Source organism: Globicephala melas, chromosome 1, assembly GCF_963455315.2.
Source record: "Globicephala melas chromosome 1, mGloMel1.2, whole genome shotgun sequence".
NCBI classification, from domain to species: domain Eukaryota; kingdom Metazoa; phylum Chordata; class Mammalia; order Artiodactyla; family Delphinidae; genus Globicephala; species Globicephala melas.
In genome coordinates, this window is record NC_083314.1 from 184,797,752 (window position 1) to 185,086,109 (window position 288,358).

At 50.4% G+C, this 288,358-nt stretch overlaps 1 protein-coding gene across 5 annotated transcripts; it reads right to left on the reverse strand.

The window, feature by feature from the left end:
- Nucleotides 1-20,034: 20,034 nt before the first annotated feature.
- On the reverse strand, nucleotides 20,035-145,610 carry AJAP1 (adherens junctions associated protein 1). 5 transcript variants are annotated; one of them, XM_060283946.1, is made up of 7 exons: nucleotides 145,508-145,610; nucleotides 89,976-90,775; nucleotides 40,916-41,003; nucleotides 38,426-38,668; nucleotides 36,524-36,655; nucleotides 29,000-29,454; nucleotides 20,035-20,673 (listed from the first exon to the last, which is right to left on the reverse strand). In XM_060283946.1, the coding sequence occupies exons 1-5, from the start codon at nucleotides 145,591-145,593 to the stop codon at nucleotides 36,583-36,585; spliced, it is 1,290 nt and encodes a 429-aa protein (XP_060139929.1). In that variant the 5' UTR covers nucleotides 145,594-145,610; the 3' UTR covers nucleotides 20,035-20,673; nucleotides 29,000-29,454; nucleotides 36,524-36,582. The 5 variants fall into 5 exon arrangements, with proteins under 5 accessions (XP_060139929.1, XP_030721666.1, XP_060139937.1 ...); XM_030865806.2 differs by lacking the exon at nucleotides 145,508-145,610 and adding an exon at nucleotides 144,374-144,524 and having other exon boundaries at nucleotides 20,036-20,673; XM_060283954.1 differs by lacking the exon at nucleotides 145,508-145,610 and adding an exon at nucleotides 93,307-93,381 and having other exon boundaries at nucleotides 20,036-20,673.
- Nucleotides 145,611-288,358: the final 142,748 nt, after the last annotated feature.

A 288,358-nucleotide genomic window follows, 5' to 3' on the forward strand; every position in this document is an offset into this window, starting at 1 on the left:
TTTTGCATTTCCAGATAAAGTTCAGAATCAGTTTGTCAAAAAAAACAAAAACTCTGCTTGGATTTTGATTGGAATTATATCAAATCTATGTGTGAATTTGGGAAGAATTAACATCTTAATGTAAAGTTTTTAGTCTTTGAATAAGATGTTCCTCTTCAATTATGTAGCTCTTTAGTCTCTTTCAGTAAAGTTATAGTTTTTCAGTGTACAGTTTTTGTATGTATACACATATATATATATATTCCCACATATTTACATATTTTATATAGTATATAGTTAGATGTATATAACTATATTGACTACACATAGATCCTCAAATATTTCGCTTTTTCGATGCTATTATAAGTGATACTATTTCTAAGTTTCATTTTCCATTTGTTTGTTGCTATTACAGAAGTGAAATTGATTTTTGTATATTGACTTTTCAGATAACTTGCTAGATTTAGTTACTTGTTCTGGTAACGTTTTTGGAGATTCCTTAGGATTTTTCTACACACATGATCTTATCATCTGCAAATAAAGACAGTTTTATTGCTTCCTGTCCAATTTGTATGCATTTTATTTCTTTTCCTTCTGTTGTTTTACTGTCTATGAGCTCCCCTAAAACAATGAATAGAAATAGTGAGACTAGACATTCTTGCCACGTTCCTGTAAGTGTTCAGGCTTTCACCATTAAGTGTGCTTTTGTTTTGTTTTCTTATAGATTGTTTTGTTTTGTTTCATTTTTTTGATGTCTTTTACCATCTGAGGATGTTTCCTTCTATTTCTACTTTGCTAAGAGTTTTTAACATTATGGGCCTTGAAAATTGTCAAATGCTTTTTCATAATCTATTCAAATCACCATATTTTCCCCCTTTTTTCTGTTAATGTAATGGAATAGCTAATTGATTTTTTGAATAGTGAAGTTACTTCATATTCTGGCGATAAGCACTAGTTGGTGTTATTCTTTTATGTATATCTGAATTTGATTTAGTAAAATTGTATTTGGAATTTTTGCATCTAATTTAATAAGGGATATTCATCTGTAGATTTTTGTTGTTGTTCTGTCTTTCATTCTCAAATCATAAATGAGCTGGGAAGTATTTATTGCTTTACTCTCTGAAGGAGATTATGTAGGACTAGTATTTCCTCAGGACTGTGTTATTATTCACCAGTATGAAGCCATATGGATCAGTTTTCATTGTGGAATGTCTTTAGATGTGAATTCCATTGCTTTAATACATATACAGCTATCCAAACTTTCTTATTCTTGTATCAGTTTTAGTAACTTGTATCTTTTAAGGAATGTGTGCATCTTATCTGAATTGTTGAACTTATTCTCATAAAGTTGTTTCCAATATTTCCCTTTCATTGTCTGGGGGGGATCTATATCACACTTTCATTTTGATATGTTGTCTTATCTGATTTTGATTTGCCTCTTTTTTAGTAGACTAGCTGGTGTTTATGATTTTTATGGCTATTTCAAAGAACCAGTTTTTTATTTAATTAATTCCTTCTCTTGTTGATGATATTTTATTTCATTGATTTCCACTCTTGCCTTTAGTATTTCCTTAGTTTTACTTACTTTTTTTAAAATTTGCTTTTTTCTTTCTAGATTCTTAAAGTGGGAAAACTAAATCACTGATCTGGATCTTACTTTATTGAACTTTATTCTTTTCTCATACAAGCATTCAAAATTATAAATTTCTCTCTAAGCACTATTTTAACTATATCACACAAAGTTTCATTTGTTGTGTTTTCATTATCATTCAGTTCCAAATATTTTCTAATTTCCTTTGTGATTTCTTCCTTGTTTTCATTATGTTCAGCTTAAAATACTTTCTGATGTCTCTTGCAACTTTTGTTGTTTTTAAAGAAGAGTGTTTAATTTCTAAAGGTTTGGATATAATCCAGATACCTTTTTGGTTCTTTCATTTCTAATAAAATGTTATTATGATCAGACACATGCTGTATATGACTTTAATATTTTAAATTTATTAAAACTTGTTTTATGGCCCAGCATATGGCTTAAATTAGTGAAGGTTACACATGCACTTGAAAAGAAAATGTATTCTTCTGTTGATTGGAATAACTTTCTATAAATGCCAAGTAGGTCAAAGTGATTGATAGTGTTGTTCAAGTCTTCTGTAGTGCCCTGATTTTCAATCTAGTTTTCCTATCAGTAGCAAAAAAGGACTATTGAAACTATAATCATGAATATGTCTGTCTTCTTTGAGTTCTGTAAGCTTTTGCTTAGCATGTTTTGAAGTTGTTATTTGTTGTGTACATAGAATTGTTGTGTCTTCTGGATGAATAGAAGAAGTATGAAGTATTCTTTTTGTCCCTGGTAATATTTCTCGTCCTAAATTGACTGTGTCAGAAATTAATGTAGCCATCTGACCTTTCTTATGATTATTTTTAGCATGGTATATCCCTCCCCCCATTTATTCTTTTACTTTTAACCTATCAGTTACTTGTTTTTATCAGTGTCTTTTTTTTTTTTTTTTTTTTTGTGGTACGCGGACCTCTCACTGTTGTGGTCTCTCCCGTTGTGGAGCACAGGCTCCGGACGTGCAGACTCAGCGGCCATGGCTCACGGGCCCAGCCGCTCCGCGGCATGTGGGATCTTCCCGGACCGGGGCACGAACCCGTGTCCCCTGCATTGGCAGGCGGACTCTCAACCACTGCACCACCAGGGAAGCCCTATCAGCGTCTTTATAGTGTGTTTCTTGTAGACAGTACATACATGGTTTGTTTTGTTTTGTTTTTTTTAATCAGTGATGTGCTGAAGCATGTTCATACTGGCTCATAAGAGCTGACTGTTAACTTTACAGGAATTTTGCAAGCTGGTGGATGTCATGTTGCAGCTTGAACTTGACCATAGTGGTAGTATTTGCACCACATAAATCAGGAACTGATACAAATTAGGGCTTGTATTCCTGCAGGGAGCTGGTGGTTGAGCATTTACCAGCAGCCCACTGATTTTGCTTTTTTCCAGTCTGATGTTATCTTCCCTTAATTTAAATACTTTGACTATTTACATTTATTATAATTATCAACACAATTATGTCCAAGACTCTCATCTTTCTATTTTTGTCATATTCTCTCTGCTCTCCTTTCCTCTCTTTTCCTGCCTTACTTAGACTATCTTTTAGTATTTCATTGTATCTCCATCCCAGGTTATACCTTTTTTGTTTTAATTTTTTGTGGTTTCTATAGGGATCATCATACACTAACTGATGACCATCTAACTTCTTTTTTTTAATGGTTTTAATTGCTTTTTCTTAAAATAAATTTATTTACTTATTTTTATATTTGGCTGTATTGGGTCTTCATTGCTGCACATGTGCTTTCTCTAGTTGTGGTAAGTAGGGGCTACTCCTTGTTATGGAGCATGGGCTCAAGGCATGCAGGCTTCAGTAGCTGTGGCACGTGGGCTCAGTAGTTGTAGCTCATGGGCTCTAGAGTACAGGCTCAGTAGTTGTGGGGCATAGACTTAGTTGCTCCATGGCATGTGGGATCTTCCCGGACCAGAGCTTGAACCTGTGTCCCCTGCATTGGCAGGCGGATTCTTAACCACTGTGCTACCAGGAAAGTCCCAATGGCCATCTAACTTCAACTAAGTTTATGCCTTTTCATGTCTAGTATAGCCACTTTTCAATAATAAAAAATTATTTCTCCTTCTCACCCTTTGGGTTAATATTGTCAGATATTTTACTCCTTTAAACTCCACAGAACACTATAATTTCTTGCTTTAAACAGTAATTTATCTTTTAAAAGTCAAGATGAAAAGGGCCTATTTTAAATTAGCCCACATATTTACCATCATTGGTGTTCTTCTTTGCTTTGGGTAGATCTGAGTTTCCTTTGATACCATTTTCTTTCAGTTTGAACAGCTTGAACATTTCTTAGTGCAAGTCTGCTGGCCACAGATTCCCTCAGCTTTTGTTGTCTTTAAAAGTCTTTATTTCGCCTTTTAAAGATGTCTTTTCACTGTCTTTTATATTTCATTGTTTTGATGAGACATGTAAGATAAGTCTTATCTTTGTTCTGCTGTATGGAAGGTGTGTTTTCTTATGCTGAATATTCTTAATTTTCTCTATCACTAGTTTTCAAGAATTGGGTGATAATGTGGCTTTTTGTTTTTGTTTTTGCTTTTGTATTGTTTTGTTTTCCTCTTAGAGTCTGTGAGGCTTCTTGGATCTGTGAGCTATAGTTCTATCAAATTGAAGAAATTTCAGCCATTATTACTTCAAATATTTTTTGACCCCATTTCATCCTCTCCTTCTAGGACTCCAAATACACATATGTTACACTGCTTGATTTTGTCCTTCAGATCACTAAAGCTTTGTTTATTTATTTTTTCAGTCTGTTTTCTTTCTATGTTTCAATTGAATAATTTCTACTTCTATATTTCAATTTCACTGATTCTTTCTTCTTAAGCATTTAATCTATAGTTAAACTATTCCAGGGAAGTTTTCATTTCAGATAATTTATTTTTCAATTTAAGATCCAGGGAAGTTTTCATTTCAGATAATTTATTTTTCAGTTTAAGATGCTTTTTAATATCTTTTTTCTCATTATTTTGATATCTCCCATTAAGCCCTTAAGCATAGTTATGATTACTGTTTTAAGAACTTTGAATGTTAATGCCACCATCTCTGATTTCTGTGTCTGTTTCTATTAAATAAGTTTTCTCCTTGTAATTGGTCACTTAGTCTACTTTTTCAGTCTAGTAATTTTTATTTGATGCTAGACATTTTGAATATTACAATATCCAGTGCCTGTGTTCAGTTATCCTTTAGAATACTGTGAATTTTCCAGTTTCAAGGCATGCCAATTTTTCCTCGAGGATCTTTTAAATCCACTCCCTTCTCTCTATTTCTACTACAACATAACTGGGACTGGTCTTCATCAACTAAATAATACCTTTCTAAATGACAGACTGTGGGAGAAGGCTGAGTGATGGTACATATATCAGAAGAACAAGAATACCTCTCAATGATCAACAGGGCTCTTCAATTACAAACTGTCTACTCCATACCCTGTGCCCTGGGCACCTAAAGAGCTTTATTACTCCCCTTCACCATGCTCTCTCTCATCTCTGAATCTTCCCATACACTATTCCCTTTCTTTGGCCCACTCTTCCTTTCCACATCTTACCTCTAACCATACTTTGCCTCCAAATTTCTACTCATCCTTCAGTTCTAAAAAATATTCCTTCTTTCAAAAAAGTTTCCTTCCCTACTTTTCCACAGATGAGCTTTGGTGGCCTGGGTTTCTTTCCCAATAGAGCATCTCTCCTATTACATGGTTTTGTAACTGTCTGTATCCTCCACTAGATTCTAGGATGAGGCTCATGAACCCCATGTATTCATGAGCTGCTATAATCACTATCATCAATGTTTAGCACAGGACCTGGCACTTGTGGGATGCTCAATAAATATTGGTTGCATAAGTGAATGTATAGATGAAGAAATAAGGGTTATGTTTACATTGAATGCTCTTGGCCCCATTAATGGAAATAACAGAATCAGAAACTTATAGGAAGTCAGAGTTAGAAAAATCCTGAAGGAACTTAGTCTAATTTTCCATTTGGTGCAGCCATCCCCTTGCCTCTCCCTAGTAAATGGTCAACTAGGCTGTGTTGAACCCATTCAATAATGGGAACTTACTCTTTGTCATGGCAGCCTGTTCCATTTCTGAACCATTTTCCTGTTAGAAATCACACAGAATCTTTTGCATAACTTCCATCCATTGGCCTCTCTCCTCCCTCAGAATCTGTGTAGACAAGTGTCCTACATTCTAGTGATAGCTGTTAAGTATCCAAAGACTTTCTGCAGCTCCCAAGTCTTCTTGATAATGAAAACAATTACCGCTATATCAGCTGATATTTATCAGGTATTTACCTGCTCATTTGAATTTGAAAACAATCCCCGAGATAGTTCATATTATCAGTACCACTTTAGAGATGAGGAAACAGACACTCACAGGTAGATCACACAGAGAGAGATGCAGGAGTCCCAGATGTTTGAGTCTCCTCAGCTCAGGATCTAGACTCATGAGCATTGGAGCCTTCAGAGGGTTCCAGCTCCAACTACCATCTGACTGCAAGCAGGTGAGAGACCTGGAGGGAGGACTGCCCAGCTTGAGCCCAGTCCACGCTCAGCAGAGTTAGAGATAAAAAATAGAATGATGACATTTGTTTTTAGCCACTAACTTTGGGTTGACTTGTTATACAGCAATAGACAACCAGATCACTGACCTCATCTCTTGCTGACCAGAGTCAGGGAAGACTCTGTATGCTCAGTAGATGTCACCTGTTGCTCTACCATGGCCTCCAGTGCATCTATTAGAGTGATGGGCACTGTACCTCAGACCCAATGTGGTAGGATTACAGGGCAGGGGTGGACTAAACCCAAGTCAGGGCAGGTGTTACAAGAGAGGAGTTGGAAATAAGAGTGTTCTGGAGGAGGAGGAATTAGAGTTGAGCTGTGCTTGGAGAGTTTGAATTATTTTTCCTGGGAGAAGAACAATCTAGGCTGAGCAAACAACTTAACGCATGGACCCCAAAGAATAAGTCATACTAGGGGAAACAATGCTTTGTTCCCTGGGGTTAAAGCATAGGACAAATGGCGAGGGGACCAAAAAGACTGGGAACATGAGGAGGAGCCCATCCAATGTGATGTCTTTTGAGGGACAAAAGCAGCTTCCTATTGGCAGCATATATCCAGGCTTTGGGCACACCTTCATTTCATTCTCCTGTGGTTTATCTCACCCAAGTGTCAGAAACAAGAGGAATGGCCCTACCACCTTTTCTCGAGAATGAACAAGGGCTTTATGAGATGCTAACAGAAGGACTGCAGCAGTAAAGGATAAAGCCCTGTTTTGGCCATTGTCCCATCATATTTCCAGAAGTTGACGTTATAAGGTCTTCCTTGGGCAGACGCTCCTTCCGTGCTCAGCCCAACATCCCAGACTGTAGGCGGGGTGCCATGGGGTGCACGCCTGTGCTTCTGGAACACAGCCAGGAAAGAGTAAAGCAGGGGAAGGCTGTCTCTCCCGGGTGCCCAGCAAAGGCCCCTGGGTGTCCAGCGGTTTGATTTGCATGTTTTCTGTGATGTTTGATCTTCTTACACCCATCGCTGGCCAGAGCCTAGAACTTAATGAAAGGAGAAAAAAGAAATCCCTTTTTGGTGGTGGGTTTCACCTTGGTCAACCCTCAAAAGGGGCACAGATGACAGTCAATACCTGTAAGTCACTGGCCTAACCACAAATAAAGTTGGTCCAGAAAACCTGGGTGCAGCTGAGAAGTAATAACCCACCATCAAGGGAAGGTAAAACATACCCTTAAGAGAATTAGGGGGGCTTCCCTGGTGGCGCAGTGGTTGAGGATCTGCCTGCCGATGCAGGGGTCACAGGTTCGTGCCCCGGTCTGGGAAGATCCCACATGCTGCGGTGCGGCTGGGCCTGTGAGCCATGGCCGCTGAGCCTGAGTGTCCAGAGCCTGTGCTCCGCAACGGGAGAGGCCACAACAGTGAGAGGCCCGCATACTGCAAAAAAAAAAAAGAGAATTAGGCTTTGTCTTCCATTGAATAAAATAAACCTTCCCTTGGGTATCAATTTCTAAAGGTCTCCTTTTTCCTAGGCAAAAAGTGAATTCAAGGGCATCCATCCCCTGAGTGAGCAGATAAAATGAAAACCCAAGCCTTCCCTAGGACTATCACAAACACAGACAGCAAATGAGTTTGGGAGCTCTGTGAAGGCATTTGGGCCAACAGAGATTTTGTGCAGAAAGTATCTGAGGTCTGATTTGTGATGGGCGGTGAGAAGAGGTGAGAGGGTGGGCAGACCAACACGAAGGTGATGCAAATAGATGGTTGAAAGGGCAGCAAGGCTTGACCAGAACAACATGGGAAAGATAGCGAGGGGAGGGTCTGATCCATTACTGCGGAAGCAGGAAGAGCTATGGGGAGAACCGGCTTTCCTACTGATGGGGACTTGATTTCTGGGTGGCCCCCTTGCCTTCCTCAGCACTAGGCACCCCCACACTCTGCTCAGGTCCCAGTCCCCCTTTGACAGAACACACCCCAAGTCCTTCTTCACTCATTGACAAGTGCCTCTCCTTCCACCCGCCCTCCAGGTATCACAGTGGGCAATGGGTTAGACATGGGGCCATGGGGGAGAGCCTGGGAGAATGGCGTCCTCTGGTCCTGGCTGGGATCCTGGTGTCTGCTTTCTCCCGGACTACAGCATAAACCATCCACCCCCGCCCACCCCACCACCTTTGAGACTTGTGCCTGGAGCAGCCTTGTGTGTGGCCATATTCCAGCATGGACATCTGGCTTCCTGGCCCCAGATGGTCATGGAGATGACTCTGTGCTCTGTCCCTCCCACCTGCAGATCCTCCCTCCGGGCCGTGGGTCAGCCTCGGTGGCCTTGTCCCCTGGCTGACTGCTGTCATGTCTCCTCTCCAACCACTGGCTCTGGTCCCATTTCCCTCCAACCCACTGTCCGTGCCCTTTTATCTCAAACTCTGCTCCATTCACATCAGGCCTCTGCTCAAAAGCTCCAGTGGCTCCTCAACACCTGAGCAAGTGAACCTGCTCCAGCGGGGTACGTCTGCTTCACCTGGGACACTTTCAAGACCAGACCCATTTAGTCTGATTGTGAGTCTCTTGTCCAGCACTGAGATGGTCTGCATGGGATGTGTCCAGCACTGAGATGGTCTAGAGTGGGACCAGACTGGGAAGGATGCAGTCTGGTTTGGGCTGGTCTCTCTCATATTTCCCAGGCTGTATACACCCCCACACTGACCTTGGGAGACAAGTCCTATTGCCTGTTGATGTTCAGAGGAAAAGCGTCAGGTGTGACACTTCTTGCCCCACCAAGACCCATGGGTGTCTCTGCTCCACACACCCTGCAGCCTGCCTTGAACTGGCTGTTAGTTGGGCAGAACTCCATGTTGCCTCCTGCCCTCTCTCCCAGGCCACCTCCTTCCTTGCCTGTTTCCTGTGTCATTGATTCCAGAATGAGATGTTCATTTGTTCTTTGAAAATAACATTCAGAACATTTGAACAAACCCCTTCGGCTCAGATGAACCACAGGAGACAGAATGCGAGCTCAGAGCTGTATTTCATTTACAGGAGCCCCACTTTCCCAGAAAGCACCCAGGGCTTCCCAATTGAAATACAGCTTCCTCCCTAATTTCTTTCCACAAGTGTCCTGCCCACTGCCAGCTTGATTTAAGCATTAATTCCATCCCAAAGTGAGCAGCATCTGTCAATCGTTCTCATTATTTTTCTGCATAATGTTATCATATATAAGGACTTGGCTGAGGGATGCTCATAGCCCAACCATTACTCACCACAGCACAAGGTCTAGAAGCCCAGCCAGAGTATGTGCTACAGAGTCAGGTGTCTGCTGCATTCTTGGAGTGATTGTGGTGTGATTTCTTCTCTCCCAGGGAGAACAAAACTCAACCAGATGCCCATGATAATGCTTCCTTATTATTATTTTTTCTCCACGACCCAAAGCAATCTAGTATAATGGAGGGGGGGTCCCTTGCTGTTGTGGGTAGGATGTGAAGTAACTCAGTTCACAGACTGAACAATATCAATGCACGACTTCAACAGCATAAATGTGAAGTGTTCTCAAAACGCTTGGGTACTCTCCTGACTCAGCTACTTTCAGTGATGACAGCCCCAGGAAGCCTGCTGGTATTAATAAGACGCACTGGAGGTGATTTGAGGTCCTAGGAAGGTCTAGCCTATGTCTATAGCTCAGTTAGTGTCATTATCCAAAAAAAAAAAAAAAGTGCAATACCTTGTAGTTTTCCAGTTCTAGTTTGTATAGAATGTTCTCAGCCACTGCACTCTGGGTGATTATCTCTAAAACTACCAGCAGTATGTCTACACACTGCTTCTTCTAGAGATGTGTTATCAAGACAAAGAGAACAAGTGAACTGACCCAGCATCTTAAGCACCAAGGAGAGCTCCGGGGACCTTCTGGGCCGGGGTTTGAGTGGAGCGTCAAGCACCAGCCTAGGACCACTGCAGACCTGCCCTGCACCTCAGCATCTCCTGAACCTTCTCACCTCTGCTTCCTGCTTTGCCATCTTTGACCGCAAGCCTGGAAAATCACAGCCTCGAAGGCAAGAGATTTTGCTGCCTCATTTCTGCCAAGTTCAAAGCTGAATATTTAGGGAATGCAGAGAGAGCTGTGGAGAAGAGAGAACATAAAGTGCTGGGTGCAGACAGATCAGAGGGGAGAGGGGTCCTTTCCAATTCAGGTACTCACATGCCAAAGGTTAGTTCAGGGAGAGATGAAAGGAAGAGCCCACTGGATCACGAGGCAAAGTCGCCCAAAGCTTCTCTTGCCAGGAACGGCGGCTCCCTTCCCCTTACCAATGCAGCAGACATTTACGGGGACACTACAGATGCTGTAGGATGAACCCTCCATCAGGAGGTGTGGGGCTTCCGGGAAGACGTGAACCAGAAATAAGGAATCACAGATGCAAAAGAAGGAAAAAAGAGGCAACTTTCTGTCTTTGCAACTGCCCTCTGTGCAGGTGGTTATGTATTTAGAATTCCCCTTTTTTCTATGTTTTATTACCACATGTAATCCTGACAGCTGCTTCACCTTTATCTGGCAACCCAAAACCAAAGCAAAACACTATTCTGGGGACAGTCACTTTAAAACGAAGTCACTTCTTTCAAAGGCCAGCTGGGCTTCCAGATAGAAAACCAGCTGCCTCAGAATTAAAAGTTGATGCCCCCACCAGACTTCTGTCACCAACCCCCCCAGATTATATGGGGGGAGGGGAAACCTGAAACTTCCTTCTGGATTTACTCCTCCCAGCCTCCAGCTCCTCACTTTTTTTAGGGGCAGATACAGGACAGGGAAAAATGGGGCTGGACTCAATCCTAGTGACCACACCTCACTCTGGTCTCCCAGTGCTCTGGGCTGAATTCTGTCTCCCAAGTTCACACACGATGAAGTCCTAACTAACCTCCAGGATGCCAGGATGATACCTTATTTAGAAATAGGATCACCTAAGCTATGATAAGTTAAAATGAGGTCATCCTGGAGCAGGGTGAGGCCCTAATCCAATAGGACTGGTACCTTATAAAATGGGGAAATTTGGACACAAAATCACACACAAAGAGATGCCATGTGAGGACTGGAGTGATGTTTCCACAAGCCAAGGAACAACCAGAAGCCAGGACAGAGACCTGGAATGTCCTTCTCCAGAGCTTTCTGAAGGAGCATGGCCCTGACAACCCCTTGATTTTAGACTTTCAGCCTCCAGAATGCTGAGACAATAAATTTCTTTTGTTCCAGGCCACTCAGTTTGTGTTACTTTGTTCCAGCAGGCAATAACCCAGGTTAAAAAGTAAAAGCCAAGAGAGATTGGTTCAAGATGGCAGAGTAGAAGGACGTGCTCCCACTCCCTCTTGCAAGAGCACCAGAATCACAATTAACTGCTGAACAATCAACAAAAGGAAGACACTGGAACTCACCAAAGAAGATATCCCACATCCAAAGACAAAGGAGAAGCCACAATGAGATGGTAGGAGGGGTGCAATCACAATAAAATCAAATCCCATAACGGCTGGGTGGGTGACTCACAAACTGGAGAACACTTATACCACAGAAGTCTACCCACTGGAGTGAAGGGTCTGAGTCCCACATCAGGCTTCCCAACCTGGGGGTCTGGCAATGGGAGGAGGAATTACTAGAGAATCAGACTTTGAAGGCTAGAGGGATTTGATTGCAGGAATTTGACAGGACTAGGGGAAACAGACTCTCCAATTTTGGAGGACACACATGAAGTAGTATGCACATTGGTACCCAAGGGAAGAAGTGACCACATAGGAGACTGAACCAGACCTACCTGCTAGTGTTGGAGGGTCTCCTGCAGAGGCGGGGGTGGTTGTGTCTCACCATGAGGACAAGGACACTGGCAGCAGAAGTTCTAGGAAGTAGTCCTTGGTGTGAGCCCTCCCAGAGTCCACCACTAAACCCAACAAAGAGACAAGATAGGCTCCAGTATTGGGTCACCTCAGGCCAAACAACCAACAGGGAGGGAACACAGCCCCACCCATCAGCACACAAGCAGATTAAAGTTTTACTGAGCTCTGCCCACCACAGCAACAGTCAGCTCTACCCACCACCAGTCCCTCCCATCAGGAAGCTTGCACAAGCCTCTTAGATAGGCTCATCCACCAGAGGGCAGACAGTAGAAGCAAGAAGAACTACAATCCTGCAGCCTGTGGAACAAAAACCACTTTCACAGAAAGGTAGACAAGATGAAAGACAGAGAGATATGTACCAGATGAAGGAACAAGATAAAAACCCAGAAAAAACACTAAGTGAAATACGGGTAGGCAAACTTCTAGAAAAAGAATTCAGAATAATGATAGTGAAGATGATCCAGGACCTCGGGAAAAGAATACAGGCAAAAATTGAGAAGATGCAAGAAATGTTTAACAAAGATTTAGAAGAATTAAAGAACAAGCAAACAGAGATGAACAATACAATAACTGAAATGAAAAATACACTGGAAGGAATCAATAGGAGAATAACTGAGGCAGAAGAATAGATAAGTGACCTGGAAGACAGAATGGTGGAATTCACTACCACAGAACAGAATAAAGAAACAAGAATGAAAAGAAATGGAAACAGCCTAAGAGAAAACTGGGCCAACATTAAATGCAACAACATTCGCATTATAGGGGTCCCAGAAGGAGAAGAGAGAAAGAAAGGACCCGAGAAAATATTTGAAGAGATTATAGTCAAAAAATTCCCTAACATGGGAAAGAAAATAGCCACCCAAGTCCAGGAAGCGCAGAGAGTCTCACACAGGATAAACCCAAGGGGAAACAAGCCAAGACACATAGTAATCAAATAAACAAAAATTAAAGAGAAAGAAAAATTATTGAAAGCAACAAGGAAAAACGAAAAATAAAATACAAGGGAACTCCCATAAAGTTAACAGCTGATTTCTCAACAGAAACTCTACAAGCCAGAAGAGAGTAGCATGATATATTTAAAGTGATGAAAGGGAAGAAACTACAACCAAGATTACTCTACCTGGCAAGGATCTCCTTCAGATTTGATTGAGAAATCAAAAGCTTTACAGACAAGTAAAAGCTAAGAGAATTCAGCACCACCAAACCAGCTTTAAAACAAATGCTAAAGGAACTTCTCTAAGTGAAAAACACAAGAGAAGAAAAAGACCTACAAAAACAAACCCAAAACAATGAAGAAAATGGTAATAGGAGCATACATATCGATAATTACCTTAAATATGAATGGATTAAATGCTCCAAACAAAAGACACAGGCTCACTGAATGGATACAAAAGCAAGACCTATATATATGCTGTCTACAAGAGACCCATTTCAGACCTAGGGACACATACAGACTGAAAGAGAGGGGATGAAAAAATATATCCCATGCAAATGGAAATCAAAGAAAACTGGAGTAGCAATACTCATATCAGATAAAATAGACTTTAAAATAAAGAATGTTACAAGAGACAAGGAATGATACTACATAATGATCAAGGGATCAATCCAAGAAGATATAACAATTATAAATAAATATGTACCCAACATAGGAGCACCTCAATACATAAGGCAACTGCTAACAGCTATAAAAAAGGAAATCAACAGTAACGCAATAACGATGGGGGACTTTAACGCCTCACTTACACCAATGGACAGATCATCCAAACAGAAAATTAATAAGGAAACACAAGCTTTAAATAACACAATAGACCAGATAGATTTAATTGTTATTTATATTATAGTCCATCACAAAACAGCAGATTAGACTTTCTTCCCAAGTGCACACAGAACATTCTCCAGGATAGATCAAATCTTGGGTCACAAATCAAGCCTCAGTAAATTTAAGAAGATTGAAATCATATCAAGCAATTTTTCTGACAATAATGCTATGAGATTAGAAATCAATTATAGGGAAAAAAATGTAAAAAACACAAACACATGGAGGCTAAACAATACATTACTAAATAACCAAGAGATCACTCAAGAAATCAAAGAGGAAATCAAAAAATACCGAGAGACAAATGACAATGAAAACACGATGATCCAAAACCCATGGGATGCAGCAAAAGCAGTTCTAAGAGGGAAGTTTATAGCAACACCTCAAGAAATAAGAAAAATCTCAAATAAACAATCTAAGGTTACACCTAAAGGAACTAGAGAAAGAACAAACAAAACCCAAAATTAGCAGAAGGAAGGAAATCATAAAGATCAGAGCAGAAATAAATGAAATAGAAACAAGGAAAACAACAGCAAAGATCAATAAAACTAAAAGCTGGTTCTTTGAGAAGATAAAGATAATTGATAAACCTTTAGCCAGACTCATCAAGAAAAAGAGGGAGAGGACTCAAATCAATAAAATTAGAAATGAAAAAGTAGAAGTTACAACAGACACCACAGAATTGCAAAGCACCCTAAGAGACTACTACAGGCAACTCTATGCCAATAAAATGGACAACCTGGAAGAAATGGACAAATTCTTAGAAAGGTATAACCTTCCAAGACTGAACCAGGAAGAAATAGAAAATATGAACAGACCAGTCACAAGTAATGAAATTGAAACTGTGATTAAAAATCTTCCAACACACAAAAGTCCACGACCAGATGGCTTCACAGGTGAATTCTATCAAACATTTAGAGAAGTGCTAACACCCATCCTTCTCAACTCTTCCAAAAAATTTCAGAGGAAGGAACACTCCCAAACTCATTCTATGAGGTCACCATCACCCTGATACCCAAACCAGACAAAGATAGATACCAGAAAAAAAGAAAATTACAGACCAATATCACTGATGATGTAGATGCAGAAATCCTCAACAAAATACTAGCAAACAGAATCCAACAACACATTAAAAGGATCATACACCATGATCAAGTGGGATTTATCCCAGGGATGCAAGGATTCTTCAATATACGTAAGTCAATTAATGTGATACACCGTATTAACAAATTGAAGAATAAAAACCATATGATCATCTCAATAGATGCAGCAAAAGCTTTTGACAAAATTCAACACCCATTTATGATAAAAACTCTCCAGAAAGTGGGGGCAGAGGGAACTTACCTCAACATAATAAGGGCCATATATGACAACCCCACAGCAAACATCATTCTCAATGGTGAAAAACTGAAAGCATTTCCTCTAAGATCAGGAACAAGACAAGGATGTCCAATCCCACCACTGTTATTCAACATAGTTTTGGAAGGTCTAGTCATGGCAATAAGAGAAGAAAAAGAAATAAAAGTAATACAAATTGGAAAAGAAGAGGTAAAACTCACACTGTTTGCAGATTACATGGTGTTATACCTAGAGAATCCTAAAGATGCTACCAGAAAACTACTAGTGCTAATCAGTGAATTTGGTAAAGTAGCAGGATACAAAATTAATGCACAGAAATCTCTTTCATTCCTATACACTAATGATGAAAAGTCTGAAAGAGAAATTAAGGAAACACTCCCATTTACAATTGCAACAAAAAGAATAAAGTACCTAGGAATAAACCTTCCTAGGGAGACAAAAGACTGGTATGCAGAAAACTGTAAGACACTGATGAAAGAAATTAAAGACGATACAAGCAGATGGAGAGATATACCATGTTCTTGGATTGGAAGAATCAATATTGTGAAAATAACTATACTACCAAAGCAATGTACAGATTCAATGCAATCCCTATAAAATTATCAATGGCATTTTTTACAGAACTAGAACAAAAAATCTTAAAATTTCTATGGAGACACAAAAGACCCTGAATAATTAAAGCAGCCTTAAGGGAAAAAATAGGAGCTGGAGGAATCATACACCCTGAATTCAGACTATACTACAAAGCCACAGTAATCAAGACAATATGGTATTGGCACAAAAACAGAAATAGAGATCAATGGAACAGGATAGAAAGCCCAGAGATAAACCCATGCACCTATGGTCAACTAATCTATGACAGAGGAGGCAAGGATATACAATGGAGAAAAGACAGTCTATTCAATAAGTGGTGCTGGGAAAACTGGACAGCTACATGTAAAAGAATGAAATTAGAACACTACCTAACACCATACACAAAAATAAACTCAAAATGGATTAGAGACCTAAATGTAAGACTGGACACTATAAAACTCTTAGAAGAAAACCTAGGAAGAACACTCTTTGACATAAATCACAGCAAGATATCTTTTGATCCACCTCCTAGAGTAAAGGAAATAAAAAACAAAAATAAAGAAATGGGACCTGATGAATCTTAAAACCTTTTGCAAAGCAAAGGAAACTACAAAGTAGATGAAAAGACAACTCTCAGAATGGGAGAAAATATTTGCAAATGAATCAATGGAGAAAGGATTAATCTCCAAAATATATAAACAGCTCATTCAGCTGCATATTAAAAAAAAAACAAACAACCCAGTACAAAAATGGGCAGAAGACCTAAATAGACATTTCTCCAAAGAAGACATACAGATGGCCAAGAAGCACATGAAAATCTGCTCATCACTAATTATTAGAGAAATGCAAATCAAAACTACAATGAGGTATCCCCTCACACCAGTTAGAATGAGCATCATCAGAAAATCTACCAACAACAAATGCTGGAGAGGGTGTGGAGAAAAGGGAACCCTCTTGCACTTGGTAAATTGATACAGCCACTATGGAGAACAGTATTGAGGTTCCTTAAAAAACTAAAAATAGAATTACCATATGACCCAGCAATCCCACTACTGGGCATACATCCAGAGAAAACCATAATTCAAAAAGACACATGCACCCTAATGTTCATTGCAGCACTATTTACAATAGCCAGGTCATGGAAGCAACCTAAATGCCCATCGACAGAGGAATGGATAAAGAAGATGTGGTACATATATACAATGGAATATTACTCAGCCATAAAAAGGAACGAAATTGGGTCATTTGTAGAGACGTGGATGAATTTAGAGACTGTCATACAGAGTGAAGTATGTCAGAAAGAGACAAACAAATATCATATATTAACACATATATGTGGAATGTAGAAAAATGGTACAGATGAACCAGTTTGCAGGGCAGAAATTGAGACACAGATGTACAGAACAAATGTATGGACACCAAGGGGGGAAAGCGGCGGGTGGTGGTGGTGGTGTCATGAATTGGGAAATTGGGATTGACATATATACACTAATATGTATAAAATGGATAAAGAATAAGAACCTGTTGTATAAAAAAATAAAATAAATAAAATTTAAAAATTAAAAAAAAAAAAAGAAAGAAAGAAAGCAAATGCCGAAAAAGAAAAAAAAAAAAAACGGGGAAAGGGGAGCCTGCACTTTGCTGCCTGGGGTGCCGCCGGTGATGCAACCATTGTCTCCTGACAGAGCTGGTGTTTTAAGGAAGACTGTATGGTCAGTCATGGAAGCCAACCAGTGGCAGACCAGATATGTTGGAGAAGCAACACCCAGTCTATTAAAAGTTACCCTCTGCAGAAAGAAGGTCAACTTTAACTCCCCTAAAGCAGGGTTTCTCCATGTCGGCATTGTTAACATTTGGGTTGGATCATTCTTTGCCATCCTGTACCTGACAAAGGTATGGCAGCATCTCTGGCCTCCACATGCCAGATGCCAGTAGCACCTCTCCTCTAATTGTGACAACCAACAATGTCTCCAGGCAGCGTCCCTGTAGACCAGGAGACTTGTAGGATCTAGAATCCTGTGGTCTTTTTCAGCCTGGGTGGTTCGTTGAGTTGCTTTTGTGGTGGACAAGTGTTCATCTTTGCTGAATTGACTTCCTCTTGAGGGAAGTGATGTGGGCCCTTAGTTCCCCGTAAACATCTTTCCCTGCCCTCCCTACAGTTAGTGGTGACGGTTGCTGAAGAAACCTTGTGTCACAGGCCATGTCCCTCCAATACTCCGAGAGGGGGAAACATCTTCAGCCTCCCTCCAGCACCAAAAGGTTTCTGCTGGGCTTACACATTTGGACACCCATCATGGTCAGCTCTGCCAAATGTATTCAGCTATACTGAGACCCCATATTTATGTCCTTGGCTTCAGTTCAAAGGCAAGGGCTATACACACTAGCAAATGGACTCTAAAATCCCAATTTCCCTCTCTCACTGGTGAGAAAATTGAATTTATTTTGATGGCATCCAGGCTGTTGATTTGTTTATATCAGTTAAATGACCAAAGTGGTATTGTTTTTTCTGCTTGTTAAAGACAGTTATGTATCCCATTCATCAATGTGTCTCAGGGCATCAAGCCCCTCACAGACTGAGAAGAGGGTCTCCCTGGGGAGTCCTTGGTCACCACAGCCATCTGCAGGCTCACAGCCTCAGAAGCCAACGGAGGCTCCCAGGGTGAGAGAAGAGCAAAGGCAAAGGCACCGCTCCTAGAGGAGACGGAGTGGAAGCGCATCTGTCCCCGCTGTGCTGGATGAGGTAACACGTAAATCACCTGTGGGTCCTGCAGTGGGCACAGGGTGTGGGCGGGGGAGGGGTGCCACCTACACTCCGGAGCTAATTAGCGGGGAAGGATGCTCATTCGAATTTGAAAGGAATCCTCTACCCCCTGCTTCCAATCGTTGGCACATCTGCATCCTTGAATGTGTTTTCCTTCTCAGAAAAGATGGCCGAGGCCTCATTTCGCCAACTCTGCAGACCTTCAGCTGGGGTCCTGAGGTGCAGGTCAGCTCTTTTGTGTTGCCTAATCCCTGGGACCCCAGCTCCCTGCCCCCTTCTCTCCTGTCTTCCTGAGGCTGGATGTTGGCCTTGGCAATGGATGTACCTAAAGAGGGGCCAGGAAACTTAGCAGCTGGTGAACTGTGCTGCAGAGATGTTTCTGGAGGTCTGTGAGGCCATGGCTGGAGGTGGGCAGATGGGGTGAGGTACTGGGTTCAGCTCGGCCCCACCCCCTGGGCTAGGGGTCCTGCACAAGCCAGGTGAGCTCCTGGTATCTTGGGACAGCTGATGGTGTATAGGACTTTGGCAGTGTGTTCAAGGGATCCCCAACACTGAGACCACAGCAGGTGTGTGGACAGGCGCTGTCCGAAGAGGAACGCTCTGGGCTGATAGTGTGATTTCCTGAAAAAAGAAGACGGCCTTAATTAAGGTCCCTGCTTTCTCAGACTCAACCAGAGAGCCTGCAGCCCTGGGAGCAGGGAAACCTCTGCCGCTGAGGCAAGGGCATCCTCTTTTAATCCTCATCAGTGGAGCAAGGCTCATGCCCACCACCAGAGCAGAGTGCAGCCTGCATCCCCTGAAGGTGAGGACAGGCTTTTCAACCTGGGCGCTGTGGACATCTGGGTCTGACTGTTGCTTTGGGGGCCATCCAGTGTGTTGTAAGATGCTTAGCAACATCCTAGCTTCTACCCACCAGAGTCCAGGAGCAACCCCTCTGCAGCGTGACACCAAAAATGTCTCCAGACATTGCCAGATGTTCCCTGGGCGGGTAAGACTGCCCCGATGAAGAACTGCTGGGCTGGTGGCAGGGTCCGTACTCACACATCATGAGCCTGATCTGAGCCCGTCTTCTGTCTCTGTAAACTATGCGTGCTCTGTGTGTCCCCTGGCTCAAGGATGGGCACCCTTCCTTGGCACAGATAGGCACAAATATAAGTTTTGTGCCTCTTTTCCTCTCGGGGGCAGTTTCCTCTGCAGGAAATCTCTGCAGATGTGAGCTGGACTCAGACCATCCACAAAAGCTCAATGGGGAACCCCCAGCCTGCTTTTGGGGGTAATTGTGGTCTCGGGTACAGTGCTGTGGGACTGTCCCCGTTGGCACAGACTCGGCTACAAGCAGCCCAGGACCCACACCCGGAGACCCGGAAACGTTTTCTTTGTGGTTGAACTGGGAAAGAATAGGTTTGGAAATAATGAATATACAGGGAGGAAATCTTAGAATATGTGAACCATGACATAGACATGAATACCCATATTCTTAGAGTAAGTTTCATATAATACTGTTAAAAAATAAATCAATAGACAAATAGCATTTAGAAAAAGTCGTTTTGAGGTCACGGCCTGAACTAATGGTGATTCTTTTGTCTCTTTTTTTTCATATTATGTTTTTTTTTTTTTAATAGCAACATCAGAGTACTAAATATACAAAGCAAAGTTGATATAGGTGCTGCATTGACAATATTTTCCAAATTACATAGTCTTGAAATACAGAAACAACTTAAAAAAATCTGGAATAAAAGTTCACCTGTATGGAAGTCACACCCAGCCCCCCAACCCCCACCCCAATATATCATGTAATTTCTGTTTATTAACATAATTATGAGATGCATTTAAAGAAAAACACAACAATAAACTACAATAATTTGTTTCAGGAAGATGATATATAAATATGTCTATAAGGACAGCTGAGGCATAGATATATATGTATAACACTTAGAGAGAGAGACTTCTGTTTTTCTGTGGAAAAATAACAAGTGATCCATGTAAAAGTATAAATAAACAGTAAACAGTTTATTGTATCAGAAAATAATTTAGGAAAATCAAAATAAACCCAGTGTTTCTATACATGAGTGGGAGGAGGGGAGGAAAATAAAGTTCTAAAACATTCAACTTAACAGCTGTGAAAATGAGCCAGGGTGGCCATCACCATTGACCTTCTTGTCCTGTGGTTCAGGTTCATGGTTTGTGAGTTTCCTAGTTCCACGGGTGAGCTGGGGAAGAAGAGGGAGAAATGGGTCCATGTTTAAATGTATGTACTTAGACCTGGTGAATTCAAGTGTGGTTCAATCACACGAGGGGTATCGCAAAGAACATGGAGCCTTCTGGTTCTCAGGTCTTTGACCCTCAGATAGATGCCCCATGTGAAGAATCCAGCCAAGAGTTTGGATGTTTCTCTGAGTATTGTGTGTATACCCCCCCAAACACCCAGATGTGCCCAGGGATCCATGCTTGACGATGGATGTGAAAACAAAACATCCAAATGGTTGACTGCATTTTCCACTTAGTCATAGAGGCATTCTCATGATCAGCAAAGACTTGAGTCCATGACCAGTTAAACCGGCAAAGATGTGCTCAAATGCGAATTGGACTAACTTTTTAAAAAACGTACATTGGAGCCAGCTAGGTCAACCGTGCTTACCATGGACAGATCTCTGCGACTTGCTGTCTCTCGCTCAGCCCTTCATGAACAGGTTCCACTGAATTAGACAGTAACTGAAGGGCTTCCGACGTTTCCCTTCTGTTTGGTTATTGATATTTTCTAAATGTTTTCAGTAAACATTTATTCCTTTTGAAAAAAATATAAAAGACTTTGGAAAGATAAGCAATGTGCAGTCTCACATTTCCTCCAACGTCCAGTTTAATGCGTTCTGGGTCTAAGTCATGTTCAAGGGTTTAACTCATGTTCAACAGTGCATGTGTAGAGAGACAGAACATCAGTTAATCTCTTGTCGATCCATGTATCAATCACGAGTTAAGTAAACTTAACAAAGTCATTCAAGGTCAGGTGAGGCTTGGCTGTTGTTCTGCTTTTCCTTTAAATAATTTTAGCTAAAGGTTAAGTGTGTTCTGGGCTCCATCGCCCACCATCTTTTTTCTCCAAGGGAGGCAAGAGGAAGAAAGGATTACAATGGGTTTGCCCAAAAAAAGCAGAAAAAAAAAAAAACCCACAACACTCTCTAGTTTTTAAGAAACCAATTATCCAGAACCCAAAACTGATTACAATATTTTCCCAAAATCTCAACGTTTCATTCCCAAACTTTGCAAGTTCCCATATCTCCTCTCCCCACTACTGGAGAACATCTCAGGGAGAAGCAAATGCCATGGACAGTGCTCATCTTCCCACCAAGCAGAACATGTATGCATCTCTGAAACCTTTGCTGAACCCCAAGCCATTCCATGTCATCTTGTGCTGGGAATTCATCAAAGGATCAAATTTATGGTCAGTCGACTGAGAACCGATTTCGTTCAAGTCCTTTCACCCTTCTGGCTTCAGAGGAAGCAACCCAAATGCACATGAAAAGCAAAAGAACAAAAGTAATGAAACAAAATGTGTTTTCTGTAGGACATGACAGTTCAACTCAAGGCGTGTGTGGCCACAGGTGGGCTCTGTAAAGCCTGCTGACTTTTCAAAACCAACCACCCATCCCTGTCTTTAAGGCCCTTGACTGGCAGTTGTGCTTGTATGTGGAAATGGCACAATATTTAACAGTGCCTTAGAAATCTCTCCTTTCCAGAACTTTCATGTCAGTTCATGTCTACTTGCTGTAAGTTCATCATGAAAAAAATACTCACGTTGCCTTGTAGACCTTAAGTTGTAGGCAGTCACAACAACACTTGATGTTAGAAATCCATAAGCCTAAGGGAGAGATAATACAGAGTGGAGGCCAGCCTAAAATAGCCTTTGGAGGCAGAGGGAGAGAGTTCTTTCTGGTGGTAGCCGCTGCCACACGAAACCTTGTCAAGAACAATGCTATTGGTTCACTGCTCTACTGCTATGTGGATTCCAGCAACCTAAAACTTCAGAAAAACCCCTCTCTCCTACTCCAATTAATCCCCCAAAGGCTGGAAATTGGGTTTGGGGTGTCAAAATGGCTTTGAAGTTGTCCCTTTTGTCTTGGGACAATGGTGGTTGTTCTTGTAGTTTCCTGCGTGGTGACTTGAAACAATTGTATCGGGGGTCCTCAGAGTGTTCCCCATCCCAGACTTTTAGTGGCAACAAGTCTTCATGGTACATGATGATGCCCAAAACTAGAACTTAAGATTCATTTCTCCCATGAAAAAAGTTCTCCCCACTTCTCTGGAAGCAATAACTTGCCACAGTCAGTAAGACTGGCGTGAACTGCCAGTTCACCAATCCCAAAGCTACAAACATCAACACTGAAGAATCTACTGCAGAATTTCAAAAGTCCGACAGAACCCCACCAGTGTGGACAGTCCACATATGAATGAAGCTTCTGGGGAGTTATTTGGTGTTGCAAATATTTGGGTGTTGATAAGAATCCAGGTCTCCAGGGGATTTTATTTTTAAGACAGAGACCACCTAGGAAAAAATAATTAACTTTATGAAGAAGGGTTTCCTACAATCTGACCTTCTCTGCGTCCATTCCATGACTCAGCAGATATTTTACTTTGAGATTCAAGATAGGAGCAAGAGTTAATTCAGCCCCAGGGGATGTCTTAGCAACCCTCTCGGCTTATCCTATTAACCCATTCAATTTATGCGCTCCATGGTACATGTGTGTTCTGATTCCTACCTACATGGAAGAGATAACAGGGCCATTTACAGGTTCACTGACCCTTCCCCCACTACTCACTAGCTATTTACACTCCCCCCACCCTAAGTGCTAGAAAGCTTTGTGTCCCTGATGGCAGGGCTGGCCCAGTTTATACCCCCCTCTTAAGCTGAGGCTGTTCTATATAAGACTTAGATTTATGGATTCATTCAAAACTACCCTGTTGATTCTACGCCCAGTAACTCTTGGAGCATTTAACAGGGAAACCATCAAGTGGGAAACGCAATGGGGCTCCTGGAAGGATTGATGTTAGCATTCCAGCTCCAACACAGACACATATTCTAACCCAGATGACCATGCTCTTCAGTTGCCTTTACAGTTGGGTGTGGGCCATGCGTTTACAAGTGTGAAGTGTGGATTTGTCGCTGTCGTGGTGTCTGGGAATGCATGGAGAGAAGGCCCTCGCCCCCAACCCCGCTCTGTCCACGTACTACTGCCTTCAAGAGCCCACACAAGCATCTCACCTGCCTTCTCCTTGCCCTTTCATATTCTTGGCCCCGTTGTGTGCACAGCTTTCTCATCAGTGCAGACTAGCTGTTGAACCTACTCAACTACAGTGAAGCAGAGTGGAAGGGGGTACGTGTGAGCCCACCCCCTACCCTGGGAGGCTGGCTGCTCTGGCGGGGCTGCTCCCCTGACAAAGTGTAAATGTTACAGCTGCCCCTTTGGCATAAAGAGAGACTGGCCCATAGTTAAATTTCTTACTTGCATGCTCACATGATGACCGATTTGAACTCTGGAGTTTAGCTATAGTAGGCTTGCTGGCTGGTATCTTTCTAGAATCATTTGTGGTCCAAAGAACTCAATCTTTCTGTTTGTTTAGTGGGTGGGGTGATCTAAAAATATTGCTTCTCTCCCTACACCTCTGTTTAGCCCACTCTTTACATTCAAATGCAAACTCGAAACCCAGAAATGCAAAACTGCCCAACCATGCCTTACAGTTTTTGGAATGAAGGGCTGGAAGCATATTTCAAAATGGCAATCAATCATTTAAGACCTGGATGGAAGCCCCAGTAATAACGCTGAGTGTAACTAACACAGAGATCTTGGCTCAGAGTAGGCGAAAAAGCACAAGTTGGGAAGAATAATCAAAGATTCTCAGATGGTGAGAGTTTGGCTCATTTATGTAGGCTGTGCTATTTACATTGGAAAACAAACAAACTATCAAAAAACAGTACGGCATAGGAAATTGACAAACTGCACCGAAGTAACCACTCCAAAATTACATGAATCATAGCGTGTTTTGGAATAAAAGCAGATGTTGTTTAAGAAGTATGTTACTGAATATGTTCTGTATTGAGGTTGAACTTTGGAAAAGGCAGCTGCCTTCTCTAATGAGGAGGGGTGGCTCTCCCTGGGGCCCCTGGTGTCCAGTGTGCCTCCTCTTTGTCCTTGAATTCCTTTGTCCTCCTTGAGACCTGGTTGACCTAATGGTGACTTGACAACCTAGGGATGGGGAGGGGACCTGGGAGAGAGGGGGACAGCCATCCAGGAGGAGACCCAGTTCATCACCTGGGTGACATACCTCATCCTGGTCCCATCTCTCTGTTTCCCCTGCCGTGTCACTCCTTGCTAGAATGACTGAGGGGTGGAAGAGCTTGTCATGACTAGGACATCTTATTCCTTGGCACTGAATTTTTATCCAGGAAATAAGAGTAAGGCATTCTTGCTCCCTCAATCTCAGACCGACCTTCAGGAAGCAAGTGATGATTTCCCAGTTGGAAATGATGGCCAGATGAAGAAACCCATATAACTCCCATTTCTCTTTCTTTCTTTCCTATCATTCTGCTCTGCTGCCTTCCTATCACTCATTCGTTCTATCGAAATTATTGTTTGCTCTGTGTCAATTGTCTTCCTCTATCTGGCACAGAAAGTAAAACCCACAGGGGCAGGACCATGTCCATCTTGCTCCTCACTGATCACCAACATGGCAGAAGATCAACAAGTCTTTGCTGAATAAGCAGATGGATGGATTTTCAGCTAATTGCAGGAGGCACAAAGAGATGTTTCTCTCCTAAGTGCATATAGGAGTAGTGCCTTCTTAAAGAACCCCCATGCTGCAGCAAGAATGACAGCTGAATCTCAACAGAACTCAGTATCTTTTCCCATCCTAACTTGTGCAATAGCTCCTTGGAAGAGCCAGGGAAAGAGAGCCCAGTGGAACGTCGAGACTCACTTAGGCTGAGATCTCCCTGATGAAAGAGTGTCAAAATGTAGACAAAGAAAAAGTGTGTATGCATGCCGTTTTGAAATGAAAGGTATGAGAAGATCCAGCCTGACCATAAAAGAGCTGCTGGTCCCAGCCCTGAACCTCAGCCCTGGTTCCTCTTATTATCTTCCAAGATAAGCATCTTGAGCTATGGATCATGCTGAACCATCTGGGAGAAGAAGCGAAAGAGATGGAATATCTCTATGGGCAATAGAGTCAGATAGAGACCACACAGGGCAAAAGGGTCTATTTTCTATTGTGTCCATTTCATGAGCTAACACATGGGAGTGGACATCCACACACAGAATTCCTGAAGACCAAAACCTGTAAGGAAAGTTCTGATTGATGTTGAAATGTGGCCGAGAAAGAGTAACAAACTTGTCCGAAGTAAGAATGTTTGAAGAGGGCAAGGTCCCTGCAGTAATTACTGAATTCCTGGTGGTCAAATTCAGAGAGGTGGCGGGATATGCTGATGAGTGTAGGCTTCTAAGTTTAAAATGTTCCGTGGAGGACCGAGATGAATGTCTGGGAGTTGAAGGCAACCCAAGAAGTCCACCCGCACTCAGGACTGGGAAGGACTGGAAACACTTCGGAGAAAACATGGCTTCCTAAGTGGCCTCTCCTTTGACACTGCTGGACTCTGAGTCTGGTAGGAAAAGGTCAGGAGGCTTTCCTGATCTTGCCTGGAGCATCTTCCCCATGGCACTCAGAACTTGTAAATGAAAGGAATTACACTCGTTATTTCAACCAGATAAAAATGGCGTCAAGTACACACGGAAGTGATTAAGCCTAGAGATAGACTTGACCACACAGCAGAGAGTTCCTGAAAGCCAAGCCCTGTTGTTTTAAAAGTTTTAAGAGTCGATAGGTAGGCAAGGGACAGAGGTGATGTGCTGCCCAGGGGCTGATGATTGTGGGGTTTCAGACTCCCTGAGGGGATAAGATGGAGGTGGACACGTCTTTGGGGACCTCACCAAACAATATGGTGAGTACCTTCCTTTGAATACCTTTCTTGAAGAAGAAAAAAAAAAAGCTAAAGCAAATGTAAGAACTGGGGCCCTGGGGCCTAAGAAGTTACAGCTCTGAGGTTGATCACAGAGGGATCGCTGATGGATTCTGAAATCCAAGGAGCCTAGAAGAGGGAACACTGACTGACCCAGGACAACACCCCAGGGCTGAGGAAGGGTGGCCGGGTCAAACTCATCAGACACAGATACATGCAATGCTTGGACACGTGTACACGGGGCCTGATTCAGGGAAAATACCACATTGTATTGTTTCATAGACTTGACTGTGGGTGGAGCTGAGTTTTGTAAGCCTGCTCACTTTCATTTGTTATCTCTTTGTATAGAGATCATGTTTCCAGGTAACCATTAAAAAAATAAAATAAAACATCTCTACACACACTTCCTCAATCATCATGAAATGGTAGCTTTCCCCAAAGTGGATTTGTCTCGACAGATGTTAGACTTCCCGGTGGGGAACTGCAAGTGTGGCTTGTCTGGTGGCCGTATGTGTGTCCCCCAGCCCTGCCCTGGGCGCGAGCCAAGGGGCGTGCGTGTGTGTGTGTGTGTGTGTGTGTGTGTGTTGGGGGCGGGAGGGGGTCGTTATTCTCAGGTTCCTTGCAAAGCTCGGTACCACCTGGTGCTCAGGCATCCCGAGGGCAGCCTGAGGTCCGGGGAAAGGGCCGAGCTGCAGTCAGAGGCGACGCAGTAGTCGCTGAGCTGCATCCCTGCAGGAATCCCAGGTTCTGCTGTCAGTGGTAGAACAGGCCCCTCAGCCACCACCTTCGTCTCAGAGCATCTGACACAGAGCGGCAGGTCCCTCGGCCCTGAAGGATGCTGACAGGCCTCAGCTGGTGCTCACACCACGCTGTGCTCGCCTGAGTCAGGAAGGCCCCAGAGCCGCCCTCCAGTGGGAGAGTGACCCGAGGATAATGATGTGTGAGCTGGATGCTCGGTAGAGAGTGTAGCGCAGGCCGTGCAGTGAGTCTAGAGCCTGGAGGCGATGGATGTCAGGGATGGATGTTTGCTGCGTTCTGTTCAAGCTTTGCGGGGAGATGGGAAGTGACAAAACGAAAACCAAAAATCCTACTTTTGGAGCAGTTATCACCAATACCGATCTTAATGGGTGTGACAAAAATGAGGTTTTCCCTCCACGGGCATCATTTTACTCTCCCATATTTCAAAAGGTACCAAAGCCAACTTTTCAAGCACATTTCAAGGTGTTGCAGAGGGAGCCTGGTGGAAGAATCAGGTCACCGGCCTGACCAATAAGTGGGAGGGCGGTGGGGGGAGTTAGTTCCCTGCCTGCCAACCTGGTCTGAGGCAATTGCAAGCCCTACTGGTGAAATCACTCATAGGAGACAGGCCATGTGCACCGAATCTGGGGTCCCCAGAAGGAGGACACGCCCTCTGTCTAATTGGGAAGCACGAAGCCCAGATAGACACCCCCATCCCTTACAGTGCCCCCCACTAACCACACGATGGGGCATCAGGGCGCCTTTGTAAGGTGGGGGCTGGCAGGGAGTATTTTCAGTGAAGTGTGTGGTTGGGATCCTCTGTAAGGAGACTCCTGTCTGGGCCCCTATTTCCACTGGGAGGCTCCACAGTAGAATTCTTGATGGTAGAGCACACAGGTTGACCAAGGGAGCCGACAAGAGACAGCATCTTTGCCACCATCTGCACCAAAATTTAAAGTCACTCGTGGGCTCAAGAAAGAGCAGGCAACCTCTGAGTGCCAACATGTGGGAAAGAAATGCAGAGTACACTGGCACTCCTTGCCAAACGAACGGGGAGCTCACATATTTCTGAGTTCTGCTCTGACATATGCACACACATTACAAGGATCTATTTCTTTAATTTTTGCAACTGGAAAATTTCTTTAATTCGGTCTATGCCTGTATAACACAAAGATGGCCAAGATCCACCAGCTCCCCCCCCCCAATCTGACACTCAGGCCCATCTGTAGGTGGCTGGCCACACACGTGTGCACATGGCTATTAGGTAGCTTCTTCAAACAAGTCAATGAAAAAAGATCGTATTTATGTGTATATAGATTACGTACATGTATGGATGTATATAAAACCATGGCATTCTTCGTTCTGGCCCAAGATAATAAATCACACATCGCGCCACTCACCAAACGCCTAGCAAACGCAGGACCTGCCATTCAAGGGCCAGTTGGCGTGCATCAAGGCCACCTGGCACGGATGGCAGTGGGACACCAGGTCACCAGGAAGAAGACGCTCGCTCGCGGAACTGCATTTCCGATATATGCATATATATGTGCGTACGTGTGTGTGTATGCACATGTATGCCTGTGTGTGTTTGCGAAGTAGAAAACACCAGTTCGTTCTGTTCATACTAAGCATGTTAAAGAAATCAGATTTTGTGACCGAGAACACATTTTTTCTTTAAAAAGGAACATTGAAGGTCTTCAAAAATTGCTACAGTACAAAAAAGGGGTGTGTGTGTGTGTGTGCATGTGTGTGTGTGTGTGTGTGTGTGTGTCTTTATATATTTATATATGTACATTAACCAGAAAGAGCAGCTCTGTCGGAAGAGATGCCCGTTCCTGTTTTCTGTAAGATTTCTCCTCGCGGTTTGCTTGGCGTCGGCTTTGTCACCAAGTCTCTCGGGTCAGTACATGGCACATAATGGTATTATTGGCACAGGTTCAAAATCGCAGTACAAATCCCAGCTTCCGGTGTGTCCTCCTGCCCTTTCTCTGTCTCCAGCTCTTTCTCTTGGACCATCTTCTTTCTGTTCCCCAAAGAAGCTCTCGGAGAAGGCAGTTCCCCATAGGCGTCGGCATTTTTATAAAAATATATTTGGCCTATAGCGTCCTGCTCTGTGAGTTCCCCACCGGCAAACAGAAGTGGTAGGTGTGGGGACACTCCCCTTAGATAGTTTAGTTTTAGGTTTTGTGTTTTTTTGTAATTTGTAATTTTTTTTTTTTTTTTTTTTTACAGGTTCACCAACGGAATCCTGCATGGAAAGAAAACAAGGAGAGATTAAATGGCAGCGAGCTGAGGGCAGGAGGTGTCTACGCAACTCCTCTGAGCCTCGGTCACCGAGACCCAGGTGCACAGCTCCCTGGCTAATGACACTCAAGTGTCCTGGGGATGCCAAGGCTGTCTCACTGGACGTGGTCACCAGGGGCTGGTACACATGCTAGGAATCCCGGGGGGAACCTCATGTTAACTACGGTAACGGATGGAGTGGTCCTCCTGCCTACGTGGGAGGGGGTCTGGGCTTCACAAGAGGGTGCTAGGCCCACCCCCAGCATTAACTTACAAGGGGTGTGGCACCCCAGGCCTGCAGGTGACTGAATGCATCCAGCATCCTGCTCGCTCCCTTTCAGCTCCCACCACCACAGGCAGAGGGACCGCCAGCTCCACAGAGGGGCTATGGGAAGCAATGGAGTCCATTTCAATCCACTGCTCAGCTGGACGCTCGCTGAGGCTGGGACTCAGGAGAGGTTAATGGATTGCGTCAGAAAAACCACCTCCCGGATCTCCCCAAGAGGTGATCTTGCTGGAGACAGAGAGAACGTGAACCACCATGCTTGCAGGCCAGGTCAGAGGGCTGCAAAGAAGCCGGCGGCTCTTGCCCAGCCTGGGGTGCCACCTCGGAAAATGGGGACGCCAGAGTCATCCTACCTCAGTGACAGACCCCGAAGTCAGCATCCCCCAGGGACTCAGAGAACTACAGCCATCCCAGGCACGGCCAGGTGGGTCGGGACGCCCCACGGCTCGGGCCAGAGGGGCTTTGGCTCAAAGCTGCAGCTCCATTATGAGGATGGGGCCACGCCTCTCTCTGCTGTCACTCAGAGCCCTCACCTGCGCCCACACTGCAGGAAATGCGGGCCCTCAAATGGTATAAAGAAGAAGGTCATGGCACCCTTCTTCGAAAGAGACTAGGGGGTAGGGTTCTTTCTCCTGAATCAAATAAGCCCCTTGGGTGATCCTCGACAGGACAGAGGGCTGAAGGGCATCCAGGTGGGGTGACACACCTGCAGCCCGCAGGAGAGCATCTGGTCAGCACTGACTCCGTCATCTTCTCCAAGGGCATTGGCATGCCAAAGTCTATTCCACGTGGGGAGGGGGTGGCGGTGCCCATTCCCTCTCCAGGACCCCTCCCAGTCTGGACGAGGAAGGCAGGGCCCCTGCTCATCACCTTGCCTTGCCTTTTACCTCTAAATGACACCTGTTTGGGCAACTCCAGGAGGCCAACATGGGGCATCTACTCATCTCCTGTGGGATGGCCTGCCCTGCTGTGAGCAGGGGTGTCATCGCGTGTGATGAAACGGACATCCCGTCAGATGTGTGCTGGACCACTCTCGGCAGCATTATTCCAGCTGTGCCCTGGCCCCTCCCGCCCCCTCCGCTTTCTAGGATTTGGGGGTGGGAGGTGGTTAAAACAGAGAGGAATGTCCCTCTTGTATGTCTATCTGTTTTCTAATTTTTTTTTTTTTTGCGGTACGCGGGCCTTCCACTGCTGTGGCCTCTCCCGTTGCGGAGCACAGGCTCTGGACGCGCAGTCCCAGCAGCCATGGCTCACGGGCCCAGCTGCTCTGCGGCATGTGGGATCTTCCTGGACCGGGGCACGAACCCGTGTCCCCTGCATTGGCAGGCGGACTCTCAACCACTGCGCCACCAGGGAAGCCCCTTTCTAATCTTTTGAAAGTTAAAAAAATGTGGAGACAAATCCTATGTGATACCCCCTTATATGTGGTCCCTAGAGTCGTCATGGAGATGAAGAGTGGAATGCTGGGTGTTAGAGGCTGGAGGAGTTAGTGTTTAAGGGAGACAGAAAATCAGTTTGGGAAAATGAAGAGTTCTGGAGATGGATGGTGGTGATAGCTGTGCAAAGCAATTGTGAATGTACTTAATGCCAGAGAATTGTCCTGTTAAAGACAGTTAAAATGATCAATTTTATGTTCTGTATATTTTACTACAATTTTAAAATTTTTAAAAATACATTGAAAAAATATGGGGACACCAAAAGCTGGGCCTAGTGCCCATTTGCCCAGTCCTGGGACAGTCTCCGGCTTGAGCTGCTGCCTGCTGTCCCAGCAGCAGGATGACCACCGCGCCCCTCTCCACCCTCAGGAGGGTCCAGGGTGGGGCTGTGAGCCACAGGGCCTCCTTCCCTAAGAAGGAAGGTTTCCTTGAGAACTGTAGCCTGGGGCTGCTCTCCTGTCCTTTCTTGTGACCTTAACCAGACAGATCAAGGGAGGTGCGGCTTCTGCTCCTTCCCTGGGGCTAGTGTCTCCTAGGGGTTTTTCCAAACAGATATTATCTGCCACTTAAAAGTCTCCAGTGCTTCTACAGTGTCTCCTCAGATTCTTCAGGATGAGGTCCCGCCCCTTCTTCCCCCATCCCTCCCTCTCCCTCTCCCTCTCCCCCTTCCAGGTGGCACCCTGGCCTCAAATCGCAAATCTCCTACCTGAAGTCCCCCAAGTTTCTGCTGACGGTCACCTCCCTGGGGAGGCCTTTGCGGATACCCTCTCCTTTCCTAAACATGTTCTCTGTTTCATTTCTGTTAGAGCATCGGTTCTACGGCTCCTCAGGCACAGGACGACCTGCACTGGTTTGTATCTGAGCATGTATATGTCACATATCACCCAAGTGTCACAGGGTGCCTGCCAGGTCCACCTAGGTTTGCCCAGGTGCCAGCTTGGAGCCTGGCCTGGGGAGAAAAATCAACACTGGATGAAACTCGGAGAAGAGGCATCTCTGTGAAAGGAGCGTTGTCCTTATACCCTTATCTGCCTGGAATGACCTTCACATGTTGCCTGTCTGGGAGGATGGATGGAGGGGCTCCTGGGCCACATGGGGGCCAAGCCTCTTCCAAACCTTCCAGCATCTGCTTCTATCTGGCATCTCAGGATGAAAAAAAAGGAGAGAGAGAGAGAGAGAGAGAGAGAGAGAGAGCGATGGCTCCAACTCTGCGCCTTGAGTTGCCATTGGAACAGCAGTGCTGGCTTCCTGCAGAGGTGACTGTCCCCTGCAAGAAGAAGGAGGGGTCTGAGGCTACCTGGCCATCTTCCAGGCCTGCCCTACATTCCAGCTGAAACCGGGCTGCTTACACTCAGCTCGTGGAGGAGGGCTCGGGTTTTTCTGCTCCAAAGGCTCAGAGCCTCTCAGCCTGGCAATAACCCTGGAAGGGGCGGGAGGGGGAGGTGCGTCCTGCTTGGAGAAGGGCACCGGCGAGGTTGTGTACCCGGCGAGGGTGCGCATGCAAGACTCTGGGCCAGAAAGCAAAGCTGTGGCTGCTGAGAGATCTGAGCAATCGGATCCGGGATGAATTCTGACTTGGGAGAAACCAGTGCCCTCTGCTGCCCAGAAGGGGATGCTCGGCTCCTGGGCACCCCCGGGCTGCGAACCACACAGGGGGTCCTGGGCTTAAAGATCAGCATCAGCTTCTGCAGAACACAGAGAACAGGCGGAAGGCAGCAAGGCCTCCTGGAGCGTGGAGCCTCTAGCTAGTTTCTCCACTTCCCGAAAAAAGCTCCTTCCCCACCGGTTTCCTTGGTGCTGGTTCTCAGCTTGGGGAGAGAATGCTTTCCAGGAGGGTCCGGATGTTGCTTTGAAGAAAATGTTCCTTTGATTTACAGAAGCTGGATATTCTGTTAATGTATTTTTTAGAACACAGTGGGAAGGCTCAGGTGCGTTTTTTTTTTTTTTTTATTAGTTATATCTTTGGCGTGTTTTTGAAAATAATAATAACACATGATTTATTTCTCACTTGCTTCGGATGCAAGAGCTTTTATGACTTGTCAGGCTGGGTTCGGAATGAAGTGGCCTTGGCAGACGGAAAGATCTGAACACTGATGAGGTTTCCTGAAGTTTACTCGCTATGTGAAAAATGACAGGAAATTAGCCCAAGAGCCAATGAAAGGTGTGTGTCCAAGGTCCCTTTCCTCGGAGCAGGAAAGGCCACCTCATTTTGTCTTGTCCAGAGCGTTCAATCAGGCTCTACCACGGAGGGGGTTGGAGGCAAGAGTTTGCCGGAATCTCTCGTAGAGGTTGAGTCTAGGCAAACAGGCTTAACTTCTGCCCAGGCTGGGTCACCCGTGTGCACAAGCCCCAGCACTGGGTGGGGCTCAGGTCCCAGCTGTACGTGTGGGTTAGCGCGCACACGCAAGACGGTGCGGTAACAAACTGCTGTAGCGTCATTAAAAATGCATTTGGAGAGGCTTAACAGTTATGCAAGAGATAAATATCTCCGCTGGCTCTTAAACCTTAATTGAATGTTTTAGTATTAATTGCTATTTATTTAAGGGACAATAAGAACCCCAGTAAATCTGAACCGTCTTCCTGGCTCTTCACCACTCCATCTTCATGTCCAGGCACTAATTGTAAGCATCAGGGATACTTTGAATCCAAATGCTTTCCTCCCAGTGAGTGATAAACAGTCCGTCCGAGACACAGCGAAGGGATGTGGAAGCATTTATCAAGGACTAACAAGGCTGCTCGCGGGGTCTTCCTGGTCCGTGTCTGCGGGAGGAGATGGCTGGAGGCAGCCGTTGCCCCGAGTCTGCAGGCACGGTGTCTGAGCGTGGCCAGGCTCCCAGTAAGTCTCGTCGCCTCTTCTCACCTCCCCAAACTGCCCACCTGAGATCCACGTGAGTGGGTTGAACTCTTCCAACACAGAGGTGCCCCCTCCTGTAGATGGGGGTGGTCCTGAAATAGCTCCTCGGGCGGAGCTGGGAAGTGGGGTCCAGACACCTTCTGGAGAACATGGTCCCCAGGGCCAGCTAGGGTGGCACGTGGGGAGAGCCCACCCCACTCCTTCTGTGCCCCATGCTGCTGGAGACAGAAACAGGCTAATGGGACAGGAAGGTCTTCTGGAGCAAAGACGTGAAGAAAAGCACTTTTTCCCCCAGTTCGATTTTCTTTTAAAGCCGGGGAGGTGGTTCCAATATTCCGATGTGAATGAGGAGGTCCTCGGCCCAGGCGTTTGGAGGCTCGGGGGCTGGCCTCCCACCTGCAATGTCCCTGCCCCGCAGAGTCAGGCTGAGTGTCCCCAGCAGGGATGCCAAGGCAGCTGGAAAGCCCACCCTCATCTCCCACAACCCAAGCCTCTTCCCACTTGGGGTCGGGCCGGGGACAGAATGGGGCAGAGGCGTCCACGGGGGATGGCAGTCAAGGCTCTCTGACCGGTGGTCGGAGCATGGCCCTGGAGCCAGGTGACCTGGGGTCACGTGGCCCTACCACTGACAACCTGACTGCCCTCAGGCAAGTCACCTCCCCTCGCCGGGCCTCAGTTTCCTCTGTAAGATGCACTGCTGAGAAGACCGAATGAGTCTCTAGACATCAAGAGTGCTCCAGTGAGCTGCCATGTGAATGTCCCATTAGGGAACTGTCCCCACCCCGCCCCAGGTTGGTGCTACCTGGAGTGGAAGGCATGTCCACCTCCAGGGCCGCAGGCCTGCAGCTCTTGGAGGAAGAGAGCAGAGGTCTTTGATGCGCACGGCTGGCATCTCCCAGGTCAATGCCTTATGCGTTTATGCATTTTTGAAATCCCTACAGAGATGCTGGTGCCCACCTGGCCACCCTGCAGAGGCCTCATCAGGCAGGCAGGAACTCCGCAGCTAACGGGCAGGCTCCCCATCGCTGGCCTGGTCAGAACTCCAAAGGGAGCTCACCCGTGGCCTTAATGAGGAATCATATCCAGGCAAAGTCACACATTTCTGGTGGATGAGCCATGCCCAGGGCATCTGGCCCTTGAATGCTGGGGACAGACCTCCTCTCACCTGCCTCACCTGCACATCTCAGCAAAGGCCTTTGGGTGGGGAGGGTCACTTTCCCTTTTAATCTCATCATATTCCTTCATCCACCAGCTGAACACAGAGCTAAGTGGATCATTTTGGCTTTGGGACAGGAAGTGAGGGCTGCAGATTTGATTTGGAGCAAAGATGCAATTCACTAGGGCTGGGATTAGGAACTGATTGATTCACACCTGCTTCTCAAAGCAGCTGGGCCCCCCGGACCCCAGCTAAGTGTTGCAAGCAGAGGCCTCTGAGGGCCCCATGTGCACCCCAAGAAGACACCACCCTCGCCCCAGGCCCTCCCCTGACTCTGACAATGGCATTTTCCGCTCAGTCCCCGTATCAGAGGATGAGCAAAAGTAAGGAAAAAAAATTTTTAAATATCAATAAGCCTAGAAATTGGGTTCCCTACTCCTGGCAGGGATCTGACGTCACACTTAGAAGGAATATCTGGGGGGGAAAAGATGCTCTCTGTGGATAAGCAGATGTCATCCTTTGAAAAACCTATAACATCAGAAGAGAAAACGATAAAAAACCAAAAACCCTGGTTGCCTCTATTGACTGTGCATCCAGAATGTGCAGTCACGGGGTGAGATGCTCTTTCCCCCAGCAGCTCGCGTGTTTGGGAGGTTCGGCACAGAAGAAAGCAATTTAACGTGAGCATCAAAGTCAATATCATTGAAAGCAAACCAAATGTTCCTATCCAGCAGAGCGTGGAAAACTCATCCTGTTTTGGTACCTGTCCCTGGCTTCAAATTAGTAGATGTCTCAACTCTTCACTTTCTTTCTTTACCATTGTCTTTCTTATCTCTTATACTTATATTTCAAAATTGTATTTTAACTCCACTCTGTGTTCTCCCACCTCTCCCCGCCATGTAAAGATGTGATGGAGGCGTGACGTCTGCCCACTAGGCTGGGGCCCTGATCTCTTCTCATTGCTGGAAATGAGAGGTGTACTTGTAGCTCGTTTCCAGAACCGGTGTTCCCTGCCCTACAGGCCATCCTAGGGGGTGGAACGGCACTGACGGAAACGGGCAGGGTGCCAAGCAGGGGGTTCCTGAGTCTGTTACTCCCTTCCACCAGGACGTGGGGCATTTCTAACGAGTGCAGCAGAGAGACCACAATCCCAACCCTCTGGTTTGCATCCAGAACGGTGATGCCCTTGGAATTTCACCTGCCATGTCCAGAAGGGCTCCCAGTTATCCCAGAGGCGAGACGGGGGTGGGAAAGGGGAGGCCAAGGGAAAACCAATCAAGGTCCAATAAAAGAGGTACGTACCATAAAACAGACACATGGCGTCTGCCCTGCCCCCAGGAGGTAAAAAAGCCTTCGGCCAGTCAGCAGGAGATTTCAAACCATTTCTCAGACACAAAGGCCACAGGAATAAGATGCCGATCAGAAGAAGAGGGTCTGCAGTAAGCAGAAAAACGGGCTCACCAGGGCTGGTACATAACACCTGACAACCAGGTCGGCTCAGACCTGTGGCAGAAAACTGGCTTCTCGAGTCGAAAAGAATCCCAGGAAGGTGATGCTCGGCCTGGACCCGCTGGCCTCCCCTCCCCACGCTGCCCAGGGCTCCCTTCTAGCCTGGAAGGCCTCGGAGGACACGCAGCCTGAGGGATCCACACGTGGGAGGAATCTGGTGCTGAGACCCACGGTGGTACCATCTCCAGATTTCAGTGTTTGATTTCCAGGACAAGGCAAAGCTCAGGGTCTCTGCCTCTGAGGGCAGAGATTCCACCCACTTTACTGCACATTCTAGAGAGGGCAGGGCCTGATGACTAAAACGCGCACCCCCCCGCCATCAGGCGTTGCATCCCCTTGAGACCGAGCTACCATTTTCCAAGGCCAGTGAGACCCAACAGAGCATCGCCTTCAGCCCCAGGGCAAGAACCTGTTCCATCCAGCGCTTCCACACCAGCCAGCTATGCCCACCCTGCACGTGGACAGGGCTCTCCTATGACATAGGGGCAGAGAGAGACACAGCGAAACACCAAGACCCATCCACTCCCTTCCCCCTCTTCCCCCAAAGCCTGAAGCACTGGTTGGCCGGGATTTACATCCAGACAGGCACACACGCATTCAGTGAAATGGTTTGAAAATCCTTTTGCCAATTCTTTGTGAACTCGTCCTTCTGGAAGGCTGGAGTGCAACCCACGAGCTCCCCAAATGCTGTCGAGTAAAAGCAAAGTCATTTAGAAGGATGGTCCTGAGGTTTCTGCTCTCTGAGGTTTCTCCACCCTCCTCCTCTGGGGAGGGAGCATCTCAGATAGACAATACGGCAGAGTCTGGTGTGGAGACACAAGGAGAGGAGAAGCAGAAGGTGTTTAAGGAACACCCACTCGCTCTCCAGGACAGGACAAAGTGACATTAACTACGGGCACAACAGCTGAAGGTCCCCCCGAGTCTCCTCGACCTGGGTTCTGGGAGAAGCCCCGTAGGGCACCTTGGGCAGTGTCCCCAGCCGCCACTCCTGCCACTGACTGTGGGTCCCTCAAGTCAGCCTGGTGTCCTGCTCATTTCTTCCTAAGATCTCTAAGTTATCGGAGAATTCTTTTTTCTTTTAATTTACAAAATGATTCATGAGTGTGTGCTCCCTTTAAAAAAAAAATAGCTATTGATGTTTTAATCTAATTCCGGATAAACCTTCAGAAGCTGACTCAAGGGTTTCTTAAATATTCCCAGGGATGGTTTTAGAGGCATGTCTTCTTTGAGGGATTACATATGATTCATAAAAAGGAGTGTTTAATAACCGGGAGTCTGGTTGGTATTTGATATCTTTGCGAGATTTGCTGCTGACATTTTAGCGATGGGGGTTCAGAGATATTGACCGGGGAGGGGACCGACCGTGATTTGTTGACATTTGGGAGGCTTGAGACTGTGAGGCTGGCTTTGGAGTCTGCACCATAACGCCCGCTCAGCCTCCGCCATGCGGGATCCAGGGCCGGGTAAGACAAGTCCGTCCACCAAGCGCAGGGGTCTGGAAGTGAACCCCGGCTGCTGGATGTCTTAGCACCATTTTACGTCTACTGTGCCCCTCTGGTCTCATCTCAGCAAACTTAGCTGCCTGCGTTTGCTTGGACCATCACAAAGAGATGGGAAGGCCGCCTGACACAGATGAACAGCCCCTGCATCCCCAAGAGGGGACAGCGGCCGGGTCTGGCCCAAGCCTGTGCTTACCGGTTCCCGTTAAACGTGGATTTGTACTCCCCGGCTGGGTGCAGTGTCTCGTCGGTGTACACGGGCACAGACGCCCGGACACACTCGTGTGAACACTGGAGGGTTTCGTTATAGGCCGTGAAGATGTCCAGGCTGCTGGGCACCCGGGCGGTCGTGAAGTCCGTCAGGTTCTGGCAGCTCTCCTCCTGATGGTTTGCCTTCCGCTGGTGGCTGTTCCTGCGAGGGTTCCCGCTCTGGGCGCAGCTGGAGGAGAGAGGAGTCAGGGTGGGGGTGGGGGGATGGGCAGACGCCGAGACCCACAAACACCTCCGGCGCTTACACTTGGAACCTTTATCTCCAGGCATGAATTATACATCATTTAATATTAAATGGTAATTCCTGGCCTCTTCAGAAAGATCAACCACAATCAAGCGATCAGCTCTTTTTTCAAAAAATAAAAATAAAATAAAATTTGAGTTTTAAATGCGGCCATTATTGCTGGGAGGATTAGAAGGTAAGGGGTTGACCTGTGTTATCGGAGAGCGGAGGCCTGGTTTGGCCAAAGAATGTCAGCTTGGGCAGAGGCGCTGACTCAGTTTCCCCAGGAACACCTGGATGGGATGGAAACTGTGATGGGTGCCCATGGGGAAAGCCATGTGCACAGGTCAGGGTGGCCATCGTTCATTTGGAATGGACAATGCAATTATCTTTGGGGAGAGTTAAAACTGGGGAACGCTTATCCTCAGCCCCTCCTCTGCCCAGGCTCACAAGTCGGAAATGAAACTGGACCATCGGGACCTATGGAGAGAACTGTGCTTTGTGCCCCAGGAAGTACCCACCTTAATTCCCTGTTCTTCTGGACCACAGAGGCTTCCAGACGCTGTGTAGACCAGACACGGGGGTCCCACCCTTGTTGGCCAAGGGATTTGATGGAGAAGGTACGCAGGGACCCCTCCCGACCCCCGGAGGGGCAAGTTCACAAGGATGGAAGGAAGCGCTATCCCCACAGAGGAGGGGAGAGAGGAGGAGACGGGGGGCGCCTCATCAAGACAGCAGTTCTCCTCCTTTCCCCCCCTTCACGCTCAGAGCCTTTGCGAAGCGAGGGGGCTCTGCAAGGGGCGGGAGTGTGAGCCCGTCTCCCCATAAATTGTGTTAACTTCCTGCCTTGTCTTCCCAATGAGAGGAATCCTGATTGCTGGTGGGGAACATCCACCCATAAATGGAGGTAAGAAGATGGATGTGGAAGCCAGGGGACACCCCCAAGGTCACGGAACCACTCATCCACCGCCCTGAGTTGTCCTTCCCAAAGGACTCTTTGAGGGTTTCCTGTAAACCCAAAAGTGTGGGCAAACCAAGAGGAAGCTTGCCTGCCTATTACAAAGTCACAAAGTCCGAGGTCTCCTCTGGGGGAGGGGCTTTCCCTCACCAAGATGGCCAGCGGGACTGGACCCGCTAAACATCCCTGTGGTCCAGGGCTCCGGAGCCCCTTCTCTGGACAGCCAGCCTTGCCCAAGATGCCCTGTTGGGAGCTCACAGTTATCCTTGTCATCTGCCCCAGAAAATGCCCCGGGTCCTGGGACTGCCGGCCATCAGGAGCGTCAAGGCCTCGCTAGTCTGTTCTGGGTGATGCCACTCCCCTCCCCACCCTCTCTAATCCTGGAGACTGGCTTTCTCTTGCATTTCCATGCATTTCTGTTACCTGGAGGCTGCAGGTAACAGAAGGATGGGAGGGCAGCTCCCTCCCATCAGCCTGTCTGACTTCCTACCACTGGTCAGCAGGGGGATGATTTGGGCGTATGACTCTACAAGGGCCGTTCAGCTTTGATGTTAACAGGAGCCTCGTTTGCTGGAGGAGTGACTGCAGGCAGACAGGGGCCTGGGAGGCATGCGAGCAGCCGGGTTAGCCAGAAGCTCCCTGATTTTCCCAGGGGTGTAGCAGGTGTGTACACCCAGCCAAGGCCAACCTCAAAGTAGGCCAATTTCCAGGAGGAAATAGGCAAAGACAGGCCGCCTGGAGCAAAGCAGTAACCTAGTTCAGCAGACACAGAACGGCTGTGAGAAGAAGGCAGGAGAAAGAGACCAGGACAGCCCAGGACAAGGAGGGGCAGGCAGGGACCCCACCCAGGCTGCTGGTGGGAAATAAGGATAAACTGCGCTGGGAGGGTGACATTCAAAGGTGCACTGGGATCCAAGGGATGGGCTTTGGGAACAGGACACCTGCTGCCTGAGGAACTAAGTCAAGGAGGCCGGGCTCGTGTCCTGCTGCAGAGAAAGCCACCAGAAGGGCAGTGTCAGAGAGCGACACCCTCACCAGCCAGCCAAGCTGCCCGGGGCAAAGGTGAGCGGGTTTAGCAGATCAGGAGCTGCATGCTGTTCTCCATCCCAAACAGAAACAATTCCCTGGGCTGTGAGCCGAGATCGCGTTTGAAAAGTAAGGACTTTTCTGTGCGTGCTTCCCCGGGGACCCCTACTGATCCCCGTTTCCAGGCCAGAAGGGCCGAGGATCCTTACCAGTTTTTTAAGACAAGAGTTGTAATCAGAGCAGCTATGACCATGATGAGGGAGACGGTGATGGTGATGATCTGATGGACCGCCAAACCTGGAAACAGAGAAAGGGGGAGGGGGGCAATGAAACCAGGGGCATGAGATGAAGGGGCCCAGGAAGGGGTGTGTGGCGACCTGTCCCATCAACCCGGCTCTGAATGCCGGGTCCCATCTTGTGCACACACCCTAGCAGGGGGCCCACGTTGACAGGGCCTACCACATGCTGTGGGTACCGGGGCTGCTCTCACCTGGAGCCCAGGAAGGGAAGCCCCAGCCTGGCCTCTCTCAGTCCCTGAGCTATGACCCGGCCCCTGGGCAGCTGTGTCCTTTCTTGCACCTGCCGAGCCCTTCACCTGGCACAGGTAAGCACTGTCACCCCTCCTTTCTCTCCTCCCAACCTGGGTAAGTTCTGCTCCTCAAGTCTGGGCACCAGGGCAGCTGGCCTGCAAGTGGGAGCAGGGTTTGGCCAGACCCAGGAGGAGCCAGTATGGCCCAGGATTTACTGGGAAGGTGGGGAAGAGAGACATGTATGTTGACACCCTTATAGACTCAGGCACTTGGGTCACTGGGGAGCATCTTCCCCCTTCCAGAATACTTTCCAAGAAGTTCACTGCCAGATGAGCTTCCAGGGAATAAAAGATCCAGGCCCAGCCGCAGATGCTTCCCGAAGTCCCAGAAGAGGATCTGCAGTCTGGCCTCGCGGCTCCGTCTCCACTTGTGTGTGTATATACGTGGTGGGGGGAGGGGACAGGGGAAATGGCAGGACAGGGACAGCAGGACTGGCCACTCCAGAAGCAGCCAGAGCCCTGACCGAGAGCTGTCTGCAAACCCCACACGAGGACCAGGATGGCAGAGGACCGGAATTCTCTCCTCTGCCCCCCTCCTCCTGTATCATCTTTCATCAACCACAGATGCAGAGGGAGAGAGAAAAGACAGGCCGGTAACACCTCTGGTCCCCTCCCTGGCTAGGTTCCTGACAATTCATCTGTTACATCCTTTCTGGGACGTGGACACTAGGGTTGAATCTGCTGGTCAGTGAGGGACACTTGAAAGGTCCAGGGCTCTGGCCCCACCCTCCTCCCGTCAGCAAGAACCACGCCTGAGGAGCTGGGGGCCAAAGGCTGTGAGGGGCTCTGCAGAGACCCCTGCAAGTGGCAGCACCCTGCCCCCTGGGAGTGCTGACTCCCCATGTTCTTTCACCTCTGCCATTTGAGTGTCTGTCTCTCTCCACTCCAGACATCCATGTGCAGAGGCCTACCCATCACACTTGAGAACCCGGCATGTCCTGGGGTGAGAACCCCGCGTGTGCATGGTCCAGTGTGGAGGGTTTCAGAGTGTAAGATTTTTCTGGCGGCCTCTCAAGGACACAGTCTCACAAACAGGTGTTACGTCTCTACCGAATATGATCCTCATGGGGGGAGTTGTTAATAAATGATTCAAAGTTGGCATGACCAGAAAACAAGCTTTCTCTTCCTGGCGGCCTCTCTTCCAGGCTATTTCTGTTTGTCCCAAGGAATTCCCTTCCTGAGTCCGCAGGATAGGCACCACTTGGAAAACGAGAATACTCCATGAATGCCATGGGCCTCTCTTCATTCATTCTTTTATGCATTGATTCAAGAATAATTTACTGAGCACCTATAGCATGCCAGTCAGTGACAGTCTTGACCAACTCAGCCATGGTGTCCACCCTCAGGAACAGATTCTCCGGTGCACATTTTTTTAAGTGGCAATGTTCACTGTTGGTTCTGGCCAATGGCTTCCCATGCACCTGTGCCCAATATGTGGCATGTACTATAAATTTCTGAGCCGGCTTGCCTTCCCTCTAGGACTGCCAAATCAGCTTGCCAGTGGGGCTGAAAGCTAGTTATGCCAATAGGGACCACCCTCAATCTCACCATGAAGTGCCCAGCTGCCTCAGTAATCTCTATGTATTCACCAGCTTCCCTGAGACCCAACTCAGACTTTGTTGGCAGAGGGAGGTTGAAATGGATGTCCAGTTTAATGGACAACAAGGAAAGATGCCTGCTTGGTCTTCCCTCACCCTCCATCTACACAATCCTTCTGGTCCAGTCAAGAGATGGCCATGCTGTCATGAAGAGTATGTGCTCATCCTGTGTCTGTGCTTCCTGTGATGAGAAGGAAGCTGATGATGGTGATGGTGATTATGATGGTAGTGATGCTGATGATGGTGGTGATGATTATTATGATGATAATGAAAGTGGTGATGATGATAATGGTGATGGTGCTGTTGCTGATGGTGATATTGATGATGGAGTTGGTGATAGTGGTGATGTTGAGAAAGCGGTGATGATGGTGATGATGGTGATGGTGGTGGTGGTGATGATGATGGTGATGATGGTTGATGGTGGTGATGATGGTGATGATGGTGGTGGTGATGATGGTTGATGGTGGTGACGATGGTGATGATGATAGTGGTGATGATGGTTGATGGTGGTGATGATATGGTGATGACGCTTGATGGTGGTGATGATGGTGGTGATGATGGTTGATGGTGGTGATGATGGTGATGATGGTGGTGGTGATGATGGTTGATGGTGGTGACGATGGTGATGATGATGGCAATGACAATACTGATAGTGATTATAATGATGAAAGTGGTGATGATGTTGCTGCTGCTGATGGTGATGATGATAATGGTGATGGTGCTGTTGCTGATGGTGATAGTGATGATGGAAATGGTGATGGTGATGATGGTGGTAGTGATGATGGTGGTGACACTGATGGTGATAATGAAGGTGATCGTGATCATATTGATGTTGGTAGTGATGATGGTGATCACAAGTATGCTCAACAAGTATTAGCAATTGTCAGGTGTGTGTTATCCCATTTATTCCTGGCAACAACCCTCAGAGGCAGATACAATCATCATAAATTATGGAAGTGAAAATCATCTGGGCAAGCTTGTGTAAATTCCTTGGGTCATATAGAATGTGCTGGTCCCGAAGCCCATACTAAGAGCAGTAGTATTGTATGATTTTGAGCTCAGACTTTGTTCATCTCAGTTTGGGCTTTGATCTGGGGTCCTTGCATCTTCCAAGAGAGAGGCTGGCACCTCTACCCTCTATATTCTTGAGGAGAATAATCTTCTAAATTATGGAGGCTGATGCTTGAGCCTAACCACCCCTTCCATGGATAGATCTCTTAAGGAGTGCTCCAGGCTCATTCCAAAAGCCTCTCAGCCATCTTGGCAGGTCACACCCCCAAACTCCATGGCAAGAACTAAACCATTGTTTCTTGGGCTAAACATGCCATCTTCTAGGTCGGAACAATCAACATCTATGGAGCGTAAACGAGCACACTGAATGGGAATGAGCCGACAGGAGTAGTAGGGATTTGTCCAAATTCAGGCCAAGCCCAGCTAGAGGCACTGAGAGTTCCCTTGGAAGAGCAGGGCACTCTGTGGTCCATGCTCTAATGTCTGCAGGGCCAGAGAAGGCCCCAGGCCATCACCGGATTTTTGACCTCACATCATGTTACCCAGGGAATTCTTCTGTTGAGTTGAGTATTTGCAGTGACCAAAGTCCTTGGAAGGGAAGTGTTCCATGAACAGCTGTATCTTAGATGTTTAATTCTCTCCCACTCCCTCTGTGGGTGAGGATGGGAAAGCATTGATTCTCTCCTTCTGGTGGATGAAAGAAACTGAGGCCCAGAGGGGAAGACAGTTGGCTCAAGGGACCCCCTCACTGACGACTGCAAGAATAGAAGACCAGCCCTTTGCCTGAGGTTCTCATGAATCTTTGAGGCCCTTAAGAAAGAGCCAAATCTTCACCATCTTTATATCCACCCCTACATGCCCGCCCCACCACACACATAATGCCTGACACAGTACCTTACAAGAGTAGCTGTGTGGCATATTATTAAATTGATACCTGAAAAGTAGAGAATAAAAAACTAGGGGAGCAGGGAGAAAGGTAATGACATAATTCCAATATCTGCCTTGTTCTGGAGGTCCTCCTCCTGCCTTCTGTGTGAAATTTCTCCATAGGACTTGCCAAGTTAAAATTTGGAAAAAAATGATATGTAGGTTAATAACCAGCTAGGATCATCTGGGCAGAAATACAAGAATAATATAAGAGCTATGCTCTCTAGAAAGACTTCTCTACGCCTGTCTTCACACCCATGATCAATTTAATCCACTGCCTATCCTGCAGAGCCAGGACACAAGGCAATTCTCTACACTGGAGTTCCAGGGAAAAATCAAACATCGAACTACAGACGAACAAATCTGTAACCACATTCTTGGTAACAAAACTGGTTAGAGGCAAACTCCTTACTGTTCCTCAAGTACTTTTCTTGCAAAGCAAACAAACAGTCTTGCGCTTCCACTCCTGGCCCATGTGTTTTGATGGGTCACTGGGCCCCAGACATAAGGAATCAATGGCTACAAGAAGACCCCACAGACCCCACAGTCATGATGGTTGAACAAGGACCGGGTCTTCATGTGGTAAGAACGATATTTGTAGGAAGCAGATTGGAAGATGGAAACCCCGTAAGGATGCCTCATCCTTTTCCTCTCTTTGGGAGGTCGCTCCTACGAAGGTAATAGAACCACTCATGAGAAGTTGGGTAGTGTTTCAAGCATCTGTCCTATCCTTCAGGCCTCCCCAAATGCCAGGAGTTGTTTCCCCATCTTTGTAAGTCCCTTAAGTTTGTGTGGATCCTGGGTAGGCAAACCTTGACATGAAGCGCCAGATAGTAAATATTTTAGGCTTTGCGGGTAGTATGGTTTCGGTTGCAACTTCTCAACCCTGCATAAGAGAAGCCGTGGGTCATAGGCACACCAATAAGCATAGCTGTGTGCCAATAACACTTTATTCACAAAAACAAACAATGGCCAGATTTGGCTCACGGGCTATAGTTTGCAGACCCTGATTTAGGTGAATAGCTGAAGGTGGTGTGGCTGATCAACTAAATAGAAGTATAGAATCTATTTTGAATGGTTGGCTGAAGTCGGGACTCAAACTCCCAACTTTTGGTTCTGTAGAACCTTCCTGCTCTACAATCAAAGGTCTACAGTCTTCTGAGACCTCCACTGGCCACTGTCAAGGTAATTTCAAAGACAGCCAAGCCTCTGTCTGATCAAGTGGGTCCATAACAACCAGCAGTGGGCAGTTTCGCCCGACTGGGTATGTCCATGTGAAGCCAGCTTGAGAATAGATCACTCTGTGTGATACTCCATAACAGGATTCTTGATTTTTTGGAGAGTGAAGATCAGTGAGAATCTTACCAATTGAGCCCCTCCAATGGCCCTCAGAAATAATTCCGTTATGTGTCTATCTCAATTTTTCCATTAGGGTTGAAAAGAAACCTCATTGTGTAAAACACAGTAAGGACCTACCGTAGAGCACAGGGAACTTCTACTCTGTACTCTGTAATGACCTATATGGGAAAAGAATCTAAAAAAGAGTGGATATACATATATGTATAACTGACTCACTTTGCTGTACAGCAGAAACTAACACAACATTGTAAATCAACTATGCTCCAATAAAAATTAATTAAAAAAAATGTCCAGATCATAGAATCCTTGCATTGAGAGAGACCTTACCCACTGGTCTACGGACAGGGCTTGCCCTGCCACAGATGGGACTGTTCTTAAGACGGCATCCTCCAAACTTCTCTTCTTCTTGAATAATTTCTCTCAACACTCACACCTTCAACACTCACACACCAGTTGTTCCCTCTGGTCAGGTCTTTGGTGCTCGTTAAATAACGCAGACAGGAACATCTGTGCCATAAACTTTACTGATCCTGGGCAAGGCCATCCTCAAATAGCCTCTGTGCCAGCTGTTGGGTGGGCTGTGATTGGGTTGACAAGGTGGTTACTTTAAGGGAACCTGCACTCTAGACCCCTAAGAAAGGGGAAAAAGCAACCCACTTTCTCCTCTCCACCTTCCAAGGTCAATATTGAATTAATCTTCAAACTCTTTGCCATTCAGACATGGTTCCAGAGCACAGAGCAAGCTGTGTGGGGGGGTTTGCTTCCCTTTCCTGACAGGTGTGACTGTCCTGCTAAGTTAGGGGTTCTTTCTGCTCCTGGTAATTGCCACTGTATACTAATGTGCTAGGAATCAGCTGCCATGCAGATAATGAAAACTTATTCCCAGAATAATGGATGACGACAGATGGATTACCAAGCGCTGCATCAATCAATAGGGCTTTTATGGTTATATTTGTGGTGGTTTGTAATAAGATCAGGCCCTGAAGATTGATGGGGAAATTGGTAATCCATCTCTGGTCTGGATGAATTTCTTACTAAATGGAGCCGAATTAACTGTCCATGTGAGGAACCAACCACTGCAGGACCTTCCCTCTAGTCCTGGAGGGGTGGCGTGGGCTCATCTGGTGGTAGGTACCCTTGGATGGAGGGAGGAACAAGAGCCTGGAATTGAGGCAAAGAGATGGCATTTCTGGGTTTATAGTGGCTCATTTACAAAGCAGGGCTCTTGTGCGCCTGCATTATGGAAACAAAGACCCATTGACAAATGCATCCAAGAATGTCTGTCTCCAGGGGTTGGACAGGTGACAGTGATGACAGTGACAGGTGACAGCAATGCCAATTCCACTGCAAAGAGACCATTCCTTTTCCACAAACACTGCAAAATGTTGACTGCACAGGACGTCTTTGACAAATGGTCTCTGGGAACATGGTGAAGGTCTCAGCATCCATGGCGGGACAGGCGAGAGGCCGGCCCCATTTTCTTGAGGAAGAGGCACCCCAAGGATGAGGGGCTCTTCTGAGGCAGTCGGCCACCTGGGGGGTGGGGGGCAGGCTGCTGAGGGAAAATGTACCTTCTAAAACTGGGGCGTTCACAGAAATACAAGGACACCTGCTTGGTGGCAGGGTCACGAAGACACCATTTTCTGAGTGACCCTGAAGAGCCTTCCACGGGGTGAGTGATGGACATGCTTGAAGCCAAGACTCTGCTGAGATGATGTGTCAACCCATTGGAAGTCCCTCCAGCCTAGGGCAGGACGTCAGTGGAGAGAACACAGGCTCACCCAGGAAACAGCTGTGCTGACACCTCAAGGAATCACCCCATAAGGACCTCAGAGCCAGGCTGCCACCATGGTCCTCAGCCAGAGATGTCTGAACATGTCAGAAGGCACAGGGGATGGGGGTGGTCCCACTGGCATCTAGTGGGTAGTGATCAAAGATGCCGGCAGACATCCTACAATGCACAGGATGGCCCCATAAGAAAGAAAGATCTGGACCCAAACATCAAAGGCGCTGAGGCTGTCTGCTAACAGGAGAAATGCATGAACAACAAGAAACGGGTGTCCACTCCTCAAACCCACGTCGCACCATCTGAACTGACTTCCCCGGACACCATCATTGAGGTAGCATGAGGTTGGTGGGTCAGACACATCCGGAGATGACACCCTCTGTGGCTGCGACGTGAGAAATATGGTCCTTTCCCCGTTATGACCCCTCTTCTCCCTCCAGCCCCATCCTCACTAATAGCAGAGATGGGGCTAAGGGCAGGGGTGCAGGACTGACTCATGGGCCGCCGAGCCAATCCATGCAGTGAAGTGACTCTTGTTGGCAGTGATGCCACCCGTGGTTCTCAGTGAATCAGTTCACATGTAGCTCAGCACCACCGCATGAAGTGGGCACAAAAATGCTCCCCGTTTCCACAGGGAGGTTGCACAGTGCAGCCTGGGAGGTCTCCAAGGCCACTCTCAGCTTCAATAATTCCCTCGAAGGACCCACAGCATTGAACAAAGCTGTTATACTCCAGGTACGGTTTATTACAGGTAAAGGCTACAGATTAAAGTCAGCAACGGGAAGAGTCCAGGAGAGACCAGGAGCTTCCAGTCATCCTGCCAGTGGAGGCATGGACAGCACTGATTCCTCCCAGTGACCATGGTGACAACATGCATGGGGCATGGCTGGCCAGTGAAGATCCCCTGAGCCTGGCTGTCCAGATTCTCGGTTGGTGCTTGGTCACGTCCACATGGCTGACTTCCCACATGTGGCTGGCCTTGGTTTCCAGCCCGTCCAGAGGTCAGCCAACACAGTAGCCCAAGGCCCCCACCGTAAATCTCCTTATTAGCATAGACTGTGTGCCCTGTCCAAGGTCCCAGGTAAACAAAGACCCTCTTATCAGGCAGGACATTCCAAGGGTTGAGAGGTGACCTCCCAGGAGGTGGGGTCAAGAAATTTCCTTTGAGGGCTTCCCTGGTGGCGGTGGTTAAGAATCTGCCTGCTAATGCAGGGGACGTGGGTTCGAGCCCTGCTCTGGGAAGATCCCACATACTGTGGAGCAACTAAGCCCGTGTGCCACAACTACTGAGCCTGCGCTCTAGAGCCCACGAGCCGCAACTACTGAGCCCACGTGCTGCATCTACTGAAGCCTGTGTGCCTAGAGCCTGTGCTTGGCAACAAGAGAAGCCACCACAAGGAGAAGCCCACGCACCGCAACGAAGAGCAGCCTCCCCCCACCGCCGCAAATAGAGAAAGCCTGCGTGCAGCAATGAAGACCCAACACAGCCAAAACTAATAAATTAAAATAAATAAATTAAAAAAAAAAGAAATTTCCTTTGAGCAAGCTTAACCCTTTATGCACACACAGCCGAGACTCAGCAAACACGGGACTCGAACCCAAGCAGGCTTTCTTCGGGCCTGTGCTTTAGCTGCTCCCCTGAATAGCCCACTGGAGCACCGCTGTCCTTTCTCTGCATGCATTGGCCAGTGGCCGTGGAACCATGGTCCTGGGATGATGACATGCACTCTGCTCTCTGCAGCCTCCAAAAGGGACTTGACGTTGGATAACGTCTCCTGACATTAGCCTCAACTAACGCTGTCCCATTCCTGGGTTGGCCACATCTGGGGGCAAGTTCCTCAGTTGAGAACTTCCTTTGCTTTTGGAGACTTGAACTTGAGAACCCAGTGCTGCAGATGAGGAGACGGAGGGAGACTGAGGCCTAACACGGTCACACGGCAGCCAGATCTAGACCCCAGCGGATGCATCCAGCTACCTTCACTCTTCTCAGCACCGTCTTCTCAGCCAAATCCCAGCTCTGTCCCACCTCAACCTGAAGGGCAAGCTCTGCCCATTCAGACCTGGGATCTTAGGGAGGGTGGGGTGCGGGGCACAGAGAGCTTGGGAGACCCCACTCACAAGCAGCAGGGTTTGCTCCACGTTATGGGGCTGAACTGTGTCCCCCCACTCCAAATGCAGATGTTGAAGCCCTGATCCCCACTGCCCTAGAACATGACCTTGTTTGGAAATAGGGTCGTTGCAGCTGTAATTCGTTAAGATGCGGTCATGCTGGAGGAGGGTGGCCCCTAATCCAGTATGACTGGAGTCCTTGTCAACAGGGGAAATTTGGACACAGACACACACAGGGAGGAGACCGGAGTGATGCTGCCACAAGCCAGGAGAGAGCCCAGGACGGATGCTTCCCCAGCTCCTTCAGAGGGAGCATGGCCCGGCCAACACTGGCCTCAACTTCCGGCCTCCAGAACAGTGAGAGGATAAACTCTGCTGTTTAAACACCCCCAGGCTGTGAGACAGGATCATGGGGGCCCCGGGAAGCTACTACACCTTCTGAGCCTTGTGATGCTCAGGGGGTCACTTAGGGTCGGGAGGCCCAGAGCCTCCCCTGCATCTGTAAAATCTCGATCCCCTCACAGCTGACTCCAGAGCCACAGTCTCCTTTTCTTTCTTTTGCCTCCCTCACCCTACACCCTTCAGCCAGTCCCCCGACTGGGCCATCACACAGGGAGGTGGCCGTGCACTCACAGGCACAGTCTTAACCGCACACGTCACCAGTCTCAAGACAGCCGACACTGGGACGCGTGATTTGGTCCCTCTGTAGTGGATTGAACAGTGTCCCCCCAGAATCCACGTCCGCCCAGAACCTCAGAATAAAACCTTATTTGGAAATCAGGTCTTTACAGATTTAATGAATTACTTAAGGATCTGGAGATGATGTTATCCTAGATCCAGGGTGGGCCCTCAAAGCAATGCTTGGTTATCCCTTATAAGGCATACAGGAGAAGAGGACACAGAGAGAACAGGGAAGAAATCCACGTGAAGATGGAAGCAGAGGCCAGAGGGATGCGGCCATAAGCCGAGGGACTGCAGGCGCCAAGAGCTGGAGCAACAAGGAGGATCCTCCCTGGATCCTCTGGAGGGAGCGCAGCCCTGAAGACACCTTGCCATTGGCTCCTGGGCTCCAGACCTTTGAGAACACATTTGTATAACTTTATACCCCCAGCCTGTGCCCCAGGACATGGACACACTCGCTTTGCCTCAGTTTCCTCATCTGCAAAAAGATCCCAGGGAAGGTTGGATATTCGGGGGATACAGGCAGTCATTAACTGCTCTCTCCTTAAGGGCAGGCATCCTCCTTGTGCAACTGTGAGGCTGGTCCTGGACAGCCCTGCTTCTTCTCTCCCCTATGGCAACAAATTCCCTCTGGAGATGGTGTTAAATGCAGATCCTGACTCAGCCGGCCTCCCACCCAAGGGGCTGAGATCCTGCATCTCACCTGCTCCTGGGGCCGCTGATGCCACATTCAGCGTAGCAAGGCCTTGGAGCAGAGGTCAGAAAACTGGGCCACGTCCCGCCCACTGACTGACATTGTAAATAAAGTTTTATTGGCACAAGGCCACGTCCATTCATTTACATGTTGTCTAAGGCTGCCTTTGTGCTACAAAGGCAGAGTTGAGTGGTGTGGCCCAAAAGCCTAAAATATTTTCTGTGTAGCCCTTTATGGGAAAGTTTGGGACCCCTGCCCTAGGGGACAGCACCAGAGTGCATGTGGCATGACTGGAGGGGTGGGTGGGCAGCTAGAGAGAGTGAGGGGTGACCTCTGTTACCCTGCCCACCCTTTTCTCATGTGCCTCTCTTACTGCATGACCACTTGGGTCAGAGGGTAGAGCCATAGGGTCGCACCTTTCAGCAAGTGGCAAAGGCTCGGGAGGGTTTCTGAACTGGATTTAATGGCTATGCACGCGGGTCACCCATGGAAGCCAGGCCCCATCCATCTGGCTGCTCGGTTGGTCTCCGATTCAGTGGGCAGCAGCAACTAGGATGCTGAAGGGGGCCCAAGAAATGGGTCCCCAGCCTGGGGCCCTGGCCACCCCGGACATGGGGGTCAGATCTGCTCATTAACGGCAGCATTGTTTCCAGCAAAAAGGCCAGTCCCCGAGGGAAATGCAAACCACGCAGAGGGGATGGAGTCCTGAACTTCCAGGCAGTGTGCACATCGGGGCGTCTTAAGTGTGTCACCATCCCCACCTCTCCCGTGTTGTTTGCTGATCCCCCCCCAGAACGTGGAGGCTCATATAGGTACACACGTGCACACGCTCACAGGGCCTGCACACTCACACGTGTGCGCATACCCACGCGCGCGCACACACACGCTGAATTCATTGCTCCTCTCATTGAAGAACAGAAGCAGCTGATACTCAGCTTTGAGCTCAGTAGCCAAAATGGAAATGACCCATTTCCTTCGCAGAACTCCCAACAGCATTTGAATATTTCAACAAAGGATGGCAGGCTGGGGAGGGGCGTCTTGCGGGGGGCAGCCAGCGGTATTGCCTGATGCTAAGGAGAGGTGGCGCGGCGGGGCGGGGGGCAGGGGGCAGTGGAGGGACACACACGGTGCCCCACCAGCCAGCACTTCCGAGAGCACAGGACCTTCTGCTGTCAGAGCGGCATGGTCCTGGGCCCCCGGCAGCTGGAGCTCTGGGTCCCACGTGTCAGCTGCAAAGTCTGTGACTAGATTACTCGCCATCAGAACCAGCACCCACCATCGGGACGGAGTCTATATTTAGCCCATAGAACGGTGAATGGCTCAAACCTCTAGGCAAAGAGTGAGGCCTGCCCATCTACCCCCCAGAGCCACCCTCACGATGCCACCTGCATGTTCCCATTTTGCAGGCCTGCGCTGCCAGGGCTCCAGACCAGGAGGTGGCGCACAGAAGGTGTGTGGAGGATAGTGGCACACATCCTGGTGATCGTGACCTCGAGGCTCAGGCTGCCTTCCTGCTACAGGAGAGGGCTGGGCCTGCTGGCTCAGAGCGTGGCCCAGAACAGACTCCCTACAAACGTGCCCCAAATAAACAGGAGGACCAGCGCTGCATCCGTACCAGAAAGCCCCAGGGTGCCGGGAAAGGTGGGAGGGATAAATTAGGAGTTTGGGATTAACATACACACACTACTATACATAAAAGAGATAACCAACAAGGACCTACTGTACAGCACAGGGAACTCTACTCAATATTGTGTAATAACCTATAAGGGAAAAGAATCTGAAAAAGATTATATATATATATGCACTTTGCTGTACACCTGAAACTAACACAACACTGTAAATCAACTATACTTCAATAAATAAATAAATAAATAAATAAAAGCCCCAGGATGTTCAGAGATACCACAGCCTGGTTCCCACTCACCGTCCAGTCCCAGAGGCTTTAGTTCCACTAATCTTTTTATTTAAGGCTCTCTTTTAGAACACATTCCCTGTGCCCCAGACACCTCTCCAAATCAGACAGATGGGGGCCCAGACTGTGGGGTATTTACCTCCCTGTGGTGTGTGACCTTGTCCCCTCTCCATTTTCAGTGGTGTTTCGGCGTGTTGACCGTGGCCCAGGACACACATGCCTGTCTGATGGCTCCATCCGAGAGGAGCAGACCTAAGCGTGGCTCCGCAGTCAACAGGCAGATACCAGGCGAAGGACAGAGTGAGTGATTCTCGGATGCCGGCTGAGTACTGGAGGGGGATTCAGCAATCTCAGACAGAAGACCCCTCGCAGGTCGGTGTGTCACAGGTAAGGACAGTCATGGGACAGTGACAGGTATAATAATGAACTCCACCACGTTTGGACCTGGCTGGACTTGCATTCCGACCTCAGCTCTGGAGCTTCGAGCTTCCTACCTTCGGAATTGCTCTGAAGGTTGCGGATGACCCACTAGCCTGGTGCCCCCTGCAGTGCAGGTGCCGCCGCTGCTCCTGGCCTAGGGTCTTGGGTACAGGAAAGAGCGTGTCTGGGGCTTGGCTCTGAGAACATGATTTCAGATGGAAGCTGCCTGCTGATTCCTGCATCCTCCAGGGTCACTCATGAGAACGCCTTCTGCGCTCAGGCCGTCGGGGGTTGGGGGAACGCTGTCATCAAGCAGTGACACGTGATGTGCCCTTTGATGAGCGAGGCGGGATTGGGCCACGACTCTGTGCTTTGCCTGCAGGACCTCAGACAGCCACCCATCATTTCCCTGGTCCCACGCAGGCCCTGAACGTCCCGCAATGAGACAGGATTGAAGGGTGACACCTCATCTGCAGACGGTCCCTGCTAGATAGGGAAGTGACACATGTACATTCAGGGGCTCTTTATTGAGGACCTACTGTGTGCAGGCACTGGGCTAGACACTAAGCTGCAGCTGGGGACAAAAGCAGGTGTGTCCCCACCCTGTGCACACTGCAGTCAGAGACTGAGGGGGCAGGTGCCACCCAACACGCTCAGAAATAACTGTGCATTGTTCTGTGACAAAGGCTCCAATGACAAGAGGTACCATGAGGGCCTATTATGAGCCAATCCAGGAAGGCACAGAAAGGGTCCCCAAGAGACTGAGACCCTCAGACTAGTCCCCTGGCTGTGATGTCACCATGGTGGCCCCAAGTGTTCCTCCCTCCCTCCATCTTTGTCACTTGGAGTGCTCCTGTCACCCCCAGCCCCTGATATGGTGACCTGCCCCAGCTCTCACCTCTGGGCTGGGCCAGTGATGCAGCAGAGGCTGGACATGGGTTTATGTGCAAGGCTGAACATGGGTTTATTTATTTTTTTTGCGGTACACGGGCCTCTCACTGTTGTGGCCTCTCCCGTTGCGGAGCACAGGCTCCGGACGCGCAGGCTCAGCAGCCATGGCTCACGGGCCCAGCCACTCCGCGGCAAGTGGGATGCTACTGGAGCGGGGCACGAACCCGCGTCCTCTGCATCGGCAGGCGGACTCTCAACCACTGCGCCACCAGGGAAGCCCTGGACATGCGTTTATGTGCGAGGCTGGCTCCTTTGCATGTTGTTGTTGCCATGGGAATATGCCCAGGACATCACTGGGGGATGGGGCACAGGTGGAGCAGAGCTGACAGCCTCAATCCTGGGATGGAAGCCAGCCCAGATCAGCAGACAGAGCAACCCCAGCCATGTGCACGAACCCCAGGAATTTCCTGGTATGGTTGCATTCCCTGAGGTTTGGTGCTGTTTGTTATGTGGCATCTCTAGAGCCATGGCTAGCTGATACACTAGGTGAAGAGGGAAGGGGATGGTTCTTCCTGGGAAAGAGGAGGAACTGCATGGGTGAAGGTCAGAGTGGGACTTCCTGGGAGGCCTTGTGGCAGGAGTGATGAGGGGGATTACAGCTCCCTGAGGGGTGTGGTTGTTTCCAGTCCAGAGCTCAGACAACCAGTCATCTGAGATGCGGCATCTAATGCTCGCAGACTTATTCACTGCGGTCACGTCCCCGACAACTACTTATACATGAGCCTCAGGCTCTCCCTTCATGAACGCCAGGCTCTGACACACAGAATGAAGGGTGAGGACCTGGGAGGATTGGTTTGATTTGCTTGGTAGAGAGAAGGGTGAGGGAGGGGGCCGTGGGCTTCCTTAAGGCAGCCCACCTGAAGGGACCACCCTGCCTCCCCAAAGGCTCTTCTCCGGGTTCAAAAAAAATAAGAATTCTGTGCGTGCAGCTTAGGCCCCTCCTAGAGATCTGTGATGCACAGGTTCGAGCATCCTCCGCAAAAGAAGCCGATTTCAGAAAGCTGGTTTAACCCAGCCTTCCCCAGATGCTGAGGAAACTAAGTACCCATGGAGCTCCACAGAACGTGGGCGCAGGAGAGGAGCACGCACCCTGTCGTGTGGTTCTGCTGCTTCCGCTCACTTGCTGCTGCACCCTCGGCTGTCAACAAACGTTTGCGGATGGAGACAAGGAACTCAATGTGGGAATCGCTGATCCAGGGGGGACGATCTTTGTTGCCTAATCTTGGCTGGGACAAGCTTCTGCTTTGGAGATTAAAAAGCCAGAGAAGAGCTGTCCGGGGTTCCTGTCCACGACAAACCCGCCCGGAGCATCTGGAGCACAGGGTCCCAGGCTCCGAGCCAGGCAGCCGTACATCAGCCCTGGCTGAGCTGCTTTCGGCTTGCTTCTCCTGGTTTGGGGCCCTGCCTTGGCCACTGCTCTGTTTCTACACTGAGAGTCATCTCATTGATGTAGGGAACAAAACCCCATCTGTGACAGCCTTTCTGCAAGTTCTAAGCCAAACTTTCAGGGTTAGACTGAGCCTGAGGGGCAGGGTGGGAAGGTCTGGCCCAGTCTCCATGGAGCACTGTGCTAAGTTTGCAAACAGAGCCCAGCCCGGAGGCCCAGTTGGCTGTCAGGTCTACCTTCAAAGTCCACTGACAGTGTCATCGGAGCCAGCAGGAGAGAGATGGTTATCCCCAGGTTCCATTAAAACCTCTTTGTAGCCAGAAAGTTTGGGGAAATTCCAATGCAATTTTCATGGGGGCGGTGGGGGGTATTAGAGAACAGGGTTAAGGCATGCACTCCCAGCACCAGCTGCCCACTTTTGAAAGGCTTCTCAGTGGGGAATATCCTTAAATCCAAATAGCTGCTGCTGCAGTCTTTATGCTGCTAACTACCATTCTGTTAAAACAATAAACAAAGAGCCACATTTAAAGGCCCCCATACCACCATCTCCACCCAACAGCCCTGCCTGGCCCTCCCGCTGACCTCAGGTGGTGGTCTGATGCCCCTCGTCCCACCAGGATGGGAGCAGACCATGCCTGTAGTATACTGCAGGGAGGGGCACTAGGAGAGAACCACACCCACCCAAGGCAGGGCCACCTGCCAGTCCTGCTGGGAAGCACCTGGCCCAGGTCGGGCTAGGCCTCCCTCTGCATCTTGCCTCTCTGAGGTTGCTGCAAGGTCAGGACATAAAAGGTCCAGGCAGTGATGGCTTTGGGACCAGTCCCCGTGATGCCAGGGGAGTAGGGAGGAAGGCCTGATGGTGGGAGGCCCAGGAGAGGGGAGGAAGAAGGAAACCGATGGGAAAACAGCGGTTCTTTGCTTTGCTCTGGGGTCCCTGCAACATTCCAACTCATTTTCTCAAGACAGTCTTTCAAAGCACAAGCCTGAGACCCCATCAGAGAGAACAAGCAGAAACAGAAAAATGTTCAAGTTCAGTCTGTGAAGTCAGAAGCCAGGAATTTCCTGAGAGTTCAGAGAACAGAAAAGGCATTATCCTCCCACCCCCCCAGATGACAGCTGTTTGGAGTCAAGGAGGCATCTGTGGGCTACAGACATAACAGAGGCTGAAACCTTCCAAGGAGGATGGCCTTCCAGAAAGATGGTAACCCGGCTTCCAGTCTCATAATTGCAACCTTGCTGCCTGAGGAACAGCCTCTAAGCAGGGGTCTGCAGACTCTTCCTGCAAAGGGCCAGACGTTAAAGTTTAGGCTTCGTGGCCCATATAGTCCGCACTGCAACCATTCACCTCTGCCACTGCAGCTCAGAAGCTGCCACAGACCAACGCCAGCAAACAGGTGGGGCTGAGTCCAAAGAAAAAGTGGACACTGACATTCACATTTCAGATAATATCCACATAGTATGAAATAATATCTTTTTGATTTTTTCCCAACCATTCAAATGTGTTTTAAAAAAACATTCTTAGCTCCTGTAACGTACAAAAGCAGAAAACAGGTAGGGTTTGGTCCACAGGCTGTAGTTTGGCAACCTCTAGTCTAAAGCTTCAAATGATCTCTATAGCTTTTCGGATACAATGTCCAGCATCTAACACAAGATTACCAGACACAGTAGGGGATAGGACCCAATGCACAAAAATCAAGAGAGAAAAACAAAATAACAGACAGAAAAAGTAGTCTCCTAGAATATCCAGGTTTTGTAGCACCACATTTTAAATAACAGTGACTAATCTCTTATTAAAGAAAACAGATTACAAGACGGAGCATTTCAAGAGAGAACTGGGTAAATACTAATATCTTCTATATAAAGAATGCATATGAATAATTTATATATTTATGTACAAATAATACGTATGAATTTTTTGGAAGAAAACAGAATATACTCCTGCTAATTCCTATGTGATTGACCTTGGGCAGTTCTTGCTTCCTTTTGGGGTCCTAGTTTCCCCATCTGTGTAGCGGGGAACTAGGCCTACATTGTGGTCCCTATCCAAATGTTCTTCTGAGCCTTGACATTGTACCTTCTAGGGGGTCGAGAAGGATGAATAAGGAGGCTTTGGGGTCCCCACTTCTGTTCACACTGTACTGCTCCCTTTCAACCTGTTCTCCACACTGGAGATAGTAGATTTCACTAAAAAGCACTTTGAAAATTTTGGGTTGATTAGTGCACAAGGGCCTTTGCAGAAGCAAAGAAGTAAGATTCTGTGAAAGGAGGAGATGCATGATCTTCAAAGGCAGGGATGGGATGATCAGAAAAGGCCATGGAAAAGGACCTGTTGGGTGGTCAGAACGAAGGCCATTGGCTAAGGAGCCCCCAGGTCATTGTTGGCAGGAAGTCTGTGCAAAGGGCATGAGGAGTCCTGGGCAGAACAGAACCCACTGGCACCCCTGCATCAGGATGTGCCGTCCCCAGCTTTGCAAGGTCTCCCTCTACCCTGAGGACCTAGCCTTTGTCTCATGCCTTGAATTCCACCCTTTAGCTCCTGGTCTTTGACAGGCAAACCCTCCTTGGAAGACTGAACCATTCAGGTGACTGTGATTGGGTGGGGCATGGGGAGTGTGGGAGGTCAAGGTCTTTTCTTAGCAACACAAGGGATTCAGAGGAGCAAGAAAGTCCCGGGTCCTGATGAACCTGGTGATGTCGAGAAGCTGAGGAAGGATGGGGGCCAACCCTCATGGAGAGCTCCACGCCAGGAATTGCACCAGGCTCCTTCCTACTTAGCCAGTGTAGACTCTACCACATGACAGTCAGTCCTCCTTGTTTAGCACCTGCTATGTGCCAGGTAGACCGCTTAGTCCTCCCTGCTCTGCAGGATGGCGAATACAGGGCACACAGAGATTGCATGGGAGCCCTCCCTGGCCAACCCTGGCAGGTCTCAGCACTCTGATTGCCGTCTCTACACTGACCGTGCTGTGGCATCCTCTCTTACCAAGACCCCTCACCTTCTACATGCTTGCCTCTGCTGGGATCTCCCTGGGGAAGTTCTGAGCCCCTCATGCACAAACCAAACCTGTCCCTTCCTTGCCCATCCATCTCGGTGGACGATCTCAGTGTCTTCTGTCCCTCTCCCTCCTGCCTGCCCCTCCTTTGGTCACTGACACACTGTGGCTTTACCTCTCGTGTATCTGATGGAGTCTCCTCCGCCCACTGAGCCCTGCACTTTGCCTGGTGGCTTCCCTGGCTAACTTGCCCTTTCTCCCTGCGGGCACTGATCACCATCCAGCAGGACAGCAGCAAGTGGGGGCGGGAGTAGGTCTGTTCGTATTAGGGGCCAGCGGGTGGCCGAGTCCAGAAACTAGGGCCCCCGTCCAGCCCCACAGCCACTGTGTCCAGAGTCACCCATGCACTCAGCTTCTGCCCAGGCCAGGCTGGCGCGTCAGGGCCCAGGGACCGGCCCTTACCACACAGGAAGTGGTAACACATTTTTTAGAGAGCAGGGATGCTTTTCCCTTGGGTTTTGTTTCAACTGCTTTCCATCCTCCTGGGTGAAATACCGTCCTCTGGGCTGCCCACGAGCCTGCTCTGCTTTTCAGAGGAAAAGGCCAAGTCCAGTATAAAGCTGGGGTACAGACACCCCAGACAGACGGGCGCAGCCGTGAGTGTGAGCCGTGTCCAGACTGGCACACCCTGGCGGTGAGCTGGTCCCCGCCCCCCTGGCTCCTGCCCACACCCCCTGGAGAGAGTGCTGCATCCCAGGCTCATCACGTGACCTGATTTCTGGAACTGAATGGAATCAGAACACTCGTTCATGGCTGCCCTACGTACTGCGCTGGACAAAGGTGGCAAAGTCCTTCTCTCTCTCTCTATCTCTGTGTCTCTCAGAAGGTCAGACCCCTCCCTCACTTCCTTTTGGTCCAATCAGACTTGATAGCAGGGGTCCTCTCACAGTGACGGAGGACGAGGCTTTTCACAGGAGGTTTGAGGCTCCCTGCATCCCCTCACCCTTCACCATGGCACGTGCCCCACTTCAGCCACCCCCAGGGACCCGCTACAAAGGATGGGGCAGATGCCTCCGCCCATCAACACGACAGCTGCCACGTGCGCCGTCCACTCCAGGTTTACTGGAAAACCACTTCAGAAGTTACAAGGATGATGAGGTCAGCTGTCGGGTCCCTTTGGTCACCTCCCGTCTCCATCTTTAGCACAAAAGCCTGGAGGGCAGTGAGGCCACCGGGCAGCCCTGCCCTGATGGCTTGACGTGCGTCCACGCCTCCAGTGTGTCCCCCTGGTGCACGCGGGTACACGCACGGGCAGACAGGTGCACACATGCACAACACGCATGAATCAAAGTTAACAGGATTGAAACAACAGAGCCCTTCGGGCTGCACTGTGTGTGGTGGTGGGTGCCTGGAATGTGACACAGGTTGAGAAACGGTGCTACAGGCGGAATGGTGCCCCCCTTAAAAGATAGGGTGAGGTCTGAGCCCCCAGGGCCTTGGAATGAGACCTTATTCAGAAACAGAGTCGTGACAGATGTAATCAGCTACGAGGACACACTGGAGCAGAGTGGCCTCTGATCCAATGTGACGGGTGCCCTTACGACAACAGGCGAGGACGCACAAAGACACACGGAGAGAAAACGGCCACGTGACCACAGAGGCAGCGATCAGAGCATTTCGGCTCTGAGCCGAGAGTCACCTGGGAGTGCAAGAGCCAGGATCCTCCCTTAGGGCGCTCGTAGAGAGCACGGCCCTGCCATCACCTCGATCCTGATCTCGGCCTCGGGGCTCTGAGAGTCCGTCTCTGTCGTTTGAAGCCTCCCTCGCCCCAGCCCGGTCTGTGGTGCTTTGTCACGGCAGTCAGAAGACACTAACACAAACAGTGAAGGCTGGATTCTGGGCTCAGGCAGCCACGTGTCCACAGAAGGGGCTTCTGGAAAGAGGCCCGGGATGGACCTGATACAGACATGCTCGTCTGCTGGCAGCACGGAGCAAGCCCCTGCTACCCTTGGCCTCATATGCAGACCCTCCGTCACAGCAGCACAGTGACCACAGGGACACAGCCCCTCCCGACATGGCACGGGGTGACCCAAGGCCACCAGCTACCTCATCAACCGAACTCCCACTATGGGGAGGCAATTTCTCGAGCTGGGGAGCACTTCTGGAAGCCAAGCTGTGACCAACCAAACGAACAGGCAAAGCAAATTCTGGGGTTCATTCCGTTCAACCACTACCACCCAAGCCGGTGCCCTCTGAGCTGCAAAAGAAGGGAATTCAGTGGAAATAGTTAATACCAAATGTGCCGATGTGCATCCGACGCCACAGAGCCTATTTTCAGTCACGGTGTGGAATCAGCTTGCTGGCAGACTTGGAGCGGTCAGCGTAGGACAGTTTGGGTCCTTCCGCAGGGGACGGTGATGAGCTACCATTTGTGGGGTCACGGCTGCATGCCAGGAGCTGGGAGGCCGTAACACATAGTAGTGCTTCTTCTTACAACAAAGTACTCTTACAGAGCAGGTGTAGTGGGTCGAACAGTGCCACCCAAAGGTATATCTAATTCCTAAATACCTCTGAATGTGACCTTATTTGGAAATAGTCTTTGCGGTTGTAATTGGTTAAGGATCTCTATCATCCTGGACTTAGGGTGGGCCCTAATCCAATGACAGGCATCCTTAGTAAAGAAAGGAGAGGGAGATTTGGGACAACAGAGGCACAAGGAAGAAGCCATGTGAAGACAGACGCAGAGGTTGGAAAGATGTAGCCACAAGCCCAGGACCGCCTGGAACCCCCAGCAACTGGAGGAGGCAGGAAGGCTCCTCCTCTGGAGGCTCCGGAGGGAGCCCAGCCCTGCCCACACCTTGATTTAGGACTTCCGGCCTCCAGAGCTGTGGAATGGTACTGTTCTGTTTATTTTAAGGCCCCGGTTTGTGGTGACCTGTCACAGCAGGCTCTGCTGTCCTCGCTCTGTGAGGAGGGAAGGGAGCTGGTCCCAGTTGCCAGTTGCCTGGTCCATGAGAGAGCCCGAGTTCAGACTCAGCTCAGCATGATTTCAAAATCCATACTCTCTCCACAGGTCCTCAAGTCCCAGCCGAACACTGAGCGGGCCATTCGCCCAGCAGCAGAGGGGCATGGGGCAAGGATTTTATCTAAGAGAATGAATTTCCCAGGACCCGGAGGCCTCTGCTGCTGGACTCCCCCTAAGATGCATGGATGACCCGCCTACTCTGGACTCGGAACCAAAAGGAAAAGGGAGGGAGGCTCACACTTTTCAGAGGCAGCGTTTCATCCCCCATCTTCGGCGCTCCACCCAGGCGCTCTGGGAGCTCCAAGACATGCATAATTCATTCCCGGGCGTAAATCAATCCCGAGACACACAGCTCACTGGCAGTGGGAGGGTCCCGGCAGAAGGAGGAGGGGCCCCCAGTGGGGACCCCCTCACACCCCTTTCTCAGGGTTGCACTTTATTATTTCCTAATCAAAACACCAGACCTGTACCTGATGTCAAAGATGCAAGGCAGGGGCTGCAATGCCACACAAGGCGTGGAGAGAAGCCTAAGTTTCAAAATAGGAGAGAAAACAAAGAAGCCAGACACCTGCTCCCAGCTCGGAAGGAGGCCGAACCGTCCCTGAGCTGTTTCCGTACACGTGAGCTAAGCGGAGGCCCCGGAACAATTAATTTAGGAAATTGTCATCCTAGACTCCAACCAACTCCAGACCTTGAAGGGTCTCTGACGACCGTTTGTTATCATTACACATTGTTATTGAGCCTGATTGCCTGTGATTATTCTGATTATTTCAATTCCAGCAGCAGAGGGGAAAGACAGCTGCAGGTTCCACTGGGATTGCCTCCTTTTTTCCTTCCAAGGAGACTCTGAAGTGTTCTTTCCCTGATGTGGTGGCAGCAGCTCAAGGTGGGGAGACGGGGTCTGGATCCCCAGGCTCCACCCAGGTCCACCTCCCCTGAAGTCCCCGTGACCCACATGTCCTCTCTGCTTTCCCACCACGTCACGGTGGCACCTCCACCCTCGGGCAAACCACTGCGCTTGGCCTGAGGCTGCGATCTGTCTTTGTGTGGGCACAGTGTGTGTGCACGCATGTGTGTGCCGGTGCACGCGTGCCTGTGTGCACTGCAGGCCTCTGGCTGGGCACACCAGCGTGCATGACGTGTGTGCACACACGTGCCTGTATTTGCATTCAGATCCGCACTCCCCTCCCTGCGCAGCTGGGGCAGGCCTGCGGCCATCTCCAAGCGCCCTCAGCACGACGCTCTCTGATAGAGTTCAATAATCGCTCTGCTGATTGATTCATTGACCTTGGACAAACCACTTAAATTCTCAGCCTACTCATCCGCCAGAGGAGAAAATGTGTGAGAGTCCTTTAAAAAGCCTTATATAGATATAAGGATTATACTGGGGGCTGGGAATGGGAAGAATGGCTACAGCCAGCAACTGGGAGCCAAGGCTCCTTCTGGGTCTAAACCCACATGCACGTAACTGGCCTGGACAAAGTGACCGAGGTCCTCAAAGAGCCCATTTGGTCCACACGCTCTGCTGTTCCTCGAGGACACAGTGGCGTTGACTGGAAGCCGTGTGTCTCTGCACTGTCCTCTCCCCCGCTCTCCCCAGCCTGTCCAGACAGATCCCATATAAGACAGTCAATCGCTTCACCTCCCAGCCCGAGCCGCTTCCAGCCTCCAGAGCGCTCGGGGGACTGTCCAGCACGCTGCAGCCCCGCCTTCTCCTGTAATTATACCATCAAGACTGAATCAGCACACGAGCATTACTGAAATCAGGAGGCCAATTATTCCCAAATCAATTTTGAGTAGGTAAGTCAGGAATTGTTCTTGGCGAGACCTTCTATAGATGGGGTTGAGCGAACCTGACCTTCCCTATGCAAATCTGCCCCAGCTGCCCAGAGCACTTAAAGGGTCAGGTCAACACCTAAAAGACAAACTCATTGGGGAGGAGTGGGTGGAGGAAGAGTTAGAGGGAACCATTCGGGCCCACCTATCCTGAGCTCCCTTCAAGGCCTCAGCATTTGCCCGATGGCCTGCTGCTAACGAATGAATGAGTGAATACACAGACACATGGGAGGATGGGTACGTGGGGAGAGCAGGCACAGATACCTGCGGTTTCCATAACGTTTGTTTTCCCTGTTTTTCCGCCCTTGCTGAGCCCTCTTCCCCTTATTCCCTACAACCTCAGACACCATCTCACGGCCCCATCACGGTCCTCCTCCCCCAGCCCTGCCTCCGCCCCACCACACACAAGTTCCTGGCGAAGCAGTGCTGGGTTTCCGACCTTTGCTTGCAACACCTCTGTTCTATGCCCTGCTGCCCCAGGGACTCTGATGACGTTCCGATAACCCAATAGTAAGAAGCCCAAATGACCCCATGGGTCCCGCAGCAGAGAACACATTCCTTCTTTAACAACAGCCTCTCATACCTGGCCTAGGGCAGATGTCACTGGGGACAGGGACCACACTGCAACCGCCGTGGAGCCACATTTCAGGACCCCTGAGTCACATTCTGGAGGCAACTATGGAACTAGTATGGGGTCTCCGGGCACATGGGACCTGAGGGGCATCTCCCAGAACAGGCCAGCACACCGATCTACCCTTTCAGGTAACTGGAAACTAGAATATGGCCCAGAGGGACAGTCGTCTTTCCCATCACTGCCTCTCACCTTTTGTTTGTTTTTTCCTACAAGGATGCAGTTACCAAAGGAAATAACTCAGGTGGGAATGGCCTCTGAAGTCCAGGGCTTTTAGAAAAGAGTAAAAGTATTGTCCCTGGCTGTGCTTTGACTGGGGATGGGTCACAGTGTGCCCCGTTACGCCTTATGTTGATTCCAATGGCAGGAACTTTTTTTCTTGTCTGCTTCTGTGTGAACATATGCAGGGAGAGGCTTGGGGAGGAACTGCAAAAGGTGATAGGCTTTTAGATTGAGTTATTTATTTTACTTTGCATTTTGAAACAATTTCAAACTTAGAGGAAAGGCTGCGAGGACAGGACAGATACCTATGTGCCTTGTGCCCAGAGGCCCCAGCCAGCTTTGCTGATGGTCCCGGCACGATCCGGTCCTGGACCACACACCCCGTTTGGTTTTGGCTTGCGTCTCGTCTCCTTCAGTTGGGAACAATTTCTCAGTCTTTCCTAGACTTTTGCGACCTTGGCATTTTGGAAGCTAACAGAAAGATCAGGCATTTTGTAGCATGTGATTTTGATTCGCCCGACGTCTCCTCCTGAGTGGCAGATCTGGCGGGGGGGGGGGGTGGGTCAGGGGGAATCACAAAGTGAGGCTGTGTGCTCCGTGACTCCTATCTGCCAGAGGAGAAGTTCCACGTGTCCCCTCCCTGGTGGGGCAACTAGGACCACTGGGCCTAGATGGCGTCCGCCAAGCATCTTCATTTCAAAGTTACTTCTTCCCCTTTGTGAAAATAAGCATGTTCTGGGAGACAATTTGAGATGGAAAGTCCCATTGTTCTCCCAACTTCTACCCACCCTTTTTATGGTCCGTCGATGTTTCTTGCCTGTATTAATTATTACTGTGAAGGTGACAATTGTTTAATTCTGTCATTCCTTCTGCCTTTATTAGGTGGCATCCTACCGTCAAGAAGAGGGGTCTCCTCTCTTAATTTCTTTATCCACTCAGTCACCCCTACTTTATTCAACTGGTTATGCCATCATTTCTTATTTTGTACCCAACATTGTTGCAGATTCGGTCAGTGGAAGCCCCTTCAAGCTGGCTTCTCCATCTTTCAGACACATCCCTGTAGCTCTCTGGGCACTTCCTTACTCTCTGGCACAAGGTGTTCCAGGCCTGACTTGTCCCTTCCCTGCCCCAGCCCTGGAATCAGCCATCTCTTCCAGGAGCCCTTGCCCTTCAATAGAGAATTCAGGCCAGGGTCTTGCTGCTCCTGGGGCCCCTTAGCTGGGGAGTCAAGAAACATCTTCATGATCACGGGGGAAACCATGAGTCTGCACCAACCCCTCCACAGTGGGTTGAATAGCGCCCCCCATTCTTATCTACCCAGAACCTCAGAATGCGACCTTATTTGGAATAGTGTCTTTGAAGATGTGATTAAGTTAAGATGAGGTCATACTGGGAAGGGGTGGGGGCCCTACATTCAGTGACTGGTGTCCTTATAAGAAGGGGACATACAGACACACATGAGGAGATAACGCCAAGGGAAGACAGGGGCAGAGATTGGAGGGATGTGGCCACAAGCCAAGGAACAGCGGGAGCCCCCAGAGCCTGGACAAAGCCAAGAAAGATCATCCCCCAGAACCTCTGGGGGAGCTCAGCCCTGCTGACACCTTGATCGCAGATTTCTGGCCTCCAGAACTGGGAGAGAATGAACGTCCCCTGTTTTAAGCCCCTGTCCCAGCCTGTGGCACTTTGTGCAGAATCCCCAGAAAACCAACACACCCTCCAAATGCAACCCACACCTTCAGATCATCCTCACTTTCCCCCTTTCCTTATCTGTGCCTCCTCTTCCCCAGGAGAAACTGGGCTCCCAGCACATGCTTGCCTGTCTACTTAGCTCCATCCCGTGCAGGAGGCCATCTCTCAACCCCTCCAGTCACTGCCCTGCTCTGACATCCCCTTGAGTGGCCTCAGCCACGTGCATTGGCAGAAGGACTTCCCTTTATTTGTGGTTGTAGAGTCTGACGGCAACTCTGCGGTTAGAACCTCCAGAAAGCCTTTCTGTTTCCCATGCTTCCGACGAAGGTCGGGGCCAGAAGCAGGACACCCTTGTCCTCACCCTGTATGAAGCCGTCAGGTTTTGTTTTTTTTTTAATTTTTAAAAAGTTGTGATAAAAATACACATAACAAAATTTATCTTCACCCTCTTTAGGCACACAGCTCAGTGGCATTAAGCACATTCATGCTGTTGTGCAACCATCCATCACCAGAATTTTCTTATCTCCTCAAACTAAAACTCTGTCGCCATTAAACACTGACTCCCCACCTCTCTCCCCCAGCCCCCGGCCCCCACCCTTCTATTCTCTGTCTCTATGAGTTTAATGACTCTAGGGAAGCCGCGTAAGTGGAATCGCACACGATTCGTCTCCTTGGGACTGGCTTATTTCACTGAGCGCAGTGTCCGCAGGGTTCATCCATATTGTAGCAGGCGTCCTTCCTTTTATACGGCTGAATAATATTCCACTGCACAGAGGGACCACTGTGTTTATCTGGTCATCCATCCATGGCCACTTGAGTTGCTTTTACTTTTCGACTGCTGTGAATCACACTGCTGTGGACATGGGTGGACAAATAGGTCTTTGAGTCCCTGCTCTCAATTCTTTGGGGTCTCTGCTCCATCAGATCCTGTGCACCTTCCAAGTTGAAGGGATCTGTGCTCTGCATGGGGACGCCCACGCTGGCGGAGGGTCTGCATTAGGGGATCCCTACACCCCGGTAGATATCCAGGTGCCAAGGACGCAGGAAGAGATGCTGGACTCTGGTGGGGAGGCAGAAGGAAATGTACCTTTGACCAAATACACAACTCAGAGTCAGAGATGAGCGCCGCCGTGAGTCTTCGTGCTGTGAGGAACAGAAGTCACGTGTACAGAAGAGGCTGCTGCCTCCCTCCCCATCCTTAGATGGCTTTCTTCTTTTAAAAATATGCTCTGAGGGTCATTTCTGTGCAGTGAGAGAACACGGAAAATACCAACAACTCGTGTGAAATACCAGCCAAGATGACTCAGTAAGAAAAAATAAAATGCAAATTGATCTCTGCCTCTTGGGAACTGATTTAAGAATCTGCTCAAAATCAAATTAACTTTTTGACTTATTTCCCCAGAAAGCTCAGGAGGCAGCAATGAGACCTCAGGTGAACACCCACCCGGGAAACACAGGGGTGTCGGGTGATGGAGTCACCTGCTCTCCAGGGCCTGTCACCTGGCTGTCGTGTGTACGGAGGGGAGAGGCTGTGCCGGGATGGACCGGTTCCCCAAAGCTGGCAGGACCCAAGCCCGTGGCCAAGCAAGATCCATTTGCTTGACGGGCACCTCGGCGGGTCCCCTGTGCCATTCAGCTCCCGGTGTGTACCAGCAGTCTCAGGCTGGTGATGCTGGAGAATCTGTCCAGCCACAGGGTTTTCGTGCAGGTCCTGCCCATCTTCGCTTCCCCTGCATCCCTGCACCGGCACCCCGACCTGGCCTCCTGATCCAGCGTCTCTCCTGAACACAGCAGCCAGAGTAAACCATGCGAACAGAGGTTGGATCTCGTCGCTCTAACCCTCCAGGGCTCCTCCTGGTCTCCGGATCCCGGGGAAGTGCTGCCCGTGGTCTGAACGCCCTGCTCTTCCCCTCCGTCCTGCACACTCTGCCCCCCTCCCCACGCACTGGTTCTTCCATCTCTCCGAGGACCCCGTGCTGGTCCCATGCAGCCCCCAGGGCTCGCCCCTTCCACTGCTGCCTGGCGACCCCTAACCACTGCACCCCTCCCCAGCCACACTGACCCCCCATTGGAAGGACATTCTTCTTCTGTAAACCTAGCCTCGGTGTCCGGTGTCCTGCATGCTCACCGTGGTTTGCAATCATGCATTTGGGTGAATTCCTGTATAATCCTCCCTCCCTCCTAAGGAGAGCAGGGCCCCACCTCTCCAGGGCCCGCCACCAGGCTTGTGCATAGTAGGTCCACAAGATCTGATTCTTGGTGAATAAAATCTGTGCCCCCTGTTGGCTTTGACCTCCTTCTGCTCCGGGGCAGATGTCCTGGCTCCAGGCCATCCTAAGTATGACGCTGTAGTGATTCTAGGACCCTGGTGTTGGGTCTAACTGCACCTCTGATAGATGACAAGGAGAGAAACACCACTTTTAGGGGGAAGGAGTAAAATCTGTCCTCAGTACTGGGTGAAACCCGGGCTAGGAGCTCTTGTGTCCTCAGGCGGGCTCCCTGCACATAGCAGGGGTCTAACCAGCTCTTGGGACGCGGGTTCTGGGTTACCCCCAAACACACACGGCACCCCCGACCTCGAGTTCACGGCTTCCTCTTTTGGCCTCTGGGAAGAATTATATTGAGGTGGCTGGCATTTCTTTCCTTCTTCCCAAGCCCAGGAAAATGGGCTTCGGGGGGCCGGGACCCAGCAGCCTGGACCTGACTCTATGCGACGAGCTGACAGTCACGTTGGCAACAGTGTAAAGAGAACAAAGCGCCTGCCCCTGCCAGGTCCAGGTCATCATCAATACTTGCAATTTATGGGCTTGGCCAGGGCGCTGGGCAGAGGCCAGGAGCAGGCAGGCCTCCCGCCTTACCCCAAACTGTGGCTCTGCCTTCCAGCCCCTCCCCGCCGGTGCCTGGGCTCCGACCAGAGGCCCGGGGGCCCACGTGCTCCATCCACTTCCCGGCGGTAACTACAGGCTACTAAGGGACAGGTGCCTCTCAAGAAGCAGCTCAGATCATCCCCACTTTGCAACGATGCAAAAACGGGTAATAACCCCATTTTCCCAACACCTGCACTACTTGGGCCTACCTGGCCTATCCCTTCCTTCCCAGGAGGCTGGATCAAGCGAGGCTCCCGCCCGACAAGGGCCTGCAAACGAGCCCTCACAGGACAAACCACCCAGGTTCCACACCCAGGACCTCTGGGACACCTGTGTCCCCGCAGAGACCTAGGCGGATCCCACCTGAGCTCTGCACCCCAAATTCAGAGGGGCTCCCCCGCCTGCACCCCCACTGCACACGGCTAGGGGGCAGGGGGCTGAGCGACAGGGGCGCGCTCTTCATTAAAAAAATCCTCTAGGAGATCGATTTTTAAAAAATTGACTGGAGGAGGGAAGAATGAATTAGGAGTTTGGGATTGACATGTACACACTATTATATATATAATAGATAACCAACGAGGACCTACTGTATAGCACAGGGACGTCTACTCGATATTCTGTAATAACCCATAAGGAAAAAGAATACATATATATGTATCTGCTATACACTTGAAACTAACACGAGATTGTAAATCAACTATTCTTCAATAAAAAATAGTTTAAAACAGGGCAAAAAAATCCTCTGTTCGTTTACTTATTTGATAGATACTGTGGAGCACGGTGGGTGCAATTACTCTCGATATGTTACATAGGGTGAAAAAAGAAAGCGCTTATCAGGGCTCTGCTCGGAAGGGGCTGGGGGCTCACTGGGGAGGGAGGGCCTCGTTCCAGTCTTCTTTTGCAGTAATTTCTGTAGCACAACAGGGAAGGTGACCTGAGCACAGAGGGAAGGAAGAGATTACTTCTGGCCACACGGGATTAGAGAGAGATTTGTGGGAGGGGAGTGTTTGGGGCCAGTGGCTCTGGAACAGGGCAAGTACCGGAAGCAGAGGTAAGGCCCTGGGAAGGAGAAGGGTCCCTGGAGGCCATGTGCGGAGGTGACCACAGCCTTGAACCCGGTTAGGGAGCATGGACTTTTCTCGTATACAGTGAGGAGCCATTGATGATTCCTGAGCAGGGGAGTGGCAACGTCAGACCTGGCCGCTGCGTGCAGACGATGAAATGTACGGAATAAACGCCCTTATAGTTCCTCCCGTGTGCCAGGCGTGTTCTGAGCACTTTCCAAGTATTAACTCCTGTCGTCCTCACAACACTATGAAGCAGGCATTTTTTGTATCCCAGTTTCACAGGTGAGAAAGGTGAGGCACAGAGCAGTCAGGCATTAGAACAAGGACGCAGCGGAGCTGGTTTTCAGACTTGAGGAGGCTTGGCCCTCTTCTCCTAAGTTCTGGTTCCCTAGATTGGCTGGGGGTGGCCAGGGCAGAAGACAGAGAATCAGGGCCTTTAGGAAACAGATCAGGCAGAGCCAGCCACTGACCCAGAGGCACTGGGCGGCCGGCCCCCCAGCACTACACGCCTGACTTGGAGCACCTCCCAGGCCGTCTGCAGGCAGGGTGTGTGGCGGGCGACAGACTCCTCTAAGGCAGAGTCCCAACCCTGGGTCCCCAGCCAGGACCCTGCGTGCCTTACCCCATCCCTTCTGGGAATCACCCATCCCCCTCTCCCAGAAGTGACAGGCAGGACAGGAGACAGGCTGTCGTCTAGTCTGAAGTGATTTGAGCCCAGACTGCTCCTCTTGGCTTCTCCATCTAGCAGTAAGGACCCCTGGGTCCCGCCGGAGGCCTGGGGGGAGCCCCACATCCACTGACCAGCTGAGCTCCCTCCACCCGCCCAGTGAAGACAGGCAGCAGCTCAGACAGCACACGTGGACAAGCCGACTTGTGACGGGGACACGGGGGGGAGGGGAGGTGCGCTTGAGGGCCCTGGGGACAGAGGACGCCCCTGGACCTTGGAACCTGCGCAGAAGGAGGTGAGAAAGTTGACCCCTTCCCCACCCCACCCCCACCTCTGGCTCCTCCTCAGGGCTGCCTCTTTCCTTCCTCCCAAGAACGCCCACCGAGAGCTCATGCACTGTACGGGGCGTCACCCCTGTGGGTCCCTCTGTCCAGTGGGACGTGAACTGAGATCACATGACAGCAGGGCTGTCGTTCGTTCATTACCCAAGGACGTCGGGCTGGGTCCCCAGGCAGCTGGGGAAAGGGATGGTGTTTCCCAAAGCGGATGCAGGGGTGTTGCTATGTCGGGGTGCGGGGGCTTTCCTGCCCCTCTCATGCACCTTTAGACCCTTCCCTCCCTTTCCTCAGATGCTCTAACTGCCTTTGCTGGGACCTCCCAGGGCCTGCACCTCCTGGGGAAGCAGCAGAAGCTGCATTTGGGCTGCAGAGTGGGCAGCTGAGAAGGGGCTGCCCAAGAACGTCGGAATAGGTCAGGAGGAGGGGAAAGGCCAGGGCCCCACGAGGGGGGATGGCGGGGAGGAAGGCTTAGCCAGGCTTGGCCAAGGGATGGCTGACTCCATACGTGTGCGTGCTCAAAGGCCCAGTGTGCTGGGAACAGCAGGCCTTTGGGGCCAAGCAGTCTGCGACTGTCACAGACTCCTTGATCTCTTTTAGTCTCTATTTCCTAATCTGTGCGATAGACTCCAAAGAGTTGTTGAGAAGATTGAAGGAGATAAAGCCCGGGTAGTGCAGTGTATTACAATAACATCCCTAAAGCCTAGAATCCTGACTCCATCCCTTATAGGCTGTGTGACCTTGGGCAAGTCACTTAACCTCTCTGTGCTTCTGTTTTGCCACTGCCAAATAAGGAGCAGAGGAGTGTCTGTCTCCCAGAACTGCTGTGCCTCTTACAAGATTGAATTCAAGGCAAGCACTTAGAACCTGGCTCTTGGTGGGTATGAGATACATCTAATTATTTAGAGTGAAGGCAGGAGTTGCAAATTGACTCCCTTCCTTCATTTCCTGGGGCTCAACTCATGTGTTGCTTTCTTCTAAGGAGGTGCAGCATCCCAGCTGGCACCTTTCTTCCTCCCCCGCCCCCAGAACAAGTGCCTGGAGTTCAGGAGGTTTGCGGGTCTGTACATGGATTTTCACGGTCATGGTTGAAAGGGCCTTTTGCAAATTGCTCCCGTTTTTCCCTGGGCTGAGCCCAGTCGACACTTGGACCTGATGGGTTATAAATGCAGCTAACTGGAGCACTGGCAAGGCCCGGCTCGTGCGGCCCAGCCCTCGCGTGAACAGCTCTGTTCGGCTCTCCCCCCGTCTCCTTTGATCCACGCTTTGTAAGGGCATCTTGCCCTAGAATTATGAGCACAGAAATCAGAGCAAGAATCTTCCGCCTTCTATTTCTGGCTCTGACACAGACGATGGCGTGTGGGCAGATCACAACACCAGAATCTTCTCTGGCATCTGAGAAATAGCACAAGTCACAGTGGCCTTGTCCGGCCCTTGCCCTGCCACCAATGGGGGCTGGGGGAGGCTCATCCCGGACCCCTCTGGGGCAGCTCAGGACGCCCTGGAACTTCCCCACAGGTCATGCCCAGTGGATTTCCTGTGCTTGGGAACAGGATTAGCTCTCCTTGCTCCGTTCTTCCGGAACAATGCGAACAGGCTTCTCGGAACAGGGAAGGCAGCTGCTCAGTTGTACTTGGTTCCCACTGGACTAGTCACGTGCTTCACGAGGACGGGGGCAGAGACTATTCCGACGACTATAAAGGCCCCATAGCACAGAGCCAGGCACTCGATATATTCTGGTTGGCTGAATGAATGATTTATTGAATGAAAGAACGAGCAAATGGGATTCGCCTGGGCATTTTCTCCCTACCGGATGACCCGCTTCTACACCCAAGATCTGGAGATGGTGGTTCTCAGGGCAGCTGGGACCTTGGGCAAGTGCAGACCCACATCTCCCCAGTGGAGGCAGTCCGAAGGGCGCATTTCATGTCCGTAAAAAAATAAATCAAGTGAAAACCCTGAGCCAAGCCCCATGGGGCCCTGCTGCCTCCCAAGGGCCTCCTGAGAACGCAGGGGAGATGATGACGGCACACTGTAACTCGCCCAGAGTTCCAGCATCCGTTACCCACGTGCCGAGGGAGGCCTGGCACAGAGGTCACCCCATTTTACAGATGTGCACACAGAGGCCCAGGGCCCCAGGTCCTGCAGGGGGCCAGGGAGCTATCTCAGTCCTGTGCTGCTTCTACGAAGCTGCTCTATACCTGCTGGCATCGGGCACGGTGGGGCACCCGGGGTGGGGGTGATGCTCTTATTTATAGAAAGTTCTAGCATCGATGAGGCTGTCTGTAATTCGCTGAGGCAGAGCGTAATTCGGAGTGGACTCCTCGAGGACCTCCAGCCATGCATGGCACAATGTCCTGGGCTCCAGGACTCAGGTGACAGCCGGTGGACCAGAGCACCGGCGGAAGCAGAACTGCCAGGCAGGGAAGCTGCCCTCCAGCATCTGTGTGCTACTCCTCCCCCCCACCTCCTCCTGGGAGGCTGGGCCTTGCCCAGATCGGCCAGGTGACGCCCTAGCAGGGTCCTAAGCTGAGATGGCATAGGGTCCCCTGGACCTGCACAGCCTCTTCGGTACACTCTGACCCCAAGGGTCCTACATCACCATGCAGCCCCCTTCCTCAGCCTCTCTGGGGAAGAGGGGGACACAGCTGTCCCCAAACCTGTGTGTTAAGGGCCCTCTGAGCAGAGGTTCTGCCTGAAGGGCTTGTCCTTGTACCCTGGGAGGCTGTGGAAATGCACCTCATTGGCCCCGAGAGGGAAGGCAAGCTCACATCGCTCCCTCCCAGTGGGGCCTTTCTCCCTAGAGGGTACGTCCCACGGCCATCCCAAGGCTCTGGGGGCTCCCTCTCTGTTACTTTCACAGCTGAGATTAGGAGGGGAGGCCTTCGCCTCCAGGGAGGGGTCTTGGAGGATGGGCAGCGTGGAGGGGATGCTGCTGGCGATGGACGTCCCAGACCCCTTTCATGGTGAATGCAGAGAACCCTGGCCCCCTAGCATGGATCGGACCCGAGAAAAAGTGGGGAGCAGGGCACCATCCCAGAGCCTGGCTTCGGCTTCTCTCTAGAAGCTGCCAGCCTAAGATGCTACCGTGTGAGCACCTCTGCCTTTGTCCCAGGGCGGCCGGAAGCCTGTAGAAGCTGGTCCTTCTGGAAATCCATGCCAACAGCACCTGTGCCAGAGTGAGCTTGCCCCGTGGGCCTCCATATGCCACCAGCCAAGCTTTGGGGTCACAGTCCCTTAAACCACCTGCTTCCTCCTCCTTCTCAAGCTGACCTGACAAGATGACTGGCTGACCAGGCCCACGGCCCCTCGGTCTGCCTGCCCTGCCCTGTACTTTTCTTTTCCTTTCCTTCAGCTTTACTGAGGTATCATTGACAAATTTAAATATATTTAAAGTGTACAACAAGATGCTTCGATATCCTGTACTTTTCTTAGCTCTCGGAGGGCACTTAAAATGCCAAGATGAGGCTGCAGCTCTTCCCTGGAGATGACATCTTGAAAGACTCTGAGCAAATGTCAGCTCTTCCAGTTACTTCAAAACACAACAATAAAATGTTCTCATGGTAAAAGCATCTGCAATCTCCTTTAAATTTCGGAAGCTGAATCTATGAGTGAGACTAAGAAGAGATACCCAAGGGAGAAGGACATACTTTCTCCTTGGAGGAAAAGGAGGGGTGCAGGCAAAGTTTGATCCAGCCAGGGAGGGGACGTGACCTGCTCAAGGACCAAGCGTCAGAGGGGGGCTGGAGTGTCTGTTCTTCTCTGTGCAACTCTGGATGCCCAGCTCCACCCTGCCCCTGACAGGTACTCCAGAAATCCCTGTTGCTTCAGGAGGATGGGGCTGCCTCCATCTGGCAGGTGTGGGCTCAGCACTGCAGGACAGAAAGGGCTGGTGATTTCCTCCTGCGGAGACGCGTCCTCCCCTCTGGCTCTGGCCTGAAAGGCGGGCCTCAGGCTCTGTGGTACCACCTGCAGCTGCAGAACGGGGAGGCCCCGCATCATTTCTGCTGTCTGGACCAGCGGGAAACACACACACCTTCCGGGAACTGACATATCCAGCAGGGGACACAGCGGCTGGTGATTTTGCTTGTCTTTAAAAATGTGTAAGAATGAGACGAGATCAAGAGGAAGTTAAGCGTTTCCCCATCATCCCGCTTCTTCTCTAGGTGAGCTGCACATTAATCCCAGCTTCTGGAACAGCTGTGCCAAGCTCACTGCCTAGAATTCTCTTTCAGTGTCTTCTAGGGTTGTTTTTTCCCCCAAAGCCAAAGTCAACAACAAAAGCAACCTCTACAAGAACCTCTGCCCTAAACACGCTGCAGACATGTCTCTCTTCCTCCCTGTTCCTCCTCTGATAGGACGCTAAATAATCCACGTGTGGTCGAGGAAAACTTCCAGAAACTTCTGTTCTCAGGGATGAAGAGCCCCTTCCCTCTGCAGCCATCTTACCAAACACTCCCTCCTCAAGGATTTGCTCTCATAGGGCTACACAGACAGGAGAGAGGAGCTGTATTCGGTTGACAATGGGGGGCAGAAAGAAGGGGGTACTTTTATGGGTTGAACTTTGTGCCCCCACAAAAGATGCTGAAGGTCTAACCCGGAGTACCTGGAATGTGACCTTATTTGGAAAAAGGGTCTTTGCAGATGTAATCAAATGAAAGATCTCAAGATGAGATCATCCTGGATTATCTGGGTGGGCCCTAAACCCAATGACAAGCATTTTGAGTGGACTTGTGTCCCTCACAAAAGCTATGTTGGAGTCCTAACCCGCAGGACCTCAGAATGGTCCCTTATTTGGAAACAGGACTCTTCAGGGTGATCAAGTTAAAGTAACGCCCAGCCCTCATGCTCCAGCTGGACCACCCAAGTGCCCCGGTGAGCGTAGTGACACCCATGGGGACACAGACCCTGTCGAGGGTTCCTCCCACTCTGACTGGCTCCCCTGACACAAGAAAATGGAGATCTTGTCAGTGTTGAGGTCAGGAGCCAGGCCATTTACTCATTCACTGGAGGTGCTGTTTACACGTGGGAAGCCGAGATGGCTGAGTGTATTAATTAAGGATCCGTCTCTAGGTGTTGATGCATAATTCATTTCAATGATTTTCTTCCCCAGGACACAAAAGAACAATGGGCTCCAAGCTGGCCAGGTCAAGAGGGGCAGGAGACTGGGGGCAGCACCCTTGGGTTCCGCAGGCCCCACCACCATCAGGGGCTGATGGGGAGATTGACGGGGGTCCTCAGGACAGAGGCGACAGGCCCAGCGAGGCTGGTTCTGATGACAGAGAGACCACAGGGCAGTGGGCTGGGGAAGGAGAGGGTTCCGGGCCCAAGGTGGAGAGGAAAACTCCATGAGGAGATATGGCACGAGATGGACGTTTCCAGGAAAGTTGCTTCTGTAGCAGGGCTGGTGCTAAAATCCGTGTTTAAGGGGAGTTGAGTGAGTTCACTGGGATGGGGACTCAGTCTCACGGCCACGAGGAAGTGACGCCTGGAATGAGCGGCATGTGGGCCCTCCCCTAGTCGCGCCTCCAGATGAGCACCTGGCCCGGGTGTAGGAGGTAACCAGGAGCCTCAGAGCAGTTAGACCTCTGCTCCCAGCTTGACACCTCTGGGGCCCAGAGCCCATGAGACCCCAAGCAGAGGACCCAGTGAAGGACCCACAGAAACTGACAAGTAGGTGGTGTTAAGCCCCTGAACTTGCAGACTTTGTTACACAGCACAGCTGACTATTACAGCCTGGAAACTGGGATGCCTGTAAGTGGGTTTGTACGAGTGAGTGCATAAACAAATGACCATCAGGGGGATGGGTCCAGGCGGGCCGTCAGACATGAGGCCCATCCTTCCATGGCCAGTGGTGCCCTTGCCTTAGCCCATTCAGAGAGAAACATCAAGCCCCTGAAACTTCCATCTTGGGCCACATCTCCTCATGGAGATTTCCTCTCCACCTTGTGCCCCGGACCCACTCCTCCCCCAGGAAACTCCTGAGGGACCGGACCCCAGGAGGCCTCCTCTCCCCCCACCACCCTCCCAGCTGCCAGGTTCTTAACTCAGGAGCAGAGAGGTGCCTGTCCACCTCGGGGGGATGGACAGGGATTTTAAGTGTCTCGATGATCAAGATTCCAAGGATAAACTGCAGATGGGAAGAACTGATATCTGGGGATCTGGCCAGAAGGACGGTGGGCACGAGACTTCAGGATATCCCAGGAATGCAAAGCCTCCCTGCCCGCCTCCACCTGCTCCAGGTGGGGCTCTGCCTTGCATGGCGCCCACCCCATGGAAGCTCATGGCAGTGGCAGAGGGTAGACCAGAGTGGGTTCATTGCCTGGATGCTTCGGTTTTCCTAATAATGGACTGGAGGCACCAGCCCGTCCTCAGCTGCCTGCCGAGAAACCAGAGGAGCTGAGATGCTGCTGGCCTTGCATCTGGCCGCCCTCGACGGCTCACTGTCTCCTGAGCCTCTGGAAACAGTGCCCAGTCTGATATCCATGGATGTGTCAGCCGTCCACTGGCCAGAAGTGCACCCCAGGCTTGCCAAGCAGGCAGCTGACCACTGACCACTGTTTTGAATGCAGCCCCAGCCCTGGGCCTGGGGTCCACACACCCTGAATGTCCACCCAAGTACGGGGACAGAATGTGATTTCCCATAAAGCCTGGGCCTCAGAGGGAAGAGTGAGGGACTCGTTTCTGAGTCTGGGTCTGAGTCTCAGCCAGGAGCAGGGCCAGTCCTGGTGTGGATTAGAGAAGACTGCTAAAAGGTACACTCCAGATGGCCATTCTGGGGCTGGCAGGGCCTCCAGCCTCGGGCAAGACTCTCACGGAGGAGAAACTGACCCTTACGCCTGGAAGGGGCTGACGTTTTCATGGGCTTCGAGGTGGAAGGCAGCAGAAAGAGCCCGGGATGTTCTGTGAACTTGGTGATGTTTTCCCAAGAACCGGTTTGACTGGGCAGGTGGAGGCTGCAAGGCCCTGGTAGAGGGGATGCTGGAGTTGGTACAGGGTGGCAGCTGGGATGTACTCTTCCACGTCTGCTGACCCACAACCTAACCGGGTGAGGACACCGAGGTTACCTCACCAGGTGAGGGGCCACAGGTGGGGTCCGGGTCATTGCCAATGTCAGTGTGGACAGAAGCTGGCTTGCACATGTGGGGGTAGTTCTCCCGTGGCTGCTGTTGGAACTTAGAGAAACCTGCTCCAAACCTGCTCTTGACCAGGACTCCCACATCCTCCCCACCTCCCTGCACGGGCTCCAGCCCTCTGCCCCGCTTCTGCTCTTCCCACACTCAGCCTCACTCCTGCCACGCGGCCTCCGCACTTGCCCCTGGAAGGCTCGGGCCCACATCTCCTACCCTCCAGACACCTCCCTCCCACCAGCTCACGTGCCCCACCTCCATCCGGGCTGATCTCTGTGTGCACCTGCCCACCGTCTGTCCACGCCTGAGGGGGCAGAGCCTCCTCTTCACGCCCCTCAGGGCCACTTCCCACTCGCGCTGGCGCAGGTTCTCAAGTTAAAAGGGGGGGTGTCCATCATTGGGGAAAGCAGGGCTTCCTAGACCTGCCTTCCCCTCATCACCTCCGCTCTCTCTACCGAAGTCCAACTCATCCGCCCTCTCCACTGAGCACGGACGTTGGCCTCCAGCCACCAAGGCCAGCCCCTCGTCCTTTAAGGACTTTGCCTCCACAGTATCTCTGTTCTCTCCCCACTGTGAGTTTTCATTCTCTGCCGGACCATTCGCGCGGGCAGGCAGTATGCCCGAACGCTCCCTCATCACAAACAGCAAAACAAGACAGCAAAGTCCTGCGTCACCTCTGTGGTCCTCTCCCCTCCGCTCTCCCCCTTCCCTCGCAGCCCGGACTGCGCAAAGTCTCCAGCTCCACCCTCCGCCTCTGCTTGTTCACCGCCCGCCCGCATCCGCTCCACCGGGGCATCTTCTCACCAAGCCTCCAGCAGTCCACCCCTGACACAGGACAAGGGTGACGCTCCCTTGGTTCTCACCTCCCTGGCCTCCCAGGAGCTCTGACACTGGACCACATTCTCCTCTCCCTCTCTCTCCTTCTCTCCCTCCTCCCTCCCCCCCACCCTTCCTCCTCCCTCCCCCTCCCCCTTTCTCCTCCCTCCCCCTCCCTCTCCCCCTCCCCCTTCCTCCTCCCTCCCCTCCCCCTTCCTCCTCCCTCTCCCCGCCTCCAGGCTTCCACTTACCACCGTCCTGCCCCCCTCCCCCCCACCTCCTCCTCTTCCTCACACTTCCTGGACTCCCCAGGGCCCTGTGTCCATCCCCGTCTCACGCGATCCACACTCCCTCCAGGTGATCCCGACCCCCCGCACCCGGACATCAGAGGGCTTTGAGTCTCCGCTCCAGGCCAGACCTTCCCCAGCTGCAAACTCACAAGCCCAGAAATCCGCAGACGTCCCCACCCGGACAGCACACACGGCAGCTTGACCTCGACACGGCTAAAGCGGCCGACATTCTCTTCCAATCTGTGCCCGCCCACGCTGCCCCGTCTCAGTCACAGGCACCACTTTCAGTTGAAGACACGAGTTGCTCAGACCCAACACTTGGAGGCCTTCCAGGTTGTTCTCTCTCTTCACTTCCCCGTCCGATTCTTCAGTAAGTCCACCCACCGCCAGCCTCCCCTCTCCACTGGGCTGCCTCCACCACCCGCACTCCTGTCCTTCCCCTACGGTTGCCCTCCAGGAGCTTCTGAGGGACTACGGCACTCTGTTCACCCCACTACACTCAGGATAAAACCCAGAGCCCTTACGGTCGCCCCCAAGCACCTCGCAACCTTGCCCCAGCCACCACTCTGCCCTCCCCGACTCCAATTCGTATGACCCGCCCACCAGAGCCCTTCTGTCACTCATCACATCACACGGTTTCCTTTGCCTACACCTTCCACTTCCCCGCCATTCCCTCCTTCTCATCATTCGGGTCCTTGGGTGGGGAGGCCTGCCTCCCCGGCCACACTCACCCACCCACCTCATGTGCATCCTCCTCGCACACGTTCGTACATGGGGTTTCCTTATTTGTGTTTTTACATGTGTCTGTCTGCTGCCCCTGGAGGGGACAAAGACCGTGTGTGTGCTGTCTTCTGATGTCACTGCAGAGCCTGGAACATAGTAGGTGCTCAGTAAACACTTGAACTGAATGAACAAGTGAGTGAATGATGATCTACAGGGATGAGGCCACTGGGACCTCAAGCATTTTGATCTCTGACTTGTCTGTGAAGCTCAGATTATACAAAAGGAAACTTGCTCCAAGCCCCAGTGGCTCCCAGGGCCTCTGGGCAGCTCTGGCCTCATGGGGGAGGGTCAGTGAGGGTTGGGCTAATGCTCTCCCCCTGCAGGCCTGCCTACCTCTCCAGCAATGCCAGGACTGGAGGCAGATGAAAAAATCTGCAATTTTCCCTGCCTCTGCAGGAGAAAATCCCCAGGCACAGCCAACCCCAGCCAGAGCTAATGAAAGCTCCTCCCATTGTAGTGGTTCAATGGCAGGACCCCCCCCCCCCCAAAGATAGCCATGTCCTAATCCCTGGCACCTGTCAATATGACCTTATTTAGAAAAAGGACCTTTGCAGATGTAATTACATTAAGGGTCTCAATATGAGACTATCCTGGATTATCAGGGTGGACCCTAAATACAATGACGGGTGTCCTTATAAGGAGAGACACAGACACAGAAGGAATAAGCCATCTGAGGACAAGGCCGAGATTAGAGGGATGCGGCAACAAGCCAAGGACACCAGAGTGCCCAGCAGCTGGAAGAGGCAGGAAGGATGCTCTCCTAGAGCCTGTGGAGGGAGCCCAGCCCCGCCCACACCTTCATTTTGGTCCTCTGGCCTCTGGAACTGGGAGAGAATGACCTTCTGTGGTTTTAAGCCCCCCAGTTTGGGGTGCTTTGTTGATGCAGCCCCAGGACACTCACACACAGAAGAAGGCTTCTGTGTGCGGCACGCAGGTGAGGGCGAGGCCCAGGGAGGCCTAGGACTGCAGCCGGGATTCTCGGGGGGCAGGGGCATCTTGGAATGTGGGGACACATTTGGTTGTCACGATGACTGGCATCAGCTAAGTAAGGCTGCGATGTCACCCGCCCCGCAGTGCGGGGGACAGACGTGCTCCCCCAGAGACGGCCCTCTGTCCTGTGTGACTGCGAATGTCCTGCCACACATTCAGGCACGTTCTGAATGCTCTGAACCCGGAGACCCTCCTTCGCCTCCACGTACAGACCCAGAGTATTCTTTACGTGATTTTAAGGAGCACCTAAGTTTTCCAGAATGCAACCACCACGCACATCAAAAGGAAGCTGTATTATTTTTGTCCCCAAGGTTGCAGAGAGCGGCTCACCATTTCAGAAAGTCACGTGCCCTCAAGGCCCAGAAGACACCTGTCTCAGCTCGTGTTGGCATCATGTTCCTGGTGATGCCCCAGGGCGGAGGAGGAGGGTGCCTTTGACCACCTCCTTACGCTTCCCAGTGAAGATGTGCACAGACCAGCCTTTATCATAAGTAACCTTCCTCTGTGTTGGCTCTAAATCACACTCAGGGCACCACTCGAGTGTTTAGAACCCCTGCTTTCGGCGGCTGTATTTTCCATGAAAAGGTAGGCGCGTTGGAAGTGAGTTAAGGGAGCATTTGCAGATGTGTATTCGGAACTCGGGCCTCGCGTCTGGATGGTCAGGGGGCCTGCCCTAGAGCCTCGGCCTTCTCCTGCTCTCTGGCACCCCCCCTCCCAGCCCAGCTTTCTCCAGCTGCCTCTGTCCTCCGGGGTGGCCCCTCCTGCCCCGTCCCCACAGAGGATGCCGGTGCCCTCCTTCATGCTGATGGGGGATAGAGGAGAGGACCCAGGTGTGCGTCTCTCAGGGGCTCTGCCCTCGGCCCAAGGACACACCCGTGGAGTCCTGGCCAGGGCCCTAGCTGCTGGCCTTTCTGGGCAGCGTGTGAAAGCACACCGTGTTTTCACATCTGACCCTTCCACGCCCCCAGCCTAGGCTTTGCTGGTGGAGACCCCCCGCTCCGGGAGCTTCTTGAAGGCCCAAGAGGACAGGGAAGGTTCTTTCATCACTGGACCTCACACATGGCCCAGAAAGTGCAAGCAAATAAGACAACCGGCTTCCTCTCGGACTTAGGACCCCTGTCCCCACCTCACTCAGGATGTCCTGAAGCTTCAGGCAACAGGGGTGTGTGGTGGGGAGGGTCCCCCCGGAGTCATGGAAAGGGCCCTGGCCTGGGGGTGAGGAGAGCTGGGTGGGGGTCCACCTGCCCCCCGACTCCCGATGGCTGAGCCTCCCTCAGCATCAGCACCACCCCCTGCCCCCCAGGCCAGTTTTGAGAACGTGGAGAGTGAAGCCGAGCTGGGAGCATGGCAAGTCCTTCCTGGGCTACTTATTGGGGGAGGGTTGTGTTCCAGGAGGGTCTGGAGAGAAGCAGGCTGTCCTCGTGCAAAGGATGCCCCAGCTCATGACCTCCCCTTGGTGTGACGCCCCCCAAAACACACACGGGGCTGCCGATGTGGCTCGTTAGGGGTTCTGCTGGGTCTCCGGGGTAGGTCTGATTGCTGAAACCCTTCCAGGGCAGAGAAGGGTCACAGAAGAGCTAGAACAATTCTGGCTGGGTGCCTGCACATCCTCATCCTAATACCTTCGGGGAGCATTTGAAGGACACAAAATAAGTAGCACGTTCCCAGCGCTGGCGCCCTTCCGACCCCCAAGGTAGCCACAAGAGGAGGTGGACTCCATCATCAGCTCTGCCCCGGCACTGCCGCAAGCTCCGCGCTCCACCCGGGTCAACACGGTCAAGTCTCAGGATGTCCTCGCGAGGTGGAAAGCATTTCCCAGTTGTGCAGGCAGGGAAGCCGGGACTCCCCGAGGCCACGTGCATAGTCGAGGACATGCCACTGGCCCGCAGGCGGGCCTCCAGGGCCTGGGGCAGGTCCCGTCAAGGCAGGGGCTCTCCCCACCAGCCCCAGCTTTGTCCCCCACACAGCTCCCCAGACAGACTCGGCATCCCTGCTGCCAAAGGAAACTTCTGGAAAGGGAAGCCGCATCCTCTATTATCACTGATCCTCACCTCCTAACCACAGACTTCAGGGCAGAGAGTCGCTGAGCCACATCGAAAGCAGAGGTCTGGTCTTTCTTCCTGTCTGAACGTGTGGCACGTCCATCACCCGGCAGGCGGGGCTGAGTCTCCGGAACTGGGCAGGGAGCTCTGGGGAGCCCTGACCTTCACTGGGAACCTACCTGCTGCAGAGGTGACGGCACTGTTTCTTCCTCAGGTATAATCACTTGGGCCCTTTCACGTTAGTCACTGTAACCCAGGACCACTCCTGGGCAGGGGCGGGGGACAGAACGGGTGACGTCTCACCCCAAACAGAGGCTCTGAAGCCCCATTGCCAGCAACCACCCTGATGACCCGAGAGCCTGCCTGCGCCCGGGAACTGCTGGGCCCACTGCCTGACCCCCCGGCTGGCAGGCAGGCTGTTGACGCTGTAAGCGGGGAATGCCAAAGCTCTCCAGGGCTCTCCTTTCACTGATGACAAAACAGGAGGGAAACAGCACCAGGGCCGTTCTTCTGGTGCTCGGCAGATGGTCACATGCCTCTCACGTTGCTGTATCAGTTCAGAGCTGGACCAGGGACCCCAAGGGTTTTCTCTTCCAGATCCTGTTCTAGAGGTGAGAACACAGTCCCGGGGTCACCCCCCCGGGCTCCCTCTACCAGGCAGGCCTCTGGGCTTCCAGCAGCGCTGGCCTCCCCGGCCTCTGCCCCTGTTCACCCTCCCCGTCCATCAGGACTCTCCTCGTTCGCCCCTCCTCCCCCATCTGTGTTTCCAGAATAACACCTGAGCTATCATGGCCTACGTGGTGTTTGTGACACTTCCTCTCACGCCCTTAACTGTCATCTGTCTATTGTGCCCTTCCCTGTCTGGCTTTCCCAAAGAGATTTTTAAGCTCCTTGTAAAGAGGGCACAGGGATGGGTTTTCCACCCCCTGGCCCCTCCCCGCCCCAAGGTGCAGCATTTAATGTCAACTAAGGAGTGGATGGTTTGCTATGCAATCGATCAGAAGCCAGAAACTCTGAGACCAGTTCTCTTAACAGAGTCAAATAAAAATTCTAAAAATGATGTTCTGTCTAATATTTAATTTCAACACTTAAAATCATTCCCTGTGAGTGGATGAAACCATATACCACCGTATATCAAAAGCATCTGTGAATGCGGTTCCCGTGGAGGGGAGATGCATCCTGCAGGGGTGTGTCTCCTGCAGCCTCCCAGGCCCTGGATCACTGGCAGCCCCACCGGCACCCTTAGAGGACACTGGTTTCCAGATTGAGGAGGCATCAATTCAGGTCTCTTCTGGCATCTTCTGAGGGCCTGGGGAGGACAACAGCCCAGGGTGGGTGGAGGGTCACCGCTCACAGGTAGAAAGCACAGGAGGACGGCCACCATGGTTTGGGATAAGAATTAAAGAAACTTCCCGATCCCGAAGTGCTCTTAGAAGGGGAATGAGGCCCTGAGGGAAACAAAGAGCTTAAGAAGCACTAAATGCAGTAAGTTGGAGCAGGAAGCATGTGAAGGGAATAAAAGGAAGCCGGTGATGGAGTCGTCTCCAGGAGAATCCGAGGCCGGCTTTAATGAGTCAGCCCATTTATCCACTTGGTGTGAACACAGCTTTGCTCAGCAAAGGCAGGGGAGCGCTCAGGGAGGCTGGACAGGTCCCGGCGCCGTCCGCAGACACACACGATCCCGCCTGTGGCCAGGACGGGTCACCCTCCAGAACCAGAGCTGGCAGGACAAGCCATACCACACCCATACGGGAAGTCCCGGTGAAGACCCCGAAGACCAGCCTCGCCGTCTGCAGCGTTTAGGATGTTGAGGAAAAGCTCCACAAGCTCACTTGTTCGTTGATGCTCTTGTCCCAATTAAGCCACTCGAAATTGTGAAGTTCGTGAGTCATTGCTTCAAATATCTTTAAATTAAGGACGGATTCATTTCCCTGGCAGCAAACACCCAGCAAGTTAATTAAAAGGGGCTCAGCATTTAAACCGCCACCGCAGCTTTAAACAGAAGGGGAGGAACGTGTCTCTCTCTGTTACGTCTGCTTCTCTCTCCCTTCCCCTCCCATCCCGGCATTTAGACACTACTCCATCACCATGAGACTTGATCCGAAGGTCTCCCTGCTTCCAGTTCAGGTCATCTGACCAGCAGGGTGAGAGAAGACGACACCAGCCCGTCCCACCAAGAGGACACTGAAGGCCCCCTGGTGACAAGGACAAAGGAACCTGGAAATCATCCTTGGAAACGCGTGAGTGGATTCCAGTGTAAAAATTACCAGACAGAACTGGGAGGACATCTGAGCCATCGCATCCTTGAGCTGCTGGGTGTCACAGATCTGTGACTGATCCAGATGGGGACACATCTCGAATGACAATGGGGACCTGGGCCCTCCTGGGCAGTGCACCTTCCCGGAGTTGTGAACACAGGCAGGTGGGGAAAGCGTCAGATGTGTCTGTGCAGGCAGGAGCCGGGGGCCAGCAGGCAGGGTCGAGGAACGTCAGGTCTGGGAAATCTTTACTGAGCGCTAACTGCAGGCCAAATGCCCAGGAGATCCCGCAGGGGGCAAACGCGGGGACTGAAACCGGCTGGCTTAAACTGCCCACAGCTCCGTTGACGAGGTTTAAGATTAAAGCCCAGGAAATGACTTTCCGTTTTTCCGTTTTTCTCCTGGGAGACACTGTAATTCCAGACTCAGAATACAACCAGCAAGAGAGCTGTCACTGGAGAGCAGCGCTCCACTGTGGTGAGCCCTCTTTTCCGGACCTCAGGCGAAGTGCTGACCGTCTGACGCTCTGCCTCTGCCAGCACCGTGTGAGGCTGCAGCTCAGTGCCTTGGTGAACCTGAGCCAGGTGAGTTTCCACCCCAAGCAGTTCCTGGCTAAGCATCAACTGCACCTCCGCTCGGAGCACCAAGGTCAGGGGTGAGAGTGTGGGACCTCATCAAATGACGTCACCACGGAGCAGTAAGCCGGTGACAGCAAATCATCACAAGGACAATAATCATCTTTGTCATCACCATCACCAGTACCACCAGCACCATCATCTCCATCATCATAATTACTACCGTCTACACCATCTCCATCAAAACCGTCATCATCACCATCACCAGCATCATCACCAGCATCATCACCATCACCAGCATCATCACCATCACCAGCACCATCAACATCATCACCACTTTCATCATCACCACCAGCACCATCATCTCCAACATCACCACCATCACCATCACCACCATTATTTCCATCATCATCATCATCATCTCTATCATCATCACCACCACCATCATCATTATCGTATCAGCAGCAGCAAACATGTCCTGGGGAACTATGATGTGCCAGGCACTGAGCACCTGGTATGTACTATCTCACTGAATCTTTACAACATTATGAGATTTTTAATTCTGTAATTCCCACTGAGGCACAGAGATAAGAAGGAAGCTGCCCCAGTTCACGCAGCTAATACAAATGAAGTTAGGAATTGGCAGGCAGGCTGTGGCACTCTCAACTACCACACTAAAACTAGGAGAGATCTCCCAGCCGCTTTACGTGGAGCGTGACTCCTGCTCCACGTCAAGTGGGCCCTTAGGCAATTCCAGCAGCTTTTCCGTATAATGTTAGCTCCTGACAGATTTCAGAGTGTCCCAAATCACCAGCCACCTGCCCTTTCTACACCCACCAATGCCTGTGCTATGGACAGACAGGAATGTTTAGACATTCCCCTTCTAAACGTTTCTCTACAGAAGCAAAAATAAAACAACTTCCCAAACCTGATTCCAAAGACACTTCTTTTGACCACAGAATTGACTTATCAAATTCTTCATATCACTTCCTAAAGCCTTCATTCCAGACTTTGGGGCACCCCCCAGCTGTGAGTGGGCAAATCTGGGCCTGTTTGTCCTTGACGCCGGTAACCCTCTCCTCAGAGTCACTCTTGCTGGGTATAAAAACATCTGGCGCGGATAGAGGATTCTTAGTTGCCAGACACCGTGTTTTGTACTTGGGGTTGATTTACTGAGACTTCACAGCAACCATTTAGGAGAGATATTTCTAAACTTTCATAAATGAAGAAAATGTAGCCAACAGAGAAGAGAACTTTCCCAGGGTCAGCCAGCTACATGCCGCAGAGCCCAGATTCACATGCAGATCTGCAGCCTGGAAGCACGTACCGCTCACCGTGGTGCGCAAGGCCCCCCAGACCACAGCTCTGGGATCCCCAAGACCACCCTTGCTGCCTTAAATCCTGTCGGAGAAGGGTGAGTAGTAGTCATACTCCGAGTTGGGGGGCCTAGGTCTACATCTGCTAACTAGGGGGATCTGCAGGACCCCGGCCTGGGCTCTCAATGCCCTGGGGCTTGGATCACTTATGTAGGACCAGCTGAGCTTTGATGAGCCCGGTTAGGAGAATCAGCATTTCCTCTCTTTCCTTGCCTTGAACTCGAAGCTGAGGACCACTGGCTGCCCCTACTCAGCATCCAGCATCACTTCCCAGAATGAACATTTCTCTGCATTAGAAACAAACACACATACCTTCCCCCTTTTAAATTTGTTGTGCTAAACAAATTAATCTAGCAGCAGATTATATCATGAAGAACCATAAATCTTTTCCAAGATAAGCATCTGTCAAGCTGGATTAGCAATATCCAATGTACTATGAATTAATTTGCTAAGCCTTCTAATGCTATCCCGGGCATTTAACGTTAGTAATAACAAATGTAATTTGGAAGAAATGGGAACTCGTTTTCTCATCCATGTCTATATAGTAAGTGACGTAGGCAGAGGAGATGACAATAAATGAACGCACCACTAGATTCTATTATGATGATGGCTTGCGAGTTTATCGAGGTAAAAACGAATGCTTTGTAAGCTGCTCTTGGGCGCCTGGCATGGAGAAGATGAATGGCAGGGTCTGTGTGTCTCTAGACGCCAGAAGGGGGCTATGTGGAAGACAGCTGAGGCACAGCCCCGCAGACCCTCTCCCGTGACACCCCCGAGCTCACAGCCTCCGTCCCTCCAGCCCGGCCCCCGGCCCCTGGCGTTGAGGTGGAGCTTGGCTTTGCTTCCACAGATATGTTGCTCTCAAGGGAAGAATCACGCAGAATAAAAAACCGCAGTTCTCTTATCCAGGTGAAGGAAGGAAGTAGGTCATGGAACAAAGGCCACCCACTCCCTGGAAACCTGTCCAACTACTGACCATACCCTGCCTGTCGGCCGGGATACAGAATGTGGTGCGCACACGGAGTGCAAGGGACAGCATGGCAACCTGGCTGCGGAGGGACCCTGACGAGCAGTTCTCTCTGTCCTCCGGGTTCTGTAGAGGATCCGTGTCAGGTCCAAACCCTGAGGAAGTGGAGAAGCAAGCCGGGGGTGGAGGAGGCTGCATGGTGCCCCCACCCCTTTGGGCTCATGTCCTGGAACTTGCATCCTGTTTTGCAAGTCAGCAGATACTGCTGCTAGTCTAGGATGTGCAGGCACGGACACAATCTGTAAACCTGGGAGTCATGGCGGGGCATGGGGCTATGGCTTGTTCACAGAAGCCAAGGATGCTGGCAGTGGGTGGGAACATGGGGGTCCAGGATTCTGGCTGTCCCCTAGCAGGCCTGAAGCTGGGTACATGCAGGGGGCCTACCAGCGAAGGGACAAGCTTTGGCCTGGGAGATTTTCAAGGGCTACTCCTTTCGAAGCAACTGGAGGAGTTACAGGAGGAGAAGGAACAACAAAACGACGTTGCAGCAAGATATTCCAAAGCCAAGAAATGCTAGTTGTCTACACACACCTAGAATAACACGGGCAGGAGAACCAAAGCCATCTGTCAGATCTCCATCCTCCAAACACCTCCTAACCCATCTTCAGAGACAAGACACCCCCCACCTGAGTCAGTGCGCAAAGCCTCAGCTAACACCACAGGAGGCTCCTCCTGCTACACGGCCTCCGGCTCTCCTGCTGTTTAAGGTAATTGCTAATTCTAGGCCAGTCTGACAGCTGCCCCTCCTTAGGGCCATACCCTTGAGGGTTTTTGAAGACACCACATACCCTGTCTCTATCAGCAGATGTGCCCACACCTAACTCCCAGGCTGGCCCAGGAGCTGAAGTTCTGCCATTCAGGAAGATGTTTCCCTGTGTCCGGTGGGGCTCAGACACCCCTACACGGGCAGGGTGGGTACAGTGCCCACTTCAGGGCCACCTCTAGGGAGAGACCCTCTCCCTGCTCCCTTCCAGCAGCTAGAAGAGCCTGGCCCTTCCTTGCAGAGCACAGCCCAGATCTGTCAGGACATATACACGTGCAAGTTCACAGATACACAGCGCCCCATCTTCCCGTGAGGGGCTATGGCTTTAGGTTCCCTGCTGGGAAATGAAGAGTCTCACAAAACGGCATCACCCAGGCACAGCTCAGCATCCCTCCTAAGCCACACCCCCCCCCAAAATATCCCCCCGACCCAGCACCAACCAGAAAAGAGGTGGGCGTACCTGAGGTCTCCCCCAGAACCCGCGGGGGCTTGCTGACTTTGCCACTGTCTCTGCTGGGGCTGGTGGAAGGCTCCGTTGTGCTTACCCCAACCGGTTTCCCACTCCTGGGGTCCAGGGGCTCCGTGAGCCCCTGAGTCTGCAGTGTCACGGAGGTGGCCGTGGTGGCGGTGGCGGTGGCAGTGGCCACAGCTGTCTTCCGTGTTTGGAAGATGGAGACCGTGGTGGGGCCATAAACGCCTGGAAATGTATTGGATTCCGGGGCCTCCTCCTCCCCCGTGGGCCCCCAGGCAATGAACTCCGTCTCCGTGGTGGGCCTGCTGCCTTGGAAGTCAAAGCTGTTGAAGGCGGGCCCCTGCAGGTGCCTCTTCCCCCGCCGCAGGAGGGCCTGCTGGTCCGTGGGAGCTCCACTGCCCCCCGCAGAGGAGGAGGGGCCCAGGGAAGGGCTGGATTTGGCAGCAGCTGGGGGCTTGGCCAGCCCCCCTTTGGGCCCCAGAGCGGCCACCTGGTCCCTGGGTCTGTGCGCCCGTCGGGCCCGGGGACTCAGCATCTGCCCGTGACTGTGACCACGCTCCAAGCGGGGCGGCCGGGGGCTCCACACGGGCGCTGGGACCCGGGCGGGCTGTCCGCTCTTAAAACTCCACAAGCGGGGCGGCCGGTGGGGCAGCCGGGGCAGCAGCCGGAACTCGGGGCCCGGGCCCAGGGACTCACACGCGGGCAGATCCAGGGCGAGCTGAAACATGGCTATAAGGATCCAAGCATGGCTTCCTAGAGAGCAGCCGGGCCAGCGGATGAACATGGAACTGCGTGGGAGAGAGAGAAAAGCATCAGTGGGGGGGCCTCTGCCTGGGGGGCGCTCTCCACCCCCCACCAGGACGAGGAAATGCTCTTCTTGTAATGAGCGCTAATCCCAGCTTCCAAAGGGGAATGAAACCCTTCGTTAGTTCACTTCAAAGGCCGACTCGAGCGCGGTCTGTTAGCATCTTAGCAGCACAGGCCGAACCACACGCGCTCAGGACCCGGCTTCACCTCCAAGGAGCTTGCCTGCACGTGGCCGGCTGAGGACAAAGCGTCCGCTTACAGGAGGGAAACCGAGTCTCCAAAGCCCACGTCTGTCAGCTGAAGAGATGAACTCACGGGCCTTCCATCCCCGCTTTGCTCTGACCCTTAATAAAACAGAGGCGCCAAGAGGGGAGGGAACGGCAGGGCTGGGACGTGGTCCACACCCGGGGTCCAAGGCCCGGGCAGGCTGGAACGTGGTCCACACCCTGGGTCCAAGGCCCGGGCACTTCCCTCCAGGTCACAGACGTTCGCGGTCCGAGGTGGGTGATGCTAAGCCTGCAGCCTGCAGTCCTGAGGTCTGGAGGGACAGGGATTTCAGCCTGTGGGGCTTCATGTGGAGCAGGGTCCCAGCATCTACTGCTCCGGGCCAGGTCCCGCGCTCTGCCAGCCCCACCCTCTGCCGCCTCGTATCTCAGTTGAATGTGCCGATTTGAAAGCAGGCTCGTGGCCTCAGATGCCGTTACACATACACGGGGAAAGCTGCTGGTCTGTGCCCTCCTCTGGATCTCGCTCAGGAAAAGACATGCTGCGGGGAAGCTGAGAGTCCATCAGGGCGCCCACTCTGCCCAAGTGCTCGTTCTGCCGATACTTTTCTCCCATGCAGGTGCCCTTGGGAACCCTGTCCTCTACCTCCTCAGCACAGGGAGGCTGGGGAGGGCACACCCGCACGGCCTGGCGAGGGCAGCGAGGCTGAGCGCGCCCCGGGCCTGGCAAGGATAGAGCCAGGGGAGGATGCAGTGCACGTGGCGGGGGGGGGACCCGGGCCCCGCGCCCTGCCACCGGCTTAGGTAACTGAGGACCTGGGACAGGCGCCCTTCAAAGCCAGAGCTCATCAGCAAGGCCACGTCTAGAAATTGACACGAAGCCAGAGCTCAGGGATGGTCGCGGGTGGGGGTGGGAGAGCATGTGTGTTGCACTGAGTCGTCAGCCCAGAAACACTGTAGAACCAGGCCTGGGGAAGCGGAGTTTGGCAGGTTTTCTTCCAAGGGTGTCACGTGACTTTAAAAGGGACTGAATCAGTCCGTGTCTGTGTGAGTGTGTCCACGTGCCTGGGGCTGACTTTTCCCTCACTGACACTTAGGAACGTGCTGTCCCCCCAGCATGTTGAAAGGAAGAAACTTGTATTAATGAGCGCTAATTGCCGAAAAGGACACATCCTCAAATAATAAGGCCCCAGTTTTTCAATCAGAACGCAAGTGCTTGGCTGCAGAAATTAGGAGCTGCTCATTATGCTAATGCGTCCGCGCCAAGAGGCTGCCGGTGTGCGGTCTCTGCACGGCCAGCCCTGCGTGCTGCAGGGTCCGGGCCAGCCTCGCTGCACACGGAGATTCAGGTCAGCGCGAGGTGCCCCCAGGTGCACACCAAGGGCGGCTCCTCTGTGGCCACAGGTGGCCCAGGGAGGGGGATGCTTTAGAAGCTCAAGTTCTCCCACCTCTCTATGCATTTGCACGCGAGTCCAGCCCTCAGGGAAATGAGATGCTGCTTCCAACAGGTGTGGTGCCTCGGCCTGGAGGGCACCACTGGTCACCAGCAGGTACCACAAGGCACTGCTGAGCACCCCCACGCCTCACCAGGTTTCACCATGCCCCCCTAGGCACCCCCATGCCTCACCGTGTCCTCCTAGGCTTCACCAGGTCCCACCAGGTCCCACCACCTCACCAGGCCTAACCAGATCCCACCAGACCCCACCAGTTACTGCCAGGAACCCCCAGACCTCACCAGGTATTATCAGGTTTCACCAGGTAGGAACAGGTCCCACTAGGCACCCCCATGCCTCACCGTGTCCTCCCAGGCTTCACCAGGGCCCACCACCTCACCAGGCCTAACCAGATCCCACCAGACCCCACCAGGTACTACCAGGAACCCCCAGACCTCACCAGGTATTATCAGGTTTCACCAGGTAGGAACAGGTCCCACTAGGCACCACCAGACCTCACCAGGCCCCCCCACCCGGTACCACTAGGCCTCAACAGGCACCCCCAGGCCTCACCATGTACCCCCCCAGGCTTCACAGGGCACCACAGGTCTCCCTATACCCCACCACCTCACCAGGTCCCCCCATACCCCACCAGTCACCACTAGGCTCCACCAGGTACTACCAGGAACCCTCAGGCCTCCCCAGGTACCTGCAGACTTCACCAGGCCTCACCAGGCACTCCCAGGTACCACAGTCACATCAGGCCTCACCAGGCCCCAACAGGCATTACTGGACTCCACCAGGTAGTACGAGGGTCTGCCAGGCAGGCTGAGTGAACGGTAGTCACACACACACCTGCCTGCCGCCGCCACCACCACCTGGAGCGGCATCGCCCCAGGAAATTACAACAGGGCCTGTGCCTGCCCGCCCCGCACAACTTCACATGCAGGGTATTTCTGCCATTTTCCACCAATCGCGAGCTGTAATTGGTTACCATGGAAACCCTTCTCTTTCCACGCCCCCCAGCTGTTATGCAGAGAAGCCAACCCGTGGCAACAGTGGGGACAGCTAGATTTGTTTTTCCTCTTCAAGTCCATTTTCTTTCCTTTTGAACGGGTAGATTTGTTCACAGAGGGAAATACAGAGGCAGGTGAACAGGTCAGGACACAGGCTCCACCCACACCCAGGAGCCAGGAAATGCGGGGCCTGGGCGGGGGAGCAGAGAGAGACCCTCCCATAGGGAGGTCAGGGACCGATTCCAGGGCCTGCAGGGGACCCATCATTGGTCTCTCTACAGGGGCCAAAGGCCCCAAACCTTCTGCTCTGTCACCAGGCCTGCTGCCTCTGTGCGCAATCTGGACCTTCCTGGACTCCTGTGTGGGACCCCCTGGGGTGAAGACGCATCTTGGTGTGAGAGGATTCAGACACATCTGCGAGGACCGTGTGAGGGGCAGCCAGTGACCTCTGTCCTCATCCCTCCAGCTAGTCCTGAAACCAGGCAGGACCCCAGGAACACTCTGCAGTGTCCCTCTGACACTGCTAAGCACAGGGCTGGGAAGCCCCCAACTCCACACTCATTTCACGGTTAAGAGGTTCTTGGAGGACCACTCACAGATCCTCTCACCCAGGAAGGCATCCACAGTGCCATCAGCCATTTTTCAAGATGGCAGAGGACCCCACACACCTGCAGGGGAGGCCCTCAGAGCCACTAACCATCAGAGCCAGCGGGTGACACGCCAAGGGGGCCAGGCCATGGCGCAGGCCGAGTGCGGCCGGCTTCCCCCAAACCCTGGGGCATCCACAGACGCCTTACGAACGTGCCACCGCTTCAGCCCCACGAGGATGGCTACAAGCAAACAGAGGGACAATTCCGAGTGCTGGCGAGGATGTGGGAAGACTGCAAGTCTCGGGCGTTGTTGGTGGGAATGTGAAACGGTGCAGCCATCAAACAGTTTGGAAGTTCCTCAACGTGGACCCAGAAATTCCACTCTTGGGTGCAGAAACGCATACACGAATGTTCACAGAAGCATTATTCCTAACAGAGGAAACTGGAAACAATCTCCGTGTCCATCAGCTGATGAGTGGGTAAAGAAGGGTGGTCCAGCCCTACAGTGGAACGTTATTTGGAAAGAAGTGCTGATATACGTTACCACGTGGATGGACCCTGAAAACGTCACGAAGAAGCCAGTCACAAAAGGCTACAGGCTGTACGATTCCGTTTACAAAAAATGCCCAGAAGCAGTCGATCCACAGGGACAGAAAGTAGATTGGTGGCTGCCGGGGGCTGGGGGCGGGGGGGTAGGGAGTGACTGCTAATGGTCACAGGGTTTCCTTTAGGGGTGATAAGAGTGTTCCGGAATTAATGGTGGGGACAGTTGCACAACCTTGTGAATACATTAAAAACACTGACCTCTACACTTCAAAGACGTGGATTTTAGGGTATGTAGTTTGGATCTGAAGAAGCGGATGTGTGCCGGGGTAGTGGGTAGACAGACTTGGGGCACATTGCATCGCGTCCTAATTCCGTTCCCTGTCCCTGGCAGGTGGGAGGAAAGAAAGGATGCTGGGGCCACAGCCGGCCTCGGCAATGGACATGCGGTGGAGACTTTAGATTCGTCCACACGATCCTCGCTGGAGTGCCCGGCTGCCGCGTCTACACCCTGTGACAGACGGGCCCCGGAAGGCTCCCCCTCGGCAGCGTCCCAGCCTAGACTTTCAAATGAAGAACAAAGGCTCCCAGCCACCCCCCACCCCACCTGACTGCTCCCAAATTGGGAACTACTGCTCCATCCCACTTTATTTTCTAGTTGGCAGGCTTTTTGCTTCTCTCCCTTTTAAACTTTTATTGAAATCCTTTTTCCCCAAGAACAGCTTAATAAGATTCAGCAAATTGAGATTCAATTTGATACCTTCTGTATATTTTCTTCACTGAAGAAAATCACTGTCAATTAAGGGAGACAAAGACATCCCTTCCACTTAAGGGTGCGCTTTTCTCCGAGCAAGGAGTTTGCAGGGCTGCCTTCTGCAAGCAGCTGGCATCCGCTTGCCAGAGCACTGGGGCTGGGCCAGAAGTTTATGCAGGAGTCTGCACGGCCCAGAGGCCATCCCGGAATCTCCAGGACGGGGCAGAACCTGAGCGGTATCCGACAGGTGGCCAGCCTGTCCCAGCCCTGCCGCTAGCAGTGACAAGCACCCCATGTACAACCCCAGCACTGGATGACTGAGGAAGACCCTCACCCGTGATGTCTCTCTGGGGCTTGCCATCAGCTTGTTCGGGGGACAAGCCACAGTGGGAACAATTCTGTTTGACGTTGGCCTGAGCGTGGGCTTGCTGCTTCCACTCCACAAGCCCCAGGTTCGCAGCCTTACACGAGGCGGTTGGAGCAGGTGGCACTGAGGTCTCCTCATCTTCTAAGAAGAACCGTGCATCTATGATCAATAACGGATAGGGTACAGCCTGAAATGACTCCGAGGACGCAGGTGGGATGACACAGATGTGCTTCCTCCAGCACAGAGCTGGCTCTGGGGGAGTCCGTGTTCCTAGGTGGACATCATCAACCCCTACAGACATGGGCATCCCTTCACCTGGGGCCCCTGCTGAGTCTACCTGCCCCTCCTCAGCATGATCCTGTGTCCAGAAGCCTCTTGATCGCACCCCACTTCTGTTGGTTTGTTTGTTTAAATAAGCTTTTCTTTTTAGAGCAGTTTTAGATTCATAGAAAAATTGCACAAGGGCACCGAGAGGTCCTGTGTACTCTTCTCCCAGATGCCTCGATGTGAACATCCCACATCACCATGGTGAGTTTGTCAAAACCTAGGGAAAGCACGGGTCCGTGATCATGAACCAAATTCCATACTGCATTAGGGTTTCACCAGTTCTCTCTTCCAGCATCGCACATAACATTAGTCATCACGTCTCCTCGGGATCCTCCAGGCTGTGACGGATGCTCGGACTTGCCTTCTTTCGATGACCTTGTCAGTTTTCAGGAGGACAGATCAGGCAGTTTGTAGGCTGTCTCTCTACTGGGATTTGTCTGGTGTTTTTCTCATGGTTAGACTGGGGGGATGGGTTCTTGGGAGGAACTTCAGAGGTGCAGCCCTCCTGTCACATGGTATTGGGGTGCCTGATGTCAACACGACCCACCTCTGCTGATGACCTCAGCCACCTGTGGTGTCCTGTCTGCCAGCCGTCTCGACTGAAAAGTGATGACCCTCCCCTTTCTGCACGCTCATCTTAGGAAGCAGGACCCCAAGCACAGCACACACTCTGGGGGGAAAACCCACTTTGTATTTAACTCCTCAAACCTCACCAGTTTTGCAGTCAAGCCATGGAATGGGACAAATCTAAGGAAGCCACTGTCCCAAGCAAAGAGGATGGTGGGTGACAGGCAGGACTTCCCCTTCCTTTCAGACCTACGTTCCAAGCGCGCTCGGGCTGTGGGCTGGCAGCGAGAAGCTGGGGTGCTCCAGCCGCGGGATCTGCACTCAGGGAGCTGGAGGGAAGAAGCCATGAGATTTGCTCTCAGGATGTTCAGAGGTGCCCCGTCTCCTAGAGCCTGACAGGGTGATGCTGCTCTTCGCGAAGCCCAGAGGGCAAGGGGCGGCAGGCTTGGGGTCCGGGATGGATGGAGGAGGCGGCAAGCCTTCTGAGAACAAATCCTGGACCCCCAAAGCTGCAACTAAGGGGAGATGGCGGCCACACTCAACTCTGACCTTTGGGCAAAGTGAAACTCCCAGTAGGTGAGCCTTTGTTTCACCACCACGTCTTCTCCTGACAGAAGGCACATCCCACCAGGAAGAGACATTCGGTTCTACGTGAGAAGGGAGAGCTTGGTGCCCGGTGGGGGAAAGGTCCTGGTATCCCTGATTCCGTGTTGCCCCAAGGTCTCTGCCCTGGAGAGAGCGGGACGCGGCTTTCCAACACCATGAGATATTCATCTCCCCCCACCCTCCGTACAGGACCCTCTGGTGCCCAGGAGCACTTGGGGGGCCTCCTTCCAACCCGTGTCCCGCAGCCCCCCATCACCAACAGGACAGTGCAGCAGGGGCTCTGGCTACATCTCAGGAGCAGAGACCCGCCCTCCCCTCTCACGGACACAGGTGGCTCAGCCTCTATCCCCCAGCACCAGCTCAGGAAGGGAGCAGAGCACGCGCTCTCTTCTGGAAAGCAGTAACTGGTTCAATTTTCCTAGTGAAACAAACGCAGCTGTGAGTCACTCGAATGGTGCTCCCAGCCCGATGTCACCGTGATGTCCTGTAGAAGCGGCTCCACACTTGGCCCCGGGACTCGCGGGGATGAAAGCATCACTCCCTTTCAGGAGAGGCGCTCTGGGCGCCTAGGTTTTGGTCACCCGCGGCCCCAGTGGATGTCGGGCGCACACGTGGTTTCTGACACAGAGAAGGAGCGGTTCAGGAAAGAAACCTCCAACGTGACCAGATGTCTCTGGCTACCCTCCTTCCCGGAACGTGGGGTCAACCCCGGGGGCGGGGGTCCTCTCGACACCCTCCTACTCCTGGGTGCAGTGGGTGAAGCACAGGCACACCGGTCTCCTGATGGACCCCTTTGTCCTGGAGCATCTGTGGGTGGGTGTCTTCATTCCAAACCCTCATTGCCCAGGTGTGGACAACAAGAGACCCACAAATGAAGGGGCCTGGCTGGGGTCACCACGAGTCCAGGACTCAGGGACTTAAGATCTCTGTGCTCAGAAACTAGTTCCCAACACCCCTAGACCTGTGGGGACAGGGACACGCTAGAAAAAGCAGAGCAAGGACAGACCCTCTATAACCTGTAACCACGGTGACTCCACTCCCTGGACAGTCTGCACAGAGGCTCCGCCCACGGGGAGGCGGCTGGGTGGGCGCTGGACCTGAGCAGGTGGGATCCACGCCCCTCCCAACCTCATCCAGCCGCCAGGGCCCTGCAGGTCCTGGGGAATTACTTCATAAGCTCTTGCAGAAGACAAGAAGCCCTGGCACGTCAGTGACGCTGTACAGTCCACACAGGGCGTTCACACCATCGATGCTCGCACAGGGGGCATCGTGCCCCCATGGGACGTTCGGCAAGGTCTGGAGACGTTCCTGGTCGTCAGCAGCTGGGGATGGAGGCACTGCTGCTGGCATCTCGTGGGCAGAGCCAGGAAGGCTGCAAAACATCCACGTGCACAGGACAGGCCTCCACAGGCTTATCCAGCCCCGAAGGTCCACAGGGCGGAAGCCGAGAAACACGCCTGCACGCGGATGGTCTGCTCCTCCGGGGGCCTGCTGAGGTGGGAACGACCATCTCTATCCCCAGGAGGAGAGAGGCTTGGAGATGACTCATCCACACAGACTCCTGAAGCGGCCTTGTGTGGTGCTGACCGCAGGGGCTCAGGTCTGGCTACTTGACTTCCAACCTGCTAGCCGCGTGAGCTTGGGCAGTCAGTGGAACCTATCTGAGCCTCAGTTTCCCCACCTGTAAAACGGGCTGAACGTGGGTACCCACACCACAGTGTGTCACGGGGACTCCATGGCGAGTGCTTTAGGCTTGGCTCCCAGCCGTGGTCCCTCCACTCCTCCCGTGGCTGTGGATAGCACCCAGGGGCCCATCTTCCCTCCCCAGGAGCTCCAGAGTGGAGCGTCTGCAGAACTCAGAGCACGGGGGCTGGTGCTCACAGGCTTCACAGGTGCTTGGAGGAGACTGAAGGATAGCAACGTGCTGGCATTCTGGTTGCCTGGGCAACGCGCCCGCGAGCATTCCGGAGGAGTGAAGTGGTGACAAGCGGTGGGTGGGTAGCCTTGTGGGTGGGAACGCTCTCTCCCCGGGAGTGGGGAGCAGGGCTTCTGCGTGTCTGATGCTACAGCCCCTGCCGACGTGGCCAGGTCCCCACTGTCCTCTTGCAGCCCTGCTGCTGCGGGACAGCAGACAGGCCATCCAGGAACAGCAGCCCCCAGCCCCCAAAGTGCCCCCAGCCCAGCTGGTCCTCTGAGAGGCTCAGCTACTGACCCCCCAACGTGGTGTCTGTTCCCTCTCTGGGCAGCACCCAGGATGTGACCAGCAGCTGCCCCAGCGGCTGAGCAGCCTCCTTGGGTCTGCCAGCCTGCCTTGCCAGGTACCCTGGGCCATCCTTCCCATGCTTCCTCTGCAGGTGGGGGCAAAGGTCTGAGACAGACCCCCAGCATGAGCTGGTCCATCCCGGGGTCAAGCCTGTCTTCTGCATATCTCTCTGGGCAAAGGCAAACAGACATGAGCTGGGCGAGAAACTATCCCTGCCAGCAAAGCCAACTCAGAACAAGGTCTAGAAGACCCTGGAAAGGCAAAGTCAATTCTGCAAATTCCAGCCAGTGGTTCTCAGCCCAGGCCTCCCATGAGAACCACCTGGTTGGGGGAAAGGATGGTTACAAAACTCTGAGCCTCAGCTCCACCGCAGCAGGCCCACTAATCAGCATCCTTAGGGAGGAGGCCCAGCATCAGTAACGTTTTAGGAAGCTCCCCAGAGGCGTCCAGGGTTGAGAGCTGAGGAACGTCTCCTGTCCCTCACTGGGACCCAGTTTAATCCTATTTTATGTCCATTTTTAACAAGAGATATAGGATGGGTTCGGTGGGGCAGAAGGGATGCTATAGACCAGTGACCCTTCAGCACACAGGTCCCAGGTACCATGTGCCAGGGCTGTCAGGCCGGGAAGATGCTCACGGGAAAGTTCTTACACAATCACGTGAAGAGATAAGGGCCACGGCACAAATGCATATTTATGGAAACAGAGCTGATCATGGACAGAAAGGGCTGAACAGAGCTGATCATGGACAGAAAGGGCTGAACAGAGCTGATCATGGACAGAAAGGGCTGAACAGAGCCGATCATGGACAGAAAGGGCAGAGCGGGTGCCAGAACCATCACCCACATGGACTAAACGCCAGCTCTGCGTGGGGCTCTGGGCTTAGCGCTCGACACGAATTGTCCCATGCTGCTCGCACGGTAACCCTCTGAGAAGAACGGCTGTTACTCTCATCTTGCAGAAGAAAAAAAAAGAACAAAAATAGTAGCTGTGTTTTTCTCTGGAAAGAAGTCTCTTAAAAATACAACTGAAAGCAGCTGATGCTGAAGGAGATAAATATTCAGCCCCGGAGGGAAGCTGGTTCTGGGAAGGATGTGTTCCTCCAAGGTTTCAGGTTTTGAGAACTGTCCCATTGCCTCTCTGGCACTGGGAAACATGCATCCCCCGTAGAGAACATTCCGTGTAATCTCAGACACCGCTCCTGCTGAGAGATGGCTCGCTACGGATAGCCTTGTCCCTAAAAAGTGGACTCGAGAAGAAATGACGCAGCTTCCAAAGCACCCAGTGAAGTTCCTCCTTCTCACGGGAAATGTCTATTTCAGTTTGCGTTGCTCTTGTTGCATCGTATTTACGAAGCTTGTTACATGTGCCCGGCACTCTGTGAGCCAACCAAGAAGGGTGGAGAACAGTGGAGGCATCGCTGCTTCTCAGCGTCTCAGAAGCAGGGCTGTCGTGGGATCTGCAGGGATAACGAAAGGATGCCCTGATGGAGGTGGGGAGGGCGGGTCGTAGGGAAGGAAGAGCGAGATGGCTGAGGGAGAGCTCTGGGGTCAGGCGGATTGGGGCCGAAAGCCCAGCTCTCCATCGCCCGCTCACCCAGCATATGGGCTCCTCTGGACACTGTCTCCTGAGGTGCTCATGTGCTCATCTTGTGCGAGCGGGAGGGGCGGGGGGGATGACACTGACAAGATGCTGGCAGAGCTCTCGGCAAAGCGCCCAGCTACGTGGCTTAGGAGTCAAGAGGAGGCTGGACTCAGGCCTCAGGAGGCAAAGGCAGAGGAGCTGTGTGTCCAGGGAGAAAGAGTGGTGGACCTCCAGAGGAGCCCCAGGGACCAGCTCAGGCTGTGACCCCCTAGTTCTCTCCAGTGGTCTCCAGGCCAAGCCTGCCCATCTCTGACCTCCAGAACCCCCGGGACCGTCCCTTAGGGAAAGCTGGGACCACTGCTCAGAAGGGCTCAGTGTGGCTCAAGCATGGTGGGTCCCTGAATATCAGAAGATGAGCGATGAGGAAGACAAAATCGATAGTTTAAGAGTTTGGAGCAGGCGTTATGAAGGAGGTGCAATTACAGAAGAACCTGGAGAGGTCCGGAACCTCGCAGGAGGCTCCGGTGTTGGACCAGGCACATCACACAGAGGAAGGATGACGACTGGCCCCTGCAGCTGATGGGGGCGGGGGGAGGGCAGATGACCTTGAAGGTCCTCCGGAGTCTAGTCTGTGAAGGGCAGACTGCAGGGAGGAGGGAGAAGGAGGGTCCTCCTCACACAGTCAAAAGCAGACCCAGCCCACTTGAGGGGACCCAGGGAGCCCAGTCCTCAGGCAGCAGTCTCCACGCCTGGCTGCAACCACGTTACTGTCCTCAGTCTCTTGTACCTGAGTGTAAATGAGGCTGAGATGAAATGGGGCCTTTGCAGGGGATGGAGGGACCCATACGGTGGCCTGCACGGGGTACAGGGTCCTGAGAGGGGGTCTGGGGGGCAGGGGATGGTTGCGTCTGTGGATAGGGGAGAAAGAAAATGGTAACTTGGAAACGAGCCAGCACTGCCAGAAGTCCATGAAGTCATCTGTGCAAACCCTACAATGTAGGTCACGGTTCTGTCTCCACTACAGCAAGTTCCTGTGTCCCCATCAAGAGGGGACTTGCCAAGAACAGAGGCTCTGCTGCCGATACCCCACCCTTGCCCAACCCCACCGAGAGGGGGAGCGCCTAGACCCAAGTCCCACTGGGCTGCGGGCGAGGCCATGGGAAGCGCCAGGCGTGATGCTGGACAGCCAGGAGCCGAGCCCCAACCACACCCCCCGAGAGAGGCAACCCCACTCTGCCACGTTACCCACGAGGGGATGTACGTTTCAGAGGTATCGGCGCACCTGCCCCAGGTAACCAGCCAGTGGGTGGTGCCTCGGGGACCTGGCCCACCCTGCGGCCACCTGGCCTCACCTCCCCCAGGGCCTGGGTGCAGGTTGAGGAGGCCAGGCTCCAGACAACCGCGTGGGAAGACAGAGCCGGGGGACATCCTGCCTGACGGACATCTCTGCTCTAACCACCGCCATCCACAGCTTCCCAGCTTCAGATTGAACACAAACGGTGACGGGGAACTCACTACCTCCACAGAGCACTGAGCGGGTGTAGGGCGGGGGCTTGGGTAGAGAGCCTCCCCGGGTCATTTCCACCTCCCACCCCAGCTGTCCTGCTGGGAATCAGGACTCATCCAACCCCCGAGAGGCACTCCACGTGCAGGCCACACAAGCCTGGACCACACGCGCATGCACGCACATGGACACACACGGACACCCAGGTGAACATGCGTCCCCAGCCATCCCTTTTCCAGTTCACCCAATGTCCCCTCCTGTGGCCCAGCTGTGAGACCCGCCATCCCAGGTTTCTCGCCTGAATCTCCAAGTCGAGAGTCCAGAGCTCGGCTGCAAACACAATGTGGCATAAGGCTGATGGGGCAGCCACCACCGGCAAGGGGACATTTGGGGAAATTCTTCCCAGAAGAACCCAGCAGAGCTGCGTGTCAAGCTTGGCAGACGGGCTCTGCCATCACCAGCCGCCTACCGCCGCCCCGCAAGCAATGTCTCCCCCTGGGGTCAACCTCCCCCGTCCCTGAGGTCCTGGTATAGGCCGAACTGTGTCCCCCCCCAATTCATACATTGAAGTCCTGACCCCAGTATCTCAGAATGTGACTGTATTTGGAGATGTGATCTTTAAAGAGGTAATTAAGGTAAAATGAAGTTACAGGTGTGTGATCTTTAACTTTTTTTCTTTTTTTTTTGCGGTACGCGGGCCTCTCACTGCTGTGGCCTCTCCCGTTGCGGAGCACAGGCTCCGGACGCGCAGGCTCAGCGGTCATGGCTCACGGGCCCAGCCGCTCTGCGGCATATGAGATCTTCCCGGACCGGGGCACGAACCCGTGTCCCCTGCATTGGCAGGTGGACTCTCAACCACTGCGCCACCAGGGAAGCCCTAGGTGTGTGATCTTAATTCTACATGACTCCTGTCCTCAGAAGAAGAGATCAGGACACAGACACACACAGAGGGACAACCATATAAAGACATGGGGAGATGACAGCCATCTACACGCCAAGGAGAGAGGCTTCAGGAGAACCAGCCCCGCCCAAACCTCCAGGACTGGGAGAGGACAAAGGTCTGCGGTGGCTGCTGGGGCGACCTGAGCTGACCAGGACAGGGACCTCTCTCTCTTGCTGCTCCCGCCCGGAGGGCTCAGAGCTCAGTGCCTGCGGCGGGTCCTCATTGTCACTCTCTCCTGAGGATCCAGCACCATGGTTCCAGATACTGTGCCCGCAGGGGTCACTCACAAGCACAGCCCCACCTCACAGATCTGGACTCAGCACAGCGCCTGCTAAGCCCCTGCCCACCTCAAAACGGCACACCCATCAGCGCAGCCAGGGGGCGCTGCCGTTTACCAGGTAGCACAGCCAGAACTCTGCCCTCAGAGCCCGCCGCCCCTCCCCCCAACCAAACATGTGCTCAGCGGGTCCTGCCCATCCCTCCCTCCCACGCAGGGGTTCTCAGCTTCCGCACATGGACATCTGGGCTGGACCACTGTTTGTGGGAGGAGCTGTCCCGGGCACTGCTGTCCTCCATCCAGAAGATGAAAAGGGCACCCCAAAGCTGTGACAAGCATTCTTGACGTGGTCACATGTGCCCTGGGGTCTCAGGTGCCTAACACAGGTAGGCAACTCCCTCTCTCGGTTCCCCGGCGCCCAGTGCATCGGTGGTCAGCCTCATCTGGAGAAAGAAGGGCCCCTCTGCAGCTGGGGGGAGTGGGGGCTCTGGCGCTCCTGAGGGTGTCCTCCGGGCCATCGCCTCCCACCACCTCGAGGAAGCCATCCACGACTACCTCCCACCTTCCTCTCTCCCGAGCTTCCTCTGAAGCTCAGAGTCCATCTCCCCCAGTGCCTGCCCACGGCAACCGGTGACCACTGCCTGCCCCCCAGCCCCAGCCCCGTTAAGTGGGTCTCTGCATCCCGGCAGCATCACAGAGCCTTCTTGGGTTTCTTCAGACACTTTCTCCCCACGAAATGGGAGAGGAACATGACCCCACCGACCTCCCAGAGTCGCGATGAGGGAGGAAAACTGCAGCCTGAGGTGGATGCTTATTGAATTTGATTCTTCTTTAATATTACTTATGCTTTAATACTAATGTCAACTGGGCTTGTTAGTTTTTGTTTTCATCCAATGATTGCACAACCCTTGATTACACAGCTACAGTGATGGGCGCTGGGGATCTGGAAACAAAGAGACAGTGTCCCGACCCTCTCTGATCAGTGCACACCTTAGGGCCTGGCTCACAAATGCACGTTCATTCATTCACTCATTGAGGGAGCAAACAAATAAACGAATGGATGAATGAATCAGGAGCTTGCAGTCCACTTGGAAAAACAAGGGTTTTACCTGACAGATAACCCAGGGGCAAGGCAGTCAACCTGTTGGGGCAGATTCAGCTCTGTCTGGATGAACCTGGAGGGCTGCTCAGAGGAGGTGACAGGTCTCTAATGCCGTTCAACGTTTACCAGGGAGGGGAGATGAGGAGAACAGAAGGAATGCCATGGCTTGACCTCTGGGGTCCACTCGGGAAGGCCCAACAGCAGTCAGGAGGGCTGCCAAGGAAAGTGCTGGGGGTTGGCGGCCTCCTAGGACCCATGTCCTTTCAGGGTGTAGAAAACCCCTCTCAACGGTCACCAAGCGCTTCGCCTGGGGCAGGGATGAGGCTGGACTCTAACATTCACAAGCTCAGTCAGTCCCCACGATGACCTGATGATGGAGGGACAGCCGGCCTCCCCAGCCTCAGTTTCCTCATCTGCACATCGGGGGGAGGTGACCTTCCGGGTCAGACCCTAGTGGCCCTGGGGCACCACGGCTCTGCTATCTGCCTCATGGGTGTGGAGGGTGAAGAGATGCACTTGGCGAGTGATTCCTGGAGGAGGATTTGGGGAGCCACGTTGAAGCCCTGCGATCCCGCTGAACTCGTGTGGTGGCGGCTCCCAGCCCTGGGGTCCCCGGCGTCTGGCTGCTTTTCTGTTGACCAGGAAACTCCCCTGCTCCCTCGGTTTGTTTTATTCCCAGGCAGCCCTTCCTTGGGACCTGCCCACCAATGCATTGAAAAGTCACCCTGACCGTGAATCACACGGACGCACTTCCCTCCGGCGGCCCATGCCCATCGCCTCCCAGGTGTGGGTCTGGGGTCAGCAGGAGGGAAGGTGATGAGCGAGGACGCGGGGGAGGGGAGAGGGCAGCGACCCGGGCACAGGACAGATGACCCAAGTGCCTGGCAGCCCTCTTCTCAGGAGGGACAAGCGCCAGACATCTCTGGGGTTCACGGTCCAGATGAATCAGGAGACCCGGCACCCCGCCTTCCTCCCTGGATCTCCCTTGGCTGGCCCAAGACTGGTACCCAGTAACTCCCCAGAGCTCTGCTGTGTACCCCACCCTCTCAGGGCACGTGGGCAGCCGAGGACCGAGGGGGCAGAGGAATCCGTCCACCCACAGCACCAACCCCTGCTGACCGACCCACACCGTCCACAGACCCCGGGGGATGAACCCTGCTGCCCAGAGGGGGACCAAGGGAGGTGGCCAGTGGGCCCTGCCCAGCTCCGGCCTGAGAAGGATGGGGGAGGGAGGCATGGATGCTGAGAGCGGCTGGACACTCCCAGCCCTGGGCATGCCCCCTGAGGAGGAACAGAGTTACATAGCCTGGGGACTCTCTCCTTCCACCAGAAATGGTTCAAGGACCTCGAGCGTCCAGAGAACTTGCAAAGTCCCATTTCTCCTTGTGGACTATGCAGCCTTGGGCAACGGTTTAAGCTCTCAGCATCCCCACCTGTAAAATGGACAGAATGCCTTCGGTGAGGAGTAAATGAAACAAGGTCAATCTGGGACCTGGCCTGGGCACATGCTCCATAAATGGGGAGGAGCCCGCCTCTCTCAACCAGGACTGTGTCCCGCTCCCGCCAGGCCTGGCGGTGCAAATGCAAAGAAACAGTGCCATCCTGCACCCGAGGGCCTCCTTGGGGTGCCCGGGGCAGCTCCAGGTTGCAGATCCCTGAGGAGGAGAGGATTCATCCGTGAGGGCAGCCGATGGCTGCCCGCTGGGCCCCCCTCCTTAAGACAAGAGGTCATACCCGTCATAAAGGGTTGGAAAGCTCTGGACACCTTTGCAGACACAGCTCAGCACCCTGGACCCCGGAGGTGAGGGCAGGGTCGTGGCCAGCCCTGCCCAGGGAACAATGACAGGGGCCGGAGCCTGGAAAACCGCCTGTGGGGTCTTGTCGGGTACAGTCCCTCCTCGGGCTTCCCGGAGGAATTTGGGCACACTTCTGTCCTTGGGCAGTGGGGAGGCACCCCTTTGACTCTATGCTCCTCCAGGGAAGGGCCAGGTCCTGTTTGTCTCTGTCAGGCAGCAGGAAATACATCCATGAGTCCGCAGGGGTGCACTGGGTGCCACCAGTGCCCAGAGCTGGGGAGGTTCTGTGTTACAACCTGGGGCAGCGGTGAAAGCCGGATGCTGCCCTCGGGCCAGGCAGCCACCCTGAGAGAGGCACCCCTCTTCTCATTCGAAGGAAAGGAAGAACAAAGCTCTTCTCTGACTTGCCTCTGCTGGGGGCTCCCACCCCCTCACAGGGATGCTGCCGGCCAGCCCCGTTTCTCCGTCCCTCCTCCACCTTTCAGAGCTGCCCTTCACGGAAGCCCAGCGCTTTGCTGCGTGGAGAGCACATGGTCCTTCACGCTGACGCTGGGCACTCACAGCCCGATCAGGTCTCAAGGCTGAGGACGCTGAAGCTTGAAATCCAGACTCATCCAGGTGCAGTCCCCCCAAAGGAGCAAATCCAAACCCCAGGTCCTGGGGTCTCTGTCCTCATCCTGCATCCTGGTGGCTTCCCGCTGCCACCCCTTTCAGAGGGAATCTGCCGGAGGGTCTGGTGATGGAGGGTCGGTGATGGAGGGTCTGGTCCTAGCCTGCCGTATGTGCAGAATCTGCCGGGAACGCCCTCTACCTTCTGCAAGGAAGGTGGGCTGGGTCTCTGGTCCAGCCCCCACCCGCTCGTGGGGGCTCCGCCAGGCGCCACTCACTCTGCCATCAGCTCGGAAAGTAGGTATTTCAGGTGTAACAAATTGCTTGTTTGGCTGTTAATCGGGCCACCCTTTGGCAAGGGCACACAACTTAACCGCCTCAATCGGTTGAATTCATACTGGGAGCGCTGTTCTGATTTATCGGTAATTGTGTCTGAAACCTCTCTGGGGCAGAAGGATGTCGGTGTGTTTCTCTCTCTCTTTACTCTGCCAGGAGCTGTTCCGGACACCCCGTTCCCTCTACGTGGTCTCGGGAACACCCCATGGAGAACAGAGAGTGTCCTAGACCACTGTGCCAGGTTAGCCAGGAGCCCTAGTCGCCCCCAGACAGACAGGGTGACAAAGGACGGGGACCTCGTCTCCCACCCCACTTGCCAGGGAGCCTCAGACGCCCGTGGGCCTGAGCCCCGACGCGTCGCTCCTCCTCCGACGGGTGTGTGCTGCCTGCGTGCCCGCTCTGAGTGGGGGTCCTCGGAGCCTGCAGTGCCTCTGTGCCTCGGTCTCCCCATCTGTGGAGGGGAGCGATGCTCTCAGGGACGTCCCTGCACCTTGTGAGTTGATACGATCCCAGTACGCAGGTCATCTCCGCAGCGAGGAAAACCACCAGAGAAAACATAGAATCGGGGCTCTTTTCCCCCGAATTCTGTTCTCAAGTTAATCACTTTGTTTTTAAGTGAGAAGCTGCACCTTGAGCGTTTTCACTAAGTAAGTCTATGTTTGAATGTATTTTTAAATTTCTCACATGTTGCATTTCGCCTAAGGACATCTCTCTCTCTCCCTGTTTCTCTCTCTGCCTCTTCCTCTCTGTCTCTCTTTGTCTCCCTCCTTCCCTCCCACCCTCCTCTCCCTTTTGGACCCACAGTCCACCGACGAGCTAACAGACATCAGCCAGACCAGCTCCCCGTTGGACCCTCCCGGGCCTCGGCCAGCACGTGCCTCTGAGACCCGGGCACGCTGAGCTGGCCCAAGGCCTGACCAGACCATGGAGGGACTACCTCCTCAGAGCCTGAGAGGGATAGGGGTTAGGCAGCCACGCCGCCGCTCAGACCACGCATACATGGTCACTCTGAGAGCACGCTGACGCTCCCACGGCTCGGCCAACACCCGGGCCACATGCCGTCGACCCCCAACTAGTCTCCGCATGTCCCACATCCGACCCTACGGGTCTCGCGAGGCCGCTCTCGGGACGCCTCTCCAGCCTTGTCCAGCAGAGCCCAGCCCCACCGCCCTCGTCCCGTTCTCACCACCGCTCCTGCATCCTCTGGCCTAGGCGTGAACGCCTCTTCCTCTGAACACCCTCCTGCATCCCCGGGAAAGGCCGGGTCCAGAGAAACCTTCTGAAGGCACAGCCCTCTTCAGTACCCACTTAGAGCGCACCCCTTTTCTTGGCCAGGGGCCCCTGAGGCTCTGAGTTTTGTCCTGGTCTGTACCCCAGCCCCCCTAATGCCCAGCACACAAGCATCAGGTGGGTGAATAGATGGATGGATGGATGGATGGACAGCACCCGTGTTGGTCCCTCTGTGGGATGCCTCCCTCCGTTTTCTGTCTGCACTGACCACCCCAGTCCTGGGGGTGAATGACAGCCCCCTCCTCTGAATGAGAGCCACATTCATCACATAATTCAGTTCAGCATTTCACAGCTGTGGCCCAAGTGGTTATAACCCACGCATGAACGTCCTCTTTTCTTAAAGAGGCCTTAGTTATGGGGGACAGAAACTCCTGCTATCATCCCTTCAAACTTTGTCTGCTCTCTGCCCCACCTGGTACCATTTAACCCTTGCCCCCACCGTCCGATGATAAACGCAGATAAGATGTTAGGCCCTTCATTTCCAATCAAAAAGGAAACCAAGACTCAGGTCCACCACATAAACCCCAGGGGTTCCGGCCCCCATCCAGAGGCTGCCCGTCAGGCTGCCCCCACCCAGGGTGACCTCACACGGGGCACGATGTGTTATGGCTCGACTGGTGCATTGAGGCTGACGGAAGGTGTGCTGGTGTTTCGATGCTTTTCCACGTTGGGTTTAAGGGAAACCTATTTCTGAATTTCAGCTGAGACAACAGATAATTTGGGGAGAGACTGCAAAAATGATCCATGGCTTCCCCAAATTCCCCCAGGATTCTGCTGTGTGGTGAGTGAGTGCCCACACGGATTTCATGAGGTTTCTAAACACTCCATCCTACATCCTCACTCTGATCGTGGCTCTAAAAGTCAAATATCTTTTCTATGTTTGTTGCGTGAATTCTACAGAGAGAGAGAAGAGAGACAGACAGACATTCATCAGTCTTTCAGGAAGAAGATGCCAAGCTAAAGGTTCTGGAGGGAGGGACCAGGAATCCTTGGTCTTGTCACCATCCATGTTCTCGGTTCTGATACACCCTGGGTGGGGGCTTCCTAGCAGGGGATCTGGTTCCCGGATGACAGGCAGCTGCCCTGATCAGCTCAGGGCAGGGCGTGGGCAGCAAGGATACCGGTCCAGCTTAGGGACACTATCTCTGTCTACCCTGATCCCGCTGCAGAAACAGAGACTACCTTCTGCTTGAACACTGAAATCCTAAAAGCACGGCTGATACAGCCAGTGAGTCACACTGAGGGACCACAGGGATTGGTGGATGCTGGAAGGCCAAGGGGACACACAGACCAAGGGGTTCACCTTGCCCAGGGCCAAAGGCTGTGGCCAGTGGTCCTGACTGCAGCTGGGAAGAGCAGAAAAAACATTCCAGAAGGATGGTCTTTCCACGTTCGCATCTAAGTGAATCTCCTTTTTTATCTGCTGGCTTTGAGATGGGCAGAATAGCAGCGAGGGAATAAATTCCTACTGGTGCCTCCTGACCAGAAAGGCTCAGTGGGGACCTGGCCCAGCTTACCTGCTCCCTCAGCATCGGTGAGGGATCTAGGAGGATTGGGGTTTATCATTTCATTTACTTACTGAGGCCGATTAACTGTGTGTGGGGCACTCTTTTGGAAATGAGGTTATGCCGGGGGCACAAAGGAATTAAGGGTTCACAGTCTCAGGGAAGAAAGAAACCTTGACCCCAGCCCTGCTCAAGGTTCCAGGTGCGGGGAGGGAGATGGTCATCAAGGTAGGAATCTGGTCCGTGAAGCCCAACAGTCCTGGGCTGAAGGCCAGCTCAGCTGCTCGCTTCCTGGGCCAACAACACAGCCTTCATGCAGCTCCCCTCCGTGAGCCTCAGTGTCATCATCTGTAAGTTGCAAAGGACAGAAGGTGCCTGGTAGGGTTTCCGAATGAACAGGGATGATGGATGCAATGTCTCCAGCACAAGGCAGGAGCTCAGTGTGACAGGGCTGCTGCATAGGCTGAATGGTGCTCCCCCAAAAGACATGTCCGCCTCCCAGCACCCTGAACCTGAGCACGTGGCCGTATTTGGAAAAGGGGTCCTTGCAGATGTGATAAGTTAAAGACCTGGAGATGAGGTCACCCTGGACTAGCTGGGTGGACCCTAAATACAGTGACAGGTATCCTCGTAAGAGAAAGGCAGTGGGAGATTTGGGGTGAGGAGAAGGCCATGTGGAGATGGAGGGATATGACCACCAGCCCAGGAATGCGCGGGACCACTAAGAGCTGGAAGGGGCAGGAAGGATCTCCCTTAGAGCCTCGGGGGGTAGCACGGCCCTGTGCACACCTTGACTTCAGACCTCTGGCCTCTAGAACTGGGAAAGGATATATTTCTGTGGTTCTGAGCTCCCTAGTCTGTGGTTATAGCAGCCCCAGGACACTCACACAGGTGTGATCACTTGATAAGGGGGCACTGAATGGAGGAGACGCTCCCTACCAAGAGTTTTAAGGAGGAAGTAAACATGAGGCTAAATTGTTTCATCGCATCAGCAACTATCAACAGTCAGCTACCTGACACGTGCTTTTGGGGTAAAGACCCCAGAGGGGCAGAAAAGGTCCTGAGATCCAGGCTACAGTTTGGGTTTCCCTGGGAAAACAGGAGGCAATCCCTAAAGGGAGGGGTTCTATTAACTGTGGTGTGTGTTTCAATGGCTGCCTGGGTCCCTGTGTCTGTCCCCTGACCCTTCCTGCCATCTCCAGCCTGGCAAACAGACCTTCAGCCCTGTAGCCTCAGGTTGACCAGATGGCTGATGGCGGGCCACCCACAGCACCTGCCCCTGCAGTGGGGGGAATGCTGGGGTTGGGGGGCAAGGGGAGGCCCCACAGTGCACGTTAAGAAGGCACCAGGGTGCGGTCTTCATCCCACCTGTCCGTCCCCTGCCTGGGGAGGGGGCTGCAGCCCCAGAGTTCCTGGTCTCGGGAAGGAGCGCCTGCCAGCAGCATCTTGAAGACGGAGATGCCGCGTCTGGTCTTGTCAGCATTATTAGTTAGGATCGTGGCTGCCACCAAGCTCCCACAAATTGTGAAACACAAATTGTTAGCAGCTTGAAGACCATGTGCAAATAAACCCCGGCAGCGAGGCATTAAAAGATCCCCTAAATAAGCGTCTTCACGCGAGGCAGTGAGGTGGGAGCTCGTTTATACCCTTTTCTGCTCGACACTTGTTCCATCAAAGGAAGCCTCATGCAGCCTGTGGAGGGGCTGTGCAGGCAGCACTTAGAATGCAGAGATCTGCTGATGTTTCCTACGGAATTAGACACATGGAAGCACTCTTTCATTTTACGATTGAATTGGGTAATGTATTGATGGTACGGGAAGAATCAAGGTTGTCCTTGTTTTTCGTGATTTATGGGCTGCGAGCATTTCGCAGCTCCTTCTTCTGGACACAGCCACGCTAACACGGGCCTTCAGAACCCAGGAAGATGGGCTGTCACACAGACGTGGGACGGCGGTGGACAGGCTCTCGGTCACTATCACACCCTGCCGAGAAGGCCTGCTAAGAGGGGACACTCCGGCAGCAGGAGGCTGGCTTGGTCATTCTGCCTTCTCCCCCCTGCCATGATGACGTACAGTGACAGAATGTTGAAGACAATTGCCTGGGACCAGGTCTGAGTCCATCTCCAAGGCCACTGAGGAGCCCTGCTCTCCCCAGGAAGAACCTGGCTGGCCCTCCAGGGGCAGGTGAGCTCACGAGATTGTCTGATCCCACCTCTGTTCAGTCGCTGTAACTGCTTTGCCTTTACTAGCTGCCCTTAGACAAGTTGACATGCCTGTGCCTCAGCCTTCCCATCTGTGAAATGGAGAGATGCCTGACTACCTCCGATGGTTAGGACGCAGCTCTATTTGGAAGCAAGTGATGAGCCCCAGGTGCCTGCAAAACCTTCTCATCCCAGGATTCTACCCAGGAAAGGCAATGTGTCTGGAATGTCTAAGAAGCAGGAGGGAAAGAATTTCCTGAAATCAGGACATACAGGGCATTTGCTCACGTTGCTGCCTCCCCTCCCCTCCCCTCCCTTCCCCTCCCCTCCCCTCCCCTCCCTTCCCCTCCCCTCCCCTCCCTTCCCCTCCCCTCCCTTCCCCTCCCCTCCCCTCCCTTCCCCTCCCCTCTCTTCCCCTCCCCTCCCCTCCCTTCCCCTCCCCTCCCCTCCCTTCCCCTCCCCTCCCCTCCCTTCCCCTCCCCTCCCCTTCCCTCCCCTCCCCTCCCCTCCCTTCCCCTCCCCTCCCCTCCCTTCCCCTCCCCCCTCTTCCCCCTCCCCTCCCCCCTCTCCTCCTCTCCCCTCCCCTCCCCTCTCCTCTCCTCCCCTCCCCTCCCCTCCCCTCCCTGCTGCTCCAGCCCCTCCAACCCCACCCTCTGCCTCCCACAGGCAGGCCCCTGAGCTGCCTTGGGTCTTGCTCCCCTGAACTCTGCCTCCTGCCACTCATTAAGCTGATGGCTGGGAAAGCCGTGCTCACAGGGGTGGCGGGCAGCTCCCTCGCCCCAGGCGCGAGGCGGTCTCCTGGCCCACTCCTTCCCACCTGCCCTGTGAACTCTTAAACCTGCAAGAAATGCTGAGCCAGGAGCAAATAAATGGAGAACAGTTTCCACTGAGGACAATTACCAGCTCTTTAACAGCTGCCCCCGAATAGCCGGGATGCACTCCCCACCCTGCACACGTGGAAGGCAGCCCATATTCTGAACCCTGGAGCTTTGCAGAGACAGGAAACTAAATCTGTCCACTGAGCCCGGCCAGCCCAGCCCTTGCACACCCAAGGGCCCCATCCTCCCTGGCGTTATGGGCTGCTCCCCTGGGCTCCCCGCCCACCCCGCATGCCCTCCTTGGGCCCCCAGCCCTGTGCATCGCGCTCTCCTGACCCTTCTCAGAGGCACCTGTCCAGGTCCCACCTGGGGCTTTCCCAGGCAGGGATGGCCTTTCCTGCCCCTGTGGCCCCAACTGTACCCACTCCAGAGCTGGCATAAGGCAGGGACCTCAAATGGCAGCGAAATGAATGAGACAAACGGTGAGTGACAACTTCATCTCGTCCTGAGTCTCCTGGTGATTCTGCAGCTCTGAGGCCGGAAGATGTGCAGAAGCTGCGGGCACCCGGTGCAGGGAGCCCCGTCCCCCAAAATGCACCGAGAAGCCGTTTCCCACATCTCTTTGCTCTCCTAAGTTCGTGGAGTCGCTTTGCCTTCCGCACACACCAAGGTCACAGAAGATCCACTGAAACGGAACGGACAGGCTCCGAGGCTCTCAGAGTGGGTCCCTGGCGAGTGGCACCAGCATCACCTGGGAGCTGGTAAGAAATGCAAATTCTCAGGCCCCAGGCCAGACCCACGCAAGCAGAGACCCTGGACCTAGGAATCTGTGTTTTCACAAGCCCTCCAGGGATGGGGGTTCCGAGCTCTGCGGCCGAGTGGGAATGCCAGCGGCCCTTCACGGAACAAGGGCTGCAGGCAGGCACTGTGCACGGCACTGTAAAGGCCTTAATTTAATCCTCTTGTGCCCCTGAAGGACAGATGCTGTTACTAACCCCCTTCTACAGATAATGGGAATGAGGCACAGAGAGGGTGATTAATGCACCTAAGGCCACACAGCAGGTAAGAGTCCAGATTTGAGCCATCCGACTCTTACAATTAATGCAGAACCGGGTCTCTGGCAGGCGGTGCAGGTGGAGCCCACACACCGCACACTGGGCTTCACAAGGCAGAGGGGACCTGGCTTGACAAGGGGAGCTTGACAACGATGCAACCTTACTCCTTACAAAACCGCCATCATCATCACATCCCCGTCCAAAGCCCCGTGAAGGCTCAGCATGGCTCTGGGTGCTGTGCGGGTGGGGATACAGGAAATACACAAGGCACCTTGGGTTTGAAATCATACAAAACCAGGTAGATGCTCTGCAGGCACCCAGGAGCCACCTGGGAGAGGAAGCTGGGGAGGGGCCTCTGACAGCCAGGGCTGGGGCGGTGAGGACAGGAGTTGGCCTCTGAGGGCTGGTGTGGCCTCAAGCCTGGAGAGCAGAGGAAAGGTGGTCCAGGTGCAGGCGCAGGTGAGGGTGGATCTGGGCGGGGTCGAGGGAGGGAACTACACGGCGAAGGTGGAAGCAGGACAGGTGGCCAGGCTGGACCGGGGCACGGGCGGAGCATCCCCGAGCAGGGAGAGGCCACTGTAGCAACGACAACCTCAGTAGACAATGGGTCACCGTTCACAGAGACCCTCATCAACCAGCCTCACATCCCTGCAACACCAGCACCTCCACGACCACGATCGTAAGACAAAAGCTTCCTGCACGTTTAGCATCTCCGAATCCACGGCACCACAGCCCTGATGGGCCATGGTGTTACCCACGGACCCTCAGCCAGACTCCCTAGATCGATCCCAGCCCTGGCCCCTCCTGGCTGTGTGGCCTTAAGAATTTACCCTCTCTGTGCCTCAATGACGTAGGTCATCACAGGGGTGCTGAGGACTGACCAGCATGGTGTCCAGCACTCAACAGGCTGAGAGTTGCTGTCAACACGGCTACTGTCACCCTCATCATTTTGCAGGTGGGGAGATCCGGGCAGAGACCCTGACAGACTTGCCTGGAGCCACGAGCTGACAGTGTCCCCCCTCTGGTCTGTCAGATCCCAAGCACACGGCTTCCTGGCCGTGGCCTGCCTCTCCTCTGCAGGGGACACAGCCAGAGGTGCCAATTCAGGATGTGGCATTTCTAGGGAGGCCTCTTCTCCACACTCATGCTGGGGCGCAGCGATTTCTCAGAATGAGGAGCTTCTGCCCCAGGATCGCCTCTGTGCAGCCACGTCCCCTCTGCCCCAGCTGACTTGTCCGGTGAGGAGTGAGCAGAAACGCCTGGAGCAGCCCCGCCTCGGGCCATCCCCAAAGGTCCTGGCGCCTCTTCCTGGAGGCCTGCCAGAGGGGCAGGCATGGCTGCATCCCGCCCTGACTCTGGCAGGCGCTTGGCCTCCTCTCCTTGGCCTGTGGCTGGCAGACGGGGATGCCACCAGCGTGGCCCAGTGGACACCCCTCTCTGTTGCAGTCTGTGGCAATTTTGCACACTGTCCGCGGTGCTGAAAACACGAGCCTCCAAGGGGCTTTACCAAACAGTGCGGGCATTCAGCGGGCTGCCGGTTAACAGTGGGCATTTCATCAAAACGTCTGAAATAACACTTGACGTTTGTCCAGTCTAGACAAAGGGATTTTGTATGAGTTTGGCTGTTTAATCTAAAAACTGCACCTGTCTCTTTGATTTATTTAATTCTTCCCCTCAGGATTTTAAGCCAATACGGGTGCTGGAAAACACTCCATTTCAAACAGAACTTGCTCAGAAGTTTATCTTCACAATGTTTCCAAATCCACCCGAATTCTAATGTCACAGACCTATTATTTAGCTCATATGCTGTATACGTTATAAGACACTAGACTATAATCCTGCAGAGAAAGGCTCCATTTCTACTCCCCTTCAGCCGAAAGTCCATATAAAAACACAGCTAGAAAGATGCTTGTGCTGGAACCCAAGCTCCTAAGTAGCAATGCTACAGTGACTTTGCATTCTTACTGGGGTAGAAACAACTTTTATTGGTCTAGGTATAAAAACTCCAGTGCACCTGAAAATACAGCTGTAATTCTCCATCCCCAGGTGGCCGTCTCTGCCTGGCATGTGTACCGGCCTTGAGGATGGCTTTGCAAGGGAGTGAAATGGACAGTGGGGCCTGGATGGTGGCCAGAACCAGGCCCAGCAGGGTGATGCCTCCATGCAGTCCCGTGATGGTCATTCACACACGAGCATCTACTGAGGAGAAGGCCGTGGGCCCAGCAGACCCACAACTGAACTCCTTCCTAGATTTTGCCTTCCAAGGGGGTACAGTGGGATAAACAGCACACCCCAAATTCATGTCCACCTGGAACCTCAGAATGTGACCTTATTTAGAAATATGGTCTTTGAAGATGTAATTAAGATGAGGTCATGCTGTATTATGTGGACCAGAATCCAATGACTGGTGTGATGTGTAACTTTATGTCAGCTTGTCTTGGCCAAGGGGTTTTGGCTAAATGTTATTCTGAGTGTGTCTCAGAGAGGGGGCGTGTTTCTGGGTGAGATTACTATTTGGATCAGTAGACTGAGTAAAGCAGATTGCCCTCCCAGCTGTGGGTGGGCCTCATCCAATCAGTTGAAGATCTGAATAAGACAAAAGGGCTGAGTAGGAAGGATCTCTTTCTACCTGACCTCTTTGGGCTGGGACGTCAGGCTTTTCCTGCCTTTGGACTTGAACTAAAACCTTAGTTCTTCTCTGGGTCTCAAGCCTGCTGGCTTTTGGACTGGAACTTCCACCATCGGCACTCCTGGGTCTCCAGCTGGCCGAATGCAGATCTTGGGATGTGTCAGGTTCCAGAGTCACGTAAGCCAATTCCTTATAATAAATCTCTTTTTAGGTGTGCATATATATATGTATATTCTTTTTGTTCTGCTTCTCTGGAGAACACCAACACAACAGGTATCTTTATAAGAAGAAGGTGAAGGCACACAGAGACACAGACAAAATTAAGCCATGCTAAGACAAAGGCTGAGATTGGAGTGACGCAGCCACAAGCCAAGGAATGTTAAAGATGGTCAGAAACTGGAAGAGGCGAGGAAGGATCCTTCCCTAGGGCCTTCCGAGGGAGTGTGGCCCTGCCGACACCTTGGTCTTTGACCTCTGGCCTCCAGAACTTTGATATAATAAACTCCTGTTGTTTAAAACCCCCGCCTTTGGGGTCCTTTGTTATGGCAGCCCCCCAAAAACGAATCAGCTGGTGTCACGTATGATCTGAGGTCCCTACCAAAGAGTCCAAGACATGAGGGTCTTTCATTCATTCATTCACTGACCCATCAAATATGTATTGAATGTCTGCTCTTTGAACGTCTCTGTTCTGGAGTCTGGGGACACAGGATACAACTCTCTGCCCTCGTGGGGTTTACATTCTAGGGACAGGAGACAGGCAAAACACAAATCGAGTAAATGCTACGGTGGACCAGACAGTGAAGAGGGCTGCTGAGAAATGACTGCGTCAGGAAGTGCAGTACAGAACACTCAGGGTGCTGTCCGAAGTCAGGTGGTGTACCTTTAAGACTGGGGGGAGCTGTGGATTCATGGCATAGAGCTGTCCCCCAGGGTCCTAGTCAGCAGCTTGTTCTTGGCCTTCAGGGGTGAAACAGGTATGGGTGTGCACACTTGACCTCAGATACCTGCTGTGTGTCTTTGGGCAAGTTACCGAACCTCTCTGAGAATTAGTTTTCCCAGCTGTTAAAAGGGGATGATGATAGGGTTGTTGTGAGTATGAGATGTTTCAAGGTAGGTACACCTTGCCCATGGTCCTATTATGTCCACAAATGTCAGCGATTATTTGGAACCCCCGGCAGAGCAGTTTACCACAGTGGTGGACCATCCTCATGGTCTCTGCCTCCTGGTGTCCATGCCTTATATAATTCACTCCCATGAGTGTGGGTAGGACCTGGGACTCCCCTCTAACCAACAGAAAGCAGGAAAGGCGGAGATGTCGCTTCCGGGATAGCATCACTTAAGATTCTAACATCCCTCTTGCTAAGGGACGCTCCCTCTCACTGGCTTTGAAGAAGCCAGCTGCCACGTTGCAGGCTACCACATGGAGAGGGCCACAGGGTGAAAGGTCGACAGCCAGCAAGAAATGGAGCCCTCGGTCAGGCAGTCTTCAAGAAGCTGCAACCGCCAGGGGCTGGGCAGTGGGGTTCTTCCCCAGTTGAGCCTCAGAAGAGACCAGAGCCCCAGCCTACAGTTGACGACAGCCTTGCCCAGAGCCCAGCTAAGCCAGGCCAGGCTCCAGACCCACAGAAAGTGGGAAATCGTACATATGAATAGTTTTAAGCCACTGGGTTTGTGGTGCTTTGTTATGCAGTCATGGATAACTAATACAAACACTGCTCATCTTCAGAAACAGGCCGGGCCCTGCAGTGCACAAAGCTGGACCAGATTCGCTGATGTGAGTGACACACACACTTTCTGTTCCAGGCACCTGTCTATGTGATTCACAAATACACACTCTTCCTCAACTGAACCTGCAAAAATCCCATGAATTGGAGGTCACAGGCAAGATTCTTAAGGGAGAATTTGATGTGGCCCCTAGTGCTGGAGAAAGGGTCATCCTTGTACATGTTGCAGGAGGTGCTTCAGTCGTTCCACTGGGGGCTGCCGAAGCCACCGCTTACTGGTTCCCTGCACTGATCCACACTCACCAAGCCCCTACAGGAAGAAAACCCTCTATTCACGAGAACAACGGAAGTACCACACTCCACACTTATATCTTATATTTGGCCATGCAGCGTGGCTTGAGGGGTCTTAGTTCCCTGACCAGGGATCAAACCCAGGGCTCTGGCACTGGAAGCTTGGAGTCCTAACCACTAGACAGCCAGGGAATTCTCTAATATTTCTTCTTAAAATGAGTGAATTGGCATTCTGATTTGAAGCAGTAGTTAGCTCCAAGGACCACCATGAACAGAGGAAAAGAAGTGGTTTATTTCATCATTTATGGGATGGATATATTTACTATTGGCTCTTAATGACCCAAACATGTACTCACACACGCATTTTTTTTTCATGTCGTTTTCACTGGGAACATTAGCTGGTTCCTTCTCATGAGGCCAGTCTCTTCCACCCCATGTGAATCTCCGCCAACTGACTTGAAAAGAGTTTCTCCTGCAAACCACAGCTTCACGCCCACTGCAGGCCAGCTTTGGTTTCAGATGTTAGGTTTTAGGGCTTTTTTTTCCCTTTTTAATCCTTCTTTCCCTTCTTAATCCCCTCTCTGTCCTCCACTTGGCAAAGCAGAGTGGGTCAGGAGAGGGTGGGGTCCCCACCCCCTCTGGGACCCCACCGTCTCTTCCCATCCTCTTCCCATCCCCTCTGGGAATAGAAGAGAAAAGCCACTGACCATCTCCCGTGGAGACCCTCCTCTATTTGAACAGCTCACTTACTACATATAAAAGCAATTAATCTCAGCAGCTGGCTCGACAGGGGCTGCACACCAGGCAGCCTCTCTATTAGGGGAAGCAGGGGCGTGAGGTCAGAGTCCTCAGCCTTTGGGAGCCCAACAAGCTAGAACGCGCCTGAGATCACAGCCCACCCCGACTGTCTACTGGGGTCTCCCCTCTGCACCGTCCCTGCCACGTGCCACTCAGCCCGGGCTTACACGCCTCTTCTAGCGGGGAGCTCACTCTCTCCATGAGCGGGTGATTGCATCACTGGACACCTCCTGCAACAATGACGTCATTGTTTACCTTGAACTAATCTCAGCCACCCTGGGACTCCTGCCCACGTTTCCGTCCAGTCACAGGGTCCACACATGCTCCTAAACAGCCCTGCTGACTGGGAAGCTCAGCTCACGCAGCACAGGTCCCCTCCTGACTCTCCCAAGCCTTCCCTCCTCCTAGATGAACACACTGCTCCAACGTGCCCATGTGTTCCGTCCATCTATCACTCACCCGTCCACGACTGCGTCAACCAACCCTGTGCAGACACCCGCCGAGGATGCGCCAGGCCTGTGCTGGGGGCTGGGACCCAGCAGGGGTGAGACTGACAGAGCTCTGCTCTCCTGGAGCATCTGTCCCAGTAGAAGGAACCAGAGGGTCAACGAGGCCACGTTAGCTGGTCCCCAATATCCTACAAACACGGAACTGTGGGATGGGGTCTTGCGGGGTGGGCTTGGACATGGACGGCCAGGGACATATGTCGGGACAGAGGTCTGGGGGCGAGAACAAACAAGCCAAAGCAAACGCTGGGTATTGGGACCCTCCAGATGGTCGCTTCTACTTCTGGAAAGTTCTCTCCGTGGTTTTGGGTGGGACAGGCTCAGCCTGGTCATCTCTGTGATGGAACAGGAAGGAGGGTGGTGGGCACGGGTCAGGGTCTCTGCAGTCACCTTCTGATCTGCCCCCCGAGTGTGGGCAAGACCACCAGCAGGGCTGCCTCTTTGCAGGTGGAGCCTGACACCGTCTTCTCCACGAAGGGCTGGGACAGGTGGGCGGGGCTGGGAGGGCATGGCGGTCGGTCCCAAGAAGCCAGGATGAGTCAAGAAAACAAAAGTGAGCTGGTGCTTCTGCAGGTGGAGACTTTCACCACCTCCCTCCCTTCCCCACCAAAATCGAGCCCCAGCCCCAGGGCTGGGCAAAGGCCTGACCTCCTCACACCCAACAGAAAGCAGCCCACAGGGCAGTTTTGCCCAGTGCTCTAACTTCTGGAGGCAACAACACTGCATCTACATTACCCACTCTTAGCAAATTCAATAACGCAATACCCCCACTGGCATCTAGAGGCTAAAATCCTCACGTTGCCCTTTTTGTGGTGCCTGGCCCTTGGCGAGACACTGGAAGACAAGGCCTGTTTGAGGGCTGTGTCATCCCTGAAACCCGATGACAGACGCACAGGGGACCCAACGATCCCCGGTCTCCCTCCCTCGGCCCATCTGTCCCACCCCCAGATCAATGTCCAGGGAGTCTCTGGGCTGCAGTTCCCAAGAAACTGCCTTCCTTCTTCCTTCTGATGTGTGTGTTATTTGAAGGCGGACTTCACAGGGTCCCTTTACTGTCTCTGAGAAGGGCTGGTGCAGAAGCTGACCTCAGGGACCCCAGGAGGACAGAAGCGAGGGTCAGTCTCACCAGCCAGCTGGACCGGAAACTTCACATACGACGGTGACGCAACAAGACCCATCTCGGGAGCCAGTAGCCTCTTCTGGAATTCTTTGCCAAAGTTTGAATTTGTCGTAAATAAACTCAATTTTCACTCCCTTCACACAAATCATCTGTTTTTGGAACTGGTTTAAAAAAAAAAGAAGAAAAACCACGAGCAAGTGCATAGGCGATGAGGGAATCGGAGGAGTGTGACTAATACACAGGCACCAAAATGAAACGAGGCAAACACACGGTGCCCACTGATCTCTGCAGCACGAGAACCAGGCGGCAAAGGGTCCTCTCCTGAAAGAGGCCGAGCGTCCTAAGGCCACAGAGGCGGAGGGGGAGCAGCGAGCGGCCAGCGGGGCTGCTGTCCCCGGGCAAGGACACAAGCTTCCTCTCCAGTGCAAGTGTCTGAGTCCCTGCAGGAAACGAGGCAGCTTTGATGCTGTTTCTTGCAGCAACTTCACTGGACACCCCAGGACGTCCTGCTGATTCAAGGAGAAACCACTCTCCATCTGTCATTCTGCCCAGAAGGCCTTCAGGGCAACATTTAACTGGCTTTGGCCACACCACTGTCCACAGTGGGATTATGTGGGACCCTCAGACCCCGGTGTAAGGCACGCTGTGTAGTAAAGGATTTAACCATGACCAAAGAGGTCTGCCCTTTGCCTACGGCCACTGGGAGGTGGGTCCAGGCCCTGGGAATGTCCTGCCTGATAAGAGTGTCTGTGTTTTCCTGGGGGCTTGGCCACCAAACAGTCTAACAGTCTGATTTGGGGGGTGGGGGGAGGTTGGGCCTCACAGTATCTGCTTGACCTCCCAGGGGACTGGAGACTGAGGTCAGCCACGTGGGCAGTCAACCAGGTGTATGTGACCGAGCCCCAGAGAAAACATGGGACACCAAGACTCAGGTGAGCTTCCCTGGGGGACAACACTCCACGTGCACTGTCACACACTGTCACCGGGAAAGCGAGATGTCCTGACTCACGGGGAAGGGACAGCTGGGAGCCTGTGTTTGGTTCCTTCCTGCACTCCACCCATGCATCTCTTCCCGGGGCTGATTTTAATCTGAATCCTTTCCCTGTAATAAACCTTAACTGTGAGTATAAGAGCTTTTCTGAGTTCTGGGACAGCCTCTAGCAAATTACTGAACCTGAGGTTGGTACTGAGGACCCCCAAATGCTTCAGTTGGTGTTGGAAGTGGGAGTGGTCCTGGGGCCCCCAAACACCAGACCCCATGTAGGAAGTGACAGTGATCCTGGGGATAGCTCCCTCTGACTCTGCATAAGCATGCTCCCATCACTGGCTCCTGAGGGGCTCAGGAGAGGGATGGGGGCTGGAGAGGAGGGCACGGCATGAGCTCTGGGTCCCGCCCCCTCCCTCCCGTCCTGACGCTCTGACATCTGGGCCTCAGGGGGAAGGGAGAGCGTTCTCCAGCCTGCAGGAGATGCTGGAGCCAGCACCCCAGACAACGTCTCCATGGCCACATGGCAACATGATTCACGCCCTGTGCAGAATCTGTGTTTGAAAACGCTGAATGTCAAGAAGGAAGAGCAGAAGTAGGCAACGAGACAGAAATAGGCACATGCAGATGAAAGGAGGCTTTTGTTTGCACAGAACTTTCTGCCAGAGACCCCGAAATATGGAGATGGGAGGCAGAGGAGGGTGTAGCCTGCTTACTCCACCCTGTCCCCTGTGCAGTCAGAACTGGGGCTCTGCAATCTTCTCCTCAAACCTGAGCTCCAGACCAGTGTCCAAGAGCTTCTGCCCACTGTGTGCAAAGCCCCGGCCAGCTGCCCTTCTGGTCAGAAAGTACACCCTTGTGTCTGACTTCAGTCCTTCACTCCACTGCCAGCACCTCTGCTTTCCCTCTGACCTCTGACCTCACAGCAGGGATCAGCAAACTGTTTCTGGAAAAGCCCAGAGAGCAAGTGATTAAGGCTTGTGGGCTGGGTAGGGGTCTCTGGCACAAGCACTCAATCCTGTTCTTTGTAGCACAAAAGCAATCACAGACAATACACAGGTGAGTGGGTGTGGTCATGTGCCAATAAAACTTTATTTATAAAATCAGGCAGCAGTGGGATATGGCCCTCAGACTGTCGTTTGCTGGCCCCTGACCTACATAATAGCTCCTAAAGCCCAAAGGTTCTCACTGAATCCTCTCTCCAGTGCCCTCTCCCTGCCCACTGTCCTGAGCTGCAACCCAAGCTCTCAGCCTGTTTGTAATCTCCAGGACTAGGGCGGCCAGATTTAGCAAATGAAAATACAGGATACCCAGCTGCATTTGCATTTCAGAAGATCAACAGCTCTTTCTCAGTATAAGGATATCTGGTGTAAAACTTGGGACACACTTATACCAAAAACGTATTTGTTGTTTGTCTGAAACTCAAACATAACTAGGCATCCTGTATTTTATCTGGCTGCCCTATGTGGGGGCAATGCAGTTCAATGCAGTCCATGAAAGCCCCCAATTCTCTGCTCCTGACTCAGGAGTGGAGCCTCTCCTGAACCACTAATTCTGAGAAAGCCTTAGGAGAGGGAAGGAGAGAAAGGAAGAAAGAAGGGGTTGGGGAGAAGACAGACAGGAGGAGTGGGGCAGGGGGAAGAAAACTGGACATCAAGGGCACCTCGTTACCTAAGTCATTTGTATAAGTCAGCTACACTGCGTAACAAACTGCACCTGTACTACAAACTTAGCAGCTTGAAACACCACAGAACCTCAGTTCTGTGGGTCTGAGTCCAGAGTGGCGTGGCTGGTCCCCTGCTCAGAGCTGCACAGCTCACATCAAGGCACTGACAAGCTGCGTCTCCTTCTGGAGACCCCAGGGAAGGGTCCTCTTCTGAGGTCACTCAGGCAGCCAGTAGAATCCAGTCCCCATGGTTACAGGACTGAGGTCCCCGTTTCCTTGATGGGTGGCCCTCTCCATATCCACACCACGTCACACCCTTCTACTGGTTCGAATCTCCCTGCTCCCCTGCTGCATCTCTCCATCTTTCTGTCTCAGTATTTAGGGGCATGGGTGGTCACACTGGAGCCACTTGGATAATCCAGGATAATCTCCCTATTTTAGGATCAACTGATTAGTGACCTTAATTACCTCTGCAAAGTCCCCTTTGTGTTCAGGTGGCATATTCAGGGCAAAGCATCGCATCATGGTCACAGACCAGGACCTGCTTGGGAGCCACAATTCTCTCCCATCGCCCACTGAGACATACACCACTGGGGATCCCGTAATGCACCAGACAGACATGGCCTCTTCCCTGGAAATGATCTTGGAGAGAGCTGGCATCTGCAATGGAAGCACCCCTACCCTGGGTTCCGGTCCCCGGAAATGGCTGCTTTGGGGCTATCTGAGGAGTTTCTGCCAGACATTCTGCTCCCAGACTTTCAGGCTTACCATCTTCAGCAGCACAGTGCAGGGTCCCAAACAGAAACAGACTATATCCCAACACCATATGGGCAAAGCTCCTACAGAAACAGTCTTCCATCCCTGTAGAGCCCCCAAGATTGGAACATCTGACCGTGTGTGGCCCTGTGGCTCCTGGAGGTTCGGCTGTTTCATTTTTGTTCAATGTGTGTGTTCAATGTTCATGCTCCAGTGATTTGGGGTCCAGTAGCCTTGGTAACATTTGGAAGGTCCATCCATGGAAGGTCCGAGTGACCCCAACTGCCCCCACCACCCAGTACAGACATGGGCTCCACGACAACCCCCCATCATGGTCCACACCCGGGAGACAGCCAGTACTTAGCGTAAATTACACGTCCTAACAATTCCCAAGCAGCTCAGAGAGCCTCAAGCCACAGAAACCAGGGATGGTGGCTGAGGGGTTCTGAAAGACTCCACCAAATGGGGAAGGACGGTGCTCTGGAGAGCTCACTTCCGAAAGTATCAACCTTGCTGCAGCACCTGCGTGCAAGTGGGAGGTCTGCACTGCAGGTCCCCACTTAGACCATCACAACGAAAGCAGGCTCTAACCAGCTTCCCTGTGAAACTCTGCGTTCCCATTAATTACATTTTCTGGTTACCCACGGATTCAATTTTGTTCTGTCTGCAGATCTACAAAAGCAGGAAAAATAATGGGCCAATACCTTTTAGATTTAGAAGCATGGCTAACAAGGTTTCCATGTCATCATGCCAACGTCCTTGGATGAACGAGGATATGACGTGAGCACAGACTCGGGAGGGCATTTGGAGAAGGACTGCGGGGCCTGGGAGAGGTCCTTCTCCTCCACCTCCTGGGCTGTGATGGGGAAAGGCGGGCCTGTCCTGAGCCCTCGGCCCCGCACCTGTTCGATGGGAAGACCCAGGTTCCGACGCTCCAACGGGCATGAGTGTTAAGAAAGACGGTGCGTTCATGCTACGTGATACATCGTGAGCTCCTGGTAACAGTCGCCTGCTATTGCTATTTTTTATGAAGGCTGTCGTCCTCGTATCCATATCATCATCACCATTATGCTCTGGACCTCAGTTTCTTCCACTTTAAAATGCGCGAAAGCACCCAACTTTATTCATGACTGTGAACAAGTGAAATGGTGCATGGGATGTGTGATGCAAACTCTAAAATACCAGCAAGTGTTACTATTACCATCACCTCCACTGAGGAGGAATGATGAATAAGGTTCAGGACATTTTCTCAAATGATCTCCACGCCAGGACATCCCTTGAAAGATGTTTTCCTAAAACTTAAATCCCCCTATTGACATGGTGGGCTGTGGTTTGCTTTTCCCCTTCCTCCAAAAGGGAGAGGACAAAAGAACATTCTGGTAAACCAGGTTCCAGTTAATTTGGGATTGCTCCCGATTCACACTTTTTCTTCACACGTCGCCCAGCAGGTTCTTAGGACTGGAAACCACAGATGGATGAGGTCGGGTGGTGAGACCTTCACCGGGTCGCTTATCAGGGACCTGGGCACTGGACCAGAGGGGTGGCAGTGTCCCAGGAGCCAAGAGCAGAGTGGACATCGCACTTCTGTGCTAGCAAGAGGCAGCTCTCAAGGAAAGGCAACAGGCTCAAGAAGCAGGCTTATCACCGGGGAAACTCCAAGTTCACAGCCCACGGCTGGGTCACAGAGGTCCCACCTAACTGCGGGATCCAGGCTGGCATCTCACTAAAAGGATAAACGTCGGCTCAGGTGTTTTTCAATAGACCACATGGCTCAGCTCTGAGGTCCAGGAAGAGGGGAAGAAAAAGCCACCGAGAATAAGATTCATCCCAGGGGCAGCGGCTTTAATCCACTCCCCAAATGGCTCATAATCCCTCTTTGGTGTAGAGCTTATAAAAAGCACTGCTTCTCACCCGAGCCTCTGCCCTCAGGGATGTGTTAGGAGTAACGATGAAACAGCTGCTCCGTGCCCAGGGCTCCAGCACTGGGACCACAGGCAAAGCGGAAACCTGGCTGCTCTGTGATGGGGTAGGGGTTGGGGTCGGCTCTGTCACTGGGCAGCCGGGCGCTAGGCTGTGTTTTTCACGCAGTGACCATTCTCCCAGCCCCACATGGGGCGACAGCCCCATCCTTCACATGAGGAAACTTGGAGGGACCATGGGAACTGCCCAAGATCACACAAGCGGTGCAGCTGTTTCCAACCCAGGCAGGTGTGGATGAAACTCATGTTTGGGAAGTGCTGACACGTAGGCACACACCTCAAAGAATCGAAAACAGGGTTTGAAACAGACACTTGTACGCTCACGTTCATAGCAGCACTAGTCACAATAGCCAAAGGTGAAACAACCCAAATCACCGCCAGTAAATGAATGGAAAACAAAACGTCCATCCGTACAATGGAATATTATTCAGCCGTAAAAAGGAATGAAGCGCTGACTCAGGCTACATTTGGACGAGTGAGAGAAGCCAGACACCAAAGGTCACACACTGTACGATCTCATTTATATGAACTGTCCAGAACAGGCAATTCCATAGAGACCGAAAGCAGATTGGTCGTTGCCAGGGGATGAGGGAGGGGAAATGGGGAGTGACAGCTAATGGGTACCAAGTTTCCCTTTGGAAGATGAAAACAGTTTGGGACTAGCTAGTGGTGATGGTTGCACAATACTGTGTTTGTACTAAACGCCACCGAAATGTACATTTTAAGACAGTTAATTTTGGTATGTGAATTTCACCTCAATTTAAAAAAAAAAAAAAAAAAGGCTGTTGGCTGAGTCTGGAACCCTCCTGGTGGCCGAGTCTGGGTCCCTCCTGTGAAATTCAAAGACTCACTGTGGCCACTGACATAAATTCTACCTGCTTGTGGCTCAGGAGGACTCGAATTCCTCCACAAGAGGGGGTCTTAGAATGATGGGAGGGGCTGAAGGAGATTATGGAGGGGCTGGTTCGAAGTCCACCCTTCCCACCACCTCTAGGAGCTGCCATGGACATCAGCCCTGGAGGCACCCCGTCTCCCAGGTGGGGGCTCCCGGCTTCAGGACACGCACAACACGCAGAACAAGAGAAGGATGTGCTGTGCTCTCTCCGGTGTCCCCCTCCCAGGACTGGGGCTAGACAGCTGGCTGCCCGGGAGTCTGGTCAAGTTCCTTTGCTGACTTTGCAAGACCTTAGAAAAACGGCTTAACCTTGCTCTGCCTCAGTTTACCCATCTGTGAAATAAAGCTAATGATGTCTCCTGACCTTGGAGGGCTGTTGAGAGAGTCTGTCAATTAAAGTGTTTGAACTGTTTGGTAGCTGATGGATGAAAAGGGCAAAGATTTGTTAATTGGGGATTTTCACGTCCGCTGATGCCTTACACCCACTCCCCTACACAACACACACGTACCACACACACCCCACAGACCCAGATACACAAACACACACACACCTCCACATAGACACCCCTACACAACACACACATACACACCACACAGACCCAGATACAAAAACACACACACACCTACATGTACACACCCCTACACACATAGAGACACACAAAGACACACAAAACCTAACATACACCCCACAATCATAGACAGACACACACACCCCCCACAACACACAGACCCCCGCACACGCCTATATACATACCCCCCACATACACACACCCCACACAGATACACACCTCCACCCACACACCTCCACACACACACACACACACACACACACACACACACACCCCAGCTCTCTCCTTAAGCTACTTTAAGAAGAGGGCCTTCATCTTTACTGCTACGCAGGTTTGGACCCACATGTGGGCAAAGGAAGCAGCGACCGCAATGACATTATTTGAGGAGGAACCAATCCCCCAGTCTTCCCTTTCCTACTGGAAATTTCCACCTTGACTCGGCACTGTTGGTTGGTCACCTGGCCCTGCCCACTCTCGGCACCTAGGGGTGGGGGGCCATCCTCACAAAGTCACTGACCCTTAGGTGCCCCCCAGGCCCCTGGCTGTGAAGCACGTGCACCACAAGTGCTCCTTGAGCAACAGCAGCCACCCTGCTCCCTCTGTCTGGACACACCCTCCTCCTCCTTCCAGATGGGGGCCAAGTGCCACCTCCTCCAGGAAGTCTTCCCAGGAGCTCCTGCTTCTTCCTCTCGGCTCCTGCAATTCCACCTGCACCTCTGCTCCCGCCCTGATGAAAAGTCCCTGCAGGGCCGGAGAGGGTCCCTTGTCTTCGTGGCCAGCACATCACAGCACCAGGGGCAGGCCACCATGCCTGCTGAATGAAGGCTGCAGGAGAAACTCTTCCTCGGCCCCGTCAGGCCTGGAGGCAGCCTGAGCTGCAGTCCTGGGGCAGCACACCCTCGGGGCGCCACGTAGTGGCTGGTGCAACAAAAACACAGCCCTGATCTCCCCGATGACCCTGGGGACGAGAACCTGGGAAACGGATGCCAGCTGCGTGAGCCTGAGCCTCAGGTTTTCTAGAGCATCAGGCTTCTGTGAAGAGACTCAAATTAGCCTGAAAATGCTAAGGGAAGGAGGAAGCTGGGGACAGGGTAGTAACGGGCAGTAAATTAGCCCAGGGCGGGGCTTTCATCAAGGGCGTGCCAGCACCCCCCAATACCCGCCCGGTGTGATACCGCAGCACTAGGGGCCGGCGCCTAATGGGGCCATTCCACCAACATTTTCTGGGATTTTGAAATGTGGTGTCATAAAAATAAACATGCTTACTCTTGTCTTTGCATAATTGGCTCCCTAAAGAATCCTTGCATTCTGAAAGCCACCGTGTCCCTCGGCAGGAAGCACAGCTTTTTTCAGCATCTGGGTACGGTCCTGCATTCTCTCATTACAAAAAAGAGGGGGGTGGGAGGAGTGAGGGAAACAGACTCCTGGGTGGATCCTTCCCCCTCATCACAATGTGCTCCTTGCTAAGCAGGAGAACATGGTCTTCAGCTGGCCTGGAGGCTGAGGCTTTTGTCACAGTCTGGTCCCACGGTTTCTGGAGGTTCCTTGTAAGTATGCAAGATATAACCCTACGTAGTCACTGATTCTCATTTAGAAAAGTCAGTTTTGTAAACTAGTGGCTGCGCACCGATGAAGCCCATCGGCCATCCCCGGGTAATTCCTTGCCTAAGACGGCTTTTTGCATCAGTTTGGGGGATTGGATCCACAGGAGAACATTTACTTTCGATCGTGGGTGCAGCCAGGCCAGGAGGACAGTGATGAGACTTGTCCAAGCGAGCTGCGTTATTCAGGTGCTCGAACGGGACCACAAGGGAGCCCAGCAGAGCTTCACCCAAAAAGGTTCGTTTAAGGAAAGAGGATCAGGTGCGACTCACCCTGCTCCATCTCCAAAATCACGGCTAACTCCCAGGACCATCCTTGACCTGTGTGAGGTGACGCTGGCAACCCACCCCCAGTAGGTGGGCGTGGCCCGGAGGTTCTGCAGCCAACACAGCAGACCCAAAAGCTCTGGACCCGCACTGTCTCTTTCCTCTGAAATGATAGCTGTTGTTGGAAGACAGTCCATGAGGGTGGATTTCCCTAAAATGGCATCATTGCCCCACCAGAAGAAAGCACAGGATCCCAGATAAGCACAGCTGCCCCCGTCAGGCTGCCTCAGCTATGCCGGCTGAGTGCAGGAGGATGCTTTGCGGTGGGGAAGCTTTTTGCAGGACCACCTGCCAACCCCCACCCCTCCACCCCCAGGCCACAGGCTGCCTCCGTCCAGCCATGGGAGCCACCCCCAGGCCAGCTAGGAGCCCTTGCTCTAATGAGTCAAGATGTTCCCCTTCACAGTAGCTTTGTACCAAGGCGGAATGGAAAACTTTGTCCTGGTCTTTATCTCGCCAAAATGCAGCACCTTGGGGAGACACAATCGGCACTCGGTAAATGTGCATCATATGAAAAATGAACAAATAAACAATGGCTGATGTGTAGTCAGCTCTTCTCTTCAGAGCGAAGGGAAGGAGCAAATCCAAAGCCAGAGGTGGAATCCCGGATACCTGGCTTGTAACACGCCAAGGGCTTCTCTGACCCCCACCCCTGCCAAAGCATTTACACGGATGGCTACAAAGTACATGGGGTGGAGAAAGACATGGAAACAATGTTCACAGCAGTGTTATTTGTATCAGCCACAAAGTCGCAACAAGCCAAATGCCCATCAAGACATGAACGGATAAACGAAGTGCGGTATGTCCAAAAAATGGAATGCTACTCGGAAATAAAGAAGCCCACAACGCAGACAGACCTCAAGAACACTATGCTAAGTGAAGAAACCCAGACAAAAAAAGTCTGGTTTTGTTTAGAGGAAATGCTCAGAACAGGCAAATCTATAGAGCCAAAAGTCAGAGGAGGGGTTGCTTGAGGCTGGGGCTAGGAATGGGATTAACTGTGAAGAGTACAAGGGATCTTACTGGGGGGTGGGGATGGGCATGTTCTAAGATGACTACAATGATGGTTGCACACACAGTAAGTTTACTAGAAGTTGAATTGTATACTTAAAATGGGTGAATGTTATGGTACATAAATTATACCTCAATAAACGCACGCACGCATGCACGCGGTGGTGGGCAATCCTTTTTATCCAGACTTCTAAGTTATGTTAAACCCAGCTTTCTCAGTGTGGTCATTCATTAATTCCCAGTTTAATTTCACAAGAGCTTTCAAGAGAGGCTCCCTTGGATTTGGTGACATATTTATTTTTAATTAGTAAATAGACTGAATAACTGTATCTGTGGCACAGGTATGTTTTCATCAATGACATTTTATGAATTCTTTGCTGCAAAATCATCTCTCACTTAGACTACAAAACTTTTACCTAAAATTGTGGGTGCCTGAAGGACTTGTAATGTCGGAGTCAGGGCTACATCCACAAAGTGCTGACCTGACATCACAGCATCTGGGTCCTTCTCGGCTTTATGTTTGGTTTAGTTTAAATCTTATTTTGTTTCTCTCAGAAGGGCAGTGTGTGACTTAATCAGGGGAGTGAGAAGGAGATTTTATATAAAACATGGGAGCCATAGGGGACAGTGGGAAGAGCATGCATGGACCCTGGAATCCATGAAACTTGGATTCAAATCTCAGCTCCCCCACTAGCCAGCTGTGTGACCTTGGGCAAATCACTTAACCTCTCTGAGCTTCAGTTTCCTCCTTTGTAAAATGAGAGCAGCAACACCTGCCTTGCAGAGTCGTCATGTGGATCCTGAGGACAGACTGAAGTGGTACAGATTGGCTGGGTCACTTAGTGCAAAGCCAGGTTACGGAAAGGTCTGGAACTACTGTGTTTCAGTGCCTCCTAGCTGAACATAAAGGGACAGAAAAAGAGAAGTAACAGGTCTGGTTCATGGGATCTCAGAGGCTCACAGTCAAACCTGACATAGAGTTTCCCACTGCATTACCCAACTTCATTCCACAAGCATTAATAAAGCACATATGTGCGTACACACACACACACACACACACTCCAGTTCTTTTATCATAAAGACCAAATGAAGTGAAAACAGCAAAGACACAAATGAACGCTATGCCTTCACGAACTTGAGGCTCTTGTCTTACTGATCTGTTCTTGTGTTTCCTTGGAGCACGGTCCTGATGCCACCCTATGTGCCAGGGCAGGAAAGTGGGGCTGTCCCCAAAAAGGCTGCACTACTTTCAGAGCTGACCTGATTTATGTAAGGATCTGGACAGCTCTTCTTATCCAATAATTATGCACCAGGTCATTCATTACTGTCACTGGTAAAGGATCTCATCACATTAGCAACACCGCACGTTCATATGCTGCTGCATTTTGCACGCTGAAGGGTGTGGCAGAATCAAAACAGCAAATTTGGTAATTTTTTTACCCCTTTCCCCATTTCCACATCACCTGTGACTGTCATTAAATCCAAATATATGGTGCCTAAAGGGGGAACACACACACACACACACACACACACACACACACACAATCAGATGTTAACCTTTGACAGTGAGGTAGAGAATACTCGTTTAATGAAACTTTTTATTTTGAGTTAATTATAGGTTCATAAGTGCTACAAGACATAACACAGAGAAATCCTGTGCACCCTTACTCAGTTCCCCTAGTGGTAACGTCTTACAACACCACAGTACAATGTTATAAGCAAGATACTGACAGGGATGCAGTCAAGACAGAAAGCTTCCCATCACCACAAGGGTCCCTGAGGTTGTCCTGTTATAGCTATTCTCTTCCCTTCTATATCTCACTCTCTCTCTAACTCCTGACAGCTAGGACCGTGTTCTCCATTTCTATAATGTTGCCATTTCAAGAATGCTATGGAATCATCATATAGCATGTAATCCTTGAGGTTGGCTTTTTTTCACTCAGCGTAATTCTCTGGAGGTTCAATGCAAGCCGTTGCATGTACCAATAGTTTCCTCATTTTTAGTGCTGAATACTGTTCCGTGGTGTGAAGGTACCATGATGTGTTTAGCCACTGACCTCCCTTAAGGGCACCTGGGGTGTTTCCAATTTGAGACTTTATTTATAAAGAAAGCTGCTATAGGGGCTTCCCTGGTGGCGCAGTGGTTGAGAGTCCGCCTGCCGATGCAGGGGACGCAGGTTCGTGCCCCAGTCCAGGAGGATCCCACATGCCGCAGAGCGGCTGGGCCCGTGAGCCATGGCCGCTAAGCCTGCGCGTCCGGAGCCTGCGCTCCGCAACGGGAGAGGCCACGACAGTGAGAGGCCCGAGTACCGCAGAAAAAAAAAAAAAAAAGGAAAGCTGCTATAAACATTCACCTACAAGTTTTTGTGTGAACAGAATTCTTCATTTCTCTGATAAATGCCCCAAAGTGAAATGCTCAACTGTATGGCAGCTGCATGTTTAATAAGAAACTACCAAAGTGCTTTCTGGAGCGGCTGTAACATTTTACCTTCCCACCAGCAGTGTATGAGGGATCCGGTTTCTCCACATTCTCGCCAGGATTTGGTGTCAATATTTTTAATTTTAACCATTCTGGTGTCTCATTATGGTTTCAATTGCATTCGTCTAATGGCCGGTGATGTTGAACATCTTTCCACATGCTTTTTTTTTACCGTCTAAATACCCTCTTTGGTGCAACACCCCATCATGGCTTTACTTGTTTCTAAATAGATTGTTCCATTTTTTTTCTGTGAGTTTTGAAAGGTCTTCATGTAGTTTGGATACTAGTTCTTTGACAAATACGTGGTTTGCAGATATTCTCTCCTCCTCCTTCCCCGAAGCTTGTCTTTTCATCCTCATAAAAGTCTTTCACAGAGAGCCGATTTTAAAATTTCAATGAGGTCGAATTTATCAGTTTTTCCTTTTATGGACTGTGCTTTTGGAGTCAAGTCTAAGAACTATTTGTGTAGCCCCATATCCTTCAGGTTTTCTCTTTTTTTTCCCTTAAAGTTTTATAATCACATTTTACATTTAATTGTGTGACCCATTATGGGTTAATTTTGTATAAGGTGAGGTTTTTTTTTTTTTTTTTGGCTATGAATGTCTTTTTGTTCCAGTACCATTTGTTGAAAATGCTATCTTTCCTCCACTAAATTTGCACCTTTGTCAAAAATCAACTGTGCGTATCTGTGGGAGCCTATCACTGGATTCTCTGTCCTGCTTCATTTATCTGTATATCTACCCCTTCATTGGTACTACACAGTCTCGATAATGGTAGCTGTATAATGTCTTACAATCAGATAGATGGACCCCTCTCATTTTATTATTCATTTTCAAAACTGTTTCAGTTATTCTACTTCCTTTATGTTTACATAAAATTTTTAGAATTATCTATACGTGCAAATATTTTGCTGGGATTCTGATAAGAATTGTGTTAAACCTCTATATCAATCTGAGAAGAAGTGACATTCATACCATGTTGAGTCTTCCCATCCATGAACATGGTATGTCTCTCCATTTACTTAGACTTTCTTTGATTTCTTCCATCAGCATTGTGTAGTTCTCAACATACAAGTTGTCAGCATAAGTTTTGTTAGATTTATACTGAGATATTTCATTTTTTGAGCAATTGTAAATGGTATTGCATTTTTTCATTTCAGTGTCCATGTGTTAACTACTAATAGAAATACAATCCATTTTTGTACATTTATCTTGTATCCTGCAACCTTGCTGAATTCACTTATTAATTTTAGGAGGTTTGTTAACAGATCACGTGAGATGTTTATGTAGACAATGATATCCTCTGCAAATAGGAAAAGTTTCATTTCTTCCTTTCTGTATGTCTTTTATTTCCTTTTCTTCCTGTATCACACTGGCTAGAATTTCCAACATTATGTTGAATAATAGTGGTGAGAGTGGACATCCTTATCTTGTCCCTGGTCTCAGGGGAAGTGACCAGTTTCTCAACATTAAGTGTGAAGTCAGTGGCAGCTTTTTATAGATTTTTTTTATCAAGTTGAGGAAGCGCTCCTCTATTGCTTTTTTCTAGGAGTTCTTATCATAGATAGGTGTAGAATTTATCAAACACATATGATCATATGATTTTTCTTTTTTAGCCTTTTCTTATGATAGATTGCACTGATTGATTTCCAAATATTGAACCATCCTTGCATCCATGGAATGAACCCCACTTTGCCATGGTATACACTTCTTCTTATACATTGCTGAATTTGCATATTTGTTAATATTTTGTTAAGGATTTTCTTGGTCTATTTTCACAAACCATATTGGTCCATAGAATTGAGAATGTTAGTTTTTGGGTTTTTTTGTTTGTTTGTTCTTTAATAGCACTTTCCTGCTGCCAGAACTTCTCCACTGAGATCTTCCCTGCCTCCAACCTAAGCATTCTTTTTTAAGGACCAGGGATTCCATGAAATAGCATGAAAATTCCATGCAGGGCCCTGGTATACTGTGGCCCATCAATCACTACTGAACTCCTGAGATCCCACTCCTGGAGACACTGGTGATTGGTCCTTCTTCACCCTTCTTTTGCTAGAATCTTCGCAACAGCTGACAAAGCATTATGTCCATTTGAAGAAGCTGCACCATTGGATTTGGTCAAAAGAAGGCATTTGATCTGCAATTCAGTTGCCCCGAAGTTCCCTAAGATTGAATTCAGGGATCTTACAATGAACCTGTGCCCTGCTTAACAATATCTGTGCATTCAAAAAGATTTAGATGAGATCAAGATGGGAGTGTTCTCAGAGCTCAAAGAGCTTACAATTTAATTCAGACAGAGCTCCCAAATTGTGGAATTGTCCCACAATACAAATTCTTTATTTGTATTGTGAAGGAAAGGATGACCACTCAGGGCACCTCAGCAAAGTACACTCTCTTCACAAATCATGCCCCACTGCCAGGAAGCCGCGCCCAGCGCTGAGGCCTTGCACTTAGTAAGTGCCCCATCAGTGTTTTCTGAAAGCACAGGGTGGGCTGGTCAATGCAAGGGTGCTCCCTCCAAATCCCTTCAAGAGCCCTGTCACATCCGTGCAGCACTGGTAGGCAGCCCACCAGCCCAGTTGGAATCAGCTTCCTCTCTGCACATTTGTCAGAAGCCAGGTCCTAATGTGGTGTGTTCCAGGCTTCCTCATCCAGACCCTCAGTCTGGTGAACATAGCAAGTTCCCTCCTACAGGAGTTTTGTTTAAAACCTGATCTCTTCACCTGGAGTTGGAGCTCCTGATAATAAGTGCTTTGATGCCCACTGGCCCCTAAACTCCCCAAAGACACACCCACTCCACCCACACCACACACATGCACACATACACACACACACCTACTTCTACAAAGTTCCTAAAGGTCTTGATTGAAACCAGGCCTTGGTGATTCACCATCTCTCCTCCTCCCATGGGCCCAAGGTGTCACGGACTCTCAGCATTGGTAACAGATGCTGGGGGGGGGGCAGGAGAGAGGATGGAGGCCGCCCCCCTCAGGTCAGGTCCAGTGAATGTGCGCTGCTGGAGCTAGGAGGGGCCACCAAGATGTCTGTCACCTGAGGGTGTGTTCATTCCAGTTGCTGGCTCTGGGGCACATTTCGGAAACATCCCTCCAGGAGGTCAGCTCTCCTTTCTGACAGGTGACACGGCTTCTGAGTTCAGCAAGCCCTTTCACTGGTCTTTCCTCTCCATCAACGGACCCCGGCCTGTGACACCTGTTACAAGCGCCCTCTTCAGTTCTTCAAAGCGTTTCATTACAGTATGGGACCCCGGCTGGTATGAAGGACCTGCTTGCACAGCCCAGCTCCCTCTCCAGACAGAGGGCCCCTGATGGCAGCAGCCACTGCCCTCCCCTCAGCTCACTGTTCTGCCTCTGGCCCTGGCACTGACCCGGCACAGAGCTGTCATCAGCAAACACCCACTGTTGAATTAGGAGGGCTGCTACCCAGACTGGCCCTCCTCGGAGCTCTTCCTAATGGAGCAATGGTGCCAATCTCACACACTGGCTGGGGAGGTGGTGGTCTCTAAACATTTACTTTTCTCACTTCTGAATTTCCATAGGAAAACGTCCAATATGACAGCTTCTTACCCACGGGTCCACTGAGCCACTAGAAGTGACTAGTTCAGCAGGAGATGTGCTGTGAAAATAAACCACACTCCTGATTCCCAAGACTCAGAGCAGCGTAAGAACATAAAATGAATCCTCGTTAGTACAGGTTTAGATTGACCACACCTTGAAACGATATTTTGCATACACTGGCAAAATTAAATATGTCATTCAAGTTGATTTCACCTGTTTTTTTTCTTCTTCTTCTTTTAATGTGGCTACTGGAAATTTTCAAAACCAATGCGGCCCGCATAGTAGTTCTACTGAACAGTGCTAATCTCTACTCCGATAAGAGTATTTTTACCCCTACACTTATTCCCCCTCCATTATTGGAGTGAGGGGTCTTCAGGGGCAGAATCCCACTCATTTCCTGGTCTGCACAGCATCCGCTCAGGGTCAGGCAGCCCTGGGTGCTCAGGAACTGACGAATAAACTAAATGAGTGACGTGAGTGAACGCAGAGATCAGGGCATTTCTCTACGTTTCACAGACAGTTACAGCAGACGTGTTTTCTGGACTGTAGTCATCATGCTGTACATGACATCCAGTACATGACATCCAGTAAATAAATCAGTCCTTCCCCGAACTGATTTATTTTATTACTGGAATTTGTACCTTTGACCCCTTCACCCATTTCACACACCCCCACCCCCACCCCCACCCCTACGCCTGGCAACCACCAACCTGTCGCTCATGGCATATTTGGAAGTTGTTGAGTAGAACTCAAAAGTTCTTTTTTGTTTGTTTTTTTTATTTTTTAATTTTTTTTTAATTGAAGTATAGTTGATTTACAATGTCTTGCTAGTTTCAGGTGTACAGCAAAGTGATTCAGATATAGATATATAGATATAGATTTCATTCCTTTTCAGATCTTTTTCCCTTATAAGTTATCACAAAATGCTGAGTATACTTACTCCCCTGTGCTATATAGTAGGTCTTTGTTGATTATCTATTTTATATATAGTAGTGTGTATCTGTTAATCCCAAACTCCTAATTTATCCCTCTCTCCCCCCAAAAAGTTCTTATCTTAAGGAGAAAAATCTGTAACTATGTGTAGTGATGGATGTTAACTAAATTTACTGTGCTGCTCATTTCATATGTGTGCAAGTATGGAATCATTATGTTGTTCACCTGAAACTAATATAATGTTTATGAAAGTCATACCTCAAATTTTTTTAAAAAGCATGCATATTTTATCCAAATACAATGCAAATTCCACAGCTCACATTTAAGACAGGAGCAGACACGTCAAGGTGTGTATGTGTCACTAACTTTCCTCAACATACTCCACCTGCCCACCTGGACTCATACTGACCAGAACCTTCTCTTTCAGGTGAACTAGCCCTGCCCCTAGTTAGTCCCTAGTAGGTACGTAAACTGTCCCAGTTCCCCAAGAAAGCCGACGGGGAGTGGAGACCTCAGCCCACTCTAAGGACAATCAGTTTGCCTTTTGCCCCTGATCTGCACTCCCGTGTCTCCCGGTCCTCCCTTGGTGATACCTTAGTTCCTCCATCCCACTGCTGGACCTGTGCCACCTGCCTTCAAGTTCTCTTCCCTTCTACACCCACCTTTCCTCACAGAAAGTTACAAAGTAGATGTGCTCACTCCTACTGAACTGGTAATAACTAAAAGCGCTTAGTGGGATAGTTTTTCATGAACATGTCTACATTCCACTTGTGACTAAATCTCAAGCCAAATGAATGAACCTCTAATGGTGGAATCGTGAGCACCAGTAAGTGAGGTTAAAGAAGTTCTATATTTATTGGGGGCAGGACACAGTCTCAACCCAAGGCCAGCCCCGCTGGGCATTCCTTTCCTAAGTCTCAGTTTGTAGTCAGGGATGAGTAACCACAAGGGCAAGACTTGTAAAGCAAGGGCACTGTGCCAGGCAGCAAATTGACTCATTCACAGACAGCTCCTGAGCATCGACTAAGCAGCAGCACTCTTCTCAAGAGGTGATGAAGGATGAGACAGTCCCTGCCCTCACGAGCCCACAGTCCACAGATCCTCCCTACTGCCAACGAGGGAGCCTGAGCACAGGTGCACCACTGCCAGCTGAAGACCCTGAGGTGAGACACAGGCCTAAACACCAACTCCTTGGGGAGGGCAGGCAGGGAGGGCTTACTGGCCACACGGTCCAGGTTGCTGTCCATTCAGGGCTGAAAACGGTGGGAGAGCAGATGCAGCGAGCTCTACACGCCAGCCCTCCTTGGCCGGCCACCCGAGAGAAAGTGCACTGAATGGCAGAAGCCCCAGTGAGTGGACAGAACCAGCACGTCAATGGTGGACTGGGAAGGCTGAAGCACAGATGGACCCCGCACGGCTGCCACCCACCTTTTCTTGGGTGGGAGGGGAGAAGGAAAGAAAGTGACAGCCTCTTGCAAAGTGCACGCATGGGATGGAAATGCAAATACACGCCCTAGCCCCTCCTCCCCCAGCCCCCTTGGTGCTGCAGCAGGACCCTATTCTTTGCCAATACACGACACCCTGGCGGTACCCAGGTCAGTGGGCTGGGGCCGACAGGGCGGGATGGATGCCACCGTTCCCACCGCCCTCCACTCCGGCCTCTCTTTGGGTCACGTTGGAGATATTTGCCAACTATGAAGATCCCCACAGATGAATGGTGGGTTTCTGACCTCTCACCATCCACAGGGCCCTTTCCAAAGAGAGAAGCATCACTCACCACCTAGCCACTTGCACCTGCTGGGGCATCCAATTAACTCAGCTGCTCCAGAGGCTGCTGGGAGGCAATTCGGTGGCTAGCCCCTGCTCCCGCCTCCGCCCACCAGCAGCAGTAGGGGTGAGTCCTGCACGCTCTTCTGTAACCAGGACCCAAGGGCCCCCAGAGCTCGGACATGGGTGGACCTCAGCCTCTGACTTTCTATGAACTGAGAGTTAATCCAAGGTATGTAACCACCACTCCCCACTGGGCGGCCTTCTGACTCACTGGCTCCTTAGAATTCCAGGGGGTCTCGGAGAGAGAGAGTCGGGGGCAGCGGGGTCTGTCTACTCCAGCTGCAGCGAGCCCTCCTCCTGCCTTCCCCTCCTGTCTGACTGGCATCGGGCAGGAGGAACCCTCTCGAGCCAGACTTCAAACATGAAAATCTAGATCAAGGATATATTTGGCTTTCCAAGCTAATCTCTACATCAATTTGGTCTCTACTGAGTTGTAGCCCTTTGAAGAAAACTTGGCAACTACGTATGGAAAGCAGATGACTCTTACATAACCCCAGGCAGGAGCCCAGGGGCTCGGGGAGGCTCAGCGCTGGCCGGCCGGGTCGGGGTTTTGTGTTCACCCACTTCATCGTGACCCAGGGTGCAGCTCTGACCCACCGTGCTCTGGGCACCCTGTGGTTTTCCTACAAAACAGCCGAGGAAATGAAGGACTGAGGAAGCACCACCAGCCCACACCTGCCAAACACCTTGATGGTGCCTGGGTCAGTGGGCTGGAGACCATAAGGGCGGGACGGGATTCCACCGCTCCCACTGCCATCTGAGGGACCCCATCTAGGAGGATGCAGGATGTGGTGGGGAAGCAAACTGCTCCGTCTCCAGGGACCAGGAGACAGGCATCTCAGGGAGCTGCAGAGCTGTCTCTGCTCGCAAGCTACCTTGCCCTGCTTCCCACTTCTGTGCCGTCTTTGATGCACAGAAGAAAAGGAAGCAGATGAGTAAAAGAAATCAACCGAAGGGACAGACTGGAAGGAGGCCACTGCCCCCTCCTCTGCTTGGACAGTGGATCCCCTGGGTGGGGGTGCGTGTGAGGGGAGGGGGCTGTACCCGCGTGGCAGGAAGGATGTGAGCTGCCTCCTAAAATGGTGATTTATTCCAGCAATACTGTCCCGGATGAGTATCACGGCCACTGACACTCAAGGGATTCCAGTGGCAATCAATGTGGTACCAGCAGCTGGAAGTGGGCACGAGTCAGGACTGACGAGGAGGGCAACGTCTGTGCACAGAGCCTCTGACTCCATCCTCTAAAGCCTGGATGCACAGCCCCAGCTGCTGGAGGACTTTACAGGTGGGGATGGGGACAGCCAATCCACTGGGACTGTTCACCGAGGCCTGGGGAGCTGTGAAGTGCCCAGTGAAGGAAGAGAGTCACGTTATGTTGCTATAGACCCACCCCCCAGGCACACCCAGGGCCTTCAGAACAGAAAGGGCGACAGAACCTTAGGCTGGAAGAACAGGCAGAGGGACAGCAAGGGACACAGCCCGGGAGGAGCACGGCACCAGCTAGCCCTTGCCCCCCTGAGGACACCTCAAGGCAAGTGTCTTGCACGCTCCAAGCCCCAAAGGTGCGACGTGGAGGGCCGTGGCCTCAGAGGCCACTCACAAGCAGACAGCCAAACTCCAAAATCTGCACTGCTTGCTGAGTAAGCATCCCCTCCAAGCTGCTCCTAGAACGAGCTCTGATGCAGCTGGCCAGGCTCTGGATCCACCTTCAAGAGATACCTTTATCTGAGCTGACAGACGGTACTTTTGGAGCTTTGCTACAACGACCACCAAAAAGGCATAAAAACAGCTCCAAAAGACTCAATCTGTTCCTCCTCCTTGGAAGAAAAGGCTCCACGCACAGCTCATTTCCAACACAGGAGCAAAAATCCAAGCCCAGACTTTGCCTCGCAAGTCAGAGCTGAGAGCCCTCAGGTCCTGCCCAGAACTGCCTTCTGTCACCTGGGCCCCAGGTTCCGTGTTTGCCTGACCTAACCAGGCCCGAAACCGGGCAGCAGGACACCCAGCGTTCACCTGGGGAGCCATGGAGGGGCTTGGGAGCAAAGGTGACGGGCTGTGTTCAAGGAAAAAGCGCATTACCAGGTCTCAAGCAAGCCATCCCTGGCTTTCAGTGACTGTTACCCTGTGCCTGGTGAGACGCAAAAGCACAGACACTCCAAGCACGGCCCCTTCTCCTGGCCAGGGGATGGCTCGCAGACATGACAGAGCTCTCACCTGTCAGCCTTCCAGAGAGGTGACAGCCCGTCCTCAGAGGCGCATTTGCAGAAAATCTATTGTGCTAACACTGAAGGGAAAAAACCAAAAGGTCAAACTTCAAAATCACCAACAGAACTATTTCCTAAAGCAAAATCCCAAGTAGATCTTATTCAGGGATGCTTTAGAGGAACTGTTTTAGTGAATTTTGAACGCGCAGAGAGGTTTTTTTCTGTGATATTTACTCTCCTCTCTCTTTATCAGAATGTACTAATCTTTCAATCTAGCAAGTTAGTAATAAAAAAAGATGTCAGTTCAAATAACTTGCCGGCAGTCAATCAGGAAGGTAGTGCCAGACAGCAGCTCAGGAGGCATCTGGGAGCTGAAGGTGCACCCGCCCTCCTCCACAGAGCAGGGACTCCTTTGATCTTTCCAAAGGCCCTGGGGTCTGGCTGAGACCCGGAGGCAGATGGCAAGGCACCTGGAAGGGGTCACCCGGGCAGAGCTGCCCTCGCTCTATTTAGTGTGCATCCCAGAACGGCCGAGCCTACACCTTAGCTAGTCTGAGCACAGGACATCGATTCAGGCAGAGCCAATATCCAACGCAATCCGCTTCAGGATTAACCTTTTAAAGCCCAGCCCACTGAACACGACCCGGCCACCAAGACAAGGAATGCCCCTTTCCAGAAAAAACGCCAATGATAACATCTGACAGTTTTCACTAGATGTTTTAAACAGTCTTTACCCCAGGAGTGGGGAATTGCCTCATAAAACAAGGGTAGCTAGGAAACGCTTGGCGGGCTCCGTCCGCTTCCAGTTTCTCAAAATCAGGACGCGCATTTGATTCTCCCTTCAGCTCGCTCCCCCCGAGCTTTTATCGGGTGGCGATGGGGGCGGCTCAGGCACCGGCTCCGGCAAAGACCGGCCCCTTTCTCCCCAACGCAGGAGCGCAGTGCATCCCAGTGGACAAACTCGAGAACGGCACTCTTGCTTTCCCTGCCTCCGCCTGCGTCCTCCTAGGTCTCGGATGCAATCCGGGACCCAAACGCACCAGCTCCGCGGAGCGCCCCCCCCGGGCAGGAGGGCGATGGCTTGGAGGCATTCTGCCCCGCCAAGGGGACAACTGCCCTGCTGGGTCCCAGACCTCTCGAGGCAGGGGCTGAAACCCGAGCACCACTGGCAGGCAGATAAAGTTTGCCGAAAAGGGTCTCCCTGGGTACCCCCACCGGGTGCTCCGAGCTCGAACGCCCTCTTCCAGCCGGCCCTGGAGTTCGGACACAGACAAGCCCCCGGGGCGCTCCCGGGGTGTTTGCCTGCGGGGGGTGGGGTGCCCGTAGGGAGTGCCCGCCCGCCCTCCCCCAGAGCCCCAGCGCCTCCCGCCCCAGCTGCCCGCCAGCTGTGCGCGCCCGTCGGGCCCGGAGGTCACCGGCAAACAGCTGGATCGGCAGCTGGGAGCCCGGCAGGCCCCTGCTCAGTCAGTCACGGGGCCCCGAGGAAGGGGAAAGGCGGGCGGCGTGGCTATCAGGCTTTGGTTTGCTCCAACTCCGCTTGTCAAGCTCTCGCCGGGAGGCCGGAGCCCTGGCTTTCCCCGGCAGCGCCGGCCCCCGCCCTGGGTCCACGGCCCGCCGCGCCCAGCGGCCCGCGCCTCGCCTGGGCCCCGGGGAGGAGGTGAGCCGGGGCGGCCGGCCAGCACACTGCGCTGCTGGCGCCGGGAGGCGCGGGTGCGCCCAGGCCGGCCCCAGAACCCGGGAAACTGGAATGGGGCGCCCCTGCCCCGACCCGGACGCGCGGAGCCCGGGAGAGCCGGCCGCTCCCGGCGGGGCCACGGGGCTCAGAGCTCCGGACCGGAGCCCGACCCCGCTCCAGGGGCACCGGCTGGCCGTTCGCGGGGAGCGGAGAGGGGGTCCCTTTATTCGTAACACCGAGCAAAGAGCCGCTTCAGCCCGGCTCGGTACCCACGCACCCGCGCGCCCACACGCTCCCCGGCGCCGGCCGGGTCGCTCACCTGAGTCCTAAAAGCTGTTGAATCCACATGGTCACGTTTCGGGGAGCAGAGACTCAGATCTCGCTCGCCCCGGCCATCTGCGCGGCGCCCGCGCCCGCTCGCTTCCGTCCCGCGGCGCCGGTCTCCGGCTTTCGGTCCGCCGCCGCCCGCTGCCCGCCGCCCGCCGCCCGCCGGCCGCGGGGCGCAGAGCGAGTCAGAGCGCGGCCGCGCGGGGCTCCATGCCGGCCGGCGCGCCGCCGCCGTTGGGGCGCATGGTTCAGGCGGGGCGGCCCGCGGGGGCGCACATCCTCCGGCCCGGGCGCGGAGCTCGCGGCCCCCTCCGGGGGCGACCCGGCGAAGGCGGCTGCGAGGCGGGGGCGCCCGCTGCCGGCCCGGAAGGGGCGCGCTCCAGCGCCGCGGCCGCGCGGCGAGGGTCGGGGGAGCGGCGGCTTCGCCCTCCGGGGCGGCGAAGAGGGAGGCGGGCGGCGCCGCCGCGCACGGTGCGTGTCTCGCGGCGCGGCTCTCGCACCGGCCCGAGCCCCGCGCCGAGGGAGCGGCGAGGTCCGGGGGTGCGGGCAGAGGCGACGCTGGCGGCCGCAGGTCCCCTCCGCGCGCCACTGGGCCGGGGGGCTCTGCCGGGGACTCCGCTGCCGCTCGGCGCCGCTCAAGTTGGCCGGGGACTCCGTCTGAGCGCTCGCTCCGCAGACGGCCGCGGCGCGGGAGGCCAGCAGGAGGCGGGCGCGGGAGGCGCGCGGGGCGAGGGCGCCGTGGAGCGCGGGGCGTGGGGACGCGCGGCGGCGGCGCCGCGCCGAGGAGGCGGGCGGGGATCCCGGGGCCCCGCCGCCCGCGCCCACCGCGCCCGCCGCAGAGCCGCCCGCGCCGCTTGGCCGCCTCCCTCCGCGCGTCTGCCTCCCCGCGCGCTCGCCCCCGCCTCCCCAAGCGGGTCCCAACTCCGCCCGCCCGGCCCGGCTCACGTCACCCTCTTCCCCGCCCCTCAAACTGGAGCCCGAGCCCCCTGCCCGGCCCCGGCTGCCGTTCACCGCCCCGCCTTGCGGTGGCCCACCTCTCCGCACGGGGCTGTGCCCGGCCCTGGTGACGCCGCAGGCGGGGCCTCGGCCGCCCCTTCCCCAGCCCTGGCCTCGTCCCGGTCCCCACCTTGGGAAAGGCTCGAGAGAGGCCGCTGGCTCGGATTGGACCGCCGGGCGCCGCCGGGTGGTGTTGCCACGGTAACCGGAGGGCATGCGAAGCGGTTCGAGGTTCTGACCCGGTTACCGGTGCGCCCAGTGCACCCGGAGAGCTGGTTTTGGGCAGGAGGCGTTCCCGAGGAAGCACTCGGGGGGCGCTTGGGGCGGGGGCTGGGAGAAAAGTTTCCTACTGGCGGAGCTGCGCGGAAAAGGCCGCGGGAGTGTGAAGGAGGCGGGGAGGGTCCGCTGCTCGGGATTCCTCTCTCCCCGCGGCCTGGGCGCGTGCCTCGAGACCTGGCGTAAGAAGTAGCTGTGTCCCTGGTCAGAGCTTCAGGACCTTCTGCCCCCCGCGCAGCCCTGTCGGTCCTGCATCCCGACGCTGCAACAGGCCCCGGGCTGGGCGTCCGGCAGCCCCGGCTCGCCCGACTGCAGCTGCTGCTCGGCCAGGCCCTGGAGGAGGACTCCTGCGAGTTCCAGGGCGCCGCGCCCCAGACTCTTGGCCCCAGGAGTTCCCCTGGGCCTACCTGGTTAGGCTGTACTTGCAAGGCCTTAACTACACGAGAAGGGGCCCTTGGCGGGGTCCTTGAGAAGTGACTACAGTGAAACTCCTCATTGAAGGCCAGACCTGCTGACTCCGTGGGAAGCCGCGGACAAAGCCGTGCTTTCAACTCTCAGTGCCCTCGAGGGAGGTGCAAAATCAGAGGCCTTAGAAATCAGCTCTTGTGCTGCAAGTGTGGATGTGGGAGTCCGTGGAGGGGAAGCGAGAGGTGTTCTATGCAGGTGCCTCCCCCAGTGAAGCTCTGTAACCGCCCAGCCCACGTGAGAGACCCCCAGTAGCAGGAGAGGCCTCCCTGGGGAGGGCGTTGGGTGGGGGGGAGCGGTTGTGGGGCAGAGCCAGGCCTGGAGGTCCCTAGAGGTCCTTCAGAGCCGTAGGGGTCTCCTCCACCCAGGCAGGAGGACAGAGGGGGGCGACCTGCTTCCCCGAAGGAGAGGGGCAGGGGACAGGGAGGTGTGGTGGTCAGATCACAAGTCTTGACCCGGCAGCCCAGGAGCCGCTGTTCACTCACCGTGGGGCCCTGGGCACATTATCAACCTCTCCGGTCCTCAGTTTTCATGTCTGTGAAATGGGTTCCATAGTCCCTTCCACACAGAGGTTTTTGTGGGGGTTAAATGAGATTGCCTCACACACGGTTTCACTGTTATTGTCCGAAGAAGCAGCAGGCTGAGTCAGCACTTTGCCTACCTGGCCACTCCTGGCTGGTCTTCCCCTGGAGCCCTCTCTCTCCCTGAGGGCTTTCGGGGGCAGATCCCAGAGGGACGTCCTGGAACAAAGGGCCGAGCCCCTGCAGCTGGGAGAGAAGCGGTGCCCTCACTGCTGCCACCTAGCGGGACGAGGGGGGTTGCTGCACCAGGGAGGCCCTTCCAGGAGCCAGAACAACCCCGGAGAAGGCTGAGGGACCGGGTGGGCCTGGGGGGACCCCGAGCCCCTCGACTCCAGGTACCCCTTCGGCAGCCTTGTGCAAACCCACGGACCTTGTCTCAGAACGATTCTAAGTGCAGAGACGAAAATACACAGGATTTTTAGGAAACCAAGTGTATTGAAACACATTATCAAAATATTAAAACAGATTTTTGATATAGCAATGTACCTTCTTTTTATCATGTAGGGAACGAATCTTCAGACCCCAAACGTGCCACAAGTTGGGTGTCCGGACCCCCGGCCGTCATAGTTTGGGCTGCCCACAGCCGTGGTGACACATGAGGCAAAAGGCTGCAGTTTCTGTGTTTAGCGGTCACTGGCGTGTCACAGCACCTCGCTCTGCTGCCTACATTTATAACAAAGAAATGTTGGGTTTCGGATGTGATTTTTTTTTCACCATCCAAGTGAAAAGACTCCTTGAATTCTGCCCACTTTACCCTGGAGGATTCCCCAGACCTCAGATAGGAACCTCTGGGTTGAGAACACAGTGCATAGAAGTGTTTTCGGGAAACAGCTGTGAGGCCAAGCAGTGACAGAGTCAGGAGGGGAAGTCACACAGCAGAGGTGCACCAAGATAGCCCTGGCTGCCTCAACCCCGGGGGGAGGGAGGTTGCCCTCCACCCCACCCACGATGGAAAGTCGGATTTAGGGCAAGGACCCACTCGTTTCTATTACCCTTGGGCACTGATCGCTCCAACTCCTCCAAAGAGAGTGACCGTCTATTATTCGGTCTGTTTTTATGTTTTCTCTTGATGCGAACATTGTCATTTTTTACAGGCTGAAACATAATAAAACCACGACATAGTTCACCATTAAGGTAACTGGTTTCTTGGACAGCATCTCATATTTCTGACTAGTTCATTTTTCTCCTCTTTTGGGAATTTGGGAAGGAGAGTATAAGTCATCACACACACACACACACACACACACACACACAGGGCTACCAGCTTCAGCAAGTGCAAAACGGAAGTTTTCAGACGTACCCACTGTGGAAAGATCACCCGGTCCCCTACCAGGAGAAACCTGTGCCCAGGAACCTGGAATCACAGGCTGGCCCCGGCACTCCAGGAGCCCCCTCGCCTCTGCCCTGCCCTATTTTCCCAACAATGGAGCTGGCTGACCCCCCAGGAGACCCTCTTTGAAGCTCTCTTAGGCCATTTACCTAATGGCCTTCACAGACTTGACTATTTTTAAAACCCATCCAAAGCCAAATTGAGCTGCCATTTTCCATTTTTCTCCCAAGGAGGTAAATGTGTCTTAAGCATGACATTTGATTAAGTAGCTAAGTTTGTGATTTTAAATGGAAGGGAAATGCTCATTAAAATTATTATGCATTTCTTTAAAGCATTCATACTATCTTCTCTGCACCCCGGCCTTACTAGTTTCCCCCACCTATTAAAACGTGCAGTGGGGAGGAGGGGGAGGGGCGGGAGGGAGGAACTCCAAGGCACTTTTCCTTCTCTGGGGAGGGTAAGTGCCCTGACTTTGGAATCCTGCCCTTACCCCCGCCCACATCTGAGTTGTTCCCAGGTGGGTCTGCACACAGCCGTGAACTCCACCTGAGGGCAAGGGCGAAGCTGCGGGAGTCAGAGGCTAGGAGGGAAGCTGAGACTTCCCCTGACAAAATGACTCGCAGGACAATCTTGCAGCACCCCAGGCCTGGCCAGAGGAAATGCCAGGTCTCTACTACCCATCCAAATACACTTGTGTACCTGAAAGAGAAAAAGATGGTCCCGCCCCTTCCTCAGAGCAAGTGATGGGTTCCTACCGCAGGTGGAAAGAGGGCTGCCTAAGAATTCGATCTGGTCTGGGATAGAGAAAAACCCTCATTTCAAGGCTTTTAGCAATTCTCTGTGATGACAGGTTTGCTGATTCGATTGAGATGGACAAGGGTGAAGAGGATGAGCGTTTATTTGCATCACAAAATAAAGTGACAATTCGGTCGCAGTCCTTCGGCATTACGGGATCTGGAGGTTTGGGGAACGAAGCTGGAGAGGAGAGGGTCTGGAGGGCGGGCAGACACGGGCCGGAAGGCAATCAGGGCTGGGGTGTCTGGGGGCTGGGGCCGTCCAGCTGAGTCCTTACATGTTCTCACATGACTGAGTCCAGAGTCTGAGGGTTTTGTCCTGTGTGGCGGTTCTGCTCCAGGTCGGTGGTGCTTGTGTTGAGGAGAGTCAGGGAGCGATGAGCAGGGTGGTCTCTGCTGCCGGGCAGGTGGAGGTGGGGGGAGACCACAGCAGTCGAAACAACCAGGAGGAAGAACTGGGACATGGTGACTAACTCCAGAAGAGATGTGAAGAAAACGCCCTTCCTCCCTCACGTTCCAGAAGACTCCGGGCCTTGGGTGGTTGGGGGCTGTGGGGGCAAGAAGGGCTGCCTGACTCCACAGAGTCCTCAGGATGGAGCTCTAGTTGGATTATCTGGGTATTAAGGAAAAGCGGGGGGTCGGGGATCAGGGACATGAAAGGGTCAGGCCCCTGGTTACACTTGCCGACTTAAAAGAAAGGCACAGTATGTGAGTTGTGAGTTAAGTTTTATTTGGGGCAAAATGAGGAAGCATTTCAGATAACTCTGAGAAACTGCTCCAAAGATGTAGGGGGGAAGGTCAGTATAGATGTGATTTTGGCAAAGGGGGAGTCCATGCAATCAAGCACATATTTTTTTGCAGAAGGTTTCTGCCAGTCGTGAGGAGCAGACGTCACCGTGAAGGGTTTTGTGCTTTTCTAGATACGAGGAGATAGAAGAATTAGGCTCATAAAATTGGCTCCTGAAAATATCTAACTATCTGAAGCCCCGTTCTGCCAGTTTTTCCCAGAGCACAGAGCGCCTCATTTCTGCTCTCCACCCTGAACTCCTTTCAGGGGATGTTGCAAGTCAGCAGCTGCAATGATTTAATCACTGTAGAGGTAGATGGCAAGTACCAATTTGTAGTTGACACACTTACCAAGAAGGTAAGGGGCCTGGGGGCCATCTCTCGCTGGCCCCAAAGGTCCGACTCCTTCTAGGAGGAGAGGTGAGAGAATGAGGATGCGCTCATTGTGTTGACCAAGCCCTGGGGGTGTGCAGGAAAATAACAGTGAGTGAGGCTCCCTGGGGAAAAGCTCCCCAAACAGGGGATGTGGTCTCGCCCTTGAGTGGTCGCTGCTACTGGCTGGTCCAGGGACCCTTGGCTCCAAGCAGAAAGGGCAGAGCTGGATGTCACTGATTCTGGGCTATCGGTGTCTCTTCCAAGTCACTTCGTAAACTGCATCCATCAGCTCAGACTAGATGATGTTGCACCAACAGACAGCCCACAGAGCGCTGTGGCTGAACCCAATGAAGGTCGATTTCTCACTCATGCTCAGGACCACCGTCTGCTCCATCAGCCCGTCAGCACGTTATCATCATTCTGGGACCCAGACTGAAGGAGCTGCTCTCACCCGGACACCCTATCACACAGCGCAGGGCAGAGTCACAGCGGAACCTCACTGTGACACTTAAGGCTTCCCCGGGAAGGGGCACGTGATACTTCCATGCACGTTTCACCGGCAAAAGCAACTGGCATGTCCAGGCTGACATCAGTGGGCTGAGGAGACAGAAACCTCACACAGGGAGGGGTGAGTGACACCTCTACAAATGAGTAGGTACCAACAATTCAAGAAGATTTAATATCTTGTTTTCACAGAGGCCCTGAAGTTGACAATGGCAGGATTTGTTCACAGGGAGGCAGCATGCTTTCTGGCAAGCATGCTGTGTTTGCATGCCCTTTTCTATCCCTGAACTCCAGGTGCATCTTTGACTCTCAAGGCTGGGAGGATTCTGGTCTCAACCTCATCCCCTACCTAAGAGTCAAAGGCACCCGACTAATTTAGAGACAGACGCTTGTCAACAGTGGTGAGGGTGATTTGCTTACCCCTAACTGTACAGGTGGTCAGATAATGAGTCTTCGGGGGCTGTGCTTCTATCTAGAAGAGAGAGCTGTGATCAGTCACAAAGGGTCACATCATCATCGCCATCATCATCCACGTACTCATCATCTCTCAGATCCTTCTATGGCCCCCTTTCTCAGCCAGTAATTCCTGGACCCTGTCTTCCCCCTGCAGCAGCTCAAGTGACATCTGGGCTTCTCTCAGCCAATCTGGAGAGTAATTGAGCAGAAAAGCCGCTTCTTCCTCTAGCCACGTCTTGTCCGAGCTATTACCCTCCGCTCGAGGAAGATCTGGAACATGCCAAGGAGGGAGGAAGACGTTGTTTACTGAATGCCCCAGCGCAGAGCAAACGCCTAGCTGGCTCACGCCAGTGTAGCCTGAAGGTCACCCCTGTGTATAGGCATCAGCCATCATGATGGATTTTACATTTCTGATCTCTTTTCAGTGCCACAACCACCCGGAGAGGTTGGTGATATTATCACACCTGGGCTTAATATTGAAAACATCTTAACACTGTGCAGCTTGGGTCCTGGGGTAGAGGTGGGCTGCAGCCACAGGGCCAGGCAGGGGTTCTGGGAGAGGACCGGCAGCAATCTGGGAGGGGCCGGGGCGTTGGGGCCGGGGTGGGGGGGATGCTGTTTCCAGCTGGTAGGAAGGTATTTCAATATTGTAATATCTGGCACGGCTGCCCCCTGCCATGCCGACTGAATACCCGGCCTGATCACATGCATATGCGTACGGAGTTCAAAGTGGATTGTCCAGGATCTCCCAGCACGGAAGGATGACTCGATGGTCCAGTCTGGGCCAATGCAACCCGAAGGCTCTCTCTAGTGTAACATACGAAGGACACGTCACAGAAACCCATTTCACTGCCCGCTTTCTGAATATGTTAAAAAGCGGAAGCCCTGGTAGGCAACGTGCGTTCAAGACAGCGATACCCAACTCCTACGACTTGCTGACCTAGATCATCATTTTCTTATACGCAGTAGAGCTGGTCTCTGCATAATCAACGCTGGTCCTTAATTTCACCTTTGAAGCTGTGCTTCTATGAAATGTTCCCTTTTGTTTGTCCTCTAGAGAATGTGGCTGCAGTTACGTGCTGCCAGATGACCCCCCCAATATCTACTGTCCCCATCCTCCTTGCTAACAGAACTTGGGTGGCGGTGGTCGTGGGGGAGGTGATAAATGTGCCTGGCCAAAAGCTGATACATTCCAGCCCCTCTGTTACCCAGGGTGGCTTGTGATATCGTTCTGGCCAATGAGATGTAAGCAGAAATTGCTGGATGGGATGCCTGGCAAAGTTCATTAGAAGGGGGCTGACCTTTTACCATCTGCCTTTTGCCTTCTCTCTTGTCCTTATTTTTTCCTGGAATGCAGATGGGATGCGGGAGGTGGAACAACCATGTTGTGACCACGAGGTGACAGGTATGAGGGTGGAAGCCGCATGCCCAAAATGCCGGAGCAAAGGGATAGAAGGAGTCTAGGCCCCTGGGGGCATGGTGGACAGCCACGTGCACCCTAAATTACCTGCCTACAGACTACCTGTTAGGCAAGGAAAATAAACCTCTCATTAGTTCAAGCTTCTGTTGATCCCAGTTTTCTATAACTTTCGACTAAATGTAACCCTCACTGAGAGCAGGCCAGTGCTTACCTCTAAGACTGGTGAAACCCAGGTGCAGGGCTTCATTGCTTCAAGATTCTAAATTTTCTGGGATAGAATTTTCCCAACTCCTACTAAAGGGTATAATCAAAGGGGATGCCTGAGAGCAATCTGGAATCAAGAGTCCAAACAGAAACATAGCACAGGGGGCTTAAGTCTTCACATCATCCCCTAAACATCTTGATCTCTGCCCGTTTCACCAATGTCACATCTTTAGCTGAGTCCTGCCTTGGGGTGGGTGTGGTAAAGCTAAGGAATCCATCATCCGTTTGTTTCTGGAAATTTCACTGAGCGAGGGAGGTACATGTATCCCAGGAGACGGTGACTCCTGGCTCATCTGGGTTTCATATCCGATGCTCCGAGTTCTCCTTTGTTGCAGGAGCCAACAAAAGGTTCCAGAGAAGGCAGCACGGGTCTGCCGTGTCTGGAGCAGGTGTTTAAAAGCTGAATCAGGCCCACGGCTTCCCAGATGAGCTTGAGTTTCGTTTTCCCAAGCTATATAAAGCGACATCAGCAATCCAGGGTATCTTCTTTTTTTTTTTTTTTTTTTTTTTTTTTGCGGTACGCGGGCCTCACTGTTGTGGCCTCTACCGTTGCGGAGCACAGGCTCCAGACGCGCAGGCTCAGCGGCCATGGCTCACGGGTACAGCCGCTCCGTGGCATGTGGGATCCTCCCGGACCGGGGCACGAACCTGTGTCCCCTGCATCGGCAGGCGGACTCTCAACCACTGCGCCACCAGGGAAGCCCCCAGGGTATCTTCTTGAGGAGCGATGCTACTAGAACTCTTCCCCCTGCCCCCACCTCCGTAATCAGCAGGGACGTTTGTATGCAACAAAAGGAAGCTAACGGTAGTCAGAAGGACACAGGTTTTGTTTGTTCCTTTTTTAAGAATCAAACAAATAGTTTCAAGTGTTGCCTCCACCCCATCCCAGATCTCAGACTAGTTATGTCACTTCCTTTACCGTGGTTCTCACATCTTTCAAATGGGAGAGGAAAGGGCAAACTTCAGGAGGGTTAAATCATAAAGCCTGGGCAATGCTCCTGCCATGTTAGATGCTCATACATTGTTGCCATTTTTAGGAAGGGGCTGCTGTCAGTGAAATTGCTGTACGTCTGAGGACATGCGTCAGCTATTAATTTATTCTTCATGCAGCAAACATTTATTGTGCATGATCCTAGGTGCCAGGTAAACTTTGATAAATGTTAAACACACCTGCACTCTGTCCTCATAGGACTTACAGTTCAGAGTAGAATTCAGACCGTAAACAGATATCCAAGACAGAAATGCATAATCGTCCATTGAAACATTTCTGAAGGTCACTGGCTGGCTGTTGTCTGGTACTCGGCACCATCACCTCCCCTCTTAGCTCCCTCCTGCTCTCAGGGGCTAGAAGCCTGCAAACTACGTTCCTAGGCTGTCTTCCTGCAGAAGCAAATGTGAATGGCTGTGGAATGACAGTGTCTGCATCTCAGAAGAGAGTAAGAAACTCACACAACAAGAAAGCCAGGGCGACATCCATGCATATTCACGAGAGTAATAAGCTCCTCAACAGGAGCAGTAGGACCTGCCGTAGGCAAGGGTTTGCCGCGCGCTGTGAGGGACGTGAAGCTGCCTGTGCCTCTGAGCAGGGGGAAAACAGTGGTGGGAAAACAGTGGTGCACACACATCCGGGTCACCTTCTCTCCAGGCAGAGCAGCCAGCAGCTTAGTCAACCGTCCCTCCATTCATGTGTTCATTGAGCCAACATGTATTCTGTGACTGCTGAATCAGACAAATGAGGTCTTTTCTCTCAGGTTGTTCTCTAGTTCAGTCTAGTGAGTTTCAGAAAACATAGGCTGAACAAAAACTCCCATTGGAACCCAGACTTGGGATTAGGGGCTGATGAGGTTTGGGTTGTCTTCATGCCCAGATTCCTCGGGTCAAGTTCCAAACGCCAAACAGCCAGGTGGGAAAGTTAGTAAACTCTCTGTGACTGGGGCATCACAGACTTATTAAACCTTGCTTGAAAACTGGGAAAGAGGCAGGTAGCCTCATCTGCATAATGCTTAAGAAGGTGATTGCCATCCTGGGGGACATGGGTGTCCAGAGGGGAGGCTCTTGGCAAGCAGAGTGGCCAAATGTCCGAGGGATCGTTGTCCAGGAGTGACCGTTCACACTGCCCTGTCTTACTCTCAAGAGTGTCCCGGTTTGGACTTTAAATTCTATGCTGACTTAATCAATCAAGTACTCCCACATCCAAAGCTTCCGGGCATTAAAGAGACCACCCGGAGGATTGAAACCACCAGGGGTCTTAAGACTGAGAAGTGAAAGTCCATCCAGAAATGTGTACCTGCAGGTTCATAGCAGCTTTATTCAAAATTGCCCAAATGTTCAAAAACAGACAAATGGATAACCAGATATGGACCCTCCACACAACAGAAGATTATTCAGCCATAACAAGGAATGAGGCACTGACACATGCTAAAACATGGGTGATCCTTGCAAACATGAAGCTAGTGAAAGAAACCAGACAAAGGGACATGTATGAGTTATTGATGAGAAATGTCCAGAATAGGGAAATCAAGAGACAGGGAGTAGATTACTGTTTGCTCAGGGCTGGGGTGGGGGTGGGGGATAGGGAACGATAGCTAAAGGGCACAATTTCTGTTTGAGATGATTTAAGGTGATGAAAACGTTCTAAAACTGATTCATTGACGATTGCACATGTCTGCGGATATGCCAAAACCATTGAACTGTACACTTTAAATGGCTGAATTGTGTGGTATGTGAATTATATCGCAATAGAGCTGTTTAAAAAATCATGCATGGGTAAAAATCTATTCGAAGCAAGGTAAACTAGTGGATTTTAATGTCATACAATACAGAAGGTACGGATATAGAATTCCATGTTGCAACTAACCGTTAAGAAACCACCACTTATGGACATGTGAATTGGTACAGCCACTATGGAGAACAGTATGGAGGTTCCTTAAAAAACTACAAATAGAACTACCATATGACCCAGCAATCCCACTACTGGGCATATACCCTGGGAAAACCATAATTCAAAAAGAGTCATGTAGCACAATGTTCATATAGCAGCTCTATTTACAATAGCCAGGACATGGAAGCAACCTAAGTGTCCATCATCGAATGAATGGATAAAGAAGATGTGGCACATATATACAATGGAATATTACTCAGCCATAAAAAGAAATGAAATTTAGTTATTTGTAGTGAGGTGGATGGACCTAGAGTCTGTCATACAGAGTGAAGTAAGTCAGAAAAAGAAAGACACACACCGTATGCTAACACATATATATGGAATCTAAGAAAAAAAAGTGTCATGAAGAACCTAGGGGTAAGACAGGAATAAAGACACAGACCTACTAGGGAATGGACTTGAGGATATGGGGAGGGGGAAGTGTAAGCTGTGACAAAGTGAGAGAGGGGCATGGACATATATACACTACCAAACATAAAACAGATAGCTAGTGGGAAGCAGCCACATAGCACAGGGAGATCAGCTCGGTGCTTTGTGACCACCTAGAGGGGTGGGATAGGGAGGGTGGGAGGGAGGGAGATGCAAGAGGGAAGAGATATGGGAACATATGTATATGTATAACTGATTCACTTTTTTTTTTTTTTTTTTTGGCAGTATGTGGACTTCTCACTGTTGTGGCCTCTCCCGGTGCGGAGCACAGGCTCCGGACGCGCAGGCTCAGCGGCCATGGCTCACGGGCCCAGCCGCTCAGCGGCATGTGGGATCTTCCTGGACTGGGACACGACCCTGTGTCCCCTGCATCGGCAGGCGGACTCCCAACCACTGCACCACTAGAGAAGCCCTGATTCACTTTTCTATAAAGTAGAAACTAACACACCATTGTAAAGCAATTTTACTCCAGTAAAGATGTTAAAAAAAAAAAAAGAATAGAATGGATGTATGCATAAAAAAAAAAAAGAAACCACCACTTGTCAAATTTTCACATAGTATCAAAAAAGATACCCACAATTATCTGAAAAAGCTATTAAAACGCTCATCTCTTTTCCAACTACACCGATGTCTGAGGCTGGGTTTTCCTTAGATACATCAACCAAAATGACATATTGCAACAGACTGAACAAAGATTCAGATGTGAGGGTCCAGATGTCTTATGCCATATCTTTTTAATTTGGAAATGTTATTTTTAATAAAAATGTTAGTTATATTAATAACAATAATTTTTTAAAAGAAGAAGGAGATGCAGACTCTGTGGCTGGCTGAGCCTATAAAATCGGCACCGTGCTGTTACTAAACTTACATAGCCATTCACCCCTTCATTCAAAAATTCATCAGATGCCCACTCTGTGTCTGAGGGATGATGATGATGATGATGATTATATTAATTCCAGCTAACATTATAAACTAGTTACTCTGTGTCAAGTGCTTGATAAATTTGTTCCATTTCTCCCAACAGCAGCCCTTAAAGTGAGAATATTATTAGCCCAGGCAACTGCTCCAGGGGGCAGCCCAGGGGCAGGTCTGCAGAGCGTGTTCTGGAGCCTGGTTCAGCCTTTTGCTGACAGGCAGGCCTGGATGAGAATCGTAGCCCTTCTGCCCTTGTGGCTAACACACAGGTCCTCCCCATGGGGTGGGGTGAGGTGGGTATGTACACTGCAGCCATGTCGTTCTTAGCGGGGTGTGGAGTCAATGCTCAGGGGATCTTCCCCATCATCATTATGGGGGGACATAAGCTCCAACCTTGTGCTCCCAGATGGGACTTCCAGTGCAGAGACTTAGTTCAGGAGAAAGAGTTAGAAAATCACATCCTGATGGCTATTGGCTCCCACCTGCCTGCTTCCTGGTCGGCCAGCCTCATGGTTGTTGCGAGGTATTATGAACCAAACGTTTGTGTCCCCTGAAAATTCATATGTTGAAGTCCTAACTCCCAGTGTGATAGTATTTGGAGGTGGGTCCTTTGGGTTTAGATGAGGTTATAAGGGTGGGGCCCCCATGATGGTATTAGTGCCGTTATAAAAAGTTGATGAGACCAAAGCTTGCTCTCTCTCTGCCAGGTGAGGACAGTGAGAAGGAAGCTGTCTGCAAGCCAGGAAGAGAGCTCTCACCAGGAGCAGAATCATGGGTTTCCAGCCCCCAGAACTGAGAGAGATAAATGTCTGTTCTTTAAGCTGCCTGGTCTACAGTATTTGTCATAGGAGCCTGAGCTGACCAATACAGGATCATGTGAAGTCTCCCTGCCAGCCCCCAACAGGTGCTAACTGCTCCTCTCATGGTCTCTCATTGGTTCAGGACCCCATCGGATGGTTAGGAATATTCAGGAGCCCTGGAGGACCAAATTTTCTGTTTCTACCAAACTATTGACCACAGAAGCCTCTGCCTGCAGGAGAGCCCTGTTCTGTCCACGTCGAGATTTCCAGTGGCCAGTCGATGAGACATTTCAGGAGGGTTTTCTACAAGGTTGGGGATTCAGATGGGATCTTTGTCTCTTCCTCTGTTTAACCAGACTATTCCTAAAACCAAGCCCTCCTGCAGCCTCTGGTCACCTGCTCAGCCAGACTGACCACTTGGTGCTCACTTGGGTGCTTAGAGAGCAAGGTACACACTGCTACTTTTGCTCCCACCAGGGTCAAGAAAGTCGGTGAACAAGTTTGGCCCCAACAGTGCCCCATTATAGGATCTGTCTTGAAGTATCCTGTCTTTTCTAGCCTCATTTCAGAACCTCTGACTCATGAGCATGTGGGACAACCCTAAGCATCCTTTGCTTTGGGGCCTGTGGGGTGCTCCCCACCTTCCCCTGTCCAGGATTGGAAAGGGGTGACCATCGGGGACACCTAAGGTTGAAATGCATAAAGGGAAGCACCACCCTGCCTGTTCTTTGCAGGTCACTCCCTCCGGTGAGCATGCCTGAATGAGTTTCCTCACTGGAGGTCACATATCACTTCCAAAGGCTCCGTCCTTCTCTCTTTGCTGGTGTTTCCCTTGTTTTTCTGCAGCTCGATGGGGATGGTCCTGTGAAGCGAGCAACTTGTGACCTCATTGCTGGCAGCTTCCTGTCCTCCCAGCAAACGGTGGAGGAGGGCAGCATAGGGGCAAGGGCATCCTAAGTGATTGGCCTGGCTCTTCCGCCCAGGGATGATGGTCCACTGCTCCCCTTCCCTTACTCTGGGTATCAGTAACTTCAAGCAGGCAACTGCCGCGTCCAAAATGAGGGATTTCCCTGTATTTGGGGCAGAACAGACATGACCACCTCCTGAGGCCAGCAGTGCAATTTGGACACGTGGCCTGAGCTGCTAAGAAATGTTTGTCCTGGATCCTAATATGTTTAAGTCGCTGGTGGTCCCAGGGGTTCCTGCTGTGACACTGAAGCATCTTTGCCGGATCTTCAGAAGGCCTGGGGCAGGGACGAGAGAGCCCAAGATGAGAGCCCTATTTCTGCACGCGCCACATTCCCTGGCTGACATTCTTCCTGCTGTGGGAAGGGCAAGGCTCAGATTTGGAGCATGAAGTCAGAGAACACTAATTAGCTCTCCACCAACTTCAAAATGAAAACCCCGGTACCATACGATGGTGGTGATTTTTGTGACTGTTATTACCGTCACTCCAATCACTGGGTCTCCAGCTTTTTCATCCAGAATTTCAAAGCAAAATGCTTTATAAGGAGATGGCTATTCATTTGTACAACGAGAGACATCCTTTGAAACTGGGGCTTTCAGACTCTTGATGGGAAAATCTCTGATTTCTACTCAGCATGATTAATAGGCTGAGGAGGTCCCCGAGAGTGGATCTGTCTTTCAAGTGGGGTCCAGGCATTGTTGTCAGGGGCAAAAGGTGCCCCCACACTGCAGAAAGCTGTTCCTTGAGTGTCTAAGCTTCTGAGACTCTCTTCAGCCTACTCTGTCCCTCTGACGCCCACCCTCTTCCCAGGAGCCATGGCATCAGTCAGAGGTCAAGGGCAAACCAGATCTGTGTTGCAATAGGGAAGCACGGCTAAGATGCAGGCTCTGACCAGACTCCTTGGGTTCAAACCCTGGCTTTGCATCGGAAATCTCAGCTGTTTGTCTTTGGACAAGTTACTTAACTTTTCTGTGCTTCCGTACAACGAGGGTAAATAATAGTTTCTACCTCTTGGGGGTTCTAAGTATTGTATGAGTCGTCATAGATCCAGTCCTTGGAACAGTGTGTCATGCATAGTAAATACCCAGTAAATTACGGAGAAGTGGATGATGGCTATGGTGATGTCACTTCCTGGATTACAATCCAATAATGGCTCTCAAGTCCTCCCATCCAACACAGACCCTTGACACAGCACCCCACAGCACCCGAGGCTCTTCAGGGCCTGGCCCTTCTTTCCCCTCTAGGTACCTTCCTCGGTGCTCGTCACCACGCCACCCACCCGCCCCAGCACCGCCAATGCCCTGTACATCCTGAAGTTCTCTGCACCGTCTCGCTGGCCCTTTGGCTTCTGTGTTGGCCAGTGGACCCCCTTGGAAAGTTCCTGCTCCTTGCTCCCATGTTCCTTGGCCAACTGCCCTGGTCCTTTAGGACTCAGTACAGTCTCACCTCCTCCAGGAAGTCTTCCCAGCCTCCCAGTTGGATTAGGTGTCCCACCTCTGTGTGTCCACAGCACCTCCTGTGTCCTCTTTGTTGCCACAATCCACGGCCGGTATCCCTTCCCCAGCCTCCTCCTCTGTCTTCTTCCTTCATCCTCATCTCCATCCACATCACCTTCTGTTCCTCCCACTGGACCATCATTTCCTCCAGGGCAGAACTCGAACTGGCCATCTTAGTAACTGGTGCTTGAAAATGCCCAGATACTGCCCTGGGAAGCCCTGCCCAGCTCCGCCAGGAGCGCACGAGCCTCAGTGTATAGTTTGGTGTTTGTGAGATAAAGCAACACCCACACTTCTTAGAAAGCTCTTTCCCTTCCACCAGGCTTTCAGGAGACACAGAAAGACAGCATAGAGGGACCACTCAAAGCCTGGCTCAGCCAGGTGCTGAGAAGCTGTGTACCGAGTGGTTGGGTGAATAAGAGGGGTGAGCAGGGTGCGTAAGTGTGAAGGTGGGCAGTGCCGGTCATCCCAGCCAAGGCTGGAGCAGGGCTTCTTAAACCCTCTCTGGCCTGCAGGATGGCCCCTGGGGTCACCTGGCATACTCCCTCCCCTGTGTTATCATAAAACCCTCGGACAAATGAAAGGATGTCATTTCCAGAGAGGCCCCCAATAAGTAGACAACTCCTTTCATCGTTGTTAAATATCATAAGTGACGGATTCATTCTGGAAGCATAGGACACACAGGAATTCTGCTGAATGCCGGGCTCTTGCCTGCACTTTGGGTTTACCTGGCTGAGAACAAGAGTTTAGTTTAACCAAGAGGAGACACTGGATGAGAGCTGCTTGGAAATAGGGTCTCCACGTGGTTCCTCCTTTCTGCTATCGGTTCTGTAGAGACAGGCAAAACCCATAAATTGTCTTTACGTGCCCAAGGAAGATTATGTAATTTGGGGCTCTGGAGACTTTTAAAAACAAATGGATAGCAAAGCAAAATAGCTCAAGATGTCTGACTCGCTCAGAAAGGAAGCAGGCCCACCTTCCAGGAGAGGGGAGACAAAGGATGCAGAGAGATGGGGATCCTGGTGGGAGGACTGGCTGTGGATCCATGGGGAAGGAGATGGAGACAGTTGTTTATCTCCGACTTACACGAGCCCACTCACTGCGGTCCATGCTTCTCGTCAAGCTCAGGGTCTCCCTGGTGACCTGTGAGCAGTGAGGCTGTACCTTCTGGTGCCTGAGAGGAAGCTGATGGGACTGGAGGGGCCGTGCACCCCCAAGCCCTCTGATACAGCCTGAAAACTGCTTAATTTGAGTCTCTCTCTTCTCTCTTCCGGATATGAGGCTGCAAGGGGGGTCCAGGCACCCCCAAACCTGAGCCCTTCCTATGGTCCAGGTACCCGGACCTGGTCTTGGTGTTATTTGTGGCTCACAGACTCCTGGTTTGAATAACATCCCAGGGTGGGGGACAGCCTTGGAGAGGGGGTACCCCTCTGTCTGTGTCATGCTACCAAGGATGAGAGAACCAGCCTCCACAGTGGGTTGGTGACCTCCTGCAGTGCCCCTTCCCTGGGACCCCCTGCCAACATTTCTCAGAAGCAGGGTTGCCGTGTCCAGTCTCCTGGATGTGACCCGCCAGCCCCCGTGGTGGTTATCCCGGGCCGAAGCTCTGCAGCTCCCAGCGCATGGAGCAAGGTCTCAGGCCTCCCTGGGTCCCAAGCCCATTGTCTCTCTGAACCTTCCTAAGACACTCGGTGACAGGCAGACAGCAAGCACTCCACTGCCTCTCACACTAGATTCTCTCCTTCACTTCATGCATAGGGACGGACCCCTGACCATGTGCAGGGCACATAGTAGGACCTGGGGGTGCAGCTGTGAACAAGTCCCTGCCCTCAGGAGACGTCTAGTCTGGTGTGGGGTTGGGGGCAGACAATGAACAGACACTGTTAGATATACATAATATATGGATAACCTCCCCCATGGTAGGCTGCATAATGGTTCCCTATGATGTCCATGTCCTGATGCCCAGAATCCGCGAGTATGTGACCTCTGCTTGCAGATGGGAGTAGATGAAAGGTCCTGAGATTAGGGATTGTCCTGGATTACCTGAGAGAACCCAGCGTCATCACAGGGTCCTCAGAGGAGGGAGGCGGCAGCGGGTCAGAGTCAGAGATTGGAAGACTCTGCCCCGCTGACCTTGAGGATGGAGGGACGGGCCACCAACCAAGGAATGCCGGCGCTTCTAGAAACTAGAAAAGGCAAGAAAGGATTCTCTCCTAGAGCCTCCAGAAGTCAGGAAGTCCTGCTTCCTTGATTTCGGGACCTATGATGTCTAGAACTGTAAGAGAATAAATTTGTGTTGTTTTACGTCTCCACGTTTATGGACTTTTGCTGGAGCATCAGTAGTAAACTAGTATCCCCCCCCCCAATAAAAGTCTATGAATGAAATAAACCAAGAGCGACTGGAGGAGGAGGGGTGGGCTCGTGCCTTCCTCGGAAGACAGCCAGGCAGACCTCACCGTAGAGGTTCCCCCAGACGGGAGACTGAGCTGGTGAAGAGGGACCAGCCCAGCGCTGCTGATGTCAGAGGGCAGAGTCTCCAGCCAGTGGAGGGAGCAGGAGCGGGGGATGGGCGGATGGGGGCACAGCTGCGGGGCGTGGCTGGGATGCCGGTCTCCACCCCCTGCCCTGGTTCAGGTGCGTTCGTCCATCTTGTTTGGCACCAGACAGCCCCAGAGCCTCTGTCCACAGCCGGGCCACTGGACTTCACAAGCTCTTTCTCTGATGGTCCTGAGCCCCTCCTTGCCTTGGGTCCTTTAGCGAGAGCTGTAGGGGTGTGGCCTGGCCTTGGCGGGTGTCCAGCGAAGTCCCCTGTGTAGTAAAAATTCGACCTTTTGCCTAAAGAGTGGTCTGGTCTCTGCCTTAGGCTTCTGAAGGGTGACCTGATCATCCTGTCAGGAGGATCAGGAGGGCCTTTGGTGAGGGCGGGGCTGGCCACGCCGGGAAGACCACCCGTATGACTTGGTGATGGGTGCTTTGGGCCGTGCCGTCTCAGTCAACCTGGCGACTGAGATGGACCTTGCGAGCCATCATCAGTTGATCACCAATCAATCAATCATCGATCCATTATGCCTATCTAATGGAGCCCTGCGAGAGCTCAGGGGAGCTTGCTTGGCTGGCGATGCTGTGTGTGTGTCATCCACCCTGATGCTGGGGGAGGGTGCGTCCTTACCCCACAGGGAGACAACAATGAAAGCTTTGTATCTGGAGCCCACCAGGCTCTTCCCTCGGTTGGTTCTGACCCGTATCCCTGCCCGTAATAAACCGTAACCGAGTGAACAGTTTCAGTGGGTTCCGTGAGTCTTTCTAGCAAAGGATCAAACCTAAGGGTGGTTTGGGGATTCCCCTCCACAGGTGTTGGTGTCAGAAGTGAAAGTCGTCTTGGGTGACTATTGGGGTCCTCTGAGCTTGGCAGTCTGCCTAACTCTGGGTCCCCCTGCTAAACATTGAACATCACACCCCTCCTGGAGGGATGTCCAGCTTCTACCCCAGGCCCCAAGCACTGGGTCCCGGCCCAGGGCTGATGGTCCTAGGAGCCCCAGCACCCCCTACCCCAAGGAGGGCTCCAGTAGCTGCTCTCTCATTCCAGGTCCTCTGCCGCTCATGATTATGGCTTCTGGCTCCGTTTTCTCTCTAAGAAGTGTGCACTAGAAAAACAGCTCCACCGGCTGACCACCTTGAAAATGCAAATCAGTATAATTTCAATCAATATATGCAGCACTGAGCACTAAAAATGCAAATTTCCTGCTGTTCAGAGAGCAAGAAAGAGCGGTGCCTTGTTTGGAAAGAAGGCTCAGATGGCAGGAGGACCTTTCTGGATCCCCTGTGGAAACTTGGATCTTAACTGGGACAGAGGAAGAAGCAGATCTGGGTGATGTTAGAGGCTATGGCTGCACCAGCTGGGTCCTCCAGGTTATAGAGATGGGCCGATGGCCAAAGCCTGTGCCTAGGGGTCCCTTTAAATTAGAGAGAAAATGCTCATCTGCCTTCTTTCTTCACTGCCTTCCACTTTCCCATCCTTCCCCTGCTTCTCCTCCGCATGAGAACTTGGTTGTTGGAGGGCTTCCAACTCCCAGGTAGAAGCAGAAGTGGGAGGAGACCTGAGTTAAAGCCCTGGGAGGCCACACCCCAAGGAGTACCTGGCCCAGGTGAGGGGAGACCTGGGGGACTGGCTCCAAGCCAGCCTGCACCCTCGGTGGATCCAAGGGAAGGTTCACCTTCATCGGCTCCGTGATCTATCTCACCAAGCCGCTCCTTCCTCTGGGAAGCACGACCCCCAGGCCCCCAGCATGGTCAACCCCTCCCCAATTCCCTCCCTGCACCACAAGTCCTTGATCACCTAGCCCAGTTGCCGCGTGTCCACATGCTGACATCGGACCTTCCGTACCTGCGTCTAAGCCGCTTGAGGGCCGCACCGCTGGGTTTTTCTCTCATACATGCTTTGCACAAAACGTGTTGAAATGAATGAATGAATTATGCCCACCTTCTAGTCTGTCCAGATGCATGGAATAGTGGGTTCCAGATTCCAAGGGTGAGCAGTCTGGTGCGCCCTTTCACCCAGATGGGAAGTCCCAACCCAACACACCTGTCAGGTGGCCACCTGGCCGTTCCTTGAGCTCGCGCAGGGAGATGCACAGCCTCTACTGTGCGTGACGATCAGCACAAGTTCAGCGGCTTAAACAACATCTGTAAGTTATCTCACATTTGCTGTGAGTCAGAGGCTGGGTCCTGGGCGTGATCTCACGAGGCTGCCATCACAGTATTGCCGGGGGCTGGGGTCTCATCCGAGCTCTCAGGGTTGTTGGCAGGATTGAGTTTCTTGCAGCTGTAGAACTCATGGTGGCTTCCTTCCTCAAATCCAGCAGGAGACAAGAGTCCCTAACCCAGGAAGGGCCCTGGTCCCTCTTGTAAGCCCCTTCCCCTGATTGGATCAGGCCCACCCAGGACAACCTCCCCTTTGATGAGCTCAGGATCAGCTGATTGGGGACCTTAATGGCATCTACAAAAGCCCATGGGAGAGAAGCAAGTCACCGTTCTGGCTGGGCCCCAGAGTGAACCTCGATCATGGGGCCACCTTGGAATTCTGCCTGTATGTCTCACAAGGCAGCCTTTCCATTACCTGCTGGGACCCTTGGAGTTTCCCTTCCCGTGTTTGGGTCCCACATCACGGTTGGCAACTCTGGAGGCTGTGGCCTGATCCCTCCTCTGCTTCTTCTTCTCCCTGACCCAGGACGCTCTCCAGACACAGTTCAGCCCAACACTTCCCACCCCACCCCACCCCCAGGGCACCACCCAGCCTGCCCAGGCCTCCCACCCCAGCTGCCTTCACAGCCCCTCCCAGCACCCCCAGGGCCTCGTTTCCTGCACACCAAAGAAAAGTCCTCCCATACTTGGCCCCCGCCTCCATCCCCATCCTGGGCACGGCCAGCACTCTCTTCTCCAGGCTCTGACTTTGGATACTTCTTTGATTATGGAGACTTCTCTCGAGCCCGTATCTTTGTGGTGTTGCTCATATCCAGGGCCCCCTGCCCCCTCCCTTCCCCAGGCAGTGATCTGGTCCCCCAGCCCCGATACGTTAGCTAAGGGACATCTTCCACCACTGGCCTGTCCCTGTCCCCGTGTGGTCACCTGGCTTGGCTATCTGGTGGTCTCCCGTGCATCTGGGACACAGGGAGGACAGCCAAGACACTCACCACCAGGCTGGGCAGGGCTGCCCTGGGCTCTGCCCCGGTGTCTTCTGGAATCATCCGTCTCCGCAGGTGGACACTGTCTGGGGAGGAGGAAACTGAAGCTCAGAGAAGCTGAGGCCGGCCTGGGTCGAGGGCTGCAGGATAGAGTACCGGACCAGTTAAACGTGAAGTTCAGATAAACAAGTAATTTTTTACGAATATATGAGGCATGGGCTGTCTCTACACCAGAGTCCACACGGTTTATCTGCAATTCGTATTTTGCTGGGCGTCCTGCATCACACAGCTGGGAACAAACGAAGGAACAGGAATGGGTGTTGGGACCTGCCCCCAGGGACCGGGCTCCCCCTCGGCTTGAGGACAGGACATGCCGGCATCTACCACCTGCTTTCCCCTCCCTGCAAGCGGGACCCACAACCGCAGCCCTGGGCAGCCTGGAGGCACAGCCAGCACCAGCGGTGAGTTGGGTGAATCAGCAGGTTCCTGCCATTGGGGGTCATGGGATGACGTTCCTGCAAGTGTTGTCCTGGTGACCACCTGCTGCAGATGCATGTCTGTGTCCCCAGATTCATTCGTTAAAGCCCGATTTCCTGGGAATTCCCTGTTGGTTCAGTGGTTAGGACTCTACACTCTCACTGACAAGGGCATGGGTTCAATCCCTGGTGGGGGAACTAAGATCCCGCAAGCCTCGTGGCATGGCCGAAAAACGAATTAACTAATTAAAAAAGAAAAAGAATTTTTTTTAAAAAAAGCCCTATCTCCCAATGTGATGGTATTAGGAGGTGGGGCCTCGGGAGTCTTGAGGGTGGAGCCATCATGATGGGATTAGTGCCCTTCTAAAAGACGGGAGAGTTGATCTCTCTCCACCTTGTGAAGACAGTGAGATGATGGCTGTCTGCAAGAGAGGAAGCCGGTCCTCGCCAGAGAGCACATCTGCTGGTGCCTTGATCTTGGATGTTCAGCCTCCAGAACCATAAGTAGCAAACGTCTGGTTCTTAAGCCCCCAGTATGTGATATTTGCTACGGCAGCTGGAGCTGACAGACCCGCCGCATCCCTGCAGAGACTACACCCCCCTCCCTCCCCCCTCCCCCTCTCCCTCCCCTTCCCCCTCCTTCCCCTCCCTCCTCTCTCTCCCTCCCTCCCTGCCTGAAGCCTCGCCCCCACTGGGCCTGCTTCTCCACTTGAGCTATTTATCAAGGCAGGGCAGGCCAGTTCCGTTAAACCCTCAAACGGAACCTTATGGGCATAAGCGTTTCCATGATCTGTGTCTGCTGAGAGTGGGGCAACTTTCGCTCCCTGCCATGTCACTGCCCACCTTGAAATGTCATATTGAAATGATTAAGCGGATGAACAGTTTTATTTCCTCCAGCAGCTGACAATTCCACAAATTGGAGAGATTTTAATTTCAAGTGGCACAACAAAAACCTTCCTTGTTGCTTCGAAACTCAGTGAGGAGGCTCTGAGGGGAGCCCTGGGCCTCATTTGCTCAGTGTATGGGGGGCTTTGGACTCGGCGTCGGGGTGCAGGCCTGGCCTGGCCCACCTGGACCGGTTTCTGTTCTGCCGAGAGCCCCTGCCCTGTGGCCAGCGGTCAGTGTCCCCACACCCCACACCCCCATGCCCACAACTTCTCGCTCTGGAACAACTTAGAATCCAGGCTGTTTGGAGACGCAGAGCTGATTTTTGGAGTGTTTTCAATGTCCATGTGCTGTTGATGCTGAAAACTTGGCCTCTGTGTCCCGGTGCCAAATCGAATCTCTGAGACCGGGTTTCAGGTGAAGTAGAAAAGAATAGCTTTATTGCTTTGCCAGGAAAAGGGAGACACAATGGGCTCGTGCCTCAAAAACTGTGTGTCCGGGCTTCCCTGGTGGCGCAGTGGTTGAGAGTCCGCCTGCCGATGCAGGGGACACGGGTTTGTGCCCTGGTCTGGGAAGATCCCACATGCCACGGAGCGGCTGGGCCTGTGAGCCATGGCCGCTGAGCCTGCGCGTCCAGAGCCTGTGCTCCGCAACGGGAGAGGCCACAGCAGTGAGAGGCCCGCGTACCGCAAAAAAAAAAAAAAAAAAAAAAACAACTGTGTGTCCTAACCTGAGGGGATTTGGTGAGGAGTTTTACAGCTATGGTCCAAGGGCAGGGCTGCTGATAAGGATCAGGGTGTGTGCAGGGCCTGCACTCCTTTAATCTGGCTTCAGGTGGTCTCCTCCCTTATCTCTGCATCCTCTCCTTTCCCTGATTAGCAACTGTTTGTGTCTGCTCTTTGAAACTCAGGGAAGGTCATGGGGGCTGGAGTCTGTTCCCTACAAACAAGAAACAAGGGACACAGAAAGGCTTACGTGCCCAGGAGCCCCCCAGGATTCTGCTCAGTTTCAGTGGTGGGAAGGTCTGGCTTTATACATGCAGCCTGTCCAGCCTTCCCAGCTGACCTGTCCCCCAGCCCAGCTGTGAAGGCACTGGCTCCTCTGTGGAACTTCCTCTGTGGATCACACTCCTGTCCTCACAGAGGAAGCCCCAGCGGGGCCTCTCCCAGCTGCATCCCACAGCCCTGCAGGAAATGGCCTTGTGGCTGTATGTGGGCCCCGGCCAGCCTGCACCTTGGGCTGCTGTTCCTCCATGAGTTGGCCTGGTTTCCTCTCCTTGCCAACCACCCCACAGACTCAGCCCCAGCGCACTCCCCTCAGGCTGCTGTACCCCACATGCGTCCTGCCCACCCCCCGGGGTCCTGCTTCCTCCTCCTTGCTGACAAACCAGCTGGAAAAAGAAGAAAAAAGACAAGTTTTGTTTCACTGTCTTCGCCAATTCCCATGGTGTCAATACTCCCAAGGGGTCCGATTTAAGCTACGAACTGCAGAAAAACCCACTCACAAAACTCCCGAATATCTGACAATCAGCTCCCCTGAGCCCCCTCTGTATAAGCACGACGCGTTCTAAGTAGGAGCTGAATTGCTGTGTTTGTGTTTGTTCCGTCTCCACCTCCAGAGGGCAGGGCCCACATCCCCTCCATCCTCCTTGGCACCCACAGTGCCAGCTTCTCCACCCTCCTTGGTGACACGTGCTGGGCCTGCCCTCCCCAGACCCCACCCCAGCCTGGCCTGGCTCCCGTCCTGCCCAGACCAGCCACCTCTTGGCCAGATCAAGGCCCCCGCAGACCCCACACAGACCCCAGCGTGCCCTCTGCCGCTCCCTTGATAATTCTCTCTTGTGCTTCGCCTACATGAGTGGCCACGGCTCTGGCCTTAATCATTTCTACCTACCAGGTAGCTTGGTGTCAGGACATAAGAGGGTAGTAAACCTCTGTGGAACGAAAGGACCACAAACATGACTCTGGGGCAGCAGGAGACCCCCAGAGGAAAACCCCAAAGCCACCGGTCACCTCCTCCCCGGGGTCAGGTTCATCCTTACATTCCTGCCCCAGACCTGCTTGGACAGACCCCAAAAACACTGACAGTGTGTTTAGCTATGTTGGGCACATAGTAGGTGCTCAATAAAAGCAAAATCTGTGGCTGAATGAAGGGCAGGCTCCCACAGGAGTGTTCAGTTGGCCCGGGAACCAGGGAGGGGAGGGAGTGGCAGGCTCCTCTGCATCTGTCATTCTTCCTGTCACACAAGCGCCTGGAATTAAAGCCTTGCCATTAATTGCAATGGATCTGTCTAGAATGTCTTCCTGTTTGTAATTTGGACAAATTGCCCTGTATCCTCTCTCGATGCACGTGGTGTGCAAAGTGGCTCAGGGAAGGACTGATTTCTTTTCTGTTGTAAGAGAGACTAACACCCTGTGGGAGGTTGCTCCAGGCAGGTGCTGGACGTGGCCTTCTCCCAGGGCCAGCGGAGGTGCTCCAGACACAGTCCACCTCCAGACAGGGCTCCTGTGCTCTGTGAACAGTCTGCTGTCTTGCTTGTGTGGGAGGAGCCAGGAGGGAGTGACACCTGGAGGTTACCTTCCTCACCTTCCCTGGTTGGGCTGGGGAGTAGGGGGTGCAGGGGGTGAGACGAATGAGCAGAGCTTGGCTGTGTGCGGAGGTTGAAGCTGCCCAGTCTTGGGGTTACCTCCAAGTGAGCTAATGGGGTTGAGCAGGTGGAGTCAGATGCTCACCTGGACACAGTCGCAGGAGTCAAACACACCTGCGTTCAAACCTCTACCCTGAGCCAAGCAGCTGTGTGATTCTGGTAGAGACAGAGAAAGACTCTGGGTTTCAATCTGCACATCTGCAAAAACTAGGGAGATGGGGGATGTTACCTGCCCAAAGGTGGGTGATATTTGTACAGCATCCCTCCCTGGGGAGCCATGTACCCCCCATCACTCTGGGTCCTGATGAGAGCATCTGTCCAGCTGCATCCCTGCCACGTGGAGGAGATAAGTCTGGATCAGGGCCTCTGGAATCTCTCCAGGCTGTGAGTGCAGACCAGGGAGGGCGAGAGCCCGGGTAGATGCCACCAAGTATTCCCTTCATTCATGGGGCCTCATCCCCTTTTGTTTGGTAGGTGCAGACAGCTAGGTTTCCCCACCTCCTTTTCTGGAGATGAGGTACGTGTTGGTGAGCAGAGCAGAGAGATAGACCCCGCCTATCTGGCCCAGCTCATCACACCTCCAAAAGGAGCCCCCTCCCCAGGCTTTCCCGTTTTGCGGGGTTGGGATAGAGAAGGGCCCTGGCAGAGTCGGTGTTCCTGCTGCTGGAAATTCTAATGTGGAAGATTTGGCCTGAGTTCTGGGGTGTGTGTTAGGGAAAGACAGCAAGCGCTGAAGACTGTGTTTGTCATGGAAGCAGTGGGGCAGGAGGGGCTGACAGTAGGTATAGGGTCAGCTCCCCTGTTCAGAGGGGCTGGAGGAGGAGAGGGTTTCAGCTCAGGGAGGCCAGACACTCCTGGGCTCAGGGAGGGGCTCAGGGAGGCCAGACACTCCTGGGCAGGGATGGTTGGCTGTCCTCCAGGAGGGGGACTGTCTTGGTCCATTCGGGCAGCAATAACAGAGCACCACAGACTGGGGGCATTAGAAACAGCAGACATTTATTTCTCACAGTTTTGGAGCCTGGATGTCCAAGATCAAGGCACCTGGTGTCTGGTGAGACCAGCTTCCTGGTTCATAGACGGCCATCTCCATGCTCTGTCTCCATGTGGCAGAAGGGACAAGGAAGCTCTATGGGGTCCCTTTTATAGGGGCACTAATCGCATTCATGGGGCCTCCACCCTCATGACCTAATTATCTCCCAAAGGCTCCACCTCCTAATACGATCATATTGTGGGGTAGGATTTCAACATATGGATTTTGGGTGGACAATATTCAGTCCATAAGAGTGACCTTTGTCTCAGTCTGCACATGTTGACGAGACGCCCATCAATTTGGCATTTGTGCCAGATTTTTCATTTTCAAACCAAGTATTATGATGAATGTTCATGTCGAGAGCCATGTGGTCCAGCAGATGCCAGCTTTTGGCCCCCAGTTTCCGTGAGGCTCTCATCTCCTAGTGCATGAGAGGCAGGCAACAAGAGGTTTTAGTTTCACATGGGGTTCAAGCTGAAAGACCACTGATGATGACAGACCAGCCTTGCTCTCAACCTTTTCCAGACCCAGGACGCGTCACCTGCCTCCAAGTGGGGACCACCGTTGGGCACTGCTCATGCGTGAGTGACCGTGAGCACGCCCTCCATCTGGCCTCCCTCCAGCAAGGGGAGAAGTGTCTCATGTTGCCGCCCCACGCCGACCAACCCGGTGAACAGCCAGTTGTGCTGTGGCCAGCGCCACCACCTGAAAGCCTTCAAAGCCCCCAACGGGCAGTCGGTGGGGCTGGTAGGACCTTATGTGCAGACGTGTATGAAGCCCGGTGAAGACCAGAGGCCAGCAGTCCTGCTCAGAACAGACGGACAGGAGCAGCCATGGGCTCAGCTACAAACAAGCCTTCCTTCATCATCAGGACAAATACACCACTAAGTGTTTCTTTTATTTGATATTGCTTTTAAAATTTTATAATGAACTTTTTGGTCATCAATGAGCTAAAATAACGAAAGTACACATTTAATGAAAAAACAAGTCCTGAACTTCCATTGGTCGTTAAAATTCTGCTGAAGCCACAGCTGGCACAGAACGCCCTTCCATGCGGCCCCTCTGCCTGTGGGTAGCAGGAAGGAGGCTGACCACACGGTGGCCCCTACTTCCAACTTCAGCGGTCATATTAAGAAGATTTTTCTCGAAGACAGGGACTCACCATGTGCGGCTGCAGAAGGCTTCTTGCACGTGGCTCCATAAGGCCTGATTTTTCATTTAGATCAAGCGCTGATTTTTTATTTAGATTAAATGCTGTTCTTCCTGTGAATGAAAAATATTGCTGCCGTATCAGTAAACAAAGGGTGTTGCAGCCATCAAGCCATCACATTACAGCTGCCCAAACAGTGAGCCCTGAGGGAACTCAGGATGGAGGCAGGATGCCACCCCCCCCAACCCCCACCCCCGGCAGTTAGCTGCTGCATCCACCCCCCTACCATGGTGCACGCTGAGGGGATTCAGGATGAGAAAGCATCGGATGCTGGCCCCAGAGAGCTGAGGTGCATATCAAAGGAATGATTTCAGTGAGCCCAGACTTTGCATCTTCCCATACATAGAAAATCTCTAAATGCATTAGTTGGGATGTCTGGTTTTCTTTAATTAACAGTCATCTTTTGATGTTCTGACTACCTGGTCTTTGGTGCAAAACTCCTATATATCCTGGCTCTGCCCTCCCCTCCTTCCCTCTTCAGAACAATTTTCTCAGTGTTATCTGAGATGCTATGTCTGGGACCGAAGTCCTCAGAAAGTCCACCGAATAAAACGTAACTCTCAACTTTTAGACTCTGCGTTTGGTTTTCAGTCAACATTCACAAACTCAGGCCGCTCAGTTCAGATTTTAAGTTTTCTCGGGCACGAAGGAGTGATCAAGAAGTTAGCTATGGTTGTGTTAGGGCCACTGGCAGAAGAAAGATTTGCAAACTGGAAAGGAAGCCCGTTTGAAATCATGACATCTGGTACTTCCAGTACAGAACCCGTGAATTCCAAGACTGGCTCGATATTTCCTAATCCAATCGATGAACTAAAAATACAGCTTTTAGGATTCCATTCTGTTGGAAGCAAAATGCCTGAGACTGTGGTGAGCGCTATTGCAAATTAGGTTGAAAATTCCACATTGAAGGTAAAACTGGTCGGTTTTATTGTGGCTGTGAATAAAAAATGCTGCCTGCCTTATCAGCAAACAAAGGATGCTGCAGCCGTCAAGCCACCACTTTACAGCTGCCCCCAAGGTGAGCCCTGAGGGAACTCAGGATGGGAAAGCACAGGGTTCTGGCCCTAGATAGCTAAGGTGAAAATCAAAGGAATGATTTCAATGAGCTCAGACCCTTATATCTTCCCATACAAAGAAAAGTGCTAAATTCATTAGCTTGAGATGTCTGGTTTTCTTTATTTAACATCTTTTGATGCTCCTACTACCTGGTCTTTGCTGCAAAAACCCCTATACATCCTGGTTTCTCCCTTACCTCTTAGGAGCCGTCCCTCAGGGCGATCTGAGAGGCTCCATCCCGGGCTTAAGTCCTCAGGCTTGTCTGCCAAATGAAACCTAATTCTCAACTTTCAGGTTGTGCTTTTTTTTTTTTTTTTAGTTGACATGGTGATGACATGTGCACATATTTGATACGTTTCAGGGTAAAAGCCATATTCTTATTAAAGTAAGAAACATACGAAGCAGAAACGGAGGAATGTGTTGAGGGGCACAGGTAATTCAAACTTGTGTCTGAAAGGCTGAGACAATCTAACAGTCAAATGATAGAAGTGATAGTTGTCAAAAATTTACAACTGTGTATCTGTATACACTTAGAGTAACTGAACTACAACGTTTTAAGACAAGCAAATATTGAATTTTAAAAAGCCCTTCAATGGTTCTCTCTTGCTGCTCACCTGGAATAAGATTCTAGAAATGCTTGAGCCTTTGAAGAGCTTCTTTGTACATCAATTTCCAATGTCCTCTAATGGCATCAAGCCCTCTTGTAAACAAATCCTCTGTGTTTTGGTTGCATCCAATAATCCAATGACTCGAGTAAAAACAACAACAAAAACTTCAGCTTTTGAGGCTTTTGGAAAATTATAATTATTGAAAACAAAGCGTGCAGAAAGGAAGACATTGCCTTTATCCCCACATAAGCAAGGGAGGGAGGGAACCAATGAAACCACGTGAGTCCCGACAGCCTAGGATTTAATTTAGAAATTACATAATTGTGCTTTGGAATATCTCAACTAGTAGAAAGCATCTTTTAATGAAACCCTATTTTTTTTCCTATTTTTAATTAAATAAATTTATATTCCATGCCGGAATGGAACGAAATTAAAAGATGTACAACTTTACAGCATCTAAATTGGGAGAAACATTCAAAAAGCATCCTATATAGAAATGACTTCAAAACAGACAACTTATTTGGTGAGTTTTATCTTGTAAGACTGTTTGTCAAAGAAATGTTCTCAGCCTCTGTAAATGCACTTGGGTGAAATATTTACACATTTCAGCGTGGAAGAACAAAACCTGTGAACACACCCTCTGCAGAGCAAAACTTGTTTTGAGCTTACCAGGTCCCCCTGCACCTGCGGAAAGATAATTGTCTCAATTAAATATGTTATGGTCTAACAAAGAGGAGTCAGTTTAAGGCGTCGACAATTTCAAATGTATTAGCAGAAGAAAAAAAAGAATGCGACTTAGATGAAACGCCCAAGCAATTTTATGGAACATTTTTAAATGGTAAGAGTCTATTGTAAAATACTTGTTCTTCAAAAAATTCCAATGGATCTATCCGTATATTAAAACCCAGTTATCAAAAAATACTTCAAAAATGTATCATTTTAATTGTGTTTAAGGCCCCCTTTCACTCTGAAGCTTGTCCCACCTTGGATGACAGGTGGAATGATCAGCCAGCATATACCAATCGAGCCTCTTCAGCACAAAATCTAGACTATTTTTCAATATCTAGACTATTTCAAAATAGTCTAGAATATCTAGACGTTTAGATCAAGCTATAAGTTACAACACAGTGAAATGCAAAACTCATAGGTGTGCAATAAGCTGTGTCATACGTGCACATCTACGTGACCAACACTCAGCCAAGATATGGAATGTCTCCCTCACTCCAGAAAGTTCTCTGTGCCCTGTGCTCTTAATAGGCAACACGTTTCTCGTTGACTGAACTCAGAAGGATCTGGGTCCTGGCCCTGGCTGAGCCACAGACCTGGGAAGTGGCTCAAACTGTCTGAATATTGGCTGTCCATCTATGGAACGGAGCCTGGGGTTGCTGAGAGATGCCGTGAGCTGATAAGGCAGAGTGTGGGCATACAGTTGGTGCTAAGTCAACAAGAGCACAGCCAGGGGTTAGTGAGGAGAAAAGGTTTCCACGTGTGTAGGATTCCATCATCATGGATGGTCTGAAAGGACACAGTTCCACAGTCAGTTCTGTCAAGATGTCCTCCTCTGTCCTATTTGTCTACCAGCTGTCCTACCTGATGCCAGGTGTTCTACCTGTATTCCTGGTATCCTGCCTATGTACCAGACATCCTATTTCTCCACCAGATTCCCTACTTGTGTACCAGGTACCCTACTTGTCTGCCAGGTGTCCTAGTATCTACCAGGTATCCTACCTGATGCCAGGTGTCCTAACTCTATGGCCGCTATCCTATCTATGTACCAGACACCTTATCTCTCTGCCAGATGCTCTACTTGTGTAGCAGGTATTCCACCTGTCCGCCAGTTGTCCTACTATTTACCAGTTGTCCTACCTATCTTCCAGGTGTCCTATCTCTCTACTGGGTGTCTTACTTGTGTACCAGGTATCCTACCTGTCTGCCAGGTGTCCTACCCATCTGCTAGGTTTCCAAACTGTCTACTCCTATCTGCCCACAGTCCCTGTAACCTCCCTTCTTCATACAAAGGTTTGTGACCATCCCCCCTGCCTGGGGTTCTTTCTTCTCCCTGAAGCTCTTCTCCCCTGACACTCCAAGAGGGATCCATGTCCCCACCCCTCAGACACGTGTCCCCCAGCCCCGGCCCCTTCTCATGGCCCTTAGCATATGCAACGCTAGTCACCCCGTAGGGAGAAGTCTGATGCCACTCAGCTTAGTACTTGACACAAACCCAGAGGTGACAAAAGTGAGCCTTAGTGAGATGAATGGATCTGCTCTCGGTCACACAGCTCAAGTGATGAGAGTCGGCTGCTCTCCTTCCCTGTAAGTGGTTAATAACACTGCAAAGTTTAAGAGCATCTGGGAAGGGCTGTTTCATAAACTGAACGTCAAACAGTCCTACATGGTAAAGCCTGATTATGCCCATTTTATAGATGACAAAACTAAGCCTCAGGAAATCTAGGCCACCCACAGCACCCAGAGAGAAGGTGCCAGACACGGCTTTGAGGCTGGCTCTTCTGGTGCTGCCACCCGGCTCTGTCCTGCCTGGCCCGTCGGACATGTGGGTGTGCACATCCTACCTGGGCTTCAAAACCACCTGGGAGGACTTCCCTGGTGGTGCAGTGTTTAAGAATCCTCCTGACAATGCAGGGGATATGGGTTCGAGCCCTAGTCCGGGAATATCCCACACTCCATGGAGCAACTAAGCCACAACTACAGAGCCTGTGTGCCACAACTACTGAAGCCTGTGTGCCACAGCTACTGAAGCCCGCACACCTAGAGCCCGTGCTCCCCAACAAGAGAAACCACCGCAGTGAGAAGCCCGCGCACCGCAACGAAGAGTAGCCCCCCTCACCGCAACTAGAGGAAAAAGCCCTTGCGCAGCAACGAAGGCCCAACGCAGCCAAAAATAAACAAGTAAATAAATAAATTAATTAATTAACTAAAAAAAACCCCACCCGGGAGTGTTCCTGGCTCCATTCCCAGAGCCCCATGTTCAGCAGTTCTGCCTTGAGGGTTTGCTTGCCTGCAAGTTCCCAAGTGTCTAAAGCAAAGGGTGCAGGTGTCACCAGCCTGTGGGGCCCATGTGCTCTTGACATCATCGGAGCGCTGTCCCAGCTCAGTGGTTCACATCACAAACACTCATTTCCTACCTGAGCCTCCACCACGAAGGGGAACGAGAACCGGGCTCACACGTCCCGACTTTCTAAGCCCCCCATGCCCTGGACCCAGCCCCTCAGGGCCGCGCAGCTCCAGCCGCCACCCCTTACCCCATGGAGAGAAAGGAGACCCAGAGCAGCAAATGTCTCACCCAAATCATCTCACATCTGTGCCTCACAATGCAAATGCAGAGGGGGTTATTTTTACCTGCAAGTGCTTGTGGAATGTGTCTGATGATGTATTTATAACGGCCTGAGAAACTCAGCTAGTAGCAACTGCCCTGAGTGACAAGGAAAATTGTTAGAAATTGTTCCCTGTAAAAATAATGAGTTCCGCTGAAATGAGCCAATCAAAACAGCCTGCTGATGGCTTCCTGTACAGCGGGTGTGGCAGGAATGGGGGTGGGGTGGGTTCTGGTGGAACGTGGGCCCGGCTCTCTGAGCCAGGATCTGCAGGCGGGAGTTTGGGATGCTCTGTTTCTGGACACAGGTGCCCCTCAGCCAGCAGCTGAGTCCCCTGAGCCTGCACGGGAAAGCAGGATGCAAGGCAGCCCAGAGGGAGATGCAGGGGGTTTGCATCGCCTGGAGGATGACCCGAGTCTGTGTCTACACCTGAGGCCAGCCCACTGGGAGTATCCTTCCCCATCCTCCCAGGATGCTTGGTCCCCCGATCCAATGCCGTCTAACCTGATGCCCGCCCAGCCGCTTCTTGACACTCGGGAAGTCAACTGTTCCTGCCGCCTCCCTCATTGGCTGTGCCAGAAGCGCCCCTGCACCTCCTTCGCCTGACTCCAGTTACTCCTGATTCCTCTCATATTTCACTTAAATGGCAACCCCTTCGGGAAGACCCCTCCTTGCCCCCCAACAGAGCCAGCCCGGGTGTGACCAGAACTCAGTGCTGGGTCTGTGGACACCTGTCTGTTTATCTGTTTCCGGACCTTCTGGGGCCTGTGGGCTATGTCTTCATTCCCCAGGTACCTGGAATTGTGTGTGGTGGAGAAAAGGTGTTCAAAAGCTGGGCAGTGAATGAATGAATGAGTGAGTGAGTGAGAGCAATGGAGCCTGGGTTTGCAGAATCCTGTAATGAACATATGTCATCCCTTGTGTTATGATCATATATCACACATTCTATGGTATATATCCTGATGTATGTTTCATCTCTTTCTCTTCCTCACTCCTGATCGTCAGCGGTTGATCCTGCAGATCTTACCCTGTAACTCTGTCCTTAGTCTCTCTCTAGTCCCACTTCAACCCCTTCGGGCTGGGTTCAGGGCTCATCAGCTCTGCCTGCCCCACTGCCCTGTCTCTCTGCCTCCTACCTGCCCCTCAAAGCTCCCCCACTCGGAGTCCAGTCTGAGCATGCTGCTGCTCTCTCTCTAGTTCTGCTGTGGCTCCCCAGTGCCGGGTGACGGAGGCTGAGCTCCTCCAGAGCGCACAGAGCTCTCTGCGATCATGTCCACCCCTCCCTCCAGCCCGGGCTTTTCACTCCCACCTTCAGACGTGATGCTCCATCACAACGAGTTCTTGCTGTGGTGTCACACATCCTGCAGTTTCTTACGGGTTGTGTGTGTGTGTGTGTGGGTGCCTTGGTGCACACTGTCCTCTGTGGCCCAAATGCCCAGCCTCCCCAGCCTCCCCCCAGTGTTCCCGCCTTGTCTATATTCTCATCACACTTGAAGACCCAGCTCCAGGGTCACTTCCTGGGGACCCCCTTGCGTTCCTGTCCCCACATCCCACCCCTCTGCTCCCTCCTGCTGCATGGGTTCTGACAGCACCAGCACGAGCCGCTGTCCCCACTCTCTCGCAGGAATCTTCTCTTCCAGGGATGTGGTCCGCGTGCCTGAGGAGTGAGCCAGAGACCCTGCTGCTTCACCTCTGAAACCCCGGTGCTAGGCCTACCTGCACACCAGGTTTCTAGGTAGGTGCCTCCGCAGGCTGGCTCTGAGCTCACACGGGAAGTACGACAGCCATCGGCCAAGCCCTGGTCACCGGGCAGGTCTGACACAGACCCAGTTAGATGAATGAAACCTTGGGCACACTTTGTCCAAAGGCATCCCCAGGACGATGGCCTGCAGGCAGGTTGTCGCCTTTCTTTCTACAGACAGAGAATGTGACCTCGAGGTGTCAGGCTCCCATAACCCTGGTTCTCACAGGCTCTGGGATCCCCACTGGCTTGGCAGTGCCCTGAGGCTCTGTGAGGTCTGGGCGTGGAACTGCCAAGGAAGGGGATGCAGCCGATAGGGACCAGAGGCCACGCCTCCTGGAGGCTGGGTGACTGTGTGATTGTAAGGCTGACAGTACTGTTTGGGGGCTGGGGCTTTTCTTCTGGGTCCAGATATCTTTGATCCGTCAGGGTCCAATCAAGAAAGCATGCAGTAGCTGAGCAAGGAAAGTTCAGTACAAAGAATGGCTAATTAAGGGGCCAGAGTCAGGAGGGCTGGGCCTAAGCACGAGCAGAGAGGCGATTCAGGGCGCAGACTCAGTGGGAAAGGAAGTGGGATCACTCAGTGCCCAGACGGGGACGAGACCCCGCTCAGAGCCGCTGCCGACTTCGGAATCTAAGTCTCTTTCCCTGAAGTGGATCCCAAACCTAGAGGAATAAAAGCCTTTTCTCCGCCTTCGCCAAAGAGACGCAGCATCTATGTCCGCTCTTGGTTCGAGCCGAGTCGGGTTGAGAAGAATTGGACCATTCTTCATTTTATCAGTTACTTCTAGCGCCGTCTAACAATTACATGCAAACCTGATTTATAGCAGAACTGCTAATTCCCTGCCCGCTCTTAGGCACCAGACAAGTTGTGTGTTTCCGTGTGGCATCCCACCCCCCACCCCGCCCCGTGAGAGGGTTTAACATTATCTTTCTGTTCCTTGATAGGAGAACCCTTCTAGAGGACGACGCCATCATGGAATGAAAGCCACTAACACACCAAATGGTCCATGTTCTATCATGTTGCTGATTACGTCAGGGACCATGCAGGCACCTGGGAGCCACAGCGGGGACTGGCTGAGGCCCTGGGGTGAGGTGGGGTGGGGGGCAGTAGGAGGCTGAAGGGAGAGACCCTCATGGGAGTGGGCTCCGCATCACCCCCTGCCGAGGCCCCATCACCTGGACCACCTGGGCCGTGCAGGTCCCCCAGCTGGTGGCTTGGCACCTGGGAGGTGGGCTCCTCTACAGAAAAGGAGAGACCCCAGTATGGCCTTATCTGCTCTGTCCAGGAGCTCCCCCGCCCCGATGTTCTCAGGGGTGGGCTTCCAGTGTGAGCAACCCAAGCTCTGGGCAGGAGTCTGATTTCTCACCCCAGACTGTCCTTCTGCAAAGTCCACTCTCCCTATGGTTGGGGCCACCCAGAGACCCAGCTGTGCACAGCCCCAAGAAGATTCTGACCTTGGTTGTCAAAGCAGCTGTTATCCTGTGCTGATCCTACAGACAGATGCAGAGCAGGGGCAGGGGAAAGTAGGGGGAGGGGAGGGGAAGCAGGGGCAGAGGAGAGCCAGGTGGCCCATCAGTTTCTGGGACACCAGAACTTCAAACCCCGGCGAGGACCACCTGGATGCCTCATCTATGTCTCACTGTCGACCCAAACAGGCTGTGCAGCCGGCCTGGGGGCTGCTCTCTTTCTAACCCTAACCCCATCCCGGCCACAGGGGGCCCACACCGCACCGTGGGGCCACTTCCCTCAGATCTGGGCTGCGGATTTTCCACCTTCCCACCTTCCTGTGTGTTTTCTCTTCTGATGGAAAGCTGGTGAAATGACAGTTCTTCAGCTGTTTTATTTATTTGAAAACAAGGAAAGCACTTCAGATGGGATAGGGAGCAAAGCAGAGTTGATAACTAGAGCCCCTCAGGCCCTTTGAAAGACAAAGCCAGGTCCCTGATTAGCCCCTGGGGGTGAGGTAGAGAGGCTGGATGGGGTCTGGAGTGTCATTTGGTTGTCTCTGCTGGCAGGGCTCCTGGAATTGCCATTTAAATTATTGAGGTGTTTAGGCACCATTTGATTCCGGGTACAGTCAGGCAGGAGCATTTCAGTGGGGGGGGGCAGGGGGGAAGGGTGAGGGGGGCATGGGGGGCGTTGGGGGGGAGTGGTTCCTCCCAGCAGCTGGACACACTCTCATGTTGTGTAAGGGAGGGTGCAGGTCTGGTGCCATTGGCTTGGTGTCATTTTGCAATGATGAAGGGAGAATCGGCCTTAGAATGAACCCCAGAAGCCGTGAGGAGAGACCAAGAGAAATCGGGAAAGGGGGTGGGGTGATGTGGGTTGAATGGCGTCCCCAAATTCATGACCACCTGGAACCTCAGAAGGTGGGGTCTTTACAGGTGTGACTAGTTAAGTGCATTTATACCGGAGCAGAGTGTGTTCTAAATCCAACATAACTGGTCTTATACGAAGAGGAAAGACACCCAGAGACACACACAGAGGGAAGAAAGCCATGTAATGATGGAGGCAGAGACTGGGGTGAGGGGTCTGCAAGGCGAGGGTTGCCAGGAGCCACCAGGAGAGACACGCAGAAGGGTCCTCCCCTGGAGCCCCCAGAGAGCACGAGCCTGCTGACACCGTGATTGCAGACTCCTGGCTGCCAGAGATGTGAGACCACAAGCATGTGTTATTTTAAGCCACCCAGTTTGAGGTGCTTTGTGACAGCAGCTCTTGGGAACAAGTCAGAAAATATTGGGGAGCTGCTAGGTGTTGAGCCCTTCCACCTCTGGCCAGGGGGTTAGGAGGGTGCATAAAAGTCCCACCTTGCTTCAGCTGGTTTGAAGTGGGGTTTTGATAATTTGTGACCAGAAGATTCTTAACTGACAGTCTCCAAAATTAGCAAATGGGCATGTCTGGCTGGGCAGAAGCGAGGAATGTGCATGTTTTCCCAGAGGGACGTGTGCTTCAACTCACTTCAGTAAGTCCCAGGCACTTTCCCTGGAGCCATCATGGCCCCAAATGATGACCAAACAAGACCCCACCTTCAACGAGCTCAGTGTTGCAGACAGAGGAAGACAGAAGCCATGTAACTAAAACACAGGTCAGTACAGGTACACAGGTCAGAAGAGCCACTACAGGAATTCACAGAGGGCTTGACCCTTCTGGGCTGGTTTGATCATTGAAGGCTGCATTTAGAAAGTAAGACATTTCAACACGTCTTCTTTACTGATGGGGGGAAATATATATCATTTCTGAGCAGCATTTTAATGTACAGTAATATTCCTTCAACTTAAATTAGTAATGCTCATACAATTGAGTTTCTTATTGACGGAGAAGAAAATATTTGGCTCCCTACTGCTAAGGGAAAAGGACCACTTTTCAAAGGATGAGGCTGCACTTGACTACTCACTTCTGTCATTTAATTCTTGGTTTCGTTTAGGAAAGCAGGAAAGACTACTGTTTTTGAGGGCTTATGTGCAAGTTTGAATTGTGCATTTTCAGATTCAATTTTTGTAACAATCTGATAAGGACCCTAGTACTTGTTTATTTCAGTTCAGGGAATAGAGTAATTAAATATTTTTCTCAAGATCACATGGCAGGATAGTGTTTGAATGCAGTTCTATCTGGTTCAAAAACTCATGCTGGTTCTTTTTTTGTCTGTTTGTTTTTTGTTTTGTTTTTTCCTACCAGATCATACTTTATCTTTAACATAAAGGAAAAGAGGCTCAGTGTGGTTACAGCCTGATCTCAGATTGTGCAGAAAGTCTGGAGCAGAACTGAAGGAATAGTCAAGGACTTGCCTGGTTAATTCCCACTCACCATCTGTGTGTACCTCCATCTTCCTTGTATGTTCCAAAATGTTACACAAAAATCTTATATGTGGAAGTGACTTTCAGAAGACTTATTTGCATTTTGCTTTTCTAGCAAGAGAAAAGAAGTGAGCATTCACTCTCTCTCATCTTTGGAGGAGCAAAGCTCCAAGAAGGGGTGGGATGGAAATGTGTTTGCGTTGCTGACGGTCTGTCCTTCTTACTCCCGGCAGGATAAACGGACTTTTATTTTTTTAATGTCTCTGATTTGAGCTTTTTCTCTAGGGACAATCCATGTACACCACAGTTGGACCTGGTGGGGGCACTAAGGAGGGAAAAGAGGGCCTCTGGGTCCCAAGAAAGCAGACAGCTGAGCCGCGTGCTGACGCACATGCCAAGGAGCTGTCCCAGGAAGACCGTGACGGGGCAAGCATCCCGTGCTTCTGTCCCCAGCCGCCCAATCGAGGGGGAACTGGAGGCGTTTGTCCTTGGTGGGGCTGAGTTGGCAGTTAGGTCCATACACCCCTCTCCGGATGAAGGGAGAGGAGGAGCCTCTGATGCTCCTTCTCCCCGGGGAAACACTACTTGTTTTCCATCCAGAGGCTGCTGGCTGGCCCCCTGAGGTCCTCTCCTTAAAACTCTGTCTCTCCAGTTTCCAGCTCACCCCGTCCAGGGGAAGATCATCCCGTCCAGCTTCCACACCCCCGCAAAGGGCCCTGCCACCTCCCCTCCTGCCCTGAAGGACGGAATGCTATTTTCTAGACAAACACCAAGTTCTTGCCCTTTCATGTTGAGAATATCCCTGCAGCAGGCAGAAACACTGCCACAAATGTCATGCTGCCTAGATGGGCGGTTGGACCTGCCTGTAAGATATGCCCGGGCCTGTGGGGTCCAGGGCAGGCCACCCCAAAATATGCCTCCATGGCTTATGATTATTTTGAGTTAAAGTTGCTTAAGAAACGGGCAACCCAAGAGGGACACTCCTACTCTCTTTTCTGTTTCCCTGAAAGCAGGAAATACATCTCTCACGTGGAAGGTGTACTCCCTGAATCTGGAGGTACAAGGACATTCTTATCACCAAAGATCGGGAAATTGGGGATGAGAAACTTATATAAACAAACCTGTGACTTCTTTCATGGATTAAAGCCCAAACTCTGTTCAGATTCTTTGCGAAATGAACACCAAAACCTAAGTTTCTCTGTCCTATCATTCTTCATAAATTTATTGTTTCTTTGTCTAAAAAAGCTATCTGTTTTGGCCACTTCTCAGATCCCATTTCTATGGGACCTCCATGTGCATGAAGTAAACTTTGTTTGTTTTTCTCCTGTTGGTCGGTTTTGTGTCAATTTTATTATTAGTCCCACCACAAGGACTCAAAGGGGTAGAGGGGGAAATGTCCCCCTCCCCAACAGGCCCTTCCCTTTATCCACATGGGAAGAGGCCCCTCTTCAAGAAACTCATAGAATACAGTGTAGCAGGCTGAATGGTGGCCCCAAGATATGACCATGTCCTAACCCCAGAACATGTGAATGTGACCTTCTATGACAGAAAGACCCTGAGAGAGGAGTAATCCTAAATCATCCAGGTGGACCCTAAATGCAATTGTGTGTATCTTCATGAGCGATACATGAGGGAAGGAGGGAGTTTGACACACAGACAGGAGAGGCCACGTGAAGATGAGGCAGAGATTGGAGGGATGTGGCAACAAGCCAAGGATGCCTGGAGGCCCCAGAAGCTGGACAAGGCAGGAAGGACCCTCCCTGGAGCCTTCAGAGAGAGAGCCGACACCTAGATTTGGGACTTCTGGCCTCCAGAACTCTGGGAGAATAAGCTTCTGTTGTTTAAGCCCCCCAGTCTGGGGTACTTTGTGATGGACGCCAGAGCAGACTGAGACTCAGGCATAGGAGAGGGCTCCCCTGAGAGGCAGCTGGAGGGAGACAGTCTGCAAAAGGTGGGGCAGGACCTTCCAGGGAGAGAAATGGCAGTGATAAAGCCGCCTCCCCCTAAGGAGCCTAAAATGCCCCAAGGCTGGGGGCTAGAGCCTCGGGGAGGAGCAGAGACCTGTCCACAAGGGGTCATGTTGGTCTTGCCAAGGGGTTTATGTTTATTCTAAATGCTCAGACATTCTCAGAGTGTTAAGGAGGAGAGTGATGGATCTGATTTAAGTAGAAAAGCACTGAGTTCAACCAAGCCTGCTCTGGAGGCGGGTTATGGCGAATAGACCCAGGACATGCGGAAGACCAGCAGAGGGAGAGGGGCGGGCAGAAAACAGGACCCCTGTTTGGATAGGTCGAGCTTGAGGTGCAGGGTGTATTTTCAAGTGGAAAATTTAAGCTAGCAGCCGCGTGTATAGTGTGGAGCCCCGGGGAGAAGACAGAAGATGCTGTGAATCATCATTTATAGGGGTTGTTTAAAGCCATGGGGCCGATGGAAAATACAGGATGGGGCCAGATAGAGACTAGAGGAGGTAAGATGGTGACCTGGGGGGCTCTGACCTTTAAAGATGGGGCCAAAGAGCAAGAGACAGTGAAGTGGATTGGGAAGGAGTGGGTGGAGAGGTGGGAAGGGGCCCAGGAGAGGGTGGGGGGGTGAGAGGAGGAAAGGTTTCAAGGAGCTAAGGCTGCTGAAAGCTCTAATGGGATGAGGACTGACAACTCCCCAATAAGCAGCAACGTGGAGCCTTTGGAAACCTAGAGAAGGTTAGTTTTTAATGGTGAGGATGGAATTGGCCATGTGCCAGGCAAGTTGCTGCTGGTGAGAAGCAGAAACAGTTCCTGGAATCCACTTAGCCCGAAGCTTGGCAAAACATCTGTCACGTCAGCTACCCTTCCTGAGAGTAAGTTATTATGAAGTCACACTTGAGATCCTTCTAGCCTTGAGGTCTCCTGCAAGTTCTGTGTGAGCACAGGGACCTTCCTCCCAGGTGCACGTGTCCTCAATATTACCCAGCAGTTGCTGGGTACTCACTAGGTAAATTCGCTGGGCCATACAGGAACTAGATAATCAACAAACTATTTCTTATTTCCCAGCACCTGGGCCCAGAGAGGAGGCTCATTAAGGGCTGTGACAAGCAAGGTCACTGTTTTCCAATCGCTGGGGTCTCATCCTGTTATAAAGATCCTCTCAATGACACACCTGATAAAGGACCGTGATCCAAAATATGCAAAGAACCCTTAACACTGAACAATAAGAAAACAAACAAATCAATTAAAAGATGGGCAAAAATCTGAACAGACACCTCATGACAGAAGATACACAGATGGCAAATAAGTATCTGAAAGGATGCTCCACATCATACGTCATCAGGCAAATGCGAATTAAAAAAACAGTGAGGCACCACTACACACCTATGAGAATGGCCAAAATCCAGAACACTGACACCACCAACTGCTGCTGAGAATGTGGAGCAGCAGGAACTCTCGTTTGTTACTGATGGGAGTGCAAAATGGACCAGCCACCTTGAAAGATAGTTGGGCAGATTCTTACAAAACTAAACTTACTCTTAACATACGATCCAGCAATCGTGCTCCTTGGTGTTTACACGAAGAGTTGAAAACATGTTCTCACAAAATCCTGCACACGCATGTTTATATCAGCTTTATTCATAAACTGTATCTGGACAGACAGTGGGATATTATTCAATGATAATAGAGAATGAGCCTATCAAGCCATGCAAAGACATGGAGGAACATTAAATGCATGTTAGTAGGAGAAAGAAGCCAGCTGAAAAAGCTACATGCTGTATGATTTCAACTCTATGACATTCTGGAGAGGACAAAACCTTGGAGACAGTAAAAGGGTCAGTGGTTTTTAGGTGTGGGGGAGGAAGTGATGAACAGGAGGAGCACAGAGGATTTTTAGGGCAGTGAAACTACTGTGTATGATGCTACAATGACGGGCGCCTGTCATTATAAACTTGTCCAAACACATAGGAAGTACAAGCAGGAATAAACCCTAATGTAACTATGCACTCTGGGTGATAATGAGTCCGTCGGGGTAGGTCCATCGATTGTAACAAAGGCACAAATGCATTGTATTACCCAAACTATTGAATTTGGGTGATAATGAACCTGTCGGGGTGGGTCCATCGATTGTAAAAAATGCACCAATGCATAGCATTACCCAAAGTATAGATTTTGGGGGGCAATGTACATGTCGGGGTGGGTCCATCGATTGTAACAAATGCTCAAATGCATTGCATTACCCGAACTATGGACTTTGGGTGACAGTGAACACGTCGGGGTCCGCCCATCGATTGTAACAAATGCATTGCGAGTTGATGGTGGGGGAAGCCGTTTTGTGTAGTGCAGGGGTACATGGGAAATCTCTATACCCTCTTCTAAATTTTTCTGTGAACCTAAAACTGCTCTGAAAAATAAAGTGCATGTATATAAAAGATATCCTAACTGTGTATTTTCCAGGATGGCTGGATTTTCCCCTGGACCCCCATTCACTGCATTAGAGACTGGAGATCAAGCGTGCAAGCCACCTGGAAGCAGGAACCCAAAGTTGCTAAGTTCCTTCGCAAGACATTCCTGAGGGTCAGTAAATTAAATTTAGAAGGAACACCAGGCTCGATGGATTCCTCACCCCTTGCTTAAATATGATTATTAAATATTATATATACTTGTATCATGTTAATATAACTCTATGCATGTGGATTTGCAAGTTCCTGATTCTGCCCATGTGCAGTAACTGACTTCCAAACCAAAGGTTTGATTCTCATGTTCTCTTCCTTGACTCTTCTAATCCTGAACATATCACACTCACACAAAATACAGCTAGATTGAACAATAAATTCTGACACTTTTCTGTCTAGGGCAGATGACAGAACCTTCAAAATCAGGAAAGGAAACCCCTCCAGAGGGCAGCGTCCATGGCCACCAATGAGTACTGGGCTATGGGGAGCTGTTCTTGGTGGAACCCAGGCTTCCCCTCCCTGCAGCCAAATTCCATTCACGCAGGAAAACACATGACACCAGGAAGACAGGTTTTGCTCCCCAAACAATGACACTCCTTGTTCCTTCCTATAAGACTGATATGCACACTTCTGACCTCTATCCAGAAAATCGCTTCCTATGATCCTGCCTATTAGGACACAGAGCCCCTGGAGCCCCTGCTTTTCCTAGAACAGAGGACAGATGACTCTGAAATCAGGGGTCAGACCTCTTCCATGTAACGCTCCAGGCACTGAGTGTCTCGCCTTGTCTTGACCTGACCCTCCCCTCCTCTGCCTCTGCAGATATCCGGCCCCTATAGCCCTGTGCACATAAAGAATAAGGCAAGAAGCAGGAATCTGAGCTTCCTTGCCAAAACTCTCTCTGGAGACAAGTCTGACTCTGACTCTTTTCCCCCTTCTTCTGGCTGGAGGATGGTAGGACTTCTCCTAGTGGGTGCCTGGCCCCCTGCCAGCTGTGTTCCATTAGGGCAGGGCTTCCAACTACCCCTTGGGTCCCCAGGGCTTGTGTAGAAACCTGCATGCAAGAGGGCTTGGTAATCATTGTTAGATGGATCAATTATTCAAAATAAAATTTGCTAACTGAACCCACCCAGTCTGCCCAGTACTCAGCCATTTATCAGAACACAGTTGCCATTCAAAATGAGATGTTCTTTTCCAAAGTTTTGACCAGAAAGGCGTTCCTTTCTTCTGAGTTTTAGTGTTAGTTTCTCTGTGAAGGTGGCCGGTTAGATTTCCCTGGTGGTCCAGTGGTTAAGACTCCATGCTTCCACTGCAGAGGGCGAGGGTTCTGGTCAGGGAACTAAGATCCCACAAGCCTCGCAGTGCAGCCAAAATAAATAAATCAATAAAAAGCTTCCGGGTCCGCTCCAGCCACCCTTCCTTTGCCCATGCCTTCATTCACAGCCTTCTTCACGACACAAATCTCTCCCTCGCTGCCTGCATCTGCGAGCCTGCACCTGTGGAGGCTCTGCCATGAGCCATCTAGACAATTTCCATTCTCAGGCCTTAAAGGGAATTGTGTTTTGCGAGTTGATATGCTGGGTTTATGACACCACTGGGTACAGCCCCTTTCCCTTCCAACAGAAGATGCTTAAAAACAATTGGAAACCTACCAGGCTGACAGGTGTGAAAACAAATAAAGCAGAGGCAGTGCTGGCAGAACTTTAAAGGGTCCCCAGAGACAGGATGGGTCTGGGGTGGTACCAAATAGAAGCTGACACGCCTGGCCTGGCCTTTGATGCCTCCTCCGGGGGCCTCAGCTCAGGTAACCGCCCAGTGAAGGAAAGCCATTCTCAGGGGAACTCTGTCCCTAAGCCTGGGCTTATTCAGGACAAAGCCTAGTTATGGCACAAAGGCTGTGGGTAGGGACAGGGAACTTTCTGCTGCTTGGTTTGCTTTTGCTGAGAAAGACTGTAGGGGTGGGAGGAACGGGGCCTAGCTGGGAAGGCTGCCCTTCTGTGGCCAATCTTTATGGCCTCTGTGTCCTGTAGAAATTCTGCTATTGGGAGAATTAAGATTAAGATGGAAATCCATGCCTGTGAAAATTATTATTGTGGTTATATCTGGGAGCCCTTGTTTTCAGAGAGTGGGTGAGACTATGCTGTAATTCTAGAACTCTCTGGGGGAAAATACTGTGGTCCCATCGGCTTCTGGGGAGCCTCGAGGTGGCAAGAGGTCAGGCTGTGACAGGGGTCCCCTCTCTCATTCAAGCAGGGCGTGTTGCTGAGCCTCCAGGACAAAGCAGCCCCTAATGGGGGCAGTATTCTGACAGCAGAGGATGCAGGGAGGGGTCCCCAGCCAGCACAAATCACCCTGAGCTGTACAGCTTCTACTGAGACCCTTGGATTGCCAGGTTGAATGGGGGGAGTTCCAGCAACACACCTGCCCCCTCCCCTTACTCCTGGTTCCAAACAAAAATGTGTCGACCCTGATCCCCTGGCTTTCTCGGCACTGGCGGTAGCATCCACCAGTGACGTGTTTCCATCAGCAACCACTTCTCCTAACAGCAGTAGGATGATGGGAACAGACTAGGAATCTCCCTATCAGCAATGGGAGGTCAGGTGGATCAGAAATTGGAGGGTGTGATTTCCTCCATTTGCTTCAGGACAAAAAGGAAGAGACAAAAATGAATGAAGAGTTTCATGTGGAAGAAGACGATAGAGCCAAGTTCTGCATCTGATTTGTTTCCATTAACCGGCTGGGATGGAGGGGGGCATCGGGATGGAGAGGGAGGGTCCTGCACCTGGGGACCCCCACTCACATGCCTGCATCTCCTTGCGCTGCACCCCCTCCCCTCTTCAACGTTCAGAAGTGACTTGGGAACCGCGTAGCTGTCGTTGCATGGAAGACATGATGTGGGCAACAGAACAGCCAAAGTGGAGTTTTGGTTTTTTTTCTTTGCCTTTCTTCAAGGTGTTTTGATCAACATAGGGGCCGCCCCACTTCACGCCATCCCCTGAGTTTGCCTTGAAAAAGGCCGAGGAAATCACAGTCCCTGTCTTCGAGGGGTTGTGGACTCCCCAGCACGGGACAGTGAGTGTCTGGTCAGCACAGGCTGGAAACCTGTGGAGCCCAGCTGGAGGTGGAAGGATGGGAGACAGCAGGCATGTGGCCTGGGAGGGCAGAGGAGCAGAGAGCAGGCAGCTGGGGCCCAGAGAAAGCTCTCCTTGAGGAAGAGGGCTTGAAGGGGCAGAGTGTCTGGTCTATCTCTCTTGGGTAGAGCCTGTGGGGTTGGGCACAAGGGGTTTTGGGGCTGTGGAATCAGGAGAACCTAGATTTGATGTGTTTGCTGTGTGTTCCTGTGCACATGGAATAACCTCTCTGAGCCTCAATTAATACATATATGGGACCCGTGAGTCTCGGCACCAAGTACCGCCTCAATAAACACCCCGTGTGCTCTCCAGGCTGAGGCTGGGGCTCCGGGCCTGTGTCACCAGGCAGAACACCAGGCAGAAAGATCCCAGAACTGGCCACACCTCCTCGGACCAGACCAGGCCCGCAGGTGAAGAGGAGATGCTTTCTTTTCCTCTGTGTGAGCATATATGTGAGGAGTCTTACAGATCCATGAGCAAGATTCGCTTAATCCTAGAAATTCCTTTCGTGGAATTGCTTCACTCACCAACACAGACGTAGGTGGTATCTGTTCGGAGCCAGGCGTTGTGATGGGTTCTGGGTTGAACTGGATTGTTCCAGACCCTCAGTGGGGAGAACCACTGACTGAGTGCCCGAGGCCCGGCCACGGCCCCTCCCTGGATCCCCGTATCATTCCTATGTCTGGGGGCCAGTCTCAGCCACTGGAGACGCTTCCAGATGCGGCCATTCCAGGATCTGGCTCTGGAAATGCGGGGCCCGGGGGGAGGGTATGGGGCTGAGATGCTGTGACGTCAGCCACCTCCTAGGTCTGAGCTGGATCTGCCTCCCGCCCTCTCTGGGCTGATCCTGAGGCCCGCGGTGGGCAGACTGGCCAAGCTTTCGGTGACGGTACCCACTACCCCCACCAGCAAGCTCCAAGAAAGCTGCAGACACTCGAGAAACTGACAGCGTTCATCGCGTGAGCCCTGAGGCTGGTCTTCGGAGTCTCAGGCCAGCTCTAGATGCGGAAGCACAGACTCGCCCATCAGATCCAAACAGACCCACTTGAAGCCCTGGTCAAGCTTCTCACCCTTCTGACCGCCCTCGGAGCAGCTCTACGCTCAGTGGGGAAGAGCGAGAGTGGGCTCTGGGTTGAAATTCACAGATCGCTCTGTACACCCAACTCCCACATCTGGACCGAGAGAGTTGTCATACCTGCCTGGCAACCTTCCCAGGGCACTTGAGAGTCCAATGAGATGGTGGTGAGCTCTATACATGTTGAAGAGACATGTAGAGCATGAGTTACCACGGACTCACCTCTCTACCCCAGGGCCCTGCCCCATTTGAGCCCTTTCCAGACTACTGTGAAAGCATCTTAACAGTAAGGGGTGGGGGCACCGGCTGCAAGCTTGCTCTGGCCCTTTATGGCTCTCATTTCACTGATGGGGAAACAGAGGCTCAGAGAGGTCAAGCCATTAGTCCAGGGCACACCTGGCAATAAATGACGCCCCGGGTAGAATCCCCATCTGTCCAGCCCCAGAGCCTCCCTGCTATCCCGTCCCAGCTACACTTCAGCCAAACTCATCCTGCTCTACCAGAGCTTGGACCTGGTGATTCTCCCGTCTCATCCTTTCTGAAGCTGCTTCCAGTGAAGGACCAAGGGTTTTCCTTGGTTCCAAGGCCCTCCTTGTAACACACAGCTCCGCCCCCATCTCCCCGCTTTCTCCTCCCCTGTAGCCTGGCCACGTCCCCTCGACCAGGACCTTCCCCATCCTCCCTTGACCTCCTGCCCATCTGGCAATACCTGACCACATCTCCAGGCTCAAAGATGTCCGGGACAGCCCCTGCCCTAGCTAAGTAACCTCCCCTCCTCTCTGTCTGACACAGCGAGATACAGATACGGGGGGAAACAACAACAAAACAAAACGATACACAGACGATTCGTTCTACAACAATCACTGTAATTTTGTTAGGATTTGGATTTAAGTTATGGACGGTGAGGCGGAGGGTGGGAAAGCGAGTTACGTAGCTCAGAAGTGAGCCCAGTAGACCTCCGCTGTGTACGGCTTCCCACAGAGCACCTAGTAGTGTGTCACTTACTAGGTAATGTGTGATTTGCAAGGGAATAGGTAGGTAAACACCTGGTAGGCACAATTTAAATTCTAGGGATTTACACACGTAGCAGGTACGTAAACACCAGGTGCGCCTAGTATTTGAATAGCATGTTTTAGCGAGTTTGTTTATTGGAGTATCGTTGACTTACAATGTTGTGTTAGTTTCAGGTGTACAGCACAGTGGTTCAGTTCTATATTCTTTTTCAGATTATTTTCCCTTATAGGTTATCACAAAATATTGAGTAGAGTCTCCTGTGCTATACAGCAGGTCCTAGTTGTTTATCTATTTTATATATAGCAGTGTGTCTCTGTTAATCCCAAACTCTTAATTTATCTCCCCTCCTTTCCCCTTCGTTCACAGTAAGTTTGTTTTCTGTGTCTGTGAGTCTTAAATAGCAGATATTTAAATACTTAGTATTTAATAAGGAAGAAAATACCTAGTAATTTTCTAGGTGTGGCCTAGAAAACCTGATGACATGATCAAAACATTATTTCTTGGTGAAAACTGACTCTGGAATGAGAGCTAGCTGCCGGTGTTGAGGTGCCGAATTGGTGGGGAGCCCGTGTCTTCTGGCATCAGTCCAGTGGGTGGGCGTGTGTGGACATATGCCCTCTGTCCCGAGGGTCCACGAACTCTCTGAAGGGGGGCAGGGCTTGATCCCTGTGGCCTGTGGCCTGGCCCAGGGCTGGAGACGTTTAAGGCATGACTGAATCAATAAAGACTTCCTGTACCATTTCTTTGAATAATATGACTCCTGGGACAATTAAAATGAGATTTTATCACAAACATTAGGGTTATATTGAGCAGTCCCAGACTTTATTAGCTGAAGCAAGGGTCTCCTGTGTGTGTCGCAGCTGACTCTGACATCGGATTTCTCTGGAACACGGCAGGTTCCCATGTGGAACATTCATGCCCACCCGATGACACAGAAGGTAAAGGTTTAGGGGACTGGCCGGCCACCTCCCGTGCTCAGGTGAGCTCACACACATAGCACACGCATTCACACGTGCACACATGGCTCTCAGTGCCCAGCTGGGCTCTCCTCCGGGACCGCCAATGGGGAGGCATAGGTGAACCGCAGGGGAGAGCCCTGGCGACATGGGTGCACTGTGGTTCTGTCCCCAGGAGCCTGCCGAGGCCTGTCCGTCCTCCGATCCTCGGGACCAGCTCTGGGCCCATCTGGCTTGTCTGGGTTGGGGTCTGCGGGGCTCTAACACCTGCCAAGAGAAGAGGAGAGCCCGAGGTGCACCCACCGACTCCCTGTCCTGGGACTCGGCACCATGCCCTGGGTGGGGAAAGGCCAGGAGCAGCAGAGGGGCTGCCTGTTTAGTGCCCAGCTAGGGGCAGACTCCAGTGGCTCTGGGCACAACGATCCCCATGGTCAGGTTCTTAATGCCTCCGGGGTGGCGTTCTTTTTAACACAAATCTGGGTGATTCAAGGTTTTCCTGTGACCATGTCTCTAGGACTCTGAGCCTGGGACACTGACCAGAGCATATGTCCCACAGCTGATCTGGCCTGGCTCTGCCTGGGACAGACCCTGAGACATCCAGTCGTAAGGGTGACAGGCTGGCAATGCCTCATTTATCACAGGTGGGAGGCAGTCCCAGGCTCTGGGACCTTAGAAATGGATGAAACGCTGATGGGGATCCAGGGGCGTCCCCAAGGCCAGTGGTAACGAACCCAGGCCCTGATTATAACACAGCCTCCAGTGATCCTGGGACTCGGTGTTGCAGCCCCGCCCAGAGGGAGGGGTGACAGCCGCCTCCCCACTCCTGACGGAACCACTCCTCCTGGCAGGGAGAGTCCTCGGCCGGCTCCGCCAGTGGGTGAGCTTCTGGAGGGCAGAGGTCCGCCTCGCTCATCTCTGCATGGCAGGTGCCGTAGATGCTTCAAGACTGTTGAGAACAAGTGCGGTGTGTCGTCACCAGGGCTCACTTTGTGCCCTCAGCGGAGATTCTGTTTAGCACAGTGTTTCTGAACCATTTGGTAACTCTTTAGGCAAAACACAAGTGTGTTCATGAGTGAGAGCTCCATTCTGCAGAAAGGAAATCCGAGGCCCAGAGAAGCTATCAATGAAGAGCCGCACGGCTGATGGATGTCGTCAGGAACCCTGGCCGCCCCCACCCCTTCCCCAACCCCGGGCTGTAGGCTTCTCCAGAGGCCATGGAACAGTCCTTCTAAACATATCTATCTTGTAGAATATTAACCCTGAAGTTTGTCAGGCCTTCTTCCAGGGGCAGCGGGCGGATCAGTGAGTGAGCACACAGCCACCGTGCCCCTCCCAGGGCTACTGATCCAGCGACACTGCTGTACCTTTCCTTGGAGGTTTGTGGTTATGTTTGGATAAAGTGGGACCCGTTTCTTAAACTTTGATTCTGAGGACCTTTGCCTGCTCTCCTCCAAATTCCAGAATACACATGTGGCCACCTGGGCACCTGCTTCTTGAGTTTCTCTATTTTGTTTTGTTTTGCTTTATTCTGCACGAAGAGCTCGCCACCCAGTGAGACTGTGTCCTCAGGCCCTGCCTGTGGGGTCTGGACCAGGAGAGGGTCATGGGGCACAGGCCACCCTGTTTCTGGGTGTGCCGGGGCCCTGCTCTGGGTGAGGAGGCGTGGCCACCTGGGAAGTGGATGCATCCTGTGTTGGTGCCCAGACGTGGCTTCTGGGATGTGGAGGTGGGGTGGGGTGAGCCACTGTCTCCCCCAGAGATGCCAGAGCTGTATCTGCCACAGTGCTGGGAACTAGCAGGGCCCCTATTTTCCAACCCAAACTGGGTGTGCCAGTGGGACCGAGACCCAAGGGATCCCGATGGAGCAGGGGAGGGGTCAGCCTGGTGGATGCCCGCAGGAGCAGGGGATCAGTCAGCAGCAGGAGGTGGGAGGCACACGGTAGGCTCTGGTCTCCAATGGCCGCAGTTTCCACTAGAGGGCTCAGGCTCACAGGCCGCGGTCCCCAGCTCCGGCAAGAGGCCCGGCACAGCCGTGCTCCCTGCCGGGAGCTGAGCAAGGGTCCTGGCTAGCCCACAATGCCCTGAGCCTGCTCCAGAGGCACTCGGGCCACGTAAGATTTCCCCACTCTGCGCTCAGCGGATGCATCCACATCCAAGCACGCCATCACAGGGCTTTTTCTAATACTCTTCATCCTCTCTCTTTTCCCTTCTTCAAACGCCCAAGGCTGCTTGTAAACCCTAGAGCTGTTTCCGGAACTGTCTCACAGGGGTGAGTGTTGGCGAGCAGCGATAGAGAAACACATGCAAAGCCTGGCCCCTTGGAGCCCAGGAGTGGCTGGATGCTGGATCCCTGTTCCCGCTCAGCACCGGAACGTGTCCCCACCCCGTCGCGACACGGCCGCACCAGGAGCCTCCTAAGCCCCCTCCTAAAACGCTCACACGCTCATCCAGTGGAGGGATCAGAGGATCATCTGTCCCTGGTATTTGAAATAATAATGGCCTCTATCAGGATCGGGGGTCAGCAGTGGATTCCACACTAGGCTGAATAGTGTCCCCTAAAGGTATCCACGTCCTAATTCCTGGGTCTGCGGATGTTACTTTTCATAGAAAAAGGTCTCTGCGAGCGTGATTAAGTAAAGGAACTTGGGACAGGGAGGTGGCCCTGGCCCATCTGGGTGGACCCTCAGTGCCATCGTAGTGTCCTTACAAACGGGAGGCCAGGGGGGTGACACACAGAGGAGGGAGGGCAGCGTGAACACTGAGGAAGAGCTGATGACTTGAAGGTGGAGGAAGGGCCACAAGCCAAGGAATGAGAGCAACGCAGGCCTGGGAGGTGCAAGAGGCGAGGAAGAGACCCTCCCCTGGGTTGCCCCTACCCACGCCTTGATTTCAGACCCCTGACCCCTAGGATCTGGGGGAATAAGTGTGTAGCTTTAAGCCGGGGCGTTTATGGTGATTTGTCAAGTGGCCATAGGAGCTTGATGTGGGGCCAGCTCCCGCCTGTTCTTTCCAGCTCAGCTCAGACCTCACCTCTTCCAGGAAGCCCTCCCTGCCCACCCGTCCCCCTGCTCTGTGCTGAGCGCCCTCCATCTTGCTGTGTCGCTATCCGCCTCTGTCATCAGCTGTGAGCTCCTGGCAGGTGCTGAGCACTCCGTAATCGCACTTCTGTGAAGGAACAAAAAAACCGTCCTTGGTCCCATCAGTACCTCCAAAGACCTTAGTCTCTAAACTTGACCGCTGTGCCAATGACAGAGCAGTGGGGAAGGGATGGAGCCCCTGCAGGGTGAGAGGAGGGTCTCCTCCTTCCTGGAATCCCCAGGGGATATTCACTCCCACCCAGTCATGCTCTGCTCTCTTTCCCCCTTCACCTCCCGCGGGTCCCTGCCAAGCTCCTTAGTCAGCACCAGCCAGTGCACATCCTTCCCACCTCCTCCATGAACCTTTACCAGCACGTCTTTACCCCAAGCCCCACTTGTCCTCACACCTCCTTTGGTACCCAGTCCTAACTTCACTCCTCTGTAAAACCTTCCTCGGAGCCCTCTTGCAAATTGCACCCCCCGCCCCACAACCCTGTGCTTTACACACAGCGTATTTTCCCTCTTCCTTTCCCTTTTTACAAATGACAGCACAACACACATCTAGTCTCTTAGCAAAACCTTATTCTCCTTGAAAAGAGGGACATTATTTGTCCTCATGTGGCCAGTACCTACATCATGTCTGATTCACAGTAGGTGTTTGAGACTCTTGCTGGTTTAATTGGATAGTTAGGCTTCCTGGATGAGAACACCCCCAAAGACCATGTCGAGTGGAAGGAAGCCCTTCTCTGGACCCTAGAGAGGGGGTGGGGGAGGGAGGCATGGGTGGGGATGTGCACACAGCAGCGGTTTCTCTCACAGAGCCACTTTGTAGTAGATTACTTGTTCCCAAGGGGCAGCAATCCACTATTTCATCATCTGCACATTTAATTTTTCTTTAAAAAAATCTGATCACATATTTCTGTGATAATAGAAAAACCTGTCTCAGTTTTTTGTGTTTTTTTCCTAGAAAACAAGTCCTAATAATCTTACAATAATCTGTAAGTAGCTCACTCAACTAGTCCTTGCCTTGGTCCAGTGTCCCAACCGGGACCAGCCTAGGGCCTGGCCTGTGCCTGCTGCTGCCTCTGATCTGGCCAGGGCCTTCGTTTGGAAATTTCCCAAAGGAATCCCAGACAGCAGAGAAAGAAGGAGATGACGCTTTGACATTTGAGATAAAGCACTTTTCTGGGCTGGACCACAGGGGAGGAGAGGCAGAGGCAGTTCCGATTTTTGCCACTAGGGGCAGGAGACCAGACATGTCACACAGACCTTTGAAGCGTAGAGTGGCCATCTGTGCGTGAATCTTCAGATTCTGTTCCCCTTCATGCATTTACACTTCGGATCCTAACATGGAGCGGCCACAGCCTATCTGCCCTTCTCCCCGTCCCCCTGGCTGTGTCTCCTTCCCTCCTGGCCAGCTCCAAACACCATTACCAACTAGGGTTTCTGCCCCCTTTATCCAATAGAAATTGATGAGGCCATGCAAGAAATTCAGGCAAGTCTTTATTGGGGCTCCTGCTGCAGCAGGGGGGAGTGAGAACAAGCAACAGTTTCCCTTGCTCACTTGCTCCCTGAGAGGGGTGTGAGCTGGTCCCTTGGGTCTGGAGGTCAGGCCTGATGGGCAGCTTAGGTGGTCTGCCCACCCCTTTGGTGGTGTTGAGCACAGGGGGCATGCGCAGTACCCTGCTTTTGCTCCCAACACCCTGATTTTGCTCCCAGCTCTTCAGAAGTGGCAGGTGGGTTTTTGGTCTTTTTGTATCTTCTCATCCATGATTTGCCCCACCTGCACATGCACACAGTTATTTTTAGTCCCTTATAGTGTCTTTGTATTTTGTTGCTGAAGGAGACATTTGTCCAGGTGCAGGCACTGCAGCAAAGGGTCCCAGACCCCAGGTCCTAGCCTGTCTCACACCCACCTGGGAAGGGGACAATGTCTTTCCTTCCAAAGCCTCCTATAACTATCTGAGAGAATGTCCTCCTTCTCCCTGAAATGAAGAGCTGCATCTTCAACTTCTATATCTTCAAAACTGGTAAATTACATTTTAAACCCATTTTCATCATCTGACCATGGCTTTTCAAAGATGTATTGGGGGGAGGGGAGAGGTTGGGAAGGGTTCGGGGAAACATTTATTTCAGCCCAGATTAGAGAATGGGTGAAATCAAAATATTTACATTCTTTGTACCCAGGATGTTTTTCCCATCTTCCTTGAAAACAAGAGGTTAGAGCTCCCATGAACGAACAGATTGTTGACTTCTACATCTGAAAACACCCAAAATATCTCCCATTAAGTCCCCCTGTTCCACTCTCTTTGTTCTGCTTGGGCGGAAAATGCTGTCTATGTTCCAGAAACAAAATTTCAAATTAGATTACTTGAATGAAATCAGCAGCTGTTGATTCAGAAGAAGTGAAGGACCAGTGTCATCAAATCCTTGATCAAGAAAAGATCTCAACAGAACATCTGGCCCCATTTCCCGCACAAGCCTGTGGGTGCCCAGGCTAAGCCCGACAGGACAGATGGTTTGCATCCTCTTAGGAAGGTCCCTGGGGACAGATGTCACATCTTCCCAGGCCACCTATTACTGTCTGGCCATTTATAGAAACATTTGTTTGAGTTGAGCTCCTGCTTGTAGGGAGTGAGAGTTTTCAGGGAATAGTGTTTGGGTGGAGAGAGAGAGAGAAAGAGTTTCTGCTCAATTCTTGGAAGTGGTCGGTGAGCCACAGCAAAGCCCCAGCACAGGGACTCAGGAGTGAGCCAAGGACCCTGCAGGTCTTGGCTCTCAAAGGCATCTGCACTTAGGGTCTCAGATGCAACCCTGGGAAGGTTCACTGTATGTGTCAACTTGCTTGGGCCATGGTGCCCATGTGTGTGGTTAAACATTATTCTGGATGTTTCTATGGGGGTGTTTTGGGGTAAGGGTAACATTTAAATCAATGGACTTGAATAAAGCAGATTATCCTCCATAACATGGGCCTCATCCAATCAGTTGAAGATCTTAACAGAACAGAAGGCTGACTTTCCTCTAAGCAAGAGGGAATTCTGTAGCAAACTGACATCATGCTTTGTCTGTGATGTCAGCTCCTCCAGGTTCACCAGCAGACAACCTTGGACTTGAACTCCAACTCCTTCCTGAGTCTGCAGCATGTCAGTCTCTCCCATTAGCCTCCTCACTCAGGTGCCACAATTCCTTTCCACCTTTTTCTCTCTATAAAAATCTCCTATGGGTTCTGCTTCTCTGGAGAATTCTGACTAATACAAGTCCCAGGAAGTAGGTCTGAAAAAAACATGTTGGGGAAGATGGTTCAGGAAAACAAAACTGGAGTATTTTATATGTCTCAGAAAAGAATCCTTTGGTTTGAAACATGATTCGTTTTTATATTTCAGCGTCAGTATTTTCCTACTCTTCTGATATTTGAGAATACATCCTGATTGCAGCATTATTCACTTAATTCTACCTTCAAGATGTCCTACCACTGTCTTCACTCTGCCACCTTGTGTAAACTCCATGCCAATGTCTTGCCTTAAGGGCTGCAGTTGGGTTCTGGGCGGTCTTCTCATTTGCTTCTCCACAATTCTTTCTCCAGGTGGCAGCCAGGAATTATTTTTTCCCTAAAATGTAAATCTAATCATGCCTGAGCTAGGACAGATCATGGGGTCTGGTTTGAGGACAGGGAGATAGTAACTTGAGTCAGTTCAGGTTTGCTCCAAAGCTGCCCAGAAACCACACAAAGACCCTGTACTCCCGATTCCTTCCCTTGTTTTGTCTCTGAGATCAGCAACTCCAGCGCCCTAGTTTTGTAATGTGTTTCTCTCCACCTGATGAACCGAATACACAAGTCTAATTTTTCCATGTGCTTACCACACTTCTTAAAGATACAGACACGTTTTGTCCACTGTGGGAACCATTATCCCTCTCTCTCCAGCTGCCCATCACAAGCCCCTCCAGGAGGCTAATGATTATCTTCTCAAAGAGTAGGGAAAGAGGGAGGGGATGGACCCAAAACAAGTTCATATTTCTGTTACATAGTCTTATAACACCATGTACTTTTTCTTCATTGTTCTTATGATATTTTCAATTATTTTGTTCTTTATGTTATTTGTTTGTTGTATGTCTTCCCTGCTAGAGAGTAATCTAGTGGGCATGGGGCCACTTCTGGGTTAATTATTACTATATTCCTGGGCCCAGCAGGATACCTGCCTTGTAGGTAATGCTCAATAAATAAGTGCTTAAATGGATGAACCATCATGAATCTCTAGCTCCCTAAGGACCTCATCACAATCATGATCAAATAAATTAGGATCTTCCCCATAAATTTTCATTTTTAGTCTTTTTAAATTAAAAATTTTGAGATGGAGCCTCAAGAGGGAGGGCATATGGCGTTATATGTATACATATAACTGATTCATATACATATAGCTGATTCACTTTGTTGTACAGCAGAAACTAACACAACATTGGAAAGCAGTTATACTCCAATGAAGATGTAAAGAAAAAAAATTGGGGGGAAATTCCCTGGTGGTCCAGTGGTTAGGACTCAGCGTTTTCACTGCTGGAGCCCAGGTTTGATCCCTGGTCAGGGAAATAAGATCCTGCAAGCCACGTGTCTCAGCCAAAAATTAATTAATTAATTAATTAAAATTTGAAAGCTAATTTTCACTAGCAAGAAAAAGAAACATAATTCTCATTTTGCTAGGAAGCGGTAGGCATTTGTCATTCTTTGTTGACTGCCTGGCCAACCTTTCCTATGTATGAAGAATTCTCCACCTTTATGGGAAGATAAGTTACTTCCCATTAGAAAAGCTGAAAATGCCAGATATTCATGTCACCTAGGCTCCATCAATCAGATGTGCTCACATGACCTAGACCTGGGAGCTAGTGATGCATAGAAATGATGGAGTAAGGATGGTGTGGCAGTGGTGATCGTAGGAAACTTGAGTTTCAAGAGCAGTTCTAGTAACATTCATGGTATAAATAGCAGCGTCTAGTATTTGGCAGTGATGTCTTCACTAGAGCAAAGACATGGAATGAAGATGTTTGGGAAAAGTCTGATTAATCATAGGACGCTGAGTCACTGAACCTCACTGACCCTACTTGCCAGATGAAGCAGCTCCGCTTCCCCTTTCTGAAAGAGTAGTCCCCACCTTGGTTGAAGATGCCCTAATGACCCTGCCTGAGGACCACTGTGAGGGGAAGCCTTGCCTACATGGACCCTTTTTTCCTCCAGAACTTTCAACCTGGTGTATCCATGGCAGGATCGATGATAAACCAAAATACCAAAGAATTTGCAAGGTTTTTTTTTTCATTTATACCAGAAAAAATACGTTGCAACTCTAACCTTGACCAACGAAACCAAGGCTCACAAAAAAAGACATAAAGCATAGAACCAGTTATGTGTCAAGTTAAAGGCATACAAATATTCAATATATTGTTTAGAGATCTTAAATATTGAGTTGGTGATTTTAAAACATGATAAATATCTAAAGAATAGTAAGAAATTGATAAATTAAGGATAGGGATTATGTCTGGACAGAAGGGAAGAGGACACTAGATTTCATGGTGGTAGTCCTAGCAAGGAAGAACATAATATTAATCAGGCTATTTTTTTTCCTAATATAGATGCATATGTCAGAGATTTTTATTGCAATGTGATAAGTCAAACCTCTGAAAGTTGTTCTGCTTATTTTCTGAGTTGGTTGAATAAAACCTGGGCCCAACATTTCACCAGAGGCTCACACTAAATGAAGTTGGGATGCCAGCCTTCTTTTGTTTACCATAGAAGAAAGATTCCAAAAGGAGGAAGATTAAAATGCTAGGGTGGATTTATCATCCACTCTCCTACTCCTTAATTGTGTCCTACAAGAAGGCTCAGAGCACTCCTTTCATAAAAACATTAATAAATATTTTGTTGATGGAAGGACCTGAAACTTTAAATAGAACTGTAGATGCAGAGATGCTGCAATTGAATTGGGTTTCCTGATTTAAATAGGAATTCCAGGATCCTGGCAGGCAAAGACATGGCAATACTTTACCATCCAGGCAAAGTGAGTGTGGTTACATCCTAAGAACCAAAAATATTGTAATTAGAATGGTTTGCTATTCATAAATTATTAGAGGTAGCTTATGAATGTTGAGCCCTGTAGGAAAAAAATAGAGCACGTAAGATCCTATTTGATTTCAACAGGCCAGATGAACCGAGCCTAAACAGAGCCATAATGATGTAGAGTCTCAGCCCCTCACCTAAGCCCCTGACCTGAGTCAGTTCACAGGCCTAGGACCTCTTGAATGATGAGTTGGCTACACACCCTTGAGGAGGGGTCTGGGAACAATCTTACAAAAAAGGATTAGGAAGTTTTCCCCTAATCCTCTCCTAAAAAGATCAGCAACCTTTTGACTACTTAACTATGCATTGAGAAAAGGGAAAAGCTCAGACTTTCAGGGATTGTTGGAAATGGGACAAGTTCACCCTAATCATGGGTGGAGTATTAAGAGGATCAGGTGATACACAGGGAGTGACTCTGCTGTCCATTCTGGTATGCCCAGGAGAACCCTGAACCAATCCAATTTCTGAGTGTACACTTGCAAGAAATACATCAGTAAAAGGAAAAATCCCCACATTGATCCATGAAGGAAGAACTGTAGTTGTAGGACCAAGCGGTAGCAAAGTAATTGCTCATGAGGACATTTTGTGATCTTCAAGCCACTAGGTGAAAACATTTTTTTAAAAAAATGATACGATATTCACTCAAGTGTTGAATCTTGACCATGGAGAGAGGAAGGGGAAATAGGTTGTTGATAAACAGTGCAGGATGGAGGTGTAGGGAACTCTGGGGGTCCCCTGGGTGCCTCCTAGGACTGCCAATCCCAGTGGTGAAAGTTAATTTAACACTAGAGCTATTTGTTTTTTCTGCTTTACAAAACTTTTTGTCTTCCTTCCTATGTGTGGCAATTTCCCCTTAGGGGTCTTGGTGGGAAGCAGAGACACCTTTTACATAGAAGCAGAGAAAGGCAGATGTTCACAATTTTAGCCATCCTGTGGCACCATTACTTGACCTAGAGTCCAGCAACCAGATGAATTTGCTCAGACTTGAGTCAGGATCTGGTGATGTTGAGAAGGTGTTACCAAACCAGACTTGGGTCCACTCACTTGCAAGCAGTAAAGCCAGTCTACTGACACTGGGTCATGGTGAAGGAAAGTGCAGTAGTTATTGCAGGTGCCAAGCAAGGAGTACAGGTAGCTAGTGCTGAAAAGGCCTGAACTCCCCAATGATTTTCACGGAAAGGTTTTTAAAGACTGTGTGAGGTAGAGGGGTTGTGGTGTGTATGATCGGCTCATGGACAGCCTTCTGAATTGTTGGTGGTGAGGTAATTAGGAGTCAGCATCATCAAACTTCTGGGGTCTATATGCTGGTGGACAGCATACAGTTAACTTCTTCCACCTGGTGGGGGTTTCAGCATCTGCAAAACATCTCAAAGGACACAGCTCATAATATCATCTATGGCCCTTGAAGAGGAGCTAAAGGTGCTTGACTTTGTTTAATGGCTAAACTATTATTATTTTGTCTTGCTTGACTGTTTTCCTTTCTGCATGTTCTCACTTCTCTGGTTAAATTTACTCTTTGGAACTCAGGGAAGGCCTAGGAGGCTACAGCTTTTCTACAGACAAGAGGAAGGTGGAGGACATGGTGGGGGGGGGTTACTGTTCTAAGAAGGTCCCATAAGGTCCTGCTTGGTTACAGGGGTACACATCTGTGGGAGGAAAAAGTTCTTAGGGCACCAGCACTGCGTACTTGTGGCTCTAGTGTCCAAGATCTAACCCTAGTGGACACTGGCAGTGCAAACTTTGAAAGCTAAGAGCCAATGCCAGGGACACTGATGCCTCCTGGGCTGTTCTGCAGCACGAAGATGTGTGCGGTCCTTGACTCTCAAGTGCTGAGCCTGATCCCCCCACTTCTCAACAATTCCATGAGCTACCCCACCTCTTTTGAGCAAATTCCTTTTTTGCTTAAACAGTCATGATACTGGTATCTGTTGCTTGCAACTAAGAGCACTGGCTAATTCCAGAAGTGAGAAGCGAGTGAAATCCCTTTCTGCAAATGGAAATTTCCATTCCTTAATGACATAACTGCAGGCCAAAGACATCTGTACCATTAATAATAAAATCAGCATTGAGGGCCTTGAGGTCACTATGATTTATTTTTGGTCAAAATTAATATTTCTTTCCGGGAATTAGGCACAGACTCGGAGTTGATGTTCAAATTGTTTTTATTTTTTATCCCCAAACTCTTTTTTTGCAATAAATATCTACCAATATAGATAAATGAAAGGTGAAAACCTTAAAGCATTATGTGTGTTTGAGAATTTACTAGGGCTGTCTCTTTCCATGTGGGATAGGCCAATTGGTATGGTCTCTTGCACTGAAGATATGGCTGGGCATCCCCCAAATCAAACCCATCAATTGTCTGAGAGCATGTTATTAGACCTCTAGGTCACTACATGGAGTATGAAAGGCATTGTTCCTTCTCAGGAATTCTGTCCTAATGTAAAATTAGAGCCTAAAAAGATTAGCAGCAGCCAGTTAGCAGGACTCAATGGGTAAATTCATGAGATAGAATCCACAGATGGAACAAAGAGAAAGTTGGAAAGCAGTGTGAGATTTTGTTTGTTTGTGTGATTGATTCAATGATTATCAGGAAAAAAATACAAACTTAGTTTTGGGTCCTGAAGCCAGAATTTCCCAAACTGTTTTTCACAGAACACTACATCAGAGAAATATTAACAATTATTCCAAGAATAAAAGTTCTGTGATCAAACGTGTTCAAATATCTCCTCTGTAGATACAAAATAATGATCGGATTCCACCTGTCCCTCTAGCTCTAGTCTGTTCATAGGGAAACTTCTCAAAGAATCATCTACACTCTGTTTCTTTTTTCATCTCTGATGGTTAATTTTATGTGTCAACTTGGCTAGGTCAAGGCCCCCAGATATTTGGTTAAACACTATTCTAGATGTTTCTGTGAGGGCTTTTTAGGGGAGAGGATTAAGATTTAAATCAGCAGACATTGAGTGAGGCATATTACTCTCCATAGTGTGGGTGGGCCTCATTCAATCTGTCGAAGGCCTTAAGCAAAAGACTGAGGTTCTCCCAAGGGAGAGGGAATTCTGCCTCCAGACTGCCTTGAACTTCAGCTGTCACATCAACTCTTCCCTGGGTCTCCAGTTTCCTGGCCTGGCTTGCAAATTTTGGATTTGCCAGCCCCCACAATTGTGCAAACCAATCCCTTGAAATAAATCCATCTCTCTCTCCCCCATACACAGACACATACACACAGACACAAACACACACTTACACATCCTAGTGGTTCTGTGTCGCTGGAGAACGCTAATACAATTCCTAATACTCTTTCCTTAACCCTCTGCCTTGGGCATCCGTCCTTACCATTCTACTGAGCCTGCTCTTGTTAAGGTTACCAGTGGCCACCATGTTGCCAAAACCAAAGGAGATGACTATGTTTTTATCTTATTTGAACCTTCAGTTTTTGTCTCATTGAACTCTATCTCCCTCTTGAAGCCCATCTCTTCCTGACTTTTGGACACAGCACCCCACTAGGTTTTGTCTTACTTAATGGGAAATTCTTACTCAACCTCTTTGTCAGCTACTTACTCTTTGATTGACCTAAAATTTTTGAAGGGTCCCAGAAATTGCAACACATTTTTCCTGTCTGATGCCATCTTTGTCAAGATTGATGATGACTCTTTCTTCATCGGTGGTTCTTTTTTCTTGGCTTCCAACACAGCACATTCTTCTTGGTTTTTCTCCTGTCTCCATGATGGTTCCTTCTCATCTCCTCTTCTCCACAGTTTCTTAAAGTTGTGCCAAAGAACTCAGACCTTTGTTCTCTTCTGACGTGCATTTGTTCCTTAGGTGATCATTTCTGTGGTTTAATATAGCATCAGTGTATATGCCAATGACTCCATAGTTAAATCTTCAGGAAGACCTTCTCCAAAAGTTCAAGTTCATTATCCACTATCTGCTCAAAGACCACCTTTGCTTATTTAGACTTAATCTTTCCCTCAACCTCCAGATGTATGTATGCAAGGGCTCAATCAACATCTCTACATGGATATCTAATATCTCAAATTCAGCATGTCAAAACTTAACTCCTCATCTCTCTCCAACTTCCTCCAAAGGATGTCAAATCCATACTTCAGTTTCCCTGGCCACAAACCTTAAAGAAGGTTGAAGAAGACTCTTTCTCTCACACCCACAGACTATCTCTCAGCTCATCTTGTTGACCTCCCTTCAAAATACATCCGGATGTTCCACATCTGGATGTGACAGATGAGCTGGTTGTGGATGATTGAAAATTTTGTATAAAAATTTTCTTATGTGTAGAAAATTCAGGAAAAATATCATAAAATAAAACATCTGTTTGAAGGCATCCAAATGTAACCAAGGTAGCAGGGACATGTGGAGCCACAATCCCAGAGAGAAGGCCAGGGAAGGCAGAGCCAAGAATTTGGCATGACTTTTCTCCTTGAAACATCTGCTGATTTCGTGAAAGGAGCCTGAGGGCCTAAGAAGCTGAGAAGAGCTTTTTCCAGTTCCACAGGGCTGGGCGGGTGAGGGATGCTCAGAGCTCTCAGGGAGGATGCGTTCCAGTAAACATGTGGGCATCAAGGTGGGATCCAGGAAGGGCTGTAACTGGGAATGAAAGCAGACCAGAAATAGACTATCCTGTCCTTCTCTTAAAAAAAAAAAAAGAAGAAGAAGAAAGAAAGTAAAAGAAAAGGGAGGAAGAAGCAGCAGCCACAACAAAACCATAAACCTGAACTCCAAAGAGCTTGCATATAAACTGGATTAGGTGATCTCCACACACTCCAGAGAGAAAAGAGGCACACAGAAGAGGACCCTATTGAGTGCTGCTTTCCCTGTGAAGGCATTTGCTGATTCATTAGCAGAAATCTTGAGGCAGAAAAGCCAGGAAGAAAATGGTGGTTAAGAAGCTAAGCATAGCTTTTGGTGGTTTCACAGTGCCCGGGAGATAAAATTGAAGTTCAGGACCCTCCAAACATAGGAGGCCCTTTTAAACACATCTGGCTTCCGATGTCCTATTGCTTTAAAAAAAATGCAAGAATTAAATGAAAACGAAGAGAAAAACAGACAATAGAAACAAACCCACAGTGATTCACAGATGTTGAGATTTCACACACAGACTTTGAAATAAGTATGATTAATGTGTTCAGGAAATTTAAGAACAAGATATAGGGGCTTCCCTGGTGGTGCAGTGGTTGAGAATCTGCCTGCCAATGCAGGGGACAGGGGTTCAAGCCCTGGTCTGGGAAGATTCCACATGCCGCGGAGCAACTAGGCCCGTGAGCCACAATTACTAAGCCTCCGTGTCTGGAGCCTGTTCTCCACAACAAGAGAGACTGCGATAGTGAGAGGTCCGTACACCGTGATGAAGAGTGACCCCCATTTGCTGCAACTAGAGAAAGCCCTTGCACAGAAATGAAGACCCAACACAGCCAAAAATAAATAAATACAATTTTTTTAAAAAAAGAACAAGATATAGAATCTGGGCAGAAAACTGGAAACCATAAAATTAAACCAAGGGGGTGTGAGGGAGGGATGGATTGGGAGTTTGGGATCAGCATATGCAAACAATTATATATAGTATGGACAAACAACAAGATCCTACTGTATAGCACAGGGAACTATATCAATATCCTGTAATAAACTACAATGGAAAAGAATATGAAAAAGAATATATATATGTGTATGTGTGTGTGTGTGTGTGTATAACTGAATCACTTTGCTGTACAGCAGAAATTAACACAACATTGTAAATCAACTATACCTCAATAAAATAAAATTTAAAAATAACAATAATGTTACATTAAAAAAGAGAAAATGTGGAAGAATGTCCTTCCCTCTTAGAGTAAGAGTAACATGCAAATACAATGGTGTCACCATTTAAAAAAAGTAATAAAAATAAATAAATCAAAAGGCAATTCTAGAACTGAAAAATAAACATCCACAAATTAAGCACTTAGACAAATGCAATGGAAAACGGGAAGAATGTTTAAATAGGTATTTTACAAACGAGAATGTCCAAATTGGCCCATTAAATGGAAGAAGATGCTCAAACTCGTTAATCATCAAGGGAGTGAACATTATAGTTACAAGAGGTACCACGACAGACAAACCAGAATAGCGAAAATTTAAAAGCCTGATGACACCAAGTGGGAGAAACCAAAACCGTCTTACCCTGATGGTGGGAGAAAAAATGGTACAATCTCTTTGGAGACCCAGAGATTCCACTCCTAGTTATACAAACAAAAATGCATACATAGGGCTTCCCTGGTGGCGCAGTGGTTGAGAGTCTGCCTGCCGATGCAGGGGACGCGGGTTCGTGCCCCGGTCCGGGAGGATCCCACATGCCGCGGAGCGGCTGGGCCCGTGAGCCATGGCCACTGAGCCTGCGCGTCCGGAGCCTGTGCTCCACAACGGGAGAGGCCACAACAGTGAGAGGCCCGCGTACCGAAAAAAAAAAAAAAAAAAAAGCATACATAGCATGTTTTAACAGCGTTATTCATAATAGCTAAAACAGGAATCCGTCCTAATGACCATCCAAGGCAGAATGCACATGTGTTCTGGTGTAATGGAACAAAGCAATTCTATACAGCAACCAGCAAGGAACACTTGCTGTGATCAACACCTGGATGAACCTGATGTTGAACCAAAGGGGCTACCCAGAGGAGCATGCGTAGTGTATGAGTCCATCGTGTACATTCAAAAGCAAGCAAACCTACTCTGTGGCTTTAGAACTCAGAATATTGCTTCCCTTGGGAAGTGGGGGTGGGGTTGGTGATGGGGGAGGTCTAGGAGACCCTCCAGACCCAGTGGAGAATTCCATGGACATGTTCTCTTTGTGATCATGCATTGAGCTGTTTACTTGTGGTTTGTGATGTGGGAATTCTACAGGAATGAACATCTAAGTATAAAATGTTTATTCCAAGGAACAGGAGCATGGATCTAGAGTACACGCATTCCTCATGAGAACCAGCGTTGCTCTGTCTCAGCCCTTGTCCTGCCCCTGGATTTCAGCAATAGCCTCTCTACTTTCACCTTGCCTCCTGCTGTGTTGGTCACAGCAGTGCAGGCAGAGTGATTCTTTAAAACATAAATCTCATGCTAACGGGGTCCTTCCTGCCTTTCTGACCCCATTGTCCATCACTGTGTCAGTCACCATATTCATTCTTGTTGCAGGGCTTTTGCTTTTGCACTTTCTGTTCCCTCTATGTGGAACGTTCTTTGCCCCGACTGTCCCTTGCTTGTGTCTTTGTCACTGAGGCCTCAACTTAATCTTCTTGGAGCCCTGCCTTGACCTCTCCATCTGAAGCAACCAACCATCCCTCTCAGCCTTTTTAATTCTCTGATTCACAACTTTCACTCACAGATACTTTTCTCCTTCCTCTGTTCACATCTGCTCCCTGGGATGAAAGCTACAGGAGTCCACACTCTGTCTTATTCCTGCACGATCCTGAGTACCTCAAACAGTGTTTTGCATATATATGAGCATAATAATTAGGTGTGAAATGAATAAAGCAAGTTTGGAAAATGCTGCCCACTAGTTATCTCTCTTGGAGAGCCCTAATTTGCATTACATATTCATGCTGTTGAGGAGTCCTACAGTTGGAAAAAAAGAAGCCTCCTTAACTTTCACTGCATATTTCCCAAACTTTTTTGAACGCCAGGACACCATTTTTGCATTACACCCTATTAACGCCCATGGCAGGAAATGCTACCTCCGAGGGTGTGCCGCCATCCTTCCTGAGAGCTTCCTCATGGCAAACACTGGACTGAGCATGATACACACATTATCTCTGTCTCCATGACAACCGGAGAAGCTGGGCATCACTATCCCAGTTTTAAATATGAGGGAACGGTGTGCCAACTAGAAATGGCTCCCTATTGATTTGAGTAACACATGATGAAACTGGGGTACAACTCCACGTCTGCCTCACTCTAAACCCTGCTCTCGACCCCTCAGCTGGGTGAAACCGATGGAAAAGCCAACCCATTGTAGGGCCTGACTTCCCACCTCAGGCTCTACCTGCCTGGGAGTGGAGAGTGGGTGGAGAGTTAAGATCGGGGATTCCTGGAGGAGATAAAATCCATATAGTCAAAGTCACAGCCATGGGACACATTTCCCATTACATTTTCACGGTCTCAAATTCCATTGTATGAACCTCTTGGCCAAACAGATGGGAAAAGATGGCAAGACTTAACAAATTCCCCATCTATCCAAGGGGATAATTCATGAAACTGGCAGGTTCACCACAGGAGTCTGCTTTGTGCCATTCATGAGAGGGTGTTCCAGAACCTTCACACGGGCTTAAATCCTTGCATGGCACCAGCTCTCGCTCAGCATCTGCTCCACCCCAGGGTTTGTCCAGAAGTAGGAGATAAAAGCTGGCCATTCCCCGGGGGGGGGGGAGACTCTCCCCATGGCACAAATGAGATACCTCACCAGACAAGCGAATTCACTGATGGTGAAGGTTGTCTCTTTCATTCCCTTTTCAAGCCTGTTCCTCTATAAAATAACAGATGAATAAGTTTTCTCAGGTTCTACTGTCTCACACGTCCCCTTGAGTCCAAGAGGATGGACAAGAAGCAGAAATGTCAAACTCCTTCAAGAGGCATGATGAGAACCACAGACATCCTAACACAGAGCCTCAGAGTCCAAGTTCCCTTCCCCAGAAGAACTGAGAAGTCCCCTCTAGGTCAAGGTCACCAGAATTGTTGACACTGGGAAACAGACAACACTTTGCGTGTGTTGTGTCTGGGGTGGCCAGTAACACCAACACACCTCTCCCAACTTATAACAACCAGAAATAGCTCCAGGCCCAGGAAGATACTGCCAAATATTTTCTGCAGAACAAAACTGTTCCCAGTTGAGACCACTGATCTAGATGAGTGAAAATTCTGAAATATACAATGTTTAAAAGAAATGGAGAAAAATTAGACAAATAATGTATTGTATCACCAAAACTAAGTGTTCTCCCTTGGGTCTTTATTTTTATAAAAATATTCACTTCTTCAATCAGCAAATAACTTTGAGTATAAAGCATCATGCTGGTCCCACCCCACTCAGTAGTGGGCTTCCTATCTAGTAGAAAACCAGATAAGATAGATGGGTCATTGGCAAATCAATTATAGGTTAACTAAATGGTGTGTCCCTTCAGTCCTTGCAAACAGGCGGCCAACTAAAGGGAGTTAGACCTCCCTTCTGCAATCTTGTTTGCATTATAAATGTCCTTTGGCCAAACCTTCCATTCACAGTAGCCCCTCTCTGACTAAATTATCATAAATTTCAGATTACTGATGTCCATACCAATAAGTCTTTCCCTCTCTTCCAGTTTCCTGGCAAAACTAGCTGGAACTGTCCTCTGAGGAGCTGGGGGCTCAGCTCACACCCAGAATGGCCTTAAACGGTCCTCTCCCCTCCTGGCAAACTCAGACAGGGATGAGCATGCAGATCTGCAATGGTCTAAAGTCTAAAATAAAATGGTTGAGGGGCTTGGATTTCAATATTTCTCCCTTCCTGCAGTTTCTTCACAACGTGTTATGTCCGACTTTGGCAAACAAATTTCAAAAGAATTTCAACAGCTTGTCTATTAAGACAGGGCATGTAAGGGAATGAGGGTAGTTGTGTTTTTCCAGTAAAATCTGTTTCAGAAGAAAATAGAGGTAATTTAGTTGTGTGTACTTAAAGAAAAAAGAAAGAAAGAAAGAAAGAAAATTAAGTCCAGCAAATCTGAAAAGTAGTTTCAGATACCACCTCCAAATGGAAACGGGGTCATCCGTTTGAAGAAGGTTTCTCCACACGTTTCTGTTTCGGAGGCATCAGCCCTCGACAGAGTGAGTCTCCGAGGCATCCCTGTCAACAGTCACTCGTCAAGCTGACTATGACCACCTCCTGGTCCCCGTTCGAACTTTTTCCAGTGCCGGGTCAGATCTAAAAACATCAAATAGCGGCACGGACAAAAATCGACATTGTTGGCCAAATGTGAAAAGTGGTCTGTGTGCGTGCACCCACGATGTTTTCTTCTAGTACCTTCTGCTCTTCTTATGAAACGTCCTTGTGATGCCCTTCACTCAAAGGACTTGGCATCCACGTGTAAAACGTGGAAGGAGAAAACATCCTGGAATTCTCGCATGCCCACCTTTGCAAGTGGGTCCCTCCCGTAGTCCTCTCTTGTGGAAGGCACTGTGGATCTTGGTCATCTCCCACTAGCCTGGAGGCACAACAGTTGTTCGCAAGACCAAGGCCCCACAGAAAAGAGGGGAGGAGGGGAAACGGGAAAATGCCATCATCCTGTTGATTCTTCCACTGTAAGGTGATCAAGCAGCGGTGGGGCGGGACGTACCCAAATCTCCAGGAGGCGATGGAAGTGAGGGAATATTCTTTATCACAGTCCTCCCACCCTGAATCCTGAGATGGCCTGACACGGAGGCCCACCTTCTCCAGCAGTAACACAAGAATCACTGCAGGATGAGAACACTTATTACAGCCCAGAGGGACTCGAGCTGACAGCTGAGAGGGAGGCAGGAGGGAGCATGGGAAACGCCCTCGGATTCTTTCCTCTCCAGAGAGGCCCCGCCAGTGCCCTCCAAGTTCACTGCAACCCCCTCTCATGACATACTTTCTTTGCTCTTTTCACTTGTCCACTTAGAATTCTTTTGGAACATGCATTGGACATAAAGGGTGTCAAATAAATGTTTTGAATGCACCAAAGTTATCTTCACAACTGAACATAATAAGGATAACTGACACCTCCCTTACCTGGAATGTGCCAAGCAGTGTTAAGTGCTTATTAGATATTATAAATGAATGATGTTCAGTTAATCCTTCTAACTGCCTTTTTCTCCACGCAAAGCCCTGTTGATCAAGCAGAGTCAAGCGGATGATTTAGGACGTAAGGGAGAACGCACCCCGGCAGAAATCAAAGGTGAACGTTTAGAAGGGTGTTGATGATATAATAATAGTGTCGGACTGGCGGACATGACCGGGCTAGGGTCTTGGGCCAAATATTTGATGAATAAGTGTGTTTGCCCAGCTGGACAATCTATTGTTCAGCGAAACAGATTGTCAGGATGCTGCTGAAGCTTATGATTCAGTGATTTCCTTTACAGCTTATCTTCCGGGGCAAGAATTTCTTGGGACAAACAATAAAGTGATGTTGGACCCAGTACCTTAGTTTGGACGCTGCTAATTAAGCTGCAAGTGTCTCACTTCTCAACAGTTGAACAATCTTTTGAGGTAGAAGATATTATAGGTACTATGATTATCCCCCATTTTACCACCGAAGAAAATAAAACACAGAGATGTTATGTAACATGCCCAAAGCCACCCAACTAGTGAGTGGCAGAGCCAGGATTTGCACCTGGGCTCCCTGGCTCCAAATCCCTGTTCTTGATCTGTACGTTATTCTGCCATTTGCAAAAACAAGTCCAAAAAAGTTACAGGAGAGAGAGAAGCCAGAGAAATCTGTAGATAAAGGGGAGGGTTCCAGGAAGCCCACGGTTTAATAAAAAATGACAGGGACCTCACTCAGCAAGTGGGGCGACAAGGGCTCTGTCCTTTCTGCACCAGTGCCAGACACCCTGCCCCGAGGGTTACAGCAGAGAGAGGACCGTGGTTGTCCCTGTGGGCTTTTATTTAAGGGAGCTGCGCTGAGCCACGGTGGTGAAAGCTTGCAGATTAAAATATTTGGGGCATTCCAATAAATAAATAATGCCTTTATTTCAACACCGCGATTGCCAAGGTAGAAAACAACGCCATGGCTGGAAAACGTGTTCTATCTGTCCAAGCCCAGCCCATAGTAATCTCTCAGAAAGGTTAGAGCTGTTTCTTCACTCTCTGCCTTCTGCAACTTCAGAGAAATAAGGTGCATATACAGGAAACAAACACACACCAGGTAATGTTTATTGTGCTCTGAATTCCCTGGTCAGGCTGAAAGAGCACCAGGAATTGGGAGAGGCAGGTGTCTGGAGGGCACTTAATGGCTGCGAGAGGGTGAGTGGCCAGTAGCTAGTCTGTTTAGAGAAGAAAGCTCTGATTTGCAAGTAAGAGAGAGAGTGGGGGTGCTTGGGGAGGGGCAGGGGCAATGGGAGACCACTGAAGTTTCTGGAACCAGTGGAGTGCTTGCCCAGGAAGACCGAGACTCATGACATCAGAAAGCAGTGAAGAAAATGAGTCTGAAACTGCTGATGAAGTTGATTCATGTGACCTGCGAAATCGTGTTTCCTGGAGAGGAAGCAGGTCCTTGGTAAACGATCAGGGAAATAAAATTTTAACTCAGCCCCATCGCGGTAATAACTAAGCATTCTATCTGCTCTGCACTCACCTTCACATGGAAGCAAGTGCATATGTGATCTCCCCGGGAGGAGGAATTCGCTGAGCGAGGGGCTTTGTCATCACATGCAACCTCACACGGGCCATGTGAGGAAGCCTTCCTCTCCCATCTATAAAATCAATTCTGTTCTGTATTCAAAGGCCTTCAGTGTGAGAGGAGCAATCTGTCTTTGTTTATGGCTGTGGGTGGTGAAAAGGAAGCTGCCGTATTAAATAACCCTGCGGTAAGTAGGGGAAGGTTATTATCGGAAGGTGCATAACCTTCCCGAACCAAGTCTGCAGTGGCTGACAGAGCCGCTGTGAGGACAGACAAAGTAGCAGGTCATAGAGAGGAGGGGCCTTTCCGCAGACCCGGCCCCTGTGGCCCCAAGGCAAGATGCTACGCTAGCCTTCGGTGGTGTTATGGGCTGAACTGTGGACTCCCCACCAACTTCATATGTTGAAATCCTAAACACTGGTACCTCAGAATGTGACTGATTTGGAGAGAGGATCTTTATAGAGATAATTGAGTTACATGAGGTTATTGGGGTGGGTCCTATTCCCATATGACTGGTGTCCTTATAAGAAGAGGAAATTAGGACACAGTCACACAGAGGGACGACCATGTGAGGACACAGGGAGAAGGTGGCACCTACATGCCAAGGAGAGAGGCGTCAGGAGAAACCAACCTGCTGACACCTTGATCTCAGTCTTGCAGCTTTCAGGACCAGGAGAAAATAAATGTCTGTCGTTTAAGCCACCCAGTCCGTGTTGCTCTGTTACAGCTGCCCCAGGAAACTAATACAGATGGTTTATGTGTGCGTCCACATCCCATGGCTAAGACGAATGGAAGGTCGCACAGTTGGTTACGAATTAGCTGCTCACAGCATGGAAAGTCAAAATTAATAAAACATCATATTTTAAAAAATGAATTATTTACAAAGGGGTAAAATACTTTAAAATGACACTTTGTATGAATCAGATTCCTTCACGCACACGGCCATCGTCTTCAAAAGATGTTAGAAGACTCTTCCCTCTGCGTTTTTAGGTGCCTTTTCTTATCATATCTTCTTCCCTGGGGTCCTTGTCACCCTCTCCACTGGTTCCGGCCAGCACCCAGGAGGCCACGAGGATAGAGTCCACGCAGGACTATTTTATTCATCAAGAGGATGAAGATGGACACGAAACTCACAGAGAAGAGGAAAGCTCTAGATGAGGAAGGGGTGCCCTAATTTCTGCCTCATGTTCTTCCTAATAAATCAACTGTCAGTCATAATGGATGATCAAGGTGTTTGTGGACAACTGAGTCATTTTGTTTAGATGACCTGGCTCTCCCAAACCCTGCTCCCGCCTGAAAAGTGGGTTGGTGAGCCAGGACGTTCAGAGCAGTTATGCATCTTCTCTTTAGAAACTGATTACAGCCCCTCACTCCCTCTCTGCTTTCCAGCTCCTGCCACCTAAGGAATCCACACTTGCCCAGTGTTCCTGTCCAGAACCTTCCGCCTCCTGGACAGCCGGCTGCAGTGGGCAGGGAAGGACAGGTATCACGGGGGATGTGGGGGTAGCTGGAGAGGCTAGGAGAAAGTCTCCCTGCCAGGGCAGAGAAAGGTTTAATTGGCTTCCTGGCTGCTTATGAAGGGGGTGTTCATTCACTCTGGAGGCACCAGCTTCAGAAACTCTGACAGATAAGAAAGAGCAACTGGCCAGAACCCCAATTACCCAAGAATAATAAGACTCAGCAGATACCTTCAAGGTGTGGGTACCATTTGCACCTGCTCAGCACTTTCCTCACAAAAGCCAGCTATGTATATCCATCCCCACCATCCCGGACATGATGGAAACCTAATGTGTTTGTTCCCTTTAGCAGGGGTCTCATGTAACCATTTCATTTTTATGAATATGACTGTTAAATCCTGAAAGAAGGATGGTTCACTCAAGTGCTCATGGAAGGATGTGGGGTGACAGGGAGACGCTCACGTTGGCATGACTTTGTCAACACCCCTCACCTGCTTTTGCACACCAGAGAGCCCAGGGGGCCAGGCATCACCAGTGATCATAAACAGTGGTCTCGTTGGGATTTGGTTTCTGCATAATTCACATCCTCTGGCGCACCCATCACTGCTCCTTACAAGGGTCTGCTGCTTCCCTGGCCTGTCTCCTCCTCCCGGTCCAGGAGTTCATGGAAATGGATGTCTACCCCTCATCAAAGGCATTTTGCAGTCCCAGCCTCTCGGAGCCCAGTTTTGGCTCCCTGGGGCCGACCTGGACACCCAATCCCAGTAGGTTTTGGGGTAGGTCAACCTGTCACCTCTCCTGGTAACATGTTTGCAAGTGACGATAGGGATCTTGGAATCTCAGCACCCACCCTCTCACTGCAGACATGAAAAAGACTAGGGGACGGGGCTTAGACATATAAAGGGGGCCCATATCAAACAACCAAGATGAAACTCGAGGGTGAGGACAAGAATTGCCATTCCTGAAAGTTCCCATGAGTTTCTAACTTGCATCCAAGGCTGAGAACAACTATCTTAATCTAAAATCCAGACGGTCAGATTTTCCCATAACTTTCCCAGCTGGGAGGGAAAGTGAGGAACATCCTGATCTCAGGACTCTGCTGCTGGCGAGACATCTCAGTTTTAAGAGATCTAGGGCTGTATGGCAGTTCTAATTTACCATACGACCCAGCAATCCCACTACTGGGCATATACCCTGAGAAAACCGTAATTCAAAAAGAGTCATGTACCACAATGTTCATTACAGCTCTATTTACAATAGTCAGGACATGGAAGCAGCCTAAGTGTCCATCGACAGATGAATGGATAAAGAAGATGTGGCACATATATACAATGGAATATTACTCAGCCATAAAAAGAAATGAAATTGAATTATTGGTAGTGAGGTGGATGGACCTAGAGTCTGGCATACAGAGCGAAGTAAGTCAGAAAGGGAAAAACAAATACCGTATGCTAACACATATATATGGAAGTTAAAAAAAAAAAGGTTCTGAAGAACCTAAGGGCAGAACAGGAATAAAGACGCAGACATAGAGAATGGACTTGAGGTCACGGGGAGGGGGAAGGGTAAGCTGGGACGAAGGGAGAGAGTGGCATGGACATATATACACTACCAAACGTAAAATAGATAGCTAGTGGGAAGCAGCTGCATAGCACAGGGAGGTCAGCTCGGTGCTTTGTGACCACCTAGAGGGGTGGGATAGGGAGGGTGGGAGGGAGGGAGACGCAAGAGGGAAGAGATATGGGAACATATGTATAGCTGATTCACTTTGTTATAAAGCAGAAACTAACACACCATTGTAGAGCAATTATACCCCAATAAAGATGTTAAATAAAAAAGAGATATATGGAAGGATAAGGATGAAAAGAGAAAGAACGGGTATTTATTGAATGCTTGTGTATGCCAGGCACTCAGAAAGATGCTTTACAGACTTCCTTCCATCAGTTCTTTCGGTGTTACTAGGGATAAATACCATTTTTTCAATGTGGAAGAGGATTAAAGAAGGTCTTGAAGATTCTCTGCCACTTATCTGAAGGAGAGATGGCATCCTCACCCTTCCACTTGAATCTCAGTAGACTCAGTGACTGCTTGTCTCCTGCACTACAGCAGAATTGATTCTGTGTCTCTGTCTGGGCCAGGGTCTTTGGCGACTGGCAGCTCTGGTTTCCTGGTCTTAGAATGCCCAGTCTTTGGAAAGTCAACTTCCATGTGAGAAGTCAGCTAATCTGAGGCAGCCATGCTATGAGGATGCCAGTCATGGGTGGGGAGAGAGAGGTGCCCCACCTGCCCCCAGTCCTCCCAGTCAGCCCAGGTTAACTGCCAAGACATAAATGAAGCATCCAGTTTTGATCTTCCAGCCCAGCCAAGCCTTTGGATGACTCTAGACACAGCCACAGTCTGAATATAACCATGAGCATTCCCAAATGAACACACCATGATGAGCTCGATCAACCCACGGAGCTATAACAGGTATGATTAAGTTGTCTTAGGGTGGTTTACTGCATAGCGAAAGATATAAGCAATTGTACTCAGTTGTACTGACTGTACTAATAAGGAAAGTGAAGCCCCCAAAGCAGAATTGATTTACCTGTGGCCACAAGATTATTGAAAAGATAAATTGACGTTGAAACCAGAATTTTCCTGACTTCAAAGACCACTTTTCCTCCCAAATTTTAATCCCATCAAATGCGATAGCCATGTCAGAGTAAGAACGCACAGCTCAATCTAAACTGGAGAGGAAGGCTTTAAATCCCCCGTAACCCACCACCATTGTCTAACTCCAATCAGACCCACCAAGCCCCTCTCACCCCTCCATTTACACCTGCACACCCAGAAACTGTCCCCATCCCCTATACTGGAGAAAAGAGCTCTCAGCGCCTTTTCAGACTCCAGAGCTGCCTATAGAGTTTAGTCCCTGATGGCCCGTACATCAGCTGGAACACTGTTGATGAGGAATACACTCCAAGCCGCTGCTTCGAGGCTTCTGCCTGCTGCTCTTAGGAGCATCTACTCTCAGAAATGTCGTTACACCCTAATGAGCCACTTGGAAGCATCAACTTCTCAGCCTGCCCAGCTGCTGCAAGGACCATTATGGCTTCACTACAAAGATAAAAAATTCCTGAAACTGATCTTAAACTATGCTTTACTAGGAGGCAATCTGGCTCTCTACTACCAACTGATTAAGCTGTGAAGGTCACTTTCACAAGGACAGCAGAGCAATGGGGACGGGGCAACCATTGTGTTCAGCCCCTTTCTTCTTCTGACCTGGGATGGATGGGCAATGCTGGCCATAGTCAGACGTCCGGGCATCTGTAAAGTCACAGGATTTTTCCCTAAACTGTCCATCCCCAGGGCCATAACAAATGCCCTGATCCCCCAAACCGGTTAGTTTATCACCTTCTCTCTCTCAAGAGAACCTGAAACGTCAACAGAAATAGCAGCACTCTGCAAAATGGTGCCAGACTCCAAGCCAACAGGGTCAGAATGGAGATGAATTGGCCAATTTGTTTTGTTTTGGCCAAAGAAAATGCATCAAATTCAGTGGGTCGAATGCATCTTAGGTGTGGGGATGCCTCCTCTCTGACCCTAGTGATGACAGTGACAATGACGGTGATGATGATGACAATGATGATGGCGGTAATGATGATGGTGAGGATGGTGGCGATACTGATTATGATGGTGGTGATGATGGTGATAGTGGTGATGGTACTGATGCTGCTGATGGTGATGATGATGATGGTGGGGATGGTGGGGATGGTGAGGATGGTGATGATATTGATGATGATGATGATGATGATGATAATGATGGTGAGGATGCTGATGATGGTGATGGTGGTGATGATACTGATGATGATGGTGATGTGGTGATGGTGAGGATGATGACAGTGACAATAACAATGACAATAATAATAATAATCATCAGGAGGAGAAATGTCTGTTGAAGGCATTTACCTGTACCAGGTACTTACTTAGCAGGAATTCCTCCATTTAGCCCTCACACTTCCCAAAATGGGAGGTGCCAAAGCTTAACTAGGATAAGAGAATGTCCTGAGGCCATGCAACCAGGAGAGATGTCCCTGGGATGGCGGTACCAGTCTATTCTGGAGCACAAAAACTTAATAAGTGGAAGCCTCTGAATCTTTCTCTGTATTCCTGCTTGCCTCACTCAGATGCTTCTTCTGAGGTTTGCAAGAGTTTAGAGGGACCAAGGTAAGAATCAGCCTGGTAAAAACTGTCCTCTTTAAGGTAAAGGATTCACATTCTGCTTTTTCTCAAGGTTGGCAGAATTTTCTTTGAATTTTTGAAGGTTGTTATGCATCGTGGAACAATCACATGACTCCAACAAAAAGGCTTTCCTTGGTCCTGGTACAGCTGATGATCTGGGAAGCAAGCTGACTTCTCCACTTAATTCTACCCATTTTATTAAGCACGTTGCCTGTGGGTGTGAGGAAGCAGGACAACTCAACGTCAACTGATGAGTACAATGTTAAAAAAGCTTTCCCCACAATGTAGCATGATGCATTATTAACATATTGTTAAACACACTTGCGTGATTGTAGAAAAATGAGTTCTATCCACATGTAAAAATATTTTATTATTATGTGCATACATTAGAAGATTAAATAGTCAAATAACCCAATATAGCAACAATAACTTGCCATGGTTTTCCACATAATTTTGCTTATGATATGTTGGTTAAACTCAAGTTCATTATTCCAAACAATATTGACCTACTTTGCTCCATTTAATATAATCCAAACAGCACTTTCATGTATTCTCATAACCATCAAAACTGTCCTGCCCTTGATATATGGGTCTCTCACAAGAAACTGCAGCTTTCAGGCCAACTGCTAGTGTAGCAAGGAATGGGAATGCCAGTTTGCCAGACTGAAAAAAATTCTTTTCCTTAAAGACAGAGAGTCACAATGTCAAATCTCCATCTTGGCCATGCCTGCGACCATATTTTGTCTTGCTCAGCAATTTTCCCTAATTTGGAGAAGTCAGGAGGAGACGGGTTGGAAAAAGTTTTGCTCTGGGGATGTTGGTCAGGACAGTCTGTGGAGGTGAGATGGTTTTAATTCGTCCCTCCCCACCATTCCCTATCATGCTGCGTTATTTCAGAGACTGGACAAATGCCAGCAGGGTTGCTGAGGTGACCATCCGCCAAACTGGACAGAAAGCCTGACACTCCAGCCAAACTGTGTCCTTGAGCATGGATCTTGCTTGCCTCTCAGCCTTATACAAGCAGTTCCCACCTCCCAGAACAATCTCACCCCTCCCTCTCACCCTGGTCTTCTTCTCCTCGCTCTTTTGGACACATCCTTCAGGTCTCTGCTGGACACCTCCACCTGTGGACGTCTCCACAAGGCTGGGTTAACTGTTCCCCCTTATGGTTCCATCAGTTCCTCATCCTGTTAAATTGCCATTGCCTGTTCATCCTCCCAGCAAGACTCTGAGCTCAGAACCTTACCTGGTTTGTTGTAGTCCCACATCTGGTAGGGAGTTTGGCCCACTGTGGATACACAATAAATACAGTTGAATGAAATGGATTCGGGACACAAAATCCTTGAACTTATAACCTGAAAGAGTCTGAGTCATTCCAGTTCCTCATGGCTTCAAGCAGTGAAATCTAAGCCCTCAAGGACAATCCACCCTGTTCTGTAAGGTGCAAAAGGAGTTGACGAAACTGTGGAGTATGCCATCTACCATGAAGCAAAAAAATATCTAGGATAAGGCTCAGAAGTGGTTTTGGTGTTCATTAAGCAGCCCAAATATTTTAGTCACACTGTCCTGTCCTGTCTAAATGAAAAATGGCTCCTACCCATAATCAAGTTATTTGTTTATGCACTCATTCATTCACTCATTCATTCAATACATGTGTATGAAGGATTAGTTCTGTGCTAAGAAATCCATGCCAGATGTTGGAAAAAAATGACACAGACTAAGGACCTCTCAGACCAGTACAAGAACATGGGATTAAGCATGTAAGTCTGATGCAGGGTCAATGGGCTGGGATGGAAGGTTGACCAGGCAGAGAACACAATCTGAGTGCAGAGACTCGGCCTTGCTGGGACCTTCCATCCAAGTGTCATGTACCTATCTGATCCCTGGACACTTGTCTATGCAGGCTTGGAACCCCAAGGCATTCTGAGAAACCATCACTTCCATCATGTTCACAGGCACCCACCCTAAGCAGTGGTGGGTGTTGACTTTGGGGTGGGTGCTCTCCTCCTGTGGGTCCTGTTTATTCCCCAGTAAAATGAAGGGGTTGGACCAAGCTAATATCCAAGGGCTCTACAGGCTCTAACCTTCTGTTGGCACTGACATACTTCAAAAGGCAATAGGCTTGACCATAGGCAGAGTCTTATTTTGGTTTTTTTGAGCTGCTTAAAATCACACCACCAGTACAATTGCAGTAATCCCCACAGCCCCCTGAGAATCAAGGGAGCGGCTGGTAACAAGGGGCCATATGGCTGTATCTTTACCAAAGTCAAACCACTACCTTGTTTCTGTGAGACACGTGGCCTTTGCCCCCAAAGGTGCTGGTTTTCACCAGAAGTTCACAAATTGATGACTTGATTCTTTCAGGTCAGAATAAACAGAGCAAATACTGAGTCCTGACTACTTACCAAGTCAATCATGGAAAAAACAAAAAGGAAACTTTCCAAATATGTGTTTCCGTTCTACGCTAGGATTTTCTGGTCTTGGGTGTGTCTTCACAAGGGTTCACAAACATCTTTTAAGAGAAAAAAAAGAAGAGGTCGGTACTTGTTAAGATTTTCCTGAGTTCTGAGACACACAAGCCACATGAAAGACCGGATTCATCTCTTTGCCTCCCTGTGACCCCAGGTTCAAAATTTGCTTTCGGTTGGCTGGTAGCTGAGCTAGTCCTCTGGGCTGAACAGAAATGGAAGCCCAAAGGGGACACACACTTTATCCAGATAAATGAGGCTCTACACCAGTGGTTCTCAAACTTCTTTGTCTCTGGAACACTTTATGTTCTTAAAAACATTGAGGACCCCAAAGAGCTTTTATTTACATCTATTTGGATTTATCATATTAGAAATTAAAACTGAGAAAAAATTAAAATATTTATTATTTCATTAAAATAAGAAGCTTACCACGTATTAACACAAATATTTTAATAAAGTGAAATATATTTCATAATACAAAAAAGTTAGTGAGAAGAGTGGCATTATTTCACAATTTTTGTGATTCTCTTTAATCTCTGGTTAACAGCTGAACTCCCCTAGCTGCTTCTCCAATCAACTGTGATGCTACGTGTCACATAGCTCCTGGCAAACTCTGCAGTTCACCCATGAGAATATGAAAGTGAAGACAGAAACTGATATCTTAGTGTCCTGATGAAAATCATTTTGACCCTGAAGACACCCTGGAAGGGTTTGAGGAATTCCCAGGAGTCCATGGACCACTTTCTGAGGATCGTGGTTCTGTACAATTTTCAGGTATAAACCCTTGAGCTTTGGAAACGGTTAAGGCTTAAAATCCTGAGTTTAAATCCCTGTCCTATTACTAAGTAGCTGACCTTGGGCAAGTCATCTAACTTTCTGACCAAATCAATCTCTTCATCTCTACAATGGGACTGGTAATGCCTATATTAGGTTTCTATGAAGATTAGACATACGGTAGGTATAGTGATAACACCTGGCTCATGCCTGGCTTCCATAAACTCTCTGCCAGGTTGCTTCCTCCCACATGCAGGGATTTTCATTACCCACCCCTTTACTCTCTTCCCCAATATCCACTGAAAAAATATGCACAACCTAAAAGTTGAGAGCTGTGTTTTATTCGGTGGACATTCTGAAGATTTCAAGCCTGGAGGCAGCCTCTCAGATAGTTCTGAGGGGCTGCCACAAAGAGGCAAGCAGGGAGCCAGGATATACAGGAGTTTTGCAACAAAGATCAGGGCATCGGAACATCAAAAGTTACTGTCAATTAAAGAAAACCAGACATCTCAAATTAAGGAATTTAGTGCTTTTCTAAATATGGGAAGATGCAAGAGTCTGGGCTCATTGAAATCATTCCTTTGATATTCACCTTAACTATCACGGGACAGTATCCTGCTTTTCTCCATCCAGGGTGCATAGTTGGGAGTGGCTGCAGTGGATGAGGGTTTGGCAGTGGGCAGCCTGTTTGTCTCCATCCTGAGTTCCCTCTGGGCTCACCATCCAGGTGGCTGTAATGTAATGGCTCGATGGCTGCAACCTCCTTTGTTAACTGATATGGCAGCAACATTTTTCATTCATACCAGGAAGAGGGGTGACTTATCTGATTGGTAAATTTGGGGAGGAAAAACTGAGAATGCTTCTGAAAGAGAACATGTTTGCCTCTGCTCCTCCTGGGTCCAGTGTGGGGCATCCTGAGCTGGGTGGACAGGTCTGCTCAACACTCTCAGCTTGCAACATTAACAGCTAGAGCTGCATCATCCAATCTGACACCTACTAATAAGAGGGTTCATAGGTGAGCTCCATCAGCTACTTGTTATTTGTTTTATTTCTCAATTTGGTCAGAACCTAGGTGGCAGGGGTGATAAATGGAGTCATAGTAGGGTATCCAAAGATCCCAACATCTATCATCATCATCACCATCATCACCATCACCATCACCATCATCACCATCACCATCACCATCACCATCATCACCATCACCATCACCATCACCATCATCACCATCACCATCACCATCATCACCATCACCAACATCATCATCATCACCATCATCACCATCACCATCATCACCATCACCATCACCATCATCACCATCACATCACCATCATCATCATCACCATCAGCATCATCATCATCATTATTCAAGCCATTTAATTTTGTAAAAATAGTTACTGTGGTCATTGAGAAACATGTACACACACACACACACACACACACACACATCATCCCCTAATGTCTACATAACAGGCTTTTAAGTCTGTTTCAAATTACACAAAAAATAAAATACTTTAAAATGCTTTCATGATCTAGGCCTCATCAACTGGACTCAGGATTAAGGGATTAAGAATACATCGAAATTTAGGATTTTAATAACGAATTACAAAAATGAGGAATTAATGGCGGTTCATTATTTCGGAGGCTGCTATGGCAGCCGTACCTAGAAAGACATGAACTCTTTTCTGTACATGAGACATTTGAGAACAACTGCTTGATTCTCAGCACTTCTCTTCTTCCTGCTGTGTGGTCATTGCGTTCGTTTAAAGGATCACGGGTGGTTCTTCTATAGCACAGCTGAAAGGAAAATGATCGTGATGGCACGGCTCAGTACCCCGCCCTGGAGCACAGCCAACCTTACAAATGCCTGGAAAGCTTGGTTCTGGACTAAAATCCCGAGACTGCCATCCATGCACTGCCAGTGTTCGATGGCCTCATTTCTAGAACAGTAGCTCTTTGCCTTCCCCTGTCTCTAAGAACACTTTACATTCGTTTATGCTGTTGGATAAAGTTCCAAACTCATTTCCAATTCAGGCATGGGGGATATTTGAAGTTCTTAATCTAGGCAGTTGGCTCCCAAGGCCCACGCTCTGTGGAACCTTTTCCTCCCTGGGCCCCAGAGCCCCTTAGTCATTGCTACATTAACTCATTCAGGCCGCAATGGTGCTGACCGGATTCCCAAGTCAGGAGACAGCTAAGAGTACCCTCATTAGTAACTCTCACCAGAACCTTTGCTGGGGCTTAAATAATTAGATCCCCTTAATGAAATGGAGCCAATTAATTTCCAGTTTACGACCAAGAAAGGATTTCACCATGTGGTCAGACTCTGCTTTTGGAGACTCACATTGCAGGGATCCCAGGAACAGGGGGACGTTACCCTGGTTTCTGTGTGTGGGTTCTTCTTGGGAACCCTTCAGATCTCCTCTTCAGTAGCACTGACATAAACCCAGTGCCTGACAACCCCCAATCCTCAAAGCATCCACCGTTCACATACCGTTCCAAAAGCCCTTTCTGGTGCAGGACACCTCCCCAAGTTCACCTTGCAGGAGAGGAGATATTGGAAATACCCATTTGGGATGCCCATTTGGGATAGTTCTATTCCATGTGGACAACATGGGCCACAGATTCCTGAAGAGCCAAGAGTCAGGAAAGCAGCCCCAACGTGGACCATGTTTTGCCGTTACGGCTCTAATACTCCTGGCTGCAGCCTTCCTGTCCTTCAGTACAATCCTTACCCCCAGAGCCACCTGCCTGAGGGCTCATTCCTTAGAGTCTTGCTCTCACCTGGTTGGCCCCCAGCCAGAGTTAAATGCATTTGCCTTGGTAGGGGTTGAGGCAAGTTATGGGATGATCCCAGGTGACATCAAATCCCATCATACTGCAAGGTAATCTCTCCCTGATGATGGAATCTTCCGGAGTTAAGATGGGCTGGAGAGACTTGGGACCTGAGACCTCAGCTTTCCTTGCACTCTCTAATCCTGGTTTGTAGGGTTGGTTGTAGCAGCAAAAGGGAACTCCCTAGAAATGCCCAGTCTCTCTTGAGAACAATGAGGCGGCTGGCGCAGATACCCTCCTCCAAATTGTCTTCAAATTCTGGTTTTAGCTGAGTGTTGCTTTTTGTTCAGATAACAGTCATGGGCAAGGGATCATTCTAGGTGAAGGGAGTATAGAGATGAAGAGCCCTGGTCCTTCTCAAGAAAATAGTAGATGGGTCAACACAGGTGCCCAAATAACCCTTATATAAGGCAGCCAAGGATATGTGCTACAAGACGGAAGGAGGTGACAGGTTTAGAGGAAGGAATGATTATGGTGATCGGAAGGTTTGCGGGTGAAGACCCAGGGAAAGCTTCATGGAGGAGGTGCCATCTGTGAAGGGTATTGAATGACTTAGGAGAGATAAGCAATGTAACAACAAGCAGGGGACAGAGAGCAAAGGTAATAGTTTGCAGTAATCCCCAGGGGGAGTAAGAATGGAAGGAATCAAATGTAAGAAAGACCGAGGGCATAAGTACGGTCTCCTTTGTTACTGATTGAGTATGCAGGATGAGTGAGAAGAAGAAGACATGGGTGACACCCAGGTTTCTGATTTGTACAGCTGGGTAAACGGTGGCCGTATATTCATTGAGTTTTTGGGTTGAGTTGGGCATGTTTAGTTTGTGAAGGGAGCAGGATGTGCAAGTGGAGATGTCTATTAAGAAGTTCTAGAAACATGACTGAAGTTTGAGAGAATGGTTGGACCAGAGCTACAGATATGGTCTAGAACTGAGAGTGAAATAAAAGAATAAACCTCAGAGGTGAAGGAGATTGATCCCTTGGGTAGCAGTTGGAGAAAATATCGAGATCTCGGTTCTCCTGTTTGCTCAGGGGCTGTGGCTCTGTGCTGTGGGCCACGTGGGGGAGGGGGGGAATGCAGCGAGCTCAGCCCACGTAGCACAAGGCTGGCAGCACCTGGAGGACCAAGACGTTCTCCGGGTTCTCAGCCTGTGGTAAGGTCTAATATTCCAATTGTTCACATTTTCTTCTCTTTATTATCAGATGACATTTCCTATTAAAAATGCAAATTCCCACAAGAAAAGTTTACCCTTGGGCTTCTCTGGTGGCACAGTGGTTGAGAGTCTGCCTGCCGATGCAGGGGACGCGGGTTCGTGCCCCGGGCCGGGAAGATCCCACATGCCGCGGAGCGGCTGGGCCTGTGAGCCATGGCCACTAAGCCTGCGCGTCTGGAGCCCGTGCTCCGCAACGGGAGAGGCCACAACAGTGAGAGGCCCGCGTACCGCAAAAAAAAAAAAAAAAAAAAAAAGGGAAAGTTTACCCTTTTTTTAAACTTCTCATATACCTTAATGTGCATAGAGAGCCAAAGGAAAAAAAAATTACAATCAGAGAGAGACCTACGAGGACAGTGTGTTTCTTATGAAAAGAAGAAAGGGGCACCAGGTAAGGAAAAAAAAAAAAATGACACCAAAACTAGAGCATGGAGGCACGGAGCCTCAATTTACAAATCTTGTTTGAGGATTTAGGTAGAAGAACCAAATAGGATTTACAGATACTAGACAGAGTTTTGGTTACTTGGTGTCACCATCAAGTCTGGACTCAGAAGTTACCCTAAACGCCATGGAAAAGGCAATCTGACATAAGTTAAGATCCTATTTGGATTTTTCCCAGCTCTAAACAGTAATTGAATCCCTAGATACTTAGCAGAATCTGACCACACATGGTGAAATTATTTCTTGGTCATAAACGGAAAAGTTAATTGGCTTCATTTCTTTAAATAGATTCAATTATTTAAGCAACGGTGAATCTTCCAGAGGTACTTACAAGTTGGGAATGACTACAGGAGATGAAGGTTTAAAGCATGCTACCCAAAGGCCTTTGCAAATTGCCAATAAAGAGCTTGCAGATTGGGAAGGGATTTATTTGTGCTTATAAAATATAAAAACTGCCCTCCGTGGCATAATTAGATCTGATGCAACCAGCTTATTAAAAGTTAATGCAGCCAAGAAATTATGTCCTCATCTATCTATAACGGAGTTCAGTATTGTTGAGAACCATAGGGAGTTTGGGTCTGGGGTCAACCACCTCCTCAGCCTCTCAGAGAAAGCAGCTAAACCACATTCCTGGGCCATCTTCACCTCCACTCACTGCTCAGTGGTGTTCTTCTCCTTCAAAGGGACTTACTTTTGGACTTTAAATAAAGAGGTTAATTCCTAAACTCAAAAAAGAGACACAGAGTCACAGCTAAACTCATCCCAAGCATAAGGCTTCCTTCTACATAGTAGAAATTTGTGGGTTTAGTTCAAACACTTCTTCCTACCACATGCTTTCTCCCTTCCAGCTTTGGCCCTGACTCTGAATGTTAATCAGTCCCAGAATAAAGTCCCTGTCATTAGCTGAGAAACTGACCCAACCTTCAACCCTCTCCCTGTTGCCTTAAGGAAAGTTGCTTCAAATTGCCTTGACCCTGAGCACAGGCATGGTATGCCCTGGTATGCTTCCTCTAGTATGCATGAATTACCTTCTGAAAGAACATGCTTAGAAGCAGTGTTGACTTATTAACCTTAACCCAGAATTTCACAAAAGCAAAGATATTTAAACTGCAGGGTTAGGTGGGTTAATTAGGAGCCAATATCTATCTTTTACTTCAAGCAAATGAAGACAAGAGATAAGAGCAACGAGCTGGGGGTCACAGGAGTTCTTCGCAGAAAGGAGGGTGTGAGTGTTCATCCTGCAGATTGGATTTTTCTCTGATGAAACCAGGAGAAGAAAGACACGCACCCCACCATTAGTTCCCTGCAGGACGTGGAATAAACTTTTGGAGATAGGTGTTATCTATTCCCAGAGAGGAGCATTTGTGCACCTGGAGAGCTGTCCAAAGGTCACAGTGCTGAAAGTATTTGGTGAAATGATACCAGGTACATTTTGAAATACCAGTCACACTGCACTTGTTCTTTCTTCAGGGCCCAGAGTCAGCCACTTTGAAGAGCAGATAGTTTGATACTACATATTGAATGTCTTTCTGAGAAAAGGACTAAGGTTTCAGTTTAACTTGTTACCATGAATACCATGAATCAATGTTTGGCCACCAGCTCCACCTTACAGTATACAGCACATCTAGGATATGGTCATATAGAAAAAACATCAGGAGACATCTTATAGAATGATGCATTTTGCAATGTTTTAAATGAACTAAGAGGGTAGGAAAATCATTGATAACAAGTTTTCCCATCCTGGGGCCCCTCCCTTGTCCGAGTGTGGCACGCTATTGCCAGAATTGTGGGTAGAGAGCTCTGTCTTTCTTCAGCTTCATTCCCTAACACGGAGCTCCTCTTCCAAACAATTTCAGGATGATGTTGTGATTTCATCACTTATGCAACGTATCTATACACTCCTTGACTTTTCAAAAAAATCACTTGAAGTTGAAAGTGCAAAAGCTAGTATAAATATGGAATTAATTAAATCTATCTATGCTTAAGTCTTTTCAGAATTAACTTATGAAACGCTTGCCAGTAAAATTATTAACATGTAACTCTGAAGATAATGAGTCAGTTTAAGGTTATTTAATTACTGGCAGAATTACAGTATTTACACTGAAGTCTTTTCTGCCGCTCTATTCTCATGTGTGATACATCGCTGAAGGGTTTCCAAGTCTAGCCCCTTCTGATATCTGGATCATTATTTTTGCCCGAATTAATGAAATTTTTTAAACAAATGGAGTCATTGGCTCTCAAGTGATGGGTATCTTTGGAACCTATGTTTGTGATGATAGAAAAGTCACTAATGGGGGCTAATTGATCACCACCCCTATGTGCCGTGAAGTTGAGGTGGATCAAAATGAGTCTTGAAAGCTTAGTCCCCGGCTCCCTTCCTCTGGTGGGTAACCTAGGGTGAGGCTCAATTAACACCAACTCACAGCTCTTTGTGGATCCAGTAAGATCCCCATTAGGAGCTGAAGCTCCACAGCAGAGAGCCCTACTGCCCTTTGAGTCCTTGCTGGAGAGTAGAGCGTAGCCTGGTTGAGTGGCCTTTGATGTGGTTTTACTCAGTCATTCAGTCTTGGTGTGGGCTGAGAAAGCTGCCCATCTATGTGTCACTGCTAAGCAGTGAATACTCCTCTAACTTTCTCCCAAACAAGCTCTACTTTCCTGCAGGAAACCCAGACAGTTTAGAGCAGTTTGCCTGGAGCAAAGGTGTTCGTGTTGTGATCGATCAAAGAGACTGTATGCATCAAACATGGCAGCCCCCATCTACTGGGCTCTTTGATAATGCTTCTTCTCCAGCCAGGTTGTCAATAACTTACTTTTATCTAAAGATAGAGCAAGTCAGAGAGTTGCCATGAGCAGCAGGGACAACTGTGGGGAGACGCAGAGGCTCTGAGGAGATGCTGGGTTTGCTCTCTTCTTGAACAGAACAGCTTATGGGAGGCAGAGCTGGATTGGTCTAAAGAAAGTTAAATGTCACAGAATAAAATAAGTGTTGATTTCATGATGAGCATCCTTGAGCCCCTGTGGTATGTCCAACCAGGACTAGCCATGGTAGTGGTGATGGTGGTGGTGGTGTAGATGTGGATGTGGGTTTGTGTGAAAGTGTAGGGTATAGTTCCTGAATCCCTGAAGTGTACTACTTGAGGAAACAAAATTTGCATCCATTGTAAACTAGAAAGGAACATAAGACAGAATATAAGTAAAGGCAAAGCTAAGTGGTCCACACTCAGGGCATTATGATCCAGAGAAAGTCCTCATCTTACGCTCTCCTTTTGCAGTAACATGGAAAGGACTCTGGGAGCCCTAAGGGAAGGAATCAATCCTGTTAATGACAATGAGAGGAGGAAACATGGAATATTGGGGCAGCACTTCCACTGAGAGTTAGTGTCTAAAGTTCCAGGTCCAGTAAATTGTGTGGGAAGCCGAGATGCTCGTAACCATGGAGTGGCTCTTCTCAGACCCTTAGGCAGTGTGGCTTGTTCAGGTTAGACCTTTGTTGGGACAAAATGTCCTTTAGTTCTCTCTGGATGCTGTCATCAGAGGAAGGATGTTGACAACACACAGCTCTCCCATTTCTAACCTTTCAAGATCTTCTCGGGGGATGTCTGTCATCCTGTCGCTCTTCTGGGGGCCAAGGTGGAGCTGTGCAATGCCTGTTCCCCACCAAGGCGGCTTTCTTGTCTATCGGTAGAGCAGCCTATGCTGCTTTAGAGAGAAACCCTTGAGATTTGGGGTCATGCAGCAGATTCCCTGGCTCTCACAGAAGTGAGGGGACCCTGTGGCCCCTCAGTAAAGGCAAGGTCTCATATAAGGAAACCCAGATGTAGTTGCTTCCAGCATCTTCAGAATGCCTGGGCATACTCTCCTGTCTTGGCTACAGCCAATCTTGTCTCACAAAGAGACACCTGGTTCTCCTGCATATTCTGCACCACAGCTGGGGGATGGAGGCAGAGCAGTATCCAGCTTATTCGCCCTGCCCAGGCCTCCACCTGATGGAAGACTCTACCTGTGGCACCCACCACCTCAGTCTCCATTTCCACCAGGCTCCCTGGGAAGCTCCAAGCTCTCCAAGACAAGGAGGAACTGAGGCAAAGCTGTGAAATAGGAAGACTGTAATTTTTCTTTAAAAAGGGGAGAAATACAGCTCCATGTCCCTGAGAGCATAGAGAACATGGACCGTGGGGTTCCCAAATCTAACGTAAAAAGCTGAGATTTGCAGCATATCCAATTTTCCCCAGGAAGTTCTATAGCTCCTCATGTTCAGAAACAAGGAAGCCAATTTCATGCTTCAGGGGATTGGTGGATGGTCTGTGGGGTCAGGAAAAGACTCCTTCACTCAGGTGGGCATAGCTGCTCTGCAGGTTTTGAACAGGAGAAATTGCAAATGTAGCATCTCTGGAGACCTGCAGAGTGGCCAGAAGCAGACACTAGAAAGACAGGGACAATGGGGAAATGCAATGATTAAAACAAAATCCAGTGAAGGATGGGGGAGGGGGAGATTGATGGTTTTAATACACTACCCTCCTTCTCATTTTTAATAACATTGTTGCCTTTGCAATATGAGCTCCTGTTAATTCTCACCCCCATTCCATTCACTTTTGTTTTCACACGCTTGTGCTGTAATTTTCGATTTAATTAGTTGCAGTTCTGTTAGATGGTAACAGGTCCTGGTTTATCTTCGCAGCTAATACTGCTAATTGTTTATCCAGCCTTTGGTAATATCTCATTAACTTTATAGGCTATCATTTCCACATCATCTACAGAACTAATTTTCTGCAAATCTAGAGATATTGGTGCTTGCGAATGTTTTCCTTCAGAAACACAACAAAACCAAACAGAAAACAAAATAAAGCAGCTGGCAAAGTTGGAAAAGCCAGTTCTCATTTTCTGCTGTGGTGTCCCCCAAGGAAATAATGTCTGAAAATGATTGCTCCTTTATTTTTTTTAAAAAAGGAACTCACCTAAGCAATTCATCATTTTTATAACAGTCATTATCCATAAGGAATTTATGATAAAAGATGAGATGTGCATGCAAAATATTTGGAGGCAACATAATATGGGCCCTTCAATTACTTGCTTTAATATAATGAAGTTGTTATCCACCTGATTTTTATGGCATCTGTCCTGATTTCTCAGAACAATTAATAACCCCCTCCCACCTTCTCCTTTAGCCGAAGGGAAATTTATATGACAACAGTGCATGATTTAGCTATAATCCACCATAACCCCATCCAAGCGTTTGACACTCAGTTCTGCCCTCCTTCCTCACCCTTTTCCTTCCACCTTCGAACTAACGTACAAAATGTTTGCCCTTCACCTGACTCCCCTCCCTTCCTCCAGAGCTGGCCTCTTTGTAGCCTATGTAGTCCCTGACATTCAAGACAAAAAGGATACATTCTACCCTCTCCCTGCTCCCCCTATCACCCTTGAACCACGAGGACTGACTATCCCTTTTTCTGAGTTGTAGAGAGCAAGAAATTACTTCCATTCTTTGTCACATGCACAAGTGAGCTCCCTATAGACTGAGCCTGATAGCAGTCCTGGCTTCCTTTGCCTGGCCTCTGAGCACAGTGGCTCACTGTTCTGTGTGTGTCAAGTGGCCAGAGAATCTGTCTTTTCTGTTTGGAGAAATGTGTGGACCTTCTCCACTGCTCGGATCCCCACCTGGAACATGCTTTTCAATGACTGTGGTTTGTTCCTACAAAACTGGGAGCTGCTACTCATCCACGGACTGAACTGGGCAGGATGTAATCACCAGCCAGCAAAAGCACGGGGAAACTGGATTGACTGGGCTGAAGACAGCAGGAGGGCATAGCTCTGGCTGCTTCTCTGTGGCCACTGCAGAGACAAGGGCAACAACGGAAGAGGCATCTGAGAAGGAGAGCATAGTGGTCTTGCTTTGATTGAGTGGGGAAATCCATGTAACAAGGACTCGAGAGATAAGGTTACATGTCAGTTGGACAGAAGAGAAGATTCCAGGATAGATAGTGGGATTGGACTTCCCTTGATTGACTGCTCACATTCAACTTGGGCGAAAGGCCAGTCTCCGTGCCCAGAGGGTATCCGGAAGGACACGGATGACTCAGGCATATGGGCAAGTCCTGCCTCAGCCACCCGTGCTCACTGCTTTCCCGTCTGGAACCTTCTCCCCAAGCCCTGCTCACCCTTAGCATCCTGTGCCTACTTGTTTATTCTGTGTTTTGCTGAGTTACAACCCCCTGAGGAATATGAGAAAAGATGAATGAGAAACACATCTATTCCCAGACAATCCAAATTGCTTCAATTTCAGAGTATTTCTGGGATTGTAAAAAATTGCACATCCCTATTCTATGTGTGAGAATTCCAAAATGGCCAGGAAACCAGCAAAAGTCTTTAAGATGCTTTGGAGACAATGATAAGGCAAGACACACATGGTGCCACAGTTCAGTGTCACTACATTTTCATTGCCTCTGGAAACAGCAACTCTACATTTTCAAGTATTGACTATGGTCCAAGAAAAGCTACAGACAGGGAGCTCTCAGATAAAAGTGGCAGAAACCCAACTGAGAATAGTTTGAGCTAAAACAGGATTTATTGGTTCCTGTAGTTGAGAAGTCAAGGGTGGAGCTGGCTTCAAGGACTCCCATCCGGTGCTCAGGTGTCTAGGTTTTCACATATTCCCTCTCTCGCTCTCTGTCTCCTGCTTTCTCTCCTTGTGTAGAACGGTTTCCTCTATGGGGGTGCGGGTGGGATTAAGAAGAGGTAGAGGAAGCAGGACCAGATAGCTATCGGTTTCTGTACTATCAGTTGACTGCCCAAAATAAGGAGGCTGTGTATCTTTTTCTTCCTGAACTACGAACTGAAGGGGTATGAGCCTAGCTTTAACAAGATTTCTCTGGCTTCTGTTTTAATCAAAGACCAAAGTGGGCAAGCTTGAACCAGTGATTCCAGTAAACATTCAGGCCAGAGATGACTGTGCCCTGGACCTGGCTGGTGAGAAGTGAAGGTGGTGAGGGTGGCCAAAGGTCATGTGTTTTCAAGATACAGATGATGGGCTGCCCTTACAGGACAGATAAAGGATGTGTAATAAAGAGAAGAGTTGGAACTGGTACCATGCTCTTTTGGCCTAAGGAACTAGAAGCGTGATGTTTCTATCACTTTAATTAATTATTAACTTTATATGAATTGTATTATGCAGTATATATCATGCTGCAACTGCCTTTTATCCCTCAACAATTTGTCTTGAGGTCCTTCAATCCACAGATAGCTTTGTAGATAGATAAGTAGACAGATGACGAAGATTTAGATCAAGTTGTAGATAGAGGTGCAGGTGCAGGTGTAGGTATTCGTGTACATAGATACTGATGTAGATACAGGTGTATATAGGAATAGTATATTGGTTTTCTAGGGCTGCCGTAGCCAAGATACCACCAACTGGGTGGCTTAACCTGTGGTCCCCAACATTTTTGGCACCAGGGACAGGTTTCGTGGAAGACAATTTTTCCACAGACGGAGGCGGGGGGATTGTTCAAGCTGTCATGCAAACAATGGGGAACGACAGATGAAGCTTCACTCACTCAGCTGTCACTCACCTCCTGCCGTGTGACCCAGCACCTAACAGGCTGCAGACCATGACCTGTCCATGGCCTGGGGGTTGGGAACCTCTGGCTTAAACAACAGAAATTTATTCTCTCAAAGTTCGAGGTCGGAAGTCAAAGATCAAGGTGTCAGTAGTGTTGGTTCCTTATGAGGGCTGTGAGGGAGCATCTGTCCAGGCCTGGTTTTCCAGTTTTCATTGTACAAGACCTACAAGTCTTTTGTTAATTTATTCCTAAGTCTTTTATTCTTTTTTACTATTGTAAATCAAGTTGTTTTCTTAATTTTGTTTTTGGATGGTTCATTGCAAATGTATATAAATACAATGGATCTACAATTATTTTGTATCCTGGGACCTTGGTGAACTCATTTATTAGCTCTAATACGTTTGTGTGTGTGTGTGTGTGTGTGTGCATGGATTCCTTAGGTTATTCTATGTACAAGATCATGTCATCTGTAAATATAGTTTTGCTTCTTCTGCCCCAAGTTGGATACCTTTCTTTCTTTCCTCCCTTCCTTCCTTCCTTCCTTCCTTTTTTTCTATCTTTTTCCTTTTTTCTTTTCTAATTGCCCTGACCTGTGGCTTATTCTTGCATTTCTAAAATGGTATCTCCTGATGACCGATAGGTTTTTTCAAGTTAATGTAGTTGAATTTGGCGATTATGTTTTATCATTAGCAATTATTAGCAGTAGTTTTTGCACGTTCATCTTAATTAAGAATATATCCATATTCTGAAATTTTGAAGATATTCTCATTTTTTTTCTAAATTTAAATTATTTTGCTCTGCTAAGTTGACCTTTATGCAGCTGAGACTGAATATTGGCTGCCGCATGGGATAACGAGATAGGGAGCTAATTTTATCTTATTCCCCATGGGGATAGTTGACCGCCCCGGAAGTGTTTATTGAATATTCTATTGTTTGCCACTGGCCTACAAGAGCATCCTTCTCATAGTTTAATTTTCTGTACATGCATGGCTCTGTTTCTGGGCACTGTATTCCATTCTGTTGGCCTTTTACTAATATCACATTGCTTTTACCAACCATAATTTTGTGATGCGCTCTGGTCTCTGATATGGCCCTCTCCCCCAACACATTCCCCAGCACCTTATTTCACGTCTTCAAAATTTTCTCGGCCATTTTTATCATTGTGCTTTTGCAGTTATGTTGTCGAATCAGCTCATCAATTTACTCATTACAAAGGATTGGGATTTTTATTGGAATTGTGTGACATCATGGGTTAATTTGAAGATAATTTTTATTTTTATAGAACATGGTGCATTGATTATGCTTTTATAGCGTTTTAGAATAAATCTATTGTAACTTTCTCCACAAAATTCCTTCATATCTTCATTTAGATGTATTCTTGTTGGGGTTTTCTTTCAGGTTCCACTTACAAAAGCCACAAAAGTGTAATTTATATTTCATTTTCAGTGCTGATATATGGAATTGAAATAGTCTTTCCTACAGTATTCTTATATTTGTTTATCTGTCCAAGAAACAAGTACTGAGTACCCACCATATGCCGTACCATTCCAGGGGCTGGGACTGCACAAGTGTCCAAAACAGACTCAATCCTTGTCTTCCTGGAGCTGATATTCCCCTGGCAAGAAGGGAACAGCAAGCCAAAAAGTAAACGTATGATATTTCAGATGATGGGAAATACTGTGGAGAAAATAAATCCAAGCAAGGGGAAGAAGAAGTGAGACCTCAAGGAATTCCAGCAGGAAGGCTGCTATGATGATGCGGCCGTTGAGCAGAACTTCAGGAAGGAGGGGCTGAGTCCTCCAGGCACATGGCAAAGGCACTGCAGGGAAGGAGAGCAGCAGGTGCAGAGTCTGGAACCCCGCTCGGGCCAGGAGAGTTTATGGGCCACCTGGAAGGCGGCCAGCATGGCTGGATCCCAGTGAACCCGGAGGAGCCTGGGGGGAGCTGGACCCGTGTAGGTGGAGCCTCTTCCCCAGATCTTTGCAGGGCTGGTGCCTTCCTGTGTTTGTTCTGAGTTCAAGAATCCCTTCCTCAGCGAGGGCTTTCGGGACCACAGACACCTCTGTGACTGTGTCTGATCTTTTATCTTGGCCCACACATCGCCAGCTGGAGTCTTGTTTATTTGCATCGCGTGCAGAGCCTTTGTCGTCTCTGCTGTGTAAGCTCCTTGAAAGCAGGTTCCTGCCCTGTTGCTTGGTCAGCCCCTGGAACTTTATGTGTTTATTAACAATAGTCATGAGCAAACCCACCCACAGCCGAGCACAAGCTCTCCCTTCCCCTCCTGACTAAGTCCGCCACACCCTGGGCTCACACATCCACCCTGGCCACGTTTTTGCCCATCAGTGCCGCCAGCCACATGGTAGTGGGGCAAGGGAACCTGCAAAAGTGTCCCCATTGCCGATTTTGCTTGACAACATAATTGAAAGTTTCCATAGTTTGTTTCAGAAGCCAACAGTTCAGGATGTGTAGAACAAGCCCCCATGCCTCGAATGTGGCTTCAATGTATGTCATCAGTAAGGTAGATTGGTACATAAAATCCTTTTATTATGGAAAATGGCGAGCTTATACAAAATAAGGAAGACTAGTATAATGAACACTGCGTCCCCATCATGCAGCCACAATGATCCCTGCCTCCCTCGGGTTATTTTGGGGCAAATCTCAAGCATTATATTGCTTCTTCTGTAATTATTTTCTCTTGTTTTCTCTAAAAGATAAGGGCTCCTTTAAGTTACACACAACCGCAATATCATATCATCATCGTACCTAAAATTTAACAATAATTCCATAATATCATCAAATATCCCATCATTGTTCAAATTACCCAGTCGTCTCCATTTTTTTTCCTTTTTTAGAAATTGTTTGTTTGAATCAGCATCCCAATTTTCATAACACCAACGTTTTATTCTTTATGTTATAATATAATATTATTATTATTTTGTTGCTCAGATGGTATTAGCTTTGCCATTTTTCAGGTTAGTTCCACCTCCTTTTGACGAGCAAATATATATTTTTTAATACAAGAAAAACATACTGTTTTGTTTACACTTACCATCTTGATGTTTTCACTTATTTCTGAACCTTAGAATTGCTTCAAACCAGCCCAAAGAAATATTTTTCATTCTTTTTTACAGCTGCAAAATAATCCATTGCATAGGTGCACCCTGGTTTCCTCGGCCATTCCCTAGGGATGGGCATTTTGACTGCGACCGTCTTCTCTTTTGAGTAGTGTTGTAATGAAAAGGACCAAAGCACGTGTCTTTCCATGTTTTTCCCAGGGCATCTCTGGAAATAGCTCCTAGAAGTAGACTCCTCGGACAAAGGTACAAGCATATAAGATTTTGCTAGATTCTGCCAAATTCTCTCTCATAGGGGTTGTACTATTTTGAATTTCCACCGGCAATGCTTCTCCACAGCCAAACACACAGTGTTTTGCCAAAGTTTTATATTTCTGTCAATCTTCTGGGGGAGGGTAGCACCTGTGCAAAGCTGGTTACACCTATGTGAGCTGAGAGGCTGTCAAGTAGGTACAAGAGGTGTCCTGAAACAAAACCTTACATGAAAGACAGATGACAGATAAATAGCCCTTGGAGATCCAATTCATGGTGGGGGTAGGTGGGGCTTCCACTCCCCCCTTCCTCAGGCAATCCCCGAGTAGACCTCAGGGCAGCACATAGCAAGGCTCATAATCCCCGGATCTGATGATTAGATCATCAGTGAGGTTGGTGCTCATATGCAGGTGGTCTTTTCTAAACAGGAAGCTGCACCACGTGTGTCCCATGGGCTCCTGCTGACTCTCCCCAACAACCTGTTGGGGTAAGAAATCATCTGCTGATTTTTTTTTCCAGAAGAAGAAACTGAGGCTCAGAGAAGCTAAGTGATGTGCCTACAACTGGTGTCTGGACGCACCAAGATTTAATCTCAAGGTTTTCTAACTTTTGAGAACATCATTCTTGAGCTAGTGGATGAAACCAGTGTCAGAGGTATCTATCTTTGTGTCTCAGCTCAGGCTGCTATAATAATAGTGCCATAGACGGGGCAGCATATGAACAACGGACACTTATTGTTCACAGTCTGGAGGTTGGAAGTCCAAAATGAAGGCACTGGCAGATTCTGTGTCTGGGGAGGACCTGCCTCCTTGTTCACAGATGGCCGTCTTCTTGCTGTGTCCTCACGTGGTGAAGAGGGCAAGGGAGCTCTCTGGGGTCCCTTTATAAGGGCACTAATCCCATTCATGAGGCTCTACCCTCATGACCTTATCAACTCCCAGAAGCCCCATCTCCTAACACCATCACATTGGGGGTTAGGATTCCAACATATTGATTTGGGGCACAAACATTCAGTCCATAACACCTTGTCTGGGATGTTGCCTTTTGAACCCTCAATCTACTTACATGTCCCTTAAACATTGCCGTTGTGCCTGGTCTCTTATTCTGGGCAGCCTCTGGCTGCCATGCACACTCTCTCCCCAGGAGTGCTCTCCGCAGTGCCCCGGCCTGTGTTTTCTAGTCCCTTCCTCTTCTCCACGGTCAGTTGAGCAGAAGTGAAGAGGTGCAGCATTCTGCCGTCTGTCTCGCTGCTTCAGTCCAAGGTGAGGAATTAAAGAGCTCGAACACGCCCTGCATTTCAAGCCCTGCTCATCACTCCTTGAATGAGTTTGTTGTCTTCACAGATGAGACTCTTCTGGCTAAAGAAGGAGCGAATGCAATTTGCAGCAGCTTCTGTGGGTTTCTTTCTGCAGCCCCTCGCGTGACTGCTCTGGCTGTGACATGTTGAGTTGAAAGTTGTGGGTTTGATTTTGCACTTAAGGATTGGACCACTCATAGCTGTCTCTGAGCTCCTCCACCTTCTCTTCTCACATTCATTTTACTTTCCCAGTTTGGGTTCTACCGTGGATGCCTTCGGCATTTCCAGGACAGCGACCGGGAAGCTGACGAAGAGGATGTTTTTAAACGAGTGCCTTCCTCAGGGACCGGGCTTACTTAGCGCCCATGACCTGGGCAGCCAGCCCCTCTGTCATCCTCGATAGCCAGGCAGCCCCCAGATACACCTTGCAGAAGAGTTATCCTAAAGGGCCCTCATTTTTATTTTAAACAAGGAAACTCTGAAATGATACATTGCAATCAACTTGATTAGACGTTGGTCAGATAATGTAATAATGCCCAACAGAAACAACAATGTCACCACCAACGTGGGTTACGGAGTGCTTGCTGTGCTCAGTATCTTGGGCGAACGTCACAGGAGCCCCGTGAAGGAAACCTCATCATCTCTGTCCCACAAACAAAGAGGTGAAGGTGGAGGGAGGTCAAGCCCCTTGCCTGAGAACATCCAGCTAGTGGGGAGGCTGCTGTCACACCATCTGGTGGGAAGTCCCATTGCGGATCCCCAAGTCCTTGTGCAGAGATGAAGCACATCGATGGGGCCCCTCAAGGAAATCACAGAAGAGACCTTGATGACAGCTCTCAATATGTCCACTTATATGTGATCCCCAGGAAGGAGGGCACTGCAGGACCTGCGTTCTCTTGAGAGGTTTGTTTTCACAGCTCAACCCCCTATAAGCCTTAGGACGGTGTTTATCAGGGCTCTCCAGAAATACAAAGCATATAGGATGTGTGTGTGTGTGTGTGTGTGTGTGTGTGTGTGTGTGTGTGTGTGAGATATACCTTTATATAGAGACAGACAGAGAGACAGACAGAGATGGAGAGATGGAGAGAGATAGAGAGAAGAGCCTTATTTTAAGGAACTGGCGCACAGCGTTGTGGGGGCTGGCAAGCCCATAATCTATAAAGCAGGCCAGTGTGCTGGAGACCCAGGGAAGGTTGCAGTTCAAGTCCAAGAGGTGCCTGGAGGTCGAATTCCCTCTCCCTCAGGTGATCTCAGTCTTTTTCTTAAGGCCTTCAACTGATTAGATGAGACCCACCCACATTATGGAGTGTAATCTGCTTCACTTAATGTCTATTGATTTAAGGTTAATCTCACCCCCAAAACATCTAGAATATTCTTTGACCAAATATCTGTGTACTGTGGTCGAGCCAAGTTGACACATGAAATCAACCATCACAGGGACTTTCTCCATCACTATTATTACCCTCAACCTGTCGAGACACGTGATTCCTGGAGGCATGGACAAGAAGGCTCATGCAGCATCCTTGAGCAACCTTGTGTAAGACCACAGGGCTGCCCCATGCCCGGTCCAACAAATGTTGGTCTCCAGTTGATGCATCTCAGATCAATAACGTATTATCAGCTTGATGTTGGCCTTGCCATACTGTTGGGTGGTCACATCAGACCTCTTGCACCTTCTTGGCGCTGTGACCTGTAGCCAGTTTCTGCTTCCGAACATTTACCTTCTGCTGGGATTTTGGCCAGGGGACCCCAGGAATGGCTCTAGTGCTTTCTATCATATGGAGATGCCATCAGGATGCTAGAAGTTTACAAGATTGTAGTATTGTTTTAAATGTCATCCTGTTTCCTTGCACACATCTGTTTTTAGTGAAGAGATCCAGTAATAAGACACACAAGACTCCTTCCAATCCGTCAGCGTAATATTTCCCCTCGACTTAGCCAGTCAAGGTGAAATATTAACTCCACGTGGAGGGTATTTTACAAACTTCCTACTGAATGTTGGATTGGTCATAACCTTTGGACCGAAGACTGGCTTCTGCTAGCCAACAAACTTATGAACTCTTAGGTTATTTTTAAAAAAACACTTCCAGATATGCAGTGTGCTAATAAAAACATGAGAACGTCTGGTGGAGCTGGGTTGTTTCTATTCAGTGTTACCCCACAGCCCTTTTCTGAAAAACGCTTACAGATGCCCGTTTTCAACTGTTGCTTACAAATTCCACAGCAATTGCTCGGAAGCTGCCTTTAGTGTTCTACTCGGGATTTAAATCCTCAACCTTCTCACCTACCTCTGATGGCTCTCGCTGTGCGCATGTGGCTCTCCAAGGCAGCCCTTGTGGGGAGAAATCAATAGCAGAGGCAATTGCCTGCTGGTCTGCAAACCACCAGAAGGCAGACACCTGCATGGGTTTCAACAAGGCTGCACATCATGCAGAGATTTCCCACCCCTATCTAAGAACTGTGTTTTCCCACGACAGAAGAATTATATGGGTGTTCCTTAAAAACCCAACAAGGGCAACCCTAACAAGACTGAACCAGAGCTAGGAGTTCTGCAGACGTTCTTTCTGATCCATCCTGAGTTCTTGACTGTGCCCTTAAGGATGGTTCAGGAGCCCAGAGCTTCAGGTCCAATGTTGCTGGGCTGCAGGATGCAACAGGTGTGCTGTCCTGGCCCGAGGAGGGAAGGCCAACCTGTGCCCTGTGCCCAAACACCATGCAAACCACACAGCAGTGGGTGTCAAGGGGTCCTATGGGCATCAGAGCCTCGGGGTACCTTGGGTGATCTGCATATGTAATCCCTGTGTCTTTAAGCAAATCAGGACCATGGACCACGTTCCAGGAGGGACAGAACACGGGAGGGTGATACCAGTTTCCAGATCCCCAGCTCGACTGCAGAGGACATCCACCCACAAGCTTAGAGGGGACTTCCTCTCTTCCGCTCTCTTTTGTGGGCGTGTATTTCCAAGTTTCTTATTTTTCCAAGAGTCTTTTAATCCTGTGCTCTTTTGCTGGTCTTCCCAGCCAAAAGACCCTGGGACACCTCTTTATTCAGGAAACCTTGCTGAGACTCAGGGATCAGTAATATTCCTTTGGGCACTTCCAGAGGCCAGGAAATGAGGTCCCAAATGAGAATGAACCATGGAAGGGCTGGGGGCACAAACCCTGGAGGGGCTGGGTGGAATGGGGATGCGGGAAGCTGCCAGGAGCAAGCGGGCCAATGCATACGTCAGGCTTGGGTGCAAGGGTAGAGGTCATTTCCAGACCCACGGCATTCCACTATTTTACTAAGAGGAAAAGTGAATCATAGCAGAACCTTCCTCAAAGACCTCTGGTAGGAATGGGTCCACCACCTCAGAGACGCGGGTGAGGGCTTTGGACCCTGGGACCCTCCTGAGGATCCCCCTCTGCTGCTGGGAAAATTGGCATCTGTTCTATCCATCATGCCCTCGGGCAGCATCCCCTCATTCCCCAGACCCCAGACCCTTGAACTTGGCCTGGCCCAGATCTTCTGCTTCACTGCTTGCCTGAGGCTGGCCTTGGCTGCCAACAATTTAATCATATTTCACTCCCACAACCTTACTCCACTTAAGGAAGAGGAAGCTCATGTTGACTCCAGATTCTCCACCACCCCCTGCACCCTGTTCCCTACCCTACACCTCCAAAAGGGCTTATTTCTTCCATTTCGAGACGACTTTAGAACAGGAAGGAAAACGGCAGGAACTGTCTTCCAGCTGCTGGCCCCCCTCTGCCTCAGAGTCGTTTCTGATCAATGCACAAGGCAGAGCTGGCTGTGGAGACCAGAGCTCGGGTGTTAACAGAGAGCAAGGTATGTGGGCAGAGAGCGAGGCTCTAAGTGTGTGACACCACTGGAGGTGGAAGAAGTGGAGAGACCCCTCTGGCTGGGGGGCTGGGGGATGCCGCAACCTTAAAGGCCCCTTTGGCAAGGAGGGGCTCATGGGGGAGAGGTGTCTGTCACTGCATTTCTGTGCAGACATATCAATCAGGGGAGAGCTGGCTCCAGACTTGGGAACTAATAAGAGGTGGTGTTTGCAAGGGGCTGGCCGGCGGCAGTAAACACAGCCACTTGCTTATTAAACAAGAGAAACGAGGCTCTCTGCTCTCTGAGGTGGCAGCCGAAAGGGCACAGGAGTTTTAATTAATTTCTCAACTTTCTGTCTTGGCCGTAAGCCTTTTTCAGAGTCTAAGCCAGAGAGGACTGCATTCCAGCCTGTGGAAAGGTCTGAACCTTTCATGCTTTCCTGGAGTCAGATGCTCTCAGGGTGCCCCAGGTGTGCCCGGAAAACTTTCCCCAGAGGCTCTAGGGAGGGAAGACCCTGGCCCTGCTTTTCTCACCTGCAGCCTCAACTCCTTTCCTGGGTTCACAGCCCTGGTGGACCAATCGTGCCTGGAAGAATCCACTGTCTCAGGGGCAGCCCCCCGAGACCCCAGGGAGAGCACAGTCCTCCTAGACAGGAACCATTGACACCTGGGCACGGCTTTATTGTTTCTGGTTACACCCCCTCCTTTAACTGACTCGATGCGGATGAGAAGAGTACAATAGACTCTCATTTGGTTCTTTTACACTAAGGAGTACATCCTGGAAACCCACCCCATATTCATTCACAGGCTCCTTATTTATCCTCTTCACAGCTGCCTCCCCTCCGTCCTGTGGATGCCTCATAGTTTATGCAACCTGTCTTACAGGTGAGCGTTCAGGTTTTTTCCAACACTTTGCAGTCATAGCCAGGGCCATCACAGAGAACCCTGTGCACGTTTATTTGACATTGTTGAATGCATAGTCAGGATAAGTTTCTAGGACAGGGACTCCTGGTTCAAAGGGAAACCACCCGTGTGGTTTTGGTAGGAACTGCTGAATTCCCTTGTAGAGGGGATAAGCCACTTTGTCATGGATTTATTTTGCGGCTAGAGCTGGTCCCAGGCGGCAGATCCGAGGCTACGATGTGAGCAAAGTCAAACAACCAAATTATGGAAAAACCTCAGAGCGAGAACTAAGACTCAGTGACTGCTCTCCTGAAATTCAGGGGTTTGGCAACCTTCCAAGCTCTCGGGACTGCGGTGCTAACAACACAGTCTGTGATGCACCGTGACCTTTACTTTGCAATAACTTTGCCATCACTGTTTTTTAATTCATTGTTTCTAAAAACTGTCACTGGTAAATAAACTGCAGTGATCAGTAACCTTGCTTCACCCCCATTTTATAGGATGGGATGTGCTTTAATGGACAGCCTGGAAGTTTCCCCCAAAGGCATTGGGCAGACTTTTCTTTTTTTCATTTTTATTTTTATACAATTTTAAAGGTCACTTTCCATTTACTGTTATTGCAAAATATTGGCTCTATTTGCCGTGTTGGAGAATACATCCCTGAGCCTATCCTACACCTAAGAGTTTGTACCTCCTCCTGCCCCACCCCTTTATTGCCCCTCCCCTGGTAACCACTAGTTTGTTCTCTGTATCTGTGAGTCTGCTCCTTTTTTTGTTATATTCACTAGTGTGTTGTGTTTTTAATTTTTTTATTTTATATTGGAGTAGAGTTGATTTACAATATTGTGTTAGTTTCAGGTGTACAGCAAAGTGATTCAGTTATACGTATACATATATCTATCCTTTTTCAGATTCTTTTCCCATATAGGTCATTACAGAGTGTTGAGTAGAGTTCCCTGTGCTATACAGTAGGTCCTTGTTGATTACCTATTTTGTATATAGTAGTGTGTATATGTTAATTCCCACCTCCTAATTTATCCCTCCCCACCTTTCCCCTTTGGTAACCATAAGTTTGGTTTCTAAGTCTGTGAGTCTGTTTCTGTTCTGTAAATAAGTTAATTTGTATCATTTTTTTAGATTCCACATACAAGTGATATCATATGATATTTCTCTTTCTCTGTCTGACATTTCACTAAGCATAATGCCCTCCAAGTCCATCCGTGTTGCTGCAAATGGAAAAATTTCATTCTTTTTACGGCTGAGTAATATTCCATTCTATATATATGTCACACCTTCTTTATCCATTCCTCTGTCAATGGGCACCTAGGTTGTTTCCATGTTGAGGCAGACATTTTTGAACCTAGATCCATGCACGTGTCCAGCGGAGGTGGGCCCGGCTGCTCTGCCTTCTGGCTTCAGCTCTCAGACTCTAAGTATCCCTTTTGCCTTCTATTCAGTGTACCGTTTTCTGCATTTTTGAACCTTCATTGGTGGTGCTGCTATTTAAAGTGGCCCCTGCCTGTAGCGCTGAAGCGCTGCCCAGTGTCCTACGCACAAGGAGGCTGTGATGTACCTCAGGGAGATATCACGTGTGTGAGATGAGCTTCATCAGGCACGGGTTACGGCACTGTTGTCTGTGACAGTGAACCAACAATATGCATTCAATGAAGTAGCTTTAAACTGAGGCACGTATATAACAGGGCTATGGATCGACTGGTTGATTAAAATGTTGGGACCAGAGACTCTTAGGAACCTAACCTTATATTTCTCCTAGGAGCTATGTTCTGTATTCACCAATTCGTTATTCATGGTGACTTTTTTAATAACTACTGTGAATAAAGAAAGCTGGCCGTAAGATCAGTCAGTATTTTCAACATCTTTGGTTTCTTTGCCAATTCCCGAGGCACGCCTAGCATATCACGTGTCACCATGTTCTTAGGTAAATGGAGGGGCTTTGGATTGATAGATTCTACATTCACCCCAGTGCTAGCGATCACCCTGGCTTCAGATTCCATCACCAAATAGGGCTGAATCCCCCATGTCGTGGCCACACATTAGGGCTGTCTCTGCAGAGCCTTCTGTAGTGTCAGACAATTCATCAGGAAGAGAACAGCCTTTCCTGGTGCTGTGGGACACTGGGCATGGGGTACCTGTCTGTGCACCAAGCTTGAGATCAGCAAACATTTTATCAGGTCCCTTGGATGCCCCACACAGCATGGGCCCTCAGGGATGACAAGACATGCTCCCTGCTCCAAGGAGCACAGATCTGCATGGAGGAGACAGCGGGGCCAGGAATCACAACAGCCCGCTCATAACACTTGTCCTGTGTGCTAGGGGATGGAGGTGTCTAGGATGGGGCAGCACACTTTCTCTGTAAAGGGCCTGCTGACTGAAAAAAATGCACAACTTAAAGTTGAGAATTATGTTTTATTTGGCAGACAAAACTGAGGACTTAAGCCTGGGAGACAGCATCTCAGACAGCTCAGAGGGACTACTGTGAAGAGGTAAGGAAGGAGCCAGGATATATAGGAGTTTTTGCAACAAAGACCAGGTAGTCAGAGCATCAAAAGATTACTGTTAATTGAAGAAAACCAGACATCTCAAGTTAAGGGATTTAGCGCTTTTCTCTGTATGGGAAGAGGCAAGAGTCTGGGCTCACCGAAATTACTCCTTTGATATGCACCTCAGCCACATGGGGACAGTATCCTGTGCTTTCTCCCGAGGCTGCGCCCTCAGGAGCAGGGGATGGTGGCTGTTTTGGCTGACGACTTGCTGGCTGGCATCTTGTTTCTATCCTGAGTCCCCTCAGCGCTCACCATCAGGCAGCTGTAATGTGATGGCTTAGTGGATGCGACATTCTTTGTTTACTGATATGGCAGCAGTATTTTTTTTCTTTGATAGGCCACATAGTAAATATTTACATCTTCATCAGCCAGACCGTCTCTGTCACCCTCACTCCACTCTGTTGTCATGTGCAAACAGCACAGGTGATATGTATGTGGTTGGCTGTGGCTGTGTTCCAATAAAACTTTATCTACAAAACCAGACAGCTGATCTGTGGGTCATGGTTTTCTGAACCCCTGGCCTAAGAAACTAATTGGAATCAATTTGAGAGTCCCTGGAGCAGTTCCGGAGAGACTTCCTAACGGAGGTGGGTCTGAGCCAGTTCTTAGAGGATGCGTGTTATTCTGTTAGCTTGGGTGGGGAGGGAAGGCACTCCAGGCAGAATACGGCTGAGCATGGGGACACAAGGGGCTAGAGATGCAGGAGCTGACGCTCTGGGCATTGATGTGTAGTGATACTCAAGAGCAGGGGCGGGTGTCCAATCAGTACCTGCCCTGAGACCGCCCTATCCAAAGCAGCCTCCCCCAGCCCCTCCGAGTTGCTCTCCACGTCAACACTCGCTGTGCTCACTTCCTTGCACTTATTAGACTCTGAAATTTGTGGGTGTATTGGCCCACTCACCAGTTTTCTGCCCAAACAAGCCCAGAATGCAGGCTCTGTGTTTTCGGCACCTGCCCTGTGTCGATTGAAAAAAAAATATGCACAACCTAAAAGCTGAGAGTTGTGTTTTATTCAGTGGACATTCTGAGGACTTCAAGCCTGAGATACAACATCTCAGATAACACGGAGAAACTGTTCTGAAGAGGCAAGGGGGGAGCCAGGATATATAGGTGGTTTTGCAACAAAGACCAGGTAGTCAGAACATGAAAACATTACTGTTAATGAAAGAAAACCAGACATCTCAAGTTAAGGAATTGAGCGATTCTCTATGTATGGGAAGATGCAAGAGTCTGGGCTCACTGAGATCGTTCCTTTGATATGTACCTCAGCTCTCCGGGGCCAGTATCTTGTGTTTTCTCATCCTGAGTCTCCTCAGGGTGCACCGTCGTGGAGCATGTAACGTGGTGGCCTGATGGCTGCAACATCCTTTGTTTACTGATATGGTAGCAGTATTTTAGTTCACACCTGTCTCGACGTGGGTTGGCATCCCGCACGCTGGGAGGGTGCTTGACACCAAGCAACACTCGACTAGAGACAGTTAGAGTGGCCACCAGCCAATCAATCCAACCACTTAGTCCATCAAACTCAGTTGGGGTGAAGTTACAGCTCCTTCTGGGAGCTTTGCAAACTTCCATGTGCCTGGGAATCACGGGGATCCAGTGAAAATGCTGATTCTGAGTAGGGAGATCTGGGGTGGTCCTGATCTCCTAATCAGCATTTCTAACCAAATTCCAGGTGCTGTGGTGCTGCTGGCCCAAGGCCCAGCTGAGTAGCAAGGGGCTAGAGCAGCGTCACAGCCAGAGCTCAGCATGGCCTGCCACGGTCCCGGTGATCTGCCCGTTTCCTCAGGCCTGTATCGCGTCCTCTTTGTCTTCATCACCTCCAGCTCACTTTGCCCCCAACCCGGCTGGATTTACACCGCACTCCCCTGGCCCAACTGAGTTCTCTTCATTTCTCACCATGTTCTCACGGCGGCGGGGCAGGCCAGGGGTGGAGAGCACAAAGCCCGTCCCACTTTGGAGATGATGACATCGTGGCCCAGAAAGTTGAAACACACCTGGCCCCATGGTCAGGAACGCAGGCAGAGAGACCACGAATCAACAGCGAGAACGTCCTTGGCTCTGCCCTCTCCATGCCTGAGCAGAGTCCCAGGCAGACGCCTGGGCGGCCCTTTGAATAGCACCCACCTGGAGCCCACCTTCTTCCTGGCTCCATTCTCGCTGAAGCCAGGGGGAGCTCCTTGGACTCACACACCTCAAAGTCGCTCCCCTGAGAGTCCGGGTGCAGCCCCGTCATCGGATGAGGTTCCTTTGCTTCACTGCACAGACAGTCACCACTTGTGTGAACAAGAGTCAGATAAACACGGGGGCTCGTTTTGAAATTCATCATTTTCTCTGTGAGAACATTTGGCAATGCTCTGCCCCTTGGGTTCAGGACCAATCAGGATAAACATTTTAACCCAGTCCTCAGAGCCCCCGATGCCTGTGCCAATCTATTTTAATTTGTGCTGTCATTACCACCATCATCGTCATTATCATCCTCATCACGATCACCATCAACCTAACTTGGTGTGCTGTCCTCTGCCCACCGGGAAAGTACTGCCTGCCCCCCCTTTAGGGTCCCTGAGGCCACCATGGCCCTGACAGCTGCTCTCTGTGAGCTGCTTTCTCTTCCAGAATGTTGACAGTGGCTGGATGGGAGCTGGATGCAGAGGAGAAAGGGAAATGGTCTGAAGGGTAAACATTGTGTTCATTTCACCAATTCAGTGTTTCCATCTTGATGAAGGACCAGGGCAAAAGGAACCACTTATCAACTTTTCTGGACATGCCAGGACGTGGAAGAGGAAGAAAAGGGATGAAATAGCACATAGTAAAGCTCAGGGCGATTTTCTAAACTGTCTTTCACCTGTGTGGGGTTAAGTACTGACAGACCTCAGTCAGTCACTGGGATTGGTTAACATGGACCCATTCAGGTAATGACTTTTCATCAGTTCGTCTTTGAAGAATTTGTGAGTTCCAGACCAGTGGTTCTCAGAGTGGGGTCTGGGGCCAGCAGCCTCCAGGTCACCTGGGAACTTGTCGGAAATGCAAATTCTCATCAGGCTCCACCCCAACTGCTGACCCTGATGCTCTGGGATAGGACACTGGCAATCTGCTTGAACAAGCCTCCAGTGATCCTGCTTTATGCTAAGGTTGGGAACCTCTGTTCCGGATGATGCAATGGTTGAGTCCCTCTACCCTGACACCTGTATACCCTGACGCCTGTAGGCTTTCCAGAGTCAGGTGGACCTCAACACGGGGAAGCCTCCATCACCAAAGCATTGTGAATTCCTCCTGGATGGGCTGAAATGCACCTTTTCATTATCTGTGAAAAAAAGGCTTAGTAAGGAAATGAACTAGATGAACCAAATTACGAGGGAGATATTCAAAGGGAAAAAAATTGTTTGGGGATACCTTATTACATTAACTGTCTATGTGAAAATCATTGCTTCCAATTACAAATGAGTCTTCATTATGAAGCAGATACACTGAGACACAGTCTGAATACTCAGGTCAGCTCGTTACTCAGGCCTGAATGTGATCCAGGCAGAGAGCCTCCTGTTTAGACCCTCACTTACTCAGGCCATTTCACCCTCAAACCAGCAAATGATCTCCTAGAATGAGCACCTGAGGAAAGAAATCTTCATTTTTATTGATAAATTGCTAACGAAATTCCCACACCTTTACCCCTTCCAATTTCAGAAGTACAGTTGCAACGACACCCAAAGAATAACAAATGAAAGAAGACTTTGCAATCAAGTTGCCTGGCTAATTTTCTCAGCGCATAAAGTGACAGAAATTCTCAGGAGACAGGAACCTGTAAATAGACGAACGTTTCCCTAACCTCATATTGACTTTGGCTTCTAAAATCAATGTTCTTTATTAGCTGGTGTATCTCTGCAAAAGACTTCCTGCGTGGAATCTGGATAAATTATTTAAGCAGTAAATTGTTTCCGTTCTAATTGGTCATAGCAGCAAGATTGAATAAGATATAGCACAAGCTAAGGGCCTGTGGCAAGATTACCCTGGAAGGGTGTATGGGGTTGTATGAACCCACCAAGTTGTATCTCTGATGTCAGAAGCAGATGGGATTTTTACACTGCACAGCTGCAGGGGGCATTGTTAATATTGTAATCTAAGTATAATTGGGCAGTCTATGCCCTGAGTGGCCTGATATGGTGGCCCTGCCACCAGGTATTGAAGATTCACCAAATGTTGTGTCCAGTCAAAGACCAGAATGTGTGTGACATGGTATGTTCCTTCATTCCCCCCATGACCCTCGTAGGGGCATCAGAGTTCTCCAGAGAAACAGAACCAAGAGGGTGTGTGTAGATATCGAAAAGGATAGATAGATCGAGATAGAGATAGAGATCTACTTATCACCTATCTATCATCTATCGTCTATCTACCTCTCATCTATCTATCATCCATCTATCTATGTTTCTACCTATTATCTATCTATCTATCTATCTATCTATCTATCTATCTATCTATCTATGTTTCTATCTATCCATCAACTATCATCTATCACAGAGAGAGAGATTTATTTTAAGGAACTAACTCACATTATTGAGGGGCTGGCAAGCCTGCGGGGATAGAGACCCAGGGAAGAGTTCTTGTTGCAGACTTGAGTCCAAAGGTAGTGGGTTTGCAGAATCCCTTCCTCTTTGGGGTAATCTCAGTTTTCCCTCTTAAAGCCTTCCTCTGACTGGGTGAGACCCACCCAGTGGCGATAGTCTGCTTTACTCAACGTCTACAGATATAAATGTTAAGTTCATCTAAAAGCTATCTTCATAGCCACATCCAGACTGTTTATTTTTATAAATTTATTTATTTGTTTTTTGCTGCATTGGGTCTTCATTGCTGCATGCGGGCTCTCTCTATTTGCAGCGAGCAGGGGCCACTCTTCACTGCAGTGAGCAGGCTGCTCACTGTGGTGGCTTCTCTTGTTGCAGGGAATGGGCTCTAGGTGCGTGGGCTTCAGTAGTTGTGCCATGCAGGTTCAGCAGTTGTGGTTCACGGGCTCTAGAGCCCAGGCTCAGTAGTTGTGGTGCATGGGCTTAGTTGCTCTGCGGCATGTGGGATCTTCCCGGACGAGGGATCAAACCTGTGTCCCCTGCATTGGCAGGCAGATTCTCAACCACTGTGCCACCAGGGAAGCCCCAGACTGGTTTTGACTAAGCAACAGGGCACCATGTCCTAGCCAAGTTGACATGTAAAATTAAGCATTACAACAGGTGGTCTGCTGATTTTTCTGCCGACATCCTAACCTCCTTTTGCTGGTAACTCACCCATATTTTTCTTGGGAAGCCTACTCACCTCCACTCAATCCTTTGATCCATGGGCTTAAGTAGATAGGTTCAACCTTGAGTTTCAGGCATAGATAATTGAGCCAGTCCCGACCAGTTGGCTTATTCCTTTGGCATCTTCCTCCCTCACTGCCTGCAAGCCATGGGGATTGGTTTTGGGGTGGAAACATCATCCAAGTTGGCCAATCAGAGCGTTTTTCTCTCTTACCCACCTCCCGGCCACCATGATGGATACAGGGTTGGCCTGAAACCCAAGTATCCCCCATGACACCCCAGTCCAGTGATTTTGTGTGAACCATTGGGAGAAAAGGAAAACTTCAGAGTGTTCTGATACTATTTCAACCCCTGACCCACTGGGTCTGGATTTTCCATAATGAGACTGTAAATGCACATGTGAACTCCAGGAAGGCAGGTCTTGAGTTGGTTTACATCCATCTGCTGTGCAAGAACTTTGCCTGGCATATAGTAGGACCTCAGTGATTGCATGTCAAGTGAATGAATGAATGAACCAATGATGCCCCTTTCTTGCATAAGCCAGTTGGATGTCTGTCCCTCATAGACAAAAAAGCCCAATTAGCACAGCCTATAGGAACCTCACCACAGCCTGGGACAGTGGACTATGCTATCTAGCAAGACTTGTGGCATCTTATAACCCAAAGGCAGTTCTAGTTTTGGATCCAGGTCATAGCTTAGTTCACTCAAAATAAGCTGATTAGCAAAAACAATCCTGGAGTTTTTTTCTCCCACCATAAGTGACACTGATATACTCCTGAAGCGTGTCCTTCCAAAAACCTGCCAATTTTTCAATGCAAATCAGTTGCTAACCAAAGAGGCCTGACTGAATACTGATGCTTCAGAATAAGATAGCCTTTGCTTGGACCTCCAGGAGCTCATCAATACAAAGCCATCTGACGTGTAGGTTTTGATCAAAAGATTCACAGATGAATTTAAAATTCTTGTCACAAATGGGTTTCAGAATCCTTTTGTGTTGTGCTGGCACAAAGAATCAGAGTTCCTTCATGTCTGACAAGCTGCAGAATTCATTGGCAGAAGATGGCTTCAGGGCTGAGTCACCAAACTGTGAGAATGTGAGCAAGGGCTCATGTGCATGGTGGGGATGGAGGGGGCTGTGTGCACGGGGGAGGCAGAAGTGATCCTCAGCTGGGAGACCAACGGTCGCTATGTGCTGAGTTCTGAGGGTTACCTGGGAGGCAGGACTTTCAGTGCTAGAACTGAGACAGTCCCGGCCACGCACCCTGGGCTCATACCTGATGGGGTCTTCGGTCCAGGGCACACACAAACCTCCTTCCCCTCTCTCCACGTGGGACAAGCCCACCCTAAAGCTGACCTGCTCCAGCAGAAGGAAAACACCCATAAAATCAGCTGACGAAAGTTGCCTTCACAGGAAATGATGACCTTTTTAAAAAGGACCTGTCCATGGTCATCTGACTGAGATCGCTTCACAGGAAAGCATATGGTGGAGGAGAAGCAGCAGGGCAAGGAGAGTGAAATGTGCCAGCTTTAAATTTAATACGTGTTGGTGATTTCACTTTTCATTGTGACTTAAAGAAAGTCAATCTCTGATTTGGAGCAGGTCACCCTTTGGGGTGTTGTCAAGGTCAACAGCGAGTTAGAACTGGAGGCGGTGTGGCCATTCGAGGCCACCCAGGGGGTGCCAGCCTGAGGTTCATCGGTGGTCCTGGTACAGGCGCCCTTCCCGTGCTCCGCCCTCTCTGGAGCAGCCCCAGGGGCTCGACAGAAAAAGGTCGCTCTGCTCTGCACAGCAATCTCAGCGCTTGGGCTCATCCTCAGAGCCATCCGTTCCCCAGGTCCTCCTCAGAGACCCTCCCTCCTAGGCTCTCTGGATTTTCACCCCCTCCCAGACACCAGCTGTTTGTTTGGGACCAGAGTCTGATCCGTCCCTGTAACCTAACCTGTATTCGTTTCCTTAAGCTGTAGTAACGAAATACCACAAGCTGAGTGGTTTCCAACAACAGAGGTTTATTCTCTTGTGGTTTCCAGAGGCTGGAAGTCTGAAACCAAGGTGTGGGCAGGGCCACTCCGTCTGCAGGCTCTTGGGGAAGATCCTTCCTGACTCCTCCGGGTGTTAGCGGTGACCCTCAGCATCCCTCAGCTTGTGGCTGCCTCACTCCAGTCACGTCCATCTTCTACCTGTATCTTCACACCGTCTTCCCTCTGCGCATGTCTGTGTACAAATTTCCCCTTTTCATACAGACGCCATCATATTGGATTAGGGTCCAGCCTAGTGACCCCATTTAATGTGATAACCTCTGTAAAGACCTTATCTCTAAATAGGGTCACGTTGTGAGATACCCAGGACTTTCATATATCTTTTTGGGGGGACACAATCCCCTTCCAGTCCCACAAAGATGTGTTCTGCTCAGTAAATTTCAGCCAGATGGAGAGAACAACCCCAAGGCCAGCCAGACACTTGGCAGCCCCCGAATTCCTGTGCAGATTGGATTGTGTGATGGGAAGCTTGGGGCTGATGGTCTGTCCATGACCCCACCACTTGCGCCTGTGGCCTTCCTTGGGCAAACCAGGTTGGGAAGGCTGTGACCAGCCTCTTGGACAAGCCTTGTCTGTCCACCTAACCCCAGCCCTGTGCTGACACCACAGGGTCAGACCACCTACCCTCAGAGCTGCCCGGTCTGAAGGTCTCGTGCAGAGAGCCTCAGGGGTGTTCCCCCGGCCAGAGCACTTGGGATGAGGTGGGAAACCACGCTGACTGCCCCCCTAAAACAACCTGGTACTTTGCAGATGATGCCTCATTTTCATGCCCCTAATTGGAAACTCCTTCCAAATTAATTTCGTGTTCTTCCTTGTAAACTTTCTTTCCTCCAAAAAGAAAACATTGTAAAAATGGTTTCCTGAATCTTCTATTTCTCTATTTCCCAAAGACCTCACTTTCTTTCAGCCCAGAATAGGCTGTTCACATCCCACAATGATGACCCAGGAGAAGAGTTATTAGCAAGCTAGTAGGGTGGGGAGTTCAAACAATTAGAAGCAGCTGTCCCGGATCCCCCAGAGCCTGGAGACCCACACCGGGATGACACTGCTCGCCCCATGGGACTGAAGTGCTTCAGTGCCGGAATGCCATCCTCAGTGTGAACGGGACTGATCGTGCCTTTGACGCAGGGTCAGAAAGCCTTCCTGGAAGACCCACACACAGAACCGAAGGAACCTTTGAGGGCAAAGGGAGCTATGTGAAGGGAACAGTGCCGACTGTGGGTCCCTCAGGGAAAGAATTCAGACACAAGCCTGGACAGGAAGTTGAGGGTGTTTCTGAAGCTCTAGGGGAGCTGGGCTGAGAAAGAGAGTCAGAATTTGTGGGGCAAGCTTGGGATTGTGTGTGAGGTGACTCCAGCCAGAGAGGGCAGGCCCAGGCTGATGCTGGTGTTGGTGGAATTTGTCACATGTTGCCTCTTCTCTTCCCACCGCTTTTCCCAGGAGGATTCTTTGAGGGCTTCCAGCTCTGGGGATCTGGGTGATCTTGGCCTCAGAAGACAAGATCAGCCTGTGGGAGCCACCTGATGTGAGGGAGCAGTCAAATGCACCCCTCCTGGTGATGATTTATCCCGGTGGCCTGTCCCCTCGGATGTCAGAGAGACCTTGCAAGCCAAGACACTGTGCCCGGGAGGGTCACCTGTGACCTGAGCATTTGCAGAGCTTCAGGGACCTGTCGGCTGTGTGGGCGGTGAGCAGCCGTGCTCCTTCCAGCTGCCCAGCTCCTGCTGTCAGGGACGGGCCTTGGAGTTCCCAGGGGACCCAGGCAGGGCCACCATCCTCCGTCCAGCACTGGCTCCTTCAGATAGCTGCCACAGCAGGGTCAGTCAGCATCGGGGTTAAACACTGCAAAGTGATGATGATTTAAGGGAATCACAAGTGGGCAGCCTGCAGGAATCAACCCTCCGCTTCATGCGTGCTTGATCAATCATCTCCCCTGAGTTGAGGACCTATGTAAACATATCAAACTGTCCACAACGGTGCTGCCTGTCGCCCATCCTTGGTAGGAGTCGGGGGTCTGATGCATTAATGCATTTTAGGCAGACACGCACTTTGCCTTGACGGAATCACTGTTGTTCTCAGGATGAATGATCAATGCCTTGTTGGCTAAAGGCTTTAGAATATCTACCCTGGTCTTTCTTGCTCCTCAGATCCACCCCATTCTGTTAGATGTCTTTCTTAGCATCTGCCCTCCTTGTATGTCGGGCTGTGTCTAACCATCTCGCTTAGGGCAGATGAACAGGTACTCGCAGCCTGTCTGGAGAGGGCCGACTGTAACGCCTCATTTTGGCAATTTAGTGTCACTGTGAACTGGCTGTTTGCAAATAAAAAGCTTCAGTAGGTTCAGGCCCCTGCCTCCGATGGTCTTGCGCTTTGCGGGAGAAGTGGTGTGTTTGCTGAGGGCTGTTCCGTGGAACATCCTCCCTCTGGTCACCAAACCCAGCCCCTGCAGCACTGTGCCAGCATCTCATGTACCCACAGGCACCACTGCCCCAGCATCCTGCCCTCTGCCCTCACCTGGGTCAGGGACAGTAGAGGGCTGGCTTCCTCCCGACTGGCCCGGTGAACCACTGCCCTCCCCGTCACCCCAGACATGTGCGCTGCAGCCAAAACATGCATGGGGCAGGCAGTGCGGGAGCCCCGGGGCGTCTTGATCAACCAGCCCGCACTTGACTCCCAGCCATCAGACCGTGTGCTGAGCCAGGGAAGGTATCCACAGCCTTGTGTGGGAGAAACATAGCATTTCAACACAGCAAGGCTTTTGACTGAATGGATAGAAAAAAAGCAGCGTACCAGAGGTGGCAATTAATATGCCCAATTTTTCCATCCAAAGCTCTTTCAAATCTGTCTCAAGCTGTTTCTTACTAAGCTCTTTAAAGTTAAAAATGTTCCTGGGGGACTCTGAGCTCACCCGCCAGAAACAGCCGAGTTTTCTCAGGAAGGGCAGCTGGCTTCGGCCATGGGTGCCTGGTACCGTGCCCAGCCAAGGGGGTAACACGAGGTGTCACACCTGAGCTCTGCCCAAGGTCACACGCTGTCCCCTCCTCTGCGGTCATGCTCCTCTTCCGATTTCCGTGGCTCAGGGATCTGCAAACCACGGCTGCCACAAATCCAACCCCTGCCCGTGTCTGTACAGTCTGTGAGTCAAGAATGGCTATTACATTTTCAGATGCATGGGGAAAAGTTAAAAGAAGGATACTATTTTGTGACATGTGAAAATGACATGAGGTATACATTTCAGTGTCCCTAACACAGTTTTACTGGTGCTCAGCCATGTGCCTTCACGTACCCAGAGTCTCTGGCCATTTTCCCTGCGACTGCAGAGCAGCTGGGACAGACCACACAGCCTACACAGCCTGAAATATTTACTATATCTACTAATAAATATTTTCTATTGGGCCGTTTACAGAAAAAGTGTGTCAACCTCTGCTGCAGATAAATAGAGATCGTGGAAGGAAGAGGGTGGAGGTGTTTAGAGGACTTTAGTTGTTTGGCTGGATAAGGGTTTGGGGATGGTTATGGACCGAATGTTTGTGTCCCCCCAGAATATACATGGTGAAGCCTAAGCCCCTATGTGATGGTGTTAGGCAGCGGGGCCTTTGGGAGGTGATTAGGTCACAAGGGTGGAGCCTTCATGAATGGGATGAGTGCCCTTATAAAAAGGGCCTTCAGAGAGTTCCCTTCCTCCGCGTGAGGACACAGCGAGAAGACACTGTCTATGAACCAGGAAGCCGGGCCGCACCAGACACTGAACCTGTAGTTGCCTTGATCTTGGGTTTCCAGCCTCCAGACTAAGAAATAAATGTCTGCGGTTTATAAGCTCCCCATCTTTGGGACTCTGTTATAGCAGCCCCAAAGTACTGAGACAGGGATTAAGGGGTAGAGGGAAGACATACACAGAAGACCGTGGAGATCGGGATGGGGGACTCTGGCTGGTGTCCAGGAGGAAACGATGGTTCTGAGAACAGCAGTAATAACTCTCACACCTGTGAAAACCGGCTCAGCCCAGGGGAGTAACGTCCCTCTGCCGACCGTAGCTAGTGACTGCGGCAGGTTCAGGCACCTGTCCCTTGAGTGCAGGTCTGTGTATATGATCTGTATGAGTTTCCTGCGTCTTCTGTAAAAAAGCACCACAAGCTGGGGGGGCTTAAAACATCACTTATTCTTGAGCAGTCTGGAGGCCAGAAGTCCAAAACCAAGGTGTTAGCAGGGCTGGTTCCCCCTGGAGCCTCTGGGGGAAAATCCTTCCTGCCTCTTCCAGCCTCCAGGGGCTCCAGGGGTTCCTTTGTTTGTGGTCACCTCCTTCCAACCTCCGTCCCCATGGTCAGGTGGCTTCCTTGTGTCTCTTTGTCCTTTCCTTTCTTTATAAGGACAGTTGTCATTGGACTTAGGACCCACCGGAAATCCAGGATGACCTCACGGCAAGATCCTTACCTCAATTACATCTGCAAAGTCCCTCTTTCTGGATAAAGTCACCTTCACGGGTTCTGGGTTAGGTCGTGAACAGAGCTTTTGCAGACCATGAGGCTGAGGGTGGAAAGCTTGGTTCCACTCTGGGGCCATGGAGAAAACTCTGTCTTTTAACCCCATGGTCTGGTCACCGCTCTCTCCCCAGGACTCTGTGCTTGGGTCGCTCAGTGACCTTCCCCATTGTTTCCCATCCTGGGGGCCGTTCTCCACTGTGTGATCACCTGCTGTGGCTGGCACCCTCGGGGCACACGTCCTGCAAGATCCAGGCACCTGTAACGTGATAAACAAAACCAGCAGTGATGGCTCATGTCTGGAGAGCCCATAGCCCTTCAAGGTAAGACACTCACAGATAAACAATTCACTCAGAGCATCCCGGGGTGGTGTCTCCTCACCAGTAACTTGGAAAGGCTGGCCTTTCTGGAGGCTAAACAGCTATTTCAAGTCCAATGTCCACCTGCAGCGAATTTCACCTGCAGCGAATTTCACCTGCAGCTCTTCTGGGGCTGCAGAGGCCACTGGAGGGACATGTAGACCTGGGAATCGTCCTGGAGGAAGTTGACAAGATTCTGGAGGCCTGTGCTGCCTCCCAGGACCTGGAACTTCCCCCATGTGACCTTGAGAACCCCATTAACCCCTTGTCTGGAGAGCAGAAGGCTTAACCTGCACCATCACGGAGCTCCTGGCTTCAGACACATTCCCAGAGGCAATGACCACCCAGGATGGATGCTTGTGCCCTTCAGCTCTGGACACCCGAAGAGGAGACCACAGGCTTCAGGACAGAGCCCCAGGGGCAAGCAGGGAGATGGCCCTGCTTTGTCACCTCTGCGAGAATGGCCACCTCTCCCCACCCATGAGGCCAGCTCCTGACATCAGACGGCAGCGCCCAGCGTGGAGAGGTCCTTCAAAATCCCGGCTGGTACGGAGCCGGCCTCACTCCCCACTGGGTGATCCCTTTCCCCCCAAAAGCCATTTTGCTAAGACGGAGCTCATTTTACCGACTGGGTAATAGAAACTGTGCCTGCGTCACTATGTAGCTTTATATGCAAATTCCATTTTGATAGTTAATCCCGCTCCCCTCTTAGTCAAGCATGCATAGAAATCAGTTCAATTAACACTCACAAACAAAACAGGAGATTGGAGCGGGGAGGGAAGACCACCCTGCAGGTTCTTGGGTCCTTGTACTTAGATGGTGAGGGTGGAAGCCCTGAGTCCGGGGAGGGTGCTGCTTGTTGGACCTCCACACCCAGTGCGCAAGGCTGAGGGGACGAGGGGAGAGCTGTGGGGCGGGAAGGGCGGGGCCTCAGGGAGCATCCTTATACAGGCAAGGCGGGAGTGAGATGCTGAGGATGTTGGTTAATCTTATGTGTCAACTTGACTGTGCTAAGGGCAACCAATAGCTGATCAAACACGATTTCTGGGAGTGTCTGGGGGACACGTCTGGAAGGGATGAGCGTTTGAATGGGCAGCTTCAGAGAAGACCACCCTCACCATGGGCTGGGCCTTGTCCAATCCACCGAGGGCCCGAACAGAACCAGAACGTGGAGGAAGGGTGGATTTGCTCGCTCTGCTCGACATGGGACGTCCCTCCTCTCCTGCCCTTGGACATCTGTTCTTGGGCCTTCAGACTTGGACTGGACCTACCCCCCCAGCTTTCTGGGGTCTCCTGCTTGTAGTCTGAAGCCTGTGGGACTCCTCAGCCCCCCTCTCACATGAGCCAGTTCCACATAGTAAGCCTCCCCTCATGTCTATCTATGCACATCCTGCTGGTTCGCTTCTCATCTTTAAAGGAAAGACTGGGGCAAGTGGATGTTTACGCTCCCATCCACCTCCAAGGCCTGGGAACCTCCATCCCTGCCTGTGTTGGTTCATCCATCCAGCCATGTCTCCTGGGCAGCTGTCCACCGGGATGGGACCGAAGGTGAGTTTGCAGATGGGGCCTCAGGTGGGAGTCGTTGGGGTGTCAAGGAGGTGTTGTCAGGGGAGCGTCTGGTCCTCCCTCTCCCCGCCCCGTGACTGTCCTCCTGGCTGCCCCTCCCTCTGCACGTCTGGAAAAGACAGGAGGAGGCCAACGTGCCCCCCAGTCTCCCTCCAGGCATTAGATTCCAGCCCTTTCTTCTTGGAGGCAGTCAGGCCCCCAGGAAGGGGCAGAGAAGCGGGTGGAGCGGACTTTCACAGCAGACCTGCAACGGTGTTGGCCTTTGCTGCGCTTCCTGCCCGGGAACCTATCAGAAGGGTCAGAGACAAAGCGGGAAATCGCAGGAATGGGAATTCGGCAGCGAGACATGGTCCCACGATGCAGCCCCACCCCTCCTGGCCCTGAAACCTAATTTATCTGATGTAAATGAACCAGGTTAGTGGGTCGTGGAACTGCCCGGGTTTGGGGAGAGAGGCTGAGAGCAGGAAGATGCGGCCTGGGGCTAGGCCAGTGGAGACAGGAACTTCCCTCCAGCCAGGCATGCTGACCTTCACCTAAGGTCACAGAAGCAGCACCGCTGCCTCGGCAGGACTGGCCATGAGGGGTGACAAGGCCACCCCTGGAGAACGGAATCCATGGGCGTCTCAGGATAAAAGGGTCACGTGCTCAGGTCGCTCCCTGCCCCCAGCCTTACTTGATCACCCATTCGTTCAACCAAGGTGAATCGGGCAGGCGCCAGGTGCTGGGAGGCCGAGCTGCCCATGTCCCGTGTCCGTTAGTAGCTGGCAGGGATGCTTTCTGCGAAGGGCAGTGGGCTAGGCTCACAGGGAAGGCACATCCTCCTACACAGTTTCCCATCACCCATCTCTCAGCTCCCGTCAGACATCTGTTTATTCCCAGGCCCCTCCCAGATCACAAGCTGCAGGGGTCCCACTGCAGGGTGACCCCTGGGCCAGCATCCGAGGACATCCAGCAGGGCTCCACGGCCATCTCCAAGTGTCCCCTGCCCGCTCCTCACCAACCCTCCACCCGGCCCCAGAATTTGCCTTAAACCACGGATGGCAACCGTGTCTGTGAAGCACCAGAGAGCAAACATCTCTGCTGCACCCATCCAGCGCCACCCTTGCAGGTGAAGGCTTCCTGAACCCCCTTGAGGGCATGGCCATCCCTGTGTTCTAGTGAAACTGCATTCATGGGCTCTGAGATGGGAATTTCAGATAATTTTCATGTGTCATAAAAGAGCATTTTTCTTTTTCTTTTTTTCAACCATCAAACAACGTGAAAACCACTCTTAGCTGGCAGGCCCTACAAAAATGAAGGGGGAGGTTCTGCCTCTGACCTGCAGGTGACCCCTGCCTTAAACAGGGTGCTATGAGGGGTCTCACCTTCCACACCCCTGGTGTCACCACCCTTACTTCCACTTGCCTCCAGCCCTCCCTGACCTTTGACCCTGGTGAGGCTCCCTGCAGGGTCCCCCTTGGGCCTCACTCCTGTGGAACTCAGTGGGTCCCGTGGCTGCATCTCGCTTGTCTTCAGGGATGTTTGTCTCTTTGTGCCAGCGGGTCCTGGCCGCACCCCCGGGAGAGAAGAGGGCAGAGCCGGAACCACTAACCCTGACAGGCCTCTGCTCCATCTTGCCCACCTGTGACTGTCGGGGATGCCGTGTTTCCTTTGGGACCCACGCACGCTGCTCTCTCCCCAACAGCACGGGGGACAGGACCCTCCAGCGACAGCTGTCCGCATGCCATGCGGAGGGCCTGTCAACTAATGATGCAGTTTTTCTCATGCTCCTCTGGGCTCAGTGCCATGAGAACACCAGAACGACCCCGTGAACGCCGAAGACTCGTTACTTTCTTCCCGAAAGTCACATGAGGGGATGTTTGAGAATTCAAGGCTCTCCTCTTTGAAACCAATAAAATGAATATCAAAGTTTGGAAGTCCAAGATCAAGGTACTGGCAGATTCAGTGTCTGATGAGGACCTGCTTCCTGTCATAGACAGTGTCTTCTTGCTTTGCGTCACGGTGTTACCGAGGCCAATGAATCAGAGATGAGGTGTTGAGGCAAGGAATCCAACTTTATTGGGAAAGCCGGCAGACCAAGAAGATAGCAGACTCCGATAAGCCAGCTTCTCAGGGTCTAGATACCAGTTTCTTTTATAGAACAGAGAAGGGGAGGAGATGAGGAAGTAAAGTAAAAAGGCCATGAATTTTGCAAATGTCCCCGAATGGCCAGCCTCATGGAGGGGATGTGCTCATTTCTTCTTTCTTGCAGTCATCCACAGGTGGATGGGGTCAGGATGTTTCCTGGAACAAAGGCACTTTGGTTTAACATCAGGCAGAGGGGCAGGGTTCCCCGAGGCAGGCCATTGTGTATAGACAGTATCCTTTTAGTTAACAAAAGCAACAGGAAGCAAAGGTTAAAGCAAACGAAACAGATGGAACATGTGATCAGATTTGGCTCCACCCTGTTACAACAGGTGGAAGGGGCCAGGGAGCTCTCTAGGATCTCTTTTATAAGGGCACTAATTCCATCACGAGAGCTCCACCCTCATGACTTCATCAACCCAAGGCCCCTCCCAATACCGTCAACTGGGCGTTAGAATTCTACCGTGAATTCTGGGAGACACAAACCTTCAGTCTGTAGCACCATGCAGGTGGCCCTGCGGAGAGGCCAGTGACCAGTATGGTTCTCTGCCAAGAGTCCCAGCTCAGGGGTACAGAAGCGGCAGCTGATTGGCTGCAAGTAGCTGAAACAAAAGGCCAGTTTCATTGGCCCAAAGGTGCAGGCCGGGCAGTGCAGAGGGAGTGGAGGGGACAAGGATGAAGTACCTGTGGACACAGAGAGGGGGCCAGGGACCCTGGAGGAGAGCCAGGCAGCCCTTAGACAGGCAAACACCCTGTGTCCCTGACAGCTCCTGGTCCCCAGTTTCAGGCCTCTCCACTCCAGGCTGTACAGGTGATCTCCAAACCCTGACCGTAACCTCCCCAATGTGAGTCAGGTCCAGTGAGTTTCTTTTCCTTGCAGCTGATAGAAATTTGAAGTCACGTGTCCTGTCCAGAGCTGCTTCACCAGGCCCAGCTCTCAGGCAGACAGGCAGCTGCTCGGCTTCCTTCTCAGTAATTACATGTGTCCTGGGCTAGGGGAGCGCAGCCAGCATGGTTGAAAGTAGAGAGTCCTGCAGACACGGGTCCCAGCCAACCCTGCCTCCCTGGTGCTGTGTGACCTGGAGGCGGTGCCTTCACCTCTCTGAGCCTCAGAGCCATCCTCCATAATGCTCCCACAGGGCTCGCTGTGAGAACTCAGTAAGATGCTGAGCGCAGTGTCTGACGTGCAGAGAAGTCTGCCACTGGATTTCACATGCTTGCTCCATCGGGGGAGTCGAGAAAGGAGGGAATTGTTCATGCACTTGCGGGGCCTGGACACAGGAGGATGAGACTTTGAGGTAGCCTGAGAAAGCTGGGCACGGGGTAGGGGAGCCAGACGAGGAGGCCCAAGGGAGGGAGGGAGTCCTGGTGGCGAGGGGTTCCCAAGCATCCCTGGGTCCCACACTGATGCCTCTGGTGTCATGAGCTCCCCTCACTCCAAAACTCTCCCAGCAAATATCCTTTTGGGCCAGAGCTACTTTAGGTTGGTTTTCTGCTGCCTGCAGCCCCAACTCATGGGGAATGTTTGGGGCACGGCAGATCCCAAAGCCCCGACTTTGACCTCGGTGGGAGGGACCCAAAGGTAGCTTTTTTTTTCTTTCTTTTTTTTAAACTGATGTATCATTGATTTACAATGTTGTGTTAATTTCTGTTATACAGCAAAGTGATTCAGTTATACATATATATACATTTTTAAAATATTCTTTTACATTGTGGTTTAATCCAGGATATTCAATATAGTTCCCTGTGCTCTACAGTAGGACCTTGTTGTTTATCCATTCTATACATAATAGTTTGCATCTGCTAATCCCAAACTCCCAACCCTTCCCTCCCCCACTTCCCCTTCCCCTTGGCAACCACGAGTCTGTTCTCTATGTCTGTGAGTCTGTTTCTGTTTCATAGGTAGGTCCAATGCTAGTTTTAAGACTTGGAAGAACCAGGCTGTGGTCCCTCGGACCTGCTCCCCTGCGAAGTGGGGATAATTCACATTCTCACTTCCTGCTCTGCGAGGAGCTCTGATGAGGTGATGGTTGTGAGCGGACATGAGTTTTGTAAAAGAACGTGTATTCTTATCATCATGAGTCCAGTCTCCATGTCTTCATTGATAACTCACCTCGAATCAATTCACCACCCCTTGCTGGTTGTGTCAGCATCAGCACAGAGTAAGAAACAGAAAGTCTGCTGAACAATGGTATTCGCCCTCTTTTTTTGGGGAGGGTGTCTGGGGGAAAATGTCCTGACACCGCTGCCACTGTTTAAGGTGACTTTCATTTCAGCCACATCACCAGAAAGAGTGCGGTGCCCTGTTGTCACCTTCAGGGCTGCTCCCTACCTGGAATGTAAATCTCTCTGCCACTTCCTGCTGGGGTGATGATGCTGCCGGGATCTCTGTATCCTCCCCGGAAAGATGGTGTCCTCAGTCCCGCGAGGTGCCAAGGAAATAAAGCAAGAGTCAAAATAGCCTCTTCTGGTGCTGCCTCCAGAGCCTCCTGCTCTAACCCACCGCCTGCAGCGAGGCTGCTGTCCCCTCGCCCGGAGCGGGATGGCCCTACCAACACGGACTCTGGCTGAGCAGCGGCCAGAGGGGAAAGACTCACAGACACCTCCGAGGGCATCACCACTGGGGCAGCGTCTGAGAAGAGTTTGCAGGATGTCAAAGAGTCTTCTGGAGACTTTGGTGGACAGTCCATCACCCTGTGTCCTAGACAGTTTGACCCCCTGAGCTCCCTTCCTTCTCCATAAGCTAAGATTTCCTTTCCGGCACCAGCAGGGAGATAAACCAAACCAGCCTTCCCAGCATTCGTGCAGCCTACAGGGAAACTCTCCTCTGAGTTCCATCTGTTCACGGCTCATGGGGCACTTCTGACACCAGACGTGCAGGTTGTCCACACCGAGCAATTCAGCGACCCCAGCTGGGTGTCCCACACTCCAATGCAGTTCCAGCTCTACTTGGGGTCAGCATCAGACCCTGCAGCCAAAGGGCTCGGTCCCAGGAGGCTGCCCCCACTTCAGATGCCAGTCCCAGGTCCGAGGTTGTCACCTGTACTTCTGAATCAGAGGTCCCCACCACCCATTCCTCAGGTTCGATAATTTGCTAGAGCAGCTCAGAACTCAGGGAAACACTTAGGTTTAGCGTTTATTATAAAGGATATGATAAGGGACACAGATGAACAAACAGATGAAGAGCTACAAAGGGCGAGGTCTGGGAGGGTGCCAAGTGCGAGAGCTTCTGTCCCCATGGAGTTGGGGGGTGGTACCCTCCGGGCACATGGATGCGTTCCCCAACACAGAACCTCCCCAAACCCCATACTTTAGGGATTTTTATGGAGGCTTCATCACGCAGACAAGATCTATTAGTAACTCACTTTGTAGTCCCTCTCCTCTCTCTGGAGGATAGGAGGCAGGACTCCAATTCCAAGCTTCTAATCATGGCTTGGTCTTTCTCCTGACCAGCTCCCCCATCCAGGAGCCCACCCAGAGTCACCTCATTAGAACAAAAGATGCTCTGGTCACCAAGAGGAAATTCCAAGAAATTTAGAAAATCTGTGCCAGAAACTGGTGGCAGACACACACATATACACACGCTAATTTTTTTTCTATTATTTCACAATCAGAGGCTACAGATAGATTCCTCCACAGGTGTGGAATCATGCAACATCTGTCCTTCCGTGGCTGGCTCATTTCACTCAGCATAACGTCCTCAAGCCTCATATATGGTGTGCCTATGGCAGGATTGCCTTCTTGTTTTCAGGCTGAATAATGTTCCAGTGTATGGTTCTAGCACTTATTAAAATCCATGCATCTGTGGGTGGACATACAGGTTGCTCCCACGTCTTGGCTATTGTGATAGGAGGTATCTAAAATAGTCCAATTCATTGAAGCAAAGAATAGCACGGTGGACTTTCAGGGGCTGGAGGGAAGGGAGTGGGGAGCAGCAGTTCAAAGGGTGTCAAGTTTCCGTTACACAAGACAAATAAGTTCTTGAGATCTCGGTGTGTCACGGAGCCTGTGGTTAATCATGTACTGTGCACTTTATCTGTCAGAGGGCAGGTCTCAGGTTAAATGTTCTCAGCATAATAAAAAAATTAAAATGAATAGAAGAAAAAAGCTGCAGATTCCTCCAGCTCCCAGCAGGAAAGCCTTGAGGACCATCCTCCTTCCTACGTGGGGATCCACTCCCTGGAGCCTCAAGCCTGTGTGTTAACTTCTAACCAGTACTGAAAGCTCAGATTTTCACAAACATCCCCTCTTTAATTCCAAGTCTGGATCATTTGCCCTGGCCCCCTTGACTTACCGTCTTAAGACACTGAGCAAATCTGTTAAGAAAGAAACACCTCAGTCTCGGGGGTCCATGTTCACTTAGTCACTAGCTGAGCCACTATATCCAGGGTCACTTAAGAAAATGTTCCGTTACTGACAGAAATGAAGCACCACTCGTCAGGGAGGGTGATGTCTCTGTAGTCAGGGGGCACGCGTCCAGCCCCGAGCACCTGCCTGGAGGCATCACGCCTGGGGACTTCAGCTCACCTGGGTAGCCCTGAGCCCTGGGGAGCCCTGAGCCCTGGGGAGCCCTGAGCCCTGGGGAGCGCGCCCAGCACTTCCTCTGGTCTACATCGAAGTTCGGGCTGGGGCGGTGTGGAGAGGGCTCTGAATATTCATGACATGCAAATCACGGGACGGGAAATTATCAGCTACTCACCTGTGTTCTCTCGCTGGCACCACCCCATACCAGACCTTCCCTCCCCATGGGATGTACCTTCCCCACGGTTGACACTGTCACAGGACTAGCTCTAGATGTGACAAGGCACTCAGGGAGAGCGACCGTCAAGGCATCCCTTATTTCCCTGGGGGGCGGGCACCGTAGCTAGCACCACGTTCAAGGGGGAGGAGGTTAGCTGGTATTTCCTTCCAGAGATTCTGAGGGTCCCCAGGCAGCAGCTGCTAGGGGAGGAGCGGCTTCCCTCTCGCTGCCGTTTGTCATTTAGTGTGTTTATCTCAGTTCAAATCCTGAAAATCAGAAGGGTGCGGGGACCCCGGAGCTGGTCCTTCTCCTCTTTGTCTGTCTGTTTGACACACCTCACGCGGAGAGGTGCGAAAATGACAGGAGCCCGGGGCTAGGGAATTGGGGCGGAGGAATTCATGAGAGGCCTGGCCAGCATTGTAGGTGTGTGGTCAGTGGAGTCCAGTGCTTGGAAGGGCTGGACCTGAGCTTGGTTTCACCCTCTGCTGTCACTATCTTGACATTCTTCATAGTTTTTGAAAAAGGGGCCTGCTTTTTTACACTGGGCCCTGCAAATGAGGGCACTGGTCCTAGTTAGAGACCCTGGGCTCCATCATGGATGTGAAAGGAAGACCCTCCACGGCTTCAGAAGGACACAGAGGGCCCATTCCAGGCAGGGAGGGAGGAGGTTGGTAATTCACTTCAGCAGCATTGCCTTTAGCTCTGCAAGACCCTGAGGGAGAAACTGAGGGGCCCCTGAGCGAGAGGATGCCATCACCCTCCTGGAGGTGTGCCCCTGGCTTCCACTCCCAAGGAGACTGTGGGAAATACACAGAGGTAGGTCTCACCTCTGTAACTGCAGGTCTATAGGGCCTAAAATAAATGGCAAAGTCTTTAACACACATGCAAATGTTACCTGCTCAGAATGCAAGGGATAGGTTTCCGCCCAGAAGAGCCGGGTCCACTCCAGAACTGCAGTTTTAATTTGTTATTTTCATTTTTGACATGAATATAAAAATACTAATCTTATATACAGGTCTAATTTAGATCTTTCTTGGTGGTTCCCTAATATACTTTGTAGCTTATTTTTTGAATCCAGGATCTGATCAAATATCACTCATTGCCTTTATTTGTTGTGTCTCTTCTTTCTAATTTAGAACAGTTCCCTAGCTTTATTATCTGTTTGTTTGACGTGTCTCTTTTTTCTAATTTAGTCTAGAACAATTCCCTAGCTTTATCATCTGCTTATTTACTGTTATTCTAGCTACACATACATAATATAAAAATTACCATTGGCATTAAATACAGTTACAGGATTGTGCAACCATCACCACCCCCCATCTATAGCACTCTTTTCATCATCCCAAACGGAAACTCTGTTCCCATTAAAAACTAACTCCCCATCCCTGCCCCAGCCTCTGGCACCCACCATTCTACTTACTGTCTCTGTGACTCTGACTACTATAGTTATTGCATCTAAATCAGATCAGGCAATGTTTATCTTTTTTTCCACTTAGCATATTGTCCTCAAACTTCACCCGTGTTGTAGCTTATGTCAGAATTTCCTTCCTTTTCAAGGCTGAATAATATTCCATTGTATGGATAAACCATGTTTTGTTTATTCATCCATCTGTTGATGGACACTTGAATTTCTTCCACATTTTGGCAATTGTGAATAACACTATGAACATGGATGTACAAATATTTGCTCAAGTCCTTGCTTTTAAATCTTTTGGGTCTATGCCCAGGAGTGGAATTGCTGGGTCCTATGGTAATTCCATGTTTAATTTTTTGAGGAAACCATACTGTTTTCCACAGTGGCTGCACTATTTTCATTCCCACAAGCTGTGTAAAGTGTTCCCATTTTCCCACATCCTTTCCCATGCTTATTTTCTTTTTTTTTTTAAATAGCTACCCTAATGGATGTAGGATTGCATCTCATTGTGATATTTATTTTTTTGTGACTGACATTTTTGAAGCATTCAGGGCAGTTGGTTTGTAGAATGCCCCACAACTGGGATTTTTTTCTGGCTGGTTCCTCTCAGTTAAATTCAGGTTAAGCATTTTGGGTCCAGATACTGAGTACATCTCAGGGCACAGAAGGTTGGTTTGTCTCATTAGTGGTTAGATGGTGCCACCAGATCCCTCCATCATAATGGAGATTACAGTCAACCTGTGAGGATGCTTCACGAGAGCACAAATATCCTGTTCAGCAGCGGTGTCTACCCGAGGCTTTAGCGTCAGTGGATAGCCCTTGCTCTCATCAATGATTGCAATAGTGATTGGAAAACAATAATGTTCTAATCCTAGCATTCTTCTAACACCTACTAGCTGTCTTTTTCTGTAAAAAACTGTTTTTCCGTCATCTCCTTCTCCAACCTTATTTGAGAATCACTGTGGACTCATAGATCTTTTTTTAAATCTCAGTGTCCTATAATCCATCACCATCACTATTCTTTCTGATATTCTAATTGGCCTACATTTGGCCAGAGGAACCCCTGCAAGCTGGCCCCCATGTCCTTTCAACACACCCTCACTTCCTTGCTCTCTGGCACAGCAAGATGAGGGGGACAACTGTTCTCTCCATGCCCCAGATTTGGAATCAGTCATGTCTCCAAGGAGCCCTGGCTCCTTTCAGTGGGAAACAAGATTTAGAAACCAAAATCTGGGCACTTGGCTGTTCTTTTCTTCTTAGACCTTTCAGGACCACATGTTTTTGAGGAAATCATGGACACCATTTAGACGTTTCAGTTTTATAATAAGACTGTTACAAAAGAATTAAAATGTCCTTGAGGCAACATTTTGTCACGCATGTAGAACTGTATTAAAGGCAAAAGAAAAATAACAAGGGCGGGGTCTCCCAGGAATGAGTGCTGAGACTAAACATATTTAAAATGTTCATGAATTTTCTGAAAGAGTCACTGCACAGTTATTTCTTCACATTTGGATGTGACGCTGAACTTTATCTCAGGTAGAAACTCCAAGTCCACAGTATGGAGTGGGGGGCAGGTAGGTTCACAAGGTGATTTGGTGGGGCAGGAAGGTGGCATGGGAACTTTAGCAAAAGAAGAACAAAGCAACACTTTGGGGGGAAAGAAAACAAACAACCCTACTTTTAAAGCGATAGGTTCTGAGCCACCAGTTACAGTCCCAGAAGGAGGTCTTACCATCAGCAGAACTGGTGGAGTCATCCTGGGGTGGTCTTCTCAACAGTCCCCAGGCAGGGTGATCCACCCCCTCTGGATTCCCCAGGCTCTGACCGGTAGCACTGAGGTCAGGCTGTGTATGCATCAGTTTTGTTCATTGGACTGTGCATTCTTGGAAGGCTATTTATTAAGCATCTCCTGTGTGCCAGCCTGGAGACACAATGAAGAAAAACACCATAATAAGCCGACACAACCAGCCCAGCCCTGTCTCCATGATGTTTAGAGTCAGCGATGGAAGCAGAGCCCCAAGGACCACAGCAAATAAAGGCCTCATGGCTGAGAATGCAGGTGTGATGGAAAACGAGCTTCACAGCACAGCACAAGCTGATGGTCACTAGTCCAAGGGGTGAGTGCAGGAGGAAGTTGGTTATGCTGAGGTCTGAGGGATGAACAGGACTGGGTCAAGTGGGGACAGAGGGTGCCCCAGGCAGGACAGCAGCACATGCTGAGGCCCTGAGCTGAGGGGAGGGAGGAGCATAAAGAGTCAGAGACAGAAGGAGGCCACACAGTGACAGCAGAGAGAGTGGGGGGAAATGATACTCAGAAGGAAGCAGGGACTGGTTTTGCTCAGGTGGCTTTAAGAAGGGGCTGGAAGGTGTTGGGTGGACACATTCCCCACCTCCTGTGTCTACTCCATTTCTCAAAACACCCTGGCCTCCTGCTGTGGACTGAATGATGTCCTCCCCAAATTCCTATGTTGAAGCCCTAAACCCCAATGTGATGATGGTATTAGGTGATGGGGCCTTTGGGAGGTGATTAGGGAGAGATGAGGTCATGAGGGTGGGGCCCTCTGATGGGATTAGTGTCCTAATAAGAAAATGAACAGAGATCTCTCCCTCTCTCTCTCTGCCATGAAAGGACATAGCAATAAGGTGGCCATCTGGGAGCCAGGAAAAGGGCCTCACCAGGAACCAAAGCTGTCTCACCTTGATCTTGGCTGTTCTAACCTCCAGAAATGTGAGAAATAGAAGTCTGTTGTTTAAGCCGTCCAGTCTGCAGTGTTTGTTCTAATAGGCTGAGCTGACTGTGACATGTCCTGACCCCCATTCACCAGCTCACTATTCTGAGTCTGATCTGCTTCTCTACACCTTAAGTTGGGAGAGGGCAGGCTTTGCCCCAAGACTGAAGGCATGTAATTGTTCAGGCCACATGACTGGGTGAGTAAACCATCTGATTCTGGGGTTCACTAGCAGGGAGGCCACTGTTATCTCTCCCCTAAGCTGTGGTCTCCATCACACCCATGTGTGATAAAGCTGACATTTTGGTATCCCTTTGCCTAACTCTTTGTTTATCTCAGAATTGCTTCTAAATTCTGGAGAAAGGAGTGCGATGTGTGAGTCCTCTCTCTTCCCAATGTGGGTGGCAGACATGACTAAGTTTGCAAAAAAGACCCCCTTGGGGCTTCCCTGGTGGCACAGTGGTTGAGAGTCCACCTGCCGATGCAGGGGACACGGGTTCGTGCCCCAGTCCAGGAAGATCCCACATGCCGCAGAGCAGCTGGGCCCATGAGCCATGGCCACTGAGCCTGCACTTCCAGAGCCTGTGCTCCACAATGGGAGAGGCCACAGCAGTGAGAGGCCCACGTACTGCAAAAAAAAAAAAAAAAAATACCCCCTTGTTTGTTTTGTGGAGGACCCCAGCATGGATGTTAAGAAAATATTATAATTAGGATGGTCTGGGAGTTGTCCAGATGACGGATGGGGAAGTGGAGTTGAGGTGGCAGTGGGAGTGGAATAGTGTTTAGGTGGATCAGAGGGGTATTCAGGAAAGGAACAGAAAGAAGTTGGTGCTTTTAGTGACGGGTCAGGGAGAAGAAATTCTCAGTCTAACCCTAGGCTTCTGGACGCAGGTGAGAAGGCACTGGGGAGGGTAACCCCGCAAGGTTTGGTGGGAGTCCCTCCTCCCTTTATTGGCAATTGTCTGGTGTGTCTACCTTGTCCTGGAATGGTTCTCGAAGCCAGGATACAGTGACAAACAATCTCAAGCAGCCACATTCTTGGGGGTGGGCAGGAAGACGACAAACACACAGACAGCAAGTGACACGATCTCCGGTGGTGAGTTCTGTTTCGGAGGGAAGGAAAGATCCTGAGCTTGGATTTGCACACGTGGAGTCTGAACTGCCCTATAAGGGAGACACTGAGATGGCAGAACCTCCTTCCTCATCCTGGCACCCTCTCCTCCACCCCAGCACTGGCACAGGGATGATCAGTGTATGTGCATTGAATTAAAGTGAATTCAGGGGTTGAGAGAGTTGTTTTGGATAAATAAAGATTGAGAGTGAGGTCATCCTGGAAATGAGAACTGTCCCTGAGGAGGTGACAGTGGGACACATCCGAGGGCCCATGGATGTCTTTTCTGCTTGGCTCAGACCCATTAGAACCACTTTGTTTAAAGAGAAAACCTCTCCTTCGGATTCAGCCTGATCACCGTAACCTGTGAGGGCTTGGACCCCAAACTGCATCACAGGCACTTTGTCTTACTTTGTTCTTTGTGCACATTTTCCCTGACAGATGTTTCAGGTAAAGGTGTAGGATTGAGGGAGGAGCTGGGTCCTCCTCTGTCTCCTAGCAAATAATTATTCTACCCCACAACTCAACTGAGTGTTGAGTATGTGCTAAGTACTTTGCATAGATTAACTTATAAAACTACAAATGCTTATGATAGAAAGGTGGGTAGACAGAGAGATGGAAAGAGAGAGAGAGAGAGAAGAAAAGAAAGAAAAAAGAAAGAAAGAAAGAGAGAGAGAGAAAGAAAGAAAGAAAGGAAGAAAGAAGAAAGAAAAAGATGGATAGATAGATAGACAGATAGATAGAGAAATGGTAGAAAGAAAGAAAGATGGGGAGTTCCCTGGTGGCCTAGTGTTTAGGATTCTGGGCTTTCACAGCCATGGGCCCAGGTTCAGTCCCTGGTCAGGGAACTGAGATCCTATAAGCTGCACTGTGAGAAAGAAAGGAAAGAAGAAAGAAAGAAAAAGAAAGAAAGAAAGAAAAAGAAAGAAAGAAAGAAAGGAAGGAAGGAAGGAAGGAAGGAAGGAAGGAAGGAAGGAAGAAAGAAAGAAAGAAAGAAAGAAAGAAAGAAAGAAAGAAAGAAAGAAAGAAAGAAAGAAAGAAAGAAAGAAAGAAAGAAAGGAAGAAAGGAAGAAAGGAAGAAAGGAAGAAAGGAAGAAAGGAAGAAAGGAAGAAAGAAAGGAAGAAAGAAAGAAAGAAAGAAAGAAAGGAAGGAAGGAAGGAAGGAAGGAAGGAAGAAATTAAACTGTATCAGTTAAGCACAATTACTATTTCCAGATGGAGAACACATGGCACAAGTTGGTGAAGCAGCTTGCCCACGACTACACACCTAGTGATGGTAGAACTCAAGTTTGAACCCAGGTTCAGATTCCGGCTGCAGAGTCTGGGCTCTCACCTTGACACAACTTCACTTCTCAAAACAGCAAGTGACTGACAGCTGTGCTGGGTTTGGGCACAAGGACGCCCTTACAAGACCTCCCCACTGTCCCCTCCCCTGTCTCTGCTCCTCACTGCCTGGTACAGCTCAAGTTCATTTATAACCTTGGAACTGCAAATGGTGACTTTCTCCTCCAGGTCAATTATAAAGGTGGGAAATACAACATGTCTTAGCATCAATACCTGGGGACTCTTACCTGGTGTGTTTTTCATCCCCAGATACAGAATCTTTTCTAAGTTCTTCTCCTTGTCTCAGAGGGTGACATCTTTGATTTTTCCAGTCTGGGTATGCCTTTCAAAGAGTCTAATAAAGTAATCAAACTTATATTTTAGGGCCCTAACCCACATCATCTGTACTTCCAGCAGTGTTAAAATTAAGCTCAAGGCTCTTAGCAAGGAGTCTCAGCACCTCAAGCATGGAAGGGAGCTCACACACCAGGTTTCCTAAGCTGGACCTGATCTGAGAATTTTTTCCAGGACATCACAGAAAGTCGTCTTCCTGCCTCTGCACATGGTCTATCCTGGAGAAACAGCATATTCGTCTGATGTCAATACACAGATGTTGTCTGAGCAGCACTGCAACACTGTGGTTCATAAGAAATAGTTGGTCTTTGTCCCTGTTTCTGGCACAGGGTTTCCAAAACGCTTGGAATTGTCTAAGTGATGAAAATCACAAGGGCGTTTTGTCATTTTAATGAGGAGACTTTTGCACCAAAACTAAGAATGGAGGTTAGTTACCAGTGCAGCCAACCGTGTGATTAGAAGATTGGAACTTTCAGTCCCATCCCCCAACCTCCAGGGAGGGGAGAGGGGCTGGATGTTGAATCCATCACCAATGGCCAGTAGGTTTATCAATCTTGTCTATACAAAGAATCTGCCATAAGAACCCAAAAGGACCAGGTTTGGAGAGCTTCCAGGTGGGAAAACTCATCTCTTCCAAGGGGAAACACCCCAACTCCAAGGGGACAGAAGCCCCTGTGCTCAGCACCCTCCCAGGCCTCACCCTGTGTATCTCTTCATCTGGCTGTTTATCGGTATTCTTTATCATATCTTTGGATTCACTGGTAATCATAAGTGTTTCTGCTTATGTGAGCCCCTCTCAAACCCAAGGAGGGGTCTTTGGAACCTTCAGTCTATAGCTAGTTGATCAGAAGCACAGGTGACAATCTTGGCTTGTGATTGGAGGTGCTGGGGGCAATCCTGTAGGACTGAACCCTAAAACTCTGGGATGTGACACGGCCTCCTGACAGCTAGCTTCAGAATTGAGTTAAATTGTAGGACCCTCAGCTGTGTCACAGAGAATTGCTTAATATGGGCAAAACCCCCCATACATGGAATGTCAGAACTGTTCTAAACGAGGGTAAAGAAAGACTCGCAGGGAAGAAACCCGTAGTAAGGAAGAGCCGAGTTTTTCACACAGGAAAGGAAAAAACTGAGTGGGTTTTCTTTTTCTTTATTTTCCTTGACAGGCACATGTCTACATTAGCAGCAGGAGACACAGGGATAAATAAAACAAGCAGAGCTAAGCTCGTGTGACCTTATGCCTTCATAAGGGGGAGCTGGAAATACATAAAAGATAGACATCGAGTGGTGATGAGCGCTTTGAAGCAGAGTGCTTTGGAGCAAGGGCGGCAGAGTACGGCATGGGTGATGCGTATGTGACGTGTTCAGATGGGAGACCTGATGAGATGGTGTTTGAACTCAAAGACGTAAGGGCGGACACACACAACTCTCCAGGGCCAGAGCGACTATTCTGAGGAACAGTAAGACTTCATTTTAAGTTAATTCTGATTGTTGAATATGCTCCTTGGGTTCATCTGTATTTTGTGGATGATTTTCATCTGCTTCTAAATTCCTGGAAAGTTGTGGCTTCTTCTGAGGTCTGCTTTTTTGTAGTAGTTCTGGTTAACTCTTTAGAAAACCATCAGAGATCTGGGGAAAGGTCAAAGAGCATGAACAACAAATAGCAAAGTGGATGGGGGGTCGCTTCCAGGGGGTGATGTAAATATTTAAAGAGGAGGCTGTGCAGTACAAGTGTTTTCAGCGCACTCTTTCTTAAAATTTTATATTATAGTTGATTTACAATGTTGTGTTAGTTGCAGGAATACAGTAAAGTGATTCAGTTATACATATATATATATATATATATATATATATATATATATGTGTGTGTATTCATTCTTTTTCAGATTCTTTTCCCATATAGGTTATTACAGATTTTTGAGTAGAGTTCCCTGTGCTATACAGTAGGTCCTTGTTGATTATCTATTTTATATGTAGTAGTGTGTACATGTTAATCCCAAACTCCTAATTTATCCCTCCCCCCAGCACACTCTTTCTCAGTGTCTTTGCTGCAGCAGTGGTAACTGTGGGTTTGCTGAAATATTCCTTTGTATCAAGTCTTGCAGGTATTCACCAAACCTTGAGATTATCTTGAAAAATGAGTTCCCAGTTAACCTCAGACCATTAATTAGCAGGAGAGGTGGCACTGAGAATTAAATGGCCCCAAAGGAGTTTTGATCAATGAATGGGCCCCAGAGTCCTACCAGGATGTAAAGGGAGTTTGGAGTCCTACCACCATTTGGGGTTGACTTAGGGAGAGTAACTGGATGTCTTGCAAAGTATGTTTAGTTCTGCTGTCAGAAACAGGATATTAGGCTGGATGCAAAATTGGTCTGATTCCATTTAGCCAAGATCTATGTTCCAGTGCTATTTCCAGAAGCTGTATATCCACATTCAATGATTTAGCTCTATGGTCACATTTCTAACAAAATGTTGTATAATAAAGAATTTGATTGGTCTTTATCCCTGGTTCCTGGGTGGAAGATTAATTCTTGGAATTTCCCCAGGAATTGGACTGTCTGTTATTTGTGAGCCTCTGGGGTCACAACGCCTGAGTTTATGCTAAGAAATGAGATGGCTGTAAATCAGCTATACTCTAATGTAAAATAAAAATTAAATTAAAAATCTAAAAATTAAAAAAAAATTTAAATAAAATAAAGTTGAAAACATAAAAAGAAATGAGATGGTTCAGGATGAGGGCTGGTCACAGGAAGACCAACCATGAGATTGGAGGATTGGGGCTTTGAGTGGGTGATATCAGCCTGACATCCAGGGAGGGGACGGGGACTAGAAACTGAGTTTTGTTATGTGGTCAATGATTCAATCAACTGGCCTATGTAATGAAACCTCGGTAAAAATTCTCGACACCAAGGCTTGAAGGAGCTTCATGTTTGCCGAACTCATGGATGTGCCAGGAGGGTGACACACTCTGATCCCATGGGGGCAACACACAGAAACTCTGTGTTTAGGACTTCCCTGGTCTCACCCTCTGCGTCTCTTCATTTGGCTCTTCCTGAGTTGTGGTCTTTATGGTAAAATTATCACAAGGGATTCAGAGTGATGGGTGAAAACCTAGTCTGATGGTGGGAAAACTCTTGCGCTTTCTGAGTTCTGTGAGTCATCATAGTAAATTATGAGAGTCATGGGAACCCCCAAATTTATAGGCAGTCAGCCAGCGGTGTGGGCAGCCTGGGGACCCCCGAAGTGCAGCTGGTCTGCAGTAGGGCTGGTCTGAAGTTGGAACATTCTTATGGAGCAATGAGCCCAACCTGTGGGGTCTGCACTAACTGTGGGTGGCTAGTGCCAGACTGAATTGCAGCGTGCCAGCGGGGTGGAAACAGAGCCGAGATGACTTAACATTCATGAGTGTCCCCACTGGGTGCCTGTCCCTACTGGGTGTGGGTTGTGATTCATCGTCCCAAATTAATCACAATGGCTGGACAGACTCCAGAACCCATGATGGAGAAATGATATGGGAGTGGGTGCACAAATTAGGGCAATTACTTCCAAATCAGAAGCAATTCATCTTGTAATCACAACAACCGAGATGGAAAAGGGCACTTACAGCAAGTGACAACTTTCCAGGGTAAAAATGGGACACATTTGGTGAGTCACGTTCACTGGCCGTGGAAGGGAAAACAATCTTGGTTGGGGGAGGGAGCCCCCAAATCACTTGGGTTTTAGGAAGCTTTGCTGAGGATGAACTCACATTTCTCTGGCGTCAGCATTTCTCCTCCTCACTCCGGAACACAGGAAGTCACTTGGATGAGGAGGCCAACCGATCAGCCAGCAGAGCTGTTTCTCTGCTGGTCCCTCTTCATTCTTTAAGTCTTATCTTTTGAGCACCTGTCACCACATCTCCAGAGGGAGCGTGTGTCTGTGTGTGTGTGCGTGTGCACTGGCCTCACTCACACCAGGACAGCCCTGCCTTCACTCATCCCTAAGATGCCACACACACTAAGGGACACCCAGGACACACAGCGGATGTCTGCCCCCATGGTACTTTTTAGAACATCCGTTCCAAATGACTGAAGGTGAAAACTGGTTCTGAGCGATGGGTGAAAGCCTGCCATCTGAAGGTGGGGGAACTCTCCCACATCCAAGAAGACTTTGCCCTCAACTTTTCAATTTTGCTGGTGAAGGGGGCTGATAGGCAGCAGCCCCCCATGGGGGACAGTGGGAACCTCACTTAAGAAGAACCTCTCCCTGCTCATGTGTCAAGATGACTTTGCAGGGTTATATGTTCTCCTGGACTGGTGAGTGACGGGTGCCAGCGCTTTATCACGAGTTCTGCAGCCTCCAGAGCAACTCATCAGTGACAGGAAATCAACAGACTAACGGCAATCTCACTGTGTGGCCACAGCATATGTTTCAACAACTTCCTAGCGAGCGGTCCCAATATCAATACCCACTTTTATTCACTTGTCCCATAGGTACTTACTGAGTATCCTAAAAAGAAACACTATAATTTGGATGCATTTATTATGATATACAGTATCCCTTTATTATATTCCCTATCATTTATTTATTTATTTTTGGCTCACTGCAATGTATGCGGGACCTTAGTTCCCTGACCAGGGATTGAACCCATGCCCCCTGCAGCGTAAGTGTGGCATCTTAACCACTGGACCGCCAGGGAAGTCCCTATATTCCCTATCTTATAATAGAAAATATATAGAATATATTTTTATGTATCTCTATGTAGATACACACACACACACACACACACACACACACACACCAATAATAGGCCCGTGTTGGCTAGTTTTGTGCATGTCTGTTGATTAATGCATTGCTGGGTTGTTTGTTTTTGTTTTTGTTTAATGCATTGCTTGTTGTTTTGTTTCTCCCATATCCACCATCACAATGCCCCCCTTCCCCACCCCACCCCAAGCATTTGGCTAATAGCTGGACGGAGGCATAGGTGACTAAGGCCCAGTGGCACCCTGCCCTCAAGGGACCCTAAGTTCTTGTGGGAAAGGCAGGGGTGTCTGTCTGATCTGTACAAGGACAGTTGTTCATTCTTAAAAATCTGAAGAAACATGGGGAAAGGAGCGTCCATTCTCACTTGGGGAGGCAAGAAAGACTCGTTTTAACCTCTCCTGGAAGGCTGAGATGGATCAAGACGGGCAAAGAGGAGGCTGCCCAGAGTGGGGGAGACCAGATGGAAATTTGAGATGCAGAAAGAGCTGAAAGAAAGACGTGGCATGCCCCCCAGTCTGACCCCCCCACCAGCTTCCCCCACCCCGCCCCAGCTTCCATCCTTGGAACTAAAATAATCTTACCAGCTGGAGGCGATGGAGGGAAAACAAACAATGGAATCATTGGTCTTGGTGTCATATTTGTCACCTCCCTGAGCTCCGAAGGGCGACAAGGTGAGGCGGCAGGGAGGGGTGTGGATCAGGGAGCTGGAAGCTCTGCCCAGCTAAAGGGACAGACCAGCAAAGAGAAGTTCAGGGAATGCTTCCCTGGCTTTGGGCTAAGATGTGAATTCTTGGGGCCTAAAAGAGGAAGGCAAACAAGAGCTCTGGCCTCTGGGGTTTCAGGCCCTGGACACCGAGTTATGGGCCTGAGCAGAGGAGTGAAGGAGGAGGGGCCACCCAAGGCAGGGGCTGCAGGAGGCTGGGTCGTGGGTGCGGCCACTGGACTCTGGCCTCAGCTTTGCCCACGTGCCCCACCCACCTACCCTTGGGTGCCCTGGCATCAGATCCCAGCCCACGTGCTCCAACTTCACGTTCCAGATGCTGGGGGCTGACTGTGCCCTTGGGCCCAGCCACATGCACATCTGTCTTGGTGCTGGCGTTTTTCACGACTGTCTCCTGTGGCAGGTCAGCCGCTGTGGTGCAGAAGGGACAAATCACAGAAAGCGTCACTTATTGGCCATCTGAACACGCCTGTGAAGGATGTCCCTGGCCCTCTGCACAAGCGAGGGGAAATGGACAGAGGTTCCCCAGAGAGCATCCCGCTGTGATACACTGATTCCCGGGAGACGCTGATAAGGGGGAGCATGTCCCCCTTTTCCGTGCTTGCTCAGGCTTGGGGGAGGGTTCAGAGGCTGTGGGAAGGAGAGAAGCCTGCTGCACGCATTGTCAGGACAGGCGGAGGGTAAGGAAGGGGCAGTGTGAGCAGGTGGGCAGGCTTCACATACTTGTGAAAGTGTCTGCTGTGTGCCCGGCTGTCCATGCGCAGGTCAGCATGGGAAGAGCTGACATCTGTGCTGTACTTACCACGTTCCAGATACCCTGTGATGGGCGTCTGTGTATAAATTCACTTGCAAGTGAGCATGGGCAAGGAGGCTCTTGGAACAGAGGCACCCAGGGCTCAAGGGGACCAGGGGCAGATCTGGGCTTCAGACCCGAGCTGTTTGGGTCCAGGCTTCACTCGAAGAAGCTCCTCACTGAGCTGACCGTCTGATGGGGGAGCAGAGAGCATTTCAACAAGTAAACTGGGTGCAGCACTTGAAGGAAACAGAGTGCAGATCAGAGGCGACCACCTTGGGGTAGCCATGGAGGACTCTCAAAGGACGTGACATCTAGGCCAGAATCCTAGAACAAAGAAGACACAGCCACGTACAGAAAGGAAGGTAGGATGTGGGGGTCCCAGGCAGAGGGAACAACAGGGGCAAAATCCCTGGTCTGGAAAGCAATTTGATGTATTCATAGATGATGTAGGGGGTTGAATCGTGTCCCCCCAAATTCATGTCCACCTGGAACCTCAGAATGTGACCTTATTTGGAAATAGGGTCTTTGCAGATGTAGTTAGTTAAGATGATGTTAACCTGATTGGGGGAGGGGGCAGCTAACTCCAGTGACTAGAGTCCTTGGAAGAAGAGGGATGCACAGAGAAGAGAGGCCACGTGGAGATGATGCAGAGATGGGAGGGAGGCGGCCACAAGCCAAGGAACACCTGGAGCCCCTGGAGCTGGACGAGGCAGGAAGGACCCTCCCCTAGAGTCTTCAGAGAGAAGGCGGTCGTGCCAACACCTTGGTTTCAGACTTCTGGCCTCCAAAACTGAGAGAATAATGAATGTCTGCTGTTGAAGCCCCCCAGTTTGTGGTGATTTGTTAGAGAAGCTCCCAGGAAACTGATACAGATGGAAAGAAAGCACAGTGGCCGGGCCATGCTGAGGAAGGGGCCCGTAGTCCATGTGGGCAGGGCTTGGTGTTTAATCTAGGGAGCAATGGAAGGCCATCAAAGTGTTTAGGCAGGAGATGACGTGATAAGATGTGCATGGCTGTGTAGAGGAAGCCACGGTCTGTGCGAGGGGAAAGTGCAGACGAGGGGCGGGGCTGGCGTGGACACGGGGAGGGGGTGGGGGATTCAGGCAGACCTGAGCTTTGTTTTGGAGGTTGTTGTCAGGGGTCCCCAAGGCCACCCTCAGGTTCAGTGATTCACTAGGAGGACTCACAAAACTCACTAAAACCCATTATCCTCAAGATTACAGTTTATTACAGTGAAAAGAGGCAGATTAAAATTCGCCCAAGGAAGAGGCTCAGAGGCAGAGTCTGGGAGGACCAAACACAAGCTCCCCGTCATCTTCTCCCAGTAGAGCCATTCGGACAGGCTTTCCCTCTCCTGACAAAGATGTGTGACAACATGCAGAGTCCTGCCAACCAGGGAAGCTCACCTGAGCCTTGCTATCCAGGTGACGCAGGCATGAAGTGCTCAGTACATGAACCTGCTTCCCCTTGAGAGGTCACACGGACGCCGCACGGCCCAAGGCCCCACCATAAATCACTCTGCACAGACAGTCTAGCAGGGCGAGGTGTCGGGTGGACAGACACGTATTAGGCAGGGTATTCCTAGGGCTTGGAGGTGACCTGGAGGAGTTTGCAATGTGTGGGGTATGGACACGCCAGGCCTGCTGGGGTGGTTCTTTCCTGCACAGGTGTGGGAAGGGTCGATGTGTGAGGAAGAGGCATCGTGAGGCATGACTCAGCTTTTGACCAGAGCACCTGGGAACCCTGATGTCCCTACCTGTAATGGGGACAGTGGGGCCATTTAACTGGGAACGTTCAGTTCTCAATCTGGTTAATTTGAGGGACTTGGGAGACTTTCAAGGCGGGTGTCCTGTAGCTGGTTGGAGGGACTGATCTGGACATTTGGAGTAAATCTGGGCTGGTGTTTAATCCATGGAAACAGAGGTAAGAACATACATAGAGAGGAGGCCCCAGGACCAGCCTTGACTCTCCCGCACTTAGGATCAGAGTGAGATCAGAGATGGAGGAGAACCAGCCAGAGAGGTGGGAGGAGAGCAGGGCCTGACCACCCTGGGGCCAGAGGGAGAAAGCAGCGACAGCATGGATGCTGCCGCACTGTCCTGTAAGGTGAGAATGGAAGCAGGACACGTGGCCGGGCCGTGCGGGATCCCATTCCCCCTCACCCACTGGGGAAGCGATGCTGGGAAAAGTGGGAGGGGAGGAGGCCAGCTGTGCTCTGAAGCAGAGAGAAGGGGAGACCTGGAAGGGAGTGTGGGTCCAAGGGGTGTCAGGCGGCCCCAAAACATGACGGAGTGACTATGCAACTGACACATCAGAGAAAGAGAACAACACAGAGACAAAGCCATCCCGGGGGTGATCCAGCAAACAGAAATACAGGAAGCCCAGTTATGTCTGAATTATACAGAAACGAACAAATTACTTTTTAGCATAAGTATGTCCTGTGCAATATTTGGGATATACTTACGCTAAAGTATCACTCATTGTTTATTTAGAACCCAAATGTACCTGGGGGTTCTGTATTTAGCCTAGCAACCTCCTCACGTTCAGAGTTTGCCCGTGTGGGAGGCACGGTGTTTCTTCCATCAGACATTCATTCATTCATTCAGCTGATATTCAGTATGTCCCTGCTATGTGCCCGGGGCCCTGATCTGGGGAGACAGCCAGAGCAGCAAAGCCCCTGCTTGAATGGTGTTTACTTTCCAGCATGGGAGATAGATAACAAACACGTAAACACATGTGGAAAATTAAAGCAGGTTAAGAGAAGTCAAGAGTGTCTCCCAAGGAAATGAAATCAGGATCTCAAAGAGACGCCTGCACTCCCACCATGTTCAATGCAGCTTCATTCACCATCACCAACGTATGGAAACAACCTAAGTGTCCGTCAATGGAAGGATAAGGAAAACGTGATATACATGACAATGGAATATCATTCAGCCACAGAAAAGAAGGAAACCCTGCCATTTTCAAGGACATGGGTGAACCTGGAGGTCATTATGGCAAGTGAAATAAGCCAGACAGAGAAAGACAAATACTGCACGATCTCACTTATGTGTAGAATTTAAACGGTTGAACTCACAGAAGCAGAGAGAACAGTGGTGGTTACTGGGGGCTGGGGTGGGGGGCATGGAGAGATGCAGGTCAAAAGGTACAAGTCTTCAGTATCAGAGGGACAAGTTCTGGGGACCGAACGTACACCACAGTGACTGCAGTTAATAATACCTTATTGTCTACTTGAAATTTCCTGAGATTGTAGATCTTAAGTGATCTCACCACACACACACACAAATGGTCACTATGTGAGGAGAGGGATGTGTTGACCTTGACCGTGGTGATCATTTCACAATATATGCTCATATCATGTTGTACACCTTAAATCTATACAGTTTTATTAGTCAATTATATCTCAGCAAAGCTGGAAAAAAACAAGTGACGGTAAAAGGAGTCAAAGTCTTGGGGTGAGGGAAGAAGCCTGTGGGTGCTGATGGGTTTGCAGACGGAGAGTGAAAATTGCAGCTGCACCCTGCTCCCAGCGTATCCCAAGGGCCTCTCTGAGCTCTTGAATGATCTCCAGGGCACAGGAACTCAGCTGTGGCATTAGAGGGGCCGTTTGGTACCCGACTCGGAAGGGGGGCATCCTTCCTTCAGCCTGCCTCATGATCCTTATGCAACACGGGTGTCATCGGCTGTAACAGATGCAGGGACCTGCCCTGAGTTCTCTAAGAGCAGCCACGAGTCCGGGTCACAGCTCCACTTCCCAAGTCACTGTCAGTTGGCGTGACAGCTGATTGCTGCCTCCCCCTCCCCGGACCAGGACCCTCCCTCCACCTCCAGTCCACATCTTTCATGCTCCACCCTGCTCCTGAGGCGAAAGGACTGCCCACCCTGGTACCGGGTCCCCTCAGTGGCCCACTGGTAGGTGGCCAGGAATGTGTCCCCAGAGGACTCTGTAGCACCACCCCAGGGGGCTGCACCTGGGGAGGAGACAGGGGCAGCCAAGGTCCCTGAACCCAAAGCTGGGGCGCCAACCCAGCCTGGAGCCTTTTGGAGAACGACCAGGCAGAGCCAGGCAGGCATGTCCAAGGCACACAGAGTGGGCTTCAGACCCCAGTCCCCCACATGCACTTTCCTCGGAAGCCCCATCTCTTGGGAACAACCTAATTAGGCCGCAGGCACCAGAGAAGGAAAGTGGACCAGGATTCATTTGCAGCTGCTACACTCCAGTTACTGGAGTTTTCTAACTCGCTGCTGTGTTTCTTTTGATCGATGAGCATGATTGGATCTTTGTGGGGAGATGAAGGGAGAAGGTCCCGGGCCAGCTTGATGGCAGAAGTGGCTTTCCTGGTTGAAGGACGCAAAGCCCTTATTCAGGGTGATAGGCCCGCCTATCCCAGGCCCGGCCACAGCTGAGGCCAGAAGAGGCCGGCAAGCAAAGTCTTTAGCCAGAGTGTGCAGTCTGCTCGGCTGGGAAGGACGGCACGGTGGACGAGCCAGCCCTTCACCGGTGTCGTGCGGGCAACACTCTGGAGTCAGCTCCTTCCCCACGTGTAAGCTCTCCATGTCCCTTAACCCGCTCGCGCCCGAGAGACCGGGCGGTGGGAGGGCCACCAATTCCATCCATCACGCTGAGGCCGGGGCAGAGGGGGTGCCGTTTAAGATCCAGGGGCTGATTCTCAGGGGACTTGAGGACATGCCCAGATGTGGGCCCAGGGGAGAGGGTAGAAAGACCAGGAGGGCGGGGCCCGCATGCCCCGCCGCCCAGCTTGTCAGCATCGCCAGGGCTTTTAGTTTTCCTTTTCATATTGAGCTGCAAGTCACATAACATAAAATGAGCCATTTTAAAAGTGCACAAATTCGGTGGTGTTCAGCACATTCACAATGATGTGCAACCACCAACTCTATCAAGTTCCGAAGCGTTTTCATGATCCCAAGCCAGCCCTGTACCAATAAACCTGCAGAACCTGGTATTCACCCTGTGTTCTCACTCACACCAGTGAGAACAGACAGAGGGCTGGGACAGAAGGGACAGAGGGCTGGTCCCTCACTCTTCTTTGCATTTTCTTAGGTGCCAGGCAGCTGGGAAGACACAGAGACACATGGATTCCGGGTGGAGGATGAGCCCCGGAACTCACCACTGCCTGGCCCAACCTCCTGCATCCCAGCATCTCTCAATCCCGAGGACTTGGAGGGCACAGTGCTGTCCAGGAGGGCGGGATGCTCCAGGATCAAGTGCGTGAGACCAGGGTCCCCCCACTCCGACACCCTGAGAGGGGAGCTGTAAATACCCACATCCCTCTTTCTACACCCATCAGACATTCCAGCCAAAATGCAAATGTGCGATTTCTGTCTGGTTAGAGCTTTTCTGAAATATTATCCTCTGCATCTCCGGCACCCGCACCTCTTGTTTCGCCAGGGCTGAGCCTCTTTAGGGACTCAGAGCAATTTGTTTCCATAACAACCCTGTCTCCCACTCCAGAACGTTTAAATACCAGCTTTCTTCAGCCTGGCTCTTCTCAGGGTACTCTGCAAAGCGGCTTCAGCGAGGGAGAAGGGGTGGCGGGTCCTTGTCCTCTTATTCTCAGGATGTCGAGAGCCTAATGAGGTCCTGGGAGAAGGGCCAGGCTCGCCTTCCCAGGCCAGCACGAGAGCCACTCTGAGGAATCAATCAGCCGGTCTCCCCGCCAGAACTTAAGATTTCTGGGTCCTTCCATAGTCAGCTTGGCATCGTTCCATCCTAAAGAAAGGAAAGAAATTATGAAAGAATGGGAAAGTAGTGTAGGGCTACTTTCCCTCTGGGAAAGCCGAGGGCCCGAGGGAGAGTGACACTGTTAAGTGTGCTGTCCCATCCAGGGCCTGCACTTTTTGCTACCTCTTCACACCTCCGGCGTAGACCCTCCAGGAGCTGTCCCAAACCTGACCTTCTTCCAAAGGACCCAAGGGTCAGGCTCAGTGAAGAAAAGACTGTATTTCCCCATGTTTGCACCATCCTTGGGCTCATGTGAGAGACTCAGAAGAGGATGCCAGTTGGAGTCTGAGAAAACCCACAAATGCCAACACCTAAAGCATCAGAGAGCAAAGCCAAGGGGCTTCCCTGGGAGAGGCACACGAACAGGGTGGTTAATTCTGGAAAAACCACCAACAAGGAATCTCCGTGCCCTCCCAGCTTCTACTAGATACACGCCTTTCTTTCTCTCCATTGATAAAGCCTGGATGATATACTGATGCCGGGAAATCCCATCGCCCAACCTGGGGTCTTATTTATAAGTCAACCCTGACTTTTAAACAGGGGTTGTTAAATGCCAACAGCTTTGATTTTATATTTAAATCAGGCTGAACGCTTTCCAAGCTCAGAAGAGAAAACCTCTGTCTGAGGACGTGCCTTTTCAACCTACTTCCTTCAGGAACCTGGTCTTAAATCAGAACTGCCACTTATAAATTATAAATTCTTTCCCTGGCCTCTCATGTTCAGCTCTATAACCTTGTTATGTTAACATAAAAATTAAACACAAGATGAATCAGCTAAATTGGGTTCACTTATAGGGATCAAACAGTGGCAGCCCAGCTGACGGGAAACAGTCCTACTAGAGCCAGGGAAGCAGTGGCTTCTTCTCGGGAATCTAGATTTGAAGACTTGAAGATGGAAAGGAAAGGGGACCTGAGAAACATAAACCCAGGGTCAAAGCTCGGTGCGGTTTCTGATGCTCTTGTTATGCGTTTCCTGATGTTTGGGGAAGGAGCTGACAAATGAGCACAAAATGAGGAGGGGGTTGGCTCAGGGGTCAAGCAGGGAAAGACCTGATACCGGCCTCCGTCCTGGCCTTGGACCATTTCACAGCACCTTTTCATACTCCATCTTGTCCGATCCTCCCCAGAGCACACCAGACTGGTGGGCGGACACGGTTCTGAGGACTCAGATCTGCAAACTGATGTGCAAAGCCTGGA

Excerpts from the sequence above, each read along its gene's own strand:
- AJAP1 (XM_060283946.1), bottom strand. The coding sequence starts at position 145,593 with ATGCCCTCCGGTTACCGTGGCAACACCACCCGGCGGCGCCCGGCGGTC. Across the intron at positions 90,776-145,507 it reads TCTCTCGAGCCTTTCCCAAG|TTCCATGTTCATCCGCTGGC; the intron begins GTGGGGACCGGG and ends TCTCCCACGCAG. Across the intron at positions 41,004-89,975 it reads GGTTCTGGGGGAGACCTCAG|GTTTGGCGGTCCATCAGATC; the intron begins GTACGCCCACCT and ends CTCTGTTTCCAG.